The 288358-nt window shown below is 46.4% G+C and overlaps 1 protein-coding gene and 2 non-coding genes across 5 annotated transcripts; 2 read left to right on the forward strand and 1 right to left on the reverse strand.

Moving 5' to 3' along the window:
* ADGRD1 (adhesion G protein-coupled receptor D1) lies at window positions 37920-214257 on the forward strand. Of its 3 annotated transcripts, XM_005691335.3 has the most exons (26): window positions 37920-38560; window positions 38650-38686; window positions 47536-47619; window positions 49766-49861; window positions 51688-51810; window positions 66742-66921; window positions 70584-70838; window positions 73824-73888; window positions 74600-74755; window positions 77953-78012; window positions 80961-81078; window positions 82312-82422; window positions 84263-84338; window positions 96825-96966; window positions 155911-155984; window positions 160062-160185; window positions 180274-180377; window positions 181999-182110; window positions 184635-184788; window positions 190362-190428; window positions 192726-192792; window positions 203656-203747; window positions 207592-207718; window positions 208964-209005; window positions 210579-210671; window positions 212039-212252. In XM_005691335.3, exons 1-26 carry the CDS (start codon window positions 38495-38497, stop codon window positions 212132-212134), a joined length of 2721 nt encoding a protein of 906 aa, XP_005691392.2. In that variant the 5' UTR covers window positions 37920-38494; the 3' UTR covers window positions 212135-212252. The 3 variants fall into 3 exon arrangements, with proteins under 3 accessions (XP_005691392.2, XP_017916910.1, XP_005691393.2); XM_018061421.1 differs by lacking the exon at window positions 49766-49861 and having other exon boundaries at window positions 210579-210675; window positions 212039-214257; XM_005691336.3 differs by lacking the exon at window positions 49766-49861.
* On the reverse strand, window positions 42803-42875 carry TRNAW-CCA. Its single transcript has one exon. It is a non-coding gene; the product is annotated as a tRNA-Trp (tRNA).
* Window positions 136790-136862, forward strand: TRNAC-GCA. The gene has a single exon. It is a non-coding gene; the product is annotated as a tRNA-Cys (tRNA).

Genomic DNA, 288358 nt, shown 5'->3' on the forward strand with positions numbered 1-288358 from the left:
CCTGAATTAGCTCTGAGGGGGAGCAGAAGAAGCCATCCACTCGAGGGGTGTGGGTGGTTTGGTAGACAGGTGGCCAAGTAAGCATGTGCCGTGGTTCCTCCGGATCTCAGAGGCATGAGGCTGCCCATCCTTTCTAATTCGGGGAAAGAAGCAGCTGGCAAACAGCCCTCTAGAGAGAAGGAAGAAGGCAGTCTTCAGGTGAGACAGCTTCCTGCCAGTGTCAGCGGCACAGTGGCGAAGGGGACTGTTTGAGCCAGTGCACGAGCATAGCTGTTTCCTTTCTTACACTTTGTTTGTTTGGGTGGAGACAGTGAAGGAGGCTCCAATTTCTCCATAATCTCAGGGCAGTGAGGGGTCAGCTGGCTTCCCTGAGGGTGTGGTTGATCGAGGTGGACACCATTGTGTGAGCGTCCCAGTGGCTCATCCTCTGGCATCTAAGAAAAAAAAAAAAAGGCTTGTATATTTCCCTGCGCTGAAATCAGAGCCATCAGTTGGGGTCATACATTTCTCATCCTGTCCTGGACTTGGCTCCGGGGTGTAAGGCAGGTGGCCATGAACGTGCTGGTCCTGTGGGACACATGCTGCTTAGGCTGGGTGGCCGGGGAGTGACTGGGGGTCCATGGAGCGGGAGTGCTGCTGGTCCTGTCGGACACATGCTCCTTAGGCTGGGTGGCCAGGGAGTGACTGGGGGTCCATGGAGCGGGAGTGCTGCTGGTCCTGTCTCTCCTTTCTTCGGGGGCCCAGGGTTTCCTGTCCTTTGACAGCCACAGGGCTTCCCACGCATGTGGGTGTGGCTGATGGAAGTGAGTGGATCGAATGTGAAGCTTCCAGTCTTGACCTGGGAATCACCCCTCAGCAGCAGCCGTTTCCTCGAAGGCCCGTCTGCTGGCTTGAGAGAGGTCAGTTGGTTGAAGGTATCCTGGTCCTGGTCACCACACAGAGATCTGTGTGAGTATGACCACAATTTGGGGTCTGTGTGAGCGAGAAGTGGAGGGTGGGCATCGGCGATTCTGGATTTGCTTGTTCCTGAAGTTGGCATTGTCTTATCTGACACAGAACCAGGCTGTCTTTTGGGCTTCCGGGTGGCTCAGCGGTAAAGAATCCACCTGCAATGCAGGAGATCCACGTTTGATCCCTGGGTTGGGAAGATCCGCTGGAGGAGGAAATGGCAACCCACTCCAGTATTTTTGCCCCTGGGAAATCCCATGGACAGAGGAGCCTGGCGGGCTACAGTCCGCGGGGTTGCAAAGAGTAAACAGCAACAACAGCAAGGCTGTCTTTCCGATCAGGGGCTGAGGGGCAGGAGGAGAACCAGCTGGTGGGGCGAGGGGTCATCCACACTGCCTCCAGACTCATGTCGGTAACACCATCGCAGGGTGATTCATGTAACGAAACTGGAACCAAACCGGCCGTCAAGGGGTCACCAAGGCTCACCTCCATGCCTGCCGTCTTCAGAGTGGCGGTGTGAGCTCCCCTGACCTTTCTCCTAGTGGAATCAGGTCCTATCACTGACACTCAGAAATCAGACGCTGCTCATGGAATTCAGCAACGCCTTCACCGGCGCTTCTCTGCCAACACGCACTTTGTGGCCAAATGATGACCAGGCCAGGCTGTTTGGACTGTCGTAAATTTACAAGCCTGTGTTCCTGCCAAGGGTGTGCCGCTTGGCCTCAGCATCCCATCGAGTTGCGGGGAGGAGGGGTGGCCGGCTTGGCTGACAACAGACAAAGTATGTGTAAACATTTTTCCCCTGCTGATATCAAGCATATTAGTCAGGGGTCTTGGTGGGAAGCCAGAGACCGCCCCTGGCTCTCTTGTGCAAAAAGGAAAGTTTCGAAAAGGATGTTGAGGGTTCAGAGTCACTGGGGCGATGAAGGGTGGGGCTTGGAAAATAGAACTGACTAAGGGGGCTTGGGGAGGCTGGCTTGCAAGAAAGGCAGCAAGCCCAGGGTGTGAACCTACAGTGGGCTTTGTTCCCCAGGATGTGGAGGCCAGGGAAGAAGACCATACTCACAGACTTCCCACGAACCTGCCGTGGTGGGGAAGTAGAGGATTTGTCCTCTTCAGGCTCCAGAGTAGGTGTGATGTCACTGCCTACCACATTCATGTATAATGACAAATTCCTCCAAAACAATTAAGAAATTTTCTGTCTGAGAAATGCCGTATGACATCTGTTATATGAAGAATGGAACAGAAATGATACAAATGAACTTATTTGTGAAACAGAAACAGACTCACAGACTTAGAGAAGAAGTTTATGGTTGCTGGGGTGAGTGGAGGGAAAGGATAGTTAGGGCGTCTGGGATGGATGTGTACACATGGCTATATTTAAAATAGATAACCAACAGGGGGGCTTCCCAGCGGCTCAGTGGGAAAGAATATGCCTGCCAGCGCAGGAGATGCAGTTTCGATCCCTGGATAGGGCGGGCCTCCTGAAGGAGGGAACGGCAGCCTCTTCCAGTATTCTTACCTGGAAAGTCCCATGGGTGGGGGAGCCTGGTGGGCTACAGTCCAGGGGACCACAAAGAATCGGACACGACTGAACACACATACACATACACTGCAACCAGCCAGGACCTGCTGTATAGCACAGGGAACTCTGCTCGATGTGATGTGGCAGGCTGGATGGGAAGGGAGTCTGGGGGGGAATGGGTACATGTATGTATATGGCCGAGTGGCTTTGCTGTTCACCTGAATCTATCTACTACAGCTTTGCTATACTCTCCAATATGAAATAAAAAGTTTAAAAAAAACTCACACAAGAAATTTTTTCTTTCTTTCCCACGGAAAAGCCTAGATAAGGGTTGGTGATGCTCTTCCATGAGGAGTTTCAGGGATGCAGGCCGTTCCAACTTGAGGCTCAGAATGCTCTGCCTTCAAGCAAAGAGCGCAGACAGGAACCCCAGAAAGGCTTGGCCTGTATGGGAGCAGGGGAATGTAGGACACGTGTCTCTTCTTATCATCACAGTCACAGAATTGGTGATGTCACTCAAAGAGATGCTAGGAAACAGAAGCAAAAGGATGCAGGTGAACTGTTGATTAAACAAATATACGCAACCTAGAAGTTGAGAGTTAGGTTTCATTTGGTGGAAATGTTAGGACTCAGCCCAGGAGACAGTATCTCAGGTGACCCCAAGAGAGCTGACTTCAAGGAAGCTGGGGAGGAGCCAGACTATATACAAGTTTGCAGGGAGGAGCAGGTTATCTGAACACTGAAAGATTATTGTTAATTAAGAGAAAATTAAATCTCTCACGGGCTTCCCCAATGGGTCAGTGGGCAAAGAATCTACCTGCAATGTAGGAGACACAAAAAAACTAAGATCATGGCATCTGGTCCCATTACATCATGACAAATGGATGGGGAAACAAAGGAAACAGTGACAGACTTTATTTTCTTGGGCTCCAAAGTCACTGCAGATGGTGACTGCAGCCATAAAGTTAAAAGATGCTTGCTCTTTGGAAGAAAAGCTCTGACAAACCTAGACAGCATATTAAAAAGCAGATATCACTTTGCGACAAAGGTCCATATAGTCAAAGCTGTAGTTTTTCCAGTAGTCATGTATGGATGCAAGAGTTGGACCTTCATAAAGAAGTCTGAGTACTGAAGAATTAATGCTTTTGAACTGTGGTGTTGGAGAAGACTCTTGATAGTCCCTGGGACTGCAAAAACATCAAACCAGTCAATCCTAAAAGAAATCAACACTGAATATTCATCAGAAGGACTGATGCTGAAGCAGAAGCTCCAATACTTTGGCCACCTGATGAGAAGAGCAGACTCACTGGAAAAGACCCTGATGCTGGGAAAGATTAATGGCAAGAGGAGAAGGGGCGACAGAGGATGAGATGGCTGGATGGCATCACCGACTCAATGGACATGAGTTTGAGCAAGCTCCAGGAGATAGTGAAGGACAGGGTAGCCTGGTGCACTGCAGTCCATAGGGCTGCAAAGAGTCGGACATGACTGAGTGACTGAACTGAACTGAAATCTCTCACATGAAGAAATTTAGTGATCTTCTATATATGGGAAGATGCAAACGTCTGGGCTTGCTGAAATCATTTCTTTCATGTGCATCTAGCTACCTGGGGCCAATCCTTCTTTCTTTATTGTTCACATACTAATTCCTTGTTTACTGTAAGAGGTGGCGAATGTAATGGTTGGCTGCCTCTCCATCCCCTCCAGCTCCTCAGTGCTTAGCAGGGAGGATGTAGCTGATGGCTTCCAAATAGCCGGCTCAGTTTTACCTGGGCTCAGAAATTTACATTTGGAAAAGGCTTGTTTACTGGTAGAGCATAAAGCAGAAAACATTTCATTTCACAATACCATTAGGCCCTGCTCGAGGGGGCCCTCAGAGAGAGGATTAAAAAAATATGACCAGTATCAGCTCCTGGATTCCCAGGTGGTGCTAGTGGTAAAGAACCTGCTTGCTAATACAAGAGACTTAAGAGACCAAGAGACTCCAGTTCGATCCCTGGGTCAGCAAGATCCCCTGGAGGAGGAAACAGCAACCCACTCCAGTATTCTTGCCTAGAGAATCCCAAGGACAGAGGAGCCTGCAGGGGCTACAGTGTCCACAAAGAGTCAGAGCAACTTAGCACACATCAGCTCCTGGGGCTTGACATGAGCATGTGGTACCCTGGGCGTTTGAAGAGAGGGGGTGGGCACCAACGCTTGTTGAGGTGCTTATCGGACATGAGACACTTTGCTAATATAATCTCACTTAATCCTTTGGAGTGAATGTTATTCCTTGCACTTTACACAAAGAACACTCACTACACAGGCTGCTGTGGTGTTTCTCAGCCAGCAGGAAGTAAGAGCTGGGACTCACACCCAGGTCGACCACTGCAAAACCTTTCCATCGTGACCCAACATAAGGATCACTGGGCTCTGGCCTTCAGCCTGGAATATACCCTCCTCTTTACTGGGAGGGCTTGGAATGAAAGTCTAGATTGGAATTAAGATAAATCATAGGCAGTCAAAGTAAGCAGCAGGGGTCAGAGGTTGAATTTCCCCAGGGAGACACAATTTCAGGAAAATCCTGCAGGGGTGGAGGGATGAAGAAGGGAAAGGGGAGAGCCTGGCTCAAGTGTGGGCGGTTATCATCAAAAATTTCCCTAATTGCCAAAAAAAATGGACTGGGGGATGCCAAGAAAGTTAAGTGCAAGTATACTAGGCGTTGGCTTTTTTGGCAAAGCAGATTTGTCTGAAATCACTTTCAAAAGATATAAAAGGAATTGCCTCACACAATGTGATCACTCCAGACTAGCTTTTATCTGTTTCTTCAGAAACATTGCATTTGAAGGAGCTGCATTAGCTGAAGATGGTGGATTGTCTGTTAATTGCTTTCTATTATAAATCGCAGGAACATTTAACTCCATGGGGGGAAGGCGGAATGATCGAGAAAGCTAAAAGTAGAAATGGTCTTTTTCAGAGTTGACAGTTTTGTTTTCCTAGTGAGGATGGATGTTTTCACATTCACGGAGCACCATTTTGTATCACTTAGGGTGATTACGGGAGCAGAGATTATAAAGCTGTTAGAATCTCAGATGCTTGATAGGTTGAAAGAAGTGCCTGAGGCAGGTCACTTGACCTACTGGGCAAGGTCTGTTCATCAATACTCAGTTCTAATAAAAAAAAACATTCTATCTTGATCCTGGAGTGGGAGAGGGGAGACATTGCCTTGCCTCTCTTTTCTTTAAACATATGTTATGGTCTTTGTCCCAAGTGGTATTCTTTTCTTTGTCAAATCCCTATTGCTAATTTGTCAATAACCTCTCTTAAAGAAATTCAAACCGGTAGCCCTGGAGCCTTATTTGGCTTGCACACATCTTTTCAGAATATTTGAATTAGTTGGCAATGTTGAAACATCAAAGACTTTTACATAAAATTTAGAATTTCCAGCTTCTCCAAAAAATCCACAAAAATCAGAAGATCTTGCAAACTTGAGCCTTCATTTCTGCCTGGCAGAAAGAACTGTATCCTCAAGGTGCCCCAGGAAAAGCTGCATAGCCTTCAAAACAGGTGCCGATTACTTTAAAAAATATATTTATTTGGCTGTGCCGAGTCAGTTGCAGCACTCGGCATCTTCAGTTGCAACACGTGGGATCTAGTTCCCTGACCAAAGATCGAACCCTGGCCCCTGCATTGGGAGCTTGGAGTCTTGGCCACTGGACCACCAGGGAAGTCCCCGTATATTTGTTTTATTTATTTTTTATGAATTTTATGATTTTTTTTTTGTGTGCGGATTCCTTCTTGGCTGCCCAGAGGTCAACCACTGCATCTTCCTCCATCCATCCCTTCCCTCACGTTCCCAGCAATGTGTGGGCGTTCAGACGCCTTCATATCCAACACTGGGGGGTAGCCAGTCTGTAATTTTAGCCACGCTGGGTGTGTGGAGTGGGAAGTCACGGTGGTTTTGATTTGCATCTTCCTAATGACTAATGTGTTGAGCAATGCTTCATGGGCTCATTGCCCTCTGCATTGCTTCTGTTTTGAAGGGTCATGATGCCGCCGGAACAGGCTCTCTACCACAAGCTTTCCAGTTGTTTCCCGCCCTCCCAGAAGTACCTTGTCACATGCTCTCAGGGATACCAGCCCCAGCTGGGCAACTCCCATGCTTGGAGGGCTGACTTCAGCTCCATGGGGACCCAATGGAAGTCAGACACCTTGATCCCTTGATGGTAGCATCTTTGGAGTCAACCTCCTTACATGCAGAGCGCATGGAGAGCTGGAGCCTTATCCTGATTTTCCATCAGGTGGCTTGAGCCTTTGTGTCTGGCCTCGGGTCAGAGAGTGGCTTAGAGATGTCATCGCACAGGTGAACAAGTACATGGGGGTGGGGTATGATTGGCAAGTGGAGAAAACCCACAAATGAACAATACAAATGTTATCCTACCCAGTGTGTGCCCCCTTGCTGAGTCGCTTCAGTCGTGTCTGACACTGTGTGACCCCATGGACTGTAGCCTGCTGGTCTCCTCTGTTCATGGGATTCTCCAGGCAAGAATACTGGAGTGGATTGCCATGCCCCTCTCCAGGGATCCTACCTAGTACCGGGGCTCATTTATCCAATGAAATCCTCTGCTGATCTCTCATCTAGAAAGCAGTTAAAGAATATCATTGTTTAAAGTTTGGTAATGTGTATGTTTCAGTGCTACTTTCTCCATTTGTCCTACCTTCTCCTTCCCCTTCTGTGTCCACAAGCCTGGTCTCTATGTCTGTCTCTATTCCTGCCCTGCAGATAGGTTCATTAGTACCATTTTTCTAGATTCCATATATATGGGATGGGGTAGGGGGCGGATGGAAGGAAGGTTCAAGTGCGAGGAGACATATGTATGCTTATAGCTGATTCATGTTGTTGTATGGCAGAAACCAACTCAACCTTGCAAAGTGATTGTCCTCCAAATAAAAAGAAAATAAAAAGATAAATAATAAAAATGAAAAGAAAAAAGGAATCCCCTTTGCCTGCCCCCAGTACCATTACACCGTCCTCCTTGTACAGTGGATGTGTCATGAGTAGAGATGCTCTTAGATTGATGGCTGCTTATCTCTGGCTGCTCATCACACGCCACCTTCCATGGTCTTTTCTATCATTCACGTGGGTCCACTTTGTCTTTCCAGCAGGACTGTGAATTCTTTGAGTCAGGAGTCATCTGTTGTATTAATCCGTGTTCCTTCTAGCACTTAACAGTGAGCCGTGTACCAGCCTTGTTTTCCACAGATGGCTGATTCCAACAAGTCCAACCAGGCAGTAAAAAGTAGGGACTGTGGTTTTCCAAACATGGACCAGTTTCTTACTAAAGAAGGCAGACACTGCAACAGGGCTGCTGACGTTGCCCAAACAAACAGTTATTCATCTGAAGAAGCCCGAGCTAAATATAGAAGTAAATAGAGGTCAGAAGCTTTGAGAACATATGGCATTCTTTCATCTGCTATTTTAAAGTCTTCAAATTGGTAAAGAATATTCTTTATTTTCTACTTCTGAGAGAAAGGAAGGGATACGTTTGGTTTATGTGGTTTGGGAGGAGGTTTGTTTCTCTGCTGTTGATGGATCTCAGGTTCTTGAACATCATAGGGGGGAATTTTATATATTTGGAAAACAAAAGATGAGTGGAGAATTGAATCTAATAAAGAAGAGTGCCGCAAGCTGTTTTTTTTTAATATTTTATTGAAGTATAGTTGATTTACAATGTTGTATTCCTTTCTGCTGTACAACAAAGTGATTCAGTTATATACATATATACATTATTTTTCATATTCTTGTCCATTACGGTTTATCATAGGATATTGAATATAGTTCCCTGTGCTATATAGTAGGACCTTGTTGTTTATATCCATCCTGTATATAATAGTTTACATCTGCTAATCCCAAACTCCCAATCTATCCCTCCCTCAACCCTCTCCTCCTTGGCAACCACAAATCTGTTCTCTAGGTCTGTGCGTGTGTTTCTGTTTCATAGATATGGTCATTTGTTTTATATTTTAGATTCCACGTATAAGTGATACCATATGGTGTTTGTCTTTCTCTGTCTGACTTACTTCAGTCAGTATGATCACCTCTAGGTCCACCCATGTTGCTGCAAATGGCATTAGTTTGTTCTTTTTCGTGGCTGAGTAGTATTCCATTGTGTGTGTGTGTGTGTGTGTGTGTGTGTGTGTGTGAGTGTGTGTGTGTGCATGTATACCACATTTTCTTTATCCATTCACCTGTCGATGGACATTTAAGTTGTTTCCATATCTTGGCTATTGTAAATAGTCCTGCTGTAAACACTGGGACATGTGTATCTTCCCAAATTATAGTTTTGCCCAGATGTATGCCCATGAGCGGAATTGCTGGATGATATGGCAACTCTCTTTTTAGTTTAGTTTTTTTTTTGAGGAATCTCTATACTGTTCTCTATAGTCAAGCCGGTTTCTCCAAATGAGAAATCCCCCTATATGGTCTAAACTTTCATGATACAGGATTTAGTAAAGTCGTATGTGGAGTCATTCTTCTTGTAAAGATGTGAAGTGTTATATATGAGACTAGATGACCTTTTTGACTTCTGGCCCCTTTATTTCCAGAGGTACTTTCTTTTCTGAGTTTGCTGCCTATGCTTCCAGAACATTTTCTATGCCTTTGTATACCCTTATGTGTTCTGTGGCAAATTATGTCACCTGCCACTACAGTAAACAAAGGATTTGCAGTAATAAAGCCATCATCCATTGCAGCTCTGAGGGGATTCAGGACGGAGAAAAGCAGGATGCTGGTGCTACACTGTTAAAGTACATATCAAAAGAATCATTTCAATAAGCCCAGACTCTTACATCTTTGCATATATATAAAAATTCTAAAATCATTAGTTTGAGATGTCTGTTTTTTGTGACTGGCAGTAATCTTTTTAAAAAATTTTATTTATTTGGTTGCACACAGGATCTTCATTGTGGTACATGGAGTCTCTAGTTTGGTCTATGGGCTTGGTTGCTCCTAGGCATGTGAGATCTTAGTTCCCCAACCAGGAATTGAACTTGTGTCCCTTGCATTGCAAGGTGACTCACTGGACCACTAGGGAAGTCCTCTAGCATGAATCTTTTGATGTTTGGCTGCATTTTCTTCCTCACCAAATCTCCTATGTATCCTGCCCCCTCTCTGACTTCTTTGGAGCTGTCCCTCAGAGCGATCTGAAAGGCTACCATCCCAGGCTAGAGTCCTCAGTAAGGCCACCAAGTGAAATATAATTCTCAACTTTAAGGCTGTGAATTTTTTTCCAGTCAAAAGTATCCAGAGAAAAATGATGGTATGTGTGTGTGCACGTACTTTACATAAATGCATGCAGGCTTGGCCACTCAGTCAGGTCCTACTCTTTGTGGTCTCATGGACTGTAGCCCCCCAGGCTCCTCTGTCCCTGGGATTTCCCAGGCAAGAATACTGGAGTAGGTTGCCATTTGCTTCTCTGGGGGATCTTCCTGACCAGGGATTGAACCCATATCTCCTACATCTCCTGCATTGATGGGTGGATTCTTTACCACTGAGCTACCTGGGAAACCCACTTTACATACATAGTGTCAGTTCAGTTCAGTTCAGTCATTCAGTTGTGTCCCACTCTTTGCAACCCCATAGACTGTAGCATGCCAGGCTTCTCTGTCTATCACCAACTCCTGGAGCTTACTCAAACTCATGTCCATCAAGTCAGTGATGCCATCCAACCATCTCATCCTCTGTCATCCCCTTCTACTCCTGCCTTCAATCTTTCCCGGTATCAGGGTCTTTTCCAATGAGTTAGTTCTTCACATTAGGTGGCCAAACTATTGGAGCTTCAGCTTCGGTCAGCATCAGTCCTTCCAATGGATATTCAGGACTGATTCCCTTTAAGATGGACTGGTTGGATCTCCTTGCTATCGAAGGGACTCTCAAGAGTCTTCTCCAACACCACAGTTCAAAAGCATCAATTCTTCAGTGTTTAGCTTTCTTTATAGTCCAACTCTCACATCCATATGTGACTACTGGAAAAAAAATAGCTTTGACTAGACAGACCTTTATTGGCAAAGTAATGTTTATGCTTTTTAATATGCTGTCTAGTTTGGTCACAACTTTCCTTCCAAGGAGCAAGCGTCTTAATTTCATGGCTGGAATCACCATCTGCAGTGATTTTGGAGCCCAGAAAAATAAAGTCTCTCACTGTTTACATACAAGTGTATGGTTCTGCATCAGTGGTTCTGTAACTTGTTTTTTTTCATGCAGTATTTCTTGGACATCTTCCTAGATTGGTACCTGTAGATCTTAATCATTCTAAAGATCTAAATCTTAAATCATTTATTCAGCTACTTCTAAAGCATTTAGGGGTATGATGGGACCTCTAAAAATTCATATAATCTGACTTGGTTCCATTATCAGGGAATGAGTAATCTTGGATATTTTTAAGCTTCCTAAAATCCCCAATTATTTCGACAATTTCCCCCCTTAAATATCTGCAGCAATTTCAGGGTTCCTTTTGGGAAAAATGGTAGAGTTCTCTTTACCTAACGCAAGTTTGACCGCTGGATGCTTGGAAGCCAATGCTTGAGAGACAGGCGTTGCTTGGAACGGAAAGTTTCCTTTATTCAGGAGGCCCGCAACCTGTGTTAGTCACTCAGTGGTGTCTGACTCTTTTGCAACCCCATGGACTGTAGCCCGCCAGGCTCCTCTGTCCATGGAATTTCCCAGGCAAGAATACTGGAATGGGTTGCCTTTTCCTTCTCCAGGGGATCTTCCCGGCCCAGGGATCGAACCCACGTCTCCTGCACTCCTGCATTGGTGGGCAGATTCTTTACCACTGAGCCACCTGGGAAGCAACCTGGGGAGGAGGCAAACCAGTGTCTAAAAACCAAGATAGAAGATTCTACTCAAACAGGAAAGTTTTTAAAAGGAGAATCATTTGGGAAGCAGGGTCAGAGTTTCTGTTATCTTCTGCTGTGTGCAGGCTTTTTCTGATTGGTGGGTGGTGAGGTAACAGGGTGGGGCTCCAGGAATCTTGCGCTCAGCCTGAAGTTATCATCCTCCACCTGGGTGGGGGCCTTAGTTCTTGCAGAGCAACTCAAAGACTTTGTTATATATCTTCCTTGAAGAGGAACCGGGACCCTGCCCTGTTGCTTCTGGACTGCTCTTCCTCTCTGCAACCCCTTCCTCCCCTGATTAGCAACGGTTGGTTTGAATCTGCCCTTTGAAACTCAGCAAGGTCAAGGAGGCTGAATGAAGCCTATTTCCTACAAACGAGAAATAGGAAACACAGAAAGAATTTGCTCCTGGGAGGGTCCCGCAGAGTCCTGCTCCCCTTCATTCTCCCCCGTGAGGCTCCCTTGTTCTCCTATATGTTTGTTTCAGGAAGGGGACCCTTCCAGGTCCCGAGAGTAAGCTCTTTCCTAACACCTGGAAATGAACTGTCCAAGGATTCATGTGTTGACAAAGTAAGAGCTTGTTGGGAAGGAGTGCCCTGACAGAGAGCAGCTGGGTAAGGTAACCCAGGAGGACTGCTCTGTCATGTGGCTCACAGTCTCAGCTTTTATGGTGATGGGGGTGGTTTCCAGCTTCTCTCTGGCCAATCACTGACTCAGGGTCCTTCCTGGTGGCACTGTGCATTGCTCAGCCAAGATGGATTCCAATGAGGAGGATTCTGGGAGGTTGGTTGGACATATGAACTGGCAATTCCTCTCTCCTTTTGACCTTTCCTGAATTCTTTCAGATGGTGGTAGCTTGTTAGTACTGTGTTCCTTACCAGGACCTCCTGTTTAAGATAACTCATGCAAGTGGTTACTGTGGTGCCTGGCCAGGGCGGGTGGTTTCAGTCGGTGGTTCCCCTAACATGTTGACTTGCCTAGATTAACTGTTGCTATGCCCTCTCCAACTCTTTGTTACCTGAGGTTTAAATGGACATGACTTCTCTGTGGTCTTTGTCAGAAACTGGTCTGAAGACAGAGTCACAGTGAGTTAGAGAGGGAACCCGGGCCTGGAGCTGCTAGCATCTTCCCACAGGTCTTCCCGCAAGGACAGGGTCTGAGGCCAGCTGACATAGGGAGACAAAGCTGTGGAACAAGATGCCATTCAGGTTTCTGGATGCAGCTGTGCCTGCAGCCAGAAACTGCCACTGGCCACTTCTTTCCCTGGACCAATAGTACATTTTTCTTTTGCTTCCATCAAATGGGTTGGCAGCAGGTATGGAACTCACTGGCAGAGCTTCTTGTATGTCAGAGCTTCTTGTATGTCAGAGCTTCTATGTCAGACTCCCTATTTTGGTGTTTTTTTTTTTTTCTCTTTCTGGTTGTAGCATCTTCCATGATGCCCTTTCTTCACTATTTCTCTCAACCTTGCAGAAGACCAGAAAGGTCAACAGTCTGTATACCACTTTTAATCATTACAGTAAATTCCCTACATACAAATGAGTTCCATTCTGAGAGCACCTTTGTGAGTCCAGTTTTTTCATAAGTTCGAAAAAGTTAGCTGAGGTACCCAACTAACACAATTGGCTATAAGTAATGTACTATAATAATAGGTTTATAATACTTTTCACACCAATAATGCATAAAAAAACACAAAAAATAAAAAAGTAATCTTTTTGGTTTGTTTCTTAAAGTTTCTATTTTGTATTGGTGTATAGCTGATAAACAATGTTGTGATAGTTTCAGGTGAACAGCGAAAGGACTCAGCCAGACATATCTATGTAACCATTCTCCCCCAAACTCTCCTACCATCCAGCCTGCCCTGTAACTTTGAGCAGAGTTCCATGTGCTACACAGTAGGTCCTTATTGGTTATCCATTTTTAATATTGTAGTGTGTACATGCTCATCCTAAACTAACTATCCCTTCCCCCCATTCTTTGCTCCCCACCCCCAACAGCCATAAGTTCATTATCTAAGTCTGTGAATCAAATAAAAGTTTTTTTTTTAATCTCACAGTACAGGATCTTGAAAAGTATAGTGAAAAAGCGAAAGTGAAGTCTCTCAGTCATGTCCGACTCTTTGCGACCCCGTGGTCTATAGCCTACCAGGCTCCTCCCTCCATGGGATTCTCCAGGCAAGAGTACTGGAGTGGGTTGCCATTTTCCTTCTCCAGGGAATCTTCCCGACCCAGGGATTGAACCCGGGTCTCCCGCATTCCAGGCAGATGCTTTAACCTCTGTAAAACAGCTGGCATACAGGGGGTGGTATGGAGTGAACAGACAAGAAGAGTCACTGACTGGAGGAGGGAGAGGAGGTGAGAGATGGTAGAGCTGAAGAAACGTCAACAATAGGAGACAGACGGCAAGTTGCAGTTTCACTCATGCCTGAGGTTGATGGACTTTTCCATCTTTGAAAGTTCGAAACTTAAAGGTTCTTATGTAGGGCACTTACTGTACTTGCTTGACTGCACCATGGTTACTATGGGTGCTGCATATTAGCTCATATTTGGCTTAGGTAATATGGCCCCAAAGAAAAAAAAACCCTCAAAATCTAGCAAGAATTCTTTTCTCTGCAGCTATAGCGTAACCTATTTGGCAACACATTTTACTGGGAAAGTAACATATGGAGAAGTTTTGCCGCCTCCTCATTACATTTACGTTTCCTTGTATTTATCATTCTTGAATTCTTTCCAAAAGTTTACATCTAATTACTGCTACATCACATTTCCCCCCATCAAACAAAAAAATTGCCTGCCTTATAAATTGTTATAAACACGTTCACTGCACATTGATTTTGTTTTCTTGTTCCACATGGACTCACAATTTAAAAATTCTTCATAAGGCGCCTCAGACTTTATTTCAGGCAGAGCGAAGTGTGAGTGGTACTATTTCTCCTCTAATGAGAGTACTGCTGGGCATATTGGCCAGCTATTTCCATGCTTTATTATTGTGGCAAATGGGGAGGGACAATTGTTAAAAGGCTCAAGCAGGGATGGAATATGAAGGCTTTTTTTTTAATAGGTTAAAGAAAGAAGCATTCTCCTGAGAGGAAGATGCTATGAGACTGGGAAGGTTTCCAAAGTCTTTGAATCACTGCACATGAAATCACTGTGAAAATTTTAATCCCTTCAGTGGTGCATGTGAATGTGAGCCTGAATGTATATTTGAGAAAGAACGAAACTGAGGCAATCGTATGTTTTGTGTGTGTGTGGTTGTGATAACTACGTATTTGTGCACTAATGAATAGAATGCCCAGGTAGGAGTAACCTTGAAAAATTTTTATGAAACATTTTTCTTTTGGAATATTTTGGACATAGAGAGGCTGCGCAGTGTAGTGGTTAAGAATGTCGGTGCCAGAATAAGACTTCCCGGGTTCTAGTCTTTATACCCCTACACATAAACTGCTTGATCTTGGACAACTCACCACACCTCTTTGGGCTTCAGTTTCTCATCTGCAAAACATGGGTGAAAAATAAATCTCTGGCACCCTCTCCTTGGTATACTTTCAGAAAAGATAAAACTTCTAATTAAAAAAGATACATGCACCCCAATGTCCATTGCAGCACTTTTTACAAAAGCCAAGACATGGAAGCAACCCAAGTACCCATCAACAGATGATAGGTTTAAGAAGATGGAATATTACTCAGCCATAAAAAGAATGAAATATTGCCATTTGCAGCAACATGGATGAACCTAGAGAATATTATACTTAGCAAAGTAAGTCAGAGAAAGACAAATATTCTGTGATGTCACTTACTTGTTGAATCTAAAAAATAGTAGAAATGAATCTATATACTAAACAGAAACAGACTCACAGACACAGAAAACAAACTTGTGATTATCAAAGGGGAAAGGGAGGGAAGGAATGATAAATTAGGAGTATGGGATTAATAGATACAAACTGCTCTCCCTGAAATAGATGAGGGGCAAGAATTTACTGTATAGCAGAGGAATGATATTCAATATCTTGTAATAACCTTGTAATAATGGAAAACAATCTGAAAAGAAACAAAATCACATTTCTGAGCACCTGAAACTAATGCAATATTGTATATCAACTATCCCTCAATTTAAAAAATAGCATATACTTCATTAGGGTGGTTGTAAGAAGTCAATGAACTATTATAGGTAAGTGCATAGAAGGAGGTCTGCACAGGGTTATTGCTCCCTAAGTGTCCGCTTTGAAGAGGAGGATGAAGGTGATAAGGATGAAGACTCTGATGAAGAAGATGATATGACCTACCGTGGTGATGAGGAGGAGGATGTCTATGATGATGATGGCTGCAAAGAAGGGGAATGATCTAATCTACTTCTGCCAAGACTTTGCACTGTCTAGTAGTCGGCTTGATGGAGGAGCTCCTTATAAGTGCTGAGAAAAAAATGTCAAAGGAAGCTAAGGATATGCTTGTTAAAAGTCTCAAAAAGGTCATTGTTTCAGATGTATTTTCTCATTTTCCAAAATGAATGAAAACTTCCTCATGCCACTGCCTCTTCTTCGGCTCTTAGAGTCTGGGTTCCTCTGGATATCCAGTTCAGCAGCTGCACAGATTTGAGGAAAACAAGATTGATTATAGACACAATCATGCTTTTGGAGCGGGGCTAAATGCAAGGATTTTGTTTTCTCCCTCTTTGATAATGACTGTTTCTATAGGTCTAAGTAAGCTGTGTTGACAGTCTGCACACTTCAGGTCAATCTTTCTTTCTGACTTATAAGCAATGGTTTATTATTTCCCACACAACAGCCTTCCTGGTGCTTTAACATCTTGGAAGTAACCTTCATTCTGAACTTTCAAATGACTTTTTGCAAATAATTTTGAGAGGATTTTCCTGACATTGCGAGTGTGTAGATCACGACATTTTAGCCTTATGTTATACTCATTTTCAAATGGACTTTGGCCAATCCACCATTCCTCGCTACAGGATCTAATTTGGAATCTAGACCAACTGCTCTCAGAAGAATATACTATAGAGTAGTTTAATATGGTTAATTTAGATAAATTGACAATATGATTTTCCACATTTACAATTTTTATGTGTCATGTCTGATTGGAGAAGGGAATGGCAACCCACTCCAGTATTCCTACCTGGGAAATCCCATGCACGGAAGAGCCTGGTGGGCTACAGTCCATGGGGTTGCAAAGAGTCAGACATGACTGAGTGACTGAGCACATGTCTGATAATCTGAGTACACATACAAGGGAAATAAAGAAAAAGATAGTTCCTGCTATTATAGGAATAATTTAATGAAAAGAAAAGAAATGAAGTGCACAAATGATGCCCACACAGCCTGCATAGGAACGTTAATAACAGAAATTGACTAGTTTGAAACAACCTGTAGGAGATCAGGTCCAGGATTCAGGTTATTGGATCTTTAATGATTGCAGAAAGAGTGTATTTTTCTTCAATGATGTGGAACAATTCGCAACCGTTAAATGTGAGACAAACAGATGAGTTCAGGGCATAAAAACTTTGTAATTTCAAAAATTCTTCATGTTCTGAGGCAATTTCTTAAATATGGTTTAGAGGCATCCAAAATTTAGGGTCAAGGAAATAAAACTCATTCAGACTGGGACACATGAGCTATTTAGACATCTGAGTTCTATGACCTGGGTTACCCTACTCTGTGGCACATGTGAAAATGTCCAGTAATTAACATTAGTGATTACTGGACAGATGTTTTCTATTTTCCCTTGACCCCCTGAGGCTGAGGGGTTGGACACTATTTCAAAAGTACAATTTGAGCATTGGCATGCTCACACTCTTCTTGCCACACCCCATTTCCCCTGTACCCCCAATCTATAAATGTACTGTGGCCTTCAGTCCTCAAAACCATCTCCCCATCAGCAAAGTCATTCCAGTAACACCATCTTTTTTTAAATTTTATTACTTTTCTCATGAGAGTAGTGTCAAACCCATTTAACGGTCAATGGCAGTCATCACTTTATTTTAGAAACACTGCTGAATGAGATAACCCATCTTCTCTGGAATTTTTAGTGGGTTGTAAGTCTTCATGGGAAATGCGGTTTACCAGGAATGAAATGGAACAGCTGGAAGTATGTTCAAATCTTTTCTCCCAGGATTTACGAAAGGTTTTAAGACCAGCAATACATAAGGCCCTCTTAGATATATTACCAGTTAAATCCCAAGTAAATTTGTCGTTTTTTGCTTTTCAAAGATAAAATGATAGAGTATCTTCTTTGGGACAACGTGAGATTACAAAAAAAAAAAAACCCAACCAACCAACCAACCAAAAAAAAAAAAAAAAAGAAACAAATAAAAGCAAACAAAAAAAGCCAGTGAGCAAACACCAAAACACCCTGATGAGATTTCTGTTGGCCCACAAAGGGAGAGTTTTAGTCAGTTTGCTTTCCTCTCCTCTTTGACATACCCAGTAGCCAAAATCACATCTAATCTACTGAATTCCAAGTCATTTCATTCAAGAACAGGGTTTGGTTGGGGTCTGAGGGCTCTGAGGTTGATATTGGGTCTAATCATGCTCGAGAGTCTCAGAACATAAGACTGGAGGAAGGTATCTTACATTCTGGGAAGATCTCTGATAGCTGAGAAAGGAAGAGAAGCGGAGAGGGTGCTTCCTCCTTGTTTTTTTCTAACGTTACTTTTAAGGAATTGACTGTAGTGTCAGCTGCCTACTTTCCTGTTCTGTTCCAGCTCAGTTGGCAAGAGAGGAACATTCCACGGACACTTAGCAAAACACCACATTGAAAACAAATAAATATGGGTGAGCCCCCTAGGAGGATCCTAGGGAGAGGTCTATGGGGCCATGAAAGGTTCTTTTATGAACAACTCCAGCCGCTGGGGCTCAGGGACGGACACAGTGGGACCACTCCACTGAAGTGGAGATAAACACACTTCAGAAAGCAAACTGAGCAAGTGGGTGTTTCCATCCCTTAAAATTACAAGCCAAAAAGTCAAGAAGGACATTTTTAGTTATACAAATAGCTCCTAAAGTGGTTCTTGTGGGCAATGTGTGAATTCTCCAGAGCTCTACCAGCCCATGCTGTGGAGCAGACCATGGAGCTCTGATGTGTAATTCAACGCTGAGATGTGAGGATGCCAGGAGCTCTCGGGGGTCCCCAGGTCCCTTCTTCTGCCTCATAGCAGAAGTTTGCTCTTGCATCCCAGCTGGGAAGCTTTCACATTCTCTGATGTTCTTACAAGACCCCTGAGTCTCCTGGTGTCCAGGCCACTCCTTGAAGACCTTCAACATGGTGGAAGGGGGAGGATGTGCTCTAGCCAATCTGTCTTCACACTGGGGCTCACAGCTCACATCAGTCATCACCGAAGACCCACATGGGCCCTGGCAGAATGGAGGTCCCCTTGGAATCTGGTTGTCTATCTAATTCTGGATTTCCTGTGGGCTTGCGGTGGCTCAGAGGTAAAGAATCTGCCTGCAATGCAGGAGACCTGGGTTCGATCCCTAGGTAGGGAAGATCCCCTGGAGAAGGGAGTGGCGACCCACTCCAGTATTCTTGCTTGGAAAATCCCATGGACAGAGGAGCCTGGTGGGCTACAGTCCTTCGGGTTGCAAAGAGTTGGACGTGACTGAGAGAGTAAATAACAAACAAATAAAGTGGGTTCAATATTGCCCCCACCCCAGCCTTGATTCAAATCTCCTGCTGCCACCGGCCAGTTCCTGTTCAGGGTCCTTCTTGTTTTCACCATCTACTTGGTTGCTCAAACCAATAACCCAGGAGTCAGTGTTGAGTTGTCAGAGTCTCTTCTTGGCCTTATCCAGTCCATCAAAATCCATCATCAACTCCCACCAGCTTTATTTTCAAAAATACATCTTTATTCCCATTTCCACCACCCTGCCCAAACCACCATTACCTCCTGGCTCAATGTCCCCCAAAGCTTCTAAACTAGATGTCCTGTCTATGGCCATACCACCCTGGATGTGTCTGATCTCAGGAAACTAGGTATCCTGCATACAACGGTGACCTGCCCTCCAAGTGTTTAGCATCTACACAGCCTCTGGATCAGTCTTTTAAAAATATCAAGTAGCTCATCTTTTCTCCTCTTCAAAACTTTCCAGTGGTTTCCCACTCTCTGTTGAATCCAGTCCAGCCTTCTTTCCATGGTCTACAAGAGCTGTTCATGATCTAACCCCTGCATCTCCCACCTTCCTTTTGGACCATTCTGCCCCTTCTTACTGTGTTCTAGCCATGTCAGTTTTTCTAATTCTCATGGACACCAGGTCACTTTTGCCTTTGGGAATTGGACCTTCTCTTCATCTGGCATGCTCTTCCCTCAAGAGTTGTACATGGCTGGTTCCATCAAATTCAGGACTCAGCTCAAATATAACCTGTATAGCAAGGAAGCTTCTCCCGGATCATCACCTAGAGTCATATCTCCATTGCTCTCCCCAGTCTAGGATACCAAACAGTGTTTTATTGTATTTAGAATACTTTTCACAGTTTTCTTATTTTTTCTTTTTTTTCAGAAGAGGTCATAATTTATTTTTCTTTATTTTTATTTTTTTTATTTTTAAAATTTTAAAATCTTTAATTCTTACATGCGTTCCCAAACATGAACCCCCCTCCCACCTCCCTCCCCACAACATCTCTCTGGGTCATCCCCATGCACCAGCCCCAAGCAAGCTGCACCCTACGTCAGACATGGACTGGCGATTCAATTCTTACATGACAGTATACATGTTAGAATTCCCATTCTCCCAAATCATCCCACCCTCTCCCTCTCCCTCTGAGTCCAAAAGTCCGTTATACACATCTGTGTCTTTTTTCCTGTCTTGCATACAGGGTCGTCATTGCCATCTTCCTAAATTCCATATATATGTGTTAGTATACTGTATTGGTGTTTTTCTTTCTGGCTTACTTCACTCTGTATAATTGGCTCCAGTTTCATCCATCTCATCAGAACTGATTCAAATGAATTCTTTTTAACGGCTGAGTAATACTCCATTGTGTATATGTACCACAGCTTTCTTATCCATTCATCTGCTGATGGACATCTAGGTTGTTTCCATGTCCTGGCTATTATAAACAGTGCTGCGATGAACATTGGGGTACATGTGTCTCTTTCAATTCTGGTTTCCTCAGTGTGTATGCCCAGCAGTGGGATTGCTGGGTCATAAGGTAGTTCTATTTGCAATTTTTGAAGGAATCTCCACACTGTTCTCCATAGTGGCTGTACTAGTTTGCATTCCCACCAACAGTGTAGGAGGGTTCCCTTTTCTCCACACCCTCTCCAGCATTTATTGCTTGCAGATTTTTGGATATTTTTTCTTTACTTGTGTCTTATGCGTTTCTTCTATCCACTGCCCCCCACGCCTCCCCCCCCCCAACTGGAATATATGTTCCTTGAGGGCAGACATTTGTTTTTCTTGTTCACTGTTCCATCTCCAGGAGCTGGTGTACAGTAGATGCTCAATAAATATTTAACAATAAACAAATCCTCTGACAAGGTAGTGGCAGAGGGCCTGCAGATGATGAAGTGTTTTGTTCAGGGTTTTCTATGATGATGGGTTTATGGGTATATGTGAAGCTTATCCACAGATCACTTCTCCCAGTTGAAGCTTCTGTGAGGGTGTTGATGCATTAAAAATCAGTGTTTGGGGGGAAGGGCGTTAGTGGGTGCAAGAAAAAAGGCTGATGCTTAGCCTTATCTCAAGACTTCTTTAGCTTCCATAATCACATGAGCCAGTTCCTCGAAGTAAATGAATCTTTCTCTCATATCTCTCCATCTCAATACATATTTGTTGTCATTCTTCATTTACTCAGTCTTGTCTGACTCTTTGTGGCCCCAGGGACTACAGCATGCCAGGCTTCCCTATCCGTTGCCATCTCCTGGAGTTTGCTTAAACTCATGTCCATCAAGTCGATGATGCCATCCAACCATCTCATCCTCTGTCATCCCCTTCTCCTGCCTTCAATCTTTCCCAGCATCAAGGTCTTTTCCAATGAGTCGGCTGCTCACATCAGGTGGCCGAAGTATTGGAGCTTCAGTTTCAGCACCAGTCCTTCCAATGACAATTCAGGATTGATTTACTATATATCTATACATATATACACTTATGTATATAGAATATACGTGTGTCTATTTATTTATTCGGTTTACCTAGAAAACACTGACCAATACATCTTCTCTCCCTCCATCCCACAGATTTGTATTCAGCTTGAATTCTATTTAGTAGAGAGTAGATATAACCTGGTCTTTGTGCTCTCGGAACTAATAATCTAATAAGAGAGTTAAGGACACAAACACTCAAAATTCAAGGCAGGACTTAATTGCTGACACAAGACAGGTGTAGACACAGTACTCTGAGGGTTCAGAGAAGAGAGACAGACCTTAAAGTGGTTGGGAGGATTAATTCAGGAGCCAGGCTGTCTGAGCTCAATAACCTGTTCCCAATTTTATTACCTGTATGATCTCTGGCAAGTTATTTAATGGTCTGGGCCACACTTTCCTTACTTACAAAATATAGAAATAATTAGTACCTACCTCACGGAATTATCAGAAATAGTAGGCTAAATAGAGCATATAAGACAGCATCATAATATTAGAAGTATTCAATATGTAGGCCTGAGGATGGAGCATTTTATCCTAAAGTTGGGACTATTTAAATTTTAAGGTGAAGATTGGAAAGGAAATTCCAAGTGGAGTCCTGTGAACAAAAGGAGCTGGAAGGGGTGAATGACAACAGTTGAAATATTCGATTTGATTGGAAAACAAGAAGGAGAAGAAGATAATATTGGGAAATGATGTGGGAGCGTAATAGCGAAGGACATAGTAATAACCATCCTCTTTTTGGTGAGTTTTTATATATTACCAAAGATTTCCAAGCAGAGAATTGTTGAAATGCCTTAAATTTCTGCAACAATTTACTGGCTCAGAAATCTTTGGTGACTTATAATATTTTAGCAAGGGCTTCCCTGATGGCTCAGTTGGTAAAGAATCCGCCTGCAATGTGAGAGACCTGGGTTTGATCCCTGGGTTGGGAAGATCCCCTAGAGGAGGGAATGGCAACCCACTCCAGTATTCTTGCTTGGAGAATCGCCATGGACAGAGGAACCTATCAGGCTATAGTCTTTGGGGTCACAAAGAGTCGGACATAACTGAACTGCTAAGCACAGCACAATGTCTTAGCAAAACATTTCTTTTGATTTGGGTTCTTTCCTCTTTATTTGGGTTTATTTGACTTTCTTTTCTAGTCTTAACATGGCAGCTTAGTTTATTGATTTGGGATCTTTCTTCCTTCATTTTAATATACTCATTTCATGCTATAAATTTCGCTCTAAGCACTGGGTTAGCTGTAGTCCACATTTTATGTTGTGGTTTTCTTTTTGATCTGTTCAAAATATTTTCTAATTTCCTTTGACTGTCCCTCTTTTGCCTGTGGATTAGTTGGGAGTCTGCTGTTTAATTTCCAAGTGATTGGAAGGTTTTCTCTTCCTTTTTCTCTTACTGATTTCTAGTGATTAAAACATCTGCCTGCAAATGCAGGCGATGCTAGAGACAAGGCTTCAATGTCATTATGTCCAGAGAGCATACTTTGTATGACTTCACCTATTAAAATTGGTCAAGATTTGTTTTATGGCCTAGGATTTGGTCCATCTTGGTGAATGCTTAATGTGCACTTGTGTATTTTGCTGTTATTGGGTGGAGTGTTCCATTAATGCCAATTAGATCCAGATGGTTGATCATGTTGCTTATTTCTTCTAAATCCCTTCTAACTTTCTGCCTCCTAGTTATATCTGTTACTGAGAGAGTGTTGAAGTCTCCACATCTTACTCTGGCTTTGTCTATTTCTCCTTTGAATTCGTCAATTTTTTCTTCATGTGTTTTGAAGCCCTCTAGTTAGATGTATACACGTTTAGTATTGTTGTATCTTCTTGGTGAATTGACTCTTTTATATATGTGATATTCCTCTTTATCTTTGGTAATTTTGTTTTGATGTCTATCTTGTTTGATACAAATATAACCAGCCCATCTTTTTTTTTTTGAAGGGAGTTAGTGTTTGCTTGGGTCTTTTTCTACTATCTTACTTTTAACTTATTTATATCATTATGTGTGAGTAAGTATCATAGAGCTAGCATATATTTAGGTCATCATATAAAATCTAACCTGACAGTTGTCTTTAAAATTGCTGTGTGCTCAGTCGCTCAGTTGCGTTCGACTCTTTGTGACCCCATGAACTGTTGCCCATCAGGTTCCTCTGTCCATGGAATTTGCCAGGCAAGAATACTGGAGTGGATTGCCATTCCCTACTCCAGGAGATCTTCCTAATCCAGGGATTGAAACTGCATTTCTAGCTTCTCCTGCATTTGCAGGCATATTGTTTATCACTAGCACCGCCTGGGAAGCCCAAAATTGATGTGTTGTGTATAATTTACCATTTTATTATTTTTTGTTTGTTTAATGTTTTTGTTTCTCTATTTCTTCTTTCCTGATTTCTTTTGGTTTGTTGGATTGCATCTTAGCATTTCATTTTATTTATTATTTTCATTTTGACTGTGTCTATTTGCTCTAGAGATTACAAAATGCGTTCTCAACTCTTCACAATCTGTTTAAAATATTACTAATTCAGTTTGAATGTAGACGTCCTGTCCCTCTAACGTTCTTTAGCCCCAAGTTTTTGGGTTTTTTTTCTTGGCCACATTGCATGGCATGTAGGATCTTAGTCCCTCAACCAGGGATCAAAACTGTGTCCCATGCAGTTTTAACCACTGGACTGCCAGGAAAGTCCTACCCTTCTCTCTTTATGCATAATTGTCTTACATATTACATTCATATATGTTAATGACTTCATCTGTCAATATTGTTGTTGCTATTATTTTGCTTTCAACTGTTAACATGTTTAAAAGAACTTTCGGGGAGGGGAAGTATAGTATATGATATTTAGCCATATATTCACTTTTCCTGTTATTCTTTCTCTATTTCTAGGGAATTGAGCCAATAGAGAGTAAGTGGAGACTGACAAATAGAACCTAAATTTCTGATGACCTTGACTGAGTTCTGAATATGGCTGTATTATCCTCTGGACTTTTCACAACTTTTTTTCCCTTTTGTTGAAATCTGTTTTCAGTTTGATTTTCTGTCCTTTCTAATGGAAAGCAGCCTGGTTGACACAGGAGGAGGTTTTGGGGAAGGGTACTATGATAATTAGTTTTGGGGAGGAGGTACTATGATAATTTTTTAGTTGCGGTTTAAGTTGTAACAGGCTAATAAATCACAAAATTGTGGGTGTAATTCAACTTGATTTCAAATCCAAATGTCTTTAAATTTTTTCTAGTTTAATTTCATTTGTAGTTTAAGAAAATCAGGATTAGAATATTTGTTGCTGTAGTCTCTCCTGGAATAAATCCTTTGAAATGCAATTCTACTTTTGTTTTTTTTTTTTTTTTTTTGCAATTCTACTTTTGAAGGTTTTTATGATCTTGACATCGTTATTCATTGAGACAGACAGTAAAATATTAATTAATTGCCAGCTTCACTACAGTGGTCCAGCATGATTTCCTAAAAGGGGCACGATGACTGTCCTTTTCTCTGCAACTGATTTCACTTCCAAATAGCAAGTCATATTGTTTGCTGGAGGATATGTTAATTGCTCATATGATGATGGTGGTGATAATGATGTACGATTGTTACTTAGTGACTCATTGGCCCTGGTCCCATCTGTTAATATCTAGAGTTGTTTATCCCTCAATTTCAGGTAGATGGAAATGAACATGGATTTGTAGGTAGGTACCCATGACTGTTTAAGTGGCCGAGTTTAGAACAAAGTGGGAAACTCACTGTAGACTGAGAAATCACTTAAGATGAGTAATTATGATGCGGTCAAAATTAGTTCGTCATTTTGTATCAGTTGGAGATTATTTTCAAGTACACCTAACTGAAACTAGACTCCACTGGCTTAGGCAAATAGAGGGACAGGTATGATAGTTCATGATGTCATCAAAACACCCAAGCTTCTGCTTACCCTCATCTCTGCTGTTATTAATCTACAGGACTTTGGGGACAGGTATATAATTTATATGTAGAAAAAAATCACCCCTTTTAGAGTATAGTTCTATGAGCTTGGACAAATACATAGGGTCATGTATCCATCACCATAGCAAGATATGGACCAAGCTGAACATCCCCTACATTTTCTCTTGTGCCCCTTTAGAGCAAGCATCTCCTTTCACCCCTACCCTGACAACCAATGATCTATTTCCTGTCTCTACTATTTTATCTTTATAAGAATGCCATATAAATGAACTTATTCTTTCACTTGGGATAATGAATTAGAGCCTTACGCTGCTGTGTGTGTCAATATTTTTCCTTTTTAGAAAAATGAAGAAGTACTTTTATGGCTATCCCTTTGATGGATAGAGTTTGTCCATCCATTCACTAGCTGAAGCACATTTGGGTTGTCTCTAGTATTTGTTGATATGCTATCAACATCCGCATGCAGGCTTTTGTGTGACCATGTTTCATTTCTCTTGGGTACATACCTAGTAGTGGGATTGCTGGGTCATATGATGGGTATGTGTTTGGTGGTGGTGGTGGTTTAGTCACTAAGTCATGTCTGACTCTTGCAAATCCATGAACCGTAGCCCACCAGGCAAGAATGTTGGAGTGTGCTGCCATTTCCTTCTCCAGGGGATCATCCCGACCCAGGAATCGAACCCTGGTCTTCTGCATTCCTGGCAGACTCTTTACTGACTGAACCACCAGGGAGGCTTTGGGTATGTGTTTAGGCTTATACAAAACTGCGGACTTGTTCTTCAAATGGCTGGAACATTCTCAGCGGTAATGTTCAAGAGTTCTTGCTGATTTACCTCCCCACCATCACTTGGCCTCGTAGTTTCTTTCCAATCTTATACGGGTGTAACAGTATCTCCTGTTTAAAAACTTCTTTTTTCAATTATTGTTTTGTGTTTGGCTGCGTCAGGTCTTAGTTGCAGCATGCAGGGTCTCTGATGCACCATGCGGAATCTTTTGTTGCAGTGCACAGACTCTCTCTAGTTGTGAGTTGTGCATTGAATCTAGAGTGTGGGGCTCAGTAGCCGTGATGCCTGGGATTAGTTGCTCTGCAGCATGTGGGATCTTAGTTCCCTGACCAAAGATTAAATTCATGTACCCTACATTGCAAAGGATGCTAATTTTCCATCAAAATGTATCTTCCTTGGTGAAGTGTGTCCTCAAGACCCTTTATCCATTTTGTACTGAGTTGTTTTATTGAGACTTTAGAGTCTTTTATGAAAACATGCATTTCGCAAATATTTTCATCTAGTCTTCTGTCTTCATTTTCTTACCACTGTCTTTCCGAGAGTTTAGGTTTAACATTTAGTTTAGTTGGATGGACTTCCCTCATGGCTCAGACGGTAAAGCGTCTGTCTATGATGAGGGAGACCTGGGTTCGATCCCTGGGTTGGGAAGATCCCTTGGAGAAGGAAATGGCAATCCACTTCACTATTGCCTGGAAAATCCCATGGACAGAGGAGCCTGGTAGGCTATAGTCCATGGGGTCGCAAAGAGTCGGACACGACTGAGCAACTTCACGTTCACATTAGTTGGATGAAGTCCGGTTTCTCATTATTCTCTTTCATGGTTTGTACTTTTTGCATCTTTTCCAGTAAGTCTTTGCCTTACTCAAGGTCACAAATATTTCCCCCATGTTTTCTTCCAGAAGTTTTATATATTTAGATTTTATGTTTGGAACTATGATTCAATTTGAGCTAAGTTTTTGTTGCATGAAGAGGCTTCAGTTGAGTTTTTTTTTTTTTTCCTTAATGTGAATGTCCAATAGTCCCAGTCCCATACGTTGAAAAATCTATCCTTTCTCCATTGTATTCCCCTTGTTGAAAATCAGTTAACAATGAGTTTGGGTCTGCTTCTGCATCCTCTTGTCTATTTCATCTATTTAAACATATAATTTTTTTCTAATGCTGTGCTCTATTGATCACTGCAGGTTTATAGTAAGTCTTAAAGCTCTCCAATTTTGTACATATTTTCCAAAATAGTTTTGACTAATCCAGTTTCTTTGTCTTTCCATATTCATTTTAGAATCAGTGTTGATTATATATATTTAAAAAGTGGGATTTTGATTGGGCTTGTAGAATTGGAATATGAGGTGGATTATTTGGAGAGGGAATAGACATTTTAATAGTATTCAAGAATACAGTGCATCTTTCCATTTTTTTAGGTATTCTTTGTACATATTTTGTTAATTTATATGTATTTCATTTGGGGGCACTGTATTATTAATGACATGTTTATATTTTAATTTCTAATCATTCCTTGTTAGCGTGTCAAAACACAATAAATTTTTTATGTTGACCTTGTTTCATGTGACTGCGGTAAGCTCACTTGTAGTTCTAGTAATTTATATACTCTAAAGTTCATCGATTTAAAGTGTACAATTCAGTATTTTTAGAGTATTGACAGAGTCATGTAACCATCACCATAAACTAATTTTAGAACATTTTCATCACCTCCAATACAGGTAGCTCTCTTTCCTCTGGATTTCTAGTCTAACTCCATTGATTAGAGACCATACTTTATATGATTTCAGTATTTTATATTTGTTGAAGTTCTTTTTATGATCAACTTTGGTTAATGTTTTATGTGCATTTAAATATTGGAGAAGGAAATGGCAACCCACTCCAGTACTATTGCCTGGAAAATCCCAGGGACGGAGGAGCCTGGTAGGCTACAGTCCATGCGGTCACAATTGGTTAATGCTTTATGTGCATGTACAGGGATATCATTTCTCTGTTGTCGAGTGGAGTGTTTTTTATAAATGTTATTATACACCCAGCAACGTACGTTGATAGATCTGTTGGTGTTGGTCAGGTCTGTATCCTTAGTGATTTTCTGTCTGCTTATTTTATTGATTACTGAGAGAGGAGTCTCCAGATATAACTGAAGGTTTACCTCTTTCTTCTTTCACTTATACCAGTTTTTGTATCATGTATTTTGGTAGTTCTTTTGTCCATTGAATGCATATTTAGAGTTGTTATGTGTTGTTGCTGAATTCATCCCTTTGTAATGTAATGACTCTGTTTATCCCTGATAAAATCCCCTGTTCTGAAATCTACTTTGTCTGATAATATAGCCACTTCAGTGTTCTTTTGTCTAGTATTTGCTTTGCAAGATATATTTTTTCTGTCTAATTTTTAACCTTCTTGTGTATTTATATTTAAAATGTGTTTCTTATAGACAGTATATTTTTTGGTCTTTCTATTTTATCCAGTCTGAGAATCTTTGTCTTTTATTTGGTGTTTTTGGATCAACTAGATTCAATGTGGTGACTGAATAAAATCTACTCTCCTTGCCAGTTCTTTTCTTTATTTTGCTAGTTATTTTTTATTTGTTTCATTCATCCTTCCTTATCTTTCTATCCCTTATTTTTGGTCTGCTTCTGGATGAATTCAGAGTTTACTATGATTCTATTTTGTGTATTATTGGAGTGTGTGTATAGTCACTCAGTTGTGTCCAACTCTTTGTGACCACATGGGCTGTACTGCGCCAGGCTCCTCTGTCCATGGAATTCTCCAGGTGAGAATACTGGAGTGGGTTGTTCTTCCCTTCTCCAGGGGATGTTCCCAACCCAGGGAATGAACCTGAGTCTCCTGCTTTGCAGGCAGATTCTTTACCATCTAAGCCACCAGGAAAGCCCTTGTGTATGATTATTAGCTTATTATTTGTACTTGTGTAAAATTTTTTTTCTGGTGATTGTCCTAAGTTTTACTGCATTTTCTCCCAATGGTTATCGAAGGATATATTTCTTTAATAGGTTACATGCTACTGTTAACTTAAAAAAAATGCACAATGTGAGAGTTGTGAGTCAAGTTTCATTTGGGGGCAAAATGAGGACTGCAGCCTGGGAGACAGCACCTCAGATAACTCTGAGAACCTGCCCCAAAGAGGCCAGTATATACGTGATTTTGGTGAAGTGGGAATACATGCAATCAAGCACATATTTCTCCAGATTTCTGCTAGTCTCATGAAGATTTTGCTTGTCATGAGGAGCAATTGTCACCATGAAGGATTTTAATGCTTTTCTAAATATGAGGCGATACAAGAACTGGGCTCATAGAATCTGCTCCTGAAAATATCTAACTATCTGAAGACCTGTCCTGCCAGATTTCCCAGAGCACAATGTGCCTCATTTCTGCTCTCCACCCTGAACTCCTTTCAGGGGCTGTTGAAGGTCAGCAGCTGCAGTAGCACATGACTAATCCTATGGAGATAGATGGCAAGTGCCAATTTGTAGTTGACACTACCTTCCAATCACATTATACCACTGTGTGTAGGGCAGGCCCTTCGCAACTGTATGTTCCCACTTTCTGCCTCCCTTCTTCTGTGGTACTTCTCATACATCCTGCTTTTACACATGCTATCAACCTCCAGCATGTTCCACTCTTTTTTTGACAATTCGAGTTTTACAGCAATTAAAAATAAAATAGTCTTTCCTATTTAAGACTATTGTAACCATTTCTGGCTATCTTGAGGGCTTCCCTGGTGGCTCAGCTGGTAAAGAATCTGCCTGCAATGTGGGAGACCTGGTTTCGAAATTCAATGACTTTTAATATCAAACCATGATTTGTGCAACCATCCCTGCTTTCTAATTTCAGGACAGTTTTATCATCCCTCAAAAGAAACTCTATACCCAGGATCAGTCACTCCTCACTCCCCTATTCTCAGTCTCTCCTTTCATCTTGAAAAATGCTATTATTAAATACAGAATTTTGAGTCACAGTTTCCCTCTTCCTACCATCCCAGACTCCAGGTATTTCACTTTATTGTCTTTTGACTCACATACTTTCCGATAAGAAGGTTCATGTAATTCTTGTCTTTGCTCCTCTGTATGTAATGTGTATTCTTCTCTTATTTCTCTTCTGATGTCACATGTCTAGGGGTGTGTGGCTTGTGTGTATGGTGTGTTTATCTGGTGTGTGAGGTGTGTGTGCGTGCGTGTGTGCCTGTGGCATGAAGAATACGCACATGCATATGTGTGTTCTCTGTGTGTGTACATGTGTGCAGACATGCACAGGCATCTCTGTGTTGTGTGCATGTGTGTGCCATGATGAATGTGCACACGCATATGTGTGTTGTGTGTGTGCATGTGTGTGCATTTGTGTGGCCTGTTTGGGATTTATCTTTTTTGGGGATTGTCTGCACTTCTTTAATTTGTGGTTAAACGTACCCATTATTTTCCAACATTCTTAGTTATTTGCTCTTCAAATATATTTTGTTGTCTCAGTTTCTCACTTCTACGTCTGGGGTTTCATATACACATATGAGAATATTGTGACACTATTCCTTCATGCTCTGGTTTTCAGAAGTTCCTTTTTTCATTTTGTGGTTTAGCTTGGATAATTTTAATCGACCCATCACAGGGTTCACTGATTCCTTCTTTGCCTGTATTGCGTCTGCTTATGAGCTCCCAGGAGTGTTTGATCTGTTATACGTTTTATTTTTAGTGGCAGCATTTCCATTGATTCCTTCCTACAATTTTCATCTCTCTGTAGAATTTCCCCTTCTGTACATGAATACTGTCACACTTTCCCACTAAAGCATTTAACATATTAGTCACAGCTATTATTTAAAACTTTCTGATATAGTTTCGATTTTTTAAAATCTCTAGACATGGTTTTCCCTGCTTTTTTTGTGTGTCATACTTTTAGAATAAATGCTGGGCATCAGGTGTAACACAGTGAGGACTGAGGCCAACAGTACTGCTGCTGAGAAAAGAGTACAACAGCGCTTGTCTGCTGGGCATTAATGTGTGTGTGTGCAGTAGTGCACACGTGTGCTTATGCATGCATGCATAAACATGCGTTTTAACTCGTGACTGTGCACTACACATCTATGCATGTTATGTGTGTATGCCTATGTATGTGCATGCGCAAGCACATGTATGCTTGTGCACGCGTGCACGTGTATGCTCATAATATATGCACACACGTGAACACATATATGCATGTACACACGTGCACATGTATATGTATGTGTCTGCACATGTTCACGTGTATGTGTGTATATCTGTGTGTGCATGCATGAGTACAGGTTTGCTTGTGTGTGCATGCACACACACATGTATATGTGTGCATGTGCGTGTACACACATGTGTGTATATGCATATGTGCATGTGCCTGTTTGCATGTATGTGCATGTTAAATCAGTCTGGTGGGGAGTGGAGCTGGCTTGGGTTCTGTAGCCATGGATGCCGTCAGCCCTGCACTGGCTTCAGTCTCCTCTGGCATAACCTTGCACTTGGGGTGGGGTTGGTTCAGCAGAGGGAGTTCCTCACTGTTCCTGCTCCACTTTCAGTTCCAGGCCTTTCTCCTCAGCCAGAACAGCTCCCCATGCTCTTGCCTCTCCTGTTCTGAGGATGCTGAGTCCAGCTGGCCTGGCCTGGAAGTGTGGTGGTGGGAAGTCCATTTCCCTGGTCAGCCTCAGGCTCAGGTTGCCCAAGTCCCTGCATTGTGGGCAGATGTCCTCAGTGGCTCTGCCCCTCTTTGGGTATAAGGGGACCTTTCTGCCCCTCTGTGGGGACAGAGAGTGGTGTCTCGCCTTCCTCCAGCCACGGAGGTTCTTCCCAGTACACTGGGGTGCAGTGGCAGCTGTCCTTCTCCAGCAATGTCAGGGTTTTGGTCCCTGGGGGAGAAGGTCTAGGCAGGTGCCATGCCTGCGCCATGGGGTCCACTCACTTCTCCTGTGAACGCCGCTGAGAGGCTGCCTCCTGGCTTGCACAACCAACATCTTCTTCTTAGCACCTGCTGATCATGGAGAAGGGCCTGGGCTGGGGTGTGAACTGCCCTCTGTGTGCAGCAACAAAGGGCCTTATACTCTCATCTAGCTCTCACCCGCCTTTCCAAATCCACTGCAGTCCTTTTGCTGAATTCTTCTTACCTGTCTGGGCCCCAATTCCTCATGCCCCCTCTCATGTGAGCCAAGACTCAGGCACACCTCTCCTTAGAGGGGTCTATCTTCCTCACATTTCAGGCCTGGTGGGCACCCTGACCTCTGTGTGCTAGTGGACTCAAGAAATTCTCACTTTTGTAGATGTGGAGGCTGCTCTTGCGGTGAAGGGGGTAGTGCTCTTTCCAGCCTTCCATGTCCTAGGAGAAAGTTTGGGTTTCCATGCTCACGATCACAGGACAGCTGTTCCCTCTCTTCTCATCACTTCTGTACTTGGGCCAGAGAAAAGGGAAAGGTCAGCAGGCTTCAGGAAGAGCAAAGGTCAAGAGTATTTTCTTGGAAGGCTGTGCCACAGGCATCTGCCTATATCTCACTGTGTGTGGTCCCCTGGTCACCCCAGCTGAAAGGGAAGTGACTGTTTTTAACTGAGTTATAGGCACACTAATGCACTTATTATTATTATTTTTTGGCCATGCAGGATCTTAGTTTCCCGACCAGGAATTGAACCCATGTCCCTGCAGTAGAAGCACAGAGTCGTAACCGCTGGGCCACCAGTGAAGCACCCCTCCACCCCCCGCCCCGCCGCCCCATGCACTTGAGATTCTGCCTGGGAAGAAGGGAGAGACTGGATTTGGGGCAGGCAGTTAGCCATGCCTTCTAGGCAGTCTTCTTAAAACCCTCCTCCCCAAACTCAACAATTTCTTAAGCTCTAACCCTCCCCTCATCTTTGGAAACTGGATGAAAGCTATGGAACACTCTCCCCTCAAAAGTTCATGTGTTTGCATTCAAACAGAATTGTGCATGTGACTTCAGGGTGTTCAGTGACTCTATGAGGCTCTGCCTGCATGTCAGGACCTCCGGGAGTGTCATGCCTGAGGCTTAGTCTTTTTCTTAAAAAAGTTTAAATTGGAGGATAATTGCTTTACAGTATTGCATAGGTGTCTGCCATTCAACACAAATCCACTGTAATTATATATACATATCTCCTCCTTCAGGCGAAGAGTTGGCTCATTGGAAAAGACCCTGATGCTGGGAGGGATTGGGGGCAGGAGGAGAAGGGGATGACAGAGGATGAGATGGCTGGATGGCATCACCGACTTGATGGACATGAGTTTGAGTGAACTCTGGGAGTAGGTGATGGACAGGGAGGCCTGACGTGCTGCGATTCATGGGGTTGCAAAGAGTTGGACATGACTGAGTGACTAACTGAACTGAACTGACTGATCTCCTCCTTCTTGAGCTTCCCTCCCACCCCGCCCCCCACCTCACCCCTCTACGTCATCACAGAGCACTGAGCTGACCTCCCTGTGTTATACAGCAGCTTCCCACTAGCCATCTCTTTTACACATGGTAGTCTATTATGTCAGCGCTAATCTCCCAATTCATTCTGTGCTCCCCTTTCCCTGCTGTTTGCACAAGTCTGTTCTCTGTCTCTCCATTCCTTCCCCGAAAATAGGCTTGTCTGTACCATTTTTCTAGACTCATATATATGCAGTAATATACGGTTTTTGTTTTTCTCTTTCAGACTTACTTCACTCTATATGACAGGCTCTAAGTTCATCTGCCTCTGATGGTCAGTCTTATTCTTGGTTGCCCAGAAGCAGAGCCTGGGGTTGACAATGTGTGTGTATAGTTTTCTTGGAGGTTGATTCCAGGCATGAAGGTGTTTACAGGGAAATAAAACAGGCTGGTGAGAAAGTCAGTTCAAGGGGTTGTTATTGGGTTGGCAACCCTGGAGTAGAAGAGGAGGAGGTGTTTATCTGCTGGGTCTTGAGCCTACTGGGCAGGGCTGCTCCCTGTCAGTGAGCGCCCCAGTTCTGGGTACTGATGCATGTGGCCACATGGCACCCCCCATCCCCACATCTCATCTGTCAAGTGGGAGGGGCCCCAGGCGGGCAAAGGCACACTGTGGGGAGTGAGGCTGGCAGGGGCTGCTATCAGGAAGATCATCCCAGTGCGTGGGACTAGGGAGTGAGGCTGACAGGACCAGCAGTGATGAGCAGGAGGGCCTGGGGTGCCAGCAGCCAAGCTCCACCTCTCTCTCCATCCCCCCTCCCTTTCTGCCCCTTCCTTTCTGTGCCTACAGGTCACTGAAGGACAAATGACTGCAGCTTCTCAGATCCATCCCTTTCGCCAGGACTCTTGATCACAAGGGACAGAAGTCAAGCTCAAACTTCCTCCAGGGAAACGTGAATTGATTGGTGCCTGTCGGCGAAAACTGGCTGTAGCATCGCAGATCCAGGAGCTCGGCAGACACCATCGAGTCTCTTAGTTCAGTCTGTCCATTCTTTCCACCATAGTAACTCTTTATAGTGGAAAAGCGGGTATGAGCAGCCTTGATTTAAGATCCTTCTGGGTTATAGCAGCTCCAGTGTGGGTGGGGTCCTCTTCTCTTCCAAGGTGCTGCTCTGGGAAGATTAGAGCCTAGCAGTAGGATGCATGACAATCACAGGCCTGGGGCACAGAGGTGCTGCAGGCGGTTCCCACCCTCCCCTCGCCCTCCCGACAGAAGCACATGGGCTGATGGAGGACGCACCCTCTGAAGGAAGACCACTTACTTGTAGCCACAGAAGGGGAAGGGGAAGGCTGGGCTGGCAGAAACAACACAGGCCCTTGTTATACCCCAGGCTACTTCCGGAATGTCTTTCCAGAATGTTCTTCCTTCCCTTGTCCCTTAAGAGAGAGAATTCCCCAACTCCCTCCCACCATTTCTGCAGTGCATTCATCTCTCAAGCTCTAACCCTGTTGATTTCTATGGTGTCTGTGCGTTGCCTGTACCCCTAACACTGGCTGGGGGCATCATAGTTCTTCCTGGGGCAGCATCTCCACGGAACCCAGTGGGACAGGGTCACTGCCCAGGCAGCTCTTTACAAATGTGATGGTGTGTTGAAGGCTGTGTGGGCGGGGAGGTGCGGCTGAGGGAGAGGAGAACTAGGCACTGAGAATTCATTACCCTGCCAGCGTCTGGGCGGCTCTACAGGGCTCTTCATGAGCTCCATGCTGAGCAGGAGGACACATATCCAGCTGTGGGTGAATAATCCAGTTAAGCCCCTATTTTCAGTTGACTTTACACTTTGTTTCATCCCTGTAAAACTGTATTGAATAGAGCCTAATTGGAATTTAAGCTTCCTTTGATTTGTTTCAGCTTTATCACAGTATAATTGACAAAATTGTAATATATTTAAGGTGTGCGATGTGATGATTTGATATACATGTACACTGTGAAAGGACTCCCACAGCAGAGCTAATTAACACACCTGTCACCTCGCGTCTCACATATTTATCTTTTTTGGGGGGTGAGAACTTAAATTCTCCTCTCTTAGAAATGTTAATTACACCATATAGTCTTATCCGCTAGAGTCACCATATTATATATTAGATCCTCATCTTATAATTGAAGGTTTGCATTCTGTTACCAACCTCTGGTAAAGGGGTTCACAGGGATGGGATTCCAGACCCACACTCCATCAGTATATTTTCCAAAATCGCCCCACCATGGGAAAGGACGCTTTACATGAAGATGGGCTCATCTCAGCGCCTGAAAAGGAGCCAAGAAAGGTAAGAGATGTGAATGAGCACAAACCTGCTATCTGGGATTGAGATGAAAAGCAAGCCCATGGGGAGTGAGGGCAGGTGCCGCTGACTTTGATTTCTACCCAGCCTTTATTGCTGTTATTGTACTGAGATGCCTCCTGTTATCTGATGGTCTTTTTAAAAAGATGTTTATTGGAGTATAGTTGGCTCACAATGTTGTGTTGATTTCTGCTGTACCGTAAAGTAAATCAGTTGTACATATACATATATCCACTCTTCTTTAGATTCTTTCCCCATGTAGGTCGTCACAGAGTATTGAGTAGAGTTCCTTGTGCTATACAGTAGGTCCTTATTGGTTATCTGTTTTATATACAGTAGTGGATATATGTCAGCCCCAGTCTCCCCATTCATCCCTCCGCCTTTCTACCCAGTAACCATAAGGTTGTTGTCTACATCTGTCACTCTATTTCTGTTTTGTAAATACGTTCATTTGTACCATTGTTTTTAGGTTTCACATGTAAGTAATATCATGTGATATATGTCTGACTTTCTTCACTCAGTATCACAATCTCTGGGTTGATGGTGATTTTTATGGTTAAAAAAAGAACACAGCCAGCGTGGTTCAGTCTCAGTGATGGGACAGGTCCATTTAATCCGCAATCTGTCTAATGTTCCGTAAATTAAGAAGTGGACTAAGGAAAGTTTGCATTGGCTCCGCCTCCTCTTGAATCTTTCTCTTTCTTCCAGAGGGAGGCAGTGGGAGGGAGAGAAAGCAGATGAAATGGAGAGAGAAAGGCTGTAAGTTTCCGCTGAGGCCCTCAGCCTAGGCTACAGGATAAAGGTGCAGTTAGGACAGTGGAATCTGCCATTTTTTTCAAGTGCGAAGAGATGGAGAAACGTGCGCAGGAATTTTCTGGAAGCCTGCTGCCGCTGTGCAGGGAAGTTCAGGCTGTCAGATCATCTGAGAGGTTGTGGGCTACAGGCGCAAGTTAAAAATAATCACTTCACAGTTTTGACCTCACTTTTTTTGGTTCTCCCCCATGGAGACTGGAGGTCATCTTCTTATCCTCTTTAGGAAGTACTTGGACTCTGTTCCCATTTAAAGTCAGGACGAAGGAGCTAATAATATTAGCTAACATTTAATGAGTGTTATTTTCTACTTTATAATAATAATCACAGCTAACATTTATTGAGTGATATGTTTTGGTGTTTTTTTGCTTGCAAAAAACAGCGAGCATTTATGGAGTGCTACGTATTTTCCAAGCACTGCTTTGAGAGCCTTATATGCATCATCTCATTTCTTGTTACAGCTCTTTGGAGCTGAAAATATTACCTCCATTTTACAGATGAGGAATTTGAAACAGAGAGGTTCAGTAGCTTGCCTAAGGACACACAGCTAGTTAAATGTTGGAGAGGGTGCAGGGAGGTAAGTTAATCAAGTGTGTGTTAGTTAATCAAGTGCGTGTTAGTTAGGGGCATCCCTGATGGCTCAGACAGTAAGCAATCGGCCTGCAGCGCATGAGACACTGGCTGGTATTTGTGTGGGTTAACTGTGTTACTTAACGGTGTGTGTGTGGGGGGACATGTATGCAACATAGATTAAAATTTTAGTTTCTAGTAAAGTTAGATGAGGCTGGCTAAGGGTCCCTGGATGCTGTGGCTGTGGAGGAGATGTGGGGTTTGGTGTAATGGCCCAGTGCACCTTGTAAACAGTTTCATTCATCTTTGAAAAGGTTAAAGAGAAAAGTGGCCAGCATCCTGTGGAGGGCATGTGCTGGGGAATGGGTGTGGGTGTTTTTTTTTTTTTCCTATCCCTAGATCACCTTACTTTTTTCTTTGGGCAAAGAAGACTCAGCTCTAAACAGAGTTTATTGGCGGTTGTACGTTTTGTATTTATTAATATTTACACTGACTTTGAAGGTGTTAAGGGAAGGCAGCTAAGGCATGTCCACACCCTGGCTCTGTCTGCTCTGCTTCAGAACCGCAGATCCTGAAAATAATTCCCACTTCTTCTTAACAGACCGGTGTTAGGACCCAGGAAGGATCCAGCAGCCGTGGGATATAAACAGAGGAGCGGAGCTGAACAAAGTTTGAGGAGAGAGCCTTACATCACTCACTCTCTCCACCCCGAGCGCCGCGCCGCCGAGCCGGGGGAGAGACGGAGGTGTAAGCCTGAGTCACACCAGAACTTAGGCAGCGACGCGCTGGCCCGAAAACCCCGGGAGCTCCAGACGCAATTCCTCCCGCTTCCAGGAAAAAGGGCAATGTCCAACTCCGGACCTGAATGGAGACAAATGACGGCTCTTGACAGAAAAAGAAAACCGTGAGGGACCCCCGCTTGCCCCCTGAGCCTCGCCACTGCAGTCCCAGCCCAGGATCGCTTCTCAGGAGTTTGGATCGGAAGCTGTTTCTCCTCCCCTCATCCCGGGCCGGTTGGTCGCTCCAATGTGTTTATTGATCACCGAAGACTCTCAAGTTTGGAGACAGGCAAGAAACACCTATTAACTCTCCACGACTCTGCCTTCACTCTGCAGTTCACAAACTCTAGCTAAACAGATGGTGTTCTTCTTTCTGGAAACTGTGACAATGTCCCTTTCCCAAAGAAGTGAAAGTTAAAGGCAATTCTTTGTCACAGACCCTCAGGAATTCCACTTGGATCATATTTTCACCTCTGAAAAAACCATGAAGAAGCTGCTGCCTTTTTGCTGCTGGCACTCCTGGCTGCTGTTATTTTATTGTGATTTTCAGGTAATGTCCCCAGGCGGTGCTCGCCAAGACGGGAACAGATTTCTGCTGGGAGGTTCCTTGTGTCTTACAGTGTGATGTTTTGTGTGCAGGTGCACGGGGCCCATGCCAGGTCACAAGTGCATCCAGGTAAGGCAGCTTCCCTCCTTTTCTGCTCACTACCTGTCCTCCCTGCCCAGTCCCGGGTCTGGAGGCAGTTTGCTTGTCTCTGAGGCTGTTGGGGAAGGAGCCCTTCTTCGGCTCCGCTGGCCCCACCAGCTGTCCTGACACCTTGTCCCCTGGGTCACTCATCATCCTCCACCTCTGACTTGGAGAAGCAGGTCTCTCTGTGCCCCGATCCTCTCGCTTTGGGGCATCTGAACACTTGTGATTCAGAAAATGGGATGTTTGCAGGTGAAGCATCTTCTGTCCTTGACTCAGGTCGTGCGTCTCCAGCGCAGATTCACTTGCGCTGCCTTAGAGCAGCTTTTGCCCCCATCCTTTTGTCCCTGCCCTCTTTTGTCCTCATCTCTGCGATGGGAGCTTGACTGCTCCAGCCCCTCCGATGAAACCCCTCGCCCACCCCCTGCTTTCCCTTTGCCATCGTGAGTCCTGTCTGGAGGCATCACCATGAAGCTTTCCTTGGGGAGGACGGAAGAAGCGAGAAACTTTTCCTTGCTCCTTCCCAGAGAAGGAGGCCTGTGGGACCATGGTGGGAGTGCACTTACTGGCCCTTGTTCCCATTTGCTGCTTGGCTGGTACACGCACGGTGGAGGGGACCTCGCACTAACATCCCCAAGTCTTTGCCTGGGAGCCGTGAGAGCAACACTGACCTGGGGGTGAGTGTGCCTTTGGCCGTGATTATGTCTAGAGCAGCCCTGCTGCCTCCACAACCCGCCAGAGAGGGTGCGCGCAGCATCCCCACGGTGTGAATCCAGGTCCCAGGAGATGGACCCCGGTCTGGTGGGAGCACCAGCGTGGTGCTGGGTGAAGGTGGATGTGGGGTGGGGGTCTGTCCCTGTTGGAGTGACGCGGCCCTCACTGTGGGCGCTGGGGCATCCTATCATCTCCCTGTCTTTACCTGCAGGTCTCACAGGGCTTGCTGCTTCTTCTTTTTCTTCTTCTTCTTCTTCTTTTTTTTTTTTTTTTACAAAAGTTTATCCTTAAATGTATAATAGGTCCCAAGACAACACTTCCTCCTAGCTACAGGTGGCAACAGACATTATGGCAGGGAATCCAGATGTTTAAGCAGAAATGGGACTAAGGATTGTCATTGCCTCAGGCACCAGGGCCAGCAGATTTTTCCCCAGATTTCTTTATTCCACCTATGGCCAGGGGCGTTTCCCTGGCAGCCTTTGTTTTTAGTTCCTTGGCTTTCTTCGGCCCCTCCTCATAGTCTTATCTTCCTCATCTGTTCCTGGGCTTCTTCTGGGGCTACTTCAGGGGCTTCTTCTTGGCACCTATGCAGCTCGACATAGCACCTGCCGCCCCTTTCCCAGACCCTTCCAGGTTGTGCTGCTGTTTCTTTTTATCTGCACATTCAAGTTCAATATTCTGTTGAAAATGATGTGAAGGTGGTAAATTTTCACCGGCTCTCCTTTCCTTGGCCAAAATGCTGAACGATTTGGGAATAAATAAATCATCTAGCATCGCACTAGAGGGAGGCTGTGTGAGCCCTACTGCTAACCCATGCCTCATAGCGCACGCTGATTTCCCGGGGGGGAAATGAGGGGAGGGGTCTGGCCAGGAACTCAGGCAGAGTGAACAAAGCGGTCCTGAGACCCCAGCCCCGTCAGGGAGGAAAGAGAGCTGTAGGGAGGTTCCCACATTGTGCCTGTGGCCACATCTCCCCACATCCACTCGCATCCTAGGCTCTCAGCTTCAAGGAGCGGCTTGAACCTGGCCTTGGTTTCATAGAGAGACTGTTCCTCTCACATCCTAATTTAGTGTAGAAGATGTTTTTCCATTGGTCAACTAACTACCTTAGAGAAATCATACTAATACTGACAATCACAGACATGTTACTAAAAAGAAGCAATAGCCAATGAAACCTGGATGGGGAGAGTTCAAGTTCAAAAACCCAGATTTCTGACACATACATGTACACACACACACACACACACACACACACATACATACACACACACCAGGCCTGGTTTTAAATAACTGGGATATGGTACAAACAGAACAGTCTTTGCACTCAAGTCGCAAATAGTCTGATAGAGGAGACAGACAACAAACAAAAACTTTCAAATTATAGTGTGAGTGCCATGGGAAGACGAACAAGGCGGTTGGTAGAAAGAGTGGATGGCGGGTGATAAAAGGTGATCAGGGCAGGCCTCTCAGAGGGTGTGCCCCGTGGACCGAGGCCTGAAAGACAGAGCTGGTTATGCACAGCAAGAAAGCAAGCAGACTTCTGGGCAGGGGCGACAGCAGGGCACCTGCTGTGGAATGAACTCAGTGTGTCATGGGCCAAGCAGGAGGGGACTGCAGTTGGCACGGGATTGGCAGGGACCAGTTTTCCTCTGTGTGGTGTAGATTTCTGTCCAGTGAAGTCAGTGGAACCCTGGAGACATATTCCACACATTCAAGGGGTGAGGGCTTCCCTCTCCTGACACAGAGAGTAAGTAACAGGGAAAGGATGGAATAGAAAAATCTGGAAGAAAAACTGGAAAGGAAAAATGAAAGCTGTTATTAACTTTCTTTCTGAATATTGATACCCCTCCCTCCCTGCCCCTCTCACCAAACTGGACCAACAAAACATTAAATATGGATGAGAAATTATTCCTGAAGAACTGATTTTTTAAAAATGCATTTTATTGGCGTAGAGTTGATTTGCCGTGTCAGGTTAGTTTCTGCTGTACTTGAAAGTGATTCAAACAAACAAAAAAAAAAGAAAGTGATTCAGTTATACATACGTATATGTATATATATATATATTTTTTTTTTATCATACTCTTTTCCATTATGGTTTATCACGGAATATTGAGTATAGTTTCCTGTGGATCTTGTTGTTTATCCATTGTGTATGTAATAGGTTGCATCTGCTAACCCCCAACTCCCAATCCATCCCTTCCCTCACTCCCCCCGCCTTGACAATCACAAGTCTGATCTCTGAGTCTGTGACTCTGTTTCATAGGTAAGTTCATGTGTGTCTGATTTCAGATTCCACATGTAAGCGATGTCATATGGTATTCGTCTTTCTCTGTCTGACTTACTTCATTTAGCATGAGAGTCTCTTGTTGCATCCATGTTGCTGCAAATGCCATTATTTCGCTCTTTTTCATGACTGAATAACATTCCACTGTTTACATATGCCACAACTTCTTTATCCATTCATCTGTCAATAGACATTTAGGTTATTTCCATGTCTTGAGTATTGTAAGTAGTGCTGCTGTGAAATAAGGGTGCATTTGTCTTTTTGAATTAGAATTTTCTCTGGATAAATATCCAGGAGTGGTATTTCAGGATGGTATGTTAACTCTGTTTTTAGTTTCTGGAGGAACCTCATGCTATTCTCCATAGTGGCTGCACCAACTTACATTCCCACCAACAGTGTAGGAGGGTTCCCTTTTCTCCACACCCTCTCCAGCATTTATTTAGTTGTAGACATTTTGATGATGGCCATTCTGACTGGTGTGAATTTTGCAGTTTGGATTTGCATTTCTCTGATGTTTAGTATCTTCTCCTTTGCCTGTTGGCTCTGTGTATGTCTGAAGAACTGCTTTATAGTTGTGACCTAGGCTGGAAGTCTGTCTCTCTCACTTTATTTTTTAGGGCTGGGGGATGTTTTGAAGACCCTGTATGAACCGTGTTACCCCTCAGCTGTTGTCTTGTCTAAGTAGACAGTTAGTCTGTTTAGGTTTCTTTGATGAAAACCAGGGTGACTGTACAACCTGAAGATTCCATAGCACCTTGTTTTTGGGAAAATAGCTGAAGTGTCTAATTCACAAAAGAATGAGATCCTTTTCTTCGGACACTTTTAGGGTTATGGATTGTTTACTCTTTAGGTTGTAAGAGGAAATCTGTGTGTTCAATTCAGTTCCTTGATATGTCTTATTCATGCCACATAATGTTTTAATTAAGAAAAAAACCTAAATTGTTGACATTACCATGTGGGGAGATTTCAAATTAAAAAAAATATGTATTTCTGACTTAAAATATTTATATAGTATTTATATATTTGGCTGTTCTGTGTCTTAGTTGTGGCGTGCGGGATCTTTAGCTATGGCATGCAAACCCTTTGTGGTGGTCTGTGAGATCTAGTTCCCCAACCAGGAATTGAACCTGGACCCTCCGCATTTGGAGTGTGGAATCTTAGCCACTGGACCACCAGGGAAGTCCCTCTGACTTCTTTTTGAAAGTGGCAAACCTGGCAATACTGGGCATATCCTCCTACAGAGGTGGGATCATTGGCTTGGGGAGAAGTCACTTTCCTTAGGCAGGACACTCATTTTCTCCCCCGCCCAGCCTCCACCACCCTGAGACCTGGGAGTGAGAAACTCGGGGGCAGTCCAGGTGTCTGTTCCCGGCACCTTTTCTGATCACCTGTGCCTTCCAAGTTGGAAGCCAAGGTGAACATCATCCCTGGCCTCCCTGCAGGTAACTCCTCATACCCCTGGCCCTCATGGATATTTCAGTTTGCACCTTCTTCATGACTTATTGGACAAACTCAGTGTTGATAGTTACATCTGGGCCATTTGGTAGGTAGCATGCAGGCCCTCTCATGATCACAGACCCCCTCACCCAATCACTGATTACTTCCCATCACTGGGCACTGGCTGGCAGGCAGGTGGGGGGGCATCTTCTATGTGAACAAGACACGATCCCTTGATTCTATGAGCCTTCCTGCCCAGGATGGACATGGCCATTTCTCAGTGGAGCTGATAGGGAAAGAAATTTATTACCCACAGGCTTCACTTTATGAAGACGAAGATTCTGAAGATATAACATCTATTCTTTGCTCAAAAGATGTTATTTCCTTTTCCTATTTTTTTCCCCCAGATGAGTTGAATATCAAGTCATTGATGTCTTCTCCTCTTCAAAATTAATATCCCAGATTTTGGAAAAAGCAATCATGGTAGAAAGGAAGATGAATATTTTTGATTTTTGCATTTCATATTCTTATTGTTGAGGTCCTGGAATAGAATCGTTCATTTCCCAGAGGACATCAAGTCCCTTACAGGTACAAGAGAGTTAGGTGTGCACACAGCTACCTCTCTTTGGTCCCTATTGTAGAACTAGCTGGGTTTTTGGCTTCCATTTTTCATGCATGTACATAACCCTGAAGGGACAGCCTCACAGATGCAAATTGTAAAAAGAACCCAATGATCTGGACCTGGGCACATGTTTGGCATCCTGGCAGAAATTCAGATGTTAGATGGAGTGCTTCAGTTTCCTCTGAAAATTTCATGTGAACATTATCTATGGTCATTTTAATTGTGAAAGCAAGACTTAAATGGTTGTTAAAATACAGGTCCTAACATTCAATTGCTTCCCTGGTGGCTCAGAGGTTAAAGCGTCTGCTTCCAACGCGGGAGACCCGGGTTCGATCCCTGAGTCGGAAAGATCCCCTGGAGAAGGCAATGGTAACCCACTCCAGTATTCTTGCCTGGAGAATCCCATGGACGGACAAGCCTGGTAGGGGGGTCCACGGGGTCGCAAAGAGTCGGACATGACTGAGCGACTTCACTATAACAGTCAATAAAACAGAAATGAAGCCTGTGGGTAATAAATTTCTTTCCTTATCAGCTCCACTGAGAAATGGCCATGTCCATCCTGGGCAGGAAGGCTCATAGAATCAAGGGATCATTTCTCAATTTTGCTACCCCAAACTAATCTCAGTTTCTAGAGTACACAGCCAAGCAGCCCCTCTTTCTCTTTTCCCTGCCCTCTGAAACACTGTATTTTACACAAAATAGTTCACAATATACATATTTTTCTCACTTTGATTTTTTTTAATTTAACAATATGACTAAAGAATATTCTATGTCAGTACATGTAAATCAGCCTCATTATTTATCCTAGCTACACCCTAGATCATTATATAGATGTTCCATATTTATTTAGCCAGCCCTTTGTAAATGAGCATGTAGGCTGTTTGTAGGTTTTTATTACTATTTTAAAAATTCTGCAACAAATACCCTTGTACATAGGTCTTTGATCATATGCATGAGAATATGATAGATCTTTAGAATAAATTTCTAGGAATTAAATTGCTAGGTCAAACATCATGTGAGCTTAAGATTTTGATAGATATTGCCCTCCAAAAAGGTGAACTCCCACCAGAAAAGGTGGTAGAACTTGCCCACTTCAGTATGTTGTTATTCAGTCAGTAGGTCCTGTCTGACTCTTTGCAACCTCATGGACTGTAGCATACCAGGCTCCTCTGTCCTCCACTGTCTCCTGGAGTTTGCTCAGATTCATGTCCATTGAGTCAGTGATGCTATCTAACCAACTCATCCTCTGCCACCCCTTTCTCCTTTTGCCTTCAGTCTTTCCCAGCATCCGGGTCTGTTCCAATGAGTTGGCTCTTTGCATCAAGTGGCCAAAGTATTGGAGCTTCAGCTTCAGTAACAGTCCTTCCTAATGAATATTCAGGGTTTATTTCCTTTAGGATTGAATGGTTTGATCTTGCAGTCCAAGAGCTACTTAAGTCTTCTAATAAATGTAACTTCATTTGCCAGTCTGATAAGTGAATAGGCTAGCTCGCTGTAGTTTTAACATGCTTTTTAAAATTATCAGCAAGGCTGAACTTCTTATATTTCTAAAAGTAATTTGTATTTCTTTTTCCTTAAACTGTCTATGTCTATTTTGTGTATAGTAGTTATATATTTTAATCCCAAATTTGTAATTTATCCCTTCCCCTACTTTCCCCTTTGGTAATCATATGTTAATTTTCCATGTTTGTGAGTCTATTTCTATTTTGTAAATAAATTAATTTGTATCATTGTTTTTTATTTTAGATTCCACATATAAGTGATATCATTTAGCATTTGTCTTTCTCTGCCTTGTTTACATCACTTAGTAAGATAATCTCTAAGGTCCATCCATGTTGGTGCAAATGGCATTATCTCATCATTTTTTATGGCTGAATTGTACTCCACTGTATATATATGTATATATACCGCTTCTTTATCCATTCATCTGGTGATGGACACCTAAGTTGCTTCCATGTCTAGACTGTTCTAAATAGTGCTGAAATGAACAGTGGGGGTGCATACATCTTTTTGAATTAGAGTTTTCTCTGGATGTATGCCCAGGAATGGGATTTCTGGGTCATACGGTGGTTCTATTTTCAGTTTTTTAAGGAACCTCCATCCTGCTTTCCATAGTGACTGCACCAATTTATATTCCCACCAACAGTGTGGGAGGGTTCCATTTTCTTCACGCTTTCCAGCATTCATTATGTGTAGACTTTTTTATGATGGCTATTCTGGTTGGTGTGAGGTGGTACCTCACTGTATTTTTAATTTTTGATAATTAATGTTGTATTTTTGATAATTAGAGATGTTGAGCATATTTAGTAGATATTTTTTGATTTTTGAGTTTTCTTTATTAAGAATAGGTCAAGTCAACCGGTGTGTCCTGCATTTCGGGCGGATTCTTTACCAGCTGAGTTACCAGGGAATCCCTTCATTTATTCAAGGGTTCTTTTACATCCTTCAGTATGATGTGATTGTTTTCTTCATGAGAATGTTGTGTAGCTCTTATTCTTTTGTTCTTAAATGTCTTCTCTTCACTGATTGCATTTATAAATTAAAACCTTTCTTCTATTTTTTTAGCATTATTATATGAATACAAGAGAGCTATTCACATTTGCATATTTAATTTGTATCAGCCTCCTTACTAAATTATTTTACCATTTGTAACAGTTTTTCACTTACTAAATTCTTTTCTTATTTGTAATAGTTTTCCATTTTCATTATCAGGCATACATCATTTGAAAATAATGATCATATTATCTCCTCTTAAAAAATATTTTTTACAACGAACAACACAAAGATTACTTTGGTAATTTTAACTTTTCTGGGACCTGGCAGACATTGAAGGCAGTTGATTATTATTTAGTCATCTGGATCTTTATTTCCATTTCTGGGAACTGTTCACAGAGAATTAATCCAAGAGGAGATTCAAGTTAGGAGAACAGTTGAGTGTGTGATGGTGCAGCCTCTCCAGGGACTATTACCCAAACTCCATTATGAGAGTTAGAAAAAAAAATAAATGAAATAATTCATATGATATTAAGTGAGAAGAGCAGAATAAAAAAGAGCATGTCTGCACAATATGTTGTCTACTCAAAGCACAAGGACCCTAAAGGAGACTTTTAAAGGATTGATTTTTAGTATGGAGGAAGCAGAGCAATAATAGAAAGATCAAGATCAATTCAAGAGATGTCTATGGAGGATTGTATCTAAAACCAGTTGGCTGGGTGACTGCTGAGGTGGCATTGTATTCCTTGTCTTAACAGATGGCTAGAAGTACAATTATTTTATAGATTATTGTTAGACTGAAATGAGGACGTATTTGTAAAGAATCTCACGTGCTGTCTGCACAGTATAGCTGCGGGCTTCCTCCTCTTTTTCAGCCTTATTTTTTCTCTCTTGTTTGATTGCATCAGCTATTTCTCTTAAAGCATAGGGACTAATGGTGGGATATGGGACAATGGACATTCTTATCTTTCTCTCTGACACGTGTGGGCATGCTTCATGTGTTGTGCCATTAGGCAGAATGGCTTTTATTTTCTTTTAGCTAAAAGATATCTATTCCTATGTAGTATGTTTTATCCGGTAAAAATATTCATTTATTTTTAATTTATTGAGTTTTTGAAACCTGGGAGTATGTGTTGAATCTGTTCAGATACCTTTTGAGTACCTCCACAGTCACTCTGATAATTAATCCTTCCCCCAATTCCTGATGTAGGTAGTAAGTAGCTCCTTATGTCCAGCTCTTTCTTTCCTAATAGTGATGTAACATTTTTATTCTTCTTTCCCCTCAAGGGTTTGAGGTCCTGGCTTCTGCTTCCCATTACTGGCCATTGGAAAATGTGGACGGGATCCACGAACTTCAGGAGACAACTGGAGGTAGACAGGGGTGGGAACAGAAACTGGGGCCCCATGGGCATCTCTTAGGAATTAGGGGCAGTCCAGAGAGACAGGGAACAACAAATAGCATCAGCTGTGAAGCCAGGATGACAGAGATGAATAGACGTTTGTGTTGCTTCCCCTTAATAATTGTTATTGCAAAGTATTTTCACTAGAACTTTTATATGTTTTTATGATTAAAAGACATTTATGTTTCAGAATATTAAGATGTGCATTTTCTCCAACAACCTTGAAACAAAAGCAGCTGTTTTCAGCTTTAACCTGATGGGTCAACCTCTGTATAAGTCAGGATGTATGTTTTCTAGGTAGACACAAATGGCGTAATCTACATGCCTGCCAAAGCAGGGACCCATTTGAATCTAGGACCAAAGGTTGTGCCAGTGAAGAGTAATGCCCTGTTTGTGAGGTCAGAATTTCATTTAGCAAAGGTAATCCCACCCACCCATCAGCTCTTCCATGCTTCGCTGACAGCCCCCCGTCATTGAACATCACCTAAGATGCTTCCAGTGGTCTGCAATTCCATGGAAAATAAAGTTTCTATCTGACTCAGTTCAGACTTTTACCGGACGGAGAAACCCCAGACAGCCCTAAGTACTTTTTCCATCCCAATAAGATTTTTTAAAGTGTAAGTTTTGAGTAATTTGGGATGTTCTGACATTTTAATTTTTATTCCTCTTGATTATGTCCAGTGATTGATTTGTACAGCAGGAGGTTTATGTACAACCATGCTAGCACATGCTCAGATTGTCTGTACTGGTTCTTTGCAATAGATTAAAAAAAGAAAACCCGCATTGCTGCTTGTTAGGATTCTCATACCAGCACACTGATTTGTTCCTTATTCCCAGGATGTCATGTGCTGCCATAAATTGTCACCTCAGATTCTAAAATGTCTTTCTTAAACTTTGCAAATCAGGAAGTATTACAGTGGATGTCTCTGCTGCTGGCATCCTTAAAGGCACTCAAAGAGCAGGGCCCTCCAGAAGGATGCTGTCCTCCTTCCTGTGCAGGGCCACCCAAAGCCCTGCCTTCATCCGGCATTATCTCTTCCTTGCCTGCATGTTGGGCAGCAATGGCGGCCATGATGAAAACTTACACTGAACCATTGGGGCTTCATATATTCTCCAAATAGTCTGTGCTATAGGGATGGACTGTTCCTGCGGCAGTTCATTTTGTGACTATCTCGGGTCAAAAGAAATGGCTTCCCCTTGTCATAATCTAATTTTCTCTTCTTAGGGCTTTTATTTTAAAGCCTTTGAAAGGAGATCATTCCAAGTGGAAAATGCATTGTCAAAATAGCTCCATGTTTAGGACCTGGGTGCTAACATTTCCGTAATTACTTTAGACAAGAGTTCAAATAATGATCCGTATAGTTCTCTCCTCACCCTGTCAACTCATCTCATTGTCATAGGGTATCAGATACAATTACATTGTGGTTGGATTTTGTTCACCTAAAATATTAATTTCCCATAAAACTCAAACTATATTGGTGTTTGTCCCGAAACACTCGAATAATGAAGGTTTCACTGCTCTTTTCCGCTGGGTCTATTCTTTATGTTATAGTGCTCTGCTGGCATATTTCAATTTGATTACAGGTTTCTTAAGGCAACAAGAAAAAGGAATAGAATCCATCAGCACATTTTACTGCTGGGGACGGTTGAATGGTGTTGGAAATTATTGCGTGGATGCACTGCTTTGTTATTTGTTGCTGAATTAAATCTCTGTTGTTTTGTCCATTTGTCGTAATAACATGCAGTTGTTTTCATGCTGTGCTTCTGTTTCATCAGTTCTTGTGACATCACAACCGTTAATCCTTTTTGTTAAGGCTACTTTGTGGCCGAGTTCAGTTTCATATCTCTCAACTAAGTATCCGGATGGGAGTTGGGGCCAGCACATGGGAACCAAATACAACAGCCACAGCACCCTAGCTCTGGGACAGTGTGGGGCTGCTGGAGTTGCCATAATGTTGACTGAATAAGTGAGCGGGGGGGTGGGGCTGGGAGAGAGAACCCGAGCTGCTTGTGGGAGGAAAGCGCACGTATGGACGTGTATTATGTTGAGAGATATGTCAGTTCCGTTTGTTTTTTGTGTCATTCATTGTGCTTTTTTCTTTTGTTGTTTCACCCAGCGTCACGAACCCACAACCTCACTGTGCTCCCTTCTCATAATTCTACCTTTGTTTATACCAATGACTCTGCCTACTCAAATTTCTCTGCAACCGTAGGTGAGCATGTGTTACTTCTGTGTTAAGTTTGGATCTGCAATGAACTGAAAGGCCAGTCCGATATGGCTTTATATGAATTCACTATATCTTCACTAGCAAATGAGCGAATATCTTCCCAAGAGCCAAAGATTCAGGGTATTTGATGGTAAGGACTTAAGACCGCGGCTTAATTCTAAAGGAAATATCACAGACTGAAGGATAGTAGGGTAGGGTGTGTCTGTGCACTTTCAAGCAACCAGGGTCTTCCAAACCGGCTGCTTATTTTCAGAACAATACAGACATAAGATGAGATAGTTTCCAAAAAATAAACCTTGTTTGGATTTTTTTAATGGATTATATTCTTTTGGGAAGGAAAAATATGCCCTTGAAATGGAAAATTAAAGTCAATTTTAAAATACCTCATCAAAAATTTGATGTCTTGCAAACACTAAAATCAGCATTTCTTCTGTAGCTGGAATTTTTTTTTTTTTAAATCATTAGAAGCTGTTTTCTAAAAGACACACCCACAAGAGTCATGGTTAAATGATTATCTTATTTAATAACCTCCAAGGCCCACATGTTTCAGATTTTTCTCAGGCAGCACAGAACAGGACAGATAGTAGCAATTGGGCCGCTTTCTGGTCAGTATGCAAAGCTGGCTCAGATAATTTAGGTTTTGCTCTTGACTTTTTAAAAAATATATAACCTGATCGTTCTTTCAACTATGGGGTGTTTCACTTCCAAAATTAATTTTGCCAAGCAAATAGTCTGGTTTAGGGGTTTATAGAGCCTCATTCAATCCTGCAACTTCAAGTTGCCCATTTTAACTATGTAATATATAGATTCCCCATCCCCAGCAATAAACGAGATAGATTTTTTTTTAAATGAATTTAAAACAGTAAGGAAAGACATTGAAGTCCTTCAGGTTGGTATCTACATGCCAAAGGTTGTTAGAGAATCTGACCTGGGGTAGTGGTCGAGTCAAAGGGCCCCTGGCACTTCTGTCCATCTTCAGCTGGACCACCAGCTCTGAGGGCAGGACGCACCTGCCACAGGGCAGAGGAGGCATCTGGGTGGCTTTGGTCCCAGTCAACAGTGTGTGACTCGTCACCCTTGGCTTTTATAGTCTTCCCTTATCTATTCCGTAAACCATTTCCATCACACTGACCATCAGAGAGGTCTGCTATCAGAATGGGACAAACAAATGATGGCGGAGCTGGCGTCCCCGCCAGGACTACTGGCCCTGCGGTCCAGTCACTGGCAGGCTCTGCTGGGGTGACTGAAGTGTGGCGCTGAGTTTCCCTCCTAGAGCCTGGGAAGGAATTCTCTTAAAATCATGGGTTCCCATGTGTCGGGTCACGGGCTTTCAGTGAGAGAATTCAGAAGGAGAGAGAGTGCAGGTGTAGTTTTACATTTGAAATTGAATCTCAGAGTTTCACCTGAAAAGTCTCGTGTGAAGAAGACAGTGAGAAGGACTCCAAAGTTGACAGTAGGAGATTCTAATCATATGGCTCCTGGTAACTCAAATACAGTATTTATAATGTGGTCATATTACAATGCATATTATACACTGGGATGATATTAATTACTAGATACAATATTAATAAGATAGAATATTATTTAATATTGACACTAATACATTACTTATAGTCTAGTTTGCAATTATGAAATGTTACATACCATTAATATTAAATAATATCTGTAACGTCATTGAATAGAAATATTTAATTATAAATAGAAATAATACAGCGTATTTAAATCAAAGTTGTTTGTAAGCCTGACACATCTCCGGACTTTTCATCTCCTGCAATTATTAATCTACAATGTTTGCCATTCTTCTTACTTAGATATTGTAGAAGGAAAGGTCAACAAAGGCATTTACCTCAAGGAGGGAAAAGGAGTCACATTTCTCTATTACAGAAAGAACAAAACTTCCTGCATCAGTAATCCGGCACAGTGCGGCCCTGAGGGTGAGTGATGCGCTCCATTCTTTTCTTCCTTTCTTTCAAGTTCATTTCACTGCCAGGTGGCATCTGTTCCTCTGGGCTGTGGCAGATGTGAAGACAAAGTTCAGCTGCACCATGCGTGCGCATGTCACGTACGGACTTGAGGGGAGGGGTGGGGATGGGGATGCAGAGACTGGTCCTGGAGACGGAATTAACACACTATTTCGCAGAGGCATGAGAGCAAAGTATTTAATCTTGTAAAGCAGAAAAGCAACAGACAACAACAACCAAAACCCCCAAGAAACAGACGAAAAAGACGCCTCCATAAAAAGCAGACACGGCGATGTCGCAGTGGAGCTTGGATGGGGCCATGGCGTTTGTGGGCAGGAAATTGATGGTGTGGCTCACGGGACGCTATTTCTGGCTCTAGGATGTTGGCCATGGGTCTGGGCGGGGCATGCCTCTTAAGACTCGTGCCATGGGTTCGCTTCTTTTATATCCGTGGAGACTGGAGGGGGCAGTGGTGAGAGCTGTCCCAGCGAAAGGTTGTAGACCTATGGTTAAAATAATACCATGGGTGAAACACACAGGTACAAAAGAGAAGTTAGGAATCTATTCCTTCTTCTTCCTTTTTTTTTTTTTTTTTCTCTATGAAAAGTAACCAGATCTCTAGGATCTGAGCTTCAGAAAATGAAGATTTGAGCCACATTTCAAAATGTTCTGGGAAACTGTTCTCTACCATCCAGATCAGTTTCGAGCCTCCAAGTTCCATTATCCTAAGCAACTGAAAATTTTTCTTTCTAGGAAAAAAAAAGAGTTTAATGCAAGCGGGTCTGAAAGCCCTAAGTCTTTTTGGGCATCCAATGGGCTTATCAAAACTGCCCTGTGATGAATTCGTTGGTTACATTCCAGTAAAGCAAACAAAGCTTAACAATGTGATCACGTGTGGGAGGATACATTTTGGACTTTGCAGAACCCAGAGTTTTGAGAAAGGGATTTGAGGTCTAAAACCACAGCCAGGTTTACAAATCCACAGTTCAAGCTGTTCCTGAATTCAAACAGCCCTATAAACACAGCAGAGTTGTTTATTTCTCTAAATTTAAAACAGCCCCGCCTCAGCTACAAGGACTAAGGGAAACAAGAGGGCAGCCGGTGTCTGCCCCACCCTCTCCCTGCCTTGATCAGGACGGCCGAGGAGGAGGAGGAGCAGGGTAGGGATGTGTTTCTGTCCAGTTTGTCTCTGGGTCTGAGAGGCAACAGTCTCTCTTTGGAAGAACGGTGTCTCCACAGCCCCAGCTACCAACTGGAATTGACTCAGGTGGGAGGGGAAGGTCCCAGGAATTCCAGTAACTGGGCACTGTCACAGATAAGCAGCCTTTGAATGATGACTGTGATGGGACCAGTGGTGACTATGATAGTGACCAGCTACTGGAAATCAAAACTATCGGAAAACTTTACCTGAATTCTGAGGTCGTAAACTAGAGGCCTCTGAGCTCACCCTGCCCTGTGGCTGTGCCTGGTTTTGCAGGCATGGAGTTAAAATTTTTGATTAGCTGCCAAAGTTGAAAAATAGGACAATTTCACATAAAAACACAAATTCCCGGTTTCTCTTGAGAAATCTCCCTCCCTTATTCCGATTTTGTGGGGCCGAATGGAGGGGCCTTCTTTTGTGTTGGACATTGCTCTTCAGCTCATCACTGACTTCTGACCCTGTGATCATTGGACCTGCTGGACATAGAGCATGTTAATGGTTTGGGCTCCAGGGCCAGGCGGCTTGGGTTTCAATGGCGTTCTAATCCTTTCTGTGGTGACCTTGGGCAACCACCTAACTTCTGAGTCCAAATTCCTTACCTGTAACACGGGTCAATCAAAGCCAGATTTTAGTTCCCTGCTCATGGGACTGTTCTGAAGGCTGGCACGTGGCTGGTCCAACACTGAGAAGCCCTTGGGGTCCTGTCCTGTATGGATGCCTCCCAATGTGCCTCCTGTCCCCAGGATCTCAGTCCTCACTTCGTCCGCCTGCTCAGATGTGACCCCCTGACAGGGGCTGACGTGGTTGGACCAGTCGTCATAATCGCCCACAATCATGCATTGTTTACTTGGTGTCAGTATCCTTGGACTACAAGAACCAGTCCATCCTAAAGGAAATCGGTCCTGAATATTCATTGGAAGGACTGATGCTGAAGCTGAAACTCCAGTACTTTGGCCATGTGATGTGAAGAACTGACTTATTGGAAAAGACCCTGATGCTGGGAAAGACTGAAGGCAGGAGGAGAAGGGGACAATAGAGGATGAGGTGGTTGGATGGCATCACCAACTCGATGGACATGAGTTTGAGCAAGCTCCGGGAGTTGGTGATGGACAGGGAAGCCTGGCATGCTGCAGTCCATGGGGTCGCAAAGAGTTGCACATGACTGAGTGACTGAACTAAACTGGAGTGTTCTAATCCCATTGCATGTATTAACTCATTTCACCCTCAAAAAAATGAGACAGACAAGAGCTCACGTGGTATAGAGAGCTGTAAACTTTGGCTTCGTGTTCCCACCCTGTTGATAGCTTCTCGTGTGTCCTGGTTAACTGGAACCTTTGAAGATATTTTTTGGGTGTCCACTTTTCTAGAGTATGGCCGGATATGTGGTGAAGCCAGGAAACCTCAAGTCACCTTTGGCCCCCTGGGGCCATGCTAGCAAGGGTCTTAATGTGGCAGATGCTGAGGGAGGTTGGGTATTTCCTGATCCACCTCGCTCAGTTTGGAGTTCAGACAGGACCACCAAACATGGGTGTCATCCGAAGGATCACTGTAAGCATTGCTCCATTTTATTGACCATATCCTTTGCTCTGGGGGGTTTCCAGGGGGCCTCAATGAGCTTACATTTCTAGGTTTAAGGAGAATAGGATTTGAACAGGAAAAGTCCATCCAACATTTTTCAAATCAAACTCCACATAGCTTTTGAAGTAAGTGAGATGATTTCAAGTGTACTGTTAGTGATTAAACAATTTTTTTTTTGTTTTGCTTTGCTGGGTCTTTGTGGTTGCTTGAAGTCTTTCTCTAGTTGCAGAGGCAGTGGCTACTCTGTAGCTGCAGAGCTGGGATTTTATATATATATATATATATATATATATATATATGTTTGGCTGTGCTGTGTGACTTGTGGGATCTTAGTTTCCTGACGAGAGATTGAACCCAGGCCATGGCAATGACAGCACAGAGTCGTAACCACTGGACCACCAGGGAATTCCCTCAACACTTAAACAAGGAGAGAAACACTTCCCACACCCAGTCAAGCAGGTCAATTATTTTCATATTTGTGATTTCCCAATTCTCTTGTGGTCTCTGTTCATATTTTTGGTTGATTTCATTTTTTTTTTAAAGAACGTTGTAGGAGACAGGGTTGAGGTTTGAACTTTTCAAAAAAGGATAAAACATCTGAGCAATTTAGCTGTTCCTTCTCCGAGTTCTCAGCTAGAACGTGGGATCTTCCTTCTCTGCCAGCTGCTCACTCTGAGATTTCGAACCCATGACCTGCTTATCTTCGGGCTTTCCTCCACCCACTTGGCTAGTTTCTCTTGTTTCTGAGCTGGCTGTGTGACCTGCCTTTTGGCAAATTGTGCCTCCTGGGAAATTTTCTCATGGGTGTTGGGTGCAAATGGGAGAGAGGCTCTGGAGGATCCTTTGAGAGAGAAAGTCTTTTTGAACATTAACCAAAGGAAGCGCAGTCTGTGTTCCTTCAATACTGAGGCAACTCTCCTCCAACTCCCACGACCAGCAGAAATCCGCATGAGGAGGGAGTCTTCCTGGAGTGTTCCAGCATCTTGTTTCACTCCCCTGTAAACCTTATTTTAATTTTATTGTTTTATTGGCCTTGCTTGGTCTTTGTTGAGGCACGTGGGCGTTCTTCAGTTGCTTTGCACAGGCTTAGTTACCCCTCAGCATGTGGGATCTTAGTTCCCTGACCAGGAATTGAACGCACATCCCTTGCATTGCAAGGTAGATTCTTAACCAGTTGGAAAGTGGATTCTTAACCACTGGACCACCAGGGAAGTCCTCCCTATAGACCTTGAGGGCTCAGCTCCAGTGTGGCTCTTACAGAGATGAGTCCCACACCAGTTGCATTCCCCTTTGCTCTCACAGGTCCCTGTATGTCCCCCTCTGTCCCTTGCATCTTTGGTGATGACCTGTTCATTATGTGTCCTCCTTCTTGGACATTTAGCTCTGCAAGGGCAGGGACTCATCTGTCTTGGTCACTGCTATATTTTCAGGGATGAATATCAGCACGCTAGATGCTCGATCCCTATCAACTGGACAGATACGTCTAGTCTGTCTTTCTGATGCTTAAATGCCTTTGAATGGTTCCCCAGCACATAGCTGATGGGCCATCATTTGCATATCACCTGTGATGAGTCCTTCTCCATCCTGAATGGGCCAGTCCCGTTTTTGCACCCCTCTGACTTTTAGATACTTCTTCCTGATATTGGACTAAATTCGTTTTGAATAATTACCTCTAATTCCACTTCACCTCTCAATCATCTTGGATGCCTGCCAGAAAGACCTTCTTCCTGTTTTACTTGTTAATTTTTCCTCCCTCTGGAAATGTCCCCTTCTTTTTTCCCTCTTATGCATTAGAGCTTCCTCTGCTTATAAGCACCAAGAAAGCTGCTACAGCTCCATAGCAGCAGCTGGAAAATCTCAGCACCCACATTCTCTTCTCAGCATCGACAGGACTTTTTAGATCCTTTCCATTAGGTTACTAACTTCAACTTTGCATTAAGTCACTAACTTCAGTGCCATCAACAAAATGGTAAGCTATTCTGAAAGGTGTTTCAGGACAAAAATTTCCAGAAGGGCCTGACGGTTGGGCACAGATCCAACTTCTGTCTTCCTTAGATGGCTGGGAGTTTTAGGGATGTTTGAAAGCCTGGTGGAGCTTCAGAGAGAAGTATTCGTTCACCATGTCCATTTCACAGATGGGGAGACTGAGGTCCAGAGAAGGCACAAGATAGCCTAGAGCCACAGGGTGATTTAGTGCTGAGTTTCTTGAAGTATTGTTTCTAGACCATCAGTCTAGAAGAGTCCAGTCCAGTGCAGAGACTGCTAAAAATGGAACTTCTCAGTCTCCAGCCCAGGACCCACTGAATCCAAATCTCTGTGGACAGGGCCTGGAGATCTGAATTTTAACTCAGGGTGATTTTCATGGACCAAATCTCAGAACTGCTCAAGGCTGACTCTAGCCCACAAATGTGTTTTGTTTGCTGGCATTATGTCGGTTCTCACAAATTTTCTATTTTAACAAGTTTTCGGAATTGTTTTTTGGCAGAATGTATGTGCATGCTAAGTTGTTTTAGTCATGTCCAACTCTTTGCAACTCTATGGACTGTAGCCTGCTAGGTTCTTCTGTCCATGGGATTCTCCAGGCAGGAATACTGGAGTGGGTTGTCACACCCTCCTTCAGGGAATCTTTCCAACCCAGGTATCAAACCTGCATCTCTTAACATCTCCTGCATTGGCAGGCAAGTTCTTTACTACTAGTACCACCTGGGAAGCTTTCGGCAGAATGGGTGGGTTCAAAAAGCCTGCCTAACTGTTTGCAGAAACAGAGCTTCTCTCATGGTGCTTTAAATGCTTTTTTAAATTAATACTCAACTCCCCTGAAAGATAAAATTTCATTAAAAAATCTCTACTTCTGTCTTCTCTTAAAAAATCAGTAAATCCTAGTGTTACCCACACACCTGGCATCAGTTGGTTAGAGCGAAGGTGACTACCCAGTGTTCTCCAGATTTCCTGAGTCCCTTGGACTCTCAGCTCTCTGGTAGTCCCTTGGACTCTCACAGCTTCCCTGGTAGCTCAGCTGGTAAAGAATCTGCCTGCAGTGCAGGAGACCCCGGTTCATGATTCCTGGGTCAGGAAGAGATTCCTTGGAGAAAGGATAGGCTACCCACTCCAGTATTCTTGGGTTTCCCTGGTGGCTCAGCTGGTAAAGAATCCACCTCTAATGCGGGAGACCTGGGTTCAATCCCCGGGTTGGGAAGATCTTCTAGAGAAGAGAATGGCTACCCACTCCGGTATTCTGGCCTGGAGAATCCCATGGACTGTATTGTCCATGGGGTCGCAAAGAGTCAGACACGACTGAGCAGCCTTCACTTGCACTTTGGACTCTCAGCGCTCTGCTTGATGAGACTGAAGGGGAGTGGCCAGTCACCTGTGGTTTTTTAAAAAATAGTATTGAGGAGAGAAATGGTGAGAGTGAATGAGAGTCCTAGAGCACCAGATATTTCTAGAAGAAATTAGAGAGCCTTCTGGGGAGGCAGGAAGCGTAGGCATGAGTAGTATTTCATATGCAGGGCTTGATCTGACAAAGAGTGTGTCTGGAAGTTGAAAAATACGGCCTGAGCTGCCTACAGAAGACATGCTGGCTCTCTTATGGAGTCAGTGCCCCGGAAAGACAGGCTTTTGAGTTATGGCCTCTGTCATGTATATTAAGGTCAGAGAAGCACTATCCCTCTGGGTCTCGATCATCTTTCTCTCTGCATTTCATTGACCACTTCTACCATTGCAAACTCAACTGTGACTGAAGATGCAATTCCTCATCTTTCACCCAGTGTCTCTTCTGTTAACCAGGTTCTCCACCACTATGACATTTAGCTTTTTTTCTCTCCAAATTTTGCTCTTCATGATATCATTTCTCCTACCCTATTTTGGTTATCACTTCCTTGTAATCATGGAGCTGAGGGGAAAAACTTCAAAGAATACAGTGTGGAAGCTTCAGCATCTTTACCACTTCTCTATGTCAAGTGAGAATCAAGATATTTTTAGGAAAGACAATGAATTTGGGGCCATAGAGTTGATACCTTGTAACATTTCTACTTTAAGAGTAAGGTCTCTTGCATTCACTTAACCATGTATATATAGCCTCACACTTTGCTCCTCAATTGTTCTATGATTTTCAGGAGGAATAAGAAAGCCTTAGGAGCCATTCTCTGTGTTTTTTAGCACCTGGGTCTCTGCACTCTTGAGAACAGGTGAGAATAGATCACTTGAAAGTTTTACTGAGGAAATTTACACAGCCAGACATAATTCTATCCTTACAGTCCTAATGTGGATGGAAAAAAAAAATGGCACGTCATCCCCTTAACTCAGCTTATATAATATAGACAATGAAGGCAGCAAGGCAGGATGTATTTATGCCAAGGAAGTCCAAGGGTGGGTTATTTACTTTAATTGGTTGAGGTTGAATGATGCAATTATCTAAATTTCCAGTCAAGCTAGAATGTTTTTAAGACAGTTTTTAAGATTCTTAAATTTTTCTCACTTTTAAATTGCTTTTATGATTTTTTTTTTAACTGTATACACGTAGCACCTGAACTATAAAACCTGGGCTTCCTTGGTGGCTCAGCTGGTAAAGAATCTCTCTGCCATGTGGGAGACCTGGGTTCGATCCCTGGGTTGGAAGATCCCCTGGAGACCCCCTGGAGAAAGGAATGGCTACCCACTCTAGTATTCTAGCGTGGATTCATGGAGAATTCCATGGACTCTATAGTCCATGGGGTTGCAAAGAGTCAGACACGACTGAGTGACTTTCCTTCACTCACTAGATTCAATTGAAAAGGAAACTTATCATCCCCAAGAACTGAAACCCAATCATCATTTTCCTAAGTAGAAGATTCCTGCGTTGTTGAGTTCCATGTGGGTACCATTGCCCACCAGAGGCTCTGAATTCGACATGTGGCATTTCTTTGTTAAAACAGGGATTTGCAATTGTTACTTACATACAAAGGGACTTTCTTCTCATCATAATCAGAACTGAAAGATGACTGAGAAGGGATTAGCATCTCACTGTGATTCCTGTTGTATAAAGGCGTGAAAGTGTTCATTGCTCAATGGTGGCTGATTCTTTGTGACCCCATGGACTGTAGCCCACTAGGCTCTTCTGCCCATGGAATTCTCCAGGCAAGAATACTGGAGTGGATTGCCATGCCCTTCTCCAGAGGATCTTTCCAACCCAGGGATCAAACCCAGGTCTCCTGCCTTGCAGGCGGATTCTTTACCATCTGAGCCACCCAGGAAGCCCAGATAAAGGCATGCTGATATGCTAACATTCTCTTGGAGAATCTGTCCAAGACCAGAGTGACTGAAACTATCAACTCTTAGAAAGATGTAGGGAGAAATCATCATATCACCCTGTACTCTGCTGAAATGGGGAGGTACAGATTACACTTTAGGGTCTTAAGAAAAATCAGAGTTAGGAATCTGGTTCAATGGCAGAAGCTTGCTGGTTGACTGCCAGGTATCTGGGTCTTTTCCCGGCTTAGCCAGAAAGCCCAAACCTCCCCATCAGTGTCTCTCAGCCTGTGCTCTTTTAGAAGCACTCAGCAGGCGGCCACTCTGTAGAGATGCTCTGTTATCAGAACCCTGTACATTCCTCTCCTCCTGCACAGTGGCCACACCACATGGAAAACGCACTTAGAAGCCTACAGTTGGTAGATTCCCTTCATGTCTTCTATTTTTTCTACAAATAAAGAAACCAAGGCCCCAGTTCTGGAGGCTCTCTTGACCAAAAACTGGGAGAACATCCAACTCCCATGCCTGAGATACGCTGTAATAAAATTGGACTTTGAACGAGCCAGATCAGATTAAAGGCCTTCCCGACCGAGTAAAATCTCTTTTATTTTCTTTTATGAGATCCTTTTTATTTTGAGATAATTGTAGATGAACAGGCAGTTGTAAAAAATAATACACAGTGATCCCATGTACTCTTTACCCATTTTGATGAAGTTGAGTGGTTAAGTTGAGAAACTTGAGATGGGGACTGTCCTGATTGTCTGTGTGGGGCAGAGACATCACAGGAATCCTTATAAAGAGAGAGGGCAGAGGGGCAGAGTCAGCAATGTGGAGGTGGTTTAAAGACGGGGGAGGGGCTATCTTCTTTACCCATTCATCTGTTGATGGACTTTTAGGTCCATCTATGTCCTGTCTATTGGGAATATGAACTATTGCGTGTATCCTTTCCAGTTACAGACTTGTCCAGATATAGACCCAGGACTAGAATTGCTGGATCCCATGGCAACTCGATTTTAGTTTTTTGAGGAACCTCCATACTGTTCTCCATAGTGGCTGTACCAGTTTACATTCCCACCAACAGTGGAGGAGGGTTCCCTTTTCTCACACCCTCTCCAACATTTGTTATTTGCAGCCTTTTTAGTGGTAGCCATTCTGACTGGTGTGAGACGGTGCCTCATCGTAGTTTTGATTTGCATTTCTCTGATAATCAGCAACGTTGAGCATCTTTTCTTGTGCCTGTTGGGATGGCGTTGGTTTTGATGCCCTCAGCTCCCCACTCCAGAACATTCTTGAGCCTGCTCTGCAGGCTCTGGGTGGTTCTCATGGAAACCTGCTTTCAGGTGGCTGACAGGTGTGGATGAGCTCATTTCATGCTATCACATTGTAGGTGGACGTGTGACTCACACAGGATGAGAGCCACCTCTGTCTTGAACTGTTATGCCCAGAGCCCGAGTCCCCAAAACTGAGAGAATAAGATGTCCACAGCAATGCAAAAGCATGAAGGGGTGTTATTTCTAGCTCAAGCTAGGGCTCCTGCCACATCCAACGCAGTGGAGTGGAGCAAGGAGCCCCGAGCCCAGATTTACAGCAGTATTTATAGGTTTTAGAACAGAGAGTTGGCAAGGACTGATTGGCTGCAGGAGTTTCCTAATTGGCTAATCTTTATTGGCTGCAGGGATTTCCTGGTATTTACTAATTGGCTATTGGCTGCAGGGGCATGTCTTTTACGTCCTGATAAACTCAAACCAGGTTATGGGGAGTATGCTGATTAGACAAGTCCTGGCATCCACGGGGATGACCTCACTGGGCAATGACTCAGCCTTTCCCGTGAGTCCTCCCTTAGTCCCTGAAGCCTATCATGGCATTTGTTAGGTCCCAACAGAACCAAGTCCTCTTGGAAACAGAAAAGAATAGAGCATCTCCTTGCTCCCTCTTCCCTGGTAGCTCAGATGGTAAAGAATCTGCCTGCAATGTGGGAGACCCAGGTTCAATCCCTGGGTCAGGAAGATCCCCTGGAGAAGGGCGTGACTACCCACTCCAGTATTCCTGCGTAGAGAATCCCCATGGACAGAGGAGCTTGGTGGGCTACAGTCCATGTGGTTGCAAAGAGTTGGACCTGACCGAGTGACTAACACTCACTTTGCTCCCTCTGCTCACCCTGCAGCAGCTTCCCCAGCAACCCCCACCCCCCCGCCCCCAAATCTGTCACCCGAAGTGGTGGTCAGGAAGGAGAGAGGAAGCCATGTGCACGTCCTTGTGGTGGCCCTTGGTGGACTTCAGGGTCAGGAAGGGGACTCATCTTCTGTGGACAGTCATAGTCAACTGAGAGTTTGTAAGCAATGGGAATTCACCTCAGCTAGGTTCGGGGGATTTATTGATAGGCTCCAAGTAAGACTGTGTTCTGGTTATCGACTGATGCTTAAGAAGCACTCCCAGACTTAACAAGTGAAATGCAATTTAGCATCACCTCTCACAGTTCTGGGGCTGGGCAGGGCTGTCTCATGGCTATAGCCATGGCAGCCAGGACTGGGTCCCTGAGCTGGTTTCTCAAGACCACTTTCTTCACTCACATCTCTGGCACCTCCGGCTCCTCTATGTGGTTTCTTTGTCTACCAGCAGAGCTTGGACTTGTTCTGTGCTCCAAGAAGCCAAAAGCGGAAGTTTCCAGACAATGGCTGTTTCTAGAACCTGGCCAGGCCCACTTCTGTCATTTCCTCTTGGTCACATCAGCCAGAGGGCAGGTGGAGAAACTGGCCTAAGTCTTGGTGGAGAATGGGAAGGTCACATGGCATGAAAACAGATGGGCTGGGAGATTCGCTGGCTTCTTTGGGAAGATTCAGTCTACCACGATGAACTGGGTCCAGGTGCTTAGATGACGTCACTGGAAGCTCCTGTCTCCATCACTTTGGCTCTGTTCTCAGGAGGGCTTTCCAGGTGTGGTAGCAATGTCGACTCAGAGCCTCCAGGATTCCCTTTTATCAGCTGATGCGTGGCCATCCCTGAACCAGTCACTGTGATTCGGACTGCTCCATCCTGTGTGAGCCTTGGACTGTGTAATCAGTCCCACTTGACCTAGAGGACACAGAGGTTGGTGGTGGTGGGGGGGCGGCGATTCTCCCCAAGAATGCTGTGCTGGGTGAGGAAGGATGGATATCCAGGCTGCTACATCACCTGCGGGTCTCCTTGCCCTCCCCACTGACCACTGTTCTGGTCCACGTTGAGTTACGAACACGCAGGACATGGTGCCGAGTCTGTGGGTCTGGTCCTCTACCTGGGGAGATTCCCTACGCATTCCTACCTGCTGCTTCTGCCCCACTCACCACAGACACAGAGGTGATAATGCACAGCAAGACTTCCACATCTGTAGGCATTTTTCTCCTCCATGGAATTCTTGAGAATCTTTGTTGTCTAATTCAGTAAGTGAGCCCTCTCCCAAAGAACGTCATCTCCAAAAGAGGATAGAGAGATGACAGGCGCAGATTCCAGAGCCCCACTGCCTGGTTCCAATGCTGCCTCCATCACTCGCTATGTGGCCTTAGACAAGTTACTTTACCCCCCTGGGCTTCAGTTTTCTCACTTGTAACATGGGGACTATACTAACCCCTACTTCACAGGGTTGTTGGGAGGATTAAAAGAGTTAACTCGTGTAAAATTCTTAGGACATTTTATTTTGCACGAAGCAAGTTCTTAAACAGTAGAACTTACTTTTCTTTCTAAAGTGTTCTTTATATAGTAAGGACATTTATTTCTTGCTTGTTAAATCTTTTACAAATATTTTTTTCCTGGGCTGTCGTTTGTCTTTTGACTTTGTCATGGCTTTGAGTCCTTTGGCTTGCAGAATTTTATAATATTTATGCACTCAAATGTATCCATCTTTTCTTGGGACAGCTGGAATTTCTTCTGTTTGTTTGTTTTATCAAGAAAGAACTTTCCTCTCTTTACTTTTGGGATGGATGAGGATTTAATGCTCATAAGAAGAAGAAAAGTGTTGAATCAATTTGTCAATACTGCACTTCTTTTTCCTTTAGACTTTTTCTTCTTTGTATTGACAATTTCTAGTGCAAGAAGCAAAGTTCCTGAAAATACTAATATTAGAGGACTCATTGCGAATCTTTGAAGACTCCATGAGGACGTAAATTGATGTTTAAATACAAGCTGTTCCTCAGAGACAAATGATTATTTTGTCGGCTGAATGAACCAAAATGAAAAGCTTGGCTTATAGAAACCATCATCTGCTTCGATCTTCCCTTATCTAAGGCCAAATTGAATGTTTTATGTTTAATTTTTCTTCCTGGACAGAAAGACATTCCGCCAAGACAGGATTGAGCGAAAGGAATTTTTCAATGCAGCAAAGTGTTTGGGAAAAAATGGACTTTTGTGAATCCCACTGGGGATCGTTTCATAACAGAAGTTTCACAATGTGCTGTGTTCGTGTCCCTGTGAAATTGGTTGTTTCTGAGTGGAGAGGCAAAGCAAGGAGGCTTGGGGTTTTGTTTTCGGACTCTGTGCCCCTGCAGTGGATGGCAGACAGAAGACCTGGGGGACCCCGGACCTGGGACTCCCCTCCACCTGGTGCCTTTGCAAAGGCAAAGAAGAGCAGTGTCTGGGACAGCCCAGATGCTCTCTGGACAACCTATCAAAGTCCTGTCATTTAGTTGCAGTGACCCGTGTCCCAGGGCACTTTTGAGGACTTTTTTGTTTCCTCAATAGCCCTGCAAACATACTCCTGGCGACCTGAAACTCTGCTCTGCAGTCTCTCTGAGCCTCATCCATTATTTCAAGTTTCATCTTTTTTAAAAAAAATTATGATATTGTTTTATGAAGTTTTTAGAGACACATGGTATTGTGATGTACATATTACTTTATTAGCTTTTAAAACGTATTTATTTATTCATTTTTGGCTGTGCTGGGTCTTCGTTGCCGCACGTGGGCTTTCTCTAGTTGCGGCAAAGTGGAGTTACTCTCTAGTTGTGGTGTGCGGGCTTCTCATCGAGGCGACTTCTCTTGTGGAGCTCACGCTCTAGGGGACTTTAGTACTTGTGGTGTGAGCTTAGTTGCTCCATGGTATGTGGTGTCTTCCTGGACCAGGAATCAAACCTGTGTCCCCTGCATCGGCAGGTAGATTCTTAACCACTGAATCACCAAGGAGTTCCAATCTTGGGCCTGTTTTGATCAGCCCTGAGTACCTCCGCTCTCAGCATCTCTGAAGCCTGGACTAGGTTGAGGGGGCCAAGGCTGCCTGATTTATTTCCAGCTATTACAAGCTGTGCCCGGCAGGTTGCATGCATTCTCTCTCTCACACACTCACACAGTTTACTCACATGCAAAGAAAGGGTAAATGTTACTGGAGTTGGAGAAGCAGAGTGGGGGTGATCGGGCTCCAAAGGGCGATAACTGGAGCCTCTAGCTGGTCTGGCCTTTGTCGGCCCTCCCTGGGGAGCCTGCCCCCCTCCCCTTCTCCTCCCTCTTCCCTTGTCTGCAAGGTGATCCTGGGTCAGGTCTTCACCATTAAGAGCTGGACGTAGCTGTCCTGGCTGCCAGGGCCTCCATGGGCCCTGCTTTGTTGGAAATGAACAATTATAGGTTTCATAACCTTTCAAAGTGGGCTTCCTCTTTGACTAAAAATGCTCTACTGGGAATCTATTGTAAAGGCATATGGTCTGAGATGTGCAGAGAGGTTTAGTTTCCAGTTCGGTTTGGGAAGTTAAAAGTTGGAGAAAACTTAAAGACTTAGTCATGGGGAGATTGCTGTTTAAAAAAAATCTACAGAACTTCCCTGGTGATACAGTGGATGAGAATCCTCCTGTCAATGCAGGGGACATGGGTTCGATCCCTGGTCTGGGAAGGTTCCACATGCCGAGGGGCAACGAAGCCTGTGTGCTGCAACTACTGAAGTCTGCAAGCTTAGAGCTGGTGCTCTGCAAGAAGAGAAGCCATCGAAATGAGAAGTCTGCACGCCACAACAAAGAGTAGCCCCCATGTGCCACAACTAGAGAAAGCCCTCGAACAGCAGTGAAGACCCAGTGCAACTAAAAATAAAATAAACATATAAAAAATGTACAGTTCTTGCTTACTTGTTTGTTGCTTTACTCACTGGGTGCACCAAGCAGTTTGCAGGCTCTTAGCTCCCCAAACAGTGATTGAACCTGTGCCCTCTGCAGTGAGAGCAGAGTCCTAAGCACTAGGTTTCCAGGGAATTCCCTACAGTAACTGTTTAGAATGTCATGTTGTGACATGACAAAACAAAGATGACGTCAAGGCACATTTATGAACATTGGAAGGAGTCCATGATACCACAAGTTTTAAAAATGTGGCTTATAAACCAGTATGTATGAATTGGTTCCTTTCTTTGTAAAATGTTTATGGAAGAGGTTTTGGAAGGATCTGCCTTAATAGATGATGTCTGTGCATCAGATTTTTTGAATCTAATCAGAGTCAGTCTCTAGTTTAGGGACCTTGTGCAAACCGGCCTTAGTTTCTTCATCTGCGTAATGGGGGTGATAACCTCGTTTTGTAATATTACAATTTTAAGAGGTATATGCTCAGTGTTTAGTCGTGTCTGACTCTTTGCAAACCGGTGGGCTATAGCCCACCAGGCTCCTCCATCCATGGGATTTTCCAGGCAAGAATACTGGAGTGAGTTGCCATTTCCTTCTCCATATTTAAGAGGATAGCATTTGTTTAAAACCCTTAGAAAAGTGTCTGGTACCCAGTGAGCTCTTAATAAATATTACCTGTTATTGTCTGTATTTTCTGCATTGAACATACAGTGTCTCTAGAATGAGAAAAAAATTACCTTTTGAATGAAAATCAAAAAGCAGGGAGACCGACCTGCTTCTGTGAGATTAAGTCCCATTCACTTTTCATTAATAATAACTGCACCTCTTTCCTGTCCTTAGGGGTCTCCTTTTCTTTTTTCTGGAAGACACAAGGAGAACAGTCCACATCAATCCCTTCTGCCTATGGAGGACAGGTTATTTCCAACGGGTTCAAAGTCTGCTCCAGCGGCGGCAAGGGTTCCGTGGAGCTATACACGCATAACAAATCCGTGACTTGGGAGGCCAGCTTCAGCCCCCCAGGTAAGGGCGCCACTGGCCTGAAAGATGCTCCGGGAGGTCGGGGAAGGGGGGAAGGAGGGAGGAGGCCCGGTGTCCCGGCCCCCTCCACCTCCTGATAGGAAGTGGATGAACCCAATGGATGTAGAGCTGAGGGGCGCTATCCTTGGGGCACATGAGCCCCTTCCTAGTCCAAGGGGCTGCTTGGGAAGACTTACTGGAAAGGGTGAGATAGCATCCTTTGCTTAGATGTCTGCCTGGTTAGTTAAGGGCCAGGATTCTGCAGCCAGGCGCTTGGATTCCGTCTGACTGCAGGCAGTGTTACTGCGTCATGTTAGTGCACGGGAGCCTCAGTTTCTGTGCAGTGAAGATATTAAGGATACTTCGCTCACAGGCTGGAATATCGCGTCGGCCCAGTGCTTATTGTTTCTGCTTTTCCTGTCTTCCCCCTCTTTCTCCTGCATCTTCCTTTTGCCTTCTCCTCCTCCTCTTCTCCTCCTTTTCTTTCCTCCTTCTCTGGCCCTCCTCCTTCTTTTTAGTGGTGCAAACCTGCAAATGTTTCGACTTTGATATGAAAAAGCCTTTGGAAAAGAGGGGCTGATGATGGAGGGAAAGAAAGGATGCTGGAGGAGAGGTGAGGGCACCAGCCAGGGAGGGGCCCCGGGATTCAGGAAGGATGCTCCAGGACCTGGGAAGGGAAGATGGAGGGGCGGGGAGCTGGGTGTGTGCAAATGTGCCTGAGATCCTAGGTGGGTGTTGGGACGCCACATGGTTCTGTTCCACAGATTCCTGTTTCCTCTGGGGGCACAGTGCGATCCTAGCTGACCAGGCAGGAGGGCAAAGGTGTGGGGCAGGCACCTGAGGGAAGCTGGAGGTCTGTGAACTAAGATGGAGAGAGGTGACCAGGGGCTCAGAGCATCTTCAGGTGGCATGGAGGGGACATCCAGTCCAGACTGCAGACTAAGAAGGGAATCTCACAGGTGGAAGGCAAACTGAGAGTCTAGAATGGTCTCTTCCAGGAGGAAGTGATGACATTCCTGACCTAGTTAAGGAAAACTCATTTTCTGGACCACTTCAAGGAAGGCTGTGTGTCTCCATTTTTTTTTTTTTTTTTAAACATGGGGCCAAGCAGCCTGGGTCAAATCTCGCTCTGTACCCTTTCTGCCAGCTATGTGGACCCAAGTGCCTTAGTCACCCACCTTGTGTCTCAGCGTCCTCATCTGTATTGTCAGCACAGTGACAGTATTAGGTCAAAGGGCGACTGTGAGAGTGAAGTGAGTTAACTTCTGCTGGTACTTTAAGCTGGGGTCTGGAAAAGGGGCAAATTCAGCGCATGCAGACTTTGCGAGAACTTTGCATGTCTGCCCTCTCTGATCCTCAGGGCCAGAAATCATCTCTGCCTCGCCTCTCCTTCCTGACGTGCATGTCCTGCACCTTGTTCACAGCTCTTATCATGTTCTAACTGCTATCAGTCTCTTATGTAACAGTCTGCTCTCCCTGCCCCTTTGGGGCTGACACAGTATCAGGTACTGAGAAGGTTTCTTGGTATGTTTTAAGGTCAAATCTATTGAACCCTGATTGTTCATCTACCCAGAGAAATGGGGAGAATTGTAAATATTTCTGCCTGACATTGTGCTCTTATTTGTTCCTTGAAGGTATTTTCACACTCAAGGACAATGATACTTTTCTAAAAATTATGAAATGAAGAGAAACATTTTTATTTTTTATTTTTAAAAAAAAGTATGTACCTATTTACTTTTGTCTGTGCTGGGTCTTTGTTGCTGTGTGGGGGCTTTTCTCTAGTTGCGGTGAGCAGGGATGTTGCTAGCCAAAATCTGGGACTTCTCTACCCACCAAAGCTGAATAAAAAAACAATATGAAAACAGAGTTTGAAAGAAATAGAAAGGTGGCTTTAATTCTCAGCCAGCAGAGAGGGTAACACAGTAGGCTTATACCTTAAGAATTGTGGCCCCCCTCCATGAAGAGTCTAGGGCTTACAGTCAGGAGTCAGTGATGAGGAACAAGGTGATAGGATCTTGACTTCTTCCTCTTGCATTGTTTCAAAGACAGTCGTAAGCTGGCTTCAGTAACCCAGTCATTGAGTCTGGCAGTTGGGTGTCTCTGTGGCCTTCTTTATGATATGTAACTGCAAGGGGAAGGGTGTTGTAAGGATGAACACCAGATACGGGATGGATTTAGCATAGAGTCAAAGGAAAAAATGTGAATTGTAGCTTCTGCAGAGTTAGGAGGCAGAAAAGCGAACTTCGATACAGACATGCAGAGTTAAGAGCAACTGGAGTAAAAAAAAAAACTAGGAATATTCAGGCCTGCTTAGTGTTCTCTTTATCTTTGTTCTCAAGAAAGGGAAAGACAAAAACTCATTCTCTGTTTTCCTTTTCACTGCAACAGGGGCTACTCTCTAGTTACAGTGTGTGAGCTTCTCATTGCGGTGGCTTCTCATGTCGCAGAGCACCGGCTCTAGGGCTCGTGGACTTCAGTAGTTGCAGCATGGGGGTTCAGTAGTTTTGACCCAAGAGCTCTAGAATGCAGGCTCAATAGTCGTGGAGCATGGGCTCAGCTGCCCCATGCCACGTAGTATCTTCCCAGACTAGAGATGGAACCCATGTCCCCTACATTGGCAGCTAGGTTCTTTAACCACTCACTGGACCACCAGCGAAGTCCTGACAGTGATACTTTGGACCTGTCTGGGATCCATGCTCTCCGGAGACTGAAGGTTAGAAAGTTGACCAATCCTGAGCGAGAAGCCTGGGGTAACTGCTTACACATCCTATAAAGGGCCCCTTTCAGCACAGGTCACTGGGTGCATCTGAACACCCACTACACAATGAAATGAGGCCCTCTGTGGTGCCAGCTGTTGTCAAAGTCCGGCAAAATTTCTTCTTGTGGGTCAATGTGGTTCTCATGCCAGAGCCATGAGTCATCACCAAGGCTCCTGATGGAGGGTCTGGCGGAGCCAAGAGTGGTCTGTCCTTCCCCACGCTGCCATCACACGCTCAAGGTCAGGGTGGAGTTGGGTACCGGTGGCCTGAGGGCTGAATCAGGCTCTCAGGTTTGTCTCGCTGACCTGCCTGGGGGTGGTCTATGCTGGATTGAAAAATATTTTTGAGCAAGTTAATTTTTTTTTAATAAGCTCTCCTTTTTAAAAAGTTTACTTAAAAAATTTTTTTTGACATGTATACACTGGGCCATTGGTTATTATTTCATTTAACTTAAAATGGCAAAGGATATCTTTGAACAGGCTTCTGGGCTTTGGGGAGTGAGAGTAACTTCTTTCCTGAGCTCCTAAGACTGAGGGAAGTCAGATGTGTATTATGACCTGTGTGTGTGTGTGTTGTTAGTTGCTCAGTTATGTCCGACTCTTTGTAACTCCATGGACTGTAGGCCATCATGCTTCTCTGTCCGTGGAATTCTCCTGGCAAGAATACTAGAGTGGGTTGCTATTCTCTTCTCCAGAGGATCTTCCCAACCCAAGGATCAAATCCACGTCTCCTGAATTGCAGGCAAATTCTTTACCACTTGAGCCACCGCGGAAGCCCATATTATGACTTAGGACTCAACCAATGACCTACTATTATAAGGGAGAGAAATGTGTGTAAAACTGGGATGACCACCGAGTGTTGAGCTAGAACCCACGTCTTCAGAAGAGTGTGTCTGCTCTTTCCCAGGCCACTACTGGACTCACGTCCTGTTTACATGGAAGTCTGAGGAGGGCCTGAAAGTCTACGTCAATGGGACCCTGAGGACCTCAGACCCAAGTGGAAAAGCATCTCCTGCCTACGGGGAGTCCAATGACAACCTCGTGCTGGGGTCTAAGCAGGACCAGACCAAGAGCTACGAGAACAGAGCTTTTGACGAGTTCATTATCTGGGAACGGGCTCTGACACCGGATGAGATCGCCATGTACTTCACAGCTGCCATTGGTCAGTGAGAGGGGAGGGGCTGAGAGCCGGGTGTGACGTCAGCTCTGGGGGGCGGGGACCTTCCTACCTACCGCCCCTTTACCAGCAGCAGATAGCTCTCTGCTCTCTCCTGCTGGGCTGTTGGTACTGCAGGCTGACTGCGTCCTGATCAGTTTTTTCTAAAACTCCTTTTCCATAAGATGGAGGAATTCATAATTTACCAGAAACACACTGAGGCGAATATTCTCATGCTGGTCACCAGGGACTTTTTGAAGTATGTGATAGATGGTTATGGAAAGTTTTGGGAAGCAAGTGTTCCCGGTCCATTTGATCCGCAAATGTTTGCCACATGCCTTCCGCGTGTCAAGTTCACCCATGGACCCTCAGAGAGCCCCTCTGCCCACCTCCCTTCCTGCTCAGCACAGAGCGGTGGTTCAGACCAGGGACCTGGTGGACCGGCAGACCTGGTTTCAAAGTCTCGCTCAACCACCATGAGCCGTGGGACTTGGGAAGTCACTTTGTTAAAAAATTGAGGTAAAATTCATGTAATGTGAATGTCACCGTTTTATAGCACACGATTCAGTGGTACTTACTATGTCCACACGATCTGCAACCATCCTCCCCAGAGAAACCCCGCCCCCATGAGCTGTCTGCCCCATTTCCTCCTTCCCTGCCCCTGGCAATCACTCACTTTCTTTCTCTGTGGATTTACCTATCCTGGATATTCCGTATACATGGAATTATATATGTGACATTTCGTGGCTCAAGTGATGTCGCTAGGGAATCTGTTTTGGACTTTGCCTTCTTTTGTTTTCTTGTGGTGCCAGGATGGCTGCCATTCCCTCCAGGAGCACATTCCTACCCGCAACCCGCCCCCCCCCACCCCGCCACTCCCCTCCCCCCCCTCACCCCGCCACTCCCCTCCCCCCCCCCACCCCGCCACTCCCCTCCCCCCCACCCCGCCACTCCCCTCCCCCCCACGAAACCTTAGCAGGAAACAAGGAACTTCTTTTTTCTGTCATCTGCTACCACCCTGCTGGCCATCACTGTTGTTGGCCCACACTGACCACGAACCAATTACTGTGGGTGGGGATGTGGAATATTCTGATTGGCTTAAGCCTGGGTCACAGTCCACCCCACTGAAATGGCAGGGAGGTCAGTGTTCCCCCCACCAGTCCCCCTCCAGAGCACAGTCAGGGCGCTGATCTCGGAGCCACTGTGCAAGCAAAACCAGCCTATATCCACAGCAGCCTCTGATGTCTCCATCTTTCACCGAGAAAACAGAATTCATTCCCTTTCACAGAGGTGACACAAGACAAAATACACCATCCTTTAGGAGGAAAAAGGATATCAATCGACAGCAGTTTATTGCCTAAGATTCTGAGATTTGTCACCTAGAGACCAAGATAGCATCTGTACTTGTGTTATTGAGAGTCTCAAACGACTCCTGCTTCCCCAGGAGCTTACTGTTTTAGCATCACTGGAAAGAGGCTTTAATGTTCCTGGCCCTTTTAGCTGTCACAGCAAAACCTGTCACCAGGACATCTCTGGGCTCAGGGATGTGGCCTGTCAGTCTCCCCATCCCCACCTCCACCCCAGCTCTCCACCCCCGGCTGCCACAGTGCAGTGTGTCAGGAAGTCCCTGCAACTGAATCACGTGTGTGTGTTCACCCTCACTCTTCACATTTGGGGGAGGGCTCTGTGCGATTTTGGGAGACTGGAGAAGTGCTCTCTTAATACTTGTGTATCCTGGGGGCTTCAGGCCCTACCTTTACTGAACCAGAACTGGACTCCTAATCCCACATCACTTGGGGATTTGGTTCTGAAGGCAGAGGCCATGATGTAAATCCTGTATTGAAACATGTCCCTCAAAGACCCCTGAAGACCTGGTGTGGGGCTCCTGGACCATTACTTAGTCCAGCTTAGCTGGATTCAGGGCAGCTGTGCTCAGACAAACAACTGAGGCTGAAATCCAGCTGCCGTGGTGCTGTGCCCACAGGACAGGGTAGAACCTGTTCTTTGCATAAAGATCTGTCTGCACATGAAGCTGTGAGCAAGGCTGCAGGTACCCAAAGAGGGAGCATTTCCCTGGGTGAACTGTCTGGAGGGGGCCCTTCTCTTAATCCCTTAGCTGGTGACAAACAGGCGGAAAACAGTAAATCATGGCACACGTCTTGTTTCTTTTGGACTGTGCTGGGTCTTCATTGCTGTGCACGGAATCTCTCTGGTCATGGTGAGTGGAGGCTACTCTTCCTTGCGGCATGCAGGCTTCTCATTGTGGTGGTTTCTCTTGTTGCAGAGTGGGGGCTCTAGGCGAGAGGGCTTCAGTAGTTGCAGCTTGAGCACTTAGTGGCCCTGTGGCATGGGGCATCTTCCCAGACCAGGGGTTGAACCTGTATCACTTGCATTGCACAGAAGTCCCATGGCTACATCTTTGGTTTTGGATGTCTTTCTGATTGCGGTCATTCATAACTGACCACATGAGTTCTTGAATAGAATCCTCTGGATGGGAGGGGCTCAAGAAGATGGTCTCCCCACCACTTGACTGGGTTTCAGTGTCATCTCGCTGGAAGGGAAGGGGCCAGGTTTCCTGTCTGTCGCAGCCCAGTGATTCACAACCCTCTGTATTTTATGTTTAACTAGTCCACAGGGCGATGGAAATCCATTTCTTTTGCTTCTTTATTTATTTGAAATTGGTGCAAGCTTGTATGAAATCATCTTTTTATATGATATTTTGCCTGAAGGGTGTTTCCAAGCAATTTAGACTATAAATGGAAAAATAATTTGATCTGTGAAAATCCATACAATCTCCCCATTTGGCTGATTTATTAGACCTTTATCTTTCCAGAAACATTCCTACTCACAGCGTTTTCAGGCTCTCTTAGTTTGTGTCTGAAACTGGTAGATTTTTGTAAAACAAACAAACAAAAAACACCAGGCCTTCCTGAGGGTGAACGAAGTGACCATGTTTCAGTCCTTAATTATTATTATTATTTTTTTCTCCAGGAGAGCAGCTTTCACTGTCTTCAACATCACCCAGCTTCTCCGTGACACCCACAGTGAACACCATGGTGAGCAGATGCATTTAGTTTTGCCCCCCATCTTGGTGATGTCTATTTGCTTGGATTATGTGCCAGGAGAGTGAGAATCCCATTAGACCAACTGGCTCTGTCTTGGTAGCCAGCGTTAGCACTAATTCTTGACGCTCAATGTGACTGACTGAAGGGAAGACCCTCGGCTCCCCGTGACCTATAGCCTCAGGTGCCCACATGGAGTCAACAAGACTTACCAAGGATCACCCAACATGAGGCTGCTTCTTGGTGCACGTGGCACCATGACTGGAGAGTGAGAAGGAGGTGGCCTGGACACTTAGCTTGTCTCTGCACCATCTTCTTCTGATGTTTGAGGAAAGGATCCATTCCTTTAGAAAGTGTTCCCTTCTGATATGAGCATTTGTAATCAATCAACTTTCCTTCCATGAGAACTTTAATGTAATAGTGAGGGAATAGACTCTAGAACCACCTGTTTGGGTTCAAATCCCAGTTCTCTCATTTATTTCTGCATAATATGCTTAGTTTCATCCATCAGTCACATGTGTATTTCATGAGGTTGTTGTAAGGATGAAATGTTAATATATGTTAAATGGTCACAAGAGCATATAGGAAGTGCTATCATCATGATTATTATGGTGTGAGAAGCATGAGGCCCAAAGGACAGACTGAACTTCTGTAGACATCTTGGCTTTAGTCCTTAACAGAACTCACGTCACTGATTTCTTTCAGGTGCCCACCGATGCCTACCATCCCATCATAACCAACTTGACAGAGGAGAGGAAAAACTTCCGGAGTCCTGGAATTGTTCTGAGTTACCTTCAAAATATGTCCCTCAGCTTACCCAATAAATCCCTGTCAGAGGAGACAGCATTCAACCTCACCAAGGTAACGGCTATGTGATTTCTGTGCCCAGTTGATCAGGGATGGCAAACTGCCAGACCATGGCTGACAAGTGTGTCTTGTTTGACCTACATGGAGCTGAAAAAATCAGAAACTTTTATATAGAAGTCTGGATTTCAGAATTCTCATGAACAGCCAGATGGCGTGGACTACACCCTGTGTAGTCAGCTCTACACGGCTCGGTGGATTTTCCTTCAGATGAGACTCGACTCTTCATCTCCTTTTCCCAGTGTCCGCCAGGCTGTCCTGTCTCTCCATCTACCTGGCCCCTTCGCATGCCTAGTCGCTTCAGTCATGTCCAATTCTGTGACCCTATGGACTGCAAACCACCAGGTTCCTCTGTCCGTGGGATTCTCCAAGCAAGAATTCTGGAGTGGGTTGCCAATGCCCTCCTCCAGGGGATCTTCCTGACCCAGGGATCGAACCCGGGTCTCTTGCATTGCAGGAAAATTCTTTACTGTTTGAGCCACCAGGGAAGCCCCACTTGACCCCTGTAGGCATTTGAATTTGCAACTCTGGCTCTAAACTCTGCTACCTCCCTTGGCAACAGCTAGAATGCACAGTTGGGTCTTTGGCAGATTTAGCCATGGGGTCGTAGTGTGACCCCAATGCTGTGATGTATCTCAGTGGGAATTTCCAGAGTTACTGAAAACACTTAGTGAATGCACCGTGTATGGCACTAGAACCAAGGTGCTTTCTCTTTACATTCTCCTTAAGATCTTTCCAGGTCACGGTAGAGGAGGATGCTGGGCTTGTATGGGCCTGATAACTTCAATCTCAGCACAGGGCTCTTGGCTGCTGATATCCAGAGAAAAGGAATGTGAGACTGTTACACTTCAAAAGTGTAGATAAGGGTTAAGAGCAGGATGTATAGGGTTTGATTGCTGGGATGAACATCTCTCTGCTGGTTACTTACTGTGCACCCTTGGTTAAATTACTTTATATCTCTGCCTCACTTTGCTCATCTGAGATATGGGGAGATAATAGTAGTACTTACTTTATTGGCTTCTTAGAAGGTTCCTATGTGCATAGTATGACTCTGGCACTTTTTAAGAGTTCTCAGTCCTTCCTGGTTTCCTTGCTGAAGACAAACCCAAAGAAGCAGCCAAAAAAGCACGGGGAAGCGTGTGTTCAGTAAACAAGACGTCTTGATTTGCTAGGAGGCATTTGTCCCAGTAGCTCTCCTGCCCAGGTGAGAGAAGCAAGAGTAAGCCTTCTCAGATTTTGTTTATTCATTCATAGAATGTGGTAAGTTCTAGGGATCCATGATGACCAAGAACTACTTCCTGCTTCCAAGAGGCTCAGGACTGAGAGGGTGAAGATGGACCATGGAGTCTGAAAAGTGTCCTGAGCTGCAGCCGCTCAGTGACTCTGGAGTCAGGCAAGCCTGGGTTTATCCCTTAGATCTATGCTGTTTTCAAGCCTCAGTTTCCCAGTCTGTGACATAGGGATACTTCGATGACCCAAGTCTGTCTCTGTTAGAATGGTTTTGGTTGCAAGTAAGCAGTAAGATGACCAAGTATTGTTAAAATAGGGGCATTTAATTGCTTCGCTCCAGGTTTGATTACTTCAGTCTTTCGTTCACAGCAGGGATCTAGGTGGCAGAACTGCAGTTCCCTTGGCATTCTATTCTATTTCCAAGTGACTGAAATGGCTCCAAACACTACACCTCACTGACAAAGACCAGGAGGAAAAGGAAAGGCAGGGGGCACTTCTGTCTTTACAGGGCAGGAAATTCTTTCCCGTGGTTCCCCTTGCAGTTCCCCTGACATGATCACGCCTAAACCAATCACTGGCCAAGGGAACGGAACTGGCTCGGTGGCTCAGCCAATCATATGGAGAAATGGGCGGGGCCAAGACAGCCCTGTATAAGCACTTTCAGGCTTCTGGCAGGAAGCACTTCTGGGTTCTTCAGTTAAGCTCAGTGGGTGGGAGTGAGGCTATCCAGAGGGAGGGTCGAGGCCCTTCTGTAGTCTTGCAGGGATGTCTATATGGGAACATAAAATTTCATGCAAGACTACACAGGAAACTATGTTAAAGCTGGGTGATTTACTCTTTCAACTCCCCTGTTTCCCCTCAGATACATCGGACAGTGTCAGAGGTAGCAAAATAAAATGCTTTCAGGAGCCAGATGAACAAAGTAAATGGATATTAGGTCAGACAGGCAATAAGGAGGAGTAGAGACTGTGGCTCACCGGGAAGTACCCACTCATGGGGAGTAGCAGTGAGCTTCTCAAGAGCCTCCTGATTTTAACCATTATGTTTATCTCTTCTGATTTTGCAAGCAAAGCAAAAACCCAGAATTTTAAAATGGACTCTCACCCATTAAAAAGAAAAAAAAAAGAAAAGTGGGCAACTAACAAATTTAAAAGCAGGTGTGTACAAACCAAATAAAAGACATTTATGAATGGATGCAGCCTGTGGGTTATCAGTTTGAAACCTCTGGTAGGGGCCGTGTGGGGATGGATACTTGACTCTGAGTGTCCTGTAGAGGAATCATGTGGATTTACCCCAAACCCCAACAATTTGGATTGGGTGAGAAATAAAAATCTTTGGCATCCATTATTCAATTTTCCACCATGTCCTGGCTTCTCACCACCAATAGTTGAACAAGAAAGTGAAAAGGAATTTCTTATGCTGGGTAATAAGGTGGCCATTAGCCACACGTGGCTCTTGAACACTTGAACTGTGGCCAGTTCAAAGTGTAAAATACACCCTGGAGCTCTAAAATTTAGTGTAATAGAAGAATGTAAAATATCAAACTGGTAATTTTTTATTGATTGCATGTTGAAGTGATATTTTAGCTATATTTGGCTAAGTAAAATATATTATTAAAAAGTAATTTCACCTATTTTCTTTTAAGTTTAAAAATGTGGCCACTAGAAAATGTAAAACAAAAATTTGGCTTGCATTATATTTCTATTCAAATGAACTGCTCTAGATCAGGAGTCAGCGACCTCAATACTTGCCACTGACTAATGAGTGTCACCTGGAGCAAATAAGAGACCATTTATCAAAGTGCTTTGTAAATATAACCTGATGCACTGATGAGAGCTATTTTCGTTTACTGCTGTATATATGCAAAACCCAGCCTGTGGTTGATGGAGATGAGAAAATGAAAGGTCTTATGATTTTGAGGCTTAAGAATATATGCTAAGCAGTGTCATCCTGTCTGCCTTTAGACTTTCTTAAACACCGTGGGAGAGGTTCTTCGGTTGCCCAGCTGGACTGCTGTATCAGAGGTAAGAGAAAAGAACATTTTGGTCTTCAGAAGTACCTTGGGAACCATTTTGTCTTCCTTGAAGTGGCATAAATATGGCCCAGTTCACATCTATAAGAGAAATGATGCATCTCTCAGTCATGAGATCTGGGATATTAGAGCTCATTTCAACAGGATATGTGATTAATTTTCAATGCTCTGTTTTCTCTATGGATCAGAGCTCTGCAAACATCAGTACATGGTGCTTTCCTCAACACAGAGCAGGGAAATGTTTGAATTTCTTCATGAGGAATGTATACTTGTTTATCATTTTAGTAGGTTGTTTTTTTTTTACCATTACATTGTCCCTGAATGATAATAAAACATATTTGATTAAAGATCACTGTATTAAATGAGAAAAGTCAAACGTGATAATATACACTTCATGATTATGAGTGATTATATGTAGAAATCAAAGCAGCTTCTCCTTTTCTCTGTACTCTAAAGAATTAGGAGAATGAAATTCTTTTTCTTTTCTTTTTAAAAATAACTTTCTTGATTTTACTTATTTAAGAAATAAAACATGTGAATATGTTTGGAGTAGTTAGAAAATGCAGATAATAAATACATATAAAATAAAAATCACCTGAAATTCTCAGACTGAGTGATAATGATTGTTCATATTCTTATATATATGTGAAAGTGAAGTCGCTCAGTCGTGTCCAACTCTTTGCGACCCCATGGACTGTAGCCTACCAGGCTCCTTCATCCATGGGATTTTCCAGGCAAGAGTACAGGAGTGTATTGCCATTTCCTTCTTCAGGGGATCTTCCCAACCCAGGGATTGAACCCGGGTCTCCTGCATTGTAGGCAGACGCTTTTACTGTCTGAGCTACGAGGGAAGTCATATATATATATGTGTGTGTGTGTGTGTGTGTTTCTTACAATCTAGTTTTCAGTTCTCTTATATGCATATAATAGAAATTTCTCTCTCTATTTCTCTCTCTCTTTTTTGGCCACAACATGTGGTTTGTGGGATTTTAGTTCCCTGACCAGAGATTGAACCTGCACCCTCGGTAGTGAGAGCACAGAGTCTTAACCATTGGACTGCCAGGGAATTATATATAATTATATATAATTCTTATATGCATATATTCTGTAAATATGCTATCTGAATTTACTTAGTTTCTCTTTAATTAGAATCTTTCCTAATGATAATAAGTATTCTTCAGCAATGCTATATAAGTCAGGCTAGGTTAGGCTATGTCACCGTTACAAATAGACTGTACATCCCAGTGGCTCCATGCAGTGGACATTTAGTTCTCACTCATGCCAAATATGATGTGAGTCTGGGGAGCCTCTTCTTTGCCCAGTGACCTGATTCCTGGCTCTCCCCATTTTCTGATGCTACTGTTTCAACATGTGACTTCCTGGGTTGCCCAGCAGGGGTGGAGAAGTGGGGAGGAGGAGAACTCTTGACTGTCTTGCCTGGAAGGGCTACAAGCACACCGTTATTTAAAGTACTCCTTCTCCTGAACTCCTATAGTGTTTAAAACGTATCCGCCAGTTTGTGGCAGAATGACCTCTCCTTCTCATTATGAGTGAGATTGCTCCAAGATTTACACCTGAACTTTTTATTTGAACAGCTTCAAATAGAATGGGAAGGGACTTCACAGTGGCAAAGGAAGAGAAAAACAGTCATGAGCTCAAGATCAATATAATATTCCCTAGAAACAAATTCTGTTTTAAAAGACACAGTCCTCCAAAATTGATGATTTCCGGGGGGACAGAACTGCCACCTAGCAAGCCCCCAGGAGACGGCCAAGGAGGACCTGAGCAAATATACTTTCAGCATCATTTTACATGAACTTTTTCTGAATGCTCTGCCACAAAATATGAATAATCATGAAACTATTCAGATTCAGGCAGGCTCTACTGTGCGTTAAAGGGAAGGTATGAATCAGCCACTACCCAACAGAACTGCATGCCAGAAACACAGATTTTCATGTGCTTAACTGTGCTTGGCTGATTGAAGTCAGGCCATGGGCCTGAAAGAAAATGTCTAAAATTGGCCTCCATGTTCTATTTCCAGCTCATTAGACTCTTATGGAGCATATGTTTGTGAGAGAACGCCTGGGATACTTAGCAACAGATGGATGCTTTTTTCAGATGGGTGGGAAGGAGAGAGGGGTGTGATGGCAGAGATTCACACACCACACCCTCAGGGGAACTGAGATGCCCCCTCCCTGCTAGACATGTGTCTGAGGATAAGGGGCAATCAGCCCAGTCTGAGCAGGCTGCAGAGATACAGGGTGTCCTGGAGGGACTCCCTGACTCCTTGGGGGCAGCACCCACTAGGATCGCCTCTGCTTTGGGGACTCAGAGTAGAGAGGACCTTGGAAAAAGGAAGACACACACCAGGCTTGTCAAGGAGGCCAGGGGTGACTTGGGGTGCTGGCACCTTCAAAGTACCCTCCCCTTTGTGGAGATTAGGACAGAACTGCTGTCTTCATCCTGGAGGGTGTTGGGAGCAATGAGCCCCCTCCTCATGAAGCAGAAGAGGATGGAGTAGGGGGTGCAGATCAGAGAGATGCCAAGGTCCCCAGTGAGCTCAGAGTGGACCCAGGACCAGGTCCAGTCACTCTGTGTCTGAGTGTGGAAGCCTTGGAGCTGATGCTCTGGTGACTGGGGTCAGCCTCAGCCAGTATTCACGTTGTGTGAGCTCTGCTGGGGCGAGTGACCTCAGCGGTCCCCTCCACACTTGTGAAATGGGTCAACGGTGTGACTGTTTCTCCTCTCACCTGGTCGTCGTGAGGCCAGAACTTGGCCGGAAACATCACTCAGCCGATGCTGGGTGACCTCCTCTGCAGGAATGTTGACAGTGAACTTGAAGCTTGATCTTGTGTGTTTGTGCGTTTGATGCCTCCAACTCATGCACGTGCTGAGTGAGCTCCATCTTCACGTCTTCTTCCTGTCGTGATGTTGTTTCAGGACAGCGCTGTGGTGCCGGGCTTGATAGACACCATCGACACCGTCATGAGCCATATAACTTACAACCTGCAGGCTAGCAAGCCCCAGGTCGCCATCGTGGGTTCCTCGTCCATGGCAGGTAGCTTGGCAGTGGGGGTGTGGGTGAGGCTGCCTGTGCAGCAGGCGAGGGCGGGTGGAAGTGGGGGTGCAGGCAATGCCACCTGCTTGTTGAATTCTGCTGCACTCCTGCATTTTCTTGCGTGCACCCAGGTACACATAAACCTCATATGCCGTGCGTGGAGATGCACCTCTTCATTGTCCTAAACTACATGGCCTGATGTGCAGTGACATTTTGGAGAAAGAGAGAGTTAGGTCGGAACAACTGTGCTCAGCTGGGATGTGCACATAGGACCACGAGAGCCTTTGAGACTGACTTAAGGGCAAGATTCATCTTGGTGACAACTGTCTCAGTGCAGGGCAGGAGACGAGCGGCAGCAGCCACCGGAGTGTCTGTGGGGTACCAGGTTCCCTAGGGTCAGCTGCAGGGTTTCTCCAAGATATTGGTCACACGGTCTCCTACAAGTGGACATCATGGTTCTTGATATTCTCAGAGTCTGTGTCTAGGGAGCATGTGTGCATGCTAAGTTGCTCAATCATGTCCGACTCTCTGCAACCCCATGGACTATAGCCCGCCAGACTCCACTGTCCATGGGAGTTTCCAGGCAAGAATACTGGGGTGGGTTGCCGTTTACTCCTCCGCAGGATCTTCCTGACCTAGGGATCTGACCTGAGTCTCCCGTGTTGGCAGGCGGGTACTTTACCACTAGCACCACCTGGGAAGCTTGGCACCCTAATACTTTATCACCAGAGCCTCAGTTCTGGAAAGGAAGCTTCATTCACTCACTTGCGTTGGTTTTAATGGGAGTTTGTCGGCCAAGGCAGGTCCCTCCATGCGGTGATGCTTTTAGCCTCACTTAGAAGATGAGTGTCACGGGCATTTCATTTTCCTGTGTCTTGTGGGGTCCCCAGTGTGGAGGAGGAGCCCTGCAGCACGGGGGTCTCCCTGCCAGATTGGATGCGGTCGGTGCTGAGGCCTTTTAAGCTGAGGGGCTACCCTGAGGGCAGAGGGGTCACCTCAGGCCAGGAGCCCCGCCCGCGCCCCCACGCAGTGGGTGGCAGCCAGACAGGTCTACCACATGGTCGCAGTTACTGCTCTGGACACTCACTTTTTAGGTTCTTGTTTCCTAAGGTAATTACACTCCCCAGGAGAGCTCATTCTGTCAAAAAAAAGCAAAAGCAGATGGGATTTTATAGCCCAGTTTCCTGCTCTAGAGTTGACTGACTACAGCTTCATCTCTCTGGCTTGTTTTAGACTTTTCAGTGGCCAAAGTGCTCCCCAAGACCATGAATTCCTCCCACTACCGCTTCCCGGCCCGGGGGCAGAACTACATCGAGATCCCCCACAAGGCTTTCCACAGCCAAGGTGAGTGCTGCTTGGGACCCTAGCAGAGGGACTCAGCCTGTGAGCTGTGACTGGGCCGAGAGACTGCCCCAGCCCTCCTCCCTGTGCCAGTAGGGCCAGGTTTCCATGGTGGGAGCACGGTGCGTCATTGACGCTCCTGAGATGTCTTCATAATGCCGACTACAATCAGGCCTTGAGCGCGGGGACGGAGGAGGCAGGCTGGCAATCTGCATTCTGCGCTTGCTCACTGGAGGATTCTTAGTGGACCATAAGCTGATGTGGCCACCTCCCCTCCCTGCTGGGGTGGCCTCAGGCTGGGTGGCTGGGTGAGGGATTTTGTCTGCTCAGGAGCCTGGGCTTCTCCTCCTGGGCAGTTGAAGTCAGGGTTAGTGATGGGACAGCAGCCAAGGTGATCTCGATTACTCTCTGGGGGGGCCCGGGTGGCTCTGGCCATTTTTGCTATCGTGACTGTCCCCCTGCCCCTTGAAAGATGACTGTGTCTCTGCAGGCGTGTCACTCTGTCCCAGGGACCTTGGGCAGTCAAGGGAGTTGTGGATTCTCGGCACCTGACCATCTGGCCAGAGGCCACGCGCTTCCCATTCTGCCTTCAAGACTGAGGACCAGTCTGGGTGGTGGTCCCCTCTCCAGCTCGGGGCCCTCACTCCCCAGCCCTTGGGAGCTGACCTCTGCTCCCTGTACCCTCTAGTTTGCTCTGTGAAGGGTGCTCAGGGATGTCGGGGTGTTCTGCTCTCAGGGGACTGTCCTCCCACACTTGGATTGAACTGTAGAAGGGAGAGGTCCAGGGGCAATGCCAAGGTTGACCTAAGGCATACCACTGCACGTGGGGTCTCATCTCATGTGGCCGCTTTTACTGTTAGAAATCCCCAGGTTTTCAGAATCAGCAAGATCACAACCTCATGTGGTCTGCCCACATGGAAACTTCTCAAACTTGGCAGTAGAACTAACTGGTCACAAGTACCGACTCCGTGGCTGAAATTCCTGGGCTCAAATCCCAGTTCAGCCACTCAACTGGGCAAGTTACTGAACCTGCCCAGCCTCCGTTTCCTCATCTGTAACTTAGGGGACAGTCTTAGTATCTGCCCCAATCTTTTGTGGTGAGAATTAGAAGAGACAGCTCTTACACCAGTACCTGGCCCATAGTAAATGTGACATGAATTGTTAATATACATTCCTGAAGTTTCAACACACTCAACAGATATCCTGAAGAACTCAGGAAGCATTGGGGGACTAGCTCCTCCCAACCTCCTATTAAGCTAGCGGAAGGAGGTAACAGAATGGATGATTCCTGTTTCCAAGTTGGAATAGCACAGAGAGGTGGGACCCAGCAGAAGGAGTGACAGGTGTCTGGGTGACTTGTGAATCCTGCATCCGCTGCCTCACTGGAGTGCTGAGATTGCTGTAAATACTGCAAACACAGATAGCCCATAACATTCACTCATGGCTGCAGTGCTATTGCCCGGCACCGCCAACCACAGCTCAACTGGGCTCTGCCTTCAGAGGCGCATGGTGTTCCTGGAATGTCTACCCACCCACCCACTCACTCTCTGCCAAGAGTTGCAGCATCCACATGCCCAGAGATGGCTCAGGGGCGGAGCAGGGAGTGGTTGCCATGGCTGCACTCACAGTTGAAGGGTGGAGTGGAATCTCTACTGGAACTCTGTCCTCATGGTCAGTTCTGCCCCTGAATGTCCCTCCCCTTGCCCTTGAGGAGCTGCTGGGTTCCTGGGTCTGAGATCTACACTGTGTGTTGCTGGGCAAGCACTTTGGATGGGGGCTTTGTGTTCCTCTTGTTTATCACTGCGGATGCTGACAGGTGTCTGGTCGTCTGCTCTTTCCCCAGCCTGGACCACCATCGTGGGGCTTCTCTACCATTCGGTGCACTATTACTTGAGCAACATCCAGCCGGCCAATACCAAGTGAGTTTCTGGGGGCCACGTAACATGGAGTGGGAAGGGGTGCCTGTTTGCTGGGTAGCAGACCACTGGGACACCCCCACCTCCCTGCCACCAGAGGCTCATGCAATATTGTATCAGTGAACTTGTGGTGCCAGTGCCTGGTGCTTCTCTGTTAGAGCAAAGGAGGAAGATGCAGGGATGCCTGCACTGGGGATTCATCAAGCCTCAGGGGCATGGGCTGGTAGTGCAGTGGTCAGGAGCACCAGCTGAGTGACCATTCCACCTGGAACTGTGTGACCTTGGACAAGTCAGTTGACCCCTCTGAGCCTCAGTTTCCACTTCTGTAAAATGGGAAATGAGCAGCACATGCCTACATCAGTCAAGACTGTGTTGGATATATCAGCTTAGGCAGAAGGGAGAGGTCATGGCACTAAGAAGGGCAGGAGTAGTCAGCTTCAAGCATGGCTGGATCCATGGACCCAGAAGATACTGCTCTGACCTGGTCTCTCCTTTCCCTGCCTCTGCTCTCCCCCATGTCAACTCATTTCCTGGCAAGCCCCTTCATAAAGGCATTGCTGGCTCCCGTAGATTCAGACCCATATGGGTTTGGGTCCTGAGATCTCAAGAAGGAAAGTAATTGTCTTTTATGAATGAAAAGTCAGTTTCATTCAAAATCTAGAAAAGACTGTGATTGGCCAACTTGGGTCACGTGCCCATCCTGGCCCCCAGTCATGGTGGGAGAAGATCCTGCTCTCTCATTGGCCATGTCTGTTCACATGACCTTCTAGAATTTGGGGGTGGAGCAGCTAAAAAGGGGACGACAAAGGATGAGATGGCTGGATGGCCTTACTGACTCGATGCACATGAATCTGAGTGAACTCCGGGAGTTGGTGATGGACAGGGGGGCCTGGCGTGCTGCGATTCATGGGGTCACAAAGAGTCGGACATGACTGAGCGACTGAACTGAATTGAACTGAACTGAACAGCTGTACTCAGACCACAGGGAGGGGCTGGTTCCCTCAGGAAAGATTAGGTATGGCGCCTGTTCCTCCCTTTCAAGGGGTCCCTTGGAGGGGACAGGGAAGTAGAGCCTAGGGCCGGGGCAGAGAAATTGCCAGTGAGGTATGAGCCCAAGGGGCCCATTTCTACAGTTAATGTTTGGAAGGCAAGGCCGTTTCTGTTGGCCGCAGATCCGCCCTGGACGGGGGCCCTGCAGAGGGCAGCAGGCAGGCTCTGGTCCATCTCTCTTCCCGGGTGTCTGGCACAGCGCCCGGCCCAGAGTGGAGGCTCTGAAAAGGCCCCTGGAGACAGGGCTGTGCATCTCAGAGGGAGCCGCACAGTGCCTCCACCCCTGGCCCCGAACAGGCCCTGCTTCCATCCCCTGCCAGGACCACGCCTGGGAAAGCTGATAGTATGAGAAAGCGTGTTCCTGTAAGCTCACTATCTCTGCTGATGGGAAGGCGCTGCGGGGGCGGGTTTCAGATGCTGGTGCGGCTGCTGGGTATTTGGAGTCCTGTGTGATGGAAAGCAGGCAGCTATTTTTAACCGCTTATAGATAAACGAGAAATGATAAATACTTTCTAATGATGCAAATAGTCCTGTTATCGTGGGCTCTCTCAGAGGAAGCCTCTTCTCCCACCTGATACCAGGGAGCAGCTCTTGGTACAAAACCCTGGGCTAGGCCTGGGGGAAGCAGGCAGTCGTGGTTTAGCTGACTTGGAGCGAAGCCTTGTTCTGGGTGTGATTGCTGGGGAGAGCCTGCACGTTGTCAGATTTTAACCTGGCACCATGGGTGTGCTTTCCAGAATTCTTCAGGAAAGTCACAAAGGAAGCAACCTGCTTTCCTTGGAAATATGCCCTCTAGACTATTTGGGGGAAATTTCTCCAAACCCAAGATTATGAATGAATAGTGGACCCAGCCTTAGCCCCAATTTATGTATTTACCTCTCTCACAGCTGGAGATTCAGACTGAAACAGACTTTTCAGTGAAATCCATAAAAATGTGTATTTCTGGGGATGGCCAAAGCCTTCTGTGGGTTGGAGTAAGGGTGTGGGGAGGGCCGTGTTTATACCACATCTGCAGCGCCCCTCATCCTTGGGAAAGAGGACAAAGGCAGGACTGAGGGTTACAGATGGCAGTGGGTACTTTGATTCACTGTGACCAGAAACACACTCTCTCTGGGTGTTGGCAAAGTTTTGCATAAAGGCCCAGATGGTTAATATTTTTGGCTTTATCTGCTATACTGTTTCTGTCACATCTGCTGTGTAAAGGCAGCCCTGGACAATACATAAACAGGGGTGGCTGAGTGTCAGTAAGTCTTATTTATAAGACCAGGCAGTGCCTATGGTTTGCACAGCCCTAGTGGGCACTGTTATATCGGTGCTGGCAGCAGTGACGGGGAAAAGGCTAAGTCTGCCCTGCTGTGGGGAGTCCATGCTTAAAGCTTGACCACCAGGTGTGATTGTCCTCCATCCTAAGCAGGGGTCCCCAAGCTCCTGGATATAATGCCTGCTGATCTGAGGTGGAGCTGATGTAATAATAATCTAGAGTGCACAATAAATGTAATGCACTTGAATTATTCCAAGATCGTCCCTCAACCCCACCCCTTGTTCATGGAAAAATTGTCTTCCACAAAACTGTTCCCTGGTGCCAAAAATATTGGGGACCACTGATCCTAAGGGCTCCAACCCTCCCATCCCTCTCCTCTCGCTGCCAGGGGTCTCCAGGCAGAACTCCCTGGAGCCTCAGGACCCAGGGTGCCATGATCTGCTCTCACACCCTCTGCAAGTTGTGGGCTGAGAGACTCACACAGGCAAAGAGCCCCCCAACTCACAGCCCTCTACCCACTGCAACATTAATACCATGGACCTCTGAACTCTGCCAGCAGTGAATGCAAGTGTTCAGTTATTTTCCCGAAGTCAAAACAGAATGATTTTGCGATGATGACCACTTATTTTTCAGGTGTTGAGTCTTCAGTTCTAAGGTTAACATGTGATGCAAAGATGTCTTGTTGTCAACATTAACCTCAGAAAGAATCACCCCTTGGGCCCATCAAGTGTGGTCCCTATATTTGTTGTTTTAGCTCCTGTAGCACGAGGCGGCACAGGGGTGACACCAGCTGTGGTTCACGTGCAGACTCGGAGCCAGGCTCCCGGCTTTTTACTCCCAGTCAGCCACCCTGCCCAGCTGGTGAACTTGGCACAAGCCTGGCGGTCTGTCTGCCTGCTTGCTTCTTTCCAAGAGAGGATGGCTGTCCTGATTTCTAAGGACTTCTGTGAGCTCTGAGTTAATGGTTTAAGTAAAGCGTGGTGCCCTTGAACATGATATGTAAGCTCTCTTTCTTTGTCATCGCATAAGATGCTTGGCTGTTCTCCCATTCTCTGCCTTTAAGATGATTATCAAATTCCACGCACAATTGGAAGCAGATTAATGCAATCGCCTTGATAGTGTTCTGGTGTTCCCACTTGCTTGAACAGCTGACGTCATTCCACTTCAGTTTTGTGTGTTATCACCCTTACACATTTATGTTTTTTGGGTGTGAGGTTGAAAGGATGCAGTGGAATCGTGACATCCTTTAAACATCCCTGGGGTGTGGAGTCAGCACATGAGATTGATGGGATAGGAGGGCGACAGGGCTGGATGGGCTCTTCCCCCCACCCTTCCTCTGTTGACCACTCTGGGCCCCACTGATGTCTGCCCTGGGGCAATGACTGACCATCCACAGGTCCTGGATGGGGTCGTCCTTTGTCCCTGCATGGGCCTGGACTCAAGGGATCCTCTGAGGTCCCTGTCTCTGGCCCCATAGTGATGAGAAATGTTCAGTTCTTACTGATTCTCATCTGCCAGCTGGGACAGCTGTTCCTTCAAACCAGCGGTCTGAGCTGGACAGGGCGCAGAGTCACCTGCTCCTCCTCCATAGATGGGCCTGGGACTCAGAAGGGATGGGACTCCTTGACTGAAGGGCTGGGACTTGGGCCTCTGGATTTCAGCCTCTCAGTGATGGATTCACTTGTGCTTCAGAAGGATATGTTCCGGGGGTAGACTTAACTTTAATGTCTGCATTTCTTTTTATTTTTAATGCTACATGTTTTCATTTATTTTTTTGGCCATGCTGTGAGGCATGTGGGAGCTCCCCGGCCAGGAACTGAACCCTTGCACCCTGCATTGGAAGCATGGAGTCTTAACTGCTGGTCCTCCAGGGAATTCCCCTGTCTTCACATCTTTGTAAAGTCAAGCCATCTAGGCAGAAGGAATAACAGGGTCAGAATCACTGTGTAGCAGCCCGTGGTGTAGCCACTGATTTGGGCAGTCATCCTTAATGCTGACACCCCTGGGCGAGGGGTTGTGTGGAGACAGGGTTCTTCCCTGTTGCTCCACAGGATACCTGTTAATCACTAGGTGAGAAGGTCCTGGAGAGCAGAGACCACTTTAGTCAAGGGGTCATGCTCAGTCTCACGGACATCAGGGCAGGCTGACGTCCTGTGTCCCCTGATGGGAAGCAGTGACAAGAGTCATCCTGCCCCCAGATGCTCGGCCTGATGCTCCCCATGAAGAAACAGTCAAGGGCTATTTTGTAAAACCTTGATTTGGACTGTCACCTGTCCATGCAGTGGAAGTGGTAATGAGAGCAGGGCCTGTTCCAGGTCAGAGGGGACTCGGGGGACATGGTGACTAAATGGATGCTGCCCCTTCCTTGATGGGAAAGCAGAGCTCTGACAGACACCCTGGGGACACTGAGGACGCTGGACTGTAGACTGGGCACCAGATCACGGGCTGAAGCTGGGTCAGATTTCTGAGCGTGGTGATGGTTAGGGTGGTTATGTAGGAGGCAGTCTTTATTTTTAGAAGATACACTTAAAGTATTTAGAGTTGGAGTGTCATGATGTACTTTCTGATGATTCAGCAAAAAGAAGGGGTGTGTGTGTGTGTGTGTGTGTGTGTGTGTGTGTGTGTGTGAGAGAGAGAGAGAGAGAGAGAGAGAGGGAGAGAGATGCCAGACAAAGCAAAAATGGCAGAATGGTAGGAGTTGGGAGTCTAGGTGCACTGTTTATAGCATTTTCTGTTGACATGACTCTTGCAATGCAAGGTTTGGAGAGGAGGGTCCTGGCTGGGGCAGAGATTCTGGTTCTTGCCATTCTCTCTTGAGAGACCCCACTGAACTACTTTATTATATTTTGGCTGTGCTGAGTTTTTGTTGCTCTCTGGCTGTTTTCTCTAGTTACAGTGCACAGGCTTCTTGAGGCAATGGCTTCTCTTGTTGGGGAGCATGAGCTCAAGGGCATGGGAGCGCTTGCAGCATGTGGAATCCTCCTGGATCAGGGATCAAACCTGTGTCTCCAGCATTGGCAGGCAGACTCTTTATCACTGAAACACCAGGGAACTACTTCTTGATACCAAGAACTTAGCGACTTAGAACTTACCTGGGCACCACGGAGGTCATGTCCACCATCCTGGTGGATGCTCTCTTTTTTTGTCTGTCAGTCAGAGGCTTCTCATACCACTTGAGAATTCTCCCAAGTCTCTCCAAGGCTCTCCCCCACATCTCCATGTGCATCATCTTTCAGTTCTTTCAGGAGGTTTAAGTTTCCTCTGCTTAGCATTTCTTGTCCCCTCACTGCCCCCTCAAGCCTCAGTGAGAATGCAGCTCTGATAAAAAGGATGGGGATGGACTCCAGAGTGAGCAGGACACCATGTTTGAGCAGGAACTTGCTAGAAAAGGAGTTCATTTACTAGGGGATATTTCCAGTTTTACTCTTTGTATTAAATCTCCATGTACAACCTGGTTTACCTGTTGCTGTTGTTTAGTCACTCAGTCGTGTCCGACTCTTTGCGACCCTATAACTGCAGCACGCCAAGCTTCCCTGTCCTTCGCCATCTCCTGGAGTTTGCTCAAACTCATGTCCATTGATTCAGTGATGCCATCCAACCATCTCATCCTCTGTCACCTACTTCTCCTCCTGTCCTGATCTTTCCCAGCATCAAGGTCTTTTCCAATGAATTGGCTCTTAGCATCAGGTGGCCAAAGTATTCTAGCTTCTGCTGCAGCCCCAGTCCTTCCAATGAATATTCAGGGTTGCTTTCCTTTAGGATTGACTGGTTTGATTTTCTTGCTGTCCATGGGACTCTCAAAAGTCTTCTCCAGCACCACAGTCCAAAAGCATCTGTTCTTTGGCTCTCAGCCTTCTGGTTCACCTGTGGGGCCCTCATACTTGGAGTGGTCTTTTAATGAGACCACTTTTTCTTGTTCCACGCATGCTGATTTCTCTTGCTTGAGGACCAGAACTGAGCTCTCTATGTGCTTGGGTGTTCTGCTTGCAGATTTCGGAGTTCCCAGATCTGCCCTAGAGATCCTGAAATCTTCCACCCTCTCTATGCTTTCTTTCTTTTTTTAAAATTTTTGCCATGTTATGTTGGTTTCTGTGTTACAACAGCTGGAGTCAGTCATACATATGTCCCCTCCCTGTTGAGTCTCCCTCCCCTCCCGCATCCCATCCCACAGAGCGCCAGCCTGGGCTCCCTGTGTTATACAGCAACTTCTCACCAGTTATCCATCTTACACAGGACAGTGTACATATGTTGACGCTACTTTCTCCATTCGTCCCACTCTCTCCCTCCCCCATGGTGTCCATGTCCTCAAATCCATTCTCTACGTCTGTGTCTCCATTCCTTCCTGCAAACAGGCTCTTCAATATCCTTTTTCTAGATTCCATATATATGTGTTAATACATGATATTTGTTTTTCTCTTTCTGACTTACTTTGCTCTGTATAACAGGCTCTAGTTTGATCCACCTCACTAGAACTGACTCAAATTCATTCTTTTTTATGGCTGACTAATATTCCACTGTATATATGTACCACGCCTTCTTTGTCCATTCATCTGTTAATGGACGTCTAGGTTGCTTCCATGTCCTGGCTATTGTAAACGGTATGCAATGAACACTGGGGCACATGTGTCTTTTGGAATTGTGGTTTCCTCAGGGTATATGCCAGTAGAGGGATTCCTGGGCTGCGTGGTAGATTTATTCCTAGTTTTTTAAGGAATCTCCGTACTGTTCTCCATAATGGCCGTTTCCATTTACATTCCCACCAACAGTGTAGGAGAGTTCCTTTTTCTCCACATCCTCTCCAACATTTATTTCTTGTAGATTTTCTGATGATGGCCATTCTGACTGGTGTGAGATGATACCTCATTATAGCTTTAATTTGCATTTCTCTGGTAATTAGGGATGTTGACAGTCTTTTCATGTGCTTTTTGGCCATCTGTATGTCTTCTTTGGAGGGATGTCTATTTAGGTCTCCTGCCCATCTTTTGATTGGCCTTTTTGCTTTTCTGATATTGAGCTGTGTGAGCTGCTTATATATATTCTGGAGATTACTTCTCTGTCAGTTGTTTCTTTTGCAGTTGTTTTCTCCCATTCTGAGGGTTGTCTGAACCTTGTTTATTGTTTCTTTTGTTGTGCAAGACTCCTCCTTGACCCACCTCCTAGAGTCATGGAAATAAAAACAAAATAAACAAATGGGACCTCTCCATGCGTAATCTAAGGCACAGATGACCAGCAGAGGGGTCGTGGCTCAAATGTACTGAACTATGTAAGGGTGTAGGGCTGGACTTTGGCCTGTGTCAATCAGGTCCCCAGGGGCACCAGATGAGTAATTTGGGGGAAGTTAGAAGGAGAGGCCATTTGCCAGGCTGTGCTCAGGGTGTGCTCCCTACTATAAAGGATAGAGTAATAACAGGAGGGCTTCCCAGGTGGCTCAGTAAAGGGGGTAAAGAATCTGCCTGCCAATGCAGGAGACTCAGGTTTGATCCTCGGGTTGAGAAGATCCTCTGGGGGAGAGCATGGCAACCCACTCCAGTATTCTTGCCCAGAGAATCCCATGGACATAAGAGCCTGGCGGGCTACAGTCCATGGGGTCACAAAAGAGTCCACACGACGTAATGACTAAACACCAACAGAATAACAGGAAGTGTTCTCAGAAGGAGGGAGTGGGGCATGATGCTGTCACCCTGGGCTGATGGGGTCTGGAGAACACAGCTCCTAGGGCAAAGATGCAGGGGTGTGGGGATGGGCACCATGCCCTTTTCATGACCCCGCAAAAACAGTGCTGTCTGGGTCTCACTCTCCTCTCTGACTGGCTCTGATTTCCTGTGGGTGCTGCCATTGTCTGAATGCCCCAAAGCAGAGGGCAGGGCCTGTACAGGGGGGCGCAACCATGTGGCCCCTACTCCCGGGACTGTCTTCTTTGCCATTTCTCCCCTGGCATCTAGAATGAGCCTGTTTTCTTATCCAGAAAGGCCCTCAAGCCCCGGTATAGTCAATTCCAAAGTGACAGATAATCCAGTCTCCAAGTGTTACTGCTCCCCAGATAACAGGTTAAAATAAAAGAAAATCAAGCCTGGATCAGATTTATGAAGACATAGGAAAACCCTTATTAAAACTGGAGGTACCAGAGAGGTTAAATGAAGTCATAAAAAAACCCTCTTTTTATTATGAAAAAAAATCGAACATCTGTAAAAACAAAAGAGACAGTCATCACCGGGTTACAACCAGGACCACCCACGGCCGTTTGGGCTTCCTCTGCCCAACCCGCTCCCTCACCCTGGCCCCACCAATTATTTTGAGGCAAATCTCTGACATCATGTAGTTTCATCTGTAAATATTTAGTCTCTATTTTTAAAAGACAAAGACTTTTAAAAATACAGAATAAACTCCATGCCATTATCCCATCTAAAAAGTAAACAGTAATTTCTTAGTCCATCTGATGTCTTGTCATTGTCGACTTGGGTGGTGGTGTTGGGATGGTGGGCTCCTCCTGGCTCAGCCACCATGGACCCCAACCTGGGCCTCTCTGCAGGGCAAACCCAGCCAGAAGGAAAGGCCTCCCTGGCTGCATGAGAAGTGAGTCACTGGAGATCATCAGTGTAAACCCATCCGTTTGGGAAATCGTACTTCTCCAGATTAAAAATGCTCCTAAGGGCACAGTGTAGACTGTTGAGTCTGATATCAGTTCCTGTCCTCAAAGGCAGTGTCTACTAGGCTGCATTTGGCTGAATCCACGTGTTCTGGGGCCAAATCCAGGAATCCACTCAGGATTTGCACTGCATTTGTGGAGAGAAGATTCTCCATTTTTTACATGTTTTTCTTAAGATTTTGATCTAAGTCATCATGGTCTGTCTGTGAGAAAATAAATTCACTGAACACATTAGTTGAGAACCTACTGTGTGTCAGGCTTGGTTCTAAGGGCTTAGAAAGCTGTGAACAGAATGGGTAAGAAGCCAGCCCCCGATGGAGCTTACATCCTAGTGGGAGATGACAGCTGGCCTGATGAATTGTTAGGGAATGGATGTGGATGGGGAGAGGGTACATGTGGCAAATACCGATGTGTTTGTAGGGTCTTGTGCTCACGGTTGTGATTTTACTGTTGGCTAATATATAGTCCTAATTTTTGCTAGACAAATGATTTCTATTATGTTTGGTGGAATTACATACATGCTGACTTCACAGAGAGAAGCACGGACTGTGAAGTATTGGCAAGCATTTCACCGTATCTCAGTGGATGCTGCGCTGAGCTCAAAACATCTCAGCTCCCTGAAATCACAAGCGGAGAGGCGGTCTACCTGGGCAGTCTCATTGTTCTGCAAGAGAGCAGGCCTCTGTGTCACTGAGGACCGCATCTTTCTATCTTTGGGTCTGAACTGGTCCCTGGTGACATCCAGCCAGTCTTAACTTTCCATAGCAGTGGCTGAACTCCCTGACTTTTTAGTGGGGACAGTATCACCTCCAGAAGGTGAAAATTGGTTTGAGGGCAAGGAGTCTGAGATATTACAGTGGATGTGGGTCTGCAAAGTTACCTAAAGCATCTTGAAGTACATAAGCAGATTTCCTCTATGTCTGTGGTACTACGATTTCACGGGATGGGCAGGTGTTGATGGAGTAAGGGTGGGGTGTTCGGAAAAATGGGTCTAATAGGACTCTTTCTGCTGCTGCTAAGTCGCTTCAGTCGTGTCCGACTCTGTGCAACCCCATAGATGGCAGCCCACCAGGCTCCCCTGTCCCTGGGATTCTCCAGGCAAAAACACTGGAGTGGGTTGCCATTTCCTTCTCCAATACATGAAAGTGAAAAGTCAAAGTGAAATCGCTCAGTCGTCTCCGACTCTTCGCGATCCCACGGACTGCAGCCTACCAGGCTCCTCCATCCATGTGATTTTCCAGGCAAAAGTACTGGAGTAGGGTGCCACTGCCTTCTCTGAGGACTCTTTAGGGGGGCATAATGAAAAACAATGGCTGAGAACCACGAGCTAGAGTGAGACTTGCTTTTCAGTGTCTTTCACTTTTTTAAACCTGTGTGACTTATTCCCTATGTGTCTTGTAGCTTGGGGCTTGCACAGTGATGCCTTTCCAGAGAAGAATAATCAGAAAGCAAATCAACCATGTTCTCTGAGTTTCCAGCAAGCTCCTCAGCTTTCCAACCTTGGTGATATTCGCAAACACGAGGAATCCATGCCTCTGTTTTGCTACAGGGAATATTTTCTGTTGGAAATACCCTTAGGTAGGGTATTTCCATGAAGGCAGGGCTAGGGTTTTAAATCTTTTTTTTTTTTTTTTTAAATTTTGGACTATGCTTGGTCTTCTTTGTGGCATGCAGGCTGTTTGTGGAGGCACGTGGACTTCTTTAGTTGTGGTGTGCAGGCTCAGCAGTTGTAGATTCTTAACCACTGGACCACTAGGGAAGTCCCAGGGGTTTTAAATCTTTACAACAATATTTTTAAAAAACATCTCACATTGACGATTCCAGGAATAGTTCTGTGTGCTGCTGGGGACCTGCTCTTTTTTAGGGACTCATGTTAGGGGCTTGTTTAAAGAGCTGGGTCCCATGGTGATGATGGTGGTGTTGGGGGGAGATGCGTGGGTCTCACTGGCTCTAGTCCTGGTTACCAGCTTTGAGTCTAGTTAACAGGTAAAACTAGTTGAGGGAGGAAGTAGATTGTACACCCAGCTCCCAGGGATCTGCTTGATGTTATGAAGATGATTCTGTGAGTATAAACACAGGGAAGGGACAGAATCTCCATGCAAAAGTCCAGATTAGGAAAGAAACCAGCAGATGACTGGGTGACCTGAGTCGGGGCTGAATGACTTCATGTCGCAGGCATCCTAGTGAAATGTCTGAAATTCAGAGTAAGGCAACAGACATTTGCTGATTACTGACCATATACCAGGCAGGGTGAGGGTGAGGGCTAGATAAGCAGTCACCAAGAACACAGCGTTCAGAGCGGCGTTCATTCTTGGGGTCATTCATGTGCTGCAAGAGGCAAACCCTGAAAGTGAACACCTTCTTAGGTCTTGCACCCCAATTTCCTTGTTTCCCTCATCCTAGTCCTGGCCCCGAATGTCATTTCAGCTTCATAACGCCACGAGACAAGTACTATGTCTATCAGCCAAGATTCTTTTGATTGGGCATAAGCAACAGAAACCCAGGCATAAGCTGTTTTAAACAAAAGGGGAGTTTGTTGGATCACATCAGCTGAAAGGTGCATGGACAGCTGGCTTCAGGAGCAGCTTGATCCAGCTTCCAGTTGCTATCACTCAACTCCATCTCTCAGCTTTTCCTGGGTGTGGACCTCCTTCCCAGTCAGTCTCTCTGTTCATGATTATAAGCCGCTGCTGGAACCTCTGGAGAAGGAAATGGCAACCCACTCCAGTGTTCTTGCCTGGAGAATCCCAGGGACGGGGGAGCCTGGTGGGCTACCATCTATGGGGTCACGCAGAATTGGACATGACTGAAGCGACTTAGCAGCAGCAGCAGCAGCTGGAACCTCATGGTTCCAGACTGACATCTAGCAGAGAGAAATGGGGATCTCTGACCCAGCATTTCCATCTGAATCTTGTTACTTCTCTTCGGATCATAATGGAACATGTGCTTGCATCTGAACAATCAGTATGGTCTGAGGAATGCAGTGCATGGATTCACTCAAATTGTGATAGTGGGGTTTACTCTTGAGTTAAGGATGGAGGTCCCTCCAAAGCATATGGGCTACAAGTCAGGAAGGGGTGGTCACCTGGAGGGAAGCTGAGGTGCCTTTATCAGCAGAGGGATGAAGGGCTACTGGGTGACAAGACAACAGGTGTCCATCACATTACTGCTTGCCACAGCGGTTTATAATTTGGGCATGGCAGATTCCAACAGGTAAGTCACTTGTCCCAGGTCAAGTGAATGTATGGCTGAGATTTAATCTCATTGTTTTGATCTTCCTGTTCTTCCCCACTTCTTGGATTACCCCCTCCTTCTGCTAGACTATAGACTCTGTGAGGTCAAGGGGTCCATCTCACCTTTTGGTACCAACACCAAGTCTTAGAGCAGAATGTGCTGTTTGATAGAAATCAAAACTCCACCCCCAAAAGCTTTCAGTCTCAAAAGTCTCAGGCTTAACATGAAATTTTAAACTCAAGTTTTTTTTTTTTTTTTAAATTTCTGTTTTTGTAATGATTTTTCATTTGTTCCCAAGGATTGCCGAGGCAGCAAATTACAAAAACTGCTTGCTCTCTGCGACCAGCTATCTGATCTCCCTGGAGGTCTCCCCGACGCCGAAGCTCTCCCAGAATTTATCGGGCTCCCCTCTTATCACTGTCCACCTCCGGCACCATTTGGTGAGTTAGAGTGAATTTGTCCTCATTTCTGCTCTTTGATTTCCTTTTGCAGCAAGGAATATTTGATCGTCTGTATGATTGTAGAAAGAATCTTGGATGGATCGGTGCTGGCCAGAATTAGGATTTTGGCATCCATTCTTGTGATTATTTTTGAACAGCAGTGGAAAGTCCCCTGGATAGCTCTGGGGTTGGACACACAGTATTAATTTTGTGTAAAAAGGCCTCTGAGATCAGACGTTGCTTTCATAGATGTGTGTACAGCAACTGTGGCTATTTCTGTTTTACAATGAATGTTGTCTTTGGAGGAGGGGATACCTTGGCTCATTCTCACTTATCTTTGTTGATAGCCATTAGTGAGACAGAGAGCTTGGTTCTTTCTGGGAAACATTTTAGCATTTCAAAGAGACGTTTCTATACTTTCAGTTTTGAGCTATTTGTTTTGCCCCGTTGTAACTGTAATTATCTCCACCTTCACTCTGTCTTTGTCTGTGATAAGAATGGCAGGTGTATCAGGGACACAGATGTGCACCTGTCCTTTAAAAAGTGTGACTTTCCTTGTGCCAGGATCGAGCACTATGGTTGAAGCTTGACGTTTTCAAGGAATTTATTAAAGAATGCAATATATATGTTAAATTTTTATTGAAGTTTAGTTGATTTATAATGTTGTATCCATTTCTGCTGTATAACAAAGTGATTCAGTCATTCTTTTCCATATTCTCTTCCATGATGGCTTACGATAGATGTTGAACAGATGGTGAACTGTACATTAGGACCTTGTTTATCCACTCTATGTATAATAAGAACTCAATCCACTTTTGATCCTTTGAAGTCCTACAAAGACCGATCCCGCCAGGATCTTCTATTTTGTTCCACTTTATACTGTTCCATCCCATTCTGCCAACATTATCTGAAGACCTACTGTGTGCCGACCCCTGTGTCTGTCTACCTGTGTTTTTATCACCTCCTCAATGAGACAGCATTGAGGGAAGCTGATGAGTCAGGACAAGCTGCTCTCACTGCAGCTCCTGCCTCACCCTGCCACCCCCAGCCATGGTTCCCCACGAAGGTCAGGCCCCTTCTTGATTCCCTCAGAACCCAACTCTGCCCATTTGTCCACACTTTCTGGCCAGTGTCTGTCTGCACTTGTGCTTTCCCAGGCAGATAGACAGCACCAGACAGCTGTTGCTCCATTCCCTCTTTCATCCTGACCATCTTGCTGATTGGGATTGGAATGAAACAGACCTTTTCCAGTCCTGTGGCCACTGCTGAGTTTTCCAAATTTGCTGGCATATTGAGTTCAGCACTTTCACAGCATTATCTTTATGATTTGAAATAGCTCAGCTGGAATTCTAGCGCCTCCACTAGCTTTGTTCGTAGTGATGCTTCCTAAGGCCCACTTGACTGAGCACCCCAGGATGTCTGACTCTAGGAGACTGATCACACCATCGTAGTTATCTGGTCACTAAGATCTTTTTTGAATAGTTAGTCTGTATATTCTTGCCACCTTTTCTTAATATCTTCTGCTTCTGTTAGGTCCATACTGTGTTTTATTGTGCCCATCTTTGCATGAAATGTTCCCTTGGTATCTCTAACTTTCTTGAAGCGATCTCTAGTCTTTCCCATTCTCTTGTTGCCAGAGAATGTTTCAAACTACTGCACAATTGCACTTATCTCACACACTAGCAAAGTAATGCTCAAAATTCTCCAAGCTAGGCTTCAGCAGTACATGAACCAAGAACTTCCAGATGTTCAAATTGGATTTAGAAAAGGCAGAGGAACCAGAGACCAAATTGCCAACATCTGTTAGATCATAGAAAAAGCAAGAGAATTCCAAAAAAACATCTACTTCTGCTTCATTGAGTATGCTAAAGCCTTTGGCTGTGTGGGTCACAACACATTGTGGAAAATTCTTAGAGATGGGAATACCAGACCACCTTACCTGTCTCCTGAGAAATCTGTATGCAGGTCAAGAAGCAATAGTTAGAACTGGACATGGAACAACAGACTGCTTCCAAATTGCGAAAGGAGTACGTCAAGGTTGTATATTGTCACCGTGCTTATTTAATTTATATGCAGAGTACATCATGCGAAATGCCAGACTGGATGAAGCACAAGTTGGAATCAAGATTTCCAGGAGAAATATCAATAACCTCAGATATGCAGATGACACCACTGTTATGGCAGAAAGAGAAGAGGAATTAAAGAGTCTCTTGATGAGAGTGAAGGAGGAAAGTGAAAAAGGTGGCTTGAAACTCAACATTCAAAAAACTAAGATTATGGCATCCGGTCCCATCACTTCATGGCAAACAGATGGTAAACAATGGAAACAGTGACATACTTTATTTTCCTGGGCTCCAAAATCACTGCACATAGTGATTGCAGCCATGAAATCAAAAGACACTTGCTCCTTTGAAAAAAAGCTAGACAGCATATTAAAAAGCAGAGACATTATTTTGCCAACAAAGGTCCGTCTAGTCAAAGCTATGGTTTTTCCAGTAGTCATGTATGGATGTGAGAGCTGGACCATAAAGGAAGCTGAGTGCCGAAGAATTGATGCTTTTGAACTGTGGTGTTGGAGAAGACTCTTGAGAGTCTCTTGGACTGCAAGGAGATCCAACCAGTCCATCCTAAAGGAAATCAGTCCTGAATATTCATTGGAAGGACTGGTGCTGAAGATGAAGCTCTAGTACTTTGGCCACCTGATGTGAAGAACTGTCTCATTGGAAAAGCCTGTGATGCTGGGAAAGATTGAAGGCAGGAGGAGAAGGGGATGACAGAGGATGAGATGGTTAGATGACATCACCGACTCAATGGACGTGAGTCTGAGTGAATTCCAGGAGCAAGTGAAGGACAAAGAAGCCTGGTGTGCTACAGTCTGTGGCATCTCGAAGAGCCAGACACCACTGAGCGACTGAGCTAAACTGACTGGTCTCGCTGATTCCTTACTGCCCCTCTCATCGCTCCTTCCTCCTCTACTCCACGGCCAGCCTTCTTCAGGAACCTTCCCCCCATCCCCGGCCACCGGCCCCCCACCCCCGCCACCTGCTCCTTCCCCCTTCTCTCGTCCTCTTCATCCACCCGCAAACAGTCTTCACCTGAGAATGTTCCCCTACCTGGTCTCTCTCCTCTCTCTTTTTGAAAAATAACAAAACATTTTAAAAAATGTGGTAAAATACACATAACATGAAAATCACCATCTTGACCATTTTTAAGTGCACAGTTCAGTGGTGTTAAGCACATTTCACATTGGTGTGCATCCTTCACCACCATCCCTCCCCAGAACTCTCCTGATTTCAAACAACCCAAACTCTGTCCTCATTAAACACGAATTCCCCCTCCTCATCCTCAGTCCCCGCTCGGCACATACCCTTTTCCTTTCCATCTCTGTGGCTTTGACTACTCTGGGGCCTTCGTGTAAGTAGAATCAGAGAGGATTTGTCCCTTCGTGTCTGGCTTATTTCACTGAGCATCAAGTCCTCACGTTCATCTGTGTGATAGCCAAAGTCAGAACAGAAGGAACAGAATGTCCTCCTTTTTTTGTTTGTTTTCTCTTTTTCTTTTATGGCCTCGCTGTGAAGCATTCGGAATCCTAGTTCCCAGACCAGGGATCGAACCTGCGCCCTCTGCAGTAGAAGAGCAGAAATTTAACCATTTGGACTGCCAGGGAAGCCCCAGAATGTCCTTCTTTTTAAGGCCGAATCCTAGTGTATGGTGTGGGTGGAGCACGCTTTGTTCATCCACACATCCGTCAGTGAACACTTGGGTTGTTCCCACATTTAGGCTATTGTGTATAATGCTGCCATGAATGTGTGTGTGTGTGTGTGTGCAAGCATTTCTCCCAGACCCTACTTTCAGTCCTTTTGGGTATGTCCTTGCAGAAGTGGCTTCGCTGGATCCCATGTTTCAGCGATCTTTTTCAACACCCACCTCCCCCTTCTCTTCTTCAAACTAGGTTGATTCTTACCATCTCCACTTTCTATACACATTTGCACACTGCAGAGATGTCTTCAGAGGAGCTTCCCAGGTGGTGCTAGTGGTAAAGAACCCACCTGCCAATACAGGAGACATGTGAGACTCGGGTTCCATCCCTGGGTTGGGAAGATTCCTCCAGCACTCTTGCCTGGAGAATCCCCACGGACAGAGGAACCTGGTGGGCTATCGTCCATGGGGTAACAGAGAGTCAGACATGACTGAAGCGACTTAGCCTGCACGCAGCGCATCTCCAGAGGCCTCTGCTCGCCTGTGCTCTGTCAAAGCCCACCCCACCCCCTGCAGCCCCTGAGGCTCCCACTTCCGGGTCTGCAGGACCTGTCCCCCTGCAGGTGGTGCCCTTCCTCTGGTATCAGCCCCTCCTCCACTGCGCCACCTGCTCCAACTCCATCTGCAGGAACGTTTACCTCTCTGAATTCATGAGGTTGCCTTGATTTCAGCCACCACTTCCGGACTGATGTTCCTGGTGACACAAAACCCACTTTTCCCCATGGTCTCACTCCTGTTCCATGGCAGGTTTCTCCACCTGAGGTGTGCAGGTGGGCATGTTACCCCCCAGCCTGCATGTCCTCTGTATCTGACCTCCGTCACTGTATCGCCTTCTCTCTGCTCAGAGTCTGGCACCCTGGTGCCCTCCTGGCTCCTGGTCTCTGGGTGGGACCAGCTGTGACCCTGTTTTCTGAGCATCCCTCACCTTCTCCCTCCAGCTGCCCCACCCCTGGTTCGGAGTCTCATTGCTGGTTTGGTTCTGCCTGAGCTAGAAGCTTCCTGACTGTTCTCCCTGCTTTATTCTTCCCGCGTTCCCAAGCTTGTCTTCCAGAAACACATGCCAGGTGGTCTTACTCAGCTATTTAAAATCGTTCAGTGATTCAGATTTCCCTGAAGACGCATTTCAACTTCGGGCCACATGGTCAGTCTTGAGTGGACCTTTCCAGTGTGACTTTCTGCTTGAACCTCTGTCCAGAGGAACAGAAACACTCGCTCTCCCATGAAGTCTGGGCCTGGTGGGCCTCTGCCTTTGTGTGTGCCTCTCCTGTTATCTGGAAGGCCTTCCACATCTCTGGGGTCTAGTCCCACCCGTGTCAAGGTCACTGGAATCATTACTGCCTCCTCCACGAAGCCCTCTCTGACCTCCGCATGGAAGAACCCCGTCTCCCTCTTTAACGTCTTTGCTCTGCACTAGTGCCACCTCCGAGGATCGCATCTTAGTATTTATGCAAACGGATCATCTCTTCTTTTTTGACATTTGTGCGCAAGAAGTTTACTCAAGAGGGATTGCAAGCTTGACTTATATGGGAAAGGAAGGAAGGCTGAGTAGAAGAAGGCGGCCTGTGATGCAGTCTCAGCAAAGACTGAAGGTGACCCCGTGGTGAGCTCTGAAGCTGGGATGGCCCTTCAGAATGGTCCCCTTGAAAGTTAGGGGCTCTCGCCTTTAGTCCAGTACATGACTGAGGGCTGTACAGGAAGGGAGTGACCTCAGACAGGAAGCTCTTACCTACTAAAAGCAATTCTAGCAGTTGAGGACTCTCAGTAGCTGAACTCACAGCAGTTGTGGGTGTACAGAAAGTATATGTAGAAGGGCAGGGTAGCTAGAGAGGAGTGGGAATCAAAATAAGCATTCAAACTGACCATCTCTTAAATGAGCCTGTGCATTTGCGGGCAAGCTGCCCTGGACCCCATTTGGAACCATTGATTCCTTCCTCTTGATGCCTGGCATTGAGCTTTGGCTCAGAAAATATCTGTTGAACGAGTGCTGAGCTCAGAGGCAGCAGCACCATATAAGTAGCTCTGTCCTGATTTGTGTGGCTCTTCTTTCTATGGAGAGGATGCCCACCTGGGCCAGAGGCTCTTCCCCTGCTGCCATCCAGAGGAGGCAGCTAACGAGGCAAATGAGCCCGGCGGGCTTGCCTGTGTTGGAAATTTGGTTCTAGTGTGAAACAGAGGCATTTTTAGTGCTTCTGAAGTTGGGGGTTTTATGATGTGGCATGGAGGTATTGCAAGTCTGTAATCCAAGTGCATAAAAGCAGAGAAGGCTTGCTCTGAATGATTCTGGAAGCGATGTGTGTTTGAGGTTGAAGTGGCCCTAAAGGGGGCTGTGAGTCTTGGTGGATGTCGGGAAGCAGGCTGAGCTGGGGCTGCAGGTGCTGGGGAGTTAGGGGCTTGGGGACAAGGTCCTGAAGCTGAGATAGGAGGCTGAGTGGGCAGGGGAGATGGGGACAGAGGACTAAATGCAGGGCTTCTTGGTGTCCAGACCCCCAGTGAGTTCACAGGGCATGGATGTCCATGTGCACACACACACATCCCCAGGACACACACTGCCACACAAATAATATGTGCACAACCAGATCCAGCACACATACAGACACAGACACACACACACACACAGTACATACACCGAAGCACACATATATGCACACACTCTGATGTAGCACACGTACGGACACACACGCACACACACACCCCAGTGCTCCCCCAGACTCCCCTCCCATCCAGGCTGCCACGTAACACTGAGCAGAGTCCCTGTGCTATACAGTAGGTCCCTGTTGGTTATCCATTCTAAATACAGCGCTGTGTACATGTCCATCCCAAACTCCCTAACTGTCCCTTTCTCCCGTCCTCCACCCCCGGCCCCCAGCAACCATAAGTTCATTCTCTAAGTCTGTGAGTCTGTTTCTGTTTTGTAAATGAGTTCATTTGTACAGTTTCTTTTTAGCTTTCCCATATAAGGGATTTCATGAAATATTTCCCCTTCTCTGTCTGACTTACTCCACACAGTATGACAATCTCTAGGTCTATCCGTGTTGCTACAAATGGCATTGTTTCATCCTCTTTAATGTCATGCCACTTGATTCTTTACATGAAAACAATGTTCTCACTATTTTTTCTTTTTTTAGGAAACCAACTCAAGTCAGTTATGGGTACAGTGAAATAAACTAGAATCCACTGCCCTGATATCAAGGGGCTTTGCTTGGAGACCCCAGTGCTCATTAAGTGTTCCGTGTTGCCTGGGTCAGGTAGACCATGATGGCCAGTGTGGCCTGGGCTCCTGCTCCACACTTTGTTCAGAGTTGATGTGTCGGGCGTGCCTGGTACCCAGAGTGTGTATCATCAGAGCCCATGCTCAAACCATCACAGTGCCTTCTTACTTCACATTCCTTGCTCCCCAAACCACCAAACAGTCCAGATTCTGACCCATCCTTTGGCCGATGCCAGTTGTGCTGATTTGCAGGTCTCTGCTTACGGGTTCCTGCGGCTCCTCTGAGTGTCCTGTTTTGCATGGGGAGCCTGCAGGGCTGTGACCCTTCCCAGCTCAGAGCATGTAGCCAGGCAGCTGGCAGCGGGGTACAGACTGTTGTGATAGACAGCCCAGTTGAGGGGGATGGGAATGGGGAGCAGATGTACACCACCCTCGAGAAGTTACTGAGGGCACCTCCTTGCTGTGGTCAATTCTGGGGCAAGTGCCAGAGTCCCCTGCCTAAAAGATGCTTCAGAAATGGCAGAGCTCTGGCCAGTTAGAATTGCTCTTAGCCGCTAGTCAGAACATTTATTTAAGAATCAAGACGGAACAGTCACCTTTCCTTGGTCAATGAAGATGTGTGCCTGCATGCTCAGTCGCTCGGTCGTGTCCAACTCTGTGACCCCGTGGACTGTAGCCCACCAGGCTCTGTCCATGGCATCTCCCAGGCAAGAATACTGGAATGAGTTACCATTTTCTTCTGCAGGGAATCTTCCCAACTCAGGGATCGAACCTGCATCTCTTGCGTCTCCAATGAAGATGAGACCTTTGTTACCCTCAGAAAGAAGCAGACTGAGAGAAGCAGATTCTTTGGAAACTCTGAGAATTAGAAAACCAAAAGTCAGTGTCTTGAAGCACTAAGCGCTGTCAGTTTCAGAGGATGTTGTCTAAAATTCACCCATCTGTTGGCCTTCACTCCATCTGACTGTCAGTCCCAAAGACAGGCCATCCATCCACCAGGCTTGTCATAAAGTTTGGAAGGGATGGAGCCCAATATTGGTGATGTTCCAGTAGCAGGACTCTGGGAAGTGGTCAAAATGGAGGGTCTGTCCCTCTGTATATCTGATACCATCTCCCGGAGGACCAGTGACGGGGCTGTGGACAGAGCCAGACTGTGCTGGGTCTGCCTGCCTCTGACCCGAGGCTGCCGTGTGCCTCTCAGCAGGGGCTGCTGCAGCCGCCACGGGGGAGGAGACCCAGGCAGGATGGGGACCACAGTGACCAGCCCAGATACTGGGGAAAGTGTGGCTGCCATCGCAGTTCACAGTGTGAGCCTCATGTGGAAGGGGCTGGTATTGCCCACCCGAAGTTATTTCGGAGTCAGAGAGGTGAGTAGTCTAGGGAGTAGTAAGAAAATCTGCATCACAAAACTATCACAGGTGTAATTTGTCCTCCGAGAAGATGTTTATTCATTGGCTCATACACTGACTCAACAAATACAGCTGTGTGCTCCCCAATGGGGTGCTAGCCTCCCTGCCTCTGTTTCATCCTTAGTAAGCTGGGATAATGACATCCACCTAGGAAGTAGTTCGGAGAAGGCAATGGCACCCCACTCCAGTACTTTTGCCTGGAAAATCCCATGGATGGAGGAGCCTGGTGGGCTGCAGTCCATGGGGTCACTAGGGTCTGGCATGACTGAGCGACTTCACTTTCACTTTTCACTTTCATGCATTGGAGAAGGAAATGGCAACCCACTGCACTTGCCTGGAGAATCCCAGGGACGGGGGAGCCTGGTGGGCTACCGTCTATGGGGTCGCACAGAGTCGGACACGACTGGAGCAACTTAGCAGCAGCAGGAAGTAGTTAGCGCGCGTTCAGTTCATAGTCTGCAACACAGGAGCAGACTCCAGCTTTGGCTGACTTTAGTGAAGAGAGAGTTTTCCAGAAGGGCACTTTTAGCTCGCAGGACTGGAGGAGCTCCGCCCAAGGGTGGTCCGGGCTGGTTAGGGACGCTGTGCTGGTGCTGACGGTCACCTCTCTGTGCATGTCCCCTCGTCACCATGGAAGGCCCCAGGAGAGAGAAGGAGGGAGGGTGTGTAAGTTGGTCTGCCTGGACCATGAGCCTGTCCTGGGCCAGAGGGTGGTAGGCAAGTGGGTGCAGTTCCCCCAGGATCACCTGTGGGGGGTCGTGCACCTTGACTGCTGTAGCATCTAAACAATGGAGTGCAGCTCCCCAAGCTGTGGACTGCAAGAGCAGAAGCCCTGATGAATTCTAGCACCTGGACTTCTGTCTGACTCTCAGGATGCCCAGGTGCTTGTGGACTAGGGCTCTGAAGGAAGCCCTGGACTCCGCCCTGGGGGGAGCTGGGACCCATGTGCCCCTGGGATTCCGTACCCTCTCAAGCCATCTGGCTGCCTGGGCTGAGCCGTGCAGTGTGTGAACGCGGCTCTGGGACACCGGGGCCTTCGGTCCTGAGGATGGGGCGTGCGATGTGGCTTCCTCGGCGGTAATGCCACAACTTCTGATGTTCTGAAAGGAAGCCATGCATCTGGATATAAAATTGCATGTCTGGATTTGTATTGTTGGCAGCTCATTCAAATTTGCTTTAAACATTTTCAACCAAAATGCATACATCTGCGGGTTGAATTGGGTCAGCTGATCACCAGTTGACAACTTCTGTGATTTTTTTCTTTAGATTTTTATTTGAAATGATTTTAGACTTAAGGAAAAAAGGAAAAATTGCAAAATAATACAGAGTTCTCATATATCCAGCTCATCCTAATGTTAATATTTTAAGGTACAATTCTTTTTTTTAAAAAATAGTGATTTTATTTTTGACTGGGCTGGGTCTTTGTAGCTGCACTCGGGCTTTCTTTAGTTGTGGCAAGTGGGGCCTATTCTCTGGAGAGGTGCGAAGGCTTCTCATTGTGGTGGCTTCTCTTGGTCCAGATCACAGGCTGTAGGCACCCGGGCTTCAGTAGTTTCAACACTCAGGCTCAGTAGTTGTGGCCAGAAGGTTCTAGAGCATGGGCTTGGTAGTTGCAGCTAGAAGGTTCTAGAGCATGGGCTCAGTAGTTGCAATTCAGGGAAAGTTGCTCCAGGGCTTGTGGAGTATTTCCAGACCAGGAACCAAACCTGTATCCCCTACATGGGCAGACAGATTCCTATCCACTGTACCACCAGGGCAGTCCTAAAGTACAATTCTTAAAACCAGGAAATTAGCAGTGATATTAGCTAGTCTACAGTTGTGCTTTGGATCTTGACAGCTTTTCCGCTTAGGACCTCACCTGTCTCCTCACCTTGCAGAGTGTCGTGGTCCCTTAGTTTCTTGGTCTTTCAGCACCTGGACACTTGAAGAGTCCAGGACGGTCACTTTGAAGAGCATCCCTCAGTTTGGGATTACCTGATGTTTCTCTCACAATGGGGGTGAGTTTAGGTGTCTTGGACAAGAGCAGCATACAAGTGGAGTTTTGCCTTCCTTGTTGCATCTCATCAGCCTGTGTGAGTTTCCTGTGGCTGCGGTAACAAAATAGCCGAGCTTGGGGGTGGGGCAGGGAGCAGTCAGGTTAGACAGCAGACATTTATGGTCTCACGTCTTGGAGGCTGGAAGTTGGAGATCAGGGTCTCAGCAGGGTTGGTTCCTCCTGACGCCTCTTACCTTGGCTTGTCGATGGCTATCTGCTCTCTGGGTCTTCATGTGATCTCCTGTGTTCCAGTCTGTATCCTGATCTCCTCTTCTTATAAGGACACCAGTCATATGGGACTACAGCCCACCCTAATGATCTTATTTACCTTTATTACTCCTTTAAGGCCTCATCTCTACACACAGCCACATCTGTGGTCCTCGGGCCTGGGTCTCCAACACAGGGATTTTGGGGGCACAATTCAGCTCAAACACAGACATTAAAGATGGTATTCATTATCACCAGTGATGCTTACTTTGATTGCTTGGTTGAGGAAGGTGTTTTCCTAGTTTATCCACTTTGAAGTTATCATTTTCCCTTTGCAAATCATAATCTCTTGTCAGAGAGGTACCATGATACTACACAGCTGTCTTATATCTCATGATACTTTCTCCATGAATTTTAGCATCCAGTGATAATTACTGCCTGCAAAAGTTATTACTGTAGTGTTTGCCAAAGGTTGATTTTCTATGTCTGTCATTCTTTCTACATTTATTAATTGGAATTTTAATACAAGGGCACCTCATTCAATTATTTATTCATATCAATATATTTTAGATACTTATTTTTGCTCAATAAGCTATAATCCAATACTATCATTACTTATTTTGTTGTTTACATTGTCCCAGCTTTGACCTTTGGGAGCCTTTTCCAGTCAGCTTCTGTGTCCTTTTGATATGTCCTCATCATTTTTGAGTCTTTCTTAACTTTCTAGCACTAGAGATTTTCTAGGCTCATGGAACCCACCATTTCTCCAATGGAGCCCTGGTTCATTTTAATGGAGAGTAGTGTTTAGAAACCAGGATCTGGGTGCCCAGTGTGCTCATTTCTGTTGTTGTTCAGTTACTAAGTCATGTCCAACTCTTTGCAAGCTCATGGACTGCAACACACCAGGCTTTCCTGTCCTTCACTTTCTCCCAGGGTTTGCTCAGATTCCTGTACACTGAGTCAGTGATACTATCTAACCTTTTAATCCTCTGCCACCCCCTTCTCCTTTTGCCTTCAATCTTTCCCAACATCAGGGTCTTTTCCAGTGAGTCGGCTCTTCACATCAGGTGGCTGAAAGGTTGGAGCTTCAGCTTTAACATCAGTCCTTCTTCCAGTGAATATTCAGGGTTGATTTCTTTTAGGATTGACTGACTGATTTGATCTCCTTTCTGTCCAAGGAACTCTCAAGAATCTTCTCCAACACCATAATTCAAAGGCATCAATTCTTTGATGCTCCTTTTTTGTGGTCCAACTCTCATATCCGTAGATGACTACTGGAAAAGCCATAGCCTTTGTCAGCAAAGTGATGTTTTTGGTTTTTAATATGCTCTCTAGGTCTGTCATAGCGTTTCTTCCAAGGAGCAAGTGTCTTTTAATTTTGTGGCTGCAGTCACTGTCTGAAGTGATTTTAGAGCCCACGAAGATAATATTTGCCACTGTTGCCACTTTTTATCCATCTATTTGCCATGAACTGATGGGTCTGGATGCTATGATCTTAGGTTTTTAAATGTTGAGTTTTAAGCCAGCTTTTCCACTCTCCTCCTTCACCTTCATCAAGAGGCTATTTAGTTCTTCAGTTTCTACCATTAGAGTGGTATCATCTGCATATCTGAGATTGTTGATATTTCTCCTGGCAATCTAGATTCCAGCTTGTGATTCATCCAGCTTGGTATTTTGCATGATGTACTCTGCATATGTTTCTGCTGGAGTGTTATTGCTTCTTGATCCTCTGAACAGAATTTGGAAATGTATGTATGTATTTAACCAAGCAAACACATGCATCATATTATATATTTATATTAATCCATCTGTATGTTTTTCTAGATTCCATATTGAGCCTTTTCTCACATCCTTCATTCTCCAAAACTGGCTGTCATGATTCTCAGTGTTTTTACTGATTTGTGTAAGCCCCTCACACATACACAGTAGTTCTGGGATTGTTAACCCACCCACTGTGGGAAGCAAATGTACCAAGTAGAGGACGGTATTTGTTTCTATTCTCTCTGCCATTTGCTTACACTATACAGTTGAAATTCTCTTTTATAAAGTTACCTAGGTAGATTTCTTTCTTGCCTGTTCCCTTCAAGTGATTTAATCATTTGTGATACAGTTAGATTCATCTGTGGTTGTTTATATTCTGTGATGGTTGTGCCCCGTTCTGGCTGATTTTAGCTATTGGTTTATTTGGGAAGTATGTGGAATGTTACCATAGTCCTAAGGGTTAGGTCTCCACAAGCAGGTGCACTCGGAGGAGTGGCACCCTCCTCTGCCCTACTCCTCCTCTGCTCCTGCCACTCCATTCCCACCCACACCCTCTAGGCAAGCAGTTCTCTAAGTTTCTGGTTTCTCCTTCCTGTGTTCCATTTGTGCTGAACAAACAGGTGCGTGTGTGTTTTCTCATATTTCCTTCTTCATTCTATGAAGGATAGCATGTCATAAAAACTATTTTTTAAACAAAAATATTTTATATTGAAGTATACTGTTTTACAATGCTGTGTTAGCTTCAGGTATGCAGCAAAGTGACATATATATATATATATATATATATATATGTATATCAGTTCAGTTCAGTTCAGTCGCTCAGTCGTGTCTGACTCTTTGCGACCCCATGAATTGCAGCACGCCAGGCCTCCCTGTCCATCACCATCTCCCGGAGTTCACACAAACTCACGTCCATCAAGTTGGTGATGCCATCCAGCCATCTCATCCTCTGTCATCCGCTTCTCCTCCTGCCCCCATCCTTTCCCAGCATCAGAGTCTTTTCCAATGAGTCACCTCTTCACATGAGGTGGCCAAAGTACTGGAGTTTCAGCTTTAGCATCATTCCTTCCAAAGAAATCCCAGGGCTGATCTCCTTTAGAATGGACTGATCACCAGTTGCATCCTCACCTGTGTATTGTTTTTGCTTTGGCTCCATCCCTTCATTCTTTCTGGAGTTATTTCTCCACTGATAGGAGACCTTGTGGGCTACAGTCCATGGGGTCATAAAGAGTTGGACACAACTGAGCAACTAACAGATTAACAGACAGATATGGGAAAAAAATCTGAGAAAGAATATGTGTGTGTGCATATATATAGACATATATATATACACACTTATATCAGTTCAGTCACTCAGTTGTGTCCAACTCTTTGCAACCCCATGGACTGAGAAGCTTGGCCTGCTGCAGTCCATGGGGTTGCAAAGAGTTGGACACGACTGAGTGACTGAACTAATATATGTGTGTATATATATATATGTATACGTGTCTATATATATGCACACACACATATTCTTTTTCAATTTTTTCCCCCATATCTGTCTGTTAATCTATTAGTTGCTCAGTCGTGTCCGACTCTTTATGACCCCATGGACTGTAGCCCACGAGGTTCCTCTGTCCATGGAATTTTCCTGGCAAGAATACTTATATTAGGTATAGTTTCTTGTGCTATACAGTAGGTCCTTGTTGGTTATTTTATATGTAATAGTGTGTATATGTTAATCCCAACCCCCTAATATAAAAACTCTATCGAACTTTGTAATTTTTAGAAAAGATCTGTTCGTTTATTTTTGGCTGCATAGGTCCTCCTTGCTGTGTGTGTGCTTTGTTTAGTTGTGGCGAGTAGGGGCTACCGTTCGTTGCTGGGTTTGGGCTTCTCATCACAGTGGCTTCTTTTATTGCAGAGCGCATGCTCTAGGACATGCTGGCTTCAATAGTTGTGACACGAGGGCTTAGCTGCTCTGCGGCATGTGGAATCTTAGTTCGCGGACCAGGGATCGAACCTGTGCTCCCTGCATTGGCAGGCAGATTCTTAACCACTGGATCGCTGTTTCACTTCACAGTTTACCCTGGAAATAACTCTAAACCAGTTCATGGAGATTGTCCACATCTTTTTTGTATCCTTTCCGCTGCATAGTACTCTGTTGTGTGGCTTTATTCAACCGTCCTGTGGTTATTAACTCCTGTCTTGCATATGGGCATTTGAGTTGTTGCCAGTATTTTGCAAGCGGTTTGTTAGAGTGAAAGATCTTGTGCATCTTCCTGTTGTGAGAGGTACTGCCTCTTTCCTAGGCTCTTGGGAAAGTGTGTGTCTACTTGCAAATAGACCCCAGGCTGCTCCCTCCTCCCCTGTCATGGCCTCTGGCTGTTCCGGGGCAGTGGAGTGACAAGTAACAGAGACAATGGGAAGAGCTGAGTCTTTACACAGGAAGTCACTTTGAGAATGGTTGCTGCCGGCCAGATTCCTTCTTCCCGGCTGCTCTGGTGATCTGCATGTCTGTGTTTAATTAATTTCTGAAAATGCAGCATTATGAACTGTCAACCACAGGTGATATAGAATAGGTCTCACAGATGAAATATCTCACTCCGGTTATCACCCACATGACCCAGATGGATAGCAGTGTGGGGAGCAGCAGAGCCTGGAACTAGCTGCCCCATAGAGACAGAGCGTTCCTGCCCTCCAGCACAGAGGCTCCGGAAGGTGTGGGTGGGAAGCAGGTGCAGACAGCTCTGCCTGAGCTGTGCTGTGTGACCCGGGGCCTGGCTGGAGGGAGATGGGGGTTGGCTTCAAGCGGTGTTCTCTGTATGATGCAGGGAACCCAAAGCCAGGGCTTTGTGACAACCTAGAGGGGTGGGATGGGGAAGGAGGTGGGAGTGGGGTTTGAGAGGGAGGGAACATGTGTGTACCCAATGCCGATCATGTAGATGATGGCCAAATCCATCATAATATTGTAAAGTAATTATCCTCTAATTAAAAAACCAACAAAAAGCCACTGGCCTTCAGGTGTGGCTGGAGAAGCAACACCAAATACAGCTGAGTGTTGCTGTGCTTTTTGAAAACATTTTTTTTTCCCCTTTCTTTAAGAATACCACCCTTCCAGACTCCAGCAGCTAAGGAGAGATGTTTGGATAAGCATCCCTTTATTCTAGAAGGCTCTGGGCAGGGGCTCCCAGTGACACTGTCTCTCCCTGGTTCTTGACACTTTCTTGTCGCTGGAGTGGTTCAGAAAGTGGTGTGCATTAAAGGAGAGAGGTGGTGGGGGACTCAGTCCTCCAAAAATACATGTTCTCTTTCTTGGTGGAGCTTGAATTCCAGCTTCTGCTGGACTTGCTGCAGCTGCTGGACATTTTGTAGAGGTTTACATTATTTTTTTCCTTCTCTGAAATCAGGAAGGTGCCAGTTTGGAAACCAGAGAAAAAGAAAGGGTGGATTAAAATGCAATCCCCATTTTAATAGTGGGTTACTGTAGTTATTTTTAAAAAAGAAAGTTTTCTGAGTGAAGACTGTCATCCAGAGGCAAGGCAGAGAGGAATTTTTATCAAACCAACCGAGGACGATAATTGAAGCTTGTCTCAGCCAAGTGTTCTCCAGGGTTTTGGAGGTTTTTCTTTTGAAGGATACTTTTACATTTCTGAGGATGTTTTTGGAGGCATGCTTTTTTAAGTTAAAATGATTTGTCCAATGGGAAATGTTTTTTGTAGAGGCCCGTGCCAGCGGGCAAAGTGGGGGTGAGTGGGGCTCAGTGGAAATGTGGGGGCTGGGGGACTGTCCCCATCATCACCGAGAGACACGTGGCTTGGAGCTGCTGCACTTTCTCGCAGCACCGGGGACAAGTCTGATGTGGCTGGCATCTTTTCCTGGCACAGAGCAGGAGCTCCATGGGGTCTCCAAGGGACAGTGGCCATAGGCCTGTCCTGGGGGTCTTGTAGAGGACACTTAGTGAAGCCCAGGAATGCAAGAGGGTGACCCACCAGAGGGCCCAGGTCTGTGTTTCTGAGACACATAACCATGCCATTCTGTCCACTTCCAGATTCGTCAGGTACTGTCAGTTTGAATGGTCAGGCTGCAGAGGGCAAGTTGGATCGGGGCATTTGTGAGCCCAGCTTGGCCTCTGACCCCGGGCACTGTGAGAGGACAGAGGACTCAGTTGCCACCTCAGCCTGTCCCCGTGTCCCCCTGTTTTACTAAGCTTTCCTGTCTGAGCAGGACAGATTTCCTCCCTGAAGAGTCTTGGGGGCACCTTGACCCCTGAGTTGGCATATGTGTCTCATCAGCCAGGGCATTTGAGTAGAGAACCTCCGGGGATGGACTTCAGGTGGGTCCTGAGTGACATGGAGCTCGGGCATTAATGTCCCCACAGCACAGAACTGTGGCTCAGATGCGCTTGGGCACTTGAGATGGTCAGCATCACTTTGATGAGATGTGTGTCAGACAGGGCTTCTTGTGTGCAGAACTGTTGAAGTGGGGCATCACGTGCACTTGAGCAGCTTCCCTGGCCTCTACCCATGCAATGCTGGTAGCTGCCTCTCCCAAGCTGTGACAACCAAATCCATCTCCAGATGGTGCCAGAGACCCCAGAGACTCCCCGCTGTGTTGCTGCAGCAGCAGCAATGGCCAGGTTGTTCTCAGTGTGGTGTAATAGTCCTCCCAGTTTATTTCTCCATGATGAATGGATTTGGTCATTTCCCACTTTGTACTATTAAAAATAGTCGCTTTTCTATGCTTCTTAAATTTTAATATTCAGAGCCAGATTGGAGAGAGAGGCACAGAAGTGGGCTGATATTATTGTAAGGAATGAACTCTCCTGGCTGGGGTCATGGCATGCAGCTGCTACTTCTCTAGGGTTTGTTGTGGAGGAGAAAATGGTTTTATTTTGCGTGAAACAAAAGTTTTATTTTCTTCCTAGGGTCATTCTTTGGTGCACTAGGGACCTAGGGTATTCCTGGTCTGCAGACTGCCTTGCACACCATGGTGCGTACATATGGCTATTAAAAAAGACACATGTACCCACACATGTGTGCACACACACATGCAAACATGTAGACACACATGTGCGCACACATGCACATACATGCACACACCCACACATAGCTCAGTATCATTTGGAAGTCCCCCAGTATGAACACCAATATGAATGAGCTTCTTGGAGGAGTTCCTGGGTAAATGTTTTGGTCTGCACACAGCTTCCTGTCATGGGGCCGTGCTTGTGTTGTGGTGTCCACTTTTTAATGTCTGTTTTCATGCCAGTAGCTATACATCAATCATTTTCATGGTTGCATGATAGCCTATTTATTTATCATTCTTCCATTGTTGTCTGTTTAGTTCATTGCATGCGTTCATGATAAACAACTCTATAATGGGCCTTCTGTGCTCTAGTTCAGTTATCTCTTTAGGATAAGTTCTTAACAAGTAAAATTGCCCTGCTCAATGTCTACTCATTACTCTTCTTCTTTGAAAATTTCTTTTGGGATGTTTGAGCTAGATCTCCATTTCCTTCCCAAGGGAGCAAATAGAATCAAGGAATCCAAATGTGAAAGCTGGGAGTTCAGATTATTCAGAGCAAACTTCTCATCGCCTCCCAGTTTGAAAAGCAGATGTCTTATTCAAGTAATAACGGACTTACAGGAAAGCACACACAGATGTGTGCAGTGTGACACTTTTGCAGAGCACACACACTCATGAAATCATCTCCTCCCATCAAAAAACTGAGCATGACCAGCATCCCAGAGCACCCCTCTGGGATTCCCCCATCAGACCATTTGGGATATTACAAATAGTGCTGCTTGAGCATGTCTGTGCCATTTGTTGACTGTATACAGCCATTTCTGCCTGGCACAAGCTTAGGAGAGGAACTGCTAGGTCACAGGGTGTGTATATGTTCCTTGAATAGGCAAATGCCAAACCAGTTCCCCAAAGTGGATTGCTGGTTTCCACTCTCCCATCAGTGTGAGAATTCCAGCTGCCAGCACCTGGCATTGTCTGCTGTTTCCAGGTTAACTATTCTGTTGGTTAACAGTGTCTCATTTTGGTTTTTATTTCCTGTCCCCTAATGACTAATTCCTTGGAGGAGGAAACGGCAACCCATTCCAGTACGCTTGCCTGGAAAATCCCATGGACAGAGGAGCCTGATAGGCTACAGTCCATGGGGTCGCAAAGAGTCGGACACGACTGAGCGACTAATTCCTGGGTTGGGAAGATCCCCTGGAGAAGGAAATGGCGACCCACTCCAGTATTCTTGCCTGGAGAATCCCCATGGACAGAGGAGCCTGACAGACTACAGTCAATGGGGTCACAAAGTGTCATGTGCCTGAGTGTGCAAGTGCGCGCACACTGACTAATGCAGTCAATCACCTTTTTATACGCTTATTGACCATCGTGATATGCTTTTTTTTGGTCCATATTATTCAAGTCTTTGGCCTACTTTTCTATTGGATGTCTGCTTTGTCCCCCTTATGATTATTTTAGGCGTTCTTTGTGTATTTTGAGTATGAGATATTCGTTGAATATATGAATTGCAAATATCTTTTCCGACTGGATCTTGCCTTTTTACTCTTAAGCTGTCTCCTGGTGAACTGGAGTTTTCAGTTTTCGTGTGGTTGACTTCATCAAGCTCTCCTTTTATGCTGCGTGCTTTTTGTATCCTCGTCGAGGAATGTCACCTCACCCAAGGTCATGAAGATAGTTCTCTGAGCTACATGAAAGTTTTATTGTTTTCTCTCTCACCTTTAGATCTAGTCCTTCTGGAATGGTTTCTGTGTGCTATGAAGGAGAGGTCAAGATTTATTTACTTTTCCCAGGTGGCTATCTAATTTACCTCGCTCTAGTTGTTGAAAAGATATGCTCCCACCCTCCTTTCTACCCTGCAGTGTCACCTTTGTCATAAATCAGTTCACTGTTTACATGCAGTTCTGTTTCCGGACCCTGCCCCTACTTCACTCTGTATTCTGTGCCAACACCTCGCTCTCCTAACTGCTGCAGATTTCTGAGAGATCCTGAGATGGGCTCAGGGCGCCCAGCTTGGTTCTTCTAAGGCTGCCTTGACAACTTTTGGTGAGATACACCTTTTAACATTTGATACACATTAACACACACATTTGATACACAAAACGCCCTTCAGAAAGCTTGTAACAATCTATGTTGTCCAGAAGAGGCACCTATTTCCCCACATGATTGCAAATTCTTGTGGCAAGAAATTTCCTGCTGCTCTTCTTGTATTTTTATTTGCATTTCTTTGATTATGAGCGAGGCTAGACACCTGTTCCTATTGAATCAGTGATTTGCATTTTTATTGCTTATATCCTTGGTTTCCTTATTGACTTCTAAAGGCTGTCTGCCTCTCACAGTGTTAACTCACTGTCTCTTATGTTTCATTTTGACCATTTTGACTATTTTTGCAAGTTAAACATTTTTAAATCCTCAAATGTACCTACCGTTTTCTCCGGAAGAAGGATGTGTTTAGTTTCCTACTGCTGATGTAACAAAACACCACAAAACTCGTGGCTTAAAACTGCACAACCTAATATACAGTATTTGTTTTTCTCTTTCTGACTTACTTCACTCTGTATGACAGACGCTAGGTCCATCCACAGCTCTACGAATGACTCCATTTTGTTTCTTTTTATGTCTGAGTTAATATTCCATGGTATTTATGTACCACATCTGCTTTATCTATACGGATGAACCTGTTTTCAGGGCAAGAATAGAGACACAGATGTAGGGACACAGTGAGGTGGGGAGGAGAGGGTGGGGCAAACAGAGAGTAGCGTTGACATATATACACTACTATGTGTGAAACAGGCAGCTGGTGGGAACCTGCTGTGTAGCACGCGGAGCTCAGCTTGGTGCTCTGTGATGACCTAGACAGGTGAGATAGAGGGGTGGGAGGGAGGTCCAAGAGGGAGGGGATATATGTTTACATATAGTTGATCCACTCTGTTGTAAGGCAGAAACAGTTTAATAACACAACGTTGTAAAGCAATCATTCTTCAATTAAAAAAATAGACAAATGAAATATACACACACTTTATCATCTTACAGCTCTAATATTGATCCCCTTGGACTGAAATCAAGATGCCAACAGGTCTGCATTCCTTCTGGAGGCTCCAGGGGAGCTCTGTTTCCTTGCAGCTTCTAGAGACTCTGGCATTCTTTGGCTCATCTCTCCCTTCTGCTTCCAGAACTAGCAGCGTGGCATGTCCAAACCTCTCTCTTTGACCTCGACTTCCGTCGTCACGACTCCTCTGTCTCTGCCCCTCCGCCTTCCCTCTTATGAGGACCCCGAGCATCATACCAGGTCCTTGCAGAACATCTAGGATAACCTCCCCATCTCAAGAATTTTAACTTCACCCCACTTGCAAAGGACGTCCCTGATAGCTCAGGTGGTAAAGAACCTGCCTGCAATGTGGGAGACCTGGGTCAATCCCTGAGTTGGGAAGATCCCCTGGAGGAGGACATGGCAACCCACTCCAGTATTCTTGCCTGGAGAGTCCCATGGACAGAGGAACTGGATGGACTGCAGTCCATGGGGTCACAAAGAGTCAGACACAACTGAATGACTGGGCACATACCACCTGCTTGGCCCCTTCCCCTGTAAAATAACATTCCCAGATTCTGGGGATTGGAATATGATCTCTTGGGGGAGGGGACATTGTCTTGTCTACCACAAAGGGTAGTTTGCAAAGCTAGTAAGTCAGTAGGGCTACTGAAACACTCAGGGAGGGTAACCAGGTTGGTGAGTTGACATCCCTCATTCTGGGGTAGGCAGACTTCTCTAAGCCATGAGATTTCTGTGCCCAGACCTTTCATTCTGATTAGTGCAATGGATCACAGAGGCAGATACATGCACCTTGTCCCTCCTCCACAGAGGAGCCTGCTCAGCTGTGTCTCAGGGCTAGGATGCAGGATGTCAGCCTGCTTCCCTAGGAACCGTGGTCCTCCCACTTCCATGGAACAGTGCTCTCCCCCTTCTTTTGCGGCCAAACGTGAATGCTGGATAATTTAGCGTGTATCGCCTTCCATGTGTCCCAATCACACTGAAAAGAAACAGAAGACCAGTAATCTTACATTTGTGTAGAAGTCCATCAAACTAGCCACAGAACATCTGCTGTGTGCTGACATCGTGGTCCTGGAGTGACCATGGGTACCAGGCTCCTCTCATCTCTCAGTGAATCTTAACCACGTAGCATCTGCCTGTAGGGCATTATGGCTACACCTGGGCAGAGGAGATGCTGCTTCTCATTCTGTGTTTTTGAAATCACTACACAGACACCCTGGGAACAAGGACCAGGCAAAGCTTTGGTCCTCACTGCCTGCAGTTCTAGTTAAACATGGATGGAAAGGCCTGTTTGAACTCCCTGTGTTTAGTTTTACGGCTTTTCCTGAGAAAACTGCTGTGATTCAGTGCCTCCAGCTGGTTTGTGTCTTTCCAGTTCTTTCTCCTGGGCCTGCCCACTTTCCTCCCTGCAGATCGCTGGGCTGAGGCCTTTGAGAGCAGAGCCAGCTTGGGTGGGGGAGGAGTGAGTGGCAGGTGTTTGCCCAGCTCAGCTAAAACCCTGGGTTATCAACTTATTCCCTCCCTTCAGGCCTGGCTTACTGTCTTCCAGGATCTGAGTCCATGGGTCTTGGTGGATTTTGTGGGATTGATGGAAACTCTGGGACTTGGCTGGATGCACCTACATATTGGCCCGTTATTGACATGACTTGTTCACAACTCAAGACACCATGCAGTCACATCACACATATGTTCTTTTCAATTGATCACCCCTTTACCCGAGTCTGTGTTCCCAACGCTCAGATTTATTCTCCTGTTACTTCTCATTCATTCTCATGATGTTTCCCAAAAGGTTGGGTCTTAGCACACAACAGCCTTCCACCCTTAATTCAGTCCTTGTCTTCCATTAGGTCATTGGCTTCAGGGGCTTCAGCCTAGACATCCCCTCCATCAAGGCAGGGATGCTTCTAGGCCACATTGCCTTTCTCTGCCACTGACCTTAACTGGAGTACCCAGGTCTACCGCACAGAGCTCTGAGACTTTGCCGCTCACGATGGGGGTGCCAACTCCCTGTGTCCCCAGAGACCTCAGGCTCCTTAGGCAAAGCGACCTGCCTTCCCTCCAGGGACCAGCTCTGTGTGCCAAACCGTGGGGTTGCTTTTGTGCATGTGTGCTAAGTTCCTTCAGTCGTGTCCGACTCTGTGAGACCCCATGGACTGTAGCCCGCCAGGCTCCTCTGTCCATGGGATTCTCCAGGCAAGAATACTGGAGTGGGTTGCCATGCCTTCTTCCAGGGGATCTTCCAGACCCAGGGATCGAACCCAGGTCTCTTATATCTCTCCTGCATGGGCAGGTGGGTTCTTTACCAGTGGTGCCACCTGGGAAGTCCCATGGCTTTTGCTGCTGCTCAGAAATCTACAAGATATTGTCATCCCCCACCTCCCACATCCGGGGTGTTGACCTGCCATTCAAGTGACTCCTCTGTGAAAGGCCACGTGGGCAGGATGCCTTTGAGATAATCCCAGCTGGCCTCTTTCCTGGTGCAGATTTAACAGCCCCATCCCTGCCACTGACCTTTTTAGGCTGTGCCATGGCATATGGGACCTTGGTCCCCTGACCAGGGATCAAACCTGTGCCCAGTGCATTGGCAGTGTGGATAGAATCTTAACCACAGGATCACCAGGGAAGCCCCATGATTCATACCCCCTTGAACCTCAGAGAGAAGAGGTGATGTTTCCATCCAGATGCGGCCCTGAGCCCTTCAGACACAGCCACGAGAACTTAGCCCAAGGAATCAGCACAACCTCACAAGCTCTCGCCTGCAGGGGTCTTATCAGCTCCATTCCTGCCCCCTGCCACTGGGCTGCTGCTCCCAGGCTGGCTGGAGCTGCCCTCCTGCCTGGGGTCCTGATCAATTTCATGAGTTCTCTTCAAAGACAGTCTCATAAATCCACCCTTTATTATTCAACTTTGGACAGAGGAGCCTGGCAGGCTATAGGTCATGGGGTCGCAAATGTTTTGACACGACTGAGTGACTATCACTCTTGTAATTCCATTTAGACCCTCCCCATGGAGGAGTCATCTAACGGATTCTGACACTGAAAGTTCAGCTTTGTGGTAGGTTTCACAACTTAGTTGTTTTCCTGGAACTATATCTGATGCCTCAGCTGAAGCTTCCAGCCATCATCCTGCGAATTTTATGATGACCAATGGCAGCCAGGTAGCTTATGAGGTATATGTGGGAGTTCCAACTACAAATTCCTCTGTTTTCCTCCAGGGAGGCAGCACAGGGCACTGACCCTGCAGCTCTGGTAAAGCTTGGTGGGTTTTCACCAGTGATCTCTCTCCTTCCTCCCCTCCCTGTCCCGAGGCGGTTATGTTTGTTGGAGAAATACCAAGACTGTCCCCACAGCCACTTCAGTAGTCTGATCACTCTCCTCCCCAATTAAATAAAACTGTCATTAACACTCATTTCTGAAATTCTTGATGAGTCTGTGGTTCCTCCCCTGGTGGCTCAGTGGTAAAGAGGCTGCTGGCAATGCTGGAGATGAGGGTTCAATCTCTGGGTCGGGAAGATCCCCTGGAGAAGGAAATGACAAACCCACTCCAGTATTCTTGCCTAGGGAATTCAGTGGACAGAAGAACCTAGTGGGCTACAGTCCATGAGGCTGAAAGAGTCAGACAGGACTTAGCGACTAAGCCACCGCCTGTGGTTTGTGCAGAGAAACGTGGTGAGATTTGCCTGCATTTATCACTCAGCCATGCAGGAGCCAAGCTGGCGATGCTGTTTTCTGTTTTGTTCGAGAGCCGGCGTTTGGGTGGGTCCCCTCTGAGCTCATCCAGATGGGGTTGGGATGTGGTTTGGAGCATCAGTGGCAGGGGTTGGGGGTGGTGGTGGTGGGGAGGAGTCTGAGGAAGCAGAGGTTTCCAGAGCTGGCCATGTCCTCGGCTGCCTTCGTGTCGGGTGGGAATCCTGCAAGCTGGCAATGCAGACACTCCTTTGTTCATTCAACAAACACTGATTTAGAGCCGCGTCCGTGCTCCGCTCCTCTGTGGGCTCGGGGGGGCACAGATGAGCAATGCAGACTTGCCTGCTTGTGGTGTTCTCTTTCCCACTGCGGGGGGTGGGGGTGTGTGGTATTGGATTATTGATCTTTTCTCTTTCGAGGTTAGCCTGGATACATGGAATTCTTATGTGTGGCTAGGCTGAACCGGAAGTGTGTGCCCCAGGCACTTCTTTGATGCAAAAGGGAGTGAGCACTCCTTTTCTCTAGCTAACAGGAGTTGGGGTGATGGGGGCATGGGACTGCCACTCTGCCTGCCATGGGGAGCACAGACTGTGGGTGGGGGCGACCACAGAAGGGAAAGGGACGTGAACCTAGCCAGGGGCTGGCCCAGCTGCATGATGCCCTGTGGTGTTTCCACGGTTGCCGCATCTGCTTGGACAAGGGTGTGTGTGGGGGTGACAGCTGAGTCAGGCTGGGGCCTCAGTGAAGTGGGTGAGGGCTGGGGACACACACGGAGTCACCCAGTGCTGAAGAAAGTTCTGGGTGTGTTGATGACCTGGGGCATCCATGCCTACAGTGCAGGAGATGCAGGAGACACAAGTTCCATCCCTGGGTTGGGAAGATCCCCTGGAGGAGGACATGGCAACCTGCTCTGCTATTCTTGCCTGGAGAATCCCATGGACAGAGCAGCCTGGTGGGCTATGATCCGTGGGGTCACAAGAGTCAGACATGACTGAGGGACTGAGCGTGTACTTGCCAGGACAGAGCCTGCCCTCTGCTGGCCCCACCACAGGGACGGCTCTGAATAGGAGCAAACAGGACCAGCCTACTGGCTGGGTTCCCACCTTGTGTCCCAAATCCATTCGTGTCCGATCTCCATGGTCCTTGCCCAAGACTGTCATCTCCCCTTCAACTGCATGACTGTCTACCCACTGCCAGACTTGTCCCCTCTACACACAGCATCCAGAGGAATACACTCAGTCCTCCATACCAATCTTGGATCAAGAGTATTAGAAAAGCAAATTCCAGAAAGTTCCAAAAGGCAAAACTTGAGCATATTGTGTGCTGGCAACTGTTTGCATAGCATTTATATGGAATTTGCAATGAATTATGCAGTATTTACATTGTATTAGGTGTTCTAATGGGCTTCCCTGGTGGCTCAGTGGTAAAGAACACACCTGGCAATGCAGGAGACGCAGCTTCAGTCCCTGGGTCGGGAAGATCCCTTGGAGAAGGGCATGGCAACCCACTCCAGTAATCTTGCCTGGGAAATCCCATAGACAGAGGAGCCTGGTAGGTTACAGTCCATGGGGTTGCAAAAGAGTTGGTTATGACTTGGCAACTAAATGACAGCAAGAACAGATGTTTTAAGTATTCTAGAGATGATTTGATGGCACCCCACTCCAGTACTCTTGCCTGGAAAATCCCATGGACAGAGGAGCCTGGTGGGCTGCAGTCCATGGGGTCGCTGAGAGTCAGACATGACTGAGTAACTTCACTTTCACTTTTCACTTTCATGTATTGGAGAAGGAAATGGCAACCCACTCCAGTGTTCTTGCCTGGAGAATCCCAGGGACGGCGGAGCCTGGTGGGCTGCCGTCTATGGGGTTGCACAGAGTTGGACATGACTGAAGTGACTTAGCAGCGGGCAGCAGCAGCAGCAGAGATAATTTGAAGTGTGTTGGAGTGCATGTATAGCCTACGTGCAAATATTACACCATTTTAAATAAGTGACTCAAGCAGATTTTGGCGTTTGAAGGGCGTCCATGAGCCAGTCCCCTGCCGATACTAAGGGATGACTGTCTTTGAGATGTCCATCGCATCATGTGACTTCTGTGCTTAAAACCCTTTCCCACCTTCTTTGCATTTTGAATAAGATATAAGTCTGCAGATTCTTGTCTTTTCTCTCAGCCTCATTCTGTGCCAGCCTCCTGCCCCCTCTCTGCCTTAGCCACAGGGCCTTGGCACGTGCTACATCTGCCCACAGCTTAGGTCAGCTGTGTTGTCATGCTGTGAGAGGCCTTCCTCCCCTGACCCACCTGGACCAGGTGGGAGTCACTGCTGCAGCCCATTCCCTGGCAGCACTCACACTCATCATGCAATCATTTGGTGAGTGCTTGTCTTTCCCCCTGAATTGTATGCTTGTGCGTTCTTCCTTGTCATGCTGTGTGCAGCACGTGGTGCCCTCATAGGCTCTCTTGATGACAAGGACACTCAGCTTGGAGAAGTGGGATGACCTGCTCCTGGTGCTCCAGCTGGGAAGTGCTATGGGGACTGTAGCCACCCAAGCACTGCCTTAAAACACAGCCTGGATTCTCTGTGGAATAAATGTAAACTTCAGTCAACATCTTTGAACTTGGTCTGTGTTTTATGCCATGAACAAGACAAACACGCCACTCAAGACATAGCTTTTCTGCATTAAGTTGTTGCTGTGATGTTAATAGCTGGACCCAAAACATGATGTTTAGTTGTTTAAAGATCTGAAAATAGGTCCATCACTTAATTGGAGTGATACTGTTATTATTTTTTTCTAAAGGAACTCATATTATAGTAATGTTAATGGAAGTCAAAATAAAGGAAGAAAAATTTTCCTAGATATGGACCTATTAATGCCTTACACACACACATGCACGTTATATTGTGGGAATTACAATGTAGAGAAGTTTTTGTGCCCTCAGTTAATTATTTCCATTATATTTATAAAAGGCAAGATTATTGCTTGGAGATTCATTCACATCAAAACCAATAGAAAAATTATGACACTATTAAGTGCTCTTAATCTCCTTCTTGTTTATCTACTCTAAAAAAAAAAAAAAATAAGCAAAGCTTTGAAAACAAATCGGTGTCAGGGAAGCGTGAAGCTGCTCCTGTCTCCAGCCTGCCCATGTGATTGTTTGCACCGTCCGTACACATGTTCCCACCGCTGCCAGGGGCTCGGTGACCCAGCACCTGGGCCGACCCCACATCCCTGCGAACTGCATGGGTCCCCAGCTCAGCCCAGGCAGCATCTTTGCTGTTTTATTTGGTATCTCAGAGTGAGAGTTGTTTGTTGGAGACTGTATGTATTTTCCAACCTAGGCTTGACAAATCTAGTTTTTCAAGCGAATCGGGAATTTTTAATGAGAAATTTTCCAAAATTTTGGAACACTGTTCAGGCCATGTAAAATGCGCCTGGAGGCCGGGATGGGCCAGCTGCAGGACTGCACTTCCTGCGTGTTGCTCACAGATAGTTTGCTCTGGGACAGTGGAAACACAACCAGGAGAGGGGCTCTCTGGTGAAGATGAGGGGAAGGGACTCACTGGGCTCAGACCTTGGTGGGGCATGGATAAGGAATTCCAGAGCAGGCGAGGAGGGGTAGGGCTCTGCAGGGGCAGTGAGTCCTTTCTGTCCTGAGGGGATTAAGGATGCTCTGGTGACACTAAGTCAGATGGAGGTGCAAGGGGAGCTGGTCAGCTCAGGGTCCCTCCAGGGGTGAGCCTGGTGTCCCAGGAGCATGGACATCGCCTCTGTGTAGCCCCTGTCTGCCCACCACCCTCCGCTGTGATCATGACGCCAACAGCAGTAGTGGCTCCTGAGCCCTCCCCTGCGCTGGGGGCTGGCTGGAGCTCCTCCCAGAGGGATGAGCCCACCCCACCGTCTTCCTGAAAGTACACCCCCTCTCCTCCTCTACTGAGGCCAGACAGCCAGGGGATTGGTACTGGGATCCTGGGCAAATGTGATGAACTAATGCTCCTCAGGGCCAGCCCCAGAGTGGTCCAGTGGTGAGACACATGGACACTCACCCCTGTCCCCCAACCTGTGAGGCCTGCCCCTGCCTGGTTAGAGTCAGAGGTAATGGAGGGGCCACCTTCCTCTAACTCTGTGGCAAGAGCAGTGGCCCCGGCAGCCATGCCTGGGACTGACCCTTGACCTTGGAGTCAGGAGAAAACTGGGCATGACTAGGAGCCCCCCATCCCACCGATGGGGCAGCAGCAGTGGGGCACACATCCTGTCTCCTTGCCCTGTAGTTTTCCCCAGAGAAGCTGCGTTTGCATAAAACCTGATTTTTCACTGCGTGCATGCATGCATGCTAAGTCACTTCAGTCGTGTTTGACTCTTTGCAACCCTAGGGACTGTAGCCCACCAGGCTCCTCTGTCCATGGGATTCTCCAGGCAAGAATGCTGGAGTGGGTTGCCCTTTCCTTCTCCAGGCAAGAATGCTGGAGTGGGTTGCCATTTCCTTCTCTAGGGGATCTTCACTGTGTACAGCACTCAAAGAAGAAGAAGAACAGGTGCAGGCTGAGCATGCGGGGGTGGATGCACCTCTGGGCCCTCATAGGGGGGAGGGGCAGGGAGCACCCCAGTCCTCAGAGGGGAAGGAGGAGCCACTGACATCTTGTTAGGGACCTTGAGACAAAATTCATAAGGGTGCACATGTGAGGGAGAGGCCTATGTCTGGGGCTGGACAGAACAGGTTCCCCTAGGGGAGCCCCAAAGAGAGGCTGCTGGCTGATCCGGGGATCCACTGCCTTCTCCGTCACAAGGACAGTGGGCGCAGGCGGAGGGTGGTCAGTGGAGGGTTCAGCTCTTCCGGGGCCTCATCTAAGCTCCCATCCCAGAAGGATCCTCACAGCAAACACAACTGCTCTGGTCTCCAGGACCAGGGACATGGGGAGGGGGTGGGAGCCATGCATACACACGGGTTCCCTGGTTGGGACTGCATGGGCGTCACCTGGGAGGATCGTGACTAGCGCTGCTCAGGGCCCACGGAAGCCGCTCAGAGACAGTGGGAAAGCAATGAAACAGGGAAACAAGTGTCACCCCTGCAGAGATGCCTGGAGGGACAGCTGGGCACATCAGACTTGAGGGGCTGGCTTTGTGTTTATCAGGAGGGAGCCGTCCCCAAGCACACCCCACTGACAGCAAGATGGCGACATGAGGAAGAGCGTCCTTCCTCTTCATGAGGAAGAGAGTCCACCTGGCGAAGGTCAGCTCTACCTGGGGTCTGGAGAGGGCTTCTTGCTTTAAAATAGTGAATTCGTTGCAAACACTTTAAGATTTGGAGATTTCTCATGAAAAATCTGGGTTTCTGTCTGTTTTCTCCCTTGGAATGTAAAGGATCGGAGATGGTGGCCCAAACTCACTTCTGAGCCACTGTCCCCTGGGCTCCGGGTCTCTGCAGAGGCCCACCTCCTGCAGAGGGACTGGACTGCTCTGGGCATCACCCCCTTGGTCCTGCAGAAACTCATGTGAGACCCCTGAAATGACTCTCTCTCCGCTGGGGTGAGGGGTCTTTTGTGGCTCCGTGGGTTTCCCAGGCTCTGGAAGAGATGGATGGGGTTTGTTGTCCCTCTAACAGGATTCGGAAGTGTTGATCATGAGACATGGGTCTTCCCTGATGGCTCAGACAGTAAAGAATCCACCCGCAATGCGAGAGACCTCGGTTTGATCCCAGGGTTGGGAAGATCCCTTGGAGGAGGGCACGGCAACCCGCTCCAGTATTCTCACCTGGAGAATCCCACGGACAGAGGAGCCTGGCGGGCCCTAGCCCATGGACTAGCAAAGGGTGGGACGTGACTGAGCGACAGCGTGCACATCGTGAGACCTGTGCAGCCAAAGTGGAGAAGTGCTTTGCCGCTGCCTCCTAGCTCTCCCCTCCCCCTCCTTCCTTCCCACCCTCACCTTCTTCCCTCCTCCCCCCTTCCTGTTCCCCTCCTCATCCTGCCTCTCTCCCTCCTCCTCCCCTTCCTCTTATCCCCCTCCTCCCCTTTCCTCCTTTATCTTCTACTCTTCTTCCCCTCCCCCTCCTTCTCCCCCAACATCCTGTCTCTCCTCCCCCCTCCCCATCATCCTCTCCCTCCTCCCCTTCCTTCTCCTCCCTCCCCCTCCTCCCCCTTCCTCCTTTATCTTCTCCTCTTCTTCCCCTCCCTCTCCTTCTCCCCCCACATCTTGTTTCTCCTCTCCCCCTCCCCGCCGTCCTCTCCCTCCTCCCCTTTCTCCTCCTCCCTCCCCCTTCTTCTCTTCTGCTTCCGGCCCCTCATTCAGAAGGAGCTGACACTCACTCATTAAAAAGAACCTGCTTGTGAATCATGGGTTTGATGTGTGATTATGTATATTTCAGTTACTTAGTAAAATAGATTTACATTATTTCTTAAGACAAAGGTAAAATCTTAAGCACTAACATCCATGACATCTTGTGCTTGGCCAACATTTTTCAAATATACCTGGAGATATATTACTATTAAATAGAAAATGCTGACATTTCTCTTCCCTGTGTGGACCTGACATCACCTTGCGGTGCCCGTGGTAGACGGCCGGCCCCCCGGGAAGCTGTGGGCTGACTCGGGGCTCAGACAGCCCTGGACAATTCCCGATGTACCCCTGGATTTTGGGCAAATGGTGTGATTTGGGGTAAATCATGCACCTGTGGGAGTTTGTTGTCTGCACTGCAGGGACCACAGTAGTAATGTCTGTTCCAGCCTTGTGGGGCAGTTGGCAGGACCCATCAGAGGCGAATGTCGCCGTGAACCTGCAAAGTTGTGTTCACACTTGGCTCTGAGCTTGCACAATGGTGGCCCTCAGACCACCTTCAGCCCATAGATGACCCAGGCCCTGTTTCAAACAGTTTTGAAACCATTGCCAGTATCAAAATCAGGGGATTTTTAACCTTAACATCTTAACTTCCTGGTTCTCTCCAGAAACCCGAGCAGGTCCTGCTGCCTGGCGGGATGGTGGGGCTGCTTGATAGCTGAGTGGTGGCTGCATTGTTCCACTGGCCTCCCCTGTGGACACCTGAGTTATGACCTCGGTCAGCAGGGTGGCCATTCCTGGGACCGCCCTCCTGTGTTCTGGGTGGGTGTTCCATGTTCAGTTACCGAGAGGGAGAGTGGGGAGCAGGGACTTCATGCAGCATACCAAGTCTGAGGCGCTGGTCCCTGTGGGGGGTGAGTTAAACAATGCAGCCTTGGGCTGAATTAAGGATCTGTCTGTTCTTCCTCATGTGAGAGCCCCCAGGGCCCGGACTTCTTAGAGAGCGGGCTGTGCACGCTGCACTCCACCTCTGAGGCCCCAGGGCAGCCTGAAGTGTCACCCACAAGTCCTCTTTCTGGCCCTTGGCTTCTCCCGCACTTCTGTCTTGCTCAGAGAGGACCAGACCAGGGCGGGGCAGGAGGCAGACAGGTTGCCCCCTTGGCTCATCAACCTGGATTCTGGAAACAGCCCTTTTCTTTGGGGCTGGTGGGAGTCCTGAGCCCCAGGTTATGAACTGAGTGATGAAGTCAAGGATGGAAGGGGAGGTGAGGACACGCCAGCTAGGGTGGGAGGCTGAGGAAGCTGCTGGGGGTGGGAGTGTGTGCCCAGCAAAGGGCAACCCAGCAGACAGAGGCTTTCCAGGTCAGTGACAGGGGCCAGAACCCCTAACAGGCAGGGGATGACAAATGGGGAGATGACTCAGAGGACATGGCCCATCTGAGGTCATAGCTGCAAGGGGCTGCAGGCCCAGAGGCTTTTATGGAATCGTCTTATTTTCAAACATTGGCAGCTAACCCTTGCATTCCCACCCTTCCAATTGCCATGTTCTGTTTTACTTTTCTCCATAGCACACAACAGAGTCTAAATATTATGTATTTCATACATTTGTCTTGCCTTCCTGCACTAGAAAAATAATTCCATGGAGGTGGGAAATAAACATTTTGCTCACTGCTGTGTCTCGTCTCATAGCAGACATCTAATAAGTGTTTGTTGAATGAATGATGGATGTGTAGGTTGAAGAAAAAGATGCATCATAGTTTTTGACTTCATATGTTTTCCATTCGCCAAAAAAAAAAAGTTTCCATTAATCACTTTCCAAACTGAAGACGTTTTGTTTTTGAAGGAAATACCTGCCATGTATAAGGGATGTCCCCCCACCTTGTGCTGTCTGAGGGGCCCCTGGGGGGACAGCTCCTGGTTTATGGGAAGACCTAAGTGAGCAGGAGGATGGAATATGGGTGAACTATGTCCTGAACACGTGTTTGGTTCTGCAGCACAGACTCTGAAGTTTGCGTTTCTTCCAAGCGAGTTAGGGGCAGGATTCAGGCCACAGTGTGACATGATGGCTTCCGGTCAGATGGATAATTTGGTTTAGCTGGGGACATTTAAAAACCGGTCAGTTTCATGGAAGTTCCAGTCACCAACGCTGTTGGGGAAAACTCAGTTTGGGGCGGGGTGGGGGGTGCCTCCCTTGGTGATGACGATTGTCTGAGCTGAGTGGCCTCTGGCTCCTTACGTGGAGGGGGTGGGTTAGGGAGAGTCGGGGGTGGAGGTGTCTCCTCCCATTGGCCTAACTGAGCTTCAGTTCTCTTACCTGTCACTGCCTGTCTCCCTGGGAAGGTGGTTTTATTATTCTTGCTCTCAGCTGGGGGCCTCCAGGTCTCCTGAGTCTACCCAAAGCCAAACGAAGGGTGGAGCTGGGGGAGGCCTGGGGTGGGGACAGAGGCGCACAGGGGTCAACTGAGGCCTTAGCTTCCCCAGAAGCAGCCAGGACGGTATTAATTCTTTGTTATTGTTGTTCAGTTATTAAGTCGTGTCCGATTCTTGAGACCCCATGGACTGTAGCCCGCCAGGCTCCTCTGTCCATGGGACTCTCCAGGCAAGAATACTGGAGTGGGTTGCCATGCCCTTCTCCAGGGGATCTTCCTGACCCAGGGATCAAACCTGCATCTCCCGCACTGCAGGCGGATTCTTTACCATCTGAGTTCTTTGCTGTTATATAAACCACTCCCGTCTGTTTTCATTCACTTCCACGACTCTGGGAAGGAGATGATGGAGGAGGTGTGCTGAGCTGGGTGGGTCAGGACCCGTCTCTGAGAGCAGGCAGAACAGGAAGGGGCCTAGTGTTTGGACCCTCTGGAGGAAAGATGGCTGAATGAGCCCAGTGCTGGTCCTGTGCTGCCCCACAGCCTGTGTGGGCACAACACAGCCGTGGGTATATCAGTGCACAGCCACCTCAGGGCGGGTGTGTCACTTTCTGCAGTCAGGTGTTCGTGTAACACTAGGGTTACAGGTGACACTCCTGGAGGAGACCCATGTGGGTATCAGCCACATGCTCTCATGCCCAGGAGGTGACTGTACCTGTTCCCATTTGCTCCCTGGGTGGGGAGGGGGTGAAAGGCAAGGGACCCACATCCAGGAGGTGCTGGTGGTTCCCATGAGCCCCTCGCCACTGCCCAGCCCTCGCACCCACACCTTGTTCGTTGGGTGAAGGGTCTTCTGGGGACCCTCTCCAGTGCTGCCACCCCTGGTCGGCTGCCGGGATGGAAGCTGAGATGACTGGGGTCTGGTCAGCAGCCCTGATATGAGAAGGGGCAGAGGCAGAGGGGATTTCAGCTGAGAGATGTGGAAATGGCCAGCACTGTCTTCATCACCAGCTGCGTCTTGCTGAGTCGAGGCCGGAATTCTCGTCTTTGAGGACAGAGGCTGGCCTCAGTGGGAGGGGCATTCCTGCCACGTTCTGGGTAATGCCATGCGTGCCCCACTTCCGTGCTTCATGGCAGGCAATGAATCAGTGTGAGAAGTTTTGGCTTCCATCTGTGGGGTCACACAGAGTTGGACACAACTGAAGCAACTTAGCAGCAGCAGCAGCAGCAGCAGCAGCAGCAGCAGCAGCAGCAGCAGCAGCAGCAGCAACAGGACATCCTCATCAGTCGTCACCACCTCCCATGACAGTGGCTTGAACAGCGGGCTGTTTCTCTCTCAGGGGGTGATGCTCCACTTGTCATCCCCACATCACACATCGGCGTGGGGGGAGATGGTGGGGCTGGGGGCTCCATCAGCTCCTCTGCAGGAGGCTCCTGACACCTCGATGCAGTGTGTCCACCCATCAGCATTTAGTCACGGGGCAACTCCAGCTTCACAGGAGGGACGTGTGGTCGCTGTTGGTGGTCAGTCAGAGAGCCTTTCCCTGCACAATGGGGAACAGATGTTCATCTGACACAGACCTCTGTCTTGCTCCTCACCTGGCACTCAGGGTTGTATATCCTGTTTGCTGAGAGGGAGTCTGTGAACGCAGGGTCAGTCCAAGACCAGTGACCTTTCTGAGACTGCATGGGGGCAGAGACGACCCTGGGTGGGGAGTCCCGGTCATCTGGGAGTCTCCCCTCCTTGAGGAGGGCGTTTCCCTCAACTGTCCTGCAGCTGGCCGGGAAGGCACGGCCACCCATCCTCTGGGCTCGGAGTCCAGCTGTAGTTCTGGTGCAGCCCAGATGTGCCTGGGGCTCACCCGACCCTCCTGGGTTTGAGCCCCTGACCTCCGGGAAGTGATGGGATGGGAGAGTGCTCGGGATGCAGCCCTGGAGAGAGATGCTGGTGCTTTGGGCTCCTTGAACTTGTAGGGTGGAGGCATTCCAGGCATCCCAGCTGACGCTCAGATCAGTGACTCACTCCACAGTGATAATAGGTTGCTGATCCAGGAACTTTTTGTAGCTCACATCAAAGGTTCTTGTCCTTGTTTGTGGCCAGGATGAAATCACTCTCAGATGTCGGTATGGCTCTTCTGCACAGCACGGAACAAACCTGGATTCAAGGGCATCCAGAACTAGGTCTGTAGTCCTGGGCCCAGGCAGCAGAACCTGCCTTCTCTTCTCCCTGAGACTGTGAAGGGACCCAGACCTTCTCTTCCACTTGCCCCCTCTCCTGCACTTCATTCTGCCGAGAGTCCTGGAGCTCAGAGTGCAGTGGGGAGGCCGGCTGCCTTGTCCTCCTCCAGATCCTCCATGGGGCTAAGCCAGGCCACTGCTTTCCCCATCGGCTGAGTGCAGGCTCTGAAGCTAACCCCCATGTTGAAGTCCCAGCTCTGTCATAGGTTGCTGTGTGACCTTGAGCTGGTTGCTAGAGGTCTCTGTTCTCAGTTTCCCCCTGTGTCCAACGGAAGCCGCGATGCTGTCTGCAGACAGGCATGAGGGCTACGTGAGCCCCAGGTGTTAAGCAGGTGTGGCAGGGCTGGCTGGTGACTCAGTGGCTCTCAGGAGGGAGCAGCGGCCAGGTTCAGCCCTGATGCCCGCTCTCAGCATCACTCGTTCACTTCCAGTCCACCCTTGTGGTTTTGCATGTCTGCACCCCACACACTTGTCTGCCTTCATAAGCTTTTCTTTAATCTGCACATCTGCTCTTCTCTCACTCTGTTCGTGGTCTGAAATGCTGGGAATGAAATGCTCATCATAGTCTTTTCTGTGTTAGATGCGAATGTAACCAAGACATAGCCTTCATCCACGCACCCCCTCCAAAATGATCAGGTGCTCCTAGAGGTGTCAACCGAGCTGGCTTCTGGTGGCAGCTGGGTAGGGATGTTTGCCCTTCCTGCTGACCACGTGGCATAACCGTGAGGCTGACCAGATGGCATAACATGTGGAGGACACATGCTTTGTGGGTTGGGTGTGATACCAGGGTCACCCCTGAGGACATCTGTGAGTGAAGGTGAGTCTGGTACCCAGCTCTGTAGGATGAGAGCAAGATGTGAGCCCCTCACCAAGGACTGGCTACATCTTTGCTTGGGGCTGGTGGTGAAACCGAAAGTCTGTCACCCGAAGGAGAGGTGTCTGGGGAGGTGGAGCAGGGGGAGGTGGAGCCGGGGGAGGTGGAGCCGGGGGAGGTGCACCAGGAGGAGACCAGAGCCAGCACTTGAAGCCTGAAGTAAGTCAGGGCTTATGAGGTTACCCTGGGTGGTGCAGGAAGGCATCCACCCACTGCTTCAGCTCTGTCTCGTCACTGTGAAACTAGGCAAAGATGCTTCATTTGCAAGGTATTTGGAGCGTGTATTGGATCCACGAGGTTCCAAGAATTTGTGCAGAAAGCTGGGAATTTAGCAAGTCCCAGTTGCCTCAGTGGTAAGGAATCCACCCGCCAGTGTAGGAGATGCGGGTTGGATCCCTGAGTCAGGAAGATCCCCTGGAGAAGGAAATGGCAACCCACTCCAGTGCTCTTGCCTGGGAAATCCCATGGACAGAGGAGTCTGGTGTGCTCCAGTCCTTGGAGTCACAAAACAGACAAGACTTAGTGACTAAACAATGAAAACAGCGTCTGGGACAGCACTGCGCTTGTGGCTGTTGGTGGCCCGTTACGCAATAGAACAGCAGACCTCTCATCTTTTCCAGAAGAATTATCACCATCATCACCGCCATCACCACATCATCATCATTAATGCAGTTCTCAAGATTCACTGGCTGCGTTCGTGGCGGGAAGTGCTGTGAACTGGGCGGGCCAGGTGTTCTGGGGTTGCTCCAGCTACAGTTTGACTTGGATTTTCTAGTCCAGATTTCCGGAGGCCGTGAACCATCCCATGGTCCTCCACTTCTGATGTTCACCATCTGTGTTTAGCTGGAGGAACAAGGATGCGGTCTTCTTGGTGAGGCCGTACCAGTGTAACATTGAGGATTCTGCCAATACACCCCAGGAAATGAGGATTCATTGTCTCTTTCAATAGATTCCAACAAAGGCTGCTGGCATACCTCACTGTCTTTTCTACAATCTGATTTGACAGAGAACTTGGGTGTTTGTATTTGAATGATACATTTCTGTCGAGAATCCTCTATTGAAACAGACTGGGAAATCTGAGTAACAACATAGACTTGTCTGGAGTGTGAGATCTTTGGGACAGCAGTAAATGTCTGAATTTCTAAAGCTTCTTAACCTTTCTTCACTAATAAGGAGCTATTTAAAGGGAGGCATCTCCCTGGTGGCTCAGTGGGAAAGAATCCACCTGCCAATGCAGGAGACACGGGTTTGATCATTGGGTCAGGAAGATCCTCTGGAGAAAGAAATGAAAACCCACTCCAGTATTCTTGCCTGGGAAATCCCATGAACAGAGAAGCCTGGCGGGCTTCGCAAAACAGTCGGACATGACTTAGCGAGTCAGACGGTTAAGCGTCTGTCTACAATGTGGGAGACCCAGGTTCGATCCCTGGGTCAGGAAGGTCCCTGGAGAAGGAAATGGCAATCCACTCCAGTACTATTGCCTGGAAAATCCCATGGACAGAGGAGCCTGGTAGGCTACAGTCCATGGGGTCGCAAAGAGTCAGACACGACTGAGCGATCTTCACCTTCACCAAATCACCAAGGGAAGAGAGGGGCTTCTCTTTTCCAGAATGCCTGGGACAATGAAATGATACTCACTTGAGAAGGGACTCGGGCTTGTTTCAAAGGATGTTTCCAAACCCATATCTCACCCAGCAGTTTTTAATTAAATGGTTCACACTGAATTCTCCTCCTCCTCACATCTCTGCAGAAATCTCATCTTTCGTAGCCCGACCTGGTGAGTGCTGATCTGAGAACTTCCAGATGACTCCTGGGGTCTGTTGATAAGACCAAGAAAGACAAGGTGTCAGGAGCGGGGGGGTCCCAAGAGCAGAGCTGAGGGAGGTCACTGCCCACACCACATGCTGGAAAAGCTTTGCCTGTAAGTGATGCCCTCTGGAGGTGGCCACCTCTGCCCAGGTGCTCACATTCCATCTCTGGCTGCGCCGAGTCTCATCCCAGAAGCCAGCTCAAGGGCTGGAGGAAGCGCAGGTGGGGCTGCAGCTGCAGGAGGGCCCGAGAGCCTGCACTGAGCTCAGCTCTGGAAGGGCTGGGGTCCTGAGCTGTTCTGGGAGTGCTCCTTCCCAGCCTCCTGCCGCTGCACTGACCGCTGAGGTCACTCCTCATTCATGTCTCTGGTCTGCGCCTGGACCCAGCACACCTTCCGCTTGGGGCCGGAGCTCTGATCTTTGTGGAGACAGAGTGACTGCCCCTGCTCACCATCACAGAAGAGCCAGCGACGCTTCCGGGGCTTTCCTCCTCCCGGGGCCGACTGGCTTCTCTTTCAGTGAATGATCAGGAGGTGAAGGCACATGGATTAGCTTAGACCCAGGTCACGTGGCGCTGTCGAGAGAGAGGGAGAGTGAGGAGAGACCCACTAGAGTGAAGTCGGGGGAAACCGAGAGGCGTGAGGGCAGATTCCCAGCATCCGAAGTAATGGGAATCGAGGGCGCTATCCTTTCTTGGTGGCTTTATGGAATCGAGTCAGGAAGACGGTTTCATGAACTCTTTAGGGGATCATAGGAGCCTCTGGAGGGGTGAAGGACAGCTGTGACATCACCCACCGGACCGGCTGATCCTGTGGTGGACTGAGCGCTCCCTGCGCGGTGCGTTCAGGAGCTGCGCCCTTGTTCACAGCGCAGAACTCACTTGAGGGATACTCCACCAGCCACGGGGTCCCCTCACATGCACAGAGCCTGGGCCTGTTCTCTCTGAGATTCAGGCCTCCCCCGTAGGGTGTAGGTTTTCCAGAGCATTGTTTCCAGTCTTTCTTGCATTTGCCTTCCTGACATTCTTCATGGTACCGCCGCTGTCACGGCAGAACCAAGAGTGTTCACCGACCGGATCCCCTCCTCGCTGCTGTCTGTTGGCTTCTTCTTTTGTTGTCCTGTGCACTCACATTTGCGTCTTCCTTTTTGTCATATTTACATCATGACAAATGAGAAGTGTTTGTTTTTTTTTGTTTTTCTTTTCTTGGAAATGCTTTTTGATTCAATGCTGCTAAATTCTAGCAAAGTACTATGCCAGATCAGGAAGATGTTTATCTTTAAGTAAGAGCCTTGTGTAGAAGCAAACATGGTGGTTTGGAAAAAAAAAAAATCACAAATGGCTTTTATACCATGAGAATAACAGGTGTTCTTTTCACAAGTAATTGGTCATGTTCATATTTTAGGACCTTCGGGATCTGGCTTACAAAATCATTTTCTGTGAACTGATCACATTGAAATCTTTCATTCTTCCCGTTGAAATGCGAATGTTGTCTGGCAGAGACGGAGTGTCAGCGAGATGATTAATATCCCTGTGGATTGCGACAGCGTTTTGCCAGTTTTGTATCTATTAAGCAGATTTATTTCAGTGTTCCTGGTGGTCTCATAGATGCATGATTCTTTGAATTTTCCTTTGAAGTGATACTAACATTTAATGGTTGCTTCATTCATTAATGAGTTAGATAATATAGTTTATAGATATTCATTTTATATGGCTTCCCTGCTGGCTCAGATGGTAAAGAACACGCCTGACCGTGCAGGAGACTCGGGTTGGATCCTTGGGTCTGGAAGATCCCCTTGAGGAGGAAATGGCAACCCACCCCAGCATTCTTGCCTAGGAAATCCCATGGCCAGAGGAGCCCGGTGGGCTACAGTCCGTGGGGTTGCAGAGTTGGACGTGACTTAGCCACTAAACAACAGTAATTCATTTTAATTCCACAACATCATATGGAAAAACTCAAATGGACTTTTTGGCCAACCCAGTTTATCTGTTTGAGAGTCATGGTTTTACCCTTTTCAAAGTTAGGCTTTTAATATGTGGGAAGAGAACTTCAAGGGAAAGGTTTTATGCTTTCTCTCTTGCTTTAAGAAAAGGATTTTTTGTGTGTGTGAGTTTAAGGCCTGGGGAAATTTGGGTTAAACTACTGTATGGCTTCCCTGATAGCTCAGTTGGTAAAGAATCTGCCTGCAATGCAGGAGACCCTGGTTCAATTCCTGGGTCAGGGAGCTTCCCTGGAGAAGGGATAGGCTACCCACTCCAGTATTCCTGGGTTTCCCTTGTGGTTCAACTGGTAAAGAATCCGCCCACAATGCGGGAGACCTGGGTTCAATCCCTGGGTTGGGAAGATCCCCTGGAGAAGGGAAAGGCTACCCACTCCAGTATTCTGGCCTGGAGAATTTCACGGACTGTATAGTCCACGGGGTCACAAAGAGTCGGACGCAACTGAGCGACTTTCATTGTCACTTTCGTATATAATATATGAGCTAACAGAATAGAATAGCAAGCAGGAACGTGGGAAGGAAAGATGATTGACAGGAGTGTCTCACAGCGCACACTGAAGAGAGTTCTTAGACTGTTCAAGATTGCAAATTGTGGGCTTCTAAACTCCTATTTTCTTTTCTAAGTAAAATTGCTCTTCATTCATGAAAAATAACATCATTTTAATGTGGTTTATTAGAGGGTTCAAGGCTGCAAACCTGATTTATTATTATTATCAGCCACAGAACCAGGCTGTAAAACAGATCAGAATTTTATAACCTTTAAACCCATCTTGTTATTTGCATAGAAATTAAAGTATTACACTCCCTGGGACCTTCCCATGTGACCCCCAGGGGCATACCTGTAATTGAAATTTCCTGATTATGTGCAAATCCTAAAAGTTTTTACGCTGCTTTTTAGTTTGTGGTATGAAAATTATATTTTTCCCTCCCATCTGAGGATGCATATCATGAGGCACTATTTACCTTTTTAAATTGAAAACTCTTTTCAGAGATACATTCGAGGTTATAGTTGAGTTTATTGTCCTGGAAGCTTTTCAGACTATAGGAAAACATTCCACTGCGTGAGAGCAAGAACCGATGTGGTCGATTGATTTAGGGACCACCGCCCTTCCTTTTCCCTTCGTGGAGACCGTCGTCAGGGCGGGAGAGAAGGGCAAGAAGTTCATTTGAGGAAGATCAAACAGATCAGTGTTGAAGCCGTATTTTAAGTCTAGCTTCTTTTTTTCCCTTCTTGTATCACAGTTCAAATAACATTAAAGTTTGTGAAATATCTTTGAAAAATTCAACGCAGGTATCCAGGGAAAAAATTTTTAACACAAATATTCTATGAGCAAGAGGTATGTGGGAAGAAAAAATTTCCAGAAGGAGACCTGGGGGCAAAAGCTGACCACTTTGATGTGGATGTGGGATGGACTCTGACATGGAGGGGCAGGGCGCAGAAGCCTGTGGACTGACCCTCTGTGGGGCCATCACTTCCCTTTGTTCTGGCCCAGACCACACAAGATACTTGTGCTTCAAAGTGGGAACAAAACACACACATCTCAGGATGCAAAGAGGGGCGTTAATGTAGCAACCAGGGCCCCGGGAGATGGAAGGAGGCCCCAGGGAGGAAGTGAGGGAGCCTACTCAGCCTACGCCCAGGTCTGCCTGCATCTGTCTGTGCTGGGCTTGCCTGGGACTCATACGTGGTGACAAATAGTTGAGATCCAAGGTGCTGGGAGGAAGGAAGGATAATTATGAATCCGGTAGTATTGTCCCCAACAAGGAGAGTAACAGTCTATCACCTGTGATCCCCTTAGCTGGCTTACTGACAAACTTCTGTGTTCCTCTGCAGATTTCAGGTAATCAAAATGAGGCTTAAATATTAAAATCCCGGGCTTAATGGTTGGGGACATTTTATCTCCTGCTTGAGTTTTATTTATTCCAGCTAGAAAGCTTGGCTGGGTGATCGCTGATCTGATGCTAAACTTTTTTTTTATTTAATTGGGGTAGAGTTGTTTTACAATGTGGTGTTAGTTTCTGCTGTGTACAACAAAGTGAACCAGCTGTATGTATACATGTAACCCCTCCCTCTTGACCCTCTCTGCAGCCGCCCCATCCCACCCATCTGGGTCATCGCAGAGCTGTGGAGCTGAGCTCCCTGCTATATAGCAGATTGTACGGTACTATCCCACTAGCTATTTATTTACGTCTCCCTATAGAGATGGTAGTGTGTATATGTCAGTCTCAATCTTCCAATTCATGCCCCCGCTTTCCTCCACAACACTGGGTCCACACATCTGTTTTCTACATCTGTATCTCTATTCCTGCCCTGAAAATAGGTTTTTAAGACTGTTTGTTTTGGAATAATGCTTGATTCACCAGAACATCATTGAAATCAAGGTGCAGAACCAATTACCACCCAAAACATCTCCTTTGGTTGTACTCCCTTCCCCTCACCATCCCTCACTCCTGGCAACCAACTATCTGTTTTCCATCTTTATGGTCTTGTCATTTTGAAAAGGGTGCCTAAATAGAAGCATACAGATGTTGCCTTTTGAAATTGGCTTTTTTCACTCAACCTAATGCCCGTGAGATCCATGCAAACTGTCATGTGTATCACTAGCTTAAACCCTTTTGGCTGAATAGTCATCTGGGGTCTAGATAAACTGCAGTGTGTTTAGCCAGTCACCCACTGAGGGATGTTTTAGTTGTTACCCGGTTTTGATTATTACAAGTAAAGCTGCTGTGAAGAATCATGTATGGGTTCTTGCGTGGAAGTAGTTTCTATTTCTCTGGGGTAGATTCCCAGGAGTACAATTGCAGGACCATGGGATAAGTCTTTTCAATATTTCTTAAAACTTCCAAACTCGTTTTTAGAGTGGCTCTGCCGTTTCACGTCCCCACCAGCAATGTGTGAGCGATTTAGTTTCTCTGCGTCTTTGCCAGCGTTCGGTTCAGTCAGTCTTTTCTTTCAGTTGTTCTCATTGTGGGCTGAATTTGAATTTCCCTGAGGGTTAGTGATGCTGAAAATCTTGTCTTCTGCTTATTTGCCATCTGTGTATCCTCTTCAGTGAAATGTCTGTTCATGCCTTCTCTCCCTTTTCTAATTGGATTCTTTGTTTTCTTTTTTTTTTCGCAATTGAGCTTTGAGAATCCTCTATGTATGCTTGATATGACTCCTCTGTCAGCTGTATAGTTTGCAAATATTTCTCCTAGGCTGTAGTTCATCTTTTTATCCTCTTAACAGGGTCTTCCGCAGAGTGTGAAGGTTTTAGTTTTTATGAAGCCTGATTTATTTATTTTTCAATTTTATGGAATGTATTTTTGGCGTCATAGCTCAGTCCTCTTCAATGAACTCTAGGTTCTGAAGATTTTCTCCTGTTATCTTCTAAACGTTTTCTGGCTTTATGTTTTACATTTAAGGAAGGGCTTCCGGTGGCTCAGTGGTAAAGAATCTGCCTGCCAATGCAGGGGACATGGGTTCTACCCCTGGTTCGGGAAGACCCCACATGCCATGGGGCAGCTAAGCCCCTGTGCCGCAACTGCTCAGCCAGCACCCTAGAGGCCAGGGAACTGCGACTCCTCAGCCCCTGTGCCGCAACTACTGAAGCCCACTTGCCCTAGGAACCATGCTCTGCAACAGGGGAGGCCACTGCACAGAGAGGCTGGCACACCACAACTTGGGAGTAACCCTCCTTGCCACAACTAGAGAAAAGCCTGCACAACCGTGAAGACTCAGCACAGCCAAAAATAAATAGATAAATAAAAATTATCTTTAAAAAATCATTTAATGTAGGATCTATTTTCTGTTAATTTTTGTGTAAGGTTGGGATTTAGGTTGGGTTATTGACTGACTAATTGTCCTATGGATGTCCAGTTGCTTTGGCGTTATTTAGGGAAATAGCTAGCCTTCCTTCATTGAATTACTTTTGTTCTTTTGTCAAATGCCAGTTCACTGGATTTGTGTGGAGCTGCCTCTGGGTCTCTGCTCTGTCCCACTCATCTACTTGCTGACTGTCAGGATATGTCTTTATAACTCATTTTCTTTCTGAAAATCCACCCTGAATATTACGGCGATATCATTAGCTCAGGCTCATGGGTTCATACAGAATGTATTTTGAGGCACTGTAAGAAAAATCATGGCATTTATTTCTTTTTTTAAGGTGTATATTTTTTCATGGGAGGAGATGATCCCAGAAAAACAAGGATTTCATGTTTTCCATAGAAAAGACATTTTTGCTACTTGAGTGAACTTGTCCTAATTCAGACAATTCCTTAGGTGTCTTCCACTCTCCCCTCTTGGATTAGGAAAGAGAGGGCAAAGAGGGTCTCCTTTGGGATTTAAACCCTCCAGGATCAAGGTGCCCCTTTTAGGTATAGCTGGCCTGGCTCTGAGGTCTGTGAGACACCGTTCCCTGGGGGTTTTCTGGGGACACCTGCTGTCCCTGTGGTTAGCCTGAGGGGGGAATAAGCGGGTGAGGAGGGAGGTGGGAATAAACATTAGGGATCTGAGACCAGGACAGTTGCCTTTGTTCTTTTCTATTTGAATCAAACTGGAAGCAAACCTATGTAGTGACCCCAGACCCTTGAGAGCCATAAATAAACAAGCTGTCTAGCATCAAATAGGTCTGAGTGTGTGGCTCAATACAAGGTTTTCCTTGTGTTTTAAAAGCAAGAATCTGGACTTCTCTGGTGGTTCAGTGGTTAAGAATCCACCTGCCAATGCAGGGGACTCAAGTTCCATCCCCGGTCTGGGAAGATCCCACATGCCACAAGGCAGCTAAGCCCAAATGCCTCAACTACTGAGCCTGCATGCCCTAGAGCCCATGCTCCGCAACAAGAGAACCCACCACAATCGGAAGTCTGGGCACCACAACTGGAGTGTGGCCCCTGCTTGTCACGACTAGAGAAAAGCTGGCCTAGCAACAAAGACTCAGCACAGCGCCCCCCCTCCCCCCCCCAAAAAAAACAAACAACCAGCAACAACAAAAACTAAGAATCTTTGCAGCCCATTCATGTTAAATAGGGATGGAGACTTTTAGAAAGAACCCCAACCTCCAGGCTGACAAGAGCTTATAGCTGCCCTCGTCCCCACACATTCCTGCCTCTTTCTGCTTCTGTTTTCTGCCCCTCACTCTGCCTTCCCTGGGATCCATCTCTCTGCTCTGAGACATCACAGCTGTAAATGCCACATGCAAGAACAGGCCTGGGGATGTGTATAGCTTATGTCAGTGCGTTGTCCACTGAGACCTTCCTGACTCCTGTTACCTGGGCCACGGGGATGATGTGAGAACATTTTCTGTTCAATTTGAAGCGGGCTGTTCTAATTCCAGATTCCCGTGTAACTTTGTGGGGTTTTTCCTTTTTTTTTTTTTTTTCGCTGGAAGCAGCAAAGCAATTTTCTCTCTGCATGTTTCCCTCACCTGCCTTGCAGGTTTACACACTGAATATAAACCATGAATGTGAGAATCAAGAGGCTGGGGGCCTCACACTGGACCCGTGAGATTTAACAGAGGCGAGAGGACTTGAGTCTGGAGATCACAGAGGATCACATTTAGAATTTAATTCCTTTCTGTCACCAGACCTGCCCCTGCCCAGAACTCCACAGGGACAGTGAAGGCGGAAAAACTCAAGTTTCCCGCAAATGAGGGACTCCGCCTTCCCCAGGCCTCTGGATGAGGTCCTTGGTGGGCATCTCTGACATGCTCCTGATGGCTGTGGGTGTGCTGATGTGTCCCGCCCAGGCCCTTCTCGCTGTCTCTGGCTGTGCTCAGCTGCACGTGGAGGGAAGAGGCAGGTCTGGAGGCTGGGGTCCATCTGGGACTGAGGCCTAGCTTTCCTCTGAGGATGAGAACAAGTGTGTATGTCTGTCCACAGACAGGACAGACAAACTTAAGCCCTAAGGAGCCTCTCTTGGCTGGTGGACCTTGCAGGGTTGGTGGAGATGGGGATTCAGGCAGCATTTGAATGGAGAGAGCCTGGGGGCTGTGGATAAGGGCCTCTGATGAGCTGATCACACACTGAGGGATCTTGGGAGGGTCTGAGTGCAGCGCCTGTGGGTTCTCAGTGCCCAAGACATGGCCCACTCCTCCTGGGAGCCAGAAAGGGCAAAGCCCAGTGTAAATGGTGCTGGAGTTGGGGGGAGGGTGTGGAGCCAGAGAGCCTCCCTGATCCCCTGCTCCATGAGATCAAAGGTCTCAGTTTCTCAGCCCACCTGAACTTTCACCCTCAGCATTTGTACAACTCAACCCACCAGGCTGCTTTGGTCTCCCCATCCAGAAGTGAATCTCAGGGATCTCTTTCGTCGGGCTCTGCCTTGCCCCAATCCTGCCAGTGCTGGAACCTGTCTTACCATCTTCAGGAGGGGCTGCTTCTGCTGTGCTATGCTGCCCGTGATTCTGTGAGTGAAAGAAACACCTGAAAATTCCAGAAGGCTGAGGCTGGATGAAGGGTGTTCCCTGTCATCCCCCACTCAACAATACCTCTGTCATTCTTGTTTCCATAAAGTGGGGATACATTTCAGCCATGCAGAGGCCTGGCCCGTGGCTCATGAGATAAGCCTGATCAGAGAGGAGGGTGAACAGCAGAGGGGGCTGCTCCAGACCTCCTGCTGACTAACAGCCGGGCACACATGCCTGCAGCTCTGGGTTGGGGGCAGGGGTGAGCTAAGACCCCTGCCATTGCTTCTGTTGTTCAGTCGCTCAGTCATGTCCAACTCTTTGAGACCCCCTGGACTGCAGCATGCCAGGCTTCCCTGTCCTTCACCGTCTACCTGAATTTGCTTAAGCTCACATCCATTTAATTGGTGACCATTCATCCTCTGTCATCCCCTTCTCCTCTTGCCTTCAATCTTTTCCAGCATCAGGGTCTTTCCCAATGAGTCAGCTCTTTCCATCAGGTGGGCAAAGTCTTGGAGCTTCAGCTTCAGCATCAGTCCTTACAATGAGTATTCAGGGTTGATTTCCTTTAGGATTGACTGGTTTGATCTCCTTGCTGTCTGAGGGACTCTCAAGAGTCTTCTCTAGCACCATAGATTGAAAGCATAAATTCTTTGGTGCTCAGCCTTCTTTCTGGTCTGCCATTGCTTTCAGTTCAGTTCAGTCACTCAGTCGTGTCTGACTCTTTCCGACCCCATGAATTGCAGCATGCCAGGCCTCCCTGTCCATCACCATCTCCCGGAGTTCACTCAAACTCACGTGCATCGAGTTGGTGATGCCATTCAGCCATCTCATCCTCTGTTGTCCCCTTCCTCCTGCCCCCAATCCCTCCCAGCATCAGAGTCTTTTCCAGTGAGTCAACTCTTCACATGAGGTGGCCAGAGTACTGGAGTTTCAGCTTTATCATCATTCCCTCCAAAGAACACCCAGGGCTGATCTCCTTTAGAATGACTGGTTGGATCTCCTTGCAGTCCAAGGGACTCTCAAGAATCTTCTCCAACACCACAGTTCAAAAGCATCAATTCTTTGGTGCTCAGCCTTCTTCACAGTCCAGCTTTACTAAGTGTCAAATTAAGGGACATAGTGCTCCATGTGTGTTGCTTGGCACAGTGATAGACAAGTGTCCTTCCAACTAATGCATAAGTTAAACTATATTCAGTTGGCCCTCCATGTCTGCTGGTTCCACATCCATAGAAACAACCAACCTCAGATGGAAAATATTGGAAACAAATTTCAGAAAGCTCCAAAAAAGAATATCAATTTGCCATGCACTGACAACTATTTACATAGCATTTACATTGTATTAGGATTATACATAATCTACAGATGATTTAAAGTATATGGGAGTTGCATATTTTGAAGAATCCATGCATCCAGGGGATAAATCCCACTTGATCATAGTGTATGATCCTTTTAAATGTGTTCTGTTTAATGTGGGATTCTGTTTGCCAGTGTTTGCTTGAGGACTTTTGTGTCTATGTTTATCAGTGATAATGATCAGTAATTTTCTTTTTCTGTGAAATCTTTGTCTGGTTTTGGTTTCAGGATGATGTTGACCTCATAGAATGAACTTGAGAGTGTTCTTTTCTCTGCAGTTTTTGGAAGAGTTTGAGAAGGGTGGGTGTTAGCTCTTTAAATGTTTGATGGAATTTGCCTGTGAAGTCAACTGGTTCTGGACTTTGTTGGAAGATTTTTAATTACAGTTTCAATTCCATTACTTGTGAGTTGTCTGTTTGTATTTCCTATTTCTTCTTGGTTCAGTTCAGTTCAGTTCAGTTCAGTTCATTTGCTCAGTTGTGTCCAACTCTTTGCGACCCCATGAATTGCAGCATGCCAGGCCTCCCTGTCCATCACCAACTCCCAGAGTTCATTCAAACTCATGTCTATCGAGTTGGTGATGCCATCTCATCCTCTGTTGTCTCCTTCTCCTGCCCCCAATCCCTCCCAGCATCAGAGTCTTTTCCAATGAGTCAACTGTTCGCATGAGGTGGCCAAAGTATTGGAGTTTCAGCTTTAGCATCATTCCCACCAAAGAATACCCAGGGCTGATCTCCTTCAGAATGGACTGGTTGGATCTCCTTGCAGTCCAAGGGACTCTCAAGAGTCTTTTCCAACACCACAGGTCAAAAGCATCAATTATTCAGTGCTCATCTTTCTTTACAGTCCAACTCTCACATCCATACATGACCACTGGAAAAACCATAGCCTTGACTAAACGGACCTTTGTTGGCAAAGTAATATCTCTGCTTTTTAATATGCTGCTTAGGTTGGTCATAACTTTCCTTCCAAGGAGTAAGCATTCAGTCTTGAAAATTTGTACCTTTCTAAGGCAATGGCACCCCACTCCAGTACTCTTGCCTGGAAAATCCCATGGACGGAGGAGCCTGGTGGGCTGCAGTCCATGGGGTCGCTAAGAGTCGGACACGACTGAGCGATTTCACTTTCATGCTTTGGAGAAGGAAATGGCAACCCACTCCAGTATTCTTGCCTTGAGAATTCCAGGGATGAGGGAGCCTGGTGGGCTGCCGTCTATGGGGTCACACAGAGTTGGACACGACTGAAGCGACTTAGCTGCAGCAAGAATTTGTCCATTTCTTCCAGGTTGTCCATTTTATTGGCCTATGCATGCTTATAGTAGTCTTTTATGATCCTTTGTATGTCTGTGGTGTCAGTTGCAATTTCTCCTTTTTAATCTCTAACTTTATTGATTTGAACTCTCTTCTTGATGGGTCTGGCTAAAGGTTTATCAATTTTGTTTATCTTCTCAAAGAATCAGCTTTTAGTTTCATTGATTTTTTTTAAAGATTTTTTTTCATATAGACCATTTTTACAGTTTTTATTGAATTTGTTACAGTATTGCTTCTGTTTTGTGTTTCTGTTTTTTTGGTCCCAAGGCATGTGGGATCTTAGCTCTCTGACTGGGGCCCAGACTCATGTCCCCTGCAATGGAAGGTGGATTCTTAACCACTAGGCTACCAGAGAAGCCCTAGTTTCATTAATTTTTGCCAATGTTTTCTTCATTTCTGTTTCATTTTTGTGCTGGCTTTTATGATTTCTTTCCTTCTACTAACTTTGGGTTTGGTTTGTTCTTCTTTCTCTAGTGGCTTTAGGTATAAAGTTAGGTTGTTTATTTGAGACTTTTGTTATTTCTTGAGGTAGGATTGAATTGTTATAAACTTCTCTCTTAAAACTGCTTTTGCTGAACCCCATAGATTTTGGGTTGTTGTGTCTTTGTTGTCATTCTTTTTTTTATGTACTATTTGATTAGATGCTCAACATCACTAATGTTGACTGGAAAAAATAGTCACAACCTAGAAACTGAGATTTATGTTTTATCTGGTGGGGATTTTTAGGACGTCAAGCCTGACGCTTGAAGCTGTCACGCGACAGCATCCCAAGTGACCCCGAGAGAACTGTTCTGAGGAGGTGGTGGGAAGGAGTCAGGTTATACAGACGCTGGCAACAAGAAGCAGTTAGGTTAAACAAGAAAATATTGAGGAAAACCAGATATCTCAAGTTAAGGAATTTGGTACTTTTCTGTGTATGGGAAGATATAAGAGTCTGGGCTTACTGAAATCATCCCTTTCATATGCATCTCAGCTCTCTGGGGCCAGCATCCTGGTTTTTTCTTGTCCCCAGCCTCCTCGGTGTCACAGTAGGAAGTGGCTGCAGCTTGATGGCTGCCAAGTCACAGGCCTCATTCTTCCTGGGCCCTCTCTGGGCTCAGAAACTCACATTTGGAAGGCCAGAATTGCTGATAGCTGTAACATCCTTGTTTATTGATATGATGGGAAACACTCCATTTCTCACTAATTAGAGAAATGCAGGTCAAAACTACAATGAGGTATCACCTCACACTGGTCAGAGTGGCCATCATCAAAAGTATTTACAAACAATAAATGCTGGCGAGGGTATGAAGAAAAGGGAACCCTCTTGTTTAGTTAATGGGCATATAAGTTGATACAGCCACTATGGTGAACACTACGGAGGTTCCTTAAAAAAATAAAAATAATAGCACTACCGTATGACTCAGCAATCCCACTACTGGGCATACACCGGAAAGAATCCATAATTCAAAAAGACACTTGCATCCCGGTGTTCACTGCAGCCCTATTCACAGAAGCCAAGACATGGAAAGGATGTAAATGTCTATCAGCAGATGAATGACTAAAGAAGATGTAATGCATATTCACAGTGGAATATTACTCAGTCATAAAAGAAACAAAATTGGGTCATTTGTTGAGAGATGAATGAACCTGCTGCTGCTGCTGCTAAGTCGCTTCAGTCGTGTCTGACTCTGTGTGACCCCATAGATGGCAGCCCACCAGGCTCCCCCGTCCCTGGGATTCTCCAGGCAAGAACACTGGAGTGGGTTGCCATTTCCATCTCCAATGCATGAAAGCGAAAAGTGAAAGTGAAGTCGCTCAGTCGTGTCTAACTCAGCGACCCCATGGACTGCAGCCTACTAGGCTCCTCCGTCCATGGGATTTTCCAGGCAAGAGTACTGGAGTGGGGTGCTATGGCCTTAGTCTGTCATAAATCAGAAAGAGAAAATCTCATATATTAACACATACATGTGGAATCTAGAAAAATGGTACCGATGAACCTATTTGCAGGGCAGAAATAGAGACGCAGACACAGAGAACTGACATGTGGACACAGTGAGGGATGGAGAGGGTGGGACAAACAGAGAGTAGCGTTGACATTTATACACTGCAGCGTGTGAAATAGACAGCTCATGGGCAGCTGCTGCACAGCACAGGGAGCTCAGCTCGGGGCTCTGCGATGACCTAGAGGGGTGCGATGGGGCATTGGGAGGGAGGTCCATGAGGGGAGGGGGTATATATATACATACAGCCAACTCACGTTGTTGTACAGCAGAAACTAACAAAACATTGTAAAGCAACTCTACCTGTCCCGCCCCCTGCCTCCAAATATACTGTCCTCTCTGCCTAGGAGATGAGAAAGGAAGGCATTGACCTTGCTTGTGAAGCTCTCCTCAGTTCCGCAGCAAATGGGGTAGGAATGAGCAGATCCTGCCTCCTAGTTAGAGGGCAGTTTGGTAAGTGATGCTCTCATCTCATTTAAAGGGCATCTGTGGTTGGTTAGTCGCTCAGTCGTGTCTGACACTTTGCAACCCCATGGACTGCAGCACGCCTCTCTCTGACCACAAACAAACAAAAATGTCCTCTATCTGACCACAAACAAAAAAACAAAACAACCCCCATAGAAATAGATGCCCAACGGCACAAAGCAAAAGCCCAAGATGATATAGAAAGTGACATGGATATGATGTAGCTTTTGAATTTTATTGCTTGTTTTATTGTTTATCTCTTAATTATTAAGAATTTCATGAGGGTGCTGGTGGGATAACGTGTCTTACAGACAGGTATCAATAGCATGAAGCCCTGGCTGAATCACTGACATTTTTAGATGCTCTCCTGAGATTTTAAGCAAATGATCTTTTCTAATATATAAAGTGGCAGTAATGATTCCTACTTCAGAGTGTGTTGTGAATAAAAGTTGTAAGTACTCATCTACCATGTTCAATCCATAATAGGCACTCAGTGAATAGACTCTATACTGATTATTCTATGGTTAGAATTTTCGATGATTTTCAATAAAGCCAATCTAAGATTAAAAAAAAGTATATCGGAGGATGTGTGTAGGTTATATGCAAAAACCACACCATTTTGTACAAGGCACTTGAGTATCCATGGATTTGGGTGTCCTTGGGGGTCTTAGAACAAGTCCCCCACGAACACCCAGGGACAATTGTCCTTGAATGAAAAGCAAGCAAGTTTCTAAATGAGGAACATTCATAGGCTGCTGTAGGATAGATTTTCTCTCTTCTAAGGTGTGTCTCAAATGGAGACCTCTTGCTGAACCTGCAGCAGTGAACTCCTGATTAATCCCACTTGCTTCTCCCCAAATGGGAAACCCTTATGGTTGTTTGTGGGAGTCTCAGATCCCATAGGAGATGTTCCCTGGGGCCCATGTAGCCTTTCCTCATGGGACTTAGGTGCTTAGAAAGAGATGTCTGGTGAAGAATCAGACTTTCCTTGTGGACCACAGGGCTCTGCAGGGTCCTCAGCCTCAGGGCCTAGGGAGGTCAAGGTGGCTGTTGCTTCTCCCCCTTCCCCGATGGGGACCCCCATTTCCTGGGTCCTGGGATGACTGGTGGGGACGGCATCTCCCATATCTCTCTAGGAAAGTGGGCCATGACCTGGCGGACCCGCCCTCCTTTCTCAGGCAGCACCACGCCCGGTGAGTTCACACACACCCTTCCTTCCTCCTGTGCTCCTGGGAACTGTCTAGTCTTTCCTGGAGGCGTGCTGAGAGCCTTTGTTCTACTTTGGCTGCAGATTCCAAACAGAAGGAGGGGATCTGCTTTTCCCATCACAGGAGCCCAGCCGGGAGGAACCCAGACGGGGTTTCCTGTTTCGGGTGTGATCCTGGCCCCAGATCCCGGGGACTGCCGTCTGCTCTCCACCCGCCGACCACACAGGCGCTTGGCTTCTGGGTTGCGCCTGATTTTTAAATTCCCCTTGAAGAGTGATTTAGGTCCAGAGTCAGAGGGTCAGGGCTCCAGTCTCTGTGCCACTCCCACGTGGAAATACTTCCTTGTGCTCAGAGCAGAGCTGGCGACGAGAGAAGGGGTGGCTCCTCATCCTGGGGAAGCCCTCAGGGCCTCGGACAACGTTGCTGGCTTGCTCCTTCTAGTCCTGGCTGCCCTAACGTTTATTCCATTACACAAGCATCACACAAATGCATTCCTTGTTTAAAAATGGTGCATAGTAAACAAATGGGACCTAATTAAACTTAAAAGCTTTTGCAAGAGAAAGGAAACCATGACAAAATGGAAAGACAACCTACTGAAGGAGAAAAGTTACTTGCAAATGATATGGCTGATAAGGGGTTAATATCCAATGTATACAGACAGCTTACACAATTTGACATTTAAAAAAGAAAAAAACGATTTAAAAATAGACAGAAGGACTGAATAGATGTTTTTCCAAAGAGGAAATGCAGATGGTCAACAGGCATGTGAAAAGATGCTTAACATCTCAAGTCAGCAGAGAAATGTAGGTCGAAACCTTGAGGAGTTATCGTATCACACCTATCAGAAAATGGCCATCGTCAAAAAATAACACAAATAGCAAATGAGGATGTGGAGAAAAGGGAATACAGTGTTGGTGAGAATGGAAATTGGTGCAGTCACTGGGGAAAACAGTATGTTGTTGTTCAGTTGCTAAGTTGTGTCTGACTCTTTGTGACCCCATGGACTGCAGCACACCAGTGGGCCTTCCTGTCTCTCACCATCTCCCAGAGTTCACCCAGGTTCATGTTCGTTGAATCAGAAAATAGTATAGAGATTCTTTAAAAAACTGAAAATAAGAACTGCCATATATATGACCCAGCAATTCCACTCCTGGGTGATGTCTAAAAAAATCCCCCCCAGAGCACTAATTTGAAAAGATACATGCACCCCAATGTTCACAGCAGCATTTACAATCTCCAGGGTATGGAAGTGTCCATTAACGAATGGATAAAAGACATGTGGTATATATACGCAATGGAATACTTCAGTTCAGTTCAGTCGCTCAGTCACTTCCAACTCTTTGTGATCCCATGAACCACAGCACGCTGGGCCTCCCTGTCCATCAGCAACTCCCGGAGTTTACCCAAACTGATGTCCATTGAGTTGGTGATGCCATCTAACTGTCTCATCCTCTGTTGTCCCCTTCTCCTGCCTTCAATCTTTCCCAACATCAGGGTCTTTTCAAATGAGTCAGCTCTTTGCATCAGGTGGCCAAAATACTGGAGTTTCAGCTTCAACATCAGTCCTTCCAATGAACACCCAGGACTGATTTCCTTTAGGATGGACTGGTTGGATCTCCTTGCAGTCCAAGGGACTCTCAAGAGTCTTCTCCAACACCACAGTTCAAAAGCATGAATTCTTCTGCGCTGAGCTTTCTTCACAGTCCAACTCTCACATCCATACCTGACTACTGCAAAAACTATAGCCTTGACTAGATGGACCTTTGTTGACAAAGTAATATCTCTGCTTTTTAATATGCTGTCTAGGTTGGTCATAACTTTCCTTCCAAGGAGTAAGTGTCTTTTAATTTCATGGCTGCAGTCACCATCTGCAGTGATTTTGGAGCCCAGAAAAACAAAGTCAGCCACTGTTTCCACTGTTTCCCCATATATTTGCCATGAAGCAATGGGACCAGATGCCATGATCTTAGTTTTCTGAATTTGAGCTTTAAGCCAACCTTTTCACTCTCCTCTTTCACTTTTATCAAGAGGCACTTTAGTTCTTCTTCACTTTCTGCCATAAGGGTGGTGTCATTTGCATATCTGAGGTTATTGATATTTCCCCTGGCAATCTTGATTCCAGCTTGTGCTTCATCCAGCCCAGCGTTTCTCATGATGTACTCTGCATAGAAGTTAAATAAGCAGGGTGACAATATACAGCCTTGACGTACTCCTTTTCCTATTTGGAACCAGTCTGTTCCATGTCCAGTTCTAACTGTTGCTTCCTGACCTGCATACAGATTTCTCAAGAGGCAGGTCAGATGGTCTGGTATTCCTATCTCTTTCAGACTTTTCCACAGTTTATTGTGATCCACAAAGTCAAAGGCTTTGGCATAGTCAATAATGCAGAAATAGGTGTTTTTCTGGAACTCTTTTGCTTTTTCGATGATCCAGCGAATGTTGACAATTTGATCTCTGGTTCCTCTGACTTTTCTAAATCCAGCTTGAACATCTGGAAGTTCACAGTTCACGTATTGCCAAAGCCTGGCTTGGAGAATTTTGAGCATTACTTTACTAGTTTGTCAAATGAGCACAGTTGTGTAGTAGTTTGAGCATTCTTTGGCATTGCCTTTCTTAGGGATTGGAATGAAAACTGACCTTTTCCAGTCCTGTGGCTACTGCTGAGTTTTCCAAATTTGCTGACATATTGAGTGCAGCACTTTCACAGCATCATCTTTTAGGATTTGAAATAGCTCCACTGGAATTCCATCACCCCCACTAGCTTTGTTCATAGTGATACTTCCTAAGGCCCAGTTGACGTCACATTCCCAGGATGTCTGGCTGTAGGTGAGTGATCACACCATTGTAATTATCTGCGTCGTGAAGATCTTTGGAATACTTACTCAGCCATAAAAAATAATGAAATTTTGCCATTTACAGCAACATGGATGGAGGGCATGATGCTAAGTGAAATAAGTCAGACAGAGGAAGACAAATACCGTGTGATATCACTTGTAGGTGGAACCTAGAAGAATACAACAAACTAGTGAATCTGACAAAAGAGAAGCAGGCTCACAGATATTGAGGACAAATTAGCGATTGCCAGTGGGAAAGGGTACATAGTGGTGTCCTGGAGAGGTCTGGTGTTACTCAGGGCCGAGGAAGCCTTGCTGATACTGGGTGGGGCTCACCTCCAGGTTCTTATTTGTATTTTTGACTTTATGGGTTTCACATTTGCCATTTCCCCTCTAAGGACCTTCTGTGGTTCTGAATGGCTGCAGCCACAGGGCTGTCTGTGAGCACAAAGGCCACAGCAGACTGAGACAGGAGGAGGGGCAGAAGAGGGAGCCTCTGGCTAGCTTTTAGTGGTTCTCAAGTTCGTATGAGAACCTGAAGAACTTGTGAAAACCCAGAGGCTGTTCCCACCCCCAGAGTTTCAGGTTCTGTGGTGGGGCCCTGGGATGCTGAGGTTTCTGTGGGGACCATACTTTTTTTAAAAAAAGGTTATATTCCATTTACAATTATTATAAAATATTTGCTATATTCCCTGTGTTGTACAGTTTATCCTTGTGGATTGTGTTTATGTGTTAATCGCTCAGTCATGTCTGACTCTTTGTGACCTCATGGACTGTAGCCCACCATGGAATTTCCCAGGCAAGAATACTGGAGCGGGTGGCCATTTTCTACTCCAGGGGTCTTCCTAACCCAGGGATCAAACCTGCATCTCTTGTGTCTCCTGCATTAGCAGGCAGGTTCTTTACCACCAGTGCCACCTGGAAAGCCCATCCTTGTAGCTTATTTTATTTTTATTTATTATTTTATTATTTTGGTTTTTTTTTAAGTTTTTCTTCTTGTAGCTTATTTTATTCCTGTTAAGTTGTTCAGTCATTAAGTCGTGTCCAACTCTTTGCAACCTCATGGACTGCAGCACGCCGGGCTTCCCTGTCCTTCACTATCTCTCAGAGTTTGCTCAAATTCATGTCGGTTGAGTAAGTGATCCTCTCTAACCATCTCATCCTCTGCTGCCCTCTTCTCCTTTTGCCTTCAGTCTTTCCCAGCATCGGGCTCTTTTCCAATGAGTTGGCTCTTCGCCACAGGAGGCCAAAGTACTGCAGCCTTAGCTTCAGCATCAGTCCTTGCAATGAATATTCAGAGTTGATTTCCTTTAAGACTGCCTGGTTTGATCTCCTTGTTGTCCAAGGGACTCTCAAGAGTCTTCTTCAGCACCACAGTCTGAAGACATTTATTCTTTGGTGCTCAGCCTTCTTTATAGTCCCACCCTCACATCTGTACATGACTACCAGAAAAACTATGACTTTCACTATATGAACCTTTGTTGGCAAAGTTTTGTCTTTGCTTTTTAATACATTGTCTAGGTTTGTCATAGCTTTCCTTCCAAGGAGTAAGCACCTTTTAATTTCATGGCTGCAGTCATCATCATTGTCTGCACTGATTTTGGAGCCCTAGAAAATAAAATCTGTCACTGCTTCCACTTTTTCCCCTTCTATTTGCGATGAAGTGATGGGACCGGATGCCATGATCTTGGTTTTTTGAATGTTCAGTGTTAAGAAATCACCCCTCCTCCCTTTCCTTACCCGCTGGTAACCACTAAACTTGTTCTCTATATCTGTGAGTCTGTCTCTTTTTTGTTATATTCATTTTTTTGTTGTTATTCAGTTACTCAGTCGTGTCCAACTCTTTGCAACCTCATGGACTGCGGCATTCCAGGCTTCCCTGTCCTTTACCATCTCTTGGAGGTTGCTCAAACCCATGTCTATTGGGTCAGTGATTCCATCCAAACATCTTCTCCTCTTTGTCCCCTTCTCCGGTTGCTGTCAATCTTTCCCAGTATCAGGGTCTTTTCTAATGAGTCAGCTCTTCGCATCAGGTGGCCAAAGCTTTAGAGCTTCAGCATCAGTCCTTCCAGTGAATTTTCAGGATTGATTTCCTTTAGAATTGACTGGTTTGATCTCCTTGCAGTCCAAGGGGCTCTCAAGAGTCTTCTCCAACATCACGGTTCAAAAACATCAATTCTTTGGTGCTCAGCCTTCTTTATGGTCCAACTGTCACATCCATACATGACTACTGGAAAAATCATAGCTTTGATTATATGGACTTTTGTTAGCAAAGTAATGTCTCTGCTTTTTAATATGTTGTCTAGGTTTGTCATAGCTTTTCTTCCAAGAAGCAAGTGTCTTTTAATTTCCTTGCTGCAGGTACCATCTGCAGTGATTTTGGAGCCCAAGAAAATAAAGCCTCTCACTGTTTCCATTGTTTCCCCATCTATTTGCCATGAAGTGATGGGACCAGATGTCATGATCTTCATTTACTGAATGTTGAGTTTTAAATCAGCTTTTTCACGCTCCTCTTTCATTTTCATCAAAAGGTTCTTTAGTTCCTCTTCACTTTCTACCATAAGAGTAGTGTCATCTACATATCTGAGGTTATTGATATTTCTCCTAGCAATCTTGATTCTAGCTTGTGCTTCATCCAGCCCAGTATTTCGTATGATGTACTCTGCATATAAGTTAAGTAAACAGCGTGACAATATACAGCCATGATGTACTCTTTTCAAAATTTTGAACCAGTCTGTTGTTTCATGTCTGGTTCTGACTGTTGCTTCTTGACCTGCATGCAGGTTTCTCAGGAGGCAGGTAAGGTGGTCTGGTATTCCCATCTCTTGAAGAATTTTCCACAGGGTGTTGTGATCCACACAGTCAAAGCCTTTAGCATAGTCAGTGAAGCAGAAGTAGATGTTCTTCTGGGATTCTCTTGTTTTTTCTATGATCCAACAGATGTTGGCTATTTGATCTCTGGTTCTTGATTTATCAACTGGGAATTGGTTAGATACCATTTATTCTGGTTTCCTATGGAGCTGCTGGCTTCCTTAGCTCCCTGGCAAGATTCTTGGAGAAACCTCTGTGTGTTGCTGAGGACAGAGCAGCTGATACCAGATACCCCGAGTTGGCATCCAGGAGTAGCCTGGGGACAAGACTTTCTCTCTTAAGGGAGTAAGAATCCTAGTAACAGGGTTGTTGATGGATCTGTTCACTTGTTCATTGGTTCAATAAGTATTTAGTAAGCACCTGCTGTGTGCCAGACACTGGGGTAGGCACAGGGGATATGAGGAAATGAGACAGCCACAGGTCCTCTGTGTGCATGTTCTAGAGAGGAAGCCAGCAAACAAGGAAGTAAGTAAATATGCAACGTGCTGTGTGATCAGTACTATGAAAACTTAGTAAGAGGAAGGGGTAGGTTGAAATTGATTTGAATGGGCAGACGGGTCTCCTGAGGAGAGACCTGAAGGCAGGGAGGGTTGTCTTGGGGGAAGAGCTTTCTAGCAGAAGGACTCAGCAAGTACAAAGGACCTGAGTGCAAAGGAGCCCTGATATGTGTGGGCAAAGGAGCGTCATGTGAGAGATGGGGCTGGGTGACCCACCTTCTCTGTCCACAAGGGTTGTAGCGGAAAGTCAAAGGCTTTGTGTGTCCACAACCTGGGGTCTTGGGGGTCACGAGCGTTTGGCTTTCACATCAGTGTTGGCAACTTGTCTCCTTGGCTGTATCGTGAGGTGTGTCCATCCTCTCTCATTTCAGACTCAAAGGCAGTACATTGAGGCCACCAATGAGAGCAACCGAATCTTCCTGTATTGCGCCTTCCTGGACTTCAGGTACTGTCTGCGTGGGAGGGTCCCTGGGCGAGGAGGGGGCAGAGGAGGGGATGGAGGGAGTTGGAGAAGAGTGAGGGAGGTGGCCAGGATGTCCGTGCTCAGTCACACACCCGACCAGATTATGATCTACTTTTTTTTTTTTTTTTTTTTTTGCTTATCTTCTCCCTTTCTGACTCCATTTGGATTTTTCTGTTTATTTTTGATGCCATTTTTTCTCTGCTATTGACTCCTGGTGTCTACTTCCTTTTACTTTTTTTGTAAGGTTGCCCTAGAGGGCTTAGAATATATATCTTTAATTCATCTGTGTCTACCCACCAATAATAATATACCACCTCACATGTACTTGGAGACAATACAACAATCATTTCATAACTCTTCTTGCCCATAATTAGTACTATTCTTATTATACATTTTATCTTTACAGATGTCATAAATGCACAGTATGTTGGGAATATTGTTACTCTAGGTAATTAGTTGTCCTCTAAAGCAATTGAAATTAATACAGTGATAATTGTGGGGACTTCCTTGGTGATCTAGGGGCTAAGACTCGGAGCTCCCAATGCAGGGGCTACAGGTTCAATCCCTGGTCAGGGAACTAGATCCCGAATGTCGCAACTAAGACCCAGAGCAGTCAAATAAATAAATAAAAATAAATATTAAAAACATAATGATTTCCCTTCATGTTTTCAACCACCAGCTATTTTTGTGTAGAACACACTTTCTGTCTGGTATGTTCCTGTAACTCTTCTTGTAGAGTGAGTCTGCTGGTAGCAAGTCCTGCTCTTATTTTTCTGAGAACATGCACTTTATTTCTGAAAGATGGTCTCATTGAGCTTAGAATTCTAGGTTATGTTTTTCCTAGACTTACACTTTAGCAAATGATGGTGGCAATATATTAAAGCATTATTCTTTTAAAAAATAAAACATTACTTAGAAAAGCACATGTGCTGTTGGGCCTTTAGCTCTTATCCTGATTTCCTTTCCTAGAGCCTGCAGTAACACAGCGGGGGGATTTTTGTGTGTATTTTTCAGTAACTTATGCATGTTTTATATTTACGTTCCCAGGAAACATATGGTTGTTTAGTTCCATGTTTCTTGTATCATTCCACCATCCTTTCTTGTATGCGTTGTGCCCACATCTGCAGAATACACATAATATGTAGCATGTTCATATTTATATATACACATTCCATTTATGCCTCTGGGTGAATGGTTTTCTGCTCAGATGCCAACATCCTCGGTCACAACAGGTATTTTCCTGTTGTTTGACATCGCTTGGCCTGGCTTCCACGGCAGATTTATTGACGCACAAACTGGGGAGCGAGGCTTCTTGTTTCCATGGGCTCCCTGGGACGCAGCTCTCTACACGCAGGCAGAGGTGACACTACCTGGGGCTCAGGTCCCCTGGCTAATGAAGACGTCGTCACGCCCTCGTGGCTCTGTTTGGGAAAATGTGACTTTCATGGTTGGCTTTTAATTCATCATCACTCTTGGCGTCAGTGCAAGGCGCACTTTCTACCCCTGTGATCACGCTGCCCAGATTCTGTGCCTGCTGGTTTTCCAGTCACCCTCTAATTCAGGTGTGGGACTCATATATTCAGTAAACAAAGGTCGCATACAGCCCAGCAGCGGGGGTCTCTGGCTTTCCTCAAGGAACGGGAGCCAGTTAGCCCTCACAGGTGGCATGGTAGGGCAGGGCCTGCCCGTCTCTACGGCCCTTTTATTCTGATCTCATCGTGGGGTGGCAGCTCTAAACTGATAGGGTCCAGTGGTCCTGGCTGTCCGGTCTCTGCTAAATGCCCCCACCTCGCTTGTCGTGAACCTCGCCTCCGAAGCCCCTGTTCCCATGACATCAGGCTCAGCACCACCCTGAGTCCCTGCCCGATGACCCTTTCAACCCCACCCACCCTTAGGTTGCATCCTGCTCAAGGCTCACCCGGAGTTACGGTCACAGTATCCTCATGGGGACACCGTCTGCCTCAGGGATGAAAATAAAGATGCTGCCCGTGTCTGCTTCGTTCACTGGGCGTGAGCAGGAGCAGGCAGGACTGTCTTTATACATCACCCTCTGGGATGGCCGCATTCCTCACCCACGGCTGATGTTGTCACGAAAACCGAACATAAAGCAAAGCGAAACTAGAGCCTTTAAACTGCTTCAGCTTTATAAAACCTTTCCCCAGGGCCCCTGCCTTTGGCCAGAGCAAAGATTTGTCTTTGCTGATCATTCAGAGTTGCAGTTTCTGGGAAGAACCATTTAAACATCTTTTTTTTTTTTTTGATTTGAAAATATAGAGCAGTACAGAGAAGAAAATTGTAATTGCTAATATTCTCACCACAAGAATGAACCCCCATTAGCATTTGAACACCCTCGCTTCAAGTAATTTTTGTCTTGGTTTGTACTTGAAGAAATGATGCAGGTAATATGTCAAAATGTGATTGTTTAAAGAATTAGAACATTATAAAGAAAAGCAAACATGTGAAAGACGTTTGCATCTTACCCTAGTGTTTTGCCCTCTCTGTGGGGAGTTTTCTGAATAACTTATGTATAGTGTGTAGTTATGTTCATAGAAAATATTTGATCTTCTTTTGAGTCATGCCCTTGCTTCATTATTATGCATTCAACATTGGATGTTATGTTTGTGTGTTTTATCTGTATGAATGCATGTCGCTTTTTACTAGTGTTTATGCCTTATCCAGGTCCCTGAGGTAGACATTAGTGTGAAAGTGTTAGTCGCTCAATTGTGTCCAACTCTTTGCAACCCCATGGACTATAGCCTGCCAGGCTCCTCTGTCCATGGGATTCTCCAAGCAAGATTACTGGATTGGGTAGCCATTCCCTTCTCCAGGGGATCTTACTGACCCAGGGATCAAACCCGAGTCTCTTGCATCGCAGACAGATTCTCTGTCTGAGCCACCAGGGAGGCGGACATTAGGACTTTAAAGTGTTCTCTAACATCACCCGTCATTCAGTAAATACCCCAGATGTGTCCCTGTGCACATAGCTCAGAAGTCTCTAGTTGGGGTTGCTGGGTTGCAGGACCTACACACTCCATTTTAATGAAATTTTTACTGAAATATAGTTGATTTACAATGTTGTGTTAATTTATTCTGTACAGCGAAATGACTCAGTTATATATACATATACATTCTTTGTCATATTCTCTTCCATTATGGCTCATCACAGGATATTGAATATAGTTCCCTGTGCTATATGGTAGGACCTGGTTTATCCATCTTATATATAGTAGTTTGCATCTGCTAATCCCAAACTCCCAACTCTTCCCTCCTCTTCCCCTCCCCCTTGGCAACCACAAGTCTGTGCTTTGTGTCTGTGAGTCCTTTTTGTCTCTTAGATATGTTAATTTGTATCACATTTTAGATTCCACACATAAGTGATATATGGTATTTGTCTTTCTCTTTCTGAGTGATTTAGTGTGATCATCTCTAGGCTCATCTGTGTTGGTGCAAATGGCATTGTTTCATTCTTTTTAATGGCTGAATAATATTCCGCTGTATACATGTGCCATATCTTCTTTATCCATTCATCTGTCAGTGGACATTTAGGTTGCTTCCATGTCTTGGTTATTGTAAATAGTGCTGCCGTGAATATTGGGGTGCATGTGTCTTTTCAAATTAGAGTTTTGTTTGAGTACATGCTCAGCAAAGGAAACCATAAGCAAAAAGAAAAGACAACCACAGAATGGGAGAAAGTATTTGCAAATGATGTGACCGACAAGGGGTTAATTTCCAAAATATACAGACTGTTCATACAACTCAGTAACAGAAACAAAGACACACGATCGAAAAATGGCACCAGACCCGCGTAGACATTTCTCCAAAGAAGACCTTCAGGTGGTCGAGAGACACTTCATGTTTATTGGACATCAGACCAGGTGTTTTCCAAAGTGATTGTGCCAACATGGCTACACAGCTTCCCCCTCCCAGAAGGAAACAGGTGCTTGTTCCCTTGTGCCCGATCAACAAGACTCATCCGCCTGATGAGCGAGAATAGCTTCTCAGCCCCTGGGGCAAGGCTGGGCGGTTGCTTCCCGCTGACCTTTCCTTCTGTGTCCTCAGCTCCGGAGAAGGCATCTGGTCGAACCAGGGCTGTGCGCTCACGGAAGGGAACCTCAGCTACTCCGTCTGCCGCTGCACGCACCTCACCAACTTTGCTATCCTGATGCAGGTGGTCCCTCTGGAGGTAAGCGCCAGGCAGGGAGGGGCTCCTGGGCTGCGAGGAGGCGCCCTTTCTCCATCAGCCCACAGTGGAGGCCGGGTGCAGGTCTTCGTCGTCAGTGCCTAGGGGCTTCGGTTGCAGCAGGGCAGATGGGAAGGGAAGCCCAGTGGCTGGGGGCATCTGTGAAGCTCCACTGCTTTGGTGAAACCCCCTTTTCTCTAAGTTTACTCGGGTAGCATCTGTGCAGACCTTGGGTCCCCCTCAAGGGTTCGTGTGCAGCCTGGGAGGTGGTCATTGCAGCATTTTCTGCCTTTGGATCACTGGGTTTTGAAACCCTTCCTGTGCCATGGGATCCACCAGAGCGTGGTCCTCGACTATAAGCAGTGTGCCTGGATGTCCAGAGAAGGTGTTGCCAGTGGTGACATGCAGAAGCATGTATGTCCCGGGTGGCCACACCATGGTCTCTCAGCATTTCTGCCATGACATAGGAAACCTTGGGCTTCGGACCTGTTTCTAAGGGACCTGACTTCCAGCTCCAGCAGGAGTGAGTCCTGAGGTGGGGGAGGGGATTCCCAGCTGACTCCTGGGTCCTCCTCTCCAAAGGGGGCCAAGATGTCTACCCTCGCGTTAAGGATGGGAGAGGCCCCTCCTGGCTGGGTTTCTCTGCTTCAGAATATTTCATCTTTATTACCTATTTGGCTTGGTCAGCACTAAGGACCGGAGATTAATTTCTTTGGTTCAAGGCGAGCATAGCTTTTAAGAGGAGAGAAAAATGGCCTTTAAAAATGCAGATGCCCTAAGTATAGCCCAATAACAAAACTGGCAATTGACACTGGTACAACCCATCGGGTTTATTCAGACTTCTCTCGTTCTCTGTATGGCGGTTTTATCATGTATAGTTTCATGTACATGTCCAGCCAAAATATAGAATTGTCCCATCAACACAGGCTCCCTTGGGCAACCCCTCTAATTTCCCCATCTTCTGTCCCAAACCCCGGGCAACCACTAATCTATTCTCTGTCTCTAATTTTGTTACTTCAAGAATGCTATATAAATGGAATAAGACAATATATAGCCTCTACAGATTGACTTCTTTACTCTGCATAATATCCTCGGAATCCATTCCAACCGTATCAGTCGTTCATTTTTCAAAATTGCTGAGTAGTATTCCATGGTATAAATGTACCACAGTGTGTTTAACCATTCACCTAGTTTGTTGACTGCTTTTTATCAGGAAAGGGTACTAAATTTTGTCAAATACTTTTTCAGCATCAACTGAAAACATGTGGCTTTTCACCCCTTAATTCTGTTAATGAGGACAGTTTTTTTTTCTCACAATATTGATAGTTCTTCCTTTGTTGAATAAGTGATTTACAAATACTTTCTCCCCAACTAATTTTTTGTTATTGTTGCTATCCTTTTTGCTGCTTGCCCTTTTTTTTGAGGTAACGTTGGTTTATAACATTATATGTTTCATGTGCAACATTATTTTTCTACTTCTGTATACGTTACATTGACAAAGTGGCAAAAGCAATTCAACTTCTCTGAGAGAGAATAGTCTTTTCAACAAATGTTGTGGGAGCATCCATCGACAAAAGGCTGTATGTTCCTACACAAAAGAATGAACCTCAACCAAAACCTCCCAGTTTATACAAACGTTAATTTGAAAGAGATCACAGACAAATATAAAATGTGAAACTATAGAACTTTTAGGAAAAAAAAATAGGAGAAACCTTTAGGACCTAGACCTGGGTGGAGAGTTCTTAGATTTAATACCAAAAAAAAGGAAGAATTGATGAATCAGACTTCAGCATAATTAAAAACGTCTCCTTTTTGAAAGACTCTGTTAAGAAGATACAGAGATTTTGAAGTAAAAACAAAAGGCCTTGATAATCATGGATAGTTATGCAAAAACAGGAATCTTCAACCTGGCCTTCCAGATACCTTAAAGTATGTCAGAGCTTAAAATCTACTAAAAAATGTTATCTCAGGACTTCCCTGGTGGTACAGTGGATAAGAATCTGCTTGCCGATGCAGGAGGCACAGGTTTGATCCCTGGTCCATATGTCTGATCCCTGGGAAGATGCCGCACGCTGCAGAGCATCTAAGCCCATGGGCCACAGCTACTGAGCCTGCGCTCTAGCGCCAGGGAGCCACAGATGCTGAGCCACAGATACTGAGCCTGTGCTCTAGCACCAGGGAGCCACAGATACTGAGCCACAGATACTGAGCCGGCGTGCTGCAACTACTGAAGCAGGCGTGCTCCGGGTCCCATGGTCCATAACAAGGGAAGCCACCACAATGAGACGCACACTTGCCGCAGCTAGAGAAAGCACTTGGGCAGCGACAAAGCCCCACTGCAACCAAAAGTAATACAGTTAATTAACTAATAAAAAAGAATATTGTCTCAAACTGCCTCTCCCTGCCTCCCCTCCCCCATTTCCCTCCCCCACACTTGTGTTTATATAAGAACAAGACAGATGTTAGGTGGGCCAGACCTTAGACTTACTAAAAGTATATCTTGCCCGGTGACAGAGCAATTCTACAGACAGGAATGAAGAAATGACGAGAGTTATGTGCAGAAGTGTTCGTAGCATCTTTACTTATAACTCAGATCTGGAAATCATCCAAATGTCCACCAACTCTATACCAGATAAAATCTTATACAGTCATAGATGGAATAATTACAACAAGGATAATGATATGGCATGAACTTTATGTCCCCCTAAAATTCACACATTGGAATCCTAATACTTAATGTGATGGTCATGAACAGGATTAGTAGCCTTATGAAAGAAACCCAAGAAAGCTCTTTTGCCCCCTTCCACCATGTGAGAACACAGAGAGAGTTTGGCAGTCCACAGTCTGTGGGCCCTCACCAGAACCTGACTGTGTTGGCACTCTGATCTCAGACTTCCAGCCTCCAGAACGGTGAGAAATAAATTTCTGCTGTTGAAAAGGCAAAACAAAATTGCAAATGCCCTGGGATGGGGTTCTCTGAACCACAGTGGGTCCCTGCGCGTGATGGCTTCCTTGGCTTCTTAGGGCCCCAAAGGAAATTGAGTTTTCCTGGCGGGGGCGGGAGAGCAGCGAGGTGATGGGATGCCTCCTGGGATCTCCTAAGAAGCAGAGCAGGCCAGGCACCGAGAGACAAGTTTGGTTTCATTCCATACTGTGTTTTGGAAATTGAAAAATTTTATTTATGACTCTGAATTCCTGGATCCTTTTGAAGATTTTGGGTGATGCTGGGACAGAGTTCTCAGAATAGTGAGGCAAGAGCTGGGTAGGGACCTCTTCTTCCTCCTTCGTCAGCAGAGCTGAACGCTGCTGGGAAGTGAGATGCCAGCGCAGGGTGAGTCTCTTTGGCCATATGACCTGCCCTGGTAGGCACTCCGGTAAATCCACCTCCAGTAACAGGGACCCACTCTCTCGGGGCACACCCATTCTTGGGTCTGTCTGTTTATGAACAGACTCTATTCTCCTGAGGTTTTGTAGTCCAGGTGCTGCATATATTGGGTGGCAGCAAATATTTGATAAGCCCACGATTATATCAGTTTTGTTAGGGAAGGAGAGATTTCTGTAGCAACATCCAGGCTGCAAGCGGTGTTTACCTAAGGATCGAAATCTCATCCACCATCATTCGACAAATACCCATCAGGGACCTAAGGTGTCAGGCTTGGAGTTTCATTTGTAAACAAGAAAAGCCATGCGTTTCTGCTTTGGAGTAGTTTATATTCTAGTGGGAAAGACAGATCATAAACAAATTAGCAACTAAATAGGTAATTTCAAAGAGCAATAAGTTTAGGAAGACCTTTGGGGAGAAGGATGGAAGAGATGGCAGATGGGGAGGAGGGAGGTTGTGGGGAGGAGGCAGGTGTCTCAGAGGAAGTGACAATTGAACAGCCAGAAGAGACTCGTCTCTAGAAGGCCTGGGAGAGGAATCTTCCAGGTTAAGAACCACCAAGTGCAGAGGACAGGAGGCAGGAATAGATGAGGTTGGTGTATCATGGAGGGAGGGCAGTGAGCATGGGGAGTTTTCTGTTTGCAAAGCACATCATGGGTTTTCCAAGCAGACTGTGAATTACTTATGGAGACTCCAGAGAGGACTTCTGGGCGATCCCTCGGAGAACGTGGCGGGGCCTGACACCCCCTGCATAGTCCACGCGTGTACATGCCCGATGCTGTCTATCTGGACAGACGACCCCCTTTGCTCTTGTGATGAAGCATCAGGTGAGAGTTGGGTTAGCAGACTTTTCAGCAACCCCATCAGACAGAGTCACCAAGAGCCTCTGGGTTTTGCCTGGGAATCCTCATGAAGTGAAGCCCAGGTCTGACGTGTCTGGGTCCTCTGGGTGGTGAGTTTTTAGAGGTTCAGAGCAGGTGGTTCTATCATAGGCCTGAGGGGCATGAGCCCACCTCTCCGCCCAGCACCCATTGTGGTGAGTCTTTGTCCAGGCAGGTATGAGCTCCAAACACTCCCAGTGGGAATGTTTTTTAAAAGGTATAACATTTAGGGATGAGTTGATCGGTGCTCCTCCCTTTCTGTTTCCATCCTTCCCACTTGCTCAGTCAAAACCCTTTCTCTTGTTGACCTCAGTTCTTTGATCCTAAATCAGGGAGCATGCTGGGTCGGGAACCAATGGTAGCTGGGGAGACCAGCCGGGGGCAATTGCTAGTGATTTAAAGAAAAATGAAATAAGACAACAAGAGTGCCTTGAAGTGGAGAGGGTAAGTCCCTATTTGCGGGACCCAAGCATCAGCTACTTTGACTGCAAGAGGTGGACCCATTCTAGCGGTCCATCCACTTGGTTCCTTTCTCTGCCTCCCTTGCTTGTCCTGGTCCACAGGTTCTGCTACCACTCGTGTCTCTTAACACATCAGGCCCCAGAAAGTGAGAAGCATGGCCTCCAAGAGGCTCACTCCCCTCCTTCTGTCCTCCACACTGCCCCTTTGTTCTCCCTCCTGCCAGCGCCTTGAACCTCATGGCTCACTCAGTGTCCCTCTGGTGTCATGGGGAAAACCCAGCCACTCTCTTTAGCTCCTGGAAGAGGCACTGTGCTGCCTCCAGGCAGAACCTATGTGGTCCGGTGGCCAAGCCCCCTTCCTTGACAAGTGGAGAAAGTGAGGCCCAGAGGGCGGGGTGGCCCAGCCTGTCATCCATCCATTCATCAGTGAATTGCTGAGTTCCAGGTGACCCCTAGGCTTTGCCTTTTTCTAGAAAATTCAGTGCTCAAGATCTTGAGTGGGGATGGAGACACAGCATGTGAAGGCAGTCATGGTAGGGTAAGGTGGGAAGACAGAGGTGGCCCCGTGGTGACCTCCTGAGCTGGGGGTGATGGGCAGAGACCCCGAGGGAGGAAGGGACTCCGGGTGGAGGAGCAGCAGATGCAAAGGCCGGAGCAGGAGTGGCCAGGGCTGGTGCAGCTCCCAGGAAAGGTGCCAGGGGCTTCAGACCTGAATGTCCAGGGGGCTGAGAGTGGTGTGAGTGAGGGGCATCATGGAGGGTGGGGGTGAGGTGAATTGAGACCCCCTCACCCAGGTGACCAGGCAGCCTCTGTGGATGCAGATGCTGCTGCCCCTTTTTCGATTGAGAAAAACTGGAGATTAGTTTTTTGCAAAACTCTTGATAGTTTAGATGTGTCATTAATTATCCTTTCCAGGCCACATGTCAGAGGTGGGCCTGGCCCAGTCTGATGCCCACAGACCAGCAGCCTGAACTGCACGTGCTCAGGGACCACTGGGTCTTGTGAAGATGCTGACCTAGGCTCCACAGGTCCAGGTGGGACCTGTGTAGAGCTCAGGCTCTACTGGCTCCAGACTGCTCTCTGAATAGACCCTGGGTGCAGCCATCTCCTCTGTAAAAGTCAGGTCAAGCTTGTGCTCACGTCCTGTGAAAATGGCCAGGCCGATCATTACAGATATGAAGGGTGGGTTGGGGTTAGTCTGATTCCAAGTGTGTGCTCACTAGAGGGTGGAGATGGGTGATCTTGGGTGATCTTGATTGGGGTCTGAAGGGAGGGGGTCGGACAGATCCCCGCTGGGAAGTTAGGTGCAGAGGAAGCTAGTGAGACTGCCTTTGGGGAGAGGAGTTCCAGGGACACAGGAAATAAACAAGACAGTGAGCCGCGGGCTGGGCAGACCCAGAGTCATCAGGGCTAGTGTTCTGCCCTGCAGGGGGGTCTTCAGGGTGCTCCCCTGACAAGGGCAGTTCTGGAGTCATTGGAGGCAGCTGTGGTCCAAGGGTGGGTCACAGAGCTGGGTGCCTGCTGATGACAGGCACCGCTTTGGGGTCTGTTGCCTCCTTCGGACCTTGCTGTGGGGAGTGGGGCCTGTCACCATCGCCATCACAGATGAGGGCTTGGGGACTTGCCTGAGGTCACCTGGGGACAGAGTCTGGAACTGAGCTCTGCTCTCCGACCCCAGAGCTTAGGCTGGTGGCCATGCCCAGGGATGGCCCACAAGCAGAGCTTCCTCCTCCACATCCGTTACATGTGTGTGTGCATGCTAAGTCACTTCAATCATGTCAGATCATGCGATCCCATGGACTGTGGCCCACCAGTCTCCTCTGTCCATGGGATTCTCCCGGCAAGAACACTGGAGTGGGTTGCCATGCCCTCCTCCAGGGGATCTTCCCCAGCCAGAGATCGAACCCACATCTCTTGTGTCTCTTGCATTGGGAGGCAGATTCTTTACCACTAGCGCCACCTGGGAAACCCCGATCCTTAAAATACCAAGGACTAAATCTAATTTCCTGTATGATGTGGGTAGGTCTGCAGAGCAGTGGGAGTGGGCAGGGGCTCCCAACACTCAGCAGGAAGTTGTGTTTGTGCCTGTGGGTGGGAGAGGATGGAAGGGAGGAGCTCGGTCCAGGAAACTAAGAAACCAGGGTCACACAGCATCTGTGATTACAGATCCATCCCTACTCAGCAGCGATGCCAGATTTAGACAGCCTGTGGGTGTCTTCGTGGAAGCAAATCATATCTACTCATTGCCAGGAAAGGTCGATTTGAAAATGGTTTAAAATTATCCATGCTAAAAATGAACATTTTCATGAACATTTAAAAAAAAACAAGGCAGTTATCACAAGTAGATGCCAGATCCGTGGTGCTTTTGGAGAATTAGTAAAAACAGCACAGATGGTTTTATTTTCCTGATGTTGAGGCTGAATCTTCCTAAGCTCTGCCTCCCAGCCCTGGTCTCAGGCTCTTGGACAGGTTCTCTCCAAGCTTACATCCACCTGTGAGCCCTTCTCTCTGTCCATCTCTCCTGGCTCCTCTCCCACCCAGCTTCCTCCTTGGTGGTTGGCTCTTGGAAGACCTTTCCTCCCCGAGTGAGTCAAATAAGAGTCAAGAGAAACTGGGCTGAACCCTGGCCTGTGTGATACACTCCCACTGATGCACTTGTGTGGAATGATCCCAAATGAGTGAGTAACAATTCACAGCTTGGAGAAGCAGTTGCTAAAGACTGAGAGCATATCATTGAGGGCTCCTTCCTGACTCCCAGTGCCATGTGGCTGAACAAGTGCGTGGATGAGGGAGTCAGTTCCACACGGGAGAGGAGCTTAGGGAAACACAGAGTGTTCTCCCTGGACGCTGGAATGCTGAGTGCATGTGGGTTTAGCCTGTAACCCCGATTCCCAGGCATAGGGACCGCAGGTGCGCAAACACAGATGCTAGAACCTCCCTCATCTCCAAGGATTGACCAGCAGGGGTCGCCGGGGACCGAGGAACAGAGGCTCCCACTGTCAGGCTGCTCAGGTGGGCTGGTCCAGGCAGGATCTGGGGATAGGGGCAGGTGGGTTTCTTGTTGAAGCCACGGTAACCTCAGTGTCAGACTTATGAATGGAATTTATAGGCAGGGAAATCAGAACAGGCAGGATTTGGAGGAGGTGAGAACAGGGAAACTGGAACAAAGGCTGAAGGTATCTTGCCTTAGGGGGAATTCAGTCCTTCCTTTGTCTGGGATCCACACCCGAGGCTAGCATTTCGGAGCACAGGCTTGCTGTCTAATGTGGGAAAGCTGTGCTATGACAAACAGTCATGGTGATGGATGAACCTGGTGATGCCCAAGGTGAGGTGGTGGTGGGCACAGCCCAGAACTGGCAGGAGTGCTGGAGGCCCACGAAGCACAGCTCAGACTTTCTCCAGGGCGCTGGCCCCTGGCTCCCTTGTGGGCTCTTTCAGAGCAGCCTGAGTGTGGGCATCTATCCTGGGTGGGGGCAGGAGCTCTGTGCCTGGACAGGTGCCCCTGGGAGAGCTGGACCCCAGGGGCCCCCTCACCTTCCCATCAGCCAGGGAGCCTGGGGAAGGAGCAGTTTCCTAAGACGGGGTCACAGCCCGTGGTCTGCAGGCTGACTTTGGCCTGTAGACCTGTTCTGGTTAGCCCTTTTGTCCATGAAAATGAAAGTGTTAGTCGCTCAGTCATGTCCAACTCTTGCGATCCCATGGAATGTAGCCCGCCAGGCTCCTCTGTCAATGGGGTTATCCAAGCAAGAATACTAGAGTGGGTTGCCATTCCCTTCTCCAGGGGATCTTCCCAACTCAGGAATCGAACCCAGGTCTCTTGAATTGCAGGCAGAGTCTTTACTGTCTGAGCCATCAGAGAAGCCCCCCATTTGTCAATATTTCTTTAAAAAAATATTTTATTGAAGTATAGTTGATTTACAATATTGTATTGATTTCTACTGTTCAGCAAAGTGACTCAGTTATGCATATATACCTATTTGTTTTCATTATGGTTTAATCACAGAATATTGAATATATTTCCCTGTGTGATACAGTGGACCTTGTTGCTTATCCATCCTATATATAACTGTTTGATCTGCTAACCCCAAACTCGCAGTCCTTCCCTCCCCCAGCTGCCTTCTCCCTTGGCAACCACAAATCTATTCTCTACGTCTGTGAGTCTGTTTCTGTTTCATAGATAAATTCTTTTGTATCATATTTTCGGTTCCTCATATAAGTGATATCTCATTATATTTGTCTTTGTCTGAAAGACCCTGATGCTGGGGAAGATTGAGGGCAGGAGGAGGAGGGGACGACAGAGGATGAGATGGCTGGATGGCTCAATGGATATGAGTTTGGGTGAACTCTGGGAGTTGGTGATGGACAGGCAGGCCTGGCGTGCTGCGATTCATGGGATCGCAAAGAGTCGGACAGGACTGAGCAACTGAACTGAGCTGAACTGATTTGTCTTGGCTATTGGAAATAGCGCTGCGGTGAACTTAGGGGTGCATGTACCTTTGTGAATTATAGTTTTCTCCAGATACATACCCAAGAGTGGGATCGCTGGATCGTATGGTAGCTCTAGTTTTAGTGTTTTGAGGAATCTTCATACTGTTCTCCATAATGGCTCTACCAATTTACATTCCCAGCAACACTGTAGGAGGGTTCCTTTTTCTCCGCATCCTCTCCAGCATTTATTTGTAGACTTTTTAATGATGGCCTTTTTGTCATTTGTTGATACTTCAAAATTCAGTTATTATCTAAAATTTTGGATTTCTAGTTTTCTTTAAAAAAAAAAAAAAGGAAAAAAAGATCTGACCACAGGGAGCTTCCACTCCTGAGCAAGCAGTCACGGCCCTGCAGGCAGAGCCCCCAGCACTCCCTATCGCCTGCCTCACACTAGGGGCCATTCATCATGTTCGCATTGTGCTTTCAGGGAGGCAGCAAAATGCTGCTCATTCTTTTCTAGGGAAGAGAAATGACATCTACTAAGAGGAACTTTAGGAAAAGCAATGAAGATAAAGACGTTTCTTTTTGGAAGAATAGTCTTGCTTGCTTATTATGTATGCGAGCTCCCAGATGGCCTCATGAATTTATATAAGCTGCCTCTCTGAGGGCAATGGTGTTTGCGGTCTCTGACTCAGAGGAGTCCATGTCCTGAAGCAAACTCCAGGTTTTTCTGGGCATTTCTAAATCTAGCCACTGGTGGGAAAGGAAGGGCATGGCTGGGGCACACCACGCCTTCCTGAGACTGGAGCTGCAGTGGTGGTGGGTGGGGGCACCTGCTTTCACCAGGGCCCCTCCCCCATCTCTGAGGGCCCATGTCCACTCTGGCCAATGGTTAGAGGATCGCCTGGGCTGCAGCCACCTGAGGCCGTGCCCCCAGCTCTGGCTGCCAGGGAGGGCACAGGGTGGGTGTGGGGTGGAACCTAATTACAAGGCAACCTGGGGCTAGTGAACTGCCCCCTCTCTGAGCTGTATTTGTGGTCCTGGTGGGTGTATCAGAGACAGACTGGGCCAGGATTTAGTTGGTGCTGGCAGAGGGCTCAGTTCACCATCAGGAAGTGATGTCTCCAAGTGTGCACATCACTTACTCTGATGAGCACCTACTGTATACAGCTCTATCCCTAAGCAGCGGCCCCATTCTGTCTCTTGGTCAGTTAAATGCTTGGTTCATCCCCCGACACTCTGCATGGCTCTGGGCAAGTGCCTTCTCTGAACCTTAGCTTACCTGCCTGTGACAAGAGTGGGGACCCTCTCCTTGTGGAGTTGTAGTAGGAAGTCAGATGCATCTCAGCCCTGAGAACTGAACTCTAAGCACCCAGTTGTGAGTACTGAGTTCTGAGCACCCAGCCCAAGTACTGAGCTCCAAGCACTGAGTCATGAGTACTGAGCTCTGAGCACCCCACCCCAGGCACTCAGGCCGACTGAGACTGCAGTGATGTCAGCAGTGGCACCCGCCTGGGATGTGGCCAGTGGAGCCATGTCAGAGAGGAGTAGGCAGGGGACTGGGGTGCCCTGAGCCTGGGGACCCCAGCCCTCCCTACATGGCAGTGTCAGAGCACATGTCCCAGCGTCGTCCTTCTCCTTTCATTCTTTGAAAGGACAGCAGGGTCCTGTGCTCTGAGCACAGAGTCCAGACTACTGTTTCCCTGTTAATGGGAGTCCTGTAGGAGGAGGGAGCTGAAAAGTCTCTTGTTTTGCCCTTTTCTCTCCCAGGGTGTAAGGCCTCACCCTGTGGGTTTCCACAGAAGGGGGCTGTCCTAAATGCCTTTCTCTTATGGATCCAGAAAGTCTCCCTACATCACGCCTCAGGTCCCTGGTCTGTTATATAGCAAAAGGGGGAGCTGACAGGCCCCCACTGGGTCCTGGCTCATCCTCTGGGCTCTGACTTGCACACCTGCCCTCTATGCGTGTGTGTCATTTGCTCAGTTGTGTCCGACTCTTTGCAACCCCATGGCTCTTGGGTTCTTGGGATTCTCAGGGCAAAAATACTGGAGTGGGTCGCCATTCCCTTCTCCAGGGCATCTTCCAAACCGGGGATCGAACCCAGGTCTCCTGCATTGCAGGCAGATTCTTGACCATCTGGACCACCAGGGAAGCCTTCCTGCTCTCTCCCTTTTGCAGATTCACCAGCCAAGCCCTTCCAGGCTGTGTGTGGACTAGGAACTTCCTCTTCTGACCCTGCACCCTCCATGGAGCCTGAGAGCCTGGGATGGTGCTGAGCTGGGCACTGGGGACTGTGAAGAGTGCCTCCCTTCTCCCTCCTCCCCACCCCTACTCACTCCCATCTCTCCCCCTCCTCCCTCCCTCCTCCCCTGCCCCCTCATCTCTCTCCCTCCCCCCTTCTCTACCCCTCCCACTTCTCTCCCTCCTGCCTCCCTCCAGGGCTCCCAGGGCCCTTTCCTTGAGTCCCCGCCTTGCTGCCTCTCTGGGGTGGGCATATTGGCTGAGCTCTGGGGCTGGGCCACTGCCTATCACCCATCTCTCCCCCTAGAACCCCAGGCATGCAGGCACTGGGCCAACCTGGGAAAGAGTTGCAGGAGGAGGGATCAGATGTTCGGGGAGCTCGGCTTGTCCATGAACCTGACCCTGCTGTCCTGGGGACAGTGCCTCGCTGTGGGCTCAGCAGCCCCTCCTGGCAAATTTAATTATTCTCCTGTCCTTCAACCAGACCCAGGCTACTACCTTAGAGGAAAAGCAGCCATTGCTTTATTTATCCTAGACTCTTCTGAGAAACCTCTGATCTGGAGCTGCAGGGGGAGCTGACAGTGGGATCCCGAGGGCTCCTGTCTCCGAACCCCCCTCAGGAGGGAGAGCTCGCTCCCTTGGGGGAAGGGGTGGTGAGGGTAGCAGCCAAGAGTGAGAATGCAGGGGTGGAGTCAGGGTGAGCTGGGGGCATCTCCATCTCGAGGTAAAAAGACTGCTTTGCGGCCCACCTGCCAGAGGGAGGGCAACAAGGGGGAGAGGCAGAAGGCAGGGCAGAGAGCCCAAGGGTTCTATAGCCATTCAAGGTGGTCAGCTCTGGGCTGGAGGACTGAGCTGGGGACTGAAGTGTGTTCTGACCCAGATCGGGTGCACTCTGCATTTTTTGTCATAAACATGATGGATCACCACGTGGTGGTGGGAAAGGGGATCCTCTTGGAGAAGTTCCCTCCACCCATGTCAGGGGTGAGGGGCCCTCCAGGAGCCCGAGCACTCCTTGCAGGACTGAGACAAAGCCAGGGCCAATTTCTCAGGCTATGTTTGCTGTAAAGATGCCATGCTACTTGGGAAAATGCACTAAATAGCACAGAAGACGGACGTGAGCTCGGGGGCCCCATCCCCTCTCGTGTCTCCCAGCCCCCTGCCCAGAGCAGGGCCGACTCTGTCACCTCAGAGACAGTCTCCGTGTCACCCTCTGTTCCTTAAACACAGAGTTGTGTGCTGTAGAAACCAGTCTGTGCTTTTGAGAGACGTATCAGCACATCCTGGCGACTGCTTCATCTCTGTCTATGTGGACCTGCCTCATTCATTTTCACCACTGGGTCCCCCACTTCCCCCACCTTCAACCCTGGGATTTCTCTAAGCCTCTGTGGATCCATGTCAGGTGACAACAGTCTTTGGCTGCTGCAAACAATAAGTATCTGTGAGCAGACACCCTTTCCGGCACTGCAAGTGCGTCAGTAGGACAAATCACCGCAGTAGACTTGCTGGGTAGAGCAGCCCAAGGTTTGAACTTCTCGTAGGTGCTTGAAGCCACCATTTATGGGGAGGTCTGCTCCGGCCTCGCCTCTGTGCAGAGAGCATCGGGGTGGCTGGTGTGTTGGCTCCGTGTCATCCCATCGTCCACGTGCCTCCCGCAGCAGTCGCTCTGTGTATTTTGCAATCTCGGTCTTGAGTCCCCACCCCATCCCCACCCCCACATGTAAAGCCGGAGATCACACAGCTTCCAGTTAGCATCTTGGGAGCTGGCAGCCTCCCAGCCCTGCTGGCAGGCTCAGGGGCAGAGGCACAGACTCCCTGACTCCCACGGCCCAGCTGCCGAGGGCTGGATGCAGGAGGGATCCAATCCCCAGGACCCTAGGCATGTCTGGATCCTGGGCCTTTGCTCTCAGACCCACCCCTCCCCCTGCTGGACTCAGCATCCTAGGGCTGACCAGTGCTGGCTACTCCTTGGGGCCCTGGCAGGAGATGGGAGGGGTGAGGCCAAGTGCCGTCCTCTCTCTCCTTGAGCCTCAGGCAGCTTTCCTGGCAATGGCCTTGTCTCTGCAGCCTCCTGCTGGCAGCTCCTCCAGCTCGTGGCCTTGGCTTCCCCAGGTGACCTTTGACCAGGGCAGGTGGCTTCTGGCTGTGATTTAATTAATACCTGGGTAACACATCATTCCTGTGGCATCTCTGTTCTCCTTTGCAAACATTGCCCTGAATTGAATTACTCATTTTTTTCGAAAGGCTAAAGTAGTTGCTGTCTTCCCAGTCAGCCTCAGACTGTACGCAGCTGTGTGACTGAGTGGAGGTGGTTAAGACAGCCCCAGGGGCCTGGTCCGGGTAACAAGGGAGTGAAATGGCTTAGTCCTAGTCCCCGGCTGACTCTTCTGATGAGGTGACTCGCCTGAGGAAGGCAGGTCGATGACACCTTTTTAAAGACATGGACCCAAGTCTTCGTGCATCTGGTAGGGTTTCTCCCCAACCAGTGCACCCCTGTAGCCCACGATAGTACCCTTCAAGCAGCCAAGAAGCTTGGAGCTCTGGTCTCATTTCCATCACTGGAACATAGTGAAAGTCACCTGCAGGCTGGACTGCGTGCAGAAGGTGTTGCTAGTAAAACCCACAGATGATTAAGCCCAGGGACTGTTGTCAAACCTCAGCTGCCCAGCAAGCCACATGCTCCTCCTGTCCAGGGCTGAAGGAAGGCACGTGGTTTAGCCAGGGTCAGAGGGGACCAGCAGAGGGGCAGGCTCCAGCAGAGCCTGGGTCCCAGCAGAAGGTTGACCAGAAGGGAAGATGGAGCAGGCCTTGCAAAGAGCCAGAGGTGGGGTGATGGAGGCAGGGGAAACTGACGGAATGCAGGGTCCAGGAGCAGTGAGGGGCTGAGAGCATCTACAGCCGGGCTGACCCAGCGAGTGGGCTGCATGCTCTCAGATTGTCCCCACTTGTCCTTCACTCTGCTCGGCCACAGGTTCCCTTGACAACTGGCTTCCTGCCGAGCCCAGCCAATGAGAGGCAGGCATGAAGTGATACCCGTCTGCTCTCTGCTCAGATGCTCCTGTGCCGCCCATGGCCCCTCCGTGGTCCCTGCTCCCGCAGTACCGCCCTCCCTCCATGACCCCAGCTCAGGGGACAGGCCTGTTGTGTTTCCAGCTCTTCAGTGGTCCTAGCTCTGCTCACATCACCCCCCTCCTGTTGTTCTTCCCACCCTACAAGGGTAGAAGTTCTTGCTGTGGCTGTTCTCTGGGGACTGTCCCCATCATCTCCTTTTCTGAGGGTTCCCATACTTTGTCCCCCACTTCCTATGTTCAGTCTCCTCTGCTGAATTCCTGGGAAGGCCTTCCTTTCCTGTGTGGACCCTCCTGAAAGAGTAAGTGAGTAAGGCGGTGAGGCAGATGCTGGCGGGACAAAGCACTGGGGGGCTTGCAGACCCAGGCAGGAACGAGGATTTCATTCTGGGCGCAAGGGTACCCAGGAGGTGGGTGAGCTCAGACCCACGTCTGCTGGGTGGAGACTTGGCTGAAGATGGTGTGCAGTCGGGGAGCAGCGAGGCAGTCCAAGAAGTAGAGGAGGTTAAGACAGAGGCTCTGGAAACTGAGGATAAGGAGAGATGTATGCCTAGTGTTAGCAGAGGAGCCAACAGGACTGGGTGGGGATGAGCTTCGAGGGGAGAGAGAGGACCTGGAATGACTCTCACGTCTAGGTACCCCCTCCCGTCCCCGACAATCACCTCCAGCAAGGCCTCTGGTTATTTCCATCTAAGCCTGATCAAGCTCAGAACTAGTGACCTTATTTGTTCACTCATGTATTTATCAGTATCTGTTTGTGCCTCTGTTCATTATCTGCTTTCCCTACTGCAGGTTAAGCCCGAGGCTTGGCACTCAGTGGGTGCTTAATACATGCTTGCTGCCGATGGGGGTCCAGGCCATCTGGGGTCAGTCCAGTACTGCCTCGCCAGCTGTGCAGTGATGGGCAGTCACGTTTCTTCAACGTGAGAACCGGGATGCCACTCACAGCCTCCTCTGCTGGTTTGGTGCCTGTATACAGTAGATGCCCAATAAAGGCACTTCTGTTCTCCCCATCTTAACCATCCAGTCTGCTGTGAATGCTTCATGACCCCAGGTGAATCTGATCTTTGGTTCATCTCTTGAACATCTAGAGTTTGCCAGTCCTTGTCAGAGGCTGGGGATCTGAACAGGAGCAAGACAGACAACCCTTGTCTCCATGGACCTCACCACTAGAGTGCACCCTGCTTCCGGTTCAGGAGGTCCTTGCCTGTCCTCTCTGTCTGCTTCCGGTTGCATGTTGGGGCCAGTGTGAAGCCCACTTTCCCTCCTAGCCAACTTCACAAGGCACAGGCTGTTGGCAGCTTACGGTGGAGCCATGTTTAACACAGATTCACTTAACACACTGGCAAACCAGTGGGCTGAACATGCGTTAAAGTTATCAAGCTCTTATATAAAAAGAGAGGGGGAGTAAACCCTTCAGGCAAGCAGAGTCTCTCAGATTATCCCAACACCAACACACACATTCTGCTCTGTGGATCTGACAGCTGTTTTAAACAAGAAAAATCTGAAGACCCCGACTTCTGCAGGCAGGTTCCTCCTGTGGTCTGCCTCAGTGTTACTCAGACCACTGTGCTGAAGAATGATGTATGAGGTTACCTGCACAGACCATGGCTTGTAGGGGACCTGAGAGGTTTTCAAAGGTCCTTCTGATCACCTCTCATTTTCCCCTCATAGGCTTGCTTTATCATGCAAGTGCCGTTTAAAGTATGACCTTCCGATATATTAATAGCTTGCCTTATGCTCTGTATGAGCATTTTGAGACTGGCTAAGAAGGCAATGGCACCCTACTCCAGTCCTCTTGCCTGGAAAATCCCATGGACTGAGGAGCCTGGTGGGCTGCAGTCCATGGGGTCGCTAAGAGTCAGACACAACTGAGCAACTTCACTTTGACTTTTCACTTTCATGCATTGGAGAAGGAAATGGCAACCCACTCCAGTATTCTTGCCTGGAGAATCCCAGGGATGGGGGAACCTGATGGGCTGCTGTCTATGGGGTCGCACAGAGTCGGACACAACTTGAAGTGACTTAGCAGCAGCAGCAGCAACCAGGATGATAGCTCTGCTCAATGGAGGAGCCTTATCTCATTTTTAAAGTGTTCCCTATTGTGGTTGGCTTAAGGCTGGCTTTGGTGGGGTTGGTAAAAGCTGTGATGAAGAGTTGGTCGATGGTGAGTTTTGATTAATGGTAAGGTTGGTTGATGGGTTGAGTTGGTTGATAATAGAGTTGGCTGATAGTGGGGTAGATTGACAGTGGGGTTGGTTGATGGTGAGATTAGTTGATGGTGGGGTTGGTTGCTGGTGAGACTGACAGATGATGTGGGGTTGGTTGATGGTGTAGAATTGGTTGATAATAAAGTTGTTGATGGTGAGGTTGATTGATGGTGAAGTTGGCTGATGGTGGGGTGGGTTGATGGTTGACTTGGTTGATAATAGGGTTGGTTGAGGGCTTCTGTTGTAACTCAGATGGTAAAAATAAATTACTGCAATGCAGGAGACCCAGGTTCGATCCCTGGGTCAGGAAGATCCCCTGGAGAAGGGAATGGCTACCCACTCCATGGTTATTGCCTGGAGAATTCCATGGAAAGAAGAGCCTGGTTACAAAGAATTCTTTGCATCGGGTTGCAAATAATCAGACTGAGCAACTAACACTTCCTGTTTTTCCACAGGTTGGTTGACAGTGGGGCTGCAGGGCATATGGTAGAGTACGGGGCAGCTGTGGGTATGAGGCTAGGGCTGGACTCTCATTTATCAGAAGCCCTAGGCAGAGCCTGTGTGCAGAAAGCAGGTAAAGATGTCAGTGAGTGTGGCTGGCCAGGTAGAGCCCTCACATCTGGAAGCTTTTATGCTGTGCAGTGAACCTCACATGAGCCCACAGGAAGCTCACTAGGGCTCTGTGAATGGAGGAGGTAAAGTTTCATTATTTTTCTAAGAGGTATACACACAATGATGTACATTAAATACATATTTTATGGTGGATCAGTGGGGGAGTCAGGGGAATAGACTCGAGGGCTCTTTCTGCTCTGAAACCTTCAGCAAATGAACCCTCATTCTCAGTAGTACCTGCTGTTCTCAGAGCTGTGGGTGATCAGGCAGCGGAAGTTTCAGGAACATGATCTCTGTCCTCAAAGAGCCTCCCATCTCTCTGGGAGAGAGAAGACTTCCCCCCGTGAAATGTGACTGGTGTCAGAGAGTGGGATGCTCGCACTGTGGGGATGTGAGATGTTTGGGCAGTAGAGCAATGAACAGGGAGGGGGACGAGCTGAGACCTCAGGGTGCAAAGGACTCCATGCACAGAACTTGTGCTCCGGGGCCAGACTAGGGAGGGGACTTCCGAGTGGCAGTGGGGTGAGCATGTCACCAAAGCCAGCCTACCTTGTTGATACAGACATGCTGGTATATTTCATTTGCTGGCATTTCCACTGGTCATTTAAGTTAATTTCAATTTAGTGAGCGCTGCTGAGGTCGACCTCAGTTTCCAAGAACAGTTGATGGCCTGCTGATGTCTATAAACTCTGGTAACCAACACTTCACACCTTCTCTAGGCAAGGATCATTGTAACGATGGCAAGACACTTCTATTGTCTTATGAGACAGCAAGGAAAGATGATATATTCAGTATAATGTTAGTGTTTCCTCTTTGGGGTTTCATTTCCCTTTCTCAAAAGCATCACTTGAAGTAATAGCACTTCTAAAGACGTACTCTCTTCCCCTCCCCCAAAGAGTTTGAGAAATGCCAAGTTTAACACAGTTCTCTCTTGCTATATATATATAGATATATATGTGTGTGTGTGTGTGTGTGTGTGTGTGTGTGTGTATATTCACCTGTAGGATTTCTCAGAAGCCTTAGATTGCTTATATTCACCAAAACATCTTTAAAAGCAGATAGAGAGTGCAACTTTTCTGAAACTTATCTAAAACCAGAAACGTCATTTCACAGAAGACCAGTGACAACATCTCACAGGAATTAGAGTGTTGAGTGATACCGTGTGGGAGCGTGGCTCCAGGAATATATTTCCGTTCGCCTTCCTAGGGGATCTGATGACTTGGAGCACCGTGTGTTCCATCTGCAGATGGGGAAGTTTAGGATTCAAGATCTTGTGATGTTACTGAGAAGGAAGGCTGCTGGAGTGGCCCCACCCGCCTAGGAAGCTTTTTTGTGCTGCAAAGATAGGAGTTGCTCACGAGGGCCCTGCCTTGACGCCTAGGGCTGCTGGGTCTAGGCTTCAGCCTCCCCCGCCTCCCTTCAGCCAGAGATCGGAAATGTTTCCTGACCCCTGGGGATGAGCTGAGTGACTCAAATCTGAAGGAAGTAGACCCCATTGAGTGATGAGTCCTCAGGCACAGACCTGCTGGCTCCCAAATTGTTCTTTGCGACCCACTTACATTTCCTGTGGGGCCTCCTGTGCCTGTAGCATTTCCCGCATCCTGGCCAACAGCCCTTTTACAGATCTCAGTGTTTCCTCCTTCTGTTCCTGGTTAGGTCCCAGGTGGCTCAGTGGTAAAGAACCTGCCTGCCAATGCAGGAGATGCAGGTTCATTCCCTGGGTTGGGAAGATCCCCTGGAGGAGGGTATGGCAACCCAGCCCAGTATTCTTGCCTGGAGAATCCCCATGGACAGAGGAGCCTGGCAGGCTACAGTCCATGGGGTCACAAAGAGTCAGATGTGACTGAAGTGACTTAGCATGCATGCTCAGGTCCCAATGAACAGGGAAGAAAGTAGTTTAGCTGGAGGTCAAGGTTCTGGGTGTCCTGGGCAAGGCTGGAGGGTCCTTGATGTCCAGGGCTGGACACAGATGCAGAATGAACTCCAGCCTGGGTCTTTGATGCTGGTGGAGGAGCCATGAGCCCCAGCAGGAAGTGTACTGCAACGACCTCTGCCAGAAGTTGGTCTTCCAGTTGTGTGGCTTAGGGAGCACGGAGTTTCTTGGATCCCAGGTTCAAATGTGTGTGTCCTTGAGATCCTAGCTCCTGGAGTCTTGGATTGGTCTCTTAAGTGAGCTGTGGTTTCTGTCACCATCCTTTGTGACTTTGCATCCACTTAACCCACTGAGTTTGTTTATGCTGTATTTGACATCAGGGATAATAGCAAACTCTTATGTCGCTCTGAGCATCTTACATGTTTAAATTCATTCCTAGGTCATTGACTGAGGACAAGGGCATGTTGCGACTTGAACCAGGGCCTATGGGTCAGGGTCTTAAGCAAACACTGCATCTCCTGGGCAGCTGTGGATGTCACATTCTCGACAGGGAGGCACACAGCAGGCAGGCTGCATGGGGATGGGTGGGGGAGGGGTAGGCAGTAGGCTCACAGAGACTGGTAGGTGGAGGAATCTGAGTGACTGGTGAAGCCTTTTGGAGCGTCTGAAATGTACAGAACCAAGAGCCAACATCAAAGGCCTCGCCCTCTTGATGGCAACAGCAGGGTATCTGGCAGAGGCAGGGACTGTCAGTCACCACCAATTCAAAACGGCCCGATGACTACCTGGTGCTCAGCTGTGCATTAGCCCGGAACCCTTTCCAACCTGAACTCTACCCCCTCTCCTCAGTCCGGCTCGGGCGGCACTAACCACTGGGCCAGTTCCCCTGTAGGACCTGGACCAGATGGCTGACCACCTCCGCTCTGCTTCCCGCACAGCTCACACGCGGACACCAGGTGGCGCTCTCGTCCATCAGCTACATCGGCTGCTCACTGTCCGTGCTCTGCCTGGCAGTCACGCTGGTCACCTTCGCCGTGCTCTCGTGAGTCATCTTCTGCTCTCCCCCGGGGCCCAGGAGGTTGGGCAGCTTCGTGCGAATGTCAGTGCCACCCCTGCCCACCTCGATTTCCCTTCTGGCACTTGTACTGGGCTGCGGGTGGGGGTGGGGGCGGGGTGGGGCGGCAAATGCTGGCCTCCCTTTAGATTCTGCACACGGTGTGTGACAGGTGGATGGTTGTTCCTCAAGTACCTTTTGTTTTGAGATCTGGGGTGTGGGGGGCCTGTGGGGTGCTGGAAAAGACGGAGGAGAGAGGAGGGGCACCTGGCTTGAGCTAAGCCGGAAAGTTCTGAAAAGGTCCCCAGCCCACAGGACTTTCTGGCCTTTGACCAGGTGAGTGCCAGAACAGAGGACCCCGCCCCCTCGCCACCCAAAATGTTATTAAAGCAGCCAGATCCTTGTGGGGCTGGGCTGCTGGAAGCCCCAGGGGTAAGATCCCTGGAGGGCCCCTTCCCCCGGCTGAAGTCACATCAGTCTGGTCAGAGCTTGAGGATACCCCCAACCCCCCGCCACCGAGTGGATACTGGCAGCTAAGTCTGCCCATGGCTCTTTCAGGACTGGGACAGAAAAACAAGATCAGAGCCGAGAGTCTGGGTAGTCAGCTGGGAAGATGGGTTTGCACACTCCCCAGAGCTGTTGGACTTCTAAGGAGGGCGTGTTACTCACACCTGGATGGGCCTCAGTCTCAAGGGGTGCTCAGGTGCTCATGGGGTTCCTCCTGGAAGTTGGTACCTCTCCTCACCTGCCCTGTTCCCTGAGGACACTAGTCACCTGGGTGACTCTCTGTCTAGGGGGGTCCCTGGTTTGGTTGGTCCGGGGGCTGCAGCCACAATGGCAGGGGAAGCTGTTAGCTTCCCTGGGCCCCTGCTGCAGCCCACCAGGGACCTGGGCACTCTGAGGGGCGGAGCGGGGGTACCCACTGTACATAGGAGCTTCTGGCAGGATCTGAGCCAGGTGAGAGGAGATGGAGGCGGATTTGGAGGGGCCTCAGTGTTACGCTCAGAATGTTCCTGCTTTGATTCCCTTGTTTCTCAGCTATTTACTCAGCAAGTCCAAACCCATCACTCCCGCCCCCTACTCCAACCCACCCAGGCCTATAGTCACCTCTGAAGACGCAGTTGCACCCAAGATAGTAAAAGCATGCCTGATTGGGGGCGGGGGTGGGGAGGCAGATGACAAGTGAGGATGCGAAGGCCTGAACACACATCTCCACAGCTGTCTGAGCCCTGAGGGCAGTTCAGAGAGGAAGTGGGGCTCCCTCAGGCTCAGGAAGTTCTCTCTTAGGGGAGACCCAGGGAGGGACTTTACTGCAGAGTAATAGCTGTTGCAAAGACCCCAAGGATAGAGTGGGCTGGGGATCTTGGAGAACCAGAAAAAGGGGTCTGTGACCAGAGGAAGGAAAGACCTGAGTCGGAGTGATGGGCAAGGGCCAGGTCCTGCAGGGCCTGTGGAATGAACTGGGTCATTTCCAGGAGTAATAGCGAGGCACTGAGGGTTCATAACTGGAAGTGGCGGCACCCAGGCAGGCTTATCAAGGCCTCTTTGGTGGTCCTTGGAGGAGCAGTAGGGGGCAGCCACAGCTGATCCAGTGCCTCTCTGCCCCCAGCTCAGTCAGCACCATCCGGAACCAGCGTTACCACATCCACGCCAACCTGTCCTGCGCTGTCCTGGTGGCCCAGGTTCTGCTGCTCATCAGCTTCCGCTTCGAGCCAGGCACAGTGAGTGGGTCCCCTGGGTCCTAATGTGTCCACAGTGGGCCTCCCTCCCATCCCCTCCTCCCACAACCAGGGGGCCATCAGCAGGGGTGGCACCTGCTGGTTTCAACTCCAAATTCAGACCACTAGACAGCCAGGCTGTGGTTCCTCTGGGAGAGACAGGGAAGATGACCGGCCTGAACTGGCCGCCCTGCTCACATCTGTCTTGGTAGTGAAGACAGGAATGGCCCTGCCTGCATGCTGGGCACTGTGCTGAGGGCTTACATAGATCCACTCAGCTAATCCTCGTATCAAGCCCAGGAAGTGATGCCACAGAGGCAGGACTGAGGCACAGAGGGTTACAGTGACTCGTCCAAGTAAGTGCTGACCAAAGTCTGACCTCGTGCAGTCTTGCTGCAGACACTGCTCTCCATTTCTGCTCTGACCGCACACAGCCACACCCCTCCTCTGCCTCCCCAGGGCAGGTGCTCTCCACAAATGGGCTGTGAAGAACTAGATCTACATTTCTGTACCCTTTGAATCAGGCAGGGAATTCTCTGGGGAGCTAAGAAGTGTTAGATCTCACAGTAAGTCAAATGCTGAGGCCAGAATGACCCAGGCATGGGTGACGTGGGTTATAAGCCTGGTTGATGAGAAGGAGAAGCAGAGATGGGCTTGCTCTACGCTAGGACAGAAGGAGACTCGAGCGGTATGAATCAGTGGTCCTGGGATACAATCACATTTGGCTAAAGGAAGGTGAACTCTTTATCCCCCTAAGTGAAGGTCAGCAGAGCCTCTTATCCTTATGCCCAGGAGGGTCCTCAGCCCACCTGCCTGTCCTGGGGCTGCTGCCTAAGGAGAGATCCACTCTCCTCTGCTTGCAGGTTTAGGGGTTCAACCAAGCATCTAAGAAGTTCTTGGCTGTGCTGTGGACAGATGAACCTGCACCAGCCTCATTCTCTCCTACAGGATGCTTTTCAGACTCCACTGTGGATCATCACATAGGATTTTCTTAAAATGTAGATTCAGGTTCAGCAGGATCTGGCGTTCCTGTTTCCATCCAGCATCTGGGTGATGCTGATGCTGCTGGCCCAAGCCACACTGAGAGGAGTGAGCTCCCACGGTGTGATGGCAGCAGGAGGGGAAGTGGCCCAGGCATCCACTGTCCAGATGATGATCCCAGGGACCCGGGAGTATTCTCCTTCTCAGAGCCTATGTGTCTGAAATCCCAGGCAGGGCTCCAGTGGGTGGATCTGCTTGAGTGATCCACCCATTGGATGACTTCTGTGACAGATAGGAAAGGTGACTATGGTGGCTGGTCTCATCAGAGCCTCTGTGTGTGTGTATAAGGGATGAAGGTGCTCCCCAGATGAAAGGGGAAGCTGGTCCTAAAAGACACAGAGCCGTGAATACTGGAACCACAAAAATAATAGATATGTCCCATATTTATGTCTAACTTTGACAGAGCCTGGTGACAAAAACACAGCCTTTTAGCGACTTGCTCCTTTTTCTTCCCCTAAGAATTAACTGTCCAGGGGGCCTTGGGAGGACAGGACATAGAGCCCCCACAGAGATGGTTGTTCTTGGTTTTCATCTTGGTTTTCCTCCCTGACTCCTGGTTCCCTGGCGCTTTGATCTGAGCTTAGGGTTGGGTGGCTGTGGACTTACAGAGAGCATAGGGGCTGGGGCGGGGTGGCGGGGCAGGGGAGCGGTGTGTGAAATTTCTGATCGAGGTCCCAGGGAGAATCTGAGGCCATGTGGCTGAGCCTGAAGCTGTGGCCCGTGACACTAGGAGCAAGAAGAACCAGATGCCCCGTGATGCTCTGAACAGAGGAGCACAGCTCCCAGTCAGAGAGAAGGCAGGTGGGCCTCCTGGATATCAGTGCCCAGAACACCGAGAAAAGCAGACATTACAGATAGTTTGGGCATCTCTGTTTATTACACACCATTGAGGGTAAACTCCAGAGAAGCAGCTGTGTCGCTCAGGCTGTTCAGCTCCAGGTAGGTAACCAACACCTTGAAGTAGAGAAGTAAAACAGACACGTCACATGCTGATTTCTCTCTTCCCCTCAATTCCATTCCCCTCATACACTCTGCTCTGCAGCACCTCCCGGCTGCAGAGCCAAGGTTATTTCACAAGCTCCAGGCTAGGGTCCTTAAGTCTGGAGCTATGAGGGAAACCCGCTTGCTGATGGCTCCGCCCACTCCGGAGCTCAGGCCATCTACCTGGCCAGTCACATGCCTGCCCCTGAACCAATCCTGTGGCAGGGATGGGGATATTTTTGCTGATTGGCCGGGCCAATTCCCTGCCCTCTCATGAACCAATCACTGTGCCTGGGGAGGGTTCTGATTGGCTACTGCTTGAGTCATGTGCTCCACTCAAATCACTCCCCCCGGGAAAAGCAAAACATGACTCTCCAGAAAGAAATGAAGCCACATGACCATAAGGCACCCCCAGAAAATCTGTGGAGGGAGGTTGAGACAACGGCAAACATGCACTGCTCACACCCTGAGAGAGCTTATTTTCCATGCATTGCTTTGATCCTAGGCCCCGTGCCAGGTGCTGGCCATGCTCCTGCACTACTTCTTCCTGAGCGCCTTTTCGTGGATGCTGGTAGAAGGGTTGCATCTGTACAGCATGGTGATCAAGGTCTTCGGATCAGAAGATAGCAAGCACCGCTACTACTATGGGATAGGATGGGGTAGGTGGGGATGGGGTGGGGAGGTGGGGATGGGATGGGGCCGGGGGCAGAGGTGGGTTGCGATTTCATCTTCATGTGAAACACCTTGAAGAGGCCAGGTACTCTTAGTCTTGAACTTCCCCACAACTTTTTTCAAAAAAGTCAGTTCCCATGGGGAGTGCTTTGGAGTGTTCTATTCTAATGGTTGGCTTCCCTTCTGTCTAGAAAAGATCTCAGAGGCATGCTCCTGAGCCAGTGCGGGAACAGTGGCCTGCTTCTCTTGGATCGACACCCAGCTTTAGTGTGGGGTGCTGGGTGGGGGAGGTAGCCTCTAATACCACAGTATATGGGTGCCCTGGGGGGAGGGCAGTCGGGTCCCTGTGTTCCCAGCCGGTCACACGGCGGGTGGACTCTGTAGACTGTGGGTTGTGGTTGGCGGCGGAAAGGAATTCCAATCTCTTGGTTGCTCTTACTTGGAATAGTTTCTGCACCGTGGTGCTAGGGAGAATGAGATATGCAGGCAGTCTGCCCCAGGGAGATATTGTGGCTTTGGATCGGGCCCCGGGGGAGGGCGTCTGTCTTGTTAGCCATGCCTGCCTGGAGTGGAGCAGATTGTAGCCCAGGTGTCCTAGTCTCTGTTTTCCTCTCTGTTTTTAGTAGGTTTTCTTGAATAAATTCTTAATTTGCAGCAAGCCCTTAGGAAAATTTACAGAGACTTTATATGCTTATGTTTTTTTAAAAGCTAACTTTCATCAGTTAGGATGGTCCTTTATCCGGGGAGTTACCTCCCCATCGACGTGACTCCTTTGTGAACTTCCTCCTTGCCCATCTTGAGGTGGAGCAGCAGAGCACAGGAGACCCTGCTTCCTGCCAGAGTAATGGACACCTGGTATTCTTGCATTTGCTATAAAGCATTAGTCCATCATCAGGGACCTGCTACTCCTTTCTAGTTTTCTTGCAATAGGTTTAATTTTCATAGTCCTCGTGGTGCAGGGAGCAAACATTTTATTTTGTGCTTTGAGCTGGCTAATGGAATGGGGAGAGAGGAGACTTACGGGCCCCACTCAAGCATAACTGTCTCCTTCCATCCTGCTGTGACTCCCTGAAAGAGGCGGGTTGCTCCTGCCTGACTTCTTCATTTAGTAAGCATTTAGTAAGCTTACTAAATGCTGCATTTAGTAAGCATTTACAGGATGATGTGTGATCAACCACCTGTGATGACTAGTTTCTTTATGGAAATGGCCATACAGTTTAGATTTGTGTGTACGTGCGCATGCACACACGTGCACGTGCACACACACACACCCCATAGCCACAGCAAGGACGGTTGAAATGAATTAAGTGTGGACTTTGTCTCTGCAGTGACAGGAGCCATCTACGCTGGTTCAGGGTAGAGGTGGGGTCACAATCCAGTCCAGCCATGAAGGATGGCTTCTTTAGCCTGCAATGTATTAGAGGAAAAACAATGAAATATTTGCCAATATATAACAATGGAGAAGGTTTACATAAAATTATGGGGTTCTTTTGAAACATGAGGAGATCTGGAAACCCTGAGTTTCCATTCCTGCTTGAAGCAGTGGCTGTGACTGTGTGGTTTCTGATCCCAGTATCTTCCCTGTGGGTGTTCTTAGGCCTGCACACCCTCCATCAGAGACTCCCTGCAAACAGAGGGCTGGGATGGGTTCCAGCAGGCCTGCCACCTCTGTCTCCAGTCTGCGTCCCCTTAACTGATTTCATCAGGGCTCAGAACTGCATCCTTCCTTCACATTGGTTAGACTTAGCTCTGGGCCTGAGTACAGACAGTCTGCAGGTGGCTGGACTTTCTCGACCTGCAGTTATTAACTAGGGGGAAGCTGCAGGCTGAGCCAAGGCCCTGGGAGGTCACACTATAGGAAGGATCCCCCAGAGAGAGGCCACTTCCCTAGAGATTTTCAGCCTGCTCTTACAGTGACCTTCAAACGGTATCATTTTTTGAAACTCAAGGATTGTGGTTTTAGCTGACTTGGAATTAGGGGTGTCCCATGAACAACCTACGCAAGGTTTTTCTATATGGCAGGCGCTATGCTTGAACTTGTAAGGTGGGTGAAATGTAATCTCTGTCCTCAAGGAGTCCACCTGGGAACTGGGAGATGAGGTGAGTGATAAACAGTTGAGTGTTGTTTACGTGTCGGTGCAGCAGATGTGAATCTCTGACCACAAATTCCGAAGTGGTCAGAGAAACGATCGTAAACTCAGAAGCGAAAGAAATGCAGCTTGCTTCATTTTTCTCTGTTATGACTTCATTTCTTTTGTGAGCGTCCACTCATCTAGGCTTCCCTGGTGATTCAGATGGTAAAGAATCTGCCTGCAATGCAAGAGATCCCAGGTTCGATCCCTGGGTTGGGAAGACCACCTGGAGGAGGGCATGGCAACCCACTCCAGTATTCTTGCCTGGAGAATCCCATGGACAGAGGAGCCTGGTGGGCTACAGTCCATAGGGTGGCAAAGAGTCGGACGTGGCTGGGCGACTAACACTTTCACTTTCACTCACCTAGGGTTGGAAACTTGATCGTAGTTCATTTTGGACCCTGCCTTTCTCTGAAATTGTGCTGGTGTCCCAGGGAAGTGACATAGTACCAAGCTCTTGGGAGGTGTATCAGTCAGGGCAGGCTGGGTCACGCTGCTATAACATTGGTGGAAACAGCCATGTTTGTCTCCTGTGTACACTGTGTGTCCTCAGCAGGCTGGTGGGCACAGAGGGGCTCTGCTCAGGGCAGTCCCTCAGCAGCTCAGGGTGATGGGGAGGTTGCTGCCTTGAGCCATAGCTGGGTGCTGTAAGAGAGAAGATGGTCCGGGTGGATATCACCCTGGAAATTAAACACTTAACTGATAGAGGCATGTGTCCCTTCTGTTCGCAACTCACTGCCCAGGAGTTGATGATCCAAAAGCCTTGGATATGAAAGTGCAGCCCTCCTATGTGTCCAGAGCAAGGCATCCAGCCTCAGTGACTTCTACCAGAGGGTAGACCACTTGTCTCCTGGCATTGTTATCTCTCTGCCCCTTTCTGCTGAGACATCCCTGCCCCTCTGTTGGATTTCATATTATCCATCCTCTCCATGCGTTGCTCCGTGTGTCCAGGTTAATATTTCATAGCAATGCTCCTTATGGTCACTCCTTACATCACCCCTCCCCACTTCCCTGGGTCTTAGGAGGCAACAGCCAGTGTGGTTCCTCTGAAAGGTCACCACATTCCAAAAAGAACACTGCTTTCTTTAAAAGATTTATTTATTTACTTAGTTTTGGCTGTTCTGGGTCTTTTCTGCTGCGTGGGCTTTTCTCTAGTTGCAGAGAGTGGGGACTACTCTCTAGTTCCGGTGCATGGGCTTCTCATTGCTGCAGCGTCTCCTGTTTCAGAGCACGGGCTCCAGGGCATATAGGCTCAGCGGTCGTGCCTCCCAAGCTCCAGAGCACAGGCTCAGTAGTTGTGGTGGACGGGCTTAGTTGCGCCACGGCATGTGGGCTCTTCCCGGACCAGGGATTGAACCCATGTCTCCTGCATTGGCATGTGGGTTCTCTACCACTGAGCCACCAGGGAAGCCTACAGAGAGCACTTCTTGAGCTCCATATGGTCAGCATCCTTGGACAGGGCCAGAGGGACTTCAAGTTGTTTGCGGAAGCAGGTCACGTGTCTGCATGGGTTATTGAGGTGTGAATTTCAGATGATAGCAACAGTGGAAAAGACATCTGAGTTTGTTAGTAATAGTGGAGGTTACTGTACAGAGGTAGGCTTTGTACATCAGTGCCTCCTGGATCACATCCACGCCTCGGCTCGTGTGGTCCTCACAGTAGCCTGATGTCACCTCCATTTACAGAGTGAGAACCTGGCGACCCAGAGAGGTTCAGCCGAGCCCTTGAGGCTGCGCAGCTGGTCCAGGGTGGCCCTGGGGCTAGAGCCACGTGTCATTTGGCTCCAAAGCCCAGGCTCTTCCTACTGGCTGATGTCTGCATCCTGCTCCCACGCTCCTCCTCCTGCTGCCTGTGAATTTTCCTTCTTAACACGCTCACCCGATCCCCGTGGCTCCTGCAGCATGTTTCAGAGAAAGCAGAGAGTGGAGTTTGCCCTCTTCTCAGACCCTTCTAGTCACCTTTCTGTGGCCTGTCCTCTGCAGGACACAGAGAATGGTGCAGGGGAAGCTGTGACCAAGGCCTGTCAGTGTAGCTTTGGGGATTGTGGGAGAAACACATCACACCGCAGTTGTGAAGGCAGGAAAAGAAGCTTTGACTCTTCCATTTAACTCTGGGCAGTAAAGAGATGACAGCCTCTGACTTGGGCCCCTGCCACAGCCAGGATCAGCGGAGAGAGGTGTGGCAGCTCCAAGTGAAGCCTCAGCCACTGAGTTTGAAAATCCATCCTCTCTGGCACCTCCAGTTCTTCCTGCACCTTTCAGAACCCACCCAAACGGGGCCCTGGGGACCCTTCAGGGCCCCGTGTGCACCTGCCAGGCTGTCCTGGGGGCCCAGTGCTCCTGCAGCACCCACTTCTCCTGCAGCCCGAGGCTTGGGCTTCCCCAAGTGAGCCAGGCAGTGGGGGCCCCCTGTGACATCTGAGGAAACTGAGGCCCTCAGTGAGTGGGCAGCAGGGTGGGGGCCTGGTCCCAGGTCCCTGCTTGTCTCCTGTGACTCTGGGTCCATCGAGGCAGGAGGCCTGCAGCCAGCGGATCCAACACCTGGAAAGGCTCTCGCTCCTATGAGGTCATGCATGCGGGTAGGGAACCCAGTGTGGTAGCGGGTCAGCGGTGAGAGGCACACCTCCTCCTGGCCCCAGCACCTCTCCCCAGAGGCTGCTCTTCTGTGAGAGCCTGGCGATTGTCTTGGGCAGACGTCCTGTGATGCAGACTATTTTGACATCAAGACAAAGTGTTTCAGAGATGGGATGATTTTCCAGAAACTCCTTTTCAAGATAATTTAAAACTGATCCTCAGAAGGGCAGGCGTGCTCTCTGCTGACCGAGCCACCAGACATCCCAGGAGGGCTGTGGTGCCCTTGAGGTGCCCAGGCCTGGAGTGAGTGGGGGTAGGGGGGGTAGAGGAGCAGGCTTCCCTCTGGGTCCTGGAGCAGGTCTCCCATGGGCAGGACAGACTCAGCTCAGGGGCAGGCGACAGAGAGCCACTTGTTGTATTCCCCCGACCCTTTTCCCGTCAGAATCTGCCAAGTGCAGTTTCCTGGTCAGGAGCCCGTTCTTCTGGAGGGGAGGGTCAGTGGGTGGAAGGGACCCCTTGTTGTCTCGGCACCCCGCCACCGTCCCTTCCTTGCAAGGGAGCAGAGGGAGACCCTGTGTTCAGAGCACTGATCAGTTAAGAGGCCCAGAGGATGCATGGCTGCTTTCTGAGCAGCCAGAAGCGATTGTTTTCAGATATAAAATAGATTCATAACGGATCTGCCCTAAAATGCACCCGTGTGTTATCTCTTTGTTTAGACTTGAAGTCCTTGGAGCCTAGAGGCTGTTCTGTGCCCTCAGCACTCAGCACAGTTTTTTGTATCCATCAGGTATGAAATGAATAAATGCATCAAAAGAGACTGGCGCTAATATGGTTCTCTGCTCTCATTTTCTGCAGGGTTTCCTCTTCTGATCTGTATCATTTCAATAGTCTTTGCCATGGACAGTTATGGAACAAGTAAGAAGTAAGTAAAACAGTGATTCCTGTGTTGGCAGGACTCCCGTGGGGAGGGTTCCCATGGCCCCGGCTCATTGTCCTCCTGTGTTCTTTTGGGGGAGGGGTCTGTCCAAGGCTGGCATCTTCCAGCCCTGACAGTTTAAAAAAAAGTGTTTGGGGCTTTCTCCCACCTTGAAACTAGCAACGAGGGATTCTTAGTGCCTCCAGGACTGGGTGGCTGGTACAGGTTTCTAATGGGAACTTTCCATCCATGCAGTTTTCCTAGACATGCTGTCTGGTCACCTGTGGACCAGACAAGTGCCTAGTTCATAAGAAGTCTCATTCAGTTACAGCCGAGTGAACATAAGACTGTGTGTGTGTAGACCAGTGCACGCCAGCAGTGGGCCCCAAGGTTCTCCTCATGGAGGGCAGCAGCAGATGGGACCCTGTGTGTTCTAGACCTCATGCCACCATTTTGAAACTGCAGCTGGTGGGTCCAGAGTTGAATCAAGAAGAGGCCGGGTTGGTGCTGTGCAGCCAGGCCAGGTGTTCAGGTTCTAGAAAGTTGATTTCCTTTCCTCCCAAAGAGAAAAAGGCTTTAGCTCAACCATCTTTAGGAGGCTGCCCCCTCAAGCCACTGAGAGAAAACACCATGGAGAGAGTTTAAGAAGAGAGAGGGAGTTAAACTTGGTCATAGCTTCAGCCTGAGATAATTTCTCAACTGAGTCACTAAACTGGGAGGAATCTGGCTTATTCCACTTTAGGGCAACAATTTCCTGGAGATGAGGCTTTTAAAGAAAGTGCTGTCTGAGTGCATACTGAAAGAAGAATGATTAAACAACCACTGTTCTGGCCCATTCCTTGCAAGCCTGCGTGGTATCCGAAGTCAAGGCACAAATTAAAAGAAGAAACTTCATCTCAAACACATCTCGTTGGCATTTGTTCAGTTTCGTTCCATCTGGGAGTGCAGATGCTGGCCGCCCACAGCGTGTGGCTCAGCTCCAGGGTCTGAGTCTGATATAAGCCTCTCACCCACTCACGTGCCTGAGAGCGAGGCAGCCTTGGCAAATGTCCGGAGGGTCACTGAGTGTCTGGTGGGGACGGGGGATCTGAGGATGCTCATCCACTTAACACTCTGCATGACAATGGTGGAAAGCCTGGGCTTCCTCCTGCAGAGTCATCACCCTCTCAGGGAGCCTGGGTTGGAGCTGCCCCTCTGCAGAGGGACCACTGTACTCACCGTGTGTTTCCACCGGAGATGCCGCATCCTGACAGGAGGTTCTTCTTTCCAGGGTCTGGGTTCCAGACAGGAACAAGCCTCTTACAGGCACTGTCACGTGTCTGGGGCACTTCATGTCTCCTGATCCAGAAGGTCTCGGAGGGGAGGACTGGGGCCAGAAAGGCAGGTGCAGGAGCATAGTCTTGGGTCCCCTAACCTCCCTGGGCCTCAGGCTCCTCCTCCGCAGGGCGAGCATCATCACAGCGCCTGCCTCAGGGGCCTCTATGGAGTTACAGGGGATGATATGTCTCTGGGTTTGCAGAGCTGGGGGCAGAGGCCAGGCTCCTTGAGTAGGTGTGAGTGAGTGACCAGGTGACATTCACGTCCTGAGTCAGTGAGGATGTGTCGTGGGCCTGACCAGATCCCAGCGGGTGTGCCAGGCCCCTGGGGCTGCACCCAGATCCAGGGAGGGATGTGTCTAAGGGACACCCAGGCTCTTGGCAATTCTGAGGCTTTGGAGAGAAATGAGGCAGTAGAATGGCTGGTGGTCCTGTCTGAGTCCCTGGAGTCACATCTTGGAATCCAGGAGGAATTTCACAACCTTATAACTGGACCCTACATCCCAGACAAAGCTTCTCTGGAAGTCAGAGCCGTGGCTGGGATCCACTGGGGAACCATTCCTCTCAGCTGAGTGGGCACTGCCAGGAGGGGAACTGACAGACACCTGATGAGCCGATGAAGATGGTCAGTCCTGTGTCACGTGATGCCTCCTCACTCCTCCAATAGACAAAAGCCTCTTTATTTATTATAATAAAATTAAAGCCTCTGTTGGATTTTGGCTAGACTCTTCAGAGACGGTGAAGTGTTTCACTAACTAGGTGACCTGTAAAAGCCTCTTTTTCCCTGAGCCAGTCTGCAGACCCAGAACATTCTTCCCAAGAGTGGAATGCTCTTGAAATTGTGAGCAGGATACGGGCACGTCTGTTGGGATTAACGGCATTATTGTCACCATGCCCGCATGGTCCCTGTCCTGTTCTGGATGCAGGGCCCCTGCGCTGGAGTGGGTGGGGTGAGGCACTGAAGTAACCTTTTGTCTCCCTCCGCAGTTGCTGGCTATCACTCGGTAATGGCGCCATCTGGGCCTTCGTGGCCCCTGCCCTGTTCATCATCGTGGTATGTTCTGTCCTGTGGGCACGGAGCTGGGCGGGGCTGGGGGTAGTGGAGTAGAGGGAGCACTGGGCTGTGTGGAGATGGGGCTGGGGTCCCTGGGAGTAATGTCTGAGGCTGTGGCTGCTTCAGTCCTGTTACAGCCCCTTCTTGTGGCCTGTGACCCAGAGCCTCATTACCCCAAGAAATACTTGGCAAGGCCATGTTTTCAGATTTAATGCAGACTGGATTAAGGCCCTTGGTGCTTTTCCCGCTAAAGCAACCGGTATGGGTGTGCACCCAGGAGGGGCAGTGCAGACCCAGCTGGTTCTTTTCCTTCTCACTGTTCTTTCTTAATTTCCTCACATGCACATCTCCATGGTCAAGGAGACGCAAGGTCCAAGGCTGCGTTAGGAAGCTTTAGTCAAGGCTCCCTGGGAATCACAGGTAACAGAACTCCTGTGATTATGAAGGACCTACTCAGAAAGGTTGACAGAAATCGAGATTTATAAACTCATAGTCAGGAATGCTTGCTGTGGCTGCTGGGTTCAAGGTTCAGACATGGCCATCTCCACGGGTTTCTGGCTTCTCACATCTCAGCTTTGTTTTCCTATAAGTGGGCTCCATTTTTAGGCTGCCCCAGATGCGGACCATACAAAATTCCATTATCCATCTTGGGGGAAAAAAAAAAAAACCCCTTTGCTCTTCTTGTTATTGTTCTGCTAACATGTCCCACAAAATCCTAGGATCGATTCTCATCATTTCTAATGGGCTTGACTTGGAACTCTGCCTGCCATGGACCCCCTCACATGAGGTCAGAGGAGCAAAATGCTCTGATTGGCCAGCCTTCACTGAGGCCAGTGGAAGCAGAATGTTCTGATTGGCCAGAGGAACAGACTGTCCTGATTGGTCAGCCCTCCCAGAGGAATGAAATGCTCTGATTGGCCAAAGTTCTGAAATGCTCTGATTGACTAGGCGTAGGTCACAGTTCTAACCCTGGGTCCTTATTCTTGGTTTCCGGTGAAGTAATTTAACGTTAATGATAAAGGCTCAAATTTATAGAGATCTTTTTAAAAAGATGTTTTTACATTAAATGTCTCTTTTCCTTGGCCTTAAAATAGTTGCTTCAAGAGATGGTGATTTCTGTTTTATAGAGGAGCAGATTGAATGATAAACGCCTGGCTGGTGATTGCAGCTGTATTGCTTTAGGCCTGCTCCTCCTCTCCTCCCCTTCTCTTTGCCGTCTTCCTCTTGGTATCTCTCCTCTTCCTTCTCCCCAGGTGCTACTAAACCAGCTTGAGCTCTTTTGAGCAGAAAAGGCTCAGTCCTGGGAAGCACAGGGGAATCAGATTTGGCTGGTTCTGGGCACTCAGTGCTGTCAGCTGGTATCTCCTACTCACCTCATGGCCCTGCTGCCTCCTTGCTGGCTCCATCTGGATCAGGCAGGCTTTCCTGGCGAGGACGTGATGGATCTGGCACCCTGAAATATCCTCCAGCTCTGCAGCTCAGGGTGGGGAGGGAGGCACTGCTTCCAGCTGTCCCAGCAGAAGTCCCAGGGCAGATTCTGATTGGCTCCTGTGGGTCAGGTGCCTGTCCCGGAGCCAATAACGGAGGCTGAGATGGAGACAGATGATTGTTTGGGCCTGAACCACATGACTGCCCAGGGGTCACCCCCCCCCTGAACTCCAGGGTCTGGAGGTGGGGGTTCTCAGGAAGCCCTGTGGAGAGGGGTTTTTGGGGAGAGGGGAACAGCGTCCTTGCACCCTGCTCAGTAGCTGGGATCTGGTCAGGGGTGAGGCATCCCCATGCTGTCCCAGTCTGAACATCTCTCCCCTCAGGTGTTGGGGTCTGACACCGGGGAACCTCCCCCACATCCCTCCTGCTCACCCTGAGCATCCACAGAACACACTCTTCACACTCTGGAGGGCTGGGGCTCCAGAGCATGCTCTCCACACACCTCCAGGGTGGGATCCAGGCTGTGTTTATTACCTCTCCAAAGGGTGCTGTCTTTGAAGCACACTTGGGTGACCCTGATACTGAAGGCATGGGAAGGGACTCCAGCTGGAGACACTTGTGCCTTTGGTGTCCTCATTCATCGCCTCCCAATCCTAATGACAAACCCAACTTCCCATGTCACCAGTGATGGCGGTGAGAGGATGGACTTAGAGAGGGTCTGTGGACAGCACTGAAGCCACCACCCTGCTCCCCTCCCCCACAGGGATATTTCCTAAATATTGTGAAGCCAGCCCTCCTCTCTCTCACCCCCTGCTCTCTTTCCCAGCTGCTGATTTGAAATCTTCTTTTTGACTTTGTTGCACATTCGCTGGCACTGACTGAAACCGTGGGCCCTGGTGGTTAATTAGAAATGTGTCCAAGGGAAGATGCCTGAAGACGTGGCTTCCTGCTTCTTAATTAAAATTCCACTCAGGCATCCTCATGCCACACAAGGTGCAGCAGCATCTTCTTGGTAAAGGATTTCCTGAAGGGCAGAGAGGGGACCTCATTGTGGTGTCCTTGTCTGTTTGGGACCCGAGGGAGGGTGGGTGGTGCCAGCCCGGAACACGATCCCCTTGTTCTGGCTGCACTGACTCGCTGCCCTCCATGCCCATCTCCTTCCAGGTGATGTGGGCTCTGGGGTGTCCACAGGTACAAGCAGGAGATGGGGAGTGGGGGCGGGGTGCTGCAAGCCTCCTGGATCCCCAGTGGTCCCAGCGCTCAAGCGTCTGTGCCAGAGGTGAGGTGGGGCTGCACTCCCAGCTCTGTGGGGCTTCAGGGCCCCTGGGCTCTCTGTAGGATCCACGTGGAGCCCTGGTGGGAGGGGTGGGCATCAACCAAGTGCCCCTCCTGACACTGTGCCTCTTCTGCCCGGGGTGGAGGGGTGACCTGTATGGATGTGGATGAGACTCAGAAGAGGGGGGCCCAGGAGTGCATCCCTAACTCCTTCAAGCAGGACAGTGGGTGGCAGGGGCTGCTCCGTCCCCTATAGGCCACACTCCTGTCTGCAGCGCCAGTGCAGCCTTGGCCACAGACTCCCTGGACCCAACACTGTCCCTCTGCTTTCAGCTCCTCTATCTCACAGGAGCCAATGTGCAAGGCCCCCCATCTCTGATTGCTGGCTCCCTTGTTTTCTTTGGAAAACACTCCCTTGGGTGTTTTCTTTGTCTGTCACGGGTGGTCAGAATCACGTAGCTGGGTCACCACCATGAGGGAAGGGGGCACAGCTGTCTCTGCAAGGCCAGGGCGACACACACCTGCTCTGTGAAGGAGGGCTCCTTCCAGGAAGGGCTGCCAGGTTGAGGAAGGGGTGGGACGGTCAGCTCAGGTATCCATCCTCTGCGTGAACTCCGAGCTCCGAGCACAGACCCTGGTTCTTCAGTTAATTGCTTTCAGCTGGGGGAGGTGGCACGTTACTGTGGTGATGTGTCCCTGAGCTTGCAGTCCAGGCTGTCCCCTGTCCCAGGGCTGTGTGAAGACTGCCTACAGTCATGTTACACCGGGCCTTTCACAGGATGACAGAAGCCCCCGTGAGCGACCCGGTGGGCACTCTCGCCTCCTGCTCCTGGGGTCAGGGAACACCCTTCACTGTGTCACCCAAATGGAGACACAGGCTCAGACTGACTCCAGTCCCCCCGACAATTAAACCCTCCTGGTCAGAGCATGGATGGTGGGCGGGGGTGGAAGGGAAGTAGTTGAATGTGTAAGTCCCCTATCCCTGTTCTGTCTGTGTGCTGACCTAACCCACCAGATCTGGAGGGCTCAGCAGCATCGCCCCTCCGGGGCTCCCTGGGTGATCTGAGTGTTTCATCTGACTTCAGTCAGTGACAGCGGGGGATCCAAGGCTGCCCTGCCTGGATCCTTACTCCCCACCCATGCAGCGTGGGGTCCGGCTGCAGCAGTGTCCCCTCACCTTGAGTCCTCCAGGATCACTGGAGCCCCACTGTCCTTCCTGGGGGGGGCGTTACCTCCAGCCCCACCCCAACCCCACTCCTCGACATCAGCCATCAACACCTGAGGACTGCAGTTCTCAAACTTGTTAGTAAGGGAATTACTGGGGAGCTTGGGAGCCGTTCCCACCTTAGAGGTTCTAGATTTACTGGATGTGGGCTCCAGGACCTTTCAGAGCTCCAGGGGATTCCACCGTGGAGCCAGCTGGAGGTCTGAAGAGGGCCAGGGGAAGTCAGGGAGCCCTGGGTGATGAGGGGGGAGGTGTAGGCCTAGAACTGCTCAGCAACTTCACAATCGAGTGCAGGGTCAGCGGGCTGTGGCCCACGTGGGAAATCCTGTGCAGCAGCACAGGTGATTGCTTACAAGTCGTCTGCAGCAGCTGTCATGCCGCAACCATTGAATTGAGTTGTTTCAGTAGAGACTGTGAGGCCTAGAAAGCCGAAAGTATTTGCTACTTGGGCCTTGAGAGAAAAATCATGCAGACCCTGGGCTGGGGGACGCAGTGGAGGGGTCCAGAGACCCAGCCTCTCTTACCCTGAGGGCTCACGCTGGCTGGGGTTGGGTGTGTCTCATGTTCCTTGTCTCCTCTGAGGACCCTGGGTTGTGCATGTTGAGTTGTTCCCCATTGTTCCCAGGGGCCCCCTGAAGACAGCAGTTTCCAGGGTCACAGGTAGGGCTGGGCCCCATTGTGTACAGTGTGCGAGCTCTGTCTGGGTGCAGGTTCACATGACGGATGCAATGAGATAGGGGTCCCTCCAGAGGGATTCGTGTCTGGGGGCTACCTGCTTGCATATCCCATGCATATAAAAAACACCCAGCAATTTTAAACTAAAACACTTTGGCAAGGTGCAGGTTCATGTTGGGGCATGTGGTTTCTGTGTGTCCTGGTGAGGTTGGTCTTAGAGGGGCAGGAACCTGGGACAGAGATTGTCACAGTGATGCCTGCTGGGCCCATGGCAAGGGCTGGGAAGGGCAGATTCAAGCCCCTTCTGGGAACAGCTCACCCTTCACTCCTCTGTCAGATACTGATCCCACTCCCAACTGTCCCTTCACAAACCATCCTACCTGATTATGAAGGGACATGGATGTCATTCCCTGGGTGACTTCAGTGAGCCTGAGTGCAGATGTACCTATGGGGCCAGCAGGTCTTACAGAAGCAGGGACACAACCTGAGCCCCCTAAAGGGCTTGTTCCATGCCAGCCCCCTTGGGGAGAGAGCCTCCAAGCCAGGGAAGAGAAAAGTCTGGAGCTTTAAAGTCCTTCTCTCACATGAAACAATGGACTGGTTCAAAACTGGGAAAGGAGTACGTCAAGGCTGTATATTGTCACCCTGCTTATTTAACTTATATGCAGAGGACATTAGGTGAAATGTCAGGCTGCATGAGGCACAAGCTGGAATCAATAACCTCATATATACAGATGATACCATCCTTATGGCAGAAAGTGAAGAAGAACTAAAAAGCCTCTTGATGAAAGTGAAAGAAGAGAGTGAAAAAGCTGGCTTAAAACTCAACATTCAAAAAACTAAGGTCATGGCATCTGGTCCCATCACTTCATGGCAAATAGATGGGGAAAAAGTAGAAACAGGGGCAGATAATATCTTCTTGGGCTCCAAAAATCACTGTGGATGGTGACTGTAGCCATGGAATTAAAAGACGCTTGCTCCTTGGAAGAAAAGCTATGACAAACCTAGACCATGTATTAAAAAGCAGACATCACTTTGCTGACAAAGTTTTGTATAGTCAAAGCTGTGTTTTTTCCAGTAGTAATGTATGGATGTGAGAGTTGGACCATAAAGAAGGCTGAGTGCCAAAGAATAAATGCCTTCAAACTGTGGTGCTGAAGAAGACTCTTGAGAGTCCCCTGGACTGCAGATTAAACCAGTCAATCCTAAAAGAAATCAACACTGAATATTCATTAGAAGGACTGATGCTGAAGCTGAAGTTCCAGTACTTTGGGCACCTGCTGTGAAGAACTGACTCATTGGAAAAGACCCTGATGCTGGGAAAGATTGAGGGCAGGAGAAGAGGGTAATAGAGGATGAGATGCTTGGATGGCATCACTGACTCAATGGACATGAGTTTGAGGAAACTCCGGGAAAAGGACAGGGAAGCCTGGTGTGCTGCAGCCCATGGGGTTGAAAAGAGTTGGACACAACTGAGCAACTGAACAACAACCACTTCTCACCTCGGAAGAAGCCAGAGCGGTTGTGTGACTCTACAAATACAAGTGCGTGAAGATACATAGATACAGATATAGTTGTTGCTTAGTCACTAAGTCATATCCAACTCTTTGTGACCCTGTGGACTCTAGCCCACCAGGCTTCTCTGTCCATTGGATTTCCAGGCAAGAATACTGGAGTGAGTTGCCATTTCCTTCTCCAAGGGATCTTCCCAACCCAGGGATTGAACCCTCATCTCCTGCACTGGCAGGCGATTCTATACCACTGAGCCACCAGGGAAGCCCCATGGATACAGTTACCAATTCCTAATACAGATACAGAAATGGGTACAATTACAGTTACAGGCATATAAATAGAGAGTCATACATGCCTATAGGGACATAGAAACAAGTACAGATACAAACTGCAGCATTTACCATGTCTATATGTGTCTCTATACTTTCATTGGGAAATCGTGGCCACATCCCAGTGATTTTTCATGAATACCTGAGTAGCCTGGAGTCAGGTCAAGAAACAGCATGGTCTGAACCCCAGAAGCCCTGCCACATCGTTCCCTCCTCCCAGCAGAGGTCCCCATGGTCTTGAGTGTATATCCTCCCCCCGCCTTTTTTTCTGCTGAAATGCAGCTTGTGAATTATTGGTTTGACGTTCTGTCATCAGTAGCTTGTTGGCTGTTCTAATGCAGAGACACTCAGTTGATGAGATACATGATATTTACATTATAGACGCCTTCCTGCAGGGCCTTTCCCAGTTTGCAGCCAGGCACAAGCCAGGGCGAGTGAAATGCAGTGGGGAACCGGGTCCACTTCTGCTTTGTATTTTCATGAAAATACAAAGATTTGTTTCGCCCACAGCCACCGTCTCCCACTTAACTGTGCGTTGATGCGGGATCACAGGTTCCCCGCGCCTTCAATCCGCGCCATTGCCGTGGCAGACGTGACTGTCTTACCAACTCAGAGGAAGCATGCACGCCAGATGAAATCAGACAGGCCCATGCTGAAAGAGAGAGGGGGGACATAAATAAACCCCAGCAGAAGCTTTGGAGAGATGGGCATGATGATGAATTATAACAGCCAATCATGTGGCAGCTTAACCATTATTGAAACACTTCCTTCCGGGTCTTAAATACAGAGGCCAGGAAATAACACAAGATCTGAAATTAGATCAGTCACTTGTAGCATTTCTATGTCTGTGAAATGATTTGCAGTAATCTGATCATCCATTTAGCGACCACATCACGGAGTCTGTGAACCGTAGCCTGAATTGTCTAGCTTCACACCTGAGAAGTCTGGGGCAGGGTCCCAGTTCAGCCTCCAAGCCAGCAGAGGGAGGGGGCGGTTGTGTTGTGACCTCTGGGGCCACATGGGGTGTTCAGGCTCCAACCCTGGCGTCCCTCTCCCAGGTTCTGGGCTTTGTGGCTTCTCCATCCTCTCCCCCAAATTATCGGGACACTTCATGGTTAAGCCCGTTTTCCTCCTGAGACCAAGGACATCACTGAGACAGTCACAGGAAAAGGGATTTATGTTAGTCCCCTTTCATAATTTAAGTAATTTGACTTTTGAACATTAATACACATGGCTAAAATTTTGAAAGCAAAGCTTAATAATATATATGAATAGTCTCTGCCCATGTCTCTCTCTCAGCACTCTGGTTTCCACCCACCTCCCCAAACAGATGCCCCTGGTGCTAACTTCTTGTGTATCCTAGGAGTGCTGTGCAGATATAGCTGAATATAAATATACATTCACCTTGTTGTCTGCATTTTCTGCATGGAAAGTGCTGCCTTGATCCATAATGCATCCAGGGAGCAGGCTGCCCATGGTAGTCCCCCTACCTGCTCCTTGTCGGAAACAATTCAGGTTGCTTCCAGTCTTTTCTTGTTACAAACAAGGCTTCAGCTTTGGCCAGTGTGTGAGGAACCCAGGATGTAAATTCCCAAAGTGAGAGAGGCAGGACTTGCTGGATAGCAGATGGAGGACCACGCTAAGCATTCTTCCCCTGGAATGCAAGGAATTTACTGGAGGAAGTATACAGGGGAGAAACCCAGATGTATCAGAACTCTAGAAATCAACCAAAGGCATAGAAACTGAAAAGCGTGTAATCACGAAAATCATGAGTCTTGGTGAGAGAAGCAGGGCCTGTGCTTTCGATTCGCCACTCCGGCTGATAGTCTCAACTCCATGACATAGCTTGTTGCCTCCGGAGACGACTGTGCAGTGTCCACCTGCCCTCAGAAGAGGCTTTTTGCAGACCTCCCTAAATCTCAGTGTCTGGAATTAAAATTCACATTCTCTTCTGTTTTTAATGGTTATTTTTGGCTGCATCGGGTCTTTGTTGCTGCACGTGGGCTTCTCTCTAGTTGAGGTTAGTTGCTCCGTTGCCTGTGATATGGGATCTTAGTTCCCAACCAGGGATCAAACTCATGCCCCCTGCCTTGGAAAGTAGATTCTTAAGCACTGGCCCACCAGGGAAGTCCCTAAAATTCCATTCTTAAAGCGGCTACCAGTTAGTTCCCTCACTCTCTAGTCACTGTCCCACTTGAATGGGCTGCCCCCACGTTTTTCACATCCATGCTGGCCCACCTCTCTCTCATCTGCTGAGTGTGGCTTTCCTGTGGGTGTTGCCCAGTGTGGAGTGCGGAGGGCACTGGCGTTGCTGGATATTCATGTTTGCCAGCTTCTTCCATCTTCCCTGACCTTGGGAGATGTCCACCTTTAACCTCACTTTATAGGTGAGAGAATGGCAGTGAATGAGGGGGCCTGACTATCTGGAGCCAAGCTGCCAGGTGTGGAGGTGGTCACTGAAGACAGGGGTCCCACTGACAGCATCTGTTTGTATTTGCTATAAAGGCTAATGGGGCTTCTCAGGTGGTTCAGTGGTAAAGAATCCACCTGCCAATGCAGGAGACACAGGAGATGTGGGTTTGATCCCTGGGAGGGGAAGATCCCCTGGAGGAGGAAATGACAATCCACTCCAGTATTCTTGCCTGGAGACTCCCATGGACGGAGGAGCCTGGCAGGCTACAGTCCCTGGGGTCGCAAAGAGTCAGACACAAATGTACGATAGACACACACACATGTATAAAGGCTAATAAATCCTTATTCACTTACTGTGATCGTGTGAGCAAGGGGCTGAATGGGCAGAAGGGCCAGCTTCCTGGTGCTCCTGTGCAGGCAGGGATGCTCACTGATGGAGAGGCTGCTGCTGAGTCCTGGACCAGGGAGCCAGGGAGGAGGAGGTAGGAGGAGGGCTGGGAGTGGAGAAGGTGTGGGTCACTGAGGCAGAGTGGGGAGACATGTCTGTAAGACTCCTGAGATAAGGGGTATCAGCAGAGGTGCTTTGGAAAGGCCCCAGGACCCCGTAAGAAGACACTGAATGTAGGTATATGTGTGGCATGGCCCGTCAGGGTGGGAGGGGCCTGAGTCCCTGCCTGCAACTTCCTTCAGACCTTAGGATGCTCTGCTGTGCCCCAGGTCTGGGATGGGGAGGGCCACTTTCCCTAGGAGGCTTGCCAGGGAAAGTCTTTGTTCTTACCTGTGGTCAGGCTTGGAAGTTCACACATGGCCAGCAGCCAGACTCCTCAGTGATTCTGTAAATGACCTCTGAACTTTTCAAATACAAAGAAGTCCCCGGCTACAGCACGACCCTGGATTCTAGCTGGCGTGGATCCTGTAGCGGAAAGAAATCTAGAGGGAGGGGACATTTCTGCTGTCACCTGCCTGGTCAGACTCCTGTTCAGAACCCTGGAGAGCTGCCCATGGGAGAGGACAGGTTGTGTTGGAGCCACTGCCACCGACCCTTGAAGACCCCTGCCCCTAGCCCTCAGATCCCAAGGGGACCTTCCCTAGCAAGGAGGGAGCACTGGGCAGAAGATGAAGAATCCTTTACCATGGCCTCTGTGGATCCCACAGCTGGGAGCCTGGAGTGGGGGCAGGAGGTGAGAGTCAGGCTGTACTGGGGCTTTGGAGATGTGATTTCCTATCTTTCCAACACTCAGACTGCACTGTGGGTGTTATTATGTGGAAAAACTGAGGTTCAGAGGACTTCAGTGTCACACTCAGGGAGTACATGGTGAAAGGAAATTGGAACCAGTTCTTCTGATTCTGAAGTTCACAACCTCCTTACTTCAGTGCTGAGTGGAGTGGAGCTTTCTTTCTTTCTTTTAATATTTATTTATTAATTTTTGGCTGCACTGGGTCTTCATCGCTGCACACAGGCTTTCTCCGGTTGCAGCAAGCAGGTGGCTACTCTTTGTTGTGATGTGTGGTCTTCTCACTGCAGTGGCCTCTCCTGTTGTGGAGCATAGGCTCCAGGGTGTGCAGGCTTTACTGGTGCGTGGGCTCAGTAGTGTGGCTCGCAGGGTCCAGAGTGTAGTCTCATTAATTGTGGTCCACAGGCTTCACTGCCCCATGGTATGTGGGATCCTCCTGGACCAGGGATCAAACTTGTGTCCCCTGCATTGCAAGGTGGATTCCCAACTACTGGATCACCAGGGAAGCCTGAGAGGTGCTTTCTTTGATGTACTTCTGGGGACTAGCCCTGGGATGTTGGGCTGTCTTTTCTCAGGCATAGATGTGTGCTCCTGGAAGCAGTCTTGCAGGGGATCTGTGTAGGTGAAAGTTCAAGGACACTGTTAGATTTCTCCCAGAGATTCCACCTGTTTGCTTGAGAAGCCCGGCTGGGGAGTGGGTGCCGCCAGGTGGACTCAGACGTCCTGCAGGTGCGCTCTAGCGCTTACCTTGTCTCCTGTGCTCCTTGTGCAGGTCAACGTTGGCATCCTCATCGCGGTGACCAGGGTCATTTCACAGATCAGTGCCGAGAACTACAAGATACATGGAGATCCCAGTGCCTTCAAGTAAGCTGGACCCGGGGCTGTCAGCCATGCCCCCCACCCCCACTGATGGTCCGGGGGTGGCAGGAGGGCGGGCCACACTCTTGGACTCGCTCTGTGTCCACTTGACATCACAGAGAGCACAGAGTTCACACCCTCATTTGTCTCAACCAGGAGCAGCCCCCTTTCCCAGCTCGCTGCCCGATCTGTGAAAGAGGGGGTTTATTAGATGATCCTCCAGAGACAGCTTCACCCCTAGAGTTAGAAGAGCTTGTGGTGGGGTACAGAGGAAGGTTCTCAAGCCTGACTGTCCTGCCGTGTCAGTCGTGGCTCAGCCCTTACCATCTGCTGAGACTTCGTGGGCTGTTCAACCCCATAGCACCCTGCTTTGCTGATCTGTGTGGTGGGGGTGACGGCGGCCATCTCAAAGGTTGTTCTGACCTGTGCTGGGGCTGATCCATCCACAGAAGGAGCAGGTGTCTGCACACTCACATTTGCTACCTTCTGGGGTTTCCTCACCCCATTATTGGGGATCTGCTGCTTGCAAGTGTCAGAAAACCCAACGCAAGCTGACTCAAGCAAAAGGCATACCTATCAGCACAGGCATCCATGAGTCCAGGAGCGAGTCTAGGATGGCTTAGTCCAGGACCCAGCTCGCCTGCATTTCTCTGCCCCACATCATCTGCCGGCTTCACCCTGAGATGAACTGTGCCTCCTGGTGACAAAATGGCTGCCAAAGAAGGTTCAAGTCCATGTGAAAGTGTGTCTCTTTCCCTCAAAATCAGACAGAGGTCCTGAGCCTGCAAGCAGACTCAGAGCAGGCCATATGCCCACCCATGAATCAGTTACAGTGGATGGACGTCAGCAGTTAAGCCAGGCCTGAGTCACACGGTCTGAGTCACACTGGCTCTGGGGTGCAGGCAGCACCTCTAAATCACAGGGCCAGGAAGTGGGAGAGGTGGCTCCTTGCAGGGAATTTAGGGGCTGTTACACAAATAGGGCGGGATTCCCAGGTGGTGCTAGTGGTTAAGAACTGGTCTGTCAATGCAGGAGAAGTAACAGATGCAACTTTGATCCCTTGGTCGGGTAGATCCTCTGGAGAAGGAAAAGGCAACTCACTCCAGTGTTCTTTCCTAAGTATCCCATGGACAAAAGAGCCTGGCAGGCTACAGTCCATGGGGTCACAAAGAGTCAGACATGACTGAAGTGACTTATAAACACAGCACAGTTACTAAGCAGCTGGCATTCTGTAAGTTACTTTAGCTACACTCCATCTCTTCTGATCTGAGAGGGAAAAAAGTAAATATATCTGCAGCAAATCGATAAGACAATTATTCTGTAATGAATTCCAAACATTGTAAATTAACCTGACAGGTGGCTTTGGCTTCTCGGACCTTTTCAGCCCCTGGAAACCTTGGGAGATGCTCCTGGGTCAGGGTCACTTGCTTTCTTCTTTCATCAGCGAGACCAGGCAGCGCTGCTCCATGAGGCGGCCTGTCCCCAGCCAAGGGGCCTGGCCAAGGAGGAGCCCGACCCTCCCTCACCCCAGCCTCAGTCCCTAGACCCTCCCCTCCATGGACAGGGCCCCGATCTGTCTCCAGCACAGGCTCTTGCTGCCCCTCTGACCTGGCACCCAGGGGACCACTGGCCTGGCTGTGCCCAGAGCAGCCTAGGTCTCAGTTCATACCCACCTCGCCTCTCTGGCATCCCCTCTTTATGCATCATGGCCTAGGAGGCGGCTGAGCCCATGACCCGCCTGCTCTCCATGGGGACCTGGTCTCGGAGTAGAGGCTGACACATGGGAGATAGGGCTGTGACCTGGAGGGTATTTCTACCTCTCTGAGGAACCATGACTGGGGCAATGTCTCTGTGCCCTCCCGTGTCCTGTGTCCTTCAGGTGACACGATGGCCCTGGGCCGACCTCCTGGAGAGAGTCCAGCTGGTCTCTCTGGACAGACCCCTGACTATGATGTCACCCAGCACTGACTCCTCCTCTTCACGTGGTGCAGCTGGACCCTGAGTAGCTCTCTAACTCCCTTCTTAGTGTCATTAGAGTGACCATCCCTTCCCTGGGCTGGTGAAGCAGGAGCCCGGAAGCTGGGCTGGAAGATGCAACACAGCCTCCTCGGGACACTTCCGGCTCCTCGTCTCTTGGATTCAATCTAGGCCTCTCCTTCCTGCCCATCAGCTCAATGCTCAGTGACTAATGGGATCAGATGCTTCCTCGGGAGCCTTAATTGGCTGCCTTCCACCTGCTTTCTCATCTCTTATTGATTGGTCATGATTTCAGATTCCCCAGAAAGCAACAGAGAACATTCAGGTTTCCCAGTGAGATCAGGGACTGGGGATGGGGAGGGAGGTGTGAACCACGTGGAGCCTTGGGTGGTTAGGGGATGCAGGAGGTGGAGCCCCACGCAGGCCCTGCCCCTGGTTGGGGGAGCGGATTGGGGCGGGGCATCAAGTCACGTGCTTGCTTGCGTGCGTGGTGTGTACGTGCGTCGTGCATGTGTGCGTATGCACAGTGTCCCCTTGCCCAGGCTTTCGACTCTGCAGGGACCCTGCTCCCTCCACCTTTGACAAGACCTGGCAGCTTGGTTAACAAGCCCTCAGAGAGCCTCAACTAGAGGAGTTTCTCCCAAGATTCTTATCATTTATTGCTCTATTTTTTAAAGTAAAACTGAACCATCCCTTTAAAGTAGCACATTTGATACGATTTGTCGGCGGCTGCTCCTTTCAATTACAGGTTTTTCCAGGATCTAAAGATTGAACCTAAATCATTCATGATATTTTATTTCCCAGACTCAGGTGTTTTAACGGTGTTAACATGAAAACACATGGCGGCAGCTTCCCTGAGAGCTGACATGCGGGAACAGTCCTTGCTTTCTCAGGAATTTGCCGCCAGGTGCTGTCAGTGCCGGGAGCTTTGCTTTCTGACCCGGAAGTGCCTTGGGGCTGTTATACCACCTTCCGGAAAGGGTTGGATCCATGTGCGCCACTTCCGCGGGCTCATCCATGTGCTCTTCCTTCATCTGTTCAGTGACCACTTCCGCAGGTCCTGGAGCCTTGCTGCGCTTTGGTGCTGCGGAGATGCAGACAAAGTCCAGCCTCGAGACAACTCACCCTCCAGTGAGCGAGACTGTGTCAGCCACTGCGCTGAAGGACAAGAGTTGTGCCACGTGCTGATTTGGGCAGCACGGCTCCCATCAGCATCCACACTTTTCTCTAAAGCTCGCATACAGAGCCTCCCTCCACCCCCATCCCAGTGGAAAGCTGAGCTGTTTCAGGAGTCAGGTAGCCTGGGCTTCAGTTAGCATGTGATTTGCAGGGCATATCAGAAACAACCAGGATTCGGACAACCTCATGGGCACTGCCTGAACACCAGCTCTGTCTGGGCTTTCCAGACACTGGGAGACCGAGATCCTTCTCGAGGAACTCATATTCCGAGGGGGAGCCTCTGGGCTGATGCTGCAGGTGCCCCAGCACTGGTGTGTCTCCCACCCTACCCAGCCCCACAGCTCTGCTTCCCTCTGTGACACCTGGAATCAACATTTCTGTCAGCATCACCACTGGCTGAGTCAGGGTGGCCATCCCGAGTTTGCCCAGCGGACGTGCTGGCTCCCAGATGCCCAGAACGGGCTGCAGTCCAACTGGAACAGAACAAGCTCTGGGTCAGCTTGGCCCAGGGCTGGCCTGGCGGCGACGTTGTCTTATACATCTAGAGAGGTCGGCTCCTCACCCAGGGTCTCCTGAAGGGAGGAGCCAGGTCTCACTCCTAGCAGCGGCTTTGTCTGCTCCCATCCGGAAGCCTTGCATCTGGACCCTCCCTGCCTGCCCATCACCAGAGTGTCCATCCCTGTTTCTTTGGCAGGTTGACCGCAAAAGCTGTGGCCGTGCTGCTGCCCATCCTGGGAACCTCGTGGGTCTTTGGCGTGCTTGCTGTCAACAACCAGGCCATGGTCTTCCAGTACATGTTTGCCATACTCAACTCCTTACAGGTGAGGGTCGAATGGGATTGTCAGCCCGGGAGCTGTCAGCTTTGTGAATAGATGAGTGGGTGCAGGTTGCCATGGCAGCAGGAGGGAGACACTCTGATCTGTTCCCTCCACACTCGTTCACCTTGTGAACCCATAGGCTGGGAGCATCCCAGAGGACAGAGGCATGGACGGGGCACACAGCGGGTCTCTGAGCAAACGGCCTGGAGGACCCCATTTACAACAGGGTTGCCTCATCTTTCAGGGCAGTACCCGTGGGAGATACATCCAGCCTGAATGAAAGATGGTCAGCATGTGGGTGGCTCCCGAAAGGGAGCTGGGCATGGAGGGTTGGTGAAAGGGAGGTACCTCAGGTTCTGAGTTCTCATCTGCCCTCTACATGGAAGGACAGAAAAGGTAACAGCCTGGAAACCAGAGATCTGAGATGCTCAGAGTCCGAGTCCCCAGACCCACGAGCCGCTGATGGAAGGATGGAGGCAGATGCTCATTGCCATCCATAGCCTACACAGCCGAGCTGCAGGCTGAATCCTGGCAAACGTCACTGTGGCCCAGCCCAGTCCTCACCGTGATGTCCTTACTGCCTCTGGGTCTTCATAACCAGCAGCTGTGTTGCACTTTTAATCTGTAATAAGCCCCTATACACAGCTTCCTTCTGGTTATCATGGTGACAGGGGATGGGTTGTCGTGGCAGCAGCCCTTACATACCGCAGGTCCTGGGTTCCTCATTTATCCTCTGTGTCCTGGTCTCCACTTGCATAAAATGGGAGCAGTCATAGGACATGGGGCTGCTTTTAGCACTCAGTGAGATGAAGTGTTTGCCTAGTGCTGACACAGGAGCAGTCTCTAGATGTTTGAGGACATCCTCGTCTTGCATCTGTTTTCATTGTCATCATCATCCTTGGTCTGCCAGTGAGGACACAAGGGCTGTTTAGCTGCTAGGCTCGTGCCCTCCCACCTGTCCTCCCCAGAAAGTTTGCTCCTCTTCCAGGTTAAGCCAATCTGGGCATGTACCTGTCTCTGTACCTTGGTCATGGTGTCTGCCTAAATCTAGGTTAGATTACAGGACACCCTTCCATCCTCATGGTTTCATGGTGAAGCATCACAGCTTGCTCCCATCCTCTCCAACACCAAGCCATGCTGATGCCACTCTCAGAGTCCATGGGTGACATTGGAAAGAACCCTCAGAAACTGTTTGTAACAAAAATGCAAGCGGCTCTAATTCTATGTTTTCTTCCCTTTCCTTCCCAGGGATTTTTCATCTTCCTCTTTCACTGTCTCCTGAATTCAGAGGTATGTCTGCTCCACTTCTTGCCAACATGAAGCTGGTTTTTCATTTCTGCAAGGGCACAGAGAGCAGGAAAGGTGTGGCCTCATCTGGCTGGTTTCTGGGACTGTAACCCTGAATGAGCTTTGGTGTCTGTAACAGGTGGTGTGCAGGCGGCTGCTTTGCATCAGTCCCTCCTCCCTCATCCCGGTTGCTAAGCAACATACACAAATCCTCCCTCACTGATGTCACCCAGGGGCTGCTGGTTGCATGGAGGACCAGGGGAGATGGAGACAGTGTGGAATAACTGAGCTGGAGACTCAGGACCTTGTTTGGCATCTGGTGTGTTAGGGAGAGTGAGATGCAGATGGGCTCCCAGCACACCCTCCCCCAAGGCATACAGGAAGCTGGCCTGGGGTGTAAGGAAGACTCTTGACTACAGGGATTGGAGAGGGGGCTTTTGTGATGCTGCTTCCAAGGGCACTGGGGCACCTGGAGTGGGCTCATTCCTCCTGGTGCAGTCTGGGCCATTGCACCTTCCATGTACTTGGCCATGGAGATGGTGCAGGCTGCTCTGGATCCCATCTCTCAGGACCAGTAATCCATAGGAAAAGTTTTACCCTTACATTGTGGGTTTGGTGCCATGTTCCTCAGCATTTGAGCCAGGTGGCATTAGTGGTAAAGAGCCCACCTGCCACTGCAGGAGACATGAGACGTGGGTTCGATCCCAGGGTTGGGAAGATCCCCTGGAGGAGGGTATGGGAACCCAGTCCAGCATTCTTGCTTGGAGAATCCCATGGACAGAGGAGCCTGGCGGGCTACAGTCCATAGGGTTGCAAGGAGTTGGTCATGATTGAAGTGACTCAGCACACACACACACACACACACACGCACACACACCAGGCTGGGATTATGGGGAAATGCCTCTGGAATGATGATTGAGAAGAGGGTGGGAACACCCACATCTGTGCTCTTTCAGGAGATTCTGTCCATGTGCACAGGAGAGGTCAGGCAGAGAAGAAGGAGATGTGGGGGTGGGGCATGCAGGGTGAGTTGCCCAGGACGATGGCAGCCAATGGAAGACGGAGGTCACATGATTGCAAAGGTCACATGATTGCATAATCAGGCTGAGACTGATCCACGTGGCAGAGGAGGCAGGAAGGGGAGCAGTCTCAGAACCACACGCAGCCCGCCCCACGCATGCATTTGTTCATTTACTGCTCTGGGTAATGTCTGTGTCCGTCACACGCCCTGCCCCGATGCTGTTCATTGTTGAGAACATCCTGTCTCTTCACCCAGAGCCATGAGGTCAGCAAAGACCAGGAGATCCAGCTTTCTTCCCGTGCAGGGCTGGGTATGGTGGGGGTTGGTGGGGGGGGGCATAGTCTGTATCTGCCAAACGAATCAGTGACACGCAGCGCAGCTCTGGAACCACTGACTATTTGGGCCTAATACCTCCGAATGCTGTCTCACCCTGTGTGCAGTGTTCTGGGCCTGGCATCAGCACAAATTCCTCAGGACCTTTTAGAATGACCTCTTATTGTTGCTTTTTCCATTTCTGAAATTGCTTCCATTGAGCCTTCCATTCTGCCTTTGAAGGTGAGAGCCGCTTTCAAGCATAAAACCAAGGTCTGGTCCCTCACGAGCAGCTCCAGCCGCCAGGCCAACGTGAAGCCCTTCAGCTCGGACATTGTGAGTGCGTGTGATATCTTGTCTACACCCCTCCTACGCCCATCCTTCTCTGAGTGCCTTCCATCCTTGACCCACCTTGAACCCGGGCTCTTATTCCTTGTCCTCATTGCCTGCAAAGCCAGTCCATGCCGGCCGGGGACTAGCTCCAGCTTCACTGAGCTGCACACAGCTCCCACCTTGCTGAGGACCAAGGGGTCCTGAGCCTGTGTCTTTTGAGTCCTGAGCACCGGCCCCTCTGCTTCTTCCTTCCCTGAGCTCCATTGTCTGCACCATCTGTGTCGGGGCAAATGGCTGTCCAGGTCGAGGTGATGGAGGCTTGGCTCAGGTGCTGGTGCCTGTTGGTTGACCCTTTCACACCTGACATAGGCCGGCAGGTGGCACAAGCAGATGTCATACCCCAACAAGATCCCATCCTCATGAAATCACCTGAACCTCTCTCCTGCACTTTCCAGGACCAGAACTTCTTATTTTGACTCAGGGGGACGGAAGGTCAGTTGACCAAGAAGCAGACACTGGACACGCTGATGTCCCACAGAGGCACAGAAGGCCCCTGGCACAGTCTGGCCTTTACATCAGGGTTCCTCCCCCTACAGATGCCTGAAAAATTGAGCATGAATGATCAGGGGTCTGAACAAGCCACACACTTTTCAGTGCTGGGCTTGGATGTGTGGTTCCTTGTCCTCTGCCCTGCAGACCCCTGGACAGGGCCCTGAGGCAGCCTGGAGCAAGCGGTGTCCTGCATTCTCACCGCAGTGCAGCTCCCTACCTGTCAGGTCCTTGCTCAGGGATCCCGTCTCAGGAAGTCTTTCCTGGACAGCACTGAACAAAGGTGCTCCCTCCCTATTCCAGCACCATACACCTGCCTGCCACTCCAGGGAATTGTTCAGTGTATTCATTTGCTTGATGGCCATTGTCCACCTCTCCCATCAGAATGTAAGCTCCATGAGAACAAAAGTCTGATCAGCTTGGCTCACTGGAGCGACCTCAGAGCCTACCTCAGTCCCTGGTGCGTGGCCTGTTCCGTAAATAACAGAGGGAATGACTGAATAAGCAGATGGACGAATCGATTTGCGAATGAATGAATACATGTGCGAATGAATGAAGGAAGGAAGGAAGGAGAGAGTGATGAGTGAATGACTGCAGGGTTGAGTGCACCCCAGAAGCTGGGAGCTATGAGGCAGACAAATGCTTGCTGAACAGGTGGAGAAAAGTGCTCATTTTTCTGGGGAGCAGTGCCCCTTCCTCCCACCAGGGAGGATTCTCAGGCAGCTTTCTGGCCCAAGGCTTTGCTCTCCACACTCCCCGGGCGCCATGGGTTTCTTGTCTGGGAGCAGAGTCTTCACTCCTCACTCCTTTGTGGTTTGCAGATGAATGGGACCCGGCCTGCTACGGGCTCCACCAGGCTCAGCCCTTGGGACAAGAGCAGCCACTCTGGACATCGCGTGGACCTGTCTGCCTTGTGAGCAGAGAGGCTGAACACCCGGCCGGCCTGCTGCTCAGAGCCCCTCTACCTGCTGCAAACAGAACACAAGCAACGCTCTACCATTGCCGCTGGGACCCTCTCCTCGTTACCGTCTGGACCCTGGGGTCACAGCCCTGAGAGAGCTGTTCTCACCTGTGACCTGCCATGTGACGGAGTCCGCCAGTCTGCCTGCAGCCTGATGCACAGAGGAGGCGGGTGCACGCTTCCCCTTCATCCCTGCCAGTGCACACGGAGCACAGGACCCTCTACACTGGGCGCACAGGGGCCATAGCACGGGGTGAGAAGTTTAACCTCTGCCTTGTGATGGGGACTTTGGACCAAAGTCCTGGTGTCTGCAGGGGAGGGTCGGGCTGAGGCAGCTGCCCATGAGCATGTTTTCCACCTGCCAACTCCACCCAACAACGGGGTCCCCAGCACCAGGCACCTGCCGAAGAGTGACTTTCTGCAGGGTGGCGCCAGCCTGGGCCAGCCCCATGTCTGCTCGCATGGCTGCGCTGGGCCTCTCCTGATGCCCAGGGCTGTGGGGTGGAGACGCTGGCCACCCGGCCCCTGTCTGTGCATGGGGATCTCGCCAAGGCAGAGAGCTCCACAGAGGGTGGGGTCTTCTGCTCCGAAAGCATCTCAGCCCCTTCCTCGTGAGTGTTGGCTCTTCAGGTTCAAAGTCAGCCTTAAAATCCACCCCCTCTTCCTTTCCTGGCACCTGAGCCTTCTCTGTGTTCACGATGGGCCAGAAGAGCCACCGTTTTCCAAGGCATAATATCCCTAGGATTTCTTCCTCATCACTTGCAAATGCTTTTCCGGTTTTCCAAAGAGTGGATCACAGTGGGGAGTAGCACAGTACAGTATGTGACTGCACATTGCTGCAAAGATGCCTTGATAAATAGAGCCACGTGGCAGGCTGCTCTGGAGTGCAGGGGAGAATCAAGAACCCCTGTCCTGACCGACCTAGGGAGGTGGGGGTAGCATTGGCTGTGTCTTCTGAGTTGGTGTTTATTTATAGACTTAGATCTGGACTCAGCCCCCTAGGAAATGGAACGATCCTTACGACCCCATGTTTGGGCGAGATCCCGTGGAACACTAGGGTTTGTGATTCTAGATGTGAACCAAAACGCCATGGAATTGTTGGGAAACAAGACTACGAAAGGTTGCACTGTGATGACAGCACCAAGAGTGCTTGTGAAATGTGTGGGTAAGAAATTCCAACCTGTTTTTGATACTGGAAAATCTTCCTTGAAAACTGTGATGGCGATAGCATTAAAGCCCCTTACCCCCACGACCGTCCCGCCCCATCCCCTCACCTCTGCTTTGTCCCCTGGTGAGTTTCTATGTGGTTTTGTAGACCTTTTCCCATCTTCCTCTGCACCTTCATAAAGGAACTGCCCTGATGACGATGAGTGTTAACAGTCATCTTCAAGCATCTCCTGCTGTGTTGAGCGTGGGACACAGTGGCATGTTGACGGAGGGGTTAACCTCTGTTCCTCCACAGGGAGGAGGGGTCCCCAGATGCACCAGCCTCGGCACCTGTGACAGTGCCCTGTGTGGTCCCACAGATGTGCCTTGGGGGGTGACCCTGCCTGATGCAGGCAGAGACCCCAGTGTTCGGTGAAAAGTATGGCTGGCCCCTGCTCTGAGTGTCTTGTGATTCCAGAAGCCAGGTCACCTGTAACTTGGCATTATATCCTTGTGCCCTAGAGCACCTAGAAGTGAGAACACTGTATTCCTAAGACTTACACTTGGATTTTTTCTTTTTCTTACTCAGTTTCTGGTGAAGCAAATCAAATAAGAAACTGTCTTTATTTTAAATAGAATTCTTTGTTTTTTTTTTTTAAACTTTGCATATTCACCCTACACAGCTAATATATCAGGAGAAGTAAAGAACAACTTTTTATTTCTAAAGGAGAGAAGTGCACTTTATTTATAGGCTATATATTTTGGCTTCTGCGGTACTCTATTATCTACACATAATTTGGCCAAAGATAAGCAATTGGAAAGAATTGTGTGTTTAAAGTAGTTTATAGCACAGAAAAGGTGACGAATGCCACTATGTAGTGAATATATGTTGTGACTTTTATGAAATAAACTCTTAATGTCCTTTAAGTAAAATGTGGTCCTTGGTGTCTTTTGCTGGTGGAAGGCAAGCAAGACTGTGTGTCTCTTGACAAAAATCTATCGGGAAAGACACATGGGTAAAATCCTATCCTGGGATTCACTCGACAGATTCTGTTCAGTGCTTTCTGTGTCCTCAGCACATTCTGGCTCTGGGGACTCTGCCATGGATGATGCCCCACCCTATCCAGAAGCCTCCCTGGTTAGGGAAGAATGACAGTAGAAATTTTGCAGCCCTGTGTTCCTCAGGCTAATGTATTGCACAGAATATCGGTGCTTCTTTTCTTTTTTAAACTTACCAACATATTTTATTTTAGCTGCTGCTGCTGCTGCTAAGTCACTTCAGTCGTGTCCGACTCTGTGTGACCCCATAGACGGCAGCCCACCAGGCTCCCCTGTCCCTGGAATTCTCCAGGCAAGAACACTGGAGTGGGTTGCCATTTCCTTCTCCAATGCATGAAAGTGAAAAGTGAAAGTGAAGTCGCTCAGTCGTGTCTGACTCTTGGCGACCCCATGGACTGCAGCCTACCAGGCTCCTCTGCCCATGGGATTTTCCAGGCAAGAGTACAGGAGTGGGTTGCCATTGCCTTCTCCATTATTTTAGCTAATATGTCAAAAATATTTCAACACAATATTAAAGAATTATCGAGCTATTTTATATTCTTTTTATATACCAAGTCTTTAAATATGGTTTATTATTTTTTATTAAAATTTTTTGTACACTTTTTAAAGTTAATAGTCCATTTACAGTTATTACAAAATATTGGCTATGTTCCCCGTGTTGTTCAATACAGCTTTGTAGTTTATCTTACACCCAATAGTTTGTACCTCCCACCCCCCACCCCTATACTGCCCCACCGCCACTGCTGACCACTAGTTTGTTCTCTGTATCTGTGAGTGTGCTTCTTTTTTGTTATAGTCACTAGTTTGTTGTGAACCCCTGGTGGCTCAGACAGTAAAAAATCTGCCTGCAATGCAGGAGAACTGGGTTCAGTCCCTGGGTTGGGAAGATACCCTGGAGAAGGGCATGGCAACCCACTCCAGTATTCTTGCCTGGAAAATACCATGGACAGAGGAGGCTGGCGGGCCACAGTCCCTGGGATTGCAAAGAACTGGACACAACTGAGCATGCACATACAGCATAGTTTGTTGTATTTTTGTAGATTACACACACACACACACACACACACACACACACACACACATACACCGGTGCTTCTTCATGGGAGGTTCAGAGACCCTCCCAGTTACAGTTATTCATTTGCTTTGTCGTGTTGCTTTTGGTTCTTTTTACACGTGATCTACTCGGTCCTACATCCTGTATGCTTTGCAGACATCTGCTTTTAAACTTGATGTACTGACGTACTGTAGGCACTTTCCTGGTGGTCCAGTGCTTAAGAATTCACTTTGCGATGCAGGGGAAGTGGGTTTGATCCCTGGTCGGGGAACTAAGATATCACATGCTGTGGAGCAGCCAAGCCCTCGTGATGCAACTACCGAGCCTGTGCCCTCTGGAGGCTGTGTGCCACAGCTAGAGAGTCCATGTGCCGCAACGGAGGATCCCATGTGCTGCAGCTAAGACCAAACATCGCCAAATAAATAAATAAATAATGTAACAAAAATCAAGTTGATGTACTCTCTTAAACTGTTTTCCATATTACTAGGTTTTATTCATAATTATAATGTATATACATAAACATTTAATTACATATTATATTTTACCAAAACTTTGCACTAGTTTACAATGCAATGATTGCTATGCTTCTATAGCCTTCCAGGCTCCTCTACCATGGAATTCTCCAGGCAAAAATACTGGAGTGGGTAGCCATTCTCTTCTCCAGGGGATCTTCCCAATCAAGGGCTCGAACCCAGGTCTCTTGCATTGCAGATGGATTCTTTACCAGCTGAGCCACCAAGGAAGCCCTCTATATTATATACAACATATATAATAAGTATTTAGTTATATTCATATTATATATGCATTTAATGTATTTTATATCTGTTTTACATAGATTGATGGGTATTGGTATCTTTGAGGTCTTTCTGCCTATGACTTTTTTTCTTATATTGATTACTATCCAGGTTAAAATTTCAAAACTGGATTTTTGCATCAAAAAGAGTAGATAATTCCATCACTCTTGAAACATTTTGCCAAAATATTGAAAGTCATTTCTCACTGCCAATGATGTTATTAATATTCTCGTTTTCCAACTGTTTTACCAGCAAAGAGCATTATCAGTGTTTTTATCACCAACTTGGTATATGTGAAATGTCATGATTTGCATTTCTCTGCTCACTCCTGGGGCTGAGGTATCTTGCACATGCGGCCTTGCTTTTTCCTCTTTCTCGCAGAAGCGGGGCATGAACGCTCTGACTCTACAGGGGAAACGTTTCCCTTCTCTGTGGCACTTCCTCGCTGTGCTCTGAGAGCATCTCAGTCAGGTGCTCCGACGGCTGAGGTGAAGGGGGCTTGTTGAGGGTCGGAGTCAGATGATGCCCCCACACCAGCTGTACTACGCGAGCATGGGCGGGAGCCTCCTGCTCGCGGTTTAGGTCCATCTTGGAGACGGGTCAGCACTCGGGGCGCCATTCCGGCTCTCTCTTGGGGTGATGGAGGAGGCGGGTGCAGGCCGGGTGGGGTGCCGTGGCTGCCTCTTCTGCCGCAGGTTTCCTCCTCCGTCAGCCGCGAGGCCTGGGTGTAGTGGATGGGGCAGGGCGCCCCCAGAAAGCATGCCTCAAGGTCGAGCCCCATCGTAGTCCTAGAGGGGTTCTGATGCCCTCCGGGTCCCTGCGTCCCTTCCGCCAGAGCCCACAGACCTGCCTTTCACAGCAGTGTTCTCAGGCCGTCTTCCTGCAGAGATTCCTCAGAACCTGGAGTCCAGACACAGAGGACTGTTTTTCTGGGCTGCAATTGGCCTTCAAACTCTTTTTGCACCATGTTTGGGGAGTTTGGGTGTGAGTCCTGTATGGCATGGGTCAGGGGCAGGGTGGGTAGAGGTGGTGCTCTATTCTCATCATTGGCTAGTTTCCTGCTTCCTGTCTTTTTTTCTAACTTTATTATTATTTTTAACTGAGGTACAGTTGACATACAGCATTATAATATTGTTAGGAGCACAACATAATGACTTGATATTTATATACATCGCAAGATCATCACAAGTCTGATTAACATCTATCATTATATGTTGCTACAGAATTTCTTGTGATGAGAACTTTTGAGATCTATTCTCAAAAACTTTCAAACATGCAAATAGAACATTATTGACTACAGTTACCATGTTATATGTTATGTCCCCAGGACTTACTTATTTTATAGCTGGAACTTTGTACCTTTTTAATCCCCTTCATCCATCTCACCTACCCTCAACACCCTACCCTACTGCCCCAATCCCTATCTCTGGCACTATCAATATATTCCCTGTTTCAATCAGTTTGGCTTTTTCAGATTCTTCTGGTAAATGAGATCATACAGCTCTTATCTTTCTCTGCCTGACTTAATTCACATGGAAAAATGTCCTTTGGGGACATTCATGTTGTCTCACTGCCTGATTTCCTTCTTTAGGCAGCTGAGTAATATTCATTGTGTGTAATATATATTCACATGTATCTATATATATGGGCCACATTTATTTATCCATTCATTCCTTGACATTGATTCTGTATCCTGCAACTTTATGGAATTCATCTGTTAGTTCCAACAGTTTTTGGTGGAATATTTAGGGCTTTCTAAAAATCCTAATTTCATTTTTTGCATTATGATTTGGATGATTTTTATTTCCTTTTCTTGTCTTAATTTTCTGGCTAGTATTTCCAGTGTTATTCAACTCCTGTGTTGAATAAGAGTGGGCATCCTTGTCTTGTTTCTCATCTTAGAGGGAAGGCTTTCAACCTTTCATTATTGAGTATGTTATTTGTGGGCTTGTCAAGTATGGCCTTTATTATGTTGAGTTTTTAACCATGAATGAATATTATATTTTGCCAAAGAGTTTTCTGCATCTATTGAGATGGTAATATGATTTCATCTTTTATTCTATTAATATGGTTTATCCCATTATTGATTGAATATGTTGAACCATCCTTGTATCCCAGGGATAAATCATGGTGTATTATTATTTTTTTTAAGATTCTATTGAATTCAGTTTGCTAGTACTTTGTTGAAAATTTTTCCATCTGTATTTATCAGAGATATTGGCCTGTGATTTTCTTTTCTTGTAGTATCCTTGTCTGGCTTCGATATCTTGGTAATACTGGCCTTGTACAATGAGCTTGAAAGTGTTCCCTCCCTTTCAATTTGTTAGAAGAGTTTGAGAAGGATGGTGTTAGTTTTTCTTTACATTCTTGGTAGAATTCACTGGTGAACCATCTGGTCTTGGGCTTTCTTTTTTTTTGGAAGGTTTTTGATTATTGATTCAACCTCATTACTTAATATTAGTTGGATTTTTTTTGTACTTTCATGATTCAGTGTTGGTAGGTTGGATCTTTCTAGGAATTTATTCATTCTTCTAGGTTTTCCAATTTGTTGGCATATAATTGTTCACAGTATACTCTTACAATTCTAGTATTTATGTGGTATTAGTTGTAATGTGCCCTCTTTAATTTCCAGTTTTGTTTGAATCCTCTATCTTTTTGTGTGTGTGTGTGATAACCGTCTCTCAGCTCTAAGTGTTCTGAGGCTTTCTCAGACCTGTTCTATGGGCACACCTACTCCATACATCTTATTCCCTCTTGTGATAGAATTCTTAAGCTCACACACCTTCTCTCCATCCTGCAAAGCTTTGGGCTGAGTACTGAGCTTCCTTTTGCTGTTCCAAGGGTGGCGCGGATTGCTCAGATTTGTGGGGTTTCTCCCAGGCTCACATAGTCAGGCCGAATTTCTGCATATGCTCACAGTCATCTTTCAAAAACCTACTCTTGGGGCAGTTGGCAGTATGCACAGGGATCTGCCACATGGTGGGTGTGTGTGTGTGTGTGTCTGTGTCTGTGTGTGTTTGTGTGTGTGTGAGAGAGAGAGACTCATGGAGCACTGAGGGTTCCTGTGGGCCAGCTTGGGGATTAAGGTCCAGCCTCCCGATGGAGTCTATAATGTGTTGGGGTCTGTATCTTTTTCATGCAAGAGCCCTTGCTGCTGTTCTCCCAGCCTGCTTCCTGCCCCTGGTAAGGCAACACATCCTAGCATTTTGCATGGGATGAAAGAGATGTGAGGCTTTGGCAGCGTGAACAGTTGGGGAAGCCAGGTGCTCACTCGTACTCTCTCGTTTTACCCTGTGGGAGAAATCAGAGTCCAGGAAGCTCTCTCAGCCCCAAGTTGTGCAGGGAAACTGCTCTTCTGCATTTTCAGAGTGTCCAATTTCAGATTGTTTTGTTCTGACAGTACTTGGAACTTCTCCACTGGACTTCTGGATTTCCACAAGGCTTTCTCCTTCGTCGGTGGTTGTCTAAACGGATGATCTTTGGAGGGAAGATGGTAGAAAACTCTTTGTCTGCCATGATGATGTCATTCCAGAGCAAATGCTTTATTTGATAAAGTGAAATGTATTAATTTTATCTTTTGTCGATTATACTTTTGGTGTTATGTCTAAGAAATATTTAACAAATCTTAGTTTGAAAAGATTTCCTCCTTTATTTTCTTCTAGGCATGCTATAGATTTTTTAATTTTATTGAAATATATTTGATTTACAGTATTGTATTGATTTCTTCTGTACAGCAAAGTGACTCAGTTATATGTATATGTACATATACGTAAACATATTCTTTTCCATCATGATCTGTCACAGGGTATTAAATATAGTCTATTCATTTTAATTGTTTTTCTTTTTAACGGCTGAGTAATACTCCATTGTATATATGTACCACATAGTCTTTATCCACTCATCTCTCAGTGGACATCTAGGTTACTTCCATGTGTTGGCTATTGTGAATAGTGCTGCCATGAACATAGGGGTGAATGAGTCTTTTCAGAAATTCAGTTTTATCTGGATATTTACCCAGAAGTGGGATTGGTGGATCATATGGTAGCTCTATTTTTAGCGTTTTAAAGAACCTCCATACTGTTCTCCATAGTGGCCGCACCAATTTACATTCCCACCAACAGTGTGGGAGAGCTCCCTTTTCTCCACGCCCTCTTCAGCATTTGTTATTTGTCGACTTTTTGATGATGGTCGTTCTGACTGGTATGAGGTGATGGATACCTCACTGATTTACATTTCTCTAGAAATTAGTGATGTTGAGCATTTTTCATGTGCCTATTGGCCATTTGTATGTCTCCTTTGGAGAAAGTAGACATGTTATAGTTTTAGATTAAAATTTAAGTGTACAGTTCTTTTAAGATTAAATTTTGTATCAGGTTTGAAGTTTGAGTCAAACTCATTCTTTTGCCCATCAGTATGCTTGTGGACATCCAGTTGGGCCAGCCTCCGTCATTTGAGGCTCTGTCCTTTCGCCATTGAATTGTCTTTGCTCCTTTGTCAAAGATCAGTTGACTGTATGTGGGTGGTTTTCATTCTGGGGTCTCTTGTCTGTTCCATTGTCCACTGTGTCCGTTTTTTCCTACCAGTACCACACCGTCTTGATTACTACAGCTTTTTACAGCTTTATAGAAAGTCTTGAAATCAGGAAGTGGTGTGAGTCCCCAAACTTTGTTCTTCTCCTTCAGTATTGTGTTGGCTATTCTTGGTATTTTGCCTAGAATTATGTTCCTATAATTTTTAGAATCAATTTATCAATATCTCTAAAGCAGGTTGCTGAGGTATTGATGGGGATTGCAATGAGTCTATAAATCAGTCTTGAACAGTTGATTTCTTAACATTATTGAATCTTTCAATCCATGAATATGGAGTATCTTTTTATTTATTTAGAGCTTTAGAATTGGTATAACATCTTTAAATGCTTGGTAGAATTCAGACTGACTGACTCTTGGGTTCCAAAATATTTTTATACTATTTTTTTAAAAGTGATTGCTCTAAAGTTTGCAAAACAGATTTCAAGTACTCTAAATCCATCTTCAAATAAGAGTGTACCACTGATGCTTCAGCCGCCTTTAACACTGCAACCTTATCCCTCCCTTCCATTCCTCATGACTTTGTTGTCATTCATTTCCTTACGGGATAATCATCTAATACATCGTTACCCTGTGTGCTGTGCTCAGTCACTCAGTCGTGTCTGACTCTTTGCAACCCTATGGGCCGTAGCCCACCAGGCTCCTCTGTCCATAGAATTCACCAGACAAGAATACTGGAGTGAGTAGCCATTTCCTTTTCCAGGGGCTATTCCCAACCCTGGGATCAAACCCGGGTGTCCTGCATAGTGGGTAGATTCTTTACCATCTGAGCCACCAGGGAAGCCCTCTTAACTTATTCACAATGGTTATTTTACATTTCCTGTCAACGACTGTGTAATAATATGTGGTCTAGCTCTGACCCTAGTTTTGTTGTTTTACTTGCCTCACAATTTTTATTATTGGAAGCTAAACATATTGGTACTGGGTATTAGAAACTGAGGTAAATATGTCTTTAGTGTAAGGATTTATGTTAATCTGACTAGAAGCCGAGCTGTGTTGAACGTTCGCTATAGCTGTAGGTGCCTGAGCTTCAATTCCTTCTTTACTCTTGACTTTGAACTCTCGCTATGGACTGTACTCGTCACGGAGCCTGCATCTTATAGCACTTTCGACCTAATGTATTAATTGATTGATATACTGGCTCTTTTCTGCTGTGATGTTAATAGGTGAGGTAGGAGAAATGTCCCATAATATTATAATAAATCTCCATCTTTTAGAGGGTCTGTGTCTAGGGAGGTGACCCTCAGAACTGTTTCTCTAGTGATAGAGTGTTTCTTCCCTCTCCGTGGAGACAGGAAGCCCAGAGGGGGCTAGGAAGTCAGGAATGCCCTTCCCCCCAGAAGGAAAAAGGCTTTGATAAAGCACTTCCTGCGAAAAGTAGGGTAGTTGTTGATAATATGATGGGAGTGAGCTATGACTCCTTGTTTTCTGGTTGCCATTTTTTTTTTCTGTCACTTAGCCAAGTGCTCATTGGCTGTGGGGAAGATGCTTTCTCTCCTCCCTGACCTCTTCATCGCCTCCCTGGAGACTCAGAGACCTTAGAACAAAGAAGCCAGCATGCAGGGTCTCAACTGCAGTTCCCAGGGCTCTGGTCCTCCCTCCTGGATTCTTTGGTGTTGCATAAATCCCCCTGGGATGTGGACTCAATGCTGGAAACAAGGCAGAAAGGGGGTACAGAATCCTCAAATCACCCAAGGTTAAGTTCCCAGGCAGAGTGGAATCTGAAACAGAGAGGTCAGTTTCTTCAAGTCAGTGTGACTTTTGAGTTCAAGCTGCAGCAGCTCGAACCCCATCCTCCGAACAGCAGGAGCAGGTGCAGCAGACATGGGGTCTCCATCCAAAACCCCTTGTTCCTTGTTGAGAGAGTTCTGAATCTCCTGGGTGACTCAGGGAAGGGTAACCCAGCCCCAGTGCAGGGGCACATCCTGATGGGTCTAAATGGCCTTGGTGGGTCGTTGGTTCACATAGCCAGGTGGTCCAGTGGTTAAGACTCCCCGCTTCCAATGCAGGGGCTGTGGGTTCGATCCCTGGTAGGGGAACTAAAATCCTGCATGTGTGCAGTACTGCCAATAAATAAATAATAATAAAGGTATTTTAAAAATGGCCTTTGTGGTCCCATTCTCTTTCCCAGGGGTCGGTTTGCTCAAAGGCATGGGATAATGTGTGAGGGGACACTGGTGTCTGCCCAGGAAACCTGGAGCCATGGTGTGACAGAGGGCAGGTGGCCAGGCCACAGCTGACCCCCAAGGATAGCTGTGGAGAAGATGGAGAGGACTGGGGCTCCTGTCTGCAGGCAGACTGGCTTTGTGGATGGTCCTGGAGGTGCAGCCGGGAAAGACACCAGCAGAGTTCCCTGCTGCTCACAGCTGGGCTCCCCTCCATGTCCCCAAGCAGCAGGAAGGGCCCTGTGTGCCTCTTGCTTGGGGCTGAGGGAGGGAGGGCTGAGGGGATTTGCAGCCCATGGGGCGGGGACACCACTCAGAGGCCGCCCTGTCATCTCCCCAAGCCCATTCCTCCAGCCTGGCAGCCATTCTTGGGGGAGACTTCATCACGAAGAGTAATGGACCAAATGGAGTCTGTCCAGATAAACGAGTTAATGGCCTCACAGCTGCATCTGTGTAGCTTGTTCACTTAATTGGATATTCTGGAGCTTCCTCTGCTTCAAGCTGTGTTTGTCGATTAAAGAGCAAGCACCCCTGGCCCCACGTTCTATTCCTGGTTTTACAGATTCCCTGGGGTGAGACAGCTTTCCTAAGTGTATTGACTTTCTCCCTGCTCTCCCTGCTGGGTCCTATAGACGGATGCTGTGCTGTGTTTAGTCGCTCAGTCATGTCCGACTCTTTGTGACCCCATGGACTGTAGCCTACCAACCTCCTCTGTCCACGAGGGTTCTCCAGGCAAGAACACTGGAGTAGGTTGCCATGCCCTCCTCCAGGGGATCTTCCCAACCCAGGGATCAAACCCAGGTCTCCCACATTGCAGGTGGATTCTTTACCCCACCAGGGAAGCCCTATAGATGATACTGGGCAGGTTCTTTCCACATGGGATGGAATGAATGTTCACACCTGGCCCTGCTGAAAGAGTTACTCTGACTTTCCCAGCACTCATCCCAGGACACAGGCTGTGGGTGCCATGGCTTTGTGTGAAGCTGGTCCCCAAATTTGGAGGTGGCTGAGAAGGTTGGGAGAGTAGAGTCAGATAAGGACAGTGGCTTTAGCCAGAATGTAGATATGGGGGCTGGAGCTCAAGCAGCCATCTTGGAACATGAGGAAGAATCAGCTATTGGGGAATTCCTAGACACAAGACAGAGGAGCTTCCTTCCCTACTACCATGAATAATATTGCCAGCCCTGGCCACACTTCTCTGGGCTTGGGTTTTGTGAGGGAGAGTAGCTTCTGTCTTGTGTGAGCTCCTGTGGACTGTGGTTTGTAGTTACTCACAACTGTCTTGCCCCACCCGATGCAGCCGCAGTGGGTGCATTTCTTCCTTCTGTGCTGTGCTGACTGGACAGGGCAGCTGCTGTCCAGCTCCTCAGAGAACAACATGCTCGTGAGTCTCCTGGGGTTGTTGACACTGCAGATACTGATGCCGGGGCCTGGGATTCTGCATTTCTGACCTCCCAGGGGATGCCAGGTGTATGCAACTCCCTCACCACACCTGGGGCCTAGAACTCCTCTGTCTCAAGTCTCAACCCAGGTGTTCTCACCGTCCCACGCAGGATAGCTCCTGCCCGGCTCTGCCCACAACAGCAGCTGCTGGAGAAGAGCAATCAACAGAGAGGATTTCCTGTGATGGGTCAGTGGGGAACAGGGGCTCTGCAGTGATGTGGGTCCTGGAGGAAACCCATCACCTCCCCTCACCTGGCTGCTTCTGCGAGCTTCATTCCACAGCAAGAAACTGGGCCATCATGATATGAGAGGCCCAGAATGGGTCCAGAGGATGAGTTAATATTTGAAGCAGGTTTTCTGAGCCTTTTCTGGGTTTTCAGAGTGGTTTCCCTTCTACCTTCCAAAGGTTGGTTAGAAATTGAAGGATGCAGCCTAGGATCCCTGATTATCATTCCATCCATTCGCATCCAAAGATGCTCGTCCCCTCCCAACTGCTGGTCAGCCTGGACTCAGAAGGTCACTCTTCCTCCAGCCCCTCCCATCCTCCCTGTGGCCTCTGCACACACCCTCACTGTAAACGCTGCTGGGGAAAGTGCCTGGACAAGAGAGCGGGGCTGCAGAGACTATCACCACAACCTCTCGCTGGGGGCCCACGGTCCTCAGCGCCTTCTCTCATTACCACACTGCTCCACAGGGAATGGGTCTGGGCTTCACCAGCTCCTATGGTGAATCCTCAGACCTCCTACTCATACTTGTGCAGTCTTCCTGGCCAGCTGAAAGATTTCTGCTGCTTTGTGTGTGAAATATCCATATCACGTGGTTTTTTTTTTTTTTTTTTTTTTTTAGCAATGAATCAAGCTTTAGGGACCTCATCTATTTATTTGTTTGCATTTATGAATTTTTAAAGAGTATTTTCTTGAGTCAGAGGTTTCAAGATCAGGGATTATGGGGAAAAATTAGCCAGTGAATATTAGACTCCAGGTACACTAATATATTTAAATTAATTTCCAACTCTCATCAACTTCCATAGCTGTAATCAGTGCTAAAAGAGGTTTTTTTTTTTGGTTCTGTTATATCATCATAATTGTCATCTTTTATATCCATCCCCAATCACCCAAGAGCTAACAACTCTGTTTGGATGATAAGAAGCATTTATTATTTTATTATAAAAATGCATAATCATTGTAAAAATGTGTTAATTATTGATGAACAAAAGGAAGGAAAATCATCACCTATTAATACGATTCTGCCAGTGAGACAACAGTGATAAATATTCTGTGGTTTTTCAGATTGTATGTGTGAGTTTGAGTGTGTAAGCACATACCTGTGTGTGCATCCATCTCAATGACAATAGATTCTGATTGCACACACTTTTTTGTACCTGCTTTTCCATAACAATTAAATGTATCAAAAGAGTGTAGTTTTTTAATGACATCAAATCATTCTTCTGCAGCAGGAATTGTCCTCTGGCTCACAGAGTCCCCCAAGGAGTCTTTAAAAGTAACTGGACCCCTGGGTTCTCCCTGGCGGCTCTGATGGTGGTGGTGCCTGCTGTCTTATCTTATGGATAACCAGGTTCTTATATTTAATCAATTACATGCTGTTGGAGTCTTAGGATATTTTTGCCATTATAAGTCTATACGAGATATAATTGCCGCTGTGAAATTTCTGTAGCTGTACCTTTGCATACATCAGTTATCGTGGATAAATTCTGGAAGCTGGATCCCTGGGTCAAAAGTTTTCACCCTCTATCATATACCAACTTGTCATTCACGCTTTGGAGAGAAGAGACCCAGGGACCCTGTGTGGCAGGAAGGGCTGAGCCATCTGCCCACAGCTTAGCCAGCCTGGGAAAGATGAGAGACCCTGGTGGGAACAACTCCTAGAAGTAAGATCTAAGATGGGGATACAGACACCCCCATGGCATTGCGTCCAAATGAGGTGGGCTAGGTACTCCTGTGGTGACGGGTCTGTCCTCAGGTGGAGAAAGTGCCCAGACTGACGGCCTGCATCCACCGTCTGTGCTGCCTGGGAGAATCCACATCATCAGTTACAGAGCAGGAAGCCCAAAAGACAATGGCTGAGCCCACACAGCGCTCAGACTTCCACCCACCTCCAGAAACGTCTGAGGCTCAGCCTTCCATGACCCCCTTGTCGAGCTCCTTTCTTAGGACAATGACTGGTGGCGGCAGCGGCTGCCTGGGTCCTGGGGTGACTGTGGTGAGTGGAGCACTCATGTCAGTCCCTGGTTGACTTGAGGCATGACTGTTATTTTTAGTTACTGAGAGGTGGGGGTTGCATGTGGCAGCTGCAAACCTTTGTGTGCAACCCTCAAAAGCATCTCTTACAATTGACTGGGAGTCGCAGACAGCAGGTGAAGGTTGCTTCACAACTACATTTAGCTTATCTGTTCCGAGGGCTTAGTTGTCTGGTTATCTTGCATTCCAGGGCTCGGAGCTGGAACCCACGTTTCCTATATAGCATACTCTTTCTGCATGGATTAGGATTTATTTATTTGACTCTGATACGTCTGTTTTATTAGTTCTAATGTGCTTAATCTTATTTAAAGCTTTATTTGTATCTTATTTTGGCTTCAATGCTCTCTCCTCAAGTCATAGAATTAGAATATTATTGTAGTTTTTGGTCCATTAATTTCACCTCTGGGTTCTCAAACGGTTTTCAAAGCCAATACACATGGTTCAAGAGTGTTTTTACTCAGTGTTCTCACTTCTGAGTGGGACATTCACCATTTATAAACAGAGGCTTGAAGCTCAAAGAGGTGCCACAAACCACTGTTATACTTAAAATCAGGTCAATAAGACTGGAAGGAGGAGTACACCATTATTTGATTAAGTTAAATACTCAAAAAATAAACCATTTGTTGGCACTACATAAACCTAAGAGAGGACTTGCATGTTTAAAGACATACACTGCAGTGATACATTTAGGAAAGACTGAATTAAAAAAAAAAACGTTCAGAATCACATTCGAACTTTACACAGAACCGCTCCACGTCTGCCACTGATGGGTCAGTCTCCAGGTTTATAAGTTAACACAAGTGGTTTCCATTGGTTTCCACAGGGATGACACACACTCCCTGGCTGGAGAGAACCCACACAAACCATCCTGCAGCCTCTGGGACCTGGCTGGAGGTTGGCGTGTGGGAAGACCCAGCCCAGGTGAGAGCTGGCTGGGCGTCAGGAGCACCAGATCCTCACCCTGGTGCATGAGGCAGGTGGGACTCCACCCCTTATCTCTGTGAGGAAACAGAGCCCAAGACCCAGGGAAGATGGGACAGGTCTGTGATAACACCTCTAAGGGCACTGTGATCAGTGTGGTGGGTGCAGAATTAGGGGTGGGGGAAGGATAGTGATCAGCGGGTATGGCGCAGCCCCTGCCCAGGCGTCTGGGGTCATTGCAACAGCCTCTGGACCTTATTGAAGATGAAGCCTCTCTCATCATCCAATACATGTTCATTGAGTACCTGCCACATGGTAGGAAAAGTCCTAGAAGTTGAGGAAGAGACACTGAACAGGTCAAACCAAGCTCCTATCCTGTTAGAGACGAGGTCCTAGTGGACAAGGCCAATGGTGATTAAGAGATTGAACCGTGGACATGGTGACGCCAGGTGGTGATGTGTGTTCTGAGGACCAAGATGCAGGGCAATGTGATGGATTGTGTGTGTGTGATGTGTAGGAGTGTGTGTGTGTAAATGTAAAGAGTTTGCGTGGATTTATAAGTGGGTGGGGTATGTGTGGATATGAGTGAGTATGTGTGAGTGTGCAGGGGTGCATATACATCTCTGTGTATGAAGGTATACATATATGCGCAAGTGTGTAAACATAATACAGGTGTGTTTATATGTGTATGTTTTGGGCTTCCTGGGAGGCGCTGGTGGTAAAGAACATGCCTGGGAATACAGGAGAATTAAGAGACCCAGGTTCCATTCCCGGGTTGAGAAGATCCTTTGGAGGAGGGCATGGCAACCGTCTCCATTATTCTTGCCTGGAAAATCCCATGGACAGAGGAGCCTGGCAGGCTACAGTCCATAGGGTCACAAAGAGCTGGACACGACTGGAGCGACTTAGCACACAGCATATGTCTACACACACTAATTCTAAGGTAGAGCAGGGATCAGTGAAAGCCTTTCTGAGGATTGACAGTTAAGGTGAAGTTTTTGGGAAAATGATGGAAGAAGGAACAGCAAGTTGAGAGGAGCTGAGCGGGAGCAGATGAAGTCTCAGAGGACAAAATGCAGGAGACAACGTGGGCGGGGCAAGGTCACATATGGAACTGGGGGGACATCAACGAAGACACACACTAGGGATCAACTCTCCAGGACTTATAAGATTCTGGGTGTGGGATGTGATGCTAATGGGGAAACCATGGATGAAGCCCAAACCTCTGCCCTGAACATGAAGGCAGCTTTGCTGTCGAGATGGGGATCATATGAAAGAAAAACATCCCAGGAAGGGGTATATTCCAGCGAAATCCTAATGGCCACATGGTCGGATGCTTCCTCAGCAGCCCCAGGATAAAGGGCTGTGAATATTTCTAGAATTTCAATAGCCCCAAGATCCAGATCCCCAGTGGGTCTTTTCAAGTGTGCCTGAGAGCTTCAGAGAATTCTTTTTATCATCTACCAGAGATGGATTATTCACATAGCTGCCAATGGGCACTCTTCATTTCTGTGTAATAGGTCCAGACACTCCCCAGAAATTATTTCATTAGTGGCCTCATTTTCAGCCTCACGTGACTTTATCAAGTTCTCTCTTGGGAATTAAAATGTCCTGTCTCCTCTCCGCCTGACGGTGACTCCATTGCAGAGCTTAGCTAGCTTTGCTGCAGTGCTTCCTGAGGTTGCAGGTTGTGTGCATCTAACCACAGGCAGTTTTCCACGAGACCTTTGTACACTCCCGGCAACTGCTGAAGGCATTCCCCTGGAAACGTGAACCTTTTCTCTCCAAACATGCACACCACAGGGACCAGGGAGGGGACATTCTACTGCTGGGAAACACAGGGGCTCGGAGTATGGACATAGTAGGGGCTGAGTGAAGACTGTTGTGGGCCCTGGAAAGTCAAAAGAGGGATGGGGCAGCAGGTCAGATTGAGAGGAGGTGGAGAGAGCTATCCGCCCCAGGACTGGATCCTCTGAGGTGTGCGATATGAATGGGCCACATCAGATCTGATCTTAGAGATGTCCCTCTGGAGGCCTGGGAGGGAGGTGCTGGCGAGTTTGTTAAATAGGAAATTTCCCAGGGCAGTGATTGTAAAGTGCAGGAGCACAGGCTGGGAGACTCCCAGATGCTTAACCTGGCCTATATCTCACCCCGTATCCCTCAGAAACAGTGCTATGCTGCTTGTAAGGCAATTAACCCCCAAACCATGAGTTGTTTCCTTGAATAAAGGACATTCATTACTATGTTATTTTATTTTCATCTTTTGCTAAAAGGGATGTCGCATCAGCACCCCATCTTAAATGTTTTCCACAGAATTTTGCAAAGTTGTGTCTCAAATGTGCCACTGTTTTCACACCAGCACCACATGGTGGGAACTTCTAGGTGGCGGGACTGCAGACATCACAGTCATTTTCCTCACAGCGTCCTATTAGCTGGAGTGTTCATAGCCTTGTCACACTCAGAGCTCTCGTTAGGGAGGACAGTGTCATTCCTACGAGAAGGCTTCAGAGTCAGGGCAGAACCAGACCCCCTGATGCTCTGCTGTGAATCGCCTGGCCCGGCAGCATGGCTGCGCTCTGACTACCAAACTCAGACGTGCTGATGGGAGACCTTGGGCTCCAGTCTAGTTCCTGTAAACTCAGGGGACACAGAGGTCACCCCAGAAACCTGGCATAGAAATTCATGTGGGTGGATGCTGGAGGAGGAGGAGAGGGCACACTCTTCCTGGGGCTGGTGAGGGAAGGGGCATCGTGGAACGGGAAGCTGGCTCCCCAGGCTGATTGTGGGGTATAGGGTGCAGTCCCCAGGGGACTTGAGGCTCTTATTCCTGAAGCAAGGATCCCTGCAGGATGCCCATTCAAGCCAAGTTGCTGGGAAGGCTGTTCAGCCCGAGCCTGGGTCTAGCTGACTGAGCCCGTGCTTAGGAACCTGGTCAACAGGTGTCATCTGCTTCAGGTGACGGTCCCAGGATAAGCATCCACTCACCAGGTGAAAATGACAAAGGCAACCCACGCTGGGTTACTGAAGCACTGGGCCTGTGTTCCCCTTCCCAGACCCAGATTTCAGAGACAAATTCAAAGGCAGTTCTCCCAGGTCAGTCCAGGACCCTTTCCTGCAACTGTGAGCCCATATCAGGCAAAATCTCTTACATCACTGAAGGACAGTAGCACATACCACCTGGGATGTGTCCACTGGTGCATTGATTATTTACAGCTGTTTGCATGGAAGAGACAGCAAACGCAGGCAAGGCTTTTGCTGAACCCCCTTATCTGCCTAAAGTCAGATCCTTCTAGGATCTGAGCTGTCACAGATCCCCTCCTGGAAGGTTCACCAACGGGGACGGTTGGTCACAGGAGAGGAGACACTGCATCCAGACAAAGCTTGTCACAAGCTATCCTACCTCCCATCTGTTCTTCCAAGGTCCCCACCATCTTTCCTAAAGCACCCTTCACTCTCCCCTGAGAGGCCTACATCTCCTTCCCCTTTCCTTACTAAGATCATTTTGAGTCTTTATTCTAAGTTAGTTTGGGAAAATTACTCATTTTCCTGGGTGTCTACTGTGCATGTTGAGGTGCATATGTTAATAAAGTTCTGTTTGATTTTCTCTTGTTAACCTGTCTTTCATTACAGGATTCTCAGTCAAGGAGGACACAGGAAGGTAGAGGGAAAATATTTGTCCTTTTTACGTCAGCAAGCTTAACAAGCTAGCCCTTTCTTACGTGGAGCTCTCCTGGCTGATGCTGACTCTTCTGTTTTCAATTAAGCTTGTTGATTAAGGGCAAGGCTCCCTTTGCTGATGGTTGTGCAACAGTAATTAGTATTGAGGCTGCAAAGAGCTTTATTTGGGAGTCACAGAGTCAGGTAAAACCAAACAGTTCCAGGGAAGACAAAGAGTCATGAGCTTATAAAAGCCAAAGCCAGGAGGTTGCTCAAGAATTGTGACTCACTGTGATTCAAGAAAGGAAATATTTGTGTCCTAAGGGATCGGCTGTCATGAGTTATTTTAGGGTGATGGCCTGATAAATATCTGGAGTTTCTGGCACATATTATGGATGCCTGCATTAAGACAGTAAGTGATCAAATAAACCTTAATTATGTCGAACTGGTTCATAATACTTTTCAAGTCTGCTACATTCTTCTACTCCTCTGTACATTCATCCTATTAATTTCTGAGAATTCAATATTGAAATGTCAACTAAAAAGTCTTAATTTATCTACTTAAACAGTTGTAATATATAGTGGAACTATATGAAACTTTGTTCTATATTTTCCAAGTCTCTAGTAAATGTGTGATCATTTTTCATAACTTACAAAATAAAGAATAAAGATTAAAAATGCAGTAAGTGGTCAAAAGATCAGATTTCATCCGGGCTGAAACATACATAAGTCATACTTCCTTAATGACCTCCCAGCTCCATTTCAGGGAGCTCTCTTAGAAAGTCGTGTGCCACGGTATAGGGAAACAGGTGGTCATGTGAGAGTTATGCTTTTGGAGAGTTTATGGCTACATTTGAGCAACAGGGATCCATCTAGGAAGTGAGCTGTAAATGGCATTCAAACTAGAAGTTCATTGATCCTCACTGGGCTTCCCAGGTGGCACCAGTGGTGAAGAACCCACCTGCCAATGCAGGAGACGTAAGAGGCGCAGCTTTGGTCCCTGAGTCAGGAAGCTTCCCTGGAGGAGGAAATGGTAACCCACTCTAGTATCCTTGCCCGGGAAATCTCACGGAGAGAGGTGAGCTAAGTCCATGGGGTTGCAAAGAGTCAGAGATGACTTAGCGAATAAAATGACAACCGTCTTGAGATGCTATAATAATGTCAAGAACCATTCTGTTTTGTAAGACTGTCTTTATTATTAAAGATATTTAAGAATGTTAAAGATCTGTAGCTCATTGGGAAAATGCGGTTAAAGCTTGTATGTGAGTAATGACATCTTTAAGTTCCAGTGAGGGAAAAAAAATAGATATCAAATGGCAAACCTAGCCCATCCTGCTTTTTAAAAGGAATAATTTCAGAGGTTGTGTTGAGAGTTGTGTGAATACGCACTTCAGTTCAGGAAGTCCTGTGGTACAACATCCTATCCGCCTTGCAGGGACCGAGTCTGCTGCGTCTCCTGGGAGGAGAGGAAAATATCTGACAGATCATAAATAGGTTTTCCTAGGTTATAGTTAGGATGATTTTGACATCTCTGATAAACTCAGGAGGCTTTCTTCGGGCCTCCAATAGCATTGCTTTCCCCATTTTGTCACTATTTCTGAGTTAATTCATATACGTGATTCAAAATTTATTTTAACATTAAAGATCTGATTCATTAGAACGGAATTGACAATGAAAATGGATTATTTCATAACACACATAGTTTTAATATAATAAAAAGAATTATGACTGATAACATACTAGGACATACCCAAATTTTTGGAGTTTCCTGTAATTTCTAGGACATTTATGTTAATAACAGTTATCCATACAGTACAACCTAAGAAGATTTATCATCCTTTATTTGACAATGCTTTCCTTGTAATTTAAGCCTACAAAATAAGTTTGATTAGTTTAATGTCTCTTTTATAAACAGAGAAAATAAATCTTTTGAAGTATTCCAGGGACTCTTCTGGAAAATCTCAGTTATTTCCAAGTTAATAAGACTTCAGTTAGAATGTGATGTGTGGGGAGCTTATAAAAAACATCAAAAGTTTTAAAAACATTTGATCAAATAGGATCTTAGGTCCCTGAAAAACAATATTTAGTTATCCCATTTACTCAAAGTGACAAAGATGTCACAGGCAAATACAGAAAATTAAATAGTTGTAAAGAGTCTTACCTACAAGTAAGACTCTTTACAAAGAGTCTTTGTAAAGACTCTTACAAAGAGTCTCTTTACAAAGTTATAGAATCTTTGTTTTTCTATACAGATTACATCAAAAGTAAAACCTTTGCTCACAATTTCTCATTAAGACTAGACCAATAATCTGAAACACTTTGTTCTTTTAACAGAGGAAAAAAATGTATTTTTATACTAGCTTTTGATATTGAGTCACTTACTCAATTAAGTTCATTCCAGTCTCAACCAGTTCTGACCACACATGAAATTCTCTTCCAAAGATTTCTTTTTAATAAACCTTCTTTTACCTAAAACACACATTCTACTTTCCTTGCATATGTACATGTTTCTTTCCTCCCTCCTTCTCTCCTTGCCTCTCTCTATATATATATATAACTTTAATCACATACATTAGACATTTTAAACCCCAAGAAAATTTTGATTTCCAGTGAGAACTAAAAGGGAAGCAATTTTCTTTTATGTTAGTATTCTATTGGTTGGCAAGTGTTTATATGTTTGATAATTTCTAGAAATATATTTTCTCATAGAAAAATTTCACTGTGGTACTAAACATAGTAATTGCCCCAAATACCTTTTGTTTCTCTGCAAAACTGCCTATGTTTATCTGCCTGTGTTCAGTAATTAATGTTTTGGTATCACATATTATTTAGGAATGAGCTACATATTGAATGACTTTAACTTAACTCATTATTTAACTTAATTTAGCAAAATGCTAAGGGTGAAGTTATCAAAGAGATTTGGGAGGCTATTTTAAGTTGATGTATCACAAAACATAATTATTCTTAAAGTGTTCACTTAAAACGCTTATTCAATTTATGTTAATTTACATTCTTATGAAACAGAAGTAGATGTTTTTCTGGAATTCCCTTGCTTTCTCTATGATCCAGTGAATGTTGGCAATTTGATCTCCTGTTCCTCTGCCTTTTCTAAACCCAGCTTATACATCTGGAAGTTCTCAACTCAAGTACTGCTGAAGCCTGTCTTGAAGGATTTTGAGCATAACCTTACTAGCATGGGAAGTGAGTGCAATTGTCCAGTAGTTTGAACATTCCTTCGTACTGCCCTTCTTGGGAATTAGAATGAAGATTGACCTTTTATAGTCCTGTGGCCACTGCAGCTATAAAATGACAAGATGATTGCTTCTTGGAAGGAAAGCTATGACAAACCTAGACAGTGTATTAAAAAGCAAAGACATCACTTTGCCAATAAAGGTCTGTGTAGTCAAGGCTATGGTCTTTCCAGTAGCCATGTACAGATGTGAGAGTTGGACTATGAAGAAGGCAGAGTGCTGAAGAATTAATGCTTTCAAACAGTGGTGCTGCAGAAGAAGACTCTTGAGAGTCCCCTGGACAGCAACAAGATCAAACTAGTCAATCCATGAATCAAGGAAATCAACCATGAATACTCATTGGAAGGACTGAGGCTGAAGCTCCAATACTCTGGCCATGTGATACAAAGAACTGACTCACTGGAGAAGACCCTGATGCTGGGAAAGATTGGAGGCAGAAGAAGAAGAGGGCAACAGAGGATGAGATGGTTGGATGGCACCACTAATTCAACAGACACGAATGTGGGCAAATTCTGGGAAATGGTGAGATGTCAACAGAGAAGCCTGGTGAGCTGCAGTCCATGGGGTCACAGAGAGTCGGACATGACTGAGGAGCTGGACGACAACAACTTATTAAAGTATTTTTCTGTACAAATTTCATAACAGAGATAATATAATATTACTTGACTTTTAGTAAACCTAGATACAATAAAAGAGTTATACTTAATGTTGCTAACTCTGAAGAAATGTTTATATTAATTAAACCAACAGACTTAAACTAGCTATAATATTGAATATTTTCCCAGATCAAGTGAACACAAAACTCATTTGGGTTGTTTTAATATATTTCTGAGAAGTTTATATAAGTGCTTGTTGGTTTAACCTAATTAAATAGAGCTCTTTTAAAAATTAATTTTGGCGATACTATTTTGGAGGTATAAAAACCATTTTTATAACATACATGCGTAGACATATATACATACAGGTATACACAGAAATCTCATAGTTTTCATTTTAAAAGCTTAGTTATGAATCAGGTACAATACAAAACTCATTAGTTTATAAATAACAGTTGAAATAAGTAAGTCCACTTGCCCAGATGGAAGTCTTTCATTATGTGTGGAGAAGACTTTAAGATCTGTATTTGTCCTTGACAAAGAATTTTAAGAAGGCTATTTGAGCAAGAGAGTCCTTTTAACAGTTTGTATATAAAAACACCTTTCTCCTTTTCTTTTTTCTTCCAACCTTGGGAGTTGGAGGTGGTCTAAATAAGAGTTCCCAGAGAGGTTACAAGCCTTTTGAGTCAAATAGGGGAGATTTTGGGGTTGTTGAAAAAGAATCTGTGGATTTTAACTGCCTTGGACTGCATGTCCAGTTTTGCAAAGATTTACAAGGCATAACCTAAATGATAAATATGTTGATCCACCCATCCGACTGCATTATACCTGATTTAAAAGGGACAGTCTTTACAGTGGGGGGGCGGGGGCAGTATGGCTGGTCTTCTGCAAGGGCTCAGCCTCAGTGTTAAAACAAGAAAGGTCAGAGAGAGAGATGAATTGCAAGAAGGAGAGCTTTGTTAGAGGAACAGGAAGGAGCAGAGGGAGCCAGAGAGAGAGTTCTCAGAAACCTTACAGGATTTTTCCAACTGGGAAATCCTTTGAGATAATAGTAAGTTAGTTTCTTCAAGGGAAGCAATAATCAATTCATTTGGGGGCCTCAAAATATCAACTGCAATACGCTTCCCATGCTAGTCTTATATAAGTTTTTTTTCTCCCAATTGAGCATGCAAATAGACTAATTTGGAAATCTCAAATGAGCCCCAAGTAAACCAAAAGAGTTTCAAGTTGTTGTGGGTAATTTTAGTCCAACATCTGAGAAATATACAAGAGGAAGTTTTCAAATGAGCTGGAGTTCTGGATGATGACTGTCCGTCAGCCCTTAGAAATTGAACTCCTCATAACCGTACACACAAAGTGAAGGATTTCCTTCCCAGATAAAGCCAATACCAGATAAACTCAACATCAGATAAACCCCAGTAACTCAGAATCTTGACCAAAATGGGAAGTTAGAAATCTGAGAGGACTTACTCCCAAGACCCAGGGCTGCTGAGGAGGTGACTGAATGATGATGAGGACCTTTCATAGGTGCCTTTCTCATGTTCATGGTGGTATTGGAGGTAGAGGTCTGGATCCCCCTCGTGACACCATGTAATGCTGAAAGTTAATTGGTATCAAGGCTATAAAAAATAATAAGATTTTCAGTTTGGGAGACACAAATCTGGATAAACAGAAAGAGCGTTCCAGAGACAAGAAAGAGTCAGAGGCTTATAAAGGCAAAAGCCACAATGTTATTCAGGAATTATGATTGAGAGTCGGGCACGACTGAGCAACTTCCCTTTCAATTTTCACTTTCATGCATTGGAGAAGGAAATGGCAACCCACTCCAGTGTTCTCGCCTGGAGAATCCCAGGGACAGAGGAGCCTAGTGGGCTGCCGTCTATGGGGTCGCACAGAGTTGGACACGGCTGAAGCGACTTAGCAGCAGCAGCAGTAGCAGCAGCTGGTGCAATAAAGGAAATACTGTCTTTAAAGAATATGTTGTCACAAGTTACTTTAGGGAAAGAATCCAATTAAGTAGGTAGTTATTTTAAAGTAAGGGTCTGAGAGTATCTTGAGTTTCTGGAAGATTGGTTTTGGATGCCTGCATTAAGACAAGAGATGTGGATTCGATCGCTGGTTGGGTAAGGTACCCTGGAATAGGAAGTGGCAACCGGCTCCAGTATTCTTGCCATGGAAGATTCCATGGACAGAGGAGCCTGGCGGGCTACAATCTATGGGGTCGGTCACAAATGGTTGGACATGAGCAACTGAGCGCACAAGCACATTAAGACAGGAGTGGTCAAAACAGCAGATCCTACCCAGGTTGAGATGCACGTAAGTCACACTTCCTTAATGGCCTCCCAGCTCTCAGCAACACCAACTCCATTTTCACCTTCTTTTACATGTTGGAGGCTCTGTTGCTGTGGGAAAAGACATAGCTCCTCTTCCTAGAATATAAAGAATGAGTCCCTTTTCTCTGGGTAGAAACTTCAGTGCCCACAACCAGATGAGAATTCCAGATAACAAACTCTAATTGAAGAGGAGTGAGTGGGGGTCAGTGGTCACAGTGAAAGTCCTGCCCAAGTCTAAGACACACCCTTTGGCTTCAGACAACTTCTGACAGTCAAGGCTTCCGAGGGCACCCATCTCAGGTGAGGACTCTCATGTAAGGAACCCTAGTGGAGGACTCTGCAGGTGAAGACCCAGAAGAGCAGTCCTTGGGGTTTGAGCCCAAGGGTTTGACAGGCGCAGCAGCTGTGAGCCACGGGCCAGCTGACAGGTGGACGGGGCCCCTTCCCTCTCCCTCAGAGCATTTCTCTGCCTGTGGGATGTAACTGATGTGTCTCTAGAGAATGAAGTTGGACCTGCTCCTGCACCCACAGTCAGAAGACCCTGGGTCCCCGCAGCTCCCTGTCCTCTGTTCCTCTGTGTACACTCAGGGCCGGTTGTGGGGCAGGAAGCAGCTTTCATCCACTGTTCACATCTGCGTGAGTCACCAGGTGAGTGGCTTTGCAGGAAATGCAGCCCAGAGAGTGGGTCTGAGCTTCCCAGGGGCCCTTCAAACCCTACTCCATGTGCCATGTGAGCTGTGCCCAGGGATGAAGGGCAGGTGAGTTTCCTGCTCTGTGGCTGTCACTGCAGATTTGAGCTACAGAAGGGGGAGTTTGAACTCCAGGGAGGAATAATGGAGCTCCTTTGTAGAGAGGGGCTCAGAGATTTCCAGAATGCAGAGCAGACCTCCTGCCTCTGCCCAACCTGAGCTTGGAACCGCAAGGTATCTGGGTCCCTAAACCCTAGTGCTTGTGGGCTCCATGTCAAGGATCAGTAGAGCCCAGACTGCAGGTGAAGATTCAGTCCTTTCCTGCAATGTAAATATCGATGTAGCAGTTGGAGGCTGGGAGCATGCAAAATGCAAACATAGCATCTCACAGAATCTTCTTTCCCATCTAATCCCCATCTGAGCTGTCAAAGGGACCCTGACACCTGACTTGAGGGGGTGGTGGGGTGTTTACTTTACCCCTGAGGGTGCAGGAGGGAAGTAGGGAGAGGTCTGCAGGGAGAGGCAGCAGCTGAAGCAGGGGTCCTGGAATACCTCCCTGTTCAATGGGGACAGCTGGCAGGTGATGTGCAGGGGCTCTGCTGGGGGCCAAGATTCAGGACAGGCAGGACCTGGGGGTAGAGGATTGAGCAGAGCCACCTGCAGAGTGGGGCTAGGATGAGAGCTGAGGATGGCTGACCGGGGCCCACAGGGAAGTTGTTTCTCACCATCCCATGAAGGGACTGTTTCATGGGTGGTGAGCTCCCCATCATTGGGAGCATACAAGCAGAGATGGAGGGACTGATCTGCAGCTCATTCCTTGGGGGGAAGTTGGACTAAAAAGGTTGCATTCCATCAGGTTCACTGATGATCAATCTTGGAAAGTTTAGGAAGCTTTAGTATTTTACTGTTTGGCTCCTCCTTGCAGAGTCTGACTCAGGGTTTAGGATGGGGCCTGAGGACCCCCTTGCTTCTGCAGATCCTCTCAGGTCTGAGAGTCTTGATTCCTGGGGTGTGAGAGCCCAGGCCTGGAACTGGCCTTGGACCCTGCCTCATGCAGACAGCTTTCCAGGAAGGCAGGCTCTCCATCCTGGTGCTTGGAACAGCTCTGGCTCCAGGCAGATTCTCATGCAGTGTGTATTGACATATTGGGCTCGAAGCTCTGGGAATTCCCTCTCCAGGGGTGCAGAGTGTTTCCAACCTGCTTCCTGCCTGGGGTTGCCCATGGCAGCCTCTGCCTTGGCGGTGGGGGGGGTGGAGGGGGGGTCTGAATTGCAATTCAAATAAATTTTAAGCAAGGAATAGTGAGTCTCAGAGCCCTTGGTCAGCTGCTGTATCTTGCATTATTTAATCGCAAGGGCTATCTGTGAGCAAGTCCATGCATTATCTAAGAAAAATACGAGTCATTATTTTAAAATACTTTATTTTTTTAAGTGTAGTTTTAGGTCCACAGTAAAATCGAGGGGAAGGTACAGAGATTTCCCATATACCCCCTGCCCACCTCTCATACACAGCCGCCCCTAGTAGCAAAACCCCCACCAGAGTCCATAGTTTATATTACATTTCATTCTTGCTGCTGTACATTCTGTGGGTTTGGGCAAGTGTAATGAAATGTGTACATCATTAGAGCATCTTACAGAGCTCTACCCTAGGAACCCTCTGCACTTTGCTTGTTTATCCCTTCCTCCCACCTCAACCCCTGGCAATGACTGATATTTTTAGTCTTGCCACAGTTTTGCCTCTTCCAGAATGTCATATAGTTGGAATCATACAGTAGACAACATTTGCAGATGGCTTCTTTCACTTAGGAAAGTGCAATTAAGGTTCTTCCATCTATCTTCTGGGCTTGATAACTCATTTATTTTTTCCAGCTTTAATGAGATATAATTGACATATTAATTTGTGCAGGTTTAAGGTGTACTTGGTATTCTTGCTGGAGAGTCCCCATGGCAGAGGAGCCTGGTGGGCTACAGTTCATGGGGTTGCAAACAGTCGGACACAACTCAGTGACTAAGCACAACACAGCACATGGTATATACTTGGGCTTCCAAGATGGCGCTAGTGGTAAAGAACCTGCCTGCTAGTGTAGGAGACTTAAGAGATGCAGGCTCCATCCCTAGGTTGGGAAGATCCCCTGGAGAAGGAAATGGCAACCCACTCCAGTAATCTTGCCTGGAGAATCCAAGAACAGAGGAGCCTGACAGGCTATAGTCCATATTGTCCATGGGGTTGCAAAGAGTCAGACACGACTGAAGCGACTTAGCATGCATGTGTGCATGAACGTTGTGGGTTTTAAGTTTTCTAAGGTGTACTTACAACGTGTTTATTTAAAACATCTATATATTGCAAAAGCTAAAACTTCTATCACATCACATAATTACCATTTCTTTTTTGAGGTGAGAACATTTAAGATTTACTTTCTTAGCAAATTTCAAGTATATAATACAGTGTTATTAACCATAAGACATGCTTAGTTTACATAAGACCAGAAATTATTGGTCTTATAACGGGCAGTTTGTATTCTCTCACCAATATCTCCTCATCCCTGAACCCCTAGTAGTCACCATTCTACTGTCTGCTTTTATGATTTTTGTTTTTTTCAAGTTCATATATAAGTGATATCATACAATATTCGTCTTTCTCTACCTGAATTTTTTCATTTTGAGTAATTCCTTCAAGGTCCATTCATGTTGTTGCAAATGACAGGATTTCCTCTTTTCTCATGCCTGAATAATATATGCTGCTGCTAAGTCGCTTCAGTCGTGTCTGACTCTGTGCGACCCCATGGACCGCAGCCCACCAGGCTCCCCCGTCCCTGGGATTCTCCAGGCAAGAACACTGGAGTAGGTTGCCGTTTCCTTCTCCAATGCACGGAAGCGAAAAGTGAAAAGGAAATCACTCAGTCGTGTCCGACTCTTAGCGACCCCATGGACTGCAGCCCACCAGGCTCCTGCGTCCATGGGATATTCCAGGCAAGAGTACTGGAGTCGGGTGCCATTTCCTTCTTGGAATATTCATATATATATATATAGATATAAATAGATAGATAGATAGACATTATATATATAATACCTATCTATCTACATAATACATTATATTATATATATATAATGTCTATCTCTATTTATCTATCTATAATATTTGGGCTTCCCAGGTGATGCTAGTGGTAAAAAATAAAATCCGCCTGCCAGTGCAGGAGATGTAAGAGACTCGGGTTCAATCCCTGGGTCAGGAAGATCCCTTGAAGGAGGGCATGGCAACCCACTCCAGTGTTCTTGCCTGGAGAATCCCATGGACAGAGGAGCCTGGTGGGCTACAGTTCATAGCGTCGTGAAGAGTCAGACACAACTAAAGTGACTTGGCACACGCCTATCTATCTATCTAATTTTCTTTATCCATTCATCCACTGAAGGACCCTAAGATTGTTCCCATGTCTTGGTTACTGTGAAAGCTGCTGCAAAGCACATAGGAGTGCAGATATCACTCTGAAATCCTGTTTTCATTTCCTTTGGACATATTCCCAGAAGTAGAATTACTGGATCACATGAAATTTCTATTTTGAATTTTTTGTGGAAACTCCGAGCTGTTTTCCATAATGGCTGTACCAGTTTACATTGCTACCAATAGGCCACCATGGCTCCCTTTTCTCCAAGTCCTCACTGACACTTGATATCTCTAGCCTTTTTGATAATGGCTATCCAAACTGCTGTGAGGTGATATCTCATTGTAGTTTTATTTGCAGTTCCCTGATGATTAGATAAGAAAGACTTCTTCAGCGATCAATGCAAAGAAATAGAGGAAAACAACAGAATGGGAAAGACTAGAGATCTCTTCAAAAAAAATTAGAGATACCAAGGGAACATTTCATGCAAAGATGGGCTCGATAAAGGACAGAAATGGTATGGCTCTAACAGAAGCAGAAGATATTAAGAAGAGGTGGCAAGAATACACGGAAGAACTGTACAAAAAAGATCTTCACAACCATGATAATCACGATGGTGTGATCACTCATCTAGAGCCAGACATCCTGGAATGTGAAGTCAAGTGGGCCTTAGAAAGCATCACTATGAATAAAGCTAGTGGAGGTGATGGAATTCCAGTTAAGCTATTTCAAATCCTGAAAGATGATGCTGTGAAACTGCTGCACTCACTATGCCAGCAAATTTGGAAAACTCAGCAGTGGCCACAGGACTGGAAGAGGTCAGTTTTCATTCCAATCCCAAAGAAAGGCAATGCCAAAGAATGCTCAAACTACCGCACAATTGCACTCATCTCACATGCTAGTAAAGTAATGCTCAAAATTCTCCAAGCCAGGCTTCAACAATACATGAACTGAGAACTTCCTGATGTTCAAGCTGGTTTTAGAAAAGGCAGAGGAACCAGAGATCAAATTGCCAACATCTGCTGGATCATGGAAAAAGCAAGAGAGTTCCAGAAAAACATCTATTTCTGCTTTATTGACTATGCCAAAGCCTTGACTGTGTGGATCACAATAAACTGTGAAAATTCTGAGAGAGAAGGGAATACCAAAACACCTGACCTGCCTCTTGAGAAATCTGTATGCAGGTCAGGAAGCAACAGTTAGAACTGGACATGGAACAACAGACTGGTTCCAAATAGGAAAAGGAGTATGTCAAGGCTGTATATTGTCACCCTGCTTATTTAACTTCTATGCAGAGTACATCATGAGAAACACTGGACTGGAAGAAACACAAGATGCAATCAAGATTACCGGGAGAAATATCAATAACCTCAGATATGCAGATGACACCACCCTTCTGGAAGAAAGTGAAGAGGAACTAAAAAGCCTCTTGATGAAAGTGGAGAGTGAAAAAGTTGGCTTAAAACTCAACATTCAGAAAACGAAGATCATGGCATCCGGTCCCATCACTTCATGGGAAATAGACGGGGAAACAGTGGAAACAGTGTCAGACTTTATTTTTGATAAAGTGATTTGGGGCTCCCAAATCACTGCAGATGGTGATTGCAGCCATGAAATTAAAAGACGCTTCCTCCTTGGAAAAAAAAGTTATGACCAACCTAGATAGCATATTCAAAAGCAGAGACATTACTTTGCTGACTAAGGTTCGTCTAGTCAAGGCTATGGTTTTTCCTGTGGTCATGTATGGATGTGAGAGTTGGACTGTGAAGAAAGCTGAGCGCTGAAGAATTGATGCTTTTGAACTGTGGTGTTGGAGAAGACTCTTGAGAGTCCCTTGGACTGCAAGGAGATCCAACCAGTCCATTCTGAAGGAGATCAGCCCTGGGATTTCTTTGGAAGGAATGATGCTAAAGCTGAAGCTCCAGTACTTTGACCACCTCATGCGAAGAGTTGACTCATTGGAAAAGACTCTGATGCTGGGAGGGATTGGGGGTAGGAGGAGAAAGGGACGACAGAGGATGAGATGGCTGGATGGCATCACAGACTCGATGGACGTGAGTCTGAGTGAACTCCAGGAGTTGGTGATGGACAGGGAGGCCTGGCGTGCTGCGATTCATGGGGTTGCAAAGAGTCAGACATGACTGAGCGACTGAACTGAACTGATGCTTGTCTTTTTTTTTTCTTTTTAAAAAATTTATTTATTTATTTTAAAATTTATTTTAATTAGAGGCTAATTACTTTACAATATTGTGGTGGTTTTTGCCATACATTCACATGAATCAGCTGCAGGTGTACATGTATCCCCCATCCTGAACCCCCCTCCCACCTGCCTCCCCATCCCACCTCTCAGGGTCATCCCAGTGCACCAGCCCTGACCACCCTGTCTCATGCATTGAACCTGGACTGGCGATCTGTTTTGCATATGACAATATACATGTTCCAATGCTATTCTCTCAAATCATCCCACCTAATCAGTTTCAAGCTACATTTGTGAGTAGTGTAGGTTAGGGTTCTAATTTCACTCTTTTGCATGTAGTTACCCAGTTTTCACAACGCTGTTTATTAAATAACAATCCTCTCCCCGTTGAGTAATCCTGGCTCCCATGTCAAAGATCAGTTGACCTGTATATGCAAGGGTTTATTTCTGGGCTCTCAATTTTGTTTCATTGGATGATGTATTTAATTTTATGCCAGCATCATGAAGCTTTGATTACTGTAGCTTTGTATTACAGCTTGAAATAGGAAGTCTGTTGCCTCCAGCTTTGTTCTTTTCTTGGTATTTCTTTGGCTATTTGAGGTTTTTTGCAGCTCTGTACGAATTTTAGGGTTTTTATTTCCATGAAAAATGCCATTGGAATTTTGATAGGGGTTGAATTGAACCTATAGATAATATATGATCATTTTAGCTATAGAACAGACATTTTAACAATATTAATCTTCTAATCCATGAACACAAGGTATTTTTTCCATCTGTTTGTGTCTTCTTAAATTTCTTTCACCAAATTCTTGTAGTTTTTATTGTGCTTTCACCTTCTTGCTTAAAGTTATTCCCAAGTATTTCACTATTTTTGATGGTATTGTGAATGGAATAATTTATTTATTTTAAGATATTTTATATTTAGTGTATAGAAACACAAATGATTTCTGTGTGTTGATTTTGTATACTGCAACCTTAATGAATTCTTTGATTAGTTCTAAATAGTTTTTGTTGGAGTCTTTCAGACTTTCTACACATAAAATCATATCATTTACAAACAGAAATTTTACTTCTTCTTCTGTGATTTGGATGTCTTTATTTCTTTTTATTACCTAATTGCTTTGGTTAGGATTTCCAGTAATAGATTGAATAAGAGTGGTGAGAATATACACCCTTGTCTTGTTCTGATCTTAGAGGAAAAGCTTTTGACCTTTCACCACTAAGTATATTAGCTGTGGGCTTGCCATATATAAACTTTATTAGTTGAGGCACATCTATGTCCAATTCAGTGAAGGTTTTTTAAAATCAGGAAAGCATACTGTATTTTGCCAAATGTGTGTTCTGCATATATTGAGATGATCATATGAATTTCATCTTCCATTCTGTTAATGCAATGTATCACATTTACTGATTTTTTTATGTTGAACCATCCTTGCATTCCAGGGATGAATCACAGTTGATCATGATGTACAATCCTTTTAATTGTGCTATTGAATTAAATTTACTAATATTTTTATGACAATTTTACATCTAAATCCATCAGGGATACTGGTCTAGAGTTTTCTTGTGGTGTCCTTATTTGACTTTAATATCAGGGTAATCTTGGTCTTGTAAAAAGAGTTCGGGAATGCTTCTCTTTCTTCTATTTTTTGGATGGATTTAAGAAAGATTGTCACTAATTATTATCTAAATGCTTGTAGAATTCACCAGTGAATCCATCTGGTTCTAACTTATTGTGTTTGGGGAGGTTCTTGATTACTGATTGAATCTTCTTACCCATTATTGGTCTATTCAGATTTTCTTATTCTTTCTAATTCAATCTCAGTAGGTTGTGTATTTCTAGGAATTTGTTTATTTTTTCTTAGGTTATCCAATTTATTGGTCTTTGATAATTCATACAATATTTTGTATTTCTTTGGTATCTTTGGTAATATCTCCTCTTTCACTTCTGATTTTATTTCTTTGAGATTGCTCTCTTTTTCTTAATCTAATTAGTTTTGTCAATTTTATTTATCTCTGTTAATTTTTATTGCTGGAAAAGGACAAAATAGATGGACATCTTATGCCATTGCAATGTGGACATCAACCTTTAGCTCATTTCTCTTTACCACTGAAAAACATTCCATTTTCTGTATTTACCACAGTTTACTTATCAATTCACCTACTGAAGAGCATTTTTGTTGCTTCCTAGTTTTGGCAATTATTAATAAAGCTGCTATAAATATCTTTGTGCAGGTTTTTGTGTGGACATAAGTTTTCATCTCCTTTGGGTAAATACTAAGGAGTTTCATTGATTGATCATATGACAAGAATATGTTTAGTTTTGTTAAAAAAACTCCAAACTGTCTTCTGAAGTGGCTGTACTACTTTGCATTCCCACCAGCAATGTATAAGAATTCCTGTTGCTCCACATCCTCTCTGGTATTGTCACTCCTCTGGACTCTGGCAATTCCAAATAGGCATGTAGTGGTACCTCATTGTTTTAGCTTCCATTTATCTGATGACATATGACATGGAGCATTTTTATATGCTTATTTGCCACCTGTATATCTTCTTTGGTGGGACATACAAGTCTGGGTCCCTAGACCATTTTTAATTGATTTTCTTATCTTCTTCTTATTGAGTTTTAATAGTTCTTTGTATATTTTGGATAACGGTCCTCTGTCAGATGTGGCTTATCTTTAAAATCATCTTTAATATCATATATAAAATGTCATCATCATACTTAAGGTTATTTAGGTTTTTCCCTAAGTTATCTTCTGGGAGTTTTGTAGCTTTACAGTTTATATTTTGGCTTATGCTCCATTTTGAGTAAACTTTTGTGAAGTCTGTGAGATCTATGTCTAAACTCAGTTCATTTTTCGTATAGATGTCCAATTGTTCTAGTACCATTTGTTGAAGACTTTCTTGGCTCCATTGTAGTGCCTTTGCTCCTTGTCAAAGGTAGGTTGACTCTCTTTGTGTGAATCTGTTTCTGGGCTATTTTGTTCCACTGATCCATTTGTCTGTTCTTTTACCAAAATCACACTGTCCTAATACAGTACAATAAGTCCCCTACATACAAACCTTTAAGCTGTGAACTTTGGTTGTGCTTTCACACCAAAGAGCTTCATGATGAAGGAAACTGCAAGGGGATTTTCTTTATTTGAGGAGATATGATTAATTTCTAAGGCAAAAGACTCAAATGTAGAACAACACACAAAGGTTGCAGCTGCTAAGTCGCTTCAGTCGTGTCCAACTCTGTACAACCCCATAGACGGCAGCCCATCAGGCTCCTCTGTCCCTGGGATTCTCCAGGCAAGAATACTGGAGTGGGTTGCCATTTCCTTCTCCAATGCATACATGCATGCTAAGTCGCTTCAGTCGTGTCCGACTCTGTGCGACCCTGTTACCATATCATCTATGATGAGAAAAAAGAGCTACTACCCAGACATCACTGGATTGATTCTTCAAGAGGTTAAATAGAATTGAATCCGGCAAAGAACCAGAACCTGTGGCATCAATGTCAGCTGTGAGTGAAATTGCAGCTTACCCTCCACCTCCTATTGCTGACGATCCTTCAGCTCTACCTTCTCCCACCTCCTCCCCCTCCTCCAATCAGTAACTTTTCTTGTTATTCACTCAATGCCAGCGCTTGTATGCCGGCTGCTTGCTGTACTGTACTACTGTATTTTTCAAGGTACTTTCCTGTAATATTAAAAATGCTTTCTTTTTTGTGCTTTTTATCTTTTTAGGTATTATTGTGTGTAAACCTATTACAGTAAAGTACTACATAGCTGATTGTGTTAGCTGGGTACCTAGGCTATCTTTGTTGAACTCATGAACACATTGGACTTATGAATGTGCTCTTGAAATGGAATTTATTCATATGAATGGGACTTACTCTAGTTTATATTAAGTCTTGAAATTGGGTAACATCAATCCTGTAACTCTGTTCTTCAATATCATGTGGGTTCTTTTGCTTCTCCATATAAATCTTAGAATCAGTTTGTCAATAATGATAAAATAATTTCCTTGAATTTTCCATGAGATTGAATTTAATCTACAGATCGATTTGTAAAAAAGAACTAACATCTGGAAAATACTGAATCTCCCTCTTTATGAAGACGGAATGAATATCTTTCCATTTATTTAGTTCTCTGATATTCAACAGGGATTTTTAGCTTTGCTCATGTATATCTTGTTCTGTTTTGTTAGATTTATACCTAAGTGCTCAATTGGGGGCATGCTTCTTGCCTTGAGAATCCCAGGGACGGGGGAGCCTGGTGGGCTGCTGTCTATGGGGTTGCACAGAGTCGGACACGACTGAAGCGACTTAGCAGCAGCAGCAGCAAAGTAAATGGTATTGTGTATCAAATTCCACTTGTTAAAAGTGGGTCATTTTATGAAGAGTAAAAAAGTATTAGCAAAGGCAATCATATAGATATGGTATGCAGAAAGTGAGGTTTGGTCTAACTTTGAGGAAGATGGAAATGTGATCTTCTTATCCCAGATCAGTTCAGTTCAGTTCAGTTGCTCAGTTGTGTCCGACTCTGCGACCCCATGAATCGCTGCACACCAGGCCTCCCTGTCCATCACCAACTCCTGGAGTTCACTCAGACTCACATCCATCGAGTCTGTGATGCCATCCAGCCATCTCATCCTCCGTCGTCCCTTTCTCCTCCTGCCCCCAATCCCTCCCAGCATCAGAGTCTTTTCCAGTGAGTCAACCCTTCGCATGAGGTGGCCAAAGTACTGGAGCTTCAGCTTTAGCATCATTCCTTCCAAAGAAATCCCAGGGCTGATCTCCTTCAGAATGGACTGGTTGGATCTTGCAGTCCAAGGGACTCTCAAGAGTCTTCTCCAACACCACAGTTCAAAAGCATCAATTCTTCAGCGCTCAGCTTTCTTCACAGTCCAACTCTCACATCCATACATGACCACAGGAAAAACCATAGCCTTGACTAGACGAACCTTAGTCAGCAAAGTAATGTCTCTGCTTTTGAATATGCTATCTAGGTTGGTCATAACTTTTCTTCCAAGGAGGAAGCGTCTTTTAATTTCATGGTTGCAATCACCATCTGCAGTGATTTGGGAGCCCCAAATCACTTTATCAAAAATAAAGTCTGACACTGTTTCCACTGTTTCCCCATCTATTTCCCATGAAGTGATGGGACCGGATGCCATGATCTTCGTTTTCTGAATGTTGAGCTTTAAGCCAACTTTTTCACTCTCCACTTTCACTTTCATCAAGAGGCTTTTTAGTTCCTCTTCACTTTCTTCCAGAAGGGTGGTGTCATCTGCATATCTGAGGTTATTGATATTTCTCCCGGTAATCTTGATTGCAGCTTGTGTTTCTTCCAGTCCAGTGTTTCTCATGATGTACTCTGCATAGAAGTTAAATAAGCAGGGTGACAATATACAGCCTTGACATACTCCTTTTCCTATTTGGAACCAGTCTGTTGTTCCATGTCCATTTCTAACTGTTGCTTCCTGACCTGCATATTGATTTCTCAAGAGCCCAGACCCCAGCCAATTGTCAAATGTACTAGGCACATCCACATGGTCAACACCCCTAATTATTTCATCACCACACGAACCTGCCCTTCCTCTTGACTATCTCACTCCCAGACTCTTCCTCCCAGCAGGAGCCACAACTCCACTGTGTGGGCTCTGGCTCCCCAGCCCCTCCCTTCCTTCGTCTCCCTGGTGCCCTCCTCCTCCTCATTCTCCTCCTTACTTCTCTCCTCCCTTCTCCTTTCTCCTTTTCCCTGCTACCTCTCTCTTTAACGGGTCCCATTGCTACTGTCTTTTCCCACGAAGGTTTTCCCCATTTGCCTTTCCCATAGGATGATATTTATTGGCAACAAGTCAAAGGCACCATGAACCAAAGGACTGGCAAGTGGGGATGGGGGAGAGAGAGAAGGAAGGGTGATAGAGATGAAGGGAGGGGAGAAGGGATAGAAATGCAGGGGGAGAGAGGGACTCAAAGCCTTTGGACAGAAGTGACACTACATTCCCTTCACATTTATTTGGCTGAAGCAAGGTGATGCTTGAGCACTTCTGAGTTTAGCAGGGAATGCATGATCCTTTCCCAGGTATGAGAAGCTAATAAAAACAGTGGCATCTGTTTCTTAAAATAGAGTGTCCTTGATTACCTCAGGGAATGGCTTAGGTTTTGAATTTTTATTGAAATTCAATTACAAATCACAAGTGCACAGCCCAGTAGATTTCCACCTGGGTGAGCACACCTGGGTGACCTGCACTCAGCTCAGAAAACAATCTTGAGTGGGAGAGCCCTCCTGTCCCCTCCCACTCAGGATTTGCTTTGCTCTGGAATCTGGCAACCCACTCCAGTATTCTTGCCTAAAGAATCCCATGGACAGAAGGGCCTGGTGGGCTGCTGTCCATAGGGTCGCACAGAGTCAGACACGACTGAAGCGGCTTAGCATGCACGCATGCATTGAAGAAGGAAATGGCAACCCACTCCAGTATTCTTGCCTGGAGAATCTCATGGACAGAGAAGAGCCTGGTGGGCTGCTGTCTATGGGGTCGCACATAGTCGGGCACGACTAAAGCGACTTAGTGGTAGTGGCAGTGGAATCCAGCAGATGGCAACTCTAATCAGAGAAACCACTATTCAGTGTGTCTGGAAAATATAATTAAAAGCAACAAATTAGATATATGGAAGGGCCTGTGTTGATAGAACTGTGGCTCTGGAATAGAAGGGGCTTCTTGATCTGTGCCTGAGATGTGTTGGTTCTAATTACAAATCCCACTGGACTCTGTTTTCATTTGGCCTTTCATTATCTATGGTTCTGGCTCTTTTTGCATTGCTTCATGTCCCTCCCTTTATTCATAAGGAATCAATCCACCAGAAAAACCAATTAAAAACTAAAAGAGATTAAAGGCATTTACTGTTACCATGTGAACATTTCTATAGCATTGGGAACAAGCAGCTTAAAACCTACTCACATTAAAATTAAACAAATACTTTACATTCAGTGTTCATTTCCTTGGTCATATTTTGTGTTGTTTCTATGGAAACATGCAACATTTACGCTAAAAGCAGCACTCTTCATGGTTTACGTACTTTTATGCCCAGCTCTGGATACTTCCATTAACATCTGAGTACTGCTTCAGTAAGGTTTGTCTCTGATGTATGGCATGCAGTGTCTAATGCAGCATCATTTTAAGCAAGTTCTGTGGTAGGGAAACAGAAGTTTTGCTTTAGGGGCATCTGCGCTGTATCTTTGGGGAACAGAACAATGTGTCCCAAGGTTCCTTCTGATGTATGGTTTTGTATCTTTACAGTAAATAGAAGCAGACTTTTCAATGGCCTGCCTTCAGGGGAATTCAGCATCTGTCTCAGTTCTCATTCAACCAGCAAGAACAGACCAGAATTCCAACGGACAGTGGTGAGCTCAGACAGCTTATGATCAGAGATTGGAAAGAAAAATCCAAACCATCAACTCCGCTTTTCAGCCAAGTGATACAATTAGATAATTAGATAATACCCCTGTTGCCTCAAAAAGTAGAAACTATCAGGAGTGAGGCAGTACTCAGTAGAATCTCTGAAAACAGGGGGCTAGCTAGCTGTGGGGTCTTGGTGGCAGTACAGTTTACCCCAGGGAAGGAGCTGGTTGCAGTGACATCTGTGATTATGAGAGATTCAGACCATGGGTCTGTCACCGGGAAGCTCTGGGTGACTGGTAGCAAATTGTGTGAGATACAGACATGAAGCTGCTCTGCCTTGGTCATCAGTGTCCAGTTCTATGAGTCCAGTGTCCAATTCTATGAGTCCAGTGTCCAGTCCATATCCACTCAGTGTGGATATGTGGCTCTTCTGAGTATGCTTGTAGCATATAGAGGCCCATGTCTTTCATACAACATGACTCTTAAACACAAGCTGTCTCCCTTACTTGTTGCCCAGCTGGAGAAACATGGATCTGGTCCATCACTGCAGGAAGACTGTCCGTGCTAGGTGCGTGAGAGGTGCTGGGTCCTCATATTGCAGCGCAGTGGCTCCCTAAGGTATAATGTCAAGGGCAACTTTGATTATTCATGATTATATTCCATGTACTGACTTTAGAACTTAACTTATGAAAAAGATATGACTCACCTATTCCATTAAAAAAATGCAAAGTTTTTCTAAAGGGACCGACTGCCTGAGGGAACCCTCTATAATTCTAGGGTCAGAACTGGAGCCTCAGGCCAAGTGATTAGGAACAGGAAGAATGTCTTGGCAGAAATCGTTGACACATTTGTAAAGGAGACTTCTATTAGCTCCATGTTTGAGGATGAAATGGCAACTAACTAACACAGAGCATTTACTATGGGCCAGCACTGTTCAAATTAAATCCACACAGAAGCCTGTTCTGCAGATAAGGACACAGAGACACAGAGAGATTAAGCCACTTCCTTGCTGCCTCCTAGCTTATAGACAACAGAGTGAGTGTAGAACCCAGCCTCTGTCTCCAGAATCTGTGACTTGACCACTACGCATCTGGTAATAGGAGCAGAATTCCAGGTTATTGATTTAAATGTGATCAAACCAGCTGGTCACCTTAGCCTGTCAAAATAGAGACTTCTCCCCAGAGGATTAAGAGTGAAAGGTTATTGGATTCTAAGTCTCAGTGGAGGTCACTTTCTAGGAAGCAGCTCCCTTAGACAGGATCCCTCTTCCTGCATCTACCTCTGGGACCCTGGGTTGGCCCACTCAGCTGCCCCTGGAGGTTTGTGCCCCATGCTCACAGCTCTGTTCCTGTTAGATGAGTCACACCCTCCCAGAGGCATCCTGGACCCTGTGCCCACATCTGCCTCAGCTCTGCATCCCCAGTTCTCCCACTGCTCACGGCTAAGGAGGCGTCTAAGCCCAGGATAGTTCCCAATGGTCTCTCTCCTGTCTCATCCTGGGGATCCCTGCCCACCCTCTCATCTACCATGTCTCTGTATGGACATTCTCAGGAGCTGATACCCAGGCATCTATGTAAAAGTTTCTGAAAACTACCTTTTATGTTAACATTTGACCTGTGTTTGAATCTATTCCCACACTGTGGCCAAGGTGGGTCATAGGAAAGATAATCCAGTCCAGCCTCCAACTTGAGTTTTCATCTTTGGGTTCTGTAAGGAAGATGTGCTGAAACCAGCCCCAGAGAAACCATCTGGGCACATTATAAGGACAGAGATGACTCAGGCACCTCCCACGCTCATTTCATCTGTGATAAAATGACTTCTGTGAGGCTCTTTTATATTTTCATTATATTGACCTTTATGTTAGTGGCAACCGGAAAGGTGACCCCAGCTCGGCTAGTGAGGGCACTGGTACCAGGCGTAGGGCCTGTATTCAGAGAGTCTCAGGTAAGGAAGTAGAGACACGGAGACATGATTTTACATGTGTGAGAGCTCCTTTAAAGGGACGGAGCTGTGAGCTTGGGGTTAGATGGTGTAGATTCCAACCCAAACCCTTCTGCATTAAAAATGATTGCCAGGTGGTCAAGACAATAGAGCAGGGAGACCCTGAGGTCACCTCTTCCCATAAGCACCAAAATTACAACTCTTTGCAGAGTAATTATTGGTGAGAACAACCTGAGGACTAGAAGAAAGTATTTTCAACTGAAGGCATAAAGAAGGGACCACCACAATACGGGTAGGAGGGAGAGCCACAGCATAGTAAAGACCCATACCCCCAGGTGGGCAACCAACAAGTAGGAAGATAGTCACAACTGCAAACGTTCTCTTTGTGAAGTGAGGAGTCTGACCTGGGTGCTTTCCAGCCCAGGGGTCCTGCACTAGGACCATGAGACACCACAACATCTCGCTTTTGAAGGCCATCAGGGCTATAGGAAACAGAAACTCCACTCTTAAAGAGCTCACACAAAGGCTTACATGTCCTGAATTTCAGAACAGAGGCAGTAATTTGAAAGGAGCCTGGATCAGACCCACCTGCTGATCTTGAAGAACCTCCCGGAGAGGCAAGAAGCAACTGGAACGCCCACTGGAGACACAGTTGCTGGTGTCAGCTATTTGGGGGAGTTTGTTTCACCAGAAGGACACTGGTGCCAGCAAGAGACATTTTGGGGTCCTCTCTCTAGTCTGCTAGCCCACCAGTCAGTTGGCACAATTAATAGGGGACTCTGGACCTGTGGGGACCCAGCCCCACTTCCTAGTGGAGTAGCACCAGCTCAGGGATCTTCCAAGCCTCCCTAGACACAGCCCTGTCTTCAGTAGGCCAGTCCTGGGACATCCCCTCAGCCCATGCAGCCTGCCAGCCCAGGCACCATCCTTGGACACTGGTGAGCCAGCCCCAGACTCAGAAATCACTGCATACCACAGCCAGACACTCTGGGATTCAGCCCTGACCATCAGTGGGTCACTGAGTCATCCCAAGGACTCCCAGTGCTGGACAGACAGCCATGCAAGGACATGACCCTGCCCACCAATGGACTGTCAGATTCCACCAAGGCAGAGCCTGGCAGTCGACTGAGTCAGGACCAGTCCCACCTATCAGTGTGCCCACAGTAGTCAGCTCTGCCAAACAGAAGGGCTCACACAGCCCACATAAAGGGCTCCCTTAGAGTACACAGTTCTAGTTCTAGAGGGGAGTATGCTGTTGGTTCTCGTAGGATACCTCCCACATAAGGCCATTTCTCCAGGATTGGGAAGTGCACCCAACCTACCTAATACACAGAAATGAAAACAGAGAATTCGACAAGATGAGGTGAGAGAAGAATGTGTTTCAAAGGAAGGAACATAAGACTCTAAGAGAAGAACTAAGTAAAGTGTAGATAAGCAATTTACCTGATAAAGAGCTCAAGGTAATAATCATAAAGATGCTCAATCAACTCAGGAGAAGAAAGCATGGACACTGAAAAGTTTAACAAAGAGTTAAAAAACATAAAGAAGAACAAACCAGAACCAAAGAATATAATAACTGAAATTAAAAGGACGCCAGAGGCAATCAACAGTAGATTAAATAATATGAAGGACAAGATCAGTAAACTGGAAGGGAGAGTAATGAAAACTACCTAAGCTGAACAGAAAAAAGAATATTTAAAAAGAAGGATAGTTTAAGACACCTCTGTGACTTTTTCATTATAGGGGTCCCAAAAGGTGAAGAAAAAGAGGAAGGGACAGAGATCTAGTTTGAAGAAATAATAGCTGAAAACTTTCCTAACATAGGAAAGGAAAATTACTTCCAATTCAGGAAGTAGAGAGAGTCTCAAACAAGATCAACCCAACAAGATCCATACCAAGACACACTATAACTAAAATGGTAAAAAGTAAGGATAAAGGGAGAATCTTAGAAGCAGCAAGAGAAAGCAACTATGCAAGGAAACTTCCATAAGGCTGCAGAAATGTTGCAGACCGGAAGAGAGTGGCATGATATATATAAAGTGATGAAAAGAAGGAAAAAACCCTACTAGTAAGAATATTCTACCAGCAAGGCTATCATCAAATTTGAAGGAGAGAGAGAGAGTTTTACAGATAAGCAAACTAAGAGTTCAGTACTATGGACTCAGCTTTACAAGAAATGTTAAAGGGGCTTCTTTAACTGTAAAGGTCCACAATAAGAAATATGAAAATGGTAAAAGGAAAACTCTGATTGGTAAAGGCAGATATGTAGCAAAAATAGTAGATTAACAAATTATTAAGCTATCGTAAAGATTAAAAGACAGAAGTAGTAAAATCACCCATATCCACTTAATAATACACAACAGAAAAATATGTAAAATATGAAGTAAAAAATGTTAACCATGAAGGGGGCAGTAAAAATGCAGGTTTGTTAGAATGCATTTGAACTGAAGAGATCATCAACTTAAAATAATCACAAACATACATAGGTTGTTATAAGTAAACCTTGTGGTAACCACAAACCAAACATCAATAATAGATACACATAAAAAAAGAGTCCAAACATAAAACTAAGGTAGTCATGGATTCACAGGGAAACAGAGGGGAGAAAAATCAGAAAAGAAGAAAAAGGAACTACAAAATGACCTACCCCAAACTAACAAAGTGAAGAGGAAGGAATACTTTCAAACTCTTTCTGTGAAGCCAGCATCACCCTGATAGCAAAGCCAGACAAAGATACCACAAAAAAGGAAAATCACAAGCCAATATCCTTGATAAACATAGACACAAAAAACTTAAAATCAGCAAATGAAATTCAGGAACACATTAAAAGGATCACATACCATGATTAAGTGGGATTTATCCCAGGATGCAAGGAGAATTCAATATACAAAAATCAGTGTAACATACCACATTAACATAACAAAAGGGTGAAGTAATACATGATAATCTCAACTGGTGCAGAAAAAGCATTTGACAAAATACGACACACTTTCATGACAAAAACACTTAAGGAACATGGAACAAAAGAAAACTTCCTCAACGTAATATAGACTATACATGAAAATCCACAGCTAACATCAAACTCAATGGTGAAAGAGTGAAAGCTTTCCTCTAAGATCAGGAACAAGATAAATCACTTGCTTTAGCTATTTCTATTAAATATAACATTTCAGGGTATAGCCAGAGAATTAGAGAAGAAATAACAGGCATTGTAATTGGAAAGGAAGAAGTGATGTTGCCTCTATTCACAGGCAACATGATCTAACAGATAGAAAACTCTAAAGTCTCCAAAACCAAAAACAACTATTATAACAAATAAGCAAACTCAGGAAAGTTGCAGGATATAAAATCAAAATGCAAAAATCACTTGTGTTTCAATACACTAACAGTAAGCAATCCAACAAGGAAATTAAGAAAACAGTTACATTTAAAATGGCATCAAAACAATAAAATATTTAGGGATAAACTTAACCAAGGAGTCGAAAGACCTGTACACTGAAAACTACAAAATGTTGCTGAAAGAAAATAAAGCATTAATAAATGGAAAGATGTCTGTGTTCATGGTCTGGATAGCATTGTTGCTTAGATGTCAATATTATTCAAAGTTACCTGCAAATTCAATACAATCACTATCAAATCCCAAAGATGTTTTTTGTAGAAAGAAAAAAAAAAGTCCTATATTTCATGCACACTTACAAGGCTCCCAGAATAGCCAAAACAATGTTGAAAAGAAACAAATTTGGAGGACTCACACTTCTTTATTTTGAAACTTACTGAAAAGACGCAATAATCAAAATTGCATGGTTCTGGCATAAAGACAGAAGTACAGACAAATAGCATAGAAGAGACTCATTAATATACCCTCACATACATGGTCAAATGATTTTTGATGAGAGTGGCAAGACCATTCAATGGGGGAAAGACAGTCTTTTCAACAAATGGTGTTGGGAAAACTGGATATACATATGCAAAAGAATGAAGTTGAACCCTTATATTTCACAATATTCAAAAACTAACCAAAACTGGATCAAGTACCTAAATGTAATAAGTAAGATGGTACAACTCTTAGAAGAAAACTTAGGAGAAGGTTCATGATATTGCATTTATCAGTGATTTATTGGATGCAACAGCTAAAGCAGAGGGAGCTGGAAAAAGAAAGTTGGACTTCAACAAATCAAAAACCTTTGGGCATCAAAGGATTCTCTTAAGGAAGTAAAAAACAACCCACAGACTGGGAGAGATATCTTTGTGTCCTATATCTGATAAGAAAATGATATCCAGAGTATATAAAGAATTCTTACAATTCAACAACAACAAAAAAGAACCCAGTTACAGACTCAGATGTAGAAAGCAGATGTTTGGGCATGGGGGGAGAAGGTGGCTGTGAGATAGATTGGGAGAATGTGATTGACGTAAATATACTATCTATTTTACCATGTATAAAATAGATAGCTAGTGGGAACATACTGTATAGAACAGGGAGCTCAGTTCAGTGTTCTGTGATGACCCAGATGGGTGGGATAGCAGGATGGGAGGGGGGTCCAAGATGGAGCATATATATGTATGAAGAAGTGAAGTTGCTCAGTCATGTCCAACTCTTTGTAACGCCATGAACTGTAGCCTACCAGGCTCCTCTGTCCATGGAATTTTCCAGGCAAGAGTACTGGAGTGGGTTGCCTTTTCCTTCTCCAGGGGATCTTCCCAACCCAGCGATCGAACCCAGGTCTCCCACATTGCAGGCAGATGCTTTACCATCTGAGCCACCAGGGAAGTCCATATGTATGTATATATATGGCGATTCACTTTGTTGTATAGCAGAAACCAATACAACATTGCAAACAACTGCACCTCAATAAAAAATAAAAATAAACATATTCATGCATACAAATATACACCCCTCTCCACATCCCCTGTTTGTTCTGCTTCTCTGGAAACCCTGACTAATACATGTATCAAGGCCCTGTAAAATAACCTCTTACTTGAGATGCCCAAGGACAGTAGAAGGAATTTTCTTCCTACTTTCAAATAAATGGACAAAGGGCTTGAGTAGACATGTCTTCACAGAAGATACACAAATGGCCAACAAGCACATAAAAAGATATTCAACATCACAAATCATCAGATGAATATTACAATATACCAAACAGTTCACAGACATTAGGACTGCTACTATAAATAAGTGAAAAATATCAATTGTTGGCAAGGAGATAGAGAAACTGGAACCCATGTGCATTGCTGATGGAATGTACAATGGTGTATCCACTGCTGGAGTAGTATGGAAGTTACTGAAAGAATTAAAGAATTTTCAGGGCAGTAGTGGAGAAACAGATACAAACAGACCTATGGACATGGAAGGAGGAGAGGAGGGAGAAGGGGAGATGTATGGAGAGAGTAACAGAAATTTACAATACCGCATGTAAAATAGATAGGCAATGGGAATTTTCCATATGACTCAGGGAACTCAAACAGGGGCTCTGTGACAGGCTGAAGGGTGGGATGGGAAGGGATATGGGAGGGAGGTCCGGGAGGGAGGGGAGATGGGTGTACCTACGGCTAATTCTTGTTGATGTGTGACAGAAAACCACAAAATTCTGTAAAACAATTATCCTCCAATTAAAAATTAAAAAAAAAACAAAAACAAAAAAGAATTACCATATGATTCAGTAACTCTGTTCCTAGGAATTGGATATAAACCCAATGTTCAAGGAAAGACAATTCATAAGAGCCAACGGCAAAACCCCTGATGTCTCCCCCAAAATCACTCCAGCCTCTTGGGACACCCCATCACCAAATGCCCCTGAACCTTGATGGGGCAAGCCTGCGGTGCTCTCTGGACCTCACGTCTGCGCCAGGGGGTCAATGCCGCAGCAGGGCCCCCTCCCATGAGGCTGTCTCTCCCTGGTGGACCAGCCTCCCACCTCTGGAAAGCAACCATGTCCCAAGTCAGGAGATAGAGCACTTTCCAAAATTAGCTTCCTCTGCCAGAGGTGTCTCACTCAAATAGCAGTCTCATAATTGCTTATTTTGGGATCTGATCAGGTATTTCCTTCACAAGAGTCTATGATGTTAAAAGAAAATATTGCATTTCTGAGCTCTTTTTGCCAAAGGCACCAAATCTCGTTTCTTTATTAGTTTTCTGCTGGCAGGTTTATGTTTGGTTTTCCTGAGGGGAGAGAGAGTCTGACTTTCCAGCTCTGCCATGTGGCTCATCAACACTGTGCTCATAGCAGAGTCTGGTTCCAAGTCCAGACTCGGTTGGTGGAGGGCTTTCAGGGGACAACCATGAGGGCACCCTGTGGGGGCTCCGGGAACTGGAGTGCGTGCACCCGTTGTGACCCCCTCTGTCCTCCAGAGCCACACTCCACCCTCTTTCACCCACTGCACCCCCAGGAGATGACCTGGGGGCCGGGTCACCCAGGCTGCCTTGCCTCCTGCCTTCTGTTCTTGCCCCCGCAGCGGGAGGCTCCCGGGAGATCCGAGGGTGTGTGGAGAGAGAGGGTGGGGCGTTTGGCACCCACGTCTCCCTGCTGGGGGCTGTGCTGCTGGCAGGACCTGTGATCCTCAGCCCGCAGCCCCTCCCCCTGTGACCATCTCCCCCCACATCGTCCCCTCCTGCCCTTCGGGAGGGGGTGGACACAACCTCCCACTGTTGTTCCTCTCTGAGTGTTCCAGCTTCTCAGTTTGTTTCTCTGTACAGAGTCCCTGCTTTTATTTTTCCTCAACCATACTTGAGAGGAATTCTCTTCCTGCCAGGACTCAGGCTGACGGAGCCTTAAATTATTAATAAACAACAAGAAAATACAAGTGTTTGATCCCCTCCCTCATTTGACAAAACATCAACCTCCCCTTAATTAGAGCAAGCAAACAATCTCCATGTCTGTGTCTGACTTTGCCCTTGGACTAACGTTCGGGACCAGAGCACAAGATCAGACACTGCCCACCTCTCAATCCACTGCGGCCACAACACGGCCCTCGAGCCCGGCCCTTCCTGCAGGCTGACTGGTGGTGGGCAGCTGAAGGCAGGAGAGGTGCAGAGGGGAGGGCTGGGGAGTCTGGGGCAGGAATTCCTGGGACAGGCGGGTCCTTGGAACAGTGTAGAGAGATCAGCAGGTCAGCAGAGAATCCGTGTCGAGAAAGGATGTCTGTTCTCCAAAGGATGGAGGCTCCAGCAGGGGCAGCCTGTTCCATGAATGGGGAGCTCCAAGCCTGGCTGTGAACCTCGGAGCTGGGAAGAAGCAGCCATTTGGTGGGATGTCTTCCCCAACCCATGGGCCGGCCAGCTGCCACTTGTGGCTCTCATTCATGCCGGCAAAAGCATGGGCTTCTCCTGGCTCCGCAGGGGCCATGTGTCCCCTGGCTGGTGGATGGTGAGCTGGTGGGTACCTCCCAGGCACGTTCTTGTCCCCAGGCGGCTCCAGCAACCTTGTTCTCAGCTAAGAGAAGGGCCTGTGGTCCAGAAGGAGGGGGGAGGCGGGGCTCCTTCCCCACTTGGAACTGATGCATCACTTTGCTGCCTGTCAAAGAGATTTGTTGAGGAAAAAAAATTATAAATGAAACAATGGAAAAGTACGTTGAATGAAATAGGAAGCACATGGAGGAGGAAGTCAAAGCATCCCTTTAGCTCCCACACAGTAAGCACACTGTTGATATTTTTCCACGTGGCGAATTCATGTTGATGTATGGCAAAACCAATACAATATTGTAAAGTAATTAGCCTCCAATTAAAATAAATAAATTTAAATTAAAACACACACACCCAAAGTTTCATATATTAATGTCATTCATATATTTTGAAAGAAGTTGGGTCACACTGTACCAAATATTCTTATTTTAATTTCATATTCTGACATGGGCTTTATCCCAGTGAGCAAAGGTCGACAGCATCTTTCAAAAGGGAAATACATCTTTTATGGTTTCCTTTGCTGCGAAAAAGTTTGTAAATTTAGTTAGTTCCCATTCATTTATTTTTGTTTGTTTTCATTACTCTAGCAGGTGGGTCAAAAAGATCTTACTATGGTTTTTGTCAGTGTTTTTCCTATGTTATCCTCTAAGAATTTTAGAGTGTCTGGTCTTACATTTAGGTCTTTAATCCATTTTGAATTTATTTTTGTGTATGGTGTTAGGTGATGTTCTAACTTCACTCTTTTACATGCAGCTACCAGTCCCTTGGACTGCAAGGAGATCCAACCAGTCCATCCTAAAGGAGATCAGTCCTGGGTGTTCATTGGAAGGACTGATGTTGAAGCTAAAACTCCAGTACTTTGGCCACCTCATGCGAAGAGTTGACTCACTGGAAAAGACCCTGATGCTGGGAGGGATTGAGGGCAGGAGGAGAAGGGGATGACAGAGGATGAGATGGCTGGATGGCATCACCAACTCGATGGACGTGAGTTTGAGTGAACTCTGGGAGATGGTGATGGACAGGGAGGCCTGGCGTGCTGCGATTCATGGGGTCGGAAAGAATCAGACTCGACTGAGTGACTGAGCTGAACTGAACCCGGTTTTCCAGAACCACTTACTGAAGAGACTGTCTTTTCTCTAGTGTGTATTCTTCCTCCAGATCAGTGCTCTGTGATGACCTAGACGGGTGGGATTGTGGGGGATAGGAGGGAGGCCAAGAGGAAGGGGATATATGCATACATATAGCCGATTCACTTCATCATACAGCAGAAACCAACACAACAGTGTGAAGCAGTTATACTCCCAGTTTTTAAAAAAAAGGAAGTATAACATTTCACTGGGTGGGTGCATCTCTTCGTGTAAAACCCATGTTTCTCTTACCAGAGCTGTATTTGTGGTCCACATTCCCCCAGTATAAATGTTGTTAGTGGAAGCTCCTGTACACTTGTCCTGTGAGCTGGTCCTTTCGGGAACTTATTCATTTGCCAAGCTGAAGACTTGATACCTATCATCAAACTGCCCCAGAGAAGAGCTCTACATCTGACTCTTCCCCAACCTGGGGGAGCCTGGAGGGTGACATTCTCTGGATCCTTGTCAGCGAAAGTTATTATAGAGCCTTTACTCTTTGCTAAACCCAGTGAACACAAAGTATGTTCTTTCACTTGTGTAACTTTGATAAAGAGAGATGCAGGTTTTTTTTTTTTTTTTGGAGCTGGATTGTGTATCTTATTTTTTATATAATTTTTATGCTCTCTGTTTTCTCACAGAAATCTTCCTCTTATTGGTTTGAATACACTCAATATAGTAAGGCATAAACTTGTTGTTTATCATATTCTCGTATTTTCTTTAAATATCTTCCTTCAGTTCACTTGCTATGTGTACTTCCTTTGTGGGTCTACCCTGATGGGTAATTTTTTCCCTCATTTTTCTGATGTGTCTTCTCACAGTGTAGATGACTACCCACTATCTCACATGTACATTCCAAGTCGATTGACATCATCTTAAACAAGTGTTTCTGTTCTGAACTGGTATGTCCCTCTTCTTCCCTAGTTGTGTCCATTTAGAGTGTTTCTCTAATATCTCAAGTGTGTCTACTATGACAGGAGATGACTCTAATTCCTCAGGTATTTTCTCTTACCTGGAACATCACCCCGATTCCCAGGTGAGTCTTCTCGAACTTGGGATGTCTCCATAATTCCTAAGGTATGTCCATCCTGACCTGAGAGTGTCTCTTAGCACAGGTGCATCTAAGCTCTCCTAATCTGTCCCTAATTCCCACGTGTGCCCTAATTCCCAAATGAGGATGTCTTTCTCACTGCCTAGGCTTGTCTATCCTGACCTGAGATTTCTGCCTAAATTCTAATGTTTGTCTACTGAACAGGTATGTCTGCCCAATTCCAAATGTATGTCTACTGACCTAGAATATCTTCCTGATTCCCAACATGTGCATTTTGACATGGGGATTCACCCCAGTTCAGCAAGTATGTCCACAGTCACCTGGGACATCTCTCAGATTCCCAAAGTGTATCTTCTCTCACTTGGATGGTCTTCCCTCTTCCCCAGGTATGTAGAATAGACCTGGGACAGCTCCTTAATACCTAAAGTGTGTTTGTACTAACATGAAATATCTCCCTAATTCCCATCTTGTTTCATATGAGTTAGGATGGATTCCCAGTTCCCCAGTTGTGTCTACCTTGACCTGGTATGTCTCCCTAAGAGTCTAGCTGTCTATTCTGACTTGGAAGGTCCCTATCTTTCCCAAAGTGTCCACTCTTACTTCAGGCACCTTCATAATTCACCCTTCATAATTCAAGTGTATTTCTACACTTACTTGAGATGTCTAATTCCCCATGTGAGTCTTCCTTGACCTGGGCCATCCTTATAACTCCACATATTTGTCTACTCTTACTTGGGAGGTCTCCTTAATTACATTGTCTACACTGACATGACAGCTTTCTCTAATTTACCAGCTCTGTCTATACTGATATCCCTCATTCCCAAGGTGTACCTATTCATATCTAGGGTGTCTCCTAATTCTCTAGACATATCTATGCTGACTTGCTATGTCTACACCTTGTATGCTAAGGCACACACCTTGACTTGGGATGTCAAACTTATTCTCAGGAATGTCTACCTTGATCCAGAATATTTTTTCAATTCCCTTGTGTGCCCACCCTGATCTCTGAAATCTACTTTTTCCAGCGTATGTCATCTGTAGCTGTGATGTCTCACCAGTTCCCCAAGTGTGTCCTCCCTGATAGAGAATGTTTCCTGTGCTCCTCTGAGACATCACCCATGACCAGGGATGCCAACTTAATTCCCCAGGTGTAACCACGCTGAGCTGCATTCTCTCCCTGATTCACAAGGTATATCTATCTTTTCCTGGCAGTTCTCCTTATTTTCCCATGTCTCTACTCTAATTTTGGATGTCTGTCTAAATCCCCAAGTGTGTCTATACTGGGCTGGGAGGTCACCCTCATTCCGCAGTTGTATCACTACTGATGTCTCATCCTAATTCCTTAAGTGTGTCTATTCTGTTCAGGGATGTCACCCTAGTCCCTAGGTAGGTCCATACAAATTCAAGATATTCCTTCATTCCTCAGGTTTATCTACACTGAACTGGTATGTCTCCCTGGTTCCCAAGGTTGTCTACATTGATGTGGAATATCACACTTATTCTCCATGAGTATCTACACTGATCTGGTATATCTCCCTGGTTCCCAAGGTTGTCTACATTGATGTGGAATATCACACTTATTCTCCATGAGTTTCTACCCTAACCTTTGTATTTCTTAAGGCTTTCCAACTCTGCCTTGGAGTATCACCCTAATTCCCCAGTTACGTCTACTCTTATCCGAGTTGTTGCTCTAATTCCTTAGGTGGGACTACTTTGTCCTTGGATATCTCTCTAATACTACAGGCTTGTCTACTCTCACCTTTGATTCCTCTTCAGTTTCCCAGGCACGCCTTCTTTATTGTAGGATTCTTTATTGTTTCCTTAGTTCCCCATGTGTGTCTTTTCTGACCCATAGTGACACCCTGTTTCACTGAATGTCTCTCTAATACTGTATGTGTGTCTATTATCAAAAGAAAATTCATAGAGCTTTATTTGATATGAATATGTTATTGAGTGAGAAACAAACTCAGAGGAACAGGAAAACTTCCAAACTGAAGTAACTAAGACTCTTGGCTCTCAGCACTACAGCCCAGTTATAAGGCGTGAACACACAACTGCACTGTTTCCTGTTGTGCTTGGTTACTGGGAACTCAGGTTGGCTTCTCGGGTGGCACAGTGGTAAAGAGTCCACCAGTCAGTGGCGGAGACTGAAGGGACACAGCTTCAGCCCCTGGATGGGGAGGATCCCCTAGAGGAGGAAATGGTAACCCACTCCAGTGTTCTCGCCTGGGAAATTCAATGGACAGAAGAGCCTGCTGCTGCTGCTGCTGCTAAGTCGCTTCAGTCGTGTCCGACTCTGTGCGACCCCAGAGATGGCAGCCCACCAGGCTCCCCCGTCCCTGGGATTCTCCAGGCAAGAACACTGGAGTGGGTTGCCATTTCCTTCTCCAATGCATGAAAGTGAAAAGTTCAAGTGAAGTCGCTCAGTTGTGTCCGACTCTTAGCAACCGCTTGGACTGCAGCCTACCAGGCTATTCCATCCACGGGATTTTCCAGGGGAAAGTACTGGAGTGGAGCGCCATTGCCTTCTCCACAGAAGAGCCTGGTGGGCTACAATCCATGGGGACAAACAGTCACATCTGACTGAGCAATTGAGCATGCGCACACTAGAAACTCACATTCCTTTTCATTACAGGAAATTACTTGACTGTAGCTGATTAGCTTGAAAGCTGTAATGGCTTGCTGACATGAAGAAGCTTATGTTTTGTTTAAAATCAGAGTCAGCATTTTGTTAATTAGGACACTTTCAAGTCTTGGTTAGGTGATTATGAGTCTTTGGTCTTGGGGTATATTCAAATTGCATCCTCTATTCTTTCTTTCCCTCTTTCCTTTCTTTTTTTTTAAACAGCTCCCCCACCCCACCACTGCTTTTGATCATTCTCTTCATTGAATCAAGAGCAGCCAACTATTTAGCATTATTCTTGGCCACCACTTGTTCCTTTTTCTGTGGACATCTGAAGACCATGAATCAGAATCTCAGTAGGTTTTTCTGATGATTCTCTTTTTTAATTAAAATATTATTTTGTATTGGAGTATAGTCGATTGCCAATGTTGTGTTAATTTCAGGTGTACAACAATCTTCTGATGATACTTGCTCATATAGCTATTGTTGCTCATTTCACACAAAGATCATTTGATTAGTCAGTGGCTGCTGAAAACCCCTGAAGATGCATGAGAAAATGCAATACATAAGGGACATTTTAAATATGATTAATAGGAGGATAATAGCAGGTGTTTGAAAAAATCCCCAAACCAAGGTGCCCATTTGCCCAAATTTAACCAATAAAAAAGATCAAATGGGTTATGATCAGATTCAGTTTTTGCTTTTACAAGCCAACCTACATTATTTGCACAATGTTTAACTGGGTTTCAATTTTCTTTCTGAGTTTTTTATATAAGCAAGACATATTGTATTAATATTAGTAATAATATATATTTCTTCTTCTTCAGCTAATAAACAGTCTAATGGTAACCCACTCCAGTATTCTTGCCTGGACCATCCCATGGACAGAGAAGTCTGGCAGGCTCCAGTCCATGGGGTCACAAAGTGTTGGACATGACTGAGTGACTGAGTATACATCCCATTGTCTAATATAACTCTGGCTAAAGAGCTCATAGATTCGTGTTTTAATTATAGGGATTCCACTATAGATAAGGTCTGTTAGATAAGATAACGAGTGTCAATTGGACAGCCCTGGGGAATTTTGGAGACATAACTTGTAAAGGCGGAGAAGGCAATGGCACCCCACTCCAGTACTCTTGCCTGGAAAATCCCATGGATGGAGAAGCCTGGTAGGCTGCAGTCCACAGGGTCGCTAAGAGTCGCACACGACTGAAGAAACTTAGCAGTAGCAGCAGCAGCCTGTAAAGGAAGGCCTCCTGGGAAACTAGGTCAAAATCTCAGATCAGACTAGACACATTTGATGAATTAGGCAGACATACTATGTCAGGGCAGACACACTAGGGGAACAAGGTATACCTCCTATGCAGGAATAGCAATATTTGGAGTTTAGAGAGAATTATAAGTCAGGGTGGATGTAATTGGAATATAGGGATAATTCTAGGTCATAATAAACCTTGGGAACTATGGATACATCCAAAGTGAATGTAGAAATAACTGGGAAATCTACATTAAGTGTAGACAAATCTGTAGAATTGAAGTGACACCCAGGTAATAGTTGTCACACTTGGGAAAAAGACAGACATTTCAGGTAAGCGTACACACACCTGAGTTATTAAGCAGGATACCTTGGTGTATATAATCTGAACCTGATAAGTAGGGAGGCATCCTTGATGATATGCCAAACTGAATGCAGAGAATAGCAAGGAGAGATAAGAAGGCCTTCTTAAATGAACAATGCAAAGAAATAAAAGCAAATAATAGACTGTAAAAGATTAGAGTTCTCTTCAAGAAAATTGGAGATATCAAAGGAGTATTTCATGCAAGGATGGGCACAATAAAGGACAGAAATGTTAAGGACCTAACAGAAGCAGAAGAGATTAAGAAGAAGTGGCAACAATATACAGAAGAGCTATACCAAAATAGGCTTAATAACCTGGATAACCACGATGGTGTGGGCACTCTCCTAGAGCCAGATGTCCTGGAATATAAAGTCAAGTGGGCCTTAGGAAGCATTGCTATGAGTAAAGCTAGTGGAGGTGATGGAATTCCAGCTGAGCTATTTCAAATACTAAAATAAAGTGCTGTTAAAATGCTGCAGTAAGTATGTCAGCAAATTTGGAAAACTTAGTAGTGGCCACAGGACTGGAAAAGGTTAGTTTTCATTCCAGTCTCAAAGAAGGGCAATGCCAAAAAATGTTCAAACTTCCATACAATTGAGCTCATTTCACATGCAAGCAAGGTTATGCTCAATGCCCTTTAAGGGGCTTCAGTAGTACATGAACCCAGAAATTCCAGATGTACAAGCTGGATTTAGACAAGGCAGAGGAACCAGAGATCAAATTGCCAGCATTCATTAGATCATAGAGAACGCAAAAGAATTCCAGAAAAACACCTACTTCTGCTTCATTGACTTTGCTAAAGGCTTTGACTGTATGGACTACAGAAAACTGTGGAAAATTCTTAAAGAGATGGGAATTCCAGACCACCTTACCTGCCTTCTGAGAAACCTGTATGCACGTTGGGAAGCAACAGTCAGAACCAGACATGGAACAACTGAACTGGTTCAAAATTGGGAAAGGAATACAAGGAGACTGTATACTGCCACGCTGTCTATTTAATTTCTATGCAGAGTACATCATGCAAAATGCTGAGCTGGATGAAGTAAAAGCTGGAATCAAGATTGCTGGGAGAAATATCAGCAACCTCAGATATGCTGCTCAGTTCAGTTCAGTTCAGTCGCTCAGTCGTGTCTGACTCTTTGCGACCCCATGAATTGCAGCACGCCAGGCCTCCCTGTCCATCACCAACTCCCGGAGTTCACTCTGACTCACATCCATCAAGTCAGTGATGCCATCCAGCCATCTCATCCTCGGTCGTACCCTTCTCCTCCTGCCCCCAATCCCTCCCAGCATCAGAGTCTTTTCCAATGAGTCAACTCTTCGCATGAGGTGGCCAAAGTACTGGAGCTTCAGCTTTAGCATCATTCCTTCCAAAGAAGTCCCAGGGCTGATCTCCTTCAGAATGGACTGGGTGGATCTCCTTGCAGTCCAAGGGACCCTCAAGAGTCTTCTCCAATACCACAGTTCAAAAGCATCAGTTCTTCAGCGCTCAGCCTTCTTCACAGTCCAACTCTCACATCCATACATGACCACAGGAAAAACCATAGCCTTGACTAGACGGACCTTAGTCGGCCAAGTAATGTCTCTGCTTTAGAATATACTATCTAGGTTGGTCATAACTTTTCTTCCAAGGAGTAAGTGTCTTTTAATTTCATGGCTGCAGTTACCATCTGCAGTGATTTTGGAGCCCCAGAAAATAAAGTCTGACACTGTTTCCGCTGTTTCCCCATCTATTTCCCATGAAGTGATGGGACCAGATGCCATGATCTTACTTTTCTGAATGTTGAGCTTTAAGCCAAATTTTTAACTCTCCACTTTCACTTTCATCAAGAGGCTTTTTAGTTCCTCTTCACTTTCTGCCATAAGGGTGGTGTCATCTGCATATCTGAGGTTATTGATATTTCTCCTGGCAATCTTGATTGCAGCTTGTGTTTCTTCCAGTCCAGCATTTCTCATGATGTACTCTGCGTAGAAGTTAAATAAGCAGGGTGACAATATACAGCCTTGACAGATTCCTTTTCCTATTTGGAACCAGTCTGTTGTTCCCTGTCCAGTTCTAACTGTTGCTTCCTGACCTGCACACAGATTTCCCAAGAGGCAGGTCAGGTGGTCTGTTATTCCCATCTCTCTCAGAATTTTCCACAGTTTCTTGTGATCCACACAGTCAAAGGCTTTGGCATAGTCAATGAAGCAGAAATAGATGTTTTTCTGGAACTCTCTTGTTTTTTCAATGATCCAGTGGATGTTAGCAATTTGATCTCTGGTTCCTCTGCCTTTCATAAAACCAGCTTGAACATCAGGAAGTTCATGGTTCACATATTGTTGAAGCCTGGCTTGGAGAATTTTGAGCATTACTTTACTAGCGTGCGAGATGAGTGCAATTGTTCAGTAGTTTGAGCATTCTTTGGCATTGCCTTTATTTGGGATTGGAATGAAACCTGACCTTTTCCAGTCCTGTGGCCACTGCTGAGTTTTCCAAATTTGCTGGCATATTAAGTGCAGCACTTCCACAGCATCATCTTTCAGGATTTGAAATAGCTCCACTGGAATTCCATCACCTCCACTAGCTTTGTTAGTAGTGATGCTTTCTAAGGCCCACTTGACTTCACGTTCCAGGATGTCTGGCTCTAGATGAGTGAACACACCATTGTGATTATCCGGGTCATGAAGATCTTTTTTGTACTGATGATACCACTGTAATGGCATAAAGTGAAGAGAAACTAAAGAGCTTCTTGATGAGGGTGAAAAAGAGTGAAAAATCTGGCTTGAAACTCAACATTAAAAAAACTAAGATTATGGCATCTGGTCCCATCACTTAATGGCAAATACAACGGGGAAAAGTGGAAGCAGTGACAGATTTTCTTTTCTTTGGCTCCAAAATCACTTCAGATGGTGACTGCAGCCATGAGATTAAAAGACTCTTGCTGCTTGGAAGGAAAGCTGTGACAAACTTAGACCAGAGTATTAAAAATCAGAGACATCACTTTACTGACAAGGTTTGTATAATCAAAGGTATGGTTTTTCCAGTAGTCATGTATGAATGTGAGAGTTGGAGTATAAAGAAAGCTGAGTGTTGAAGAATTGATGCTTTTGAACTGTGGTGCTGAAGAAGACTCTTGAGAGTCCCTCGGACAGCAGGGAGATCAAACCAGTCACTTCTAAAGGAAATCAATTCTGAATATTCATTGGAAGGACTAATGATGAAGCTCCAGTACTTTGGCCACCTGATGTGAAGAGCTGACTCATTGGAAAAGACCCTGATATTGGGAAGGATTGAAGGCGAAGGGAGAAAGGGGTGGCAGTGAATGAGATGGTTAGATAGCATCACTGACTCATGGACATGAATTTGAGCAAACTTCAGGAGATAGTGGAGGACAGAAGAACCTGGCATGCTGCAGTCCATGGTGTCACAAAAAGCTGGGCACTACTTAGCAACTGAATGGCAGTCCTTGAGCAGAGTAGAGATAGCTGGGGAATTGGGGAGATATTCAAGTTTAAAGTATCCATTAGCAGTATTCACATGGTGGAATGTTCCCGAATGTGTCTGCCCCCGGTGTCTATGTCTCCAGGATGTTCTAGCTTTTTAGCAGACTCTCCAAGACCAGCAGATATATTTTATATTCTCTGTGGAATTTTCAATTATTGAAATTGTACTGAAAGAAAAGCATAAAATGGTAATGGATTTTGAGGAGGAGGGCAATTCTTTTGGGTCAAGATGATGCTGGTAGAGCTGGTGGTGAAGATGGTCTTCCATCTGTCTGTGAATGTTGTTCAAGAAGTCCTGAAATTTACGAGCAATCTGAGGGCTCATGCTCCTGTAATATAAATAATCCAATGTTTAAACAGTTATAATAAAATATACATCAAACAACTAGAGAAAGAGTAGACACACAAGAGACTTCAGGCCAGTGTAGAAATGCTCAGGGGATGAAGGTGACATGTTGGGTCATGGTAGCTTCCCCTGGGGAAAGAGGTCATGTGTCAGGTGGCACACACGTAGGGTTTTAGGGAGACATCCAAATTCACAGTAGGTGTAAGTGAAGGATAAATGATACATCTCAGGTTGTGATTTAAAAAAAAGACAAATTTGAGGGAGACATCCTATGTCAGAGTAGACACTCCTAGGGAACTGGGGAGTCAGAGTAGAAATGAAATACTGGGTATTTCAAAGCAGCAGTATTTTCACTTTGCATTAGATTCCCCATGAAACTGTAGAGGCACCCCTGGCCTGTAGGGGAAGGGAAATTCTGGCAAAGTTCCTGTTATCCATTTTAGTGCACCCAAACGTGTATTTTCCCCCAAAGGTGTTCTGAAATCTTCCCTCAGGAAGGCTGCTGCTGCTGCTGCTAAGTCGCTTCAGTTGTGTCCGACTCTGTGTGACCCCATAGATGGCCTCCCACCCGGCTCCCCCATCCCTGGGATTCTCCAGGCAAGAACACTGGAGTGGGTTTCCATTTCCTTCTCCAGTGCCTAAAAGTGAAAATTGAAAGTGAAGTCTCTCAGTTGTGGCTGACTCTTAGAGACCTCATGGACTGCAGCCTACCAGGCTCCTCTGTCCATGGGATTCTCCAGGCAAGAGTACTGAAGTAGGGTGCCATTGCCTTCTCTGCTCAGGAAGGCTAGACTTCTACAAAGTCTCCCTTGTCTGTGGGTTTCTGCCCAAGTGAATGACAACAGAGATATTAGGGTAGACATTATTGATGAAAGAGGAAAACACCTCAAGTCAAAGTAGGCACACTTTGGGGTTTAGAGCCGACTCAGTTTACTGTAGCTATCTATACCTGGGAAATCAGGGAGATATTCCATGTCAGGTAGACACACTTGGGTGACTAGTGAGATACCTCAACTCAGGGTAGAAACACCTGGGTAATTAGAGAGATGTCACAGTTGGTGTTAGAGACGTCACATTTACAGTTAGAGATGTCACAGTTGGTGTCACAGATGTCACAGTTGGTGTTAGAGACATCACAGCCAGTGTTAGACACACCTGGGCAGTTAAAGAGACATGATAGTTCAAGGTGGGGCTTCCCTGGTGACTCAGTGTAAAGAATCTGCCTGCAATGCAGGAGCTGCAGGAGACTTGAGTTCAATCCCTGGTTTGGAAAGATCCCCTGGAGGAGGCCATGACAATCCCCTCCAGTATTCTTGCCTGGAGAGTCACATGAACAGAGGAGCCTGGTGGGCTACGGTCCATTGGGTTGCAAAGAGTCAGATATGACTGAAGTGACTTAGCATGCACATACTTGGGGAATTAGTGTGACATCTAAGGTCAGATTAGAGGCATGTGAATTAGGGAGATTTCCTTGTACTGGGGTTTTATGTGGACATACAAGGTCAAGATAGACATACCTGTGGAACTCAGGAGACTTCCTAACTCTGGGAAAGCACACATGGGGAATTAGACATCACAGGTCAATGTGAATATACCTGCAAAATTATGAACACATTCAAGGTCAGGTTATACATACCTGGGATTCTAGGAGGACATCCCTGTTCAGAGTAGACACATCTGTGCAGTTAGACAAATATTCCAGTTATGAAGAGATAGACCGCGGTAGTTAGGAAGACATGTAAGATTAAGGTGGGCACACCTCTAGAAACAGGAAGGCATCTCAGGTCAGGGTGGACACACATGAGGTGTTAGGCAAGCATAACAAACCAAGAGCACACACCAGAGGGGAGCTGGGGAAATATCCCAGGTTATTTTAGACATACCTGAAATCTTAGAAAGTTATTCAGAGCATCTTGGCAGCATAAGATAGCGATCGTTTTTGTCCCTCTTTTAAAACAACTAACCAGGCATCCATCACAAACAAAAGTGCTTCTAGGAGGTGTGGGATATAGCATCATATACCATAGGATCCAGGAGGAGTGTCACCCAGCTGTGCATCAGGTATGCGCTGTGAAATCAGCAGGAGCTAGCTAACCTGTTCAAGTCGTCTCAGCTCCTGTTTGGGAAAACCCGAGAGCATCAACTCAGGCAGAAACTCACAGACCAGGGAGACTTTGTAGAAATCTACCCTGAGGGGATATTCCAGAATGTCTTTGGGGAAAAATACAAGTTTGGATGCACCAAAAAGGATAAGAGGAACTTTGCCAGCACTTCCTCTCCTAAAATGACACTGTAGGGTTAAACTAGTTGGAGGTGATGTCTTCCACCAGGAAAGGGAAATCGGTGAGCAAGTGATAGGCTTCTAGCTGCTGCCTGATGCTGCTGGAGAAATTTGTCTCTCTCCAGTAGCACCCAGAGTACTGAGGCGAGACCTTGTGACTGGGGACAGAAGGAGATCTGGGAGAGGCAGATAAGCATATCAAAAGGCATGAAAGGTATCAATACAGTATTGTAAAGTAATTAGCCTCCAATTAAAATAAAATTTTTTAAAAGGCATTAAAGGGATGCAGTTCCTGCTGACTGCACTCAGCAATTCCACCCTCCAGTCTCCAGTCTCTGGAAGAACCTCACTTGAGGATCCCCCAACACCTTGAGTACTGAGTGCACACACACATCTCCCCCACTCTGCCACTGGCTCCTTATGCATGTTCCCAAGTGTGGCAGCGAGAACAAGCTCCAGTAAACAGAGTGCTCTGAGAAAAAAGACCAGGGCTTGAAGGCAAGGGAAAATCACAGATGTGAGCTTTAGCTCCACCTTCTGGGAAACAAAAGAGGCTTCCAGGGACCAGCCTGGTGAATTGTTGTTTAGTAGCTCAGTTGCGGCCGACTCTTTGTGACCCCACGGACTGCAGCATGCCAGGCTTCCCTGTCCTTCACTGTCTCCCAGAGCTTGTTCAAACTCATGTCCATTGAGTCAGTGATGCCATCCAACCATCTCATCCTCTGTTGTCCCCTTCTCCTCCTGGCCTTCAATCTTTCCCAGCATCAAGGTCTTTTCAATTGAGTCAGTTGTTTGCATCAGGTGGCCAAAGTATTGGAGTTTCAGCTTCAGTCCTTCCAATGAATATTCAGGACTGATTTCCCTTAGGATTGACTGGTTGGATCTCCTTGCAGACCAAGGGACTCTCAAGAGTCTTCTCCAACATTGTAGTTCAAAAGCATCAATTCTTCCATGCTCAGCTTTCTTTATAGTCCAACTCTCACATCCATACATGACTACTGGAAAAACCATAGTTTTGACTAGACTGAACTTTGTGGTCAAAGTAATGTCTCTGTTTTTTAATAAGTTGTCTAGGTTTGTCATAACATTTCTTCAAAGGAGCAAGCATCTTTTAATTTCATGGCTGCAGTCATTACAGTGGTTTTGGAGCCCAAGAAAATAAATTCTTTCACAGTTTCCATTGTTTTCCTATATATTTGCCATGAAGTGATGGGACTGGATGTCATGATCTTCATTTTCTGAATGTTGAGTTTTAAGCCAGCTTTTTCACTCTCCACTTTGACCTTCATCAATAGGCTCTTTGGTTCTTCTTTCCTTTCCACCATGAGGGTGTGTCATCTGTATATCTGAGGTTATTGATATTTCTCCTGGCAATCTTGATTTCAGCTTGTGCTTCAGCCCAGCATAAAAGCTTGAGAAAAGATGTAAAAGCTTACGAATTCAGACACAAGAGGGAACAAGAAGAGTGGGGTAAATATATCTACACACTCATGGTGGGAGGAAAACCCCAGATTTCCCCAGAACATCAGGTGTGATTAAGCATTTTTGACTGGGTGGTAACTAGAAAAGGTTTGAAGAAGTATCTGCCATTCCAGATGTGAGAGAAGTAGCACAAAAATACAATTAACATGAAGAATCAAGGAAACATGTCATCATTAAAAAGTAACAATAATCCTTCAATAACAAATGCTATTTTTAGAATGTCAATGTTCTACCAGAAAACACAGACAGACAATTCAACAAAATCAGAAAAACAATACACAAACAGAATGAGAAATTTAGCAAAGAGAAATTATAAAAGAAACAAATTCTGGAACTGAAAAATTCAATGCGTGAAATAAAAAATGTAATAAAGAGTGTCTACAACATAGTAGATAAAATGGAAGATAGAACTGGTGAGCTAGAGGATAAAAGTTTTGAAATAACCCAATCAAAGGAGAAAAAGGTGAAAAAGAGTGAAGAAGGTCTATGTAATCTATAGGACTCCAACAAATATTAGAAAAATTGCAGTCAGAAAAACAAGAGTAGGAGAAAAGGCAGAAAATTTAAGAAATAATAGATGAAGCTTCCCAAATCCAGGGAGAGACTGTTAGCTTCACCATCCTACTATCTCAATGCCAAAAGACCTTCTCTAAGACATATTACCTTTACTTTTTGACAGTTTTATTATGAAGAGAAAAATCTAAAAGCAACCAGAGAAAAATGATTATAACCTATAAAGGAACCCTCAATGGGCAATCATTAGATTTTTCAGAAAAACCCTACAGGCCAGAAGAGAGTGGAATAAAATATTAAAAATGTTAAAAGAAAAAAAGAGAGAGGAAAAAAAAATATATTAAAATAAATGAAAATGGAAAGTCTAGGAGAGAAGTGTATAGCAACAAATTCATGTTCAAAAACAGATCTCAAGCAAACCAGCTTTACATCTCAAGGAATGAGAAAAATAAAACACACTACTAAGCACAAAGCTAGCAGAAAGAAAGAAACAACAAACATAAAATGGAAAAAAATAAATTAGAGGTTAGAAAAAAACAGAGACCCAAGAACTGTTTTTTAAAAATAAACTTGACAAAACTATAGCTAGACTAAGAAAAAAGAAGATTCAAAATATGCAATCATAAATTTTTTTATTTTATAATTTTACAGCTGATGTTACAGAAATACATGATACTGTAGAACAATTATATAGAAGTAACATATCTCAACATAATAAAGCCTGTATATAACAAATCCACAGCTGACAGCATACTCAATGCTGAAAGACTGAAAGTGTTTCCTCTAGGATCAGGAAAATGACTAGACAGTTCTTATTCACCGCAGTACCAGAAGTCCTAGCTAGAGCAATTAGGCAAGACAATGAAATAAAAGGCATCCAAGTCATAAAGGAATAAGTAAAACTGTCATTATTTGTAGATGCTGTAACCTTGTATATAGAACATCCTTAATATTCAACCCTAAAACTGTTAGAACTAATCAATGAATTCAGTAAAGTTTCAGGATACAAAATCAGATGCAGAAGTCAACTGTGTCTTTATATGGTAATGACAAAACATCTGGAAAAGAAACAGAACTATCCCATTCACAGTAGCAGTAGACACAGCTGGGGATGTGGGGACTATCCCAGGACAGTGTACAAACAAACATGGTATTAGAAGATATCTGAAGACAGGATGGATGCAGCTGAGATATCAGAAAGAGACCACTTGTCAGAGTTAATCAGGGAAACATATCATGTCAGAGTAGACACACATGCAGTGATATAGGGTGACATCCTGGGTCAGCGGAGACCCACCTGGGGAATCAGGGAGACTTTCCAAGTCAGTGTAGACATGTTTGAGGAAATAAGAGGCATCCCAAGAAAATGTAGACACAGGTGGAGAATTAAGGAGATATACTGGTTAAGGATGAGAATACTCGGGTCAGCGATGATGCACCCGGGGAAGAAAGAAGAAACTAGATCAGAGTAGACAGACTTGGGGTACTAGGGCTCCGAGGTCAGGGGAGATACAACAGGAGTTAGGTGTTATCCCAGGGAAGAGTAAACATAACTAGGGAACTAGGGACATGTCCCATGTCAAGTTGGAAACACCCAGGAGTGAAGAAGTCTCTCAAGTTCAGGGTAGACCCATCTGGGAAGTAGGGATACATCATAGGGCAGACGGAGAAGGCAATGGCACCCCACTCCAGTACTCTTGCCTGGAAACTTCCGTGGATGGAGGAGCCTGGGAGGCTGCAGTCCATGGGGTCGCTAAGAGTCGGACACGACTGAGTGACTTCACTTTCCCTTTTCACTTTCATGCATTGGAGAAGGACATGGCAACCCACTCTAGCATTATTGCCTGGAGAATCCCAGGGATGATGGAGCCTGGTGGGCCCCCGTCTATGGGGCGGCACAGAGTCGGACATGACTGAAGTGACTTAGCAGCAGCAGCAGCAGCAGCAGCATAGGGCAGAATTCATATACTTGAACAGGGAGACAGCCAAGATCAGTGTAGACACATCTGGGAATTAGAATGGCATCTCATGTTAGGGTAAACACAACTCAGTAATTATGGAAATATCCCATGTCGGTGTATATGGATCTTGGGAATTAAGGAGATATTCAAGGTCAGGGTAGACACATCTGGGAAACTGAGACATCCAGGTCAATGGTAGATATTCAGGCACTCAGGTGTTTCAGAAGCAACCAATGTCAGTGTAGACACTCAGGGGGACTTAGGAACATCTGACATGAGTTCAGACATACCTGAAAAGCTAGTGAGACACTTCAGGTCAGAATACTCACATCTAGGAGGTAAAGGGCATACCGCAGGTCAGATTAGAAACACCTGCATTATTATTCAGACTATTACTAAAACAGCATTGGTCAGAGTTGACACAATTGGGTATTTGGGAAGACATCCCGAGTCAGAGTAGAAAGACCTGGGTTATTTAAAGAGAAATCAGTTTAGAATAGACACTCATGAGGATATAGAGAGACATCCTAGCTCATAGCCTGGAGTAGCAACCCACTCCAGTATTCTTGCCTGGAAAATTCCACGGACAGAGGAGCCTGGAGGGCTACAGTCCACGGGGTCTTAAAGAGCCAGATAAAACTGAACAGCTGAGCACACCCAGGTCATAGCAGAGACATCTGGGGGAGGTAAGGAGTTTTTGCACGCGGTGAATGAACATCATTGTGGGCCATAACCCCATGATTAAGAGAGAGCTGGGCAATTTGAAGGGGATTCTGAGGGTGAGAGAGAAGACTGTGCTCCCTGGAGGAACGTGGGGAGACACTCAGTGATGTGCAATCAGTGCCCACAGCATCAGTGTCAGGGTCAGGTGGACCAGGCATCTCCTACGAACCTCAGGTCCTAAATCATGATGGTGGAAAAGATAATCAAGCTACTGAAGGAGGAAAGGAAATCACTGTGGTACAGAGGCTGTTCCGGTGCATTTAGAAAAGGTGGTAGTAAAACCTCTCGCATGTACACCTGTGGTGGATTCATGTCAATGTATGGCAAAACCAATGCAATTTTGTAAAGTAAAATGAAGTAAAAATAAAAATTAAAAAAAAAAAACTCTTGTCTGGCTTTGCACCATGATCACTGATGCTTCTAGCCTCACAGAACCAATATTTTGTCATGGCTGAACCTCCACGGTGGGCAAGACAAACAGTGCACCAGGCATGGTCCAGGTGGAGTCGTGAAGCTTACTTAAGATACTTCAAATGAAGGAAATGCAATCCAAGTGGACTGCATCTTGTGGTGGACGGACTTAGAAAACAAACAAGGGAGAGTTAGACAAGCTGGAGTTTAGTGATTGCAGGAAGTCATAACCACTTGTCACTATTTTGGAATGCAGAGAGAAAGATGCAGGAAAAGCTGAACCTTAGGAAAGACAAAGATGCTGGCAGGGAAGCCAACCAAAGTTGCTGAGGCGGCAAAACAGAGAGAGGCGGGCGTTCTGGCTTCTCCCTTTCCCGTCTTCCTGTATCCAGGCAATCTGTCCCATTGGCCAAGCTGCCTGGAAGCACAGGACAAGGTGGCCAGGGACATTTCATCACTGGGAAGCAAAGGAGAGCAGAGTCATGGAATAACAGGTCTGTGGGCAAAACTGAATGACCCGCACACTCATGTATCTCTGTGGTCTTTGCAAAGTGAGCAGACTTTCCTGTGGCTTCAGAATACTGTTTCTTAAAGTGCATTCCACTGATCTCTAACCTCATTCAGATCACCTTGATACTTTTAAAATGTGGATCTCCAGGGCAGCACCTCTCCTGAGTCAGACACCATGGGCAGGATCCTAGGGTCTGCATGGTAACAAGCCTCCAGGTGACTGCCACACTGACATTTCTGAGCAATTGCTTCAGATTTGCATTCCCCAACCTGCCTGATGTACCTGGAATTGTTCTGAAATATGCAGACCCTGCATCCCTACCCTTGGAGATATGGATTCGGAACATCTGGGAAGACCTCAGGAGCCTGTATTTTAAACAAGTGTGTTCCCCATTCTGATTGTGCAGAAAACTGGGGAAGATGCTTTAGAAGACTGCCCTTAGATGGTGCTGAATGTCTTCAATCAGAGACAAGAGGACATACCATCAGTTTCCTGGGACTGTGATAACAGGTAACATCACAGCAGGTCTGTAAGAGCTGGAGGCTGTGCTGCTGCAGGAGGCCAGGTCAGAGCATCACCTTCCTCCTGTGCATCATTTGCCAGTGATGCCCCTGGAGGGCTGGATGAGCAAGGACTGTGTCCTGGAAACCCTTTTCCAACTTACTTGCAGGAGCTCAGTTACAGGAACAACAGAGTAGCTAGCAGGGAGCTGAGACACACTTGACTGTTCAAAATGAGTGATATTCTTTCTGAAATTCCACTCACAGCCTCTGTTGAGCTGCAACGCTAGCCCCTGAAATTAGTCTAAAATTAGTCCTGAAATTAGTCTCCCAGCTCACCAGACAGCATTGATCCTTTCTCTCACTGATTTTTTTCTCTTCTGTTTTCAGTGTTTTACTCCACTTAAAAAAAAATTAATTGTCTGAAAGTTGCAAGATTGAAGATTGCTAATAGAAATGAAAGGCATCAATTAATCCAGCTCCCAGAGGTAAGCACTATTAGAAAACATACACAAAGCCATCAGGCACAGGAAAAGATGCTCAACACCATCAATCCTCAGGGAATTGCAAATGAAAACCACAGTAAACTACCACCTTACACTTGTCAGAATGGCTGTTATCAAAAGTCAAAAGATTACAAGTGTTGGTGAGTAGTGGAGAAAAGGGAACCCTTGTGAACTGTTGGTGGAAATGGAAATTGGTGCAGCCACTATGGAAAATAGCATGGAGGTTCCTCAAAAAATTAAACATAGAGATACCATTTGATCCACCAAAATCCACTGATATCATTTCTGAGTATATATCCAAAGATAATAAAATCACTATTATCTGCAAGAAGAGATATTTGCACCCCTGTGTTCATAGCAGCAGTATCCACAATAGCTGAGATATGTAAACAACTTACATATCTGTCCACAGATGAATGGATAAAGAAAATTTATATATCTTACTATATAATGTATATAGAGTGAAATGTTAGCGTTTAAAAAGAAAGAAATCTTGCCATTTACAACCACATGAATGAACCTAGAGGACACCTAAGTGAAATAAGCCAGACACAGAAAGTCAACATTACATAATCTCACTTCTGTTATTATTTTTAAAAAGCAGTACTTCTAATAACAGAGGTAGCATGGTAGGTGCTGGAGGCTGAGGGGAGGTAGTCACAGGGAGTTATTGTTTAATGGGCAGAGCTTCAATTTGCAAGATGAAAAGAGTTCTGGCGATGGGTGGTAATGATAATTGAAAAATAATATGAAGGTACTTAATACCACAGAACTGTACACTTAAAACAGTTAAGATAGTAATTTTATATTATATATATTTTACTACAGTAAAAAATTGAAAAAACATATTGATGCATAGTTTTTCAGTTATTCTATATTTATATTAAACAGAACATAAGAAGGTGTGCGATCTGTGTATATGTGTGTACGTATATGTGTGTACGTATGTAACATGTATGCATGTGTAATCTTCCAGTGCACTGGAATGGCCTCCGTACTTTCAGTAACTACTGCTCAATATTTCATGGCATAATTTTACTGTAATTTATTTCACAGAATTCCTATTGGTAGAATTGCTTGCTCTTACTTCTTTGTTCAGCTTCATTTCTCTTACAGTTCTGCCGTGAATAATTCTAAAACTACTCATTTGTGTAGCTTTAAGAGAGATGCTATCCAGTACTGGTTGACAGCAGGCTAGGGAATTAGATGCATGGGTTCAAACTCTAACTCACAAACTTATTAGCTCTGGGCTCAAGCACGCATTGCTTAACCTCTCTGTGTCACGGATTTCCGTCTCCTATGGGGGATGTTACATAATGAGGGTAATGTGAGATTAAATTATCAGCATCCATAAGGCATTTTACAACACTGCCTGCTTCATAGTAAATGCTCACTAAGTATTAACTATGGTTTTGTTATTTGTGAGAAATTTTCTAGTAAGTAACTGCTGGTAGAATCATTGCATAGAAACAGATATATATTAAAAATATAATATTCATTGCCAAACCCCCCGAAAATCAGTCCATCAACTTCACTGAGGATGATTGTACCTCTCCCCCTAATCCCTTGACAATCTGCAAATTTCTGCTAACCTGAGACACTTTATTAATCGTCCCATTTTGCACCATGATGCCTGCCTGTTGATTGCTATGTGAACTATGAGCTAGAGAAAAAGATCAGGAGGCGGTCACAGCCATCTCAGGGAGAGGTGATGGGGGCTTGAGTGAAGGTGTGAAGGGGAGATAGAAAGCAATGGAATGATATAGGAAATGTTCTGAAAGTTGATTTGGCAGCACTTAATGTTGGACTAGTTGTGGTGGTGAGAAGAAGACTCAAGGGTGACCCCCAGATTTCAGGTGCCAGAAACTTGGGGGTCACTGCATAATCCTGAGAAGGCTTTGGAGGAACCAGAAGTGGAAAGGGATAGAGGTAAGGTTTCAATCTGATGAATTGGAGAGGTGGTACATAACAGTGGATAAAGTGTATACTCTGAGTATCAGAGAATTAAATGAGACAATTTATGCAATATGCTTATGGCTCAGTAAGTGATCAATAATGTCATCATGTTTGTTCAAGGGAGCTTTCCTGGAGGAGACGTCAAGCAGTCCACTGGATACACAATCATAAGGCTCTAAGGTGGAGATGTAGCAGTTTGTGATATACTGGTATTTGAGGCCATGGGAGTGCATCAGGGATGGCAAACTAAGGCCAAGTAGGTAAATCTGGCTGGCTGTCTAATGTAAATAAAGTTTTATTGGCACACAGTCATGCCTATTTATTTATGTACCATCTATGGCTGCTTTCATTCTACAAAGGCAGAGATGAATAATTACAACAGAGATTGTATTTCCTGCACAACCTAAAATAGTCACTATCTAGCCCTTTATAAAGAAAGTTTACCAATAGCTGGATTATAGTTCTGAGCTATAATGTACAATGGAGAAAAGAGGGGCAAGTCTAGGACTTGAGGAGCTTCAGCACTTAAATGCTGTTAAGGGGCAGTTCAGAGGGAGTGCTCAGGGGATGGGAGGAAAGCTAGGAAAACTTAATGACGGAAATCAAGCTATGGGAGGATTTCAATAAGAGAGGGACCAGCTCACCCCTCTGCACCACATAATTTCATCATTCCTCTGAAGATGATGAAATCTCTGTAACTCTGTCTCTAAGGCAGAGGAGACACTCTCAGTCCCCAAGACTTGACATGTTCTTCATTGAAGAGATGGGCTCAGCCTGAGATGAGAATCTCTTGGCTCCAAGGCGAAATGCTCAAGGCAAGAAAAGGCCCTAGTTAGACTGGCTCATGTCAGGTGGTTCAGCTGTGCCCATGAGGGTAGGATCAAACTGTGGGCACATGGCAGAAAGTTGCCACTGATTGTCTGTATCCTCAGGGCCCAGCCGCACCCTTTCTAATGGCCACCTTCCCCCAAACTTTACCAGGGAGTTTCCTTTATTTTTAGAGCCCTGGTGCAGTGGAAAAGTCCATTCACTGTTGCAATTCCACAAGGCAGGCCATTAACTTATGTAACTAGCCCTCAGAAATTCAGGCCTCAGGCTATAGACAATGCCACAGAATTTTCCCCTCCAGCAAGGCAACCTCAAATTAAAACTGAATCTTTCACACTGCTCTTAAGTTCATGCCAGCAGAACATAGTTACATTTGACTACTAAGTCACTCAAGGTTAACCAGTCATGGACCTATTGTCTGAATCTCATGATCGCATGAATTTTCATCACCATCTCTTTCCTTCCCACACTGAGCTGGTGGAGGTTCAGGACTGCCCTCCTGCCAGGACAATAAACATCCTTTTTGAGCAGAGTAAGTGTGTCTGATTAATGCCTCTGCACTGTGTTGCCTCAAAAAGCAAAAATTGGTATCAGGAATGCGGCAGTGCTCAGTAGACTCTGTCAGCTACAAATTGGCACTTCCATTGGTGCTTGCCACCTACCTTTCCAAGGATTAAATCATGTGCTGCTGAGGCTACTGATTTTCAACATCCCCTGAAAGGAGTTTGGGGTGGAGAGCAGAAATGAGACACTCAGTGCTCTGGGGAAAACTGGTAGAACAGGTCTTCAGATAATTATTTTTAAGAGCCAATTTTATGAGCCCAATTCTTGTATCTCTTCATATCTAGAAAAGCAATAAAATCTTTCACAGTGATGACTGGTCCTTGTGACTAGCAGAAACCTTCTGCAAAAAAACATGTGCTTGATTGAAGGTACTCTCCTTTCACCAAAATTGCATATATACTGACATTCCTCCCTACCTCTATAGAGCAGTTTCTCAGAGCTACCTGAGGTGCTATCTCCCAGGCTATAGTCCTCATTTTGCCCCAAATAAAACTTGATTCACACTCTCATGTTGTGCATTTTTTTAAGTTTCATTTTTTAAGGATGGTGATTACATGCTGACCCTAGAGATGAGAACAGGGGGAGCTAGCTGTGGGGTCCTAGCAAGGAGATTGCTAGATTCCATGGCTCAGATGGTAAAAAAATCTGCCTGCCATACAGGGGACCCAGGTTCGATCCCTGAGTCGGGAAGATCCCCTGGAGAAGGCAACAGCAACCTACTCCAGTATTCTTGCCTGAAGAATCCTATGGACAGAGGAGCCTGGCTGGCTACAGTCCATAGGGTCACAAAGAGTTGGACATGACTGAGCGACTAAAACACACACATGGAAGGCAAACACATGTTTACTCCCTGGTCTTTATCTCTCAGATGCTAATAATTAAGGGAATGTTACCAAGTCCAAACTCAGGTGTGTTCACCAGCTACACAGCAAGGCAAATCTACTGACATCATGTTGTGGTGAAGAAAAATACAGTGTTTATGTGAAGGGTACCCAGCAAGGAGAATGGGCAACTTGTGTTCAAAAGACCTGATCTCCCTGATGGCTTTCAGGGAAGCTGTTTTAAAGACAACGTTTGAAGTGAGGGCAGCACGGTGTATGACTTTCTTCTGATTGGTTGATGTTAACAGGGTGATGTTTCAGGAATCTTAATCATCAGCTTTCTGGTTTCAACCAGTCTGGGGTCCACAAGCTTGTGGTCAGCATGTAATCACCATCCTCCACTGAATGGAGTGTTAGTTTCTGCAGAATAACTCTAATATATGCATGAGATTATTCTGTGTGTCCCTTCAGAAGGAACTAAGACTCTGCTTTATCACCGAACTAGTGTTTAAGCCATCATTACTTTTCTTGCTTGACTGCTTTTCCTTTGTTTATTGTTCCCTCACTTCTCTAATTAGTAACTGCTTGAGTCTGCTCTTTAGAACACAGGGGAAGCCTAGGAGGCTGAAGCCTTTTTCTACAAACAAGAAACAGGGGACACAGAGGGTCTTTTGTACCCAGGAAGCCCTTGCAGGGTTCTGCTTGGTTTCAGTCCCCCCTTTTCCTTGATACTCCTCAATCCTGAGGGGAACAGGGGTGTAACAAGAAATGGAATAAAGTTTTGGATATAGAAGTAAATCATAAACTCTGCAAGGGAGTTCAGTCTTAGGGGGACTCGATTTCAGGAATGAGAAGACTAAGGACTCACCTTTGCTCTCCAGATTAGATAACGGGGTGAAAGAAAAGATGCTCCAGGAGATTTTGTGGTTAAGGATGGGGAATTACAGCCATGATTTATGATGGAGACTGTACTTCTGCACCCAGCTGGAGGGAGATGGAGCTGGCTGCTCACCTTATTTCATCCAAGGCCCCATTTCTCTGCTGTGCCCCTGTCAGGGCTTGCACTGTCCCTCAGACTGCCCGGGCTCATTCCTGCACCTCCTGGACATCAACTTGAATGTCTGTGTCCCAACACTTGGTTTCTCATCACAAATGTCCCCTCCTCGGGGAGACCCCCTGACCCTCTGTCACCTCTCAGTCACCCTTCCTCACCCAGTATTTTTTTGTGGAGCACATCAGACTTCCTAGGTACCCAGGCTCCTGGCCTTCACTTTAGCAGAGTCTGGCTGCATTGGGGGCAGCAGGTATGTGCCAAGGGGAGGGGAAACCTGCCTGACCCCAGAGCCCTGAGCAGCAAGGGGCCAGAGAAAACACGCATGCCTCCCCCTCCTCATTCCCTCTGTTCTCCTGCTGGTGCCCCTGATATCCAAACCCTGCAGAGGCTAGAGGAGGGGGAGCCTGTGGATGCTGCCAATGGAGGTCAGTGGGTAGCCTCTCAGACAGGGCAGGGCAGAGGGGATGTGGAAGATGAATGAAAGGAAGAATGAAGAATCCAGGGCAGAGAGAATGGGGTGTCTCTGCCCCTCTTCCCTCTTGCATCCAGCCTGCTGCACCCCAAATGCCTCAAAGCCAGACCCTTTGCTGAAGCAAACCTGCTGCATGAAACCAGGCTTGACACTCAGGCCATCTTTGCTGCCCTCATCTCTGCCTGCTTCCTGTCTCCAGCTCACTCTTGGGTGACAGCTGCCTCTTTGTCTGAAAACCCCACAGTGGGTCCTCCTGCATGGGGCTCCTGAATCCCCAGGATCTGCTGCAGAAGTCAGGGCCCTCAGAGCCTGAGAAACACAGTCTCCTTCCATCCCTCCGCTTTCACTGGAAAACAAGAAACACCACAAATTTTCTTTTAGAAATTAATATTCATTAAAAAATCTAATAATGTGAATGTATGGTTGCATATGAGGGCAAATTAAACAAATAAATAACCTTTAAGTTTCTAAATGTGTTGTCTTTAAGTAGAAATATCTCCAACTTGATTTCCATGCTTCCTACTGAATTATTTAAGTTAACTTTACTCAGTTCTTAGTCTTAATTTTAACAATTCTAGCATCCTTTCCATGCAAAATATTAACCTTTTATGCAAAATATTAACCTTTTATGCAAAATACATGAATTTAATGAAAGTTCAGTAAACTCTAAGAAAGTCATATTTTTAAGAAACTTTTGAATGATTCAGCAAAGTTCTGACATAAATCACCATTTCTAACAGAGGGCAGAATCACAACCAGTTCATTCCCAACTGGAGGGGTCCATGGAACTCCAAGTGGGCTCAGCCTGTGTGAGTTTCTCTGTGGGTTTGTGCCCTTGGGGAATTTTACCAAAATACCAGTAGGAGGTGTTTTGGAGCTGAATCCTGGGTTCCTGATGTTACCAAGTCCAGGCTTGCTCCGCTTGCTGCATGACGGGGTAATACATTGGATACAAAGTGTTAAGGCAAGGAATACAACTTTATTCAGAAAACCATCAGACTGAGAAGATGGTATACTAATGTCTCAAAATAACTATCTTATTGGGGTCTGGACGCCAGATTCTTTTATAGAATCAGAGAGAGAGAAGAGATGTGGAAGTAAAGTAAAAAAGGGCCATCAGTCTTACAAGAAAATCTCCTGAGATAACAGGTGGGCAAGGTCAGATCACCTCCCTGTGAGCTGAACAAAGGCACTTTAGATTAACATTCAGGCAGAGGGGCAGGGTTCCTGAGACAGGCTATAATGTATGATTATAATAATAAAAGCAAATGAAACACAAAGATTAAAGTCAAAGAAACAGATCAAACATGGAGTCTGGTTTTAGCTCTTCCCTCTTACACTAATGGGGTCAGAACAGTTAGCCTGGATCCTATCTGCAAACTGCTAGCCAGTTCTTTCTCAGGCAGGGGCTGTCAAGGGCAGTGCTGGGCAGGAGCAGGTGGGAAATGCTTTGCACTCCCTGAAGAGTGAGTTTCTCAGAGCATCAAGCCCAAAAGCACCTTGAGGGTCCAAGTCATAGCTACCTGGGGCTCCACCAGGTGTCCAGGGTGTTCTGGGAACCTCACTTGAGACAGAGCCCCTTTCTCAGGCTCCCTGAGGCCTGCTTCCCAATCCCAATGGGACTAATCACAAGCAGGAGTAAAACTAACCTAATCAACAGAATCCAGACACTTCCTCCCTCCAACTAACCTCATCTCTGGAGGTCCTGGGGTTCCACTCACACCCAGTAACCATAGTAAAGCCTGTCTTCCCCTGTTTACCCCAGGGATTTGCTATCTGAGCAGCCTCTCCTCTGAGGCTCTACCCCAAGCTGAGAAAATTCTGGATCCCCACCCCTAAGGGTGCTGGTGGCTGCTTTTGATCGCTTACAGTGGTTGGTGTCGGGTTTGTGGTCTCCAAAGGAGAAGATTTCACTCCAGGACTAAAGATGTAGTCTCACTCACTCAGAGCTTTGTGCAGCAAAGATTTTTATTAAAGTAAAAGTGATAGAGAAAGCTTCTGGCATAGACATCAAAGAGGGTAGAAAGAGTACCAACTTTGCTAGTTTGAGCATGGCATTATATATTTTTCAGCTGGCTGCTGAAAATAGGTAAAAAGAATATCTCAAGGTTGTAAAAGTTTCACCAGACCCTGAGTTCCACCATCCTGAGATAACTTTAGTACAAGATTAGTCAGAAGGAATGGTTCTGGACAATGTGTCTCTGGGCGAGACATACTGTTGCTGAGAAAGAGGTTCTCAAGCAAGATTTGTTGCAATTATAATCATTAACTTAGAGCCTAGGAAAAGCATACCCACGAGTAATCATTAGCTCTGGACCTAAAGAAAAGCCAATTCCCAGGCAAAATATATTGTTGCAATATTATCACAGAGCTTAAGGAAAGCATGAGCAAGATACATTGTTGCTTGCACAGCCTATATGATAAGGCTAAAGAATGTGAGCAAGAAAGTCCATCTCCTCCTCCTTAAAGGGGCCTTGGACTCCTTATCAACCTGCCTAAGCTTTAATGTTCTCAGTTTTATAGGTTAAAATAGGAAAATATGTATGTGCATGGCACCCACACCTTGGAGGTTCCAGACCCCCACAGTAAAGTGAACGTAGCAATACAACAAATCATACAATATGTTGGTATCCCGGTGCACACAAAAGTATGTTTAGGGACTTCCCTGATGGTCCAATGGTTAAGATTCTGTGCTTCCAATGCAGAGGTTGTGGGTTTGATCCCCAGTTAGGGAATTAAGATCCCACATGCCTCTCAGCATAGCCAAAAAAATTAATTAAAAAGTTGCGTTTGCATTATACTTCAGTCTGTTACATGTGCAGCATCATTATGTCTAAAAACCCAATATACATACCTTAATTAAAATTTTTTTATTGCTCAAATATGCTAACCATCATTTGAGCCTTCACTGAGTCATAATCTTTTTGCTGGTGAAGGATCTTGCCTCAGTGTTGTTGTTGGGTTTTTTTTTTTTTCAAATTCACTGCTTTATTTCTTCAGTAATTATTGTTAATCTTATTCAATGTATGTTTTTGTGTGTGTGTGTTTATCTTTTATTTATTTTTTAATATAAATTTATTTA

This window comes from Capra hircus, chromosome 17 (genome assembly GCF_001704415.2).
Source record: "Capra hircus breed San Clemente chromosome 17, ASM170441v1, whole genome shotgun sequence".
NCBI lineage: Eukaryota > Metazoa > Chordata > Mammalia > Artiodactyla > Bovidae > Capra > Capra hircus.

Excerpts from the sequence above, each read along its gene's own strand:
- ADGRD1 (XM_018061421.1), top strand. The coding sequence starts at position 38,495 with ATGAAGAAGCTGCTGCCTTTTTGCTGCTGGCACTCCTGGCTGCTGTTA. Across the intron at positions 51,811-66,741 it reads GGCACAGTGCGGCCCTGAGG|GGGTCTCCTTTTCTTTTTTC; the intron begins GTGAGTGATGCG and ends TCCTGTCCTTAG. Across the intron at positions 73,889-74,599 it reads CACCCACAGTGAACACCATG|GTGCCCACCGATGCCTACCA; the intron begins GTGAGCAGATGC and ends GATTTCTTTCAG.